General features: G+C 47.5%; 1 protein-coding gene and 1 non-coding gene across 2 annotated transcripts; both read left to right on the top strand.

The window, feature by feature from the left end:
* Positions 1-52,276: 52,276 nt before the first annotated feature.
* IP6K3 (inositol hexakisphosphate kinase 3) lies at positions 52,277-263,519 on the top strand. The gene is made up of 6 exons (XM_085651166.1): positions 52,277-52,467; positions 143,333-143,725; positions 192,331-192,535; positions 200,363-200,541; positions 244,055-244,230; positions 261,201-263,519. The coding sequence occupies exons 2-6, from the start codon at positions 143,539-143,541 to the stop codon at positions 261,660-261,662; spliced, it is 1,209 nt and encodes a 402-aa protein (XP_085507292.1). The 5' UTR covers positions 52,277-52,467; positions 143,333-143,538; the 3' UTR covers positions 261,663-263,519.
* On the top strand, positions 126,351-126,457 carry LOC146871562 (U6 spliceosomal RNA). Its single transcript, XR_014959979.1, has one exon. It is a non-coding gene; the product is annotated as a U6 spliceosomal RNA (small nuclear RNA).
* Positions 263,520-288,358: the final 24,839 nt, after the last annotated feature.

The raw sequence follows: 288,358 nt of genomic DNA, 5'->3' as shown, positions 1-288,358 counted from the left end.
GTACAGGCATACACCCCCGTGCGTTGTGTATGTACGGTGCGTACCCCCAGTGGGTATGTATGGTGCGTACCCCCAGTGCGTATGTACGGTGCATACCCCCAGTGCGTATGTATGGTGCGTACCCCCAGTGCGTATATATGGTGCATACCCCCAGTGCGTATGTATGGTGCATACCCCCAGTGTGTATGTATGGTGCGTACCCCCAGTGCGTATGTACGGTGCGTACATACGCGATGTTGTTGTAAGGTGCGTACATATGCAGGGGGGGGCCTGTACGACTCGCACCCCGGGAACAACTTTTCCCAAGATACGAGTCGTACAAAGTTTGCTTCGTAGTGGGTAAAGGCATTCCCCGTGCACGGGATGTTTTCCGTACGAATCGTAAATCGGAAAGCCGGTCCGGATCGTACTAGTACGGTCGGACTGCATTTTTACGATTCGTACGGAAAAGTGTCCGGGTCCGTATGTATTTTTCCAGTACGAATCGTACTTCACGGGTCGGACGGGACTTGTACGATTCGTACGGAAAAAATTACAGATACGAGTCATACGGGAAAAAAAAATACAGGATCAGAATCGACCCCTTAATGGTGTGATTGTCTAAAGAAATGAGTACATTATTGCCACACTAAAAAGTATATTAAGGACATGTAATCTAAAACTTAAATGTATTTAATACTTAATTTACCACGTTAACACTAAACCTTATCTGCCATCAGTTGTTGACATTTTATTTGCTTACACTGCAAAGCTAAAAAAAAAGGTAAAACACAAGTGAAAGACAAAAACGTAGAATCTTCTCTGCGAGGACTAGAGCATAGAGACAATGGTTGTGACCAACTAGTGGAAAGGAAATATTGTCCCTGATGCTATAAGGTCGTTAGGGACCAGAGGTACTGTCAAGATGGAACAACTATAGCCCATAGTAGAGCCCTATAAAAGACCGAGTGTGTATGTCTGGCAACAGCAGTTGCTATGACTCTTTTGCAGTGGTTCACACGTTTTCATTCCTATTATTTATTGTTTTTCCCTCTTCAGTTTCTTCTGTCACATTCCCATTACCTTGACCTCGGTGACAGTGCTTTGATGCCCCCCCTCCCCCCCCCCCGCCCCCGTTGGCTGCAGTATTTGTTATACCCTTTGTCTTTGCTCCAGTGTCCTGGATATCTGGCCACGATCCTCCTTCATGGACCTGTGGAGTTTGTCCATTTTCGATTCTCGGGCAAGATTCTCAGTTTGCCTGGGGACTAACTACAATTAGACTCAGCAGTTCACCATGTAAGCCTCTAGTCTTGCATACATCTTTCCCCTTTATATCTGATATTGTATTTACCATCAGACACTCTGTGTTTTATCAGATATTTGGGTTAACTCGGTGTGCCGGAGTGCCTCCTGAAAGTCTTAAGAGTCCATTCCAGGTCTTCTACCATCCAACCTGCTGGTGAGAGGATTCCCTGTCTCCTACTTTCATCCCTGCCCCCATTTCCTCTGTTCCTAGGCTTTCTTCACTTTCTTGGAACAGATATACAGGAGGTGGGTTAACCTATACAGAGGACAGGTGGGTTGCGATCACAGTAAAGGGTAATTTCTGACTGTTTTCAAGTACAAAACGGAAACAAAGAGGACCTCCCTGTTATTCAACATTTCATTAGAAAAATTATCAATCGACTTAAAAGAGAATGAGGGTTTCAAGGTGGCAAAATTGTCAAAGCATTAGTTTATGCAGACGACAAACTGCTTTTAGGAAATAGGGGCGTGGAGCAAATTTATCTTACTACAATGCCGAATTAGAATGAAATAATATTTATCTTCTCTGAATTATGCTGTCACCATGGTCAAGAAGTTCCAGGAAACACAGCATCTGTCTGATTTATGAAATATGGAATATAAATAAATGAAAACTGTATTGAAAAGGTAATTTTTCAGAGTTGATTTAATTCTTCAAAAGTATCTACCTTGATGAATATACAGAAGACAAGTAGCACATTAACGATGCATATTTTCCCCTTAGGTGGCTCATTCTTCCCTTGGGCTTTTGCAAGGCCGTGAGTGAAATGTATACTATGATTCTGTATCCAAAACAAAGAACAGAAAATAATAATGTAATATAGAGTACTTACAATAGATCTTAATGAAAGAATTGAGCATTGCACACTGGTGGTTTATGGGGTTGAAAAACCTAACACACTGTTGAAGTCAATATAATTATGAATACGATCAATCAAACAGTGCAATTATTGGCCAAAATAGTATATCATTTAAAATTGGAAGGGCATCAGCATATAATGTAAACTGAGGACAACAACACCTATGGACAAATAGAAACGAATTAGCCATTCTATTAGGTGGAGAAATCTTATGTTATCATTGGTATAAAGAGAGGAAGCAGATAGCTGAAAATAAGCTGGACACTTTAATTAGGATAAGAATAAATCAGTCTAGGAAACAGCTGACTGTGGGTGGAATTACAAGCAATTAAAATGTAATATACTTCTTAAAAATCCCTTCCACTTGCAAGCATTTATGGACAACTTGACCTTGTAAAATATTTGCTAGTGTTTAGCAAGATTTTCTCAGAATTGCTTTTGTGAAAGAAAAAAGTCAAGATTTCCTTGTTGAAAAGGACCCTTTCGATTACCCAAAATGAATAAATACTCCAAATGCCTTAGAATTTTTTTTTCAGGATAAACTGCAAAATGTGAAGTTAGAGAATAACAGTTTTGTTGACACGAAAAGTATTTCATGATCCGAACTGCAAAAGTCTGAATGTTTTAAAGAGTGGTAACTTTTATCCAAGAGGGAGTAAGCCTGTCACCGCTAGAATCGCTTTTGTTTCAAGGTATACCATGTTGCATATGTCAAGTACTGTCCCTTTTAAAAAGCCTGGACCAGATTTTATTAAAAGTGCCTTTTTGACATGGGTACTGCTTGGCATTCTTTGTCGTGATTTTGTGCAATGTAGTCCTACTTTGCTGACAAAAGTTTGCTAGTGGTTTTTATTTTTCGGACAAAGAAGTCCAATCCTTTCCCCCGGGAGGCGCTGTCCATCCAGCCGAACCTTGCAGATCAAGCATGTTTGTCAAAAACTGCATGCTGCAGCCGTTCGACTAGCAGGGAAGCAACCAGGAGGGAAGATCCACTGGGGAGCTGAGAGGAGCAGGAACTCTCACAGGTGGCCCGACTACGAGGTTTCGTTGGATGGACAGCGCCACCTGGGAGAAGGATTGGACTTTTTTGTCGTCAGACATCTTCGGATCAACGCGGATAGACCCTAAAGCAGAGGTCTTCAAACTTTTGTAGGTTGAGCCCCCCCCGCCCCAGCTGAATTTTTGTAGATGTTGCTCCCTCCCCCCGCCCCCCCCCCCCCCACCACCTGACAGAAATTTCTGGAATCGACCGCCACGCGCATATTCCGGGCATAACCAGCAAATAATGTTCAATACAATAAGAGTGTTTAGTGAACTGCAGGTTTGTGAGTGGGTGTGGTGAAATGACAGAGGCTTATTACGCAGCTCAAAACACCACTTTTCAGAATAAAATGTGCGCAAATTGTTTTTACTAGGATGCTTTGTTTTACACATGACATAGATTGATAATAACACCACCAACATAAATATGACAGGTGTGCCTGTTTTTCAGAGACGGTCAATCGGTGGATGGATTTTTGCTACTACCATCCTCAGGTAGTGCTCTACATCCAGGGGCAGATTTACAAGGAAGTGCCACAGCGTGGCACCGCAAGCCCTTTGGCTGCACCACGCTGCGGCACTTCTGAAGCACAGGGATGCGACATATTTACAAGAATATGACGCATCTCTGTGCTTCCCCCTGCGCTGGCGCACAAACTGCAGCCATGTGCTGGCATAGGCATCCTTACACCATAGTGCAAGGATGCCTGCGTCGTGGGGAGATTGTTTTTGTGCAGGAAGGGGCACCTTCCTGCACATAAACAATCACTACAGGCATTTCCCTCTTTCAATGCATTCTGTAGAGTGCTGCACGCATTGAAAGAGGGAAAAACGAAGAGAAATGAAAACATTTCTCCTCGTTGCGCCTCGCTAAGCCACCTCCAGGGTGGCGTAGCATTCAGACGCATTTCCAGATTTACGATTCCTCGTAAATCTGGAGATGTGTCTTGTTCCATGGGTGTTGCGTGGGAACACCCACAGCAATACCCATGGAACAACCCTTCAACACAAAGTGCTGCGTGTGAAGGGGCTGTATTTACAAGGAGAGGAAAAGTCACGCAGGGTGGCTTTTCCCGTCCTTGTAAATATGGAGGAGCCCCCTGCGCACCAGTACATCACAAAAAGTGATGTACTGGTGGCGCAGGGCGCTGGTAAATCTGCCCCCTAGTCTTTAACACCGCAACTGCTGAGAACCCAATCTCACATAAATAGGACGAGCTGAAAGGCAAGAGAGTTTTGATAGCAGTTTCTCTCAAAGCTGAATATTCTGCAGACATTTTCAGCCAAAACAGGGACTGTAAGGGAGACAGTGTTGTCAGATTTTTCGAGTACTCCCTAGCTCAGAGCTGGTACACGAGAAACAAATCTTCTCTAGAAATCATTAACAACCGTTTTAGGCAGCATTATAATGGGATAATTGCCCACCAACCTGTTATGGACCCGAAGACAAAGTTGAAAGTCCACAGAGAGGGCGTTGAACGAATACCTAATTGAGAATTCCTTAGTAGTACGATAAGTTGCTTGCCTGAAGCAGTTGGGGTTAAGGACACGTTGGGCTTATGTTTAAAAAAAAATAGAGCTAATAATAAATGAATGATGTTGTCTATTTTACTTCAGAGCAATGTTGTCTGACAGACTTTGTGGTGGCAGGGACATGTTAAGGATTTTGGATGCCCTGGGCCAAAACTATTTTGGGGGCCCCTGTTCAGTACAGCTTTGAGTCTAAATGATTTACTTTCAGCTCTGCCATACACTCTTTAGCCAGGCTACTAACGGTGCACAGGCACTATGGTTGAAATTCTAAAAGCGTTTACATCTAATATTCATAGATTGTGGTGTGTTTTCACTGTTGTAACAAAGTAGCAGCCCACAAATTTTACAGTGAATAATATCTGTGATATCCTCCAATGTCTCATATGTGAGGACCCCTCTTGGATCTAAAATAAACTTTTTTATGGTTGTTGCTTGAAACAAACACATTTCTCTGCAAATAGTAATAGACTCCTTACATCAATCACATTAAAAAGAAATGAAACAAAAAGGTATTTACAGGAATCTGTTTAAGAATTATTCCAGGCCATCAGGGCAAAAACAGAGCTGTCTCTATCAAGGGGACCCCTAGAAGGCTGGATTGCAGTGCATGTAAAAGTGTCCTTTTGTAATTTAGGACGACATGCCCATACTCGTGTACAGGGGCGCAACTAGACCCGAACTTCGGGCGGGGGCTATCACTCCCAGACAGGGCTGGCCCAAGCACTTGTTGCACACAGTGCAACAGTCTTTTTTGGTGCCCCTCCCACATTTCCTCCTTCTCCATGAATTCCCTCATTACCACTCACCAACGATGCACCTCATCTCTCTTTATTTTGTTATAGCGCTACTCATTTTTTACTCACACTCAGTTCTGTGATCTACATGGTACACATTCTATGGAGCAGGCACATTAACCCTCTGTGCTGTGTGGGTGGCAGGAGTGCTCATGTGAGTGCACGGTGAGCCATGCGACAGTTTGCGAGTAGGGTAAGAGGAGTGACTGCAGGGTGAGCGAGGTGACCATATGAATTTGGTTGCAGATATAAGTGCAGAGTGGGATGAATTAATGTATGGTTAGTGGTGGGCTTATTTGAGTGAGATTGCAGATTGAGCAGTGAGGGGGACAGGTGAGTGAAGTGTCACTTTAAGCAGGTTGAGTAGTGTGCTTGTGTGATTGAAGGGTGGGGTATAGGGTGAACAGTGCAAGTGCATTGTGAGTGCAGAGTGATCACTGTGAGTGCAGGGTAAGTGGGTGAATGGTGTGAGTGCATGGGGATCAGCGTGAGTGCAGGATGAACGTGAAAGTGAAGGGCGAGAATGAGAAGCGAGTTGTCTGAATGCAGGGTGACACTTGAAGTAACTCAGAATGTTATTGACGGTAGCGTAGGGTTTCAAAAGTGTTAAACTATTGCTAATATGGTAGTAACCAGGGATCCGGGTGGAGGAAATAAATAATGTGGTGATCCTGCAACAAACTCCAGGTCTTGTGATTAGGGTTGCCAGCTCATTATTTTTATGTCCCAGGCGGTACAAAAATAAGCAGTCACCTAAAGCTGTTTTGTCAGTACTTGTCCATGCATACTTTGAACAGCAAATATAAATAGCAATAACTTTTACTTGTGTTCTAGGGCAGCCTGAATAATCTATGGCTGATAAAAGGGAACATGCTTCTTTATTTATAGACAAGAAATTTGCTGTCTGTTTAAAAGAACACATGGCTAGCTGGCATTTTGCGAACCTGCCTGTGTAGTTTTAAAAGAAACTTTGTCTCCTCTCTGGGAAGCGCTAACCCTCCCAGGAGGGGGTTAATTCATAGAGCTGCAATGCTTCAGCTGCAGTGAGAGGCAGGATGTCTCCACTGCTTAAACTGAGCAAAGGAACAGACAGGCATTTCAGCTGCAGTGCGAGGCTAGGAGTCTCCTCTACTATAATATGGAATGTGAAGGCTGTCTGTTCGTTTACCTTTGGATTGGCGCGCCCCACAGTTTGAAGAACTCTGCCCTAAAGCCTTGGTACAAAGATTGGAGCCAGTCCCGAAATCAGACCCCAAACCTTCCATAGTCCCTATAAAAGAACCAAGGTACTCGGATAAAGAAAGAAAAATATACAGCCCAAGTAAGAACACGGTTGTGTTTGAGGAATGGGAAATTGACCCGGCATCTATAGTTTTGGAAGCCGGGACGAAAGTAGAACTAGGAGACAGAAACACAGAGCCCAACAAGTAAACAGCCCTGAGGAAGTCACAGGATTGATTCCCTGTGGTGACGAAACACGTGTTGGCTAGAGGGTAAAGATCTAAGAACCAATTAAAGAACACAAGAACAACAGAACTTTGAAATTGTGTCACTTTATTACAACTTTGTATGTTGATATTAACGTGTGTTGGAGGATAAAAATCACTTTAAAAAGCTACTTACCCAGTTGGAGGTTCGGTTTTCCTTAAATTGGATTCTGATCAGTACTTATCTGCTTCTCTTTGGTTCTCAGTAGAGTGTTTATTCGGATTAAGCCTTGTGTAAACAGCTAAACAAGCAAACAGTAAGGTCAGTCTAGGATATCTTTTGGATTATTTCTAGCATGCACACTAAAGAACTTGACTTTGTTTATATATATAAAAGACTTGCAGCCACTACAATCTAATTTTCAAAAACTGTAATCCCCAGTCACCAATTAAGACAAAAAGCATCAAGACAGAATATGTTTGATTTACGTGATTTAGAATTCATTTGTAACTTTGACAAACAATAATTTCCAAGACATTTCGAGAAAGGTTGTTTTGCTGAAAGTCTTGTTTTTGTCCAGGAGAAAAACAAATGTTTTCGGGTTTCAATAGAAAAATACGCTGATTTAAAAGAAAACATTATGCAAATCCCTATGAAAGGAAGGCCTTTTATTTGACTTTAAGGTGATTTAATTTGTAGTTTAAAAGAAATTGGTAATAAAAGTCGAAGCAATGTTTGATTTCTGAAATTCATTTTTAATTATCCTTTGTGCGTTAACCCAAGCAAGTAACAAGTAATTTCCAAAATAAGCTATCATAAGGGAAAACTTATATTGAAAAAAGAAACATTTGTAGTGCTCTCCTTACTGTTCCTGAAAATCTGAAAAGGTATGTGTGACTTTTTATTATGAATATATTATTCCGAGCCTTTTGCCAGACTTGACACATATAGTAAATTATTCATCTAACTAAAATAGGCAAATCTCTACCTTTCTCAGAGTTATGTAAAAATGGAATGGATACCCCCTGCTAAGATAGATATCGAGTTAAAACTGGTCATTGAAGAATTCATGAGGTTTTGGTGGATAGATTTGCAGACTAAGACATTTATATAGGTTTTAGGCTGAAATGTGAAAGGTGAAACATTTCTATGCTAGGTTTTCTTCATTTATTCTATACTGAGAATGGGCTATATTCAATAGAGTTATTCTAGAAAGTACAGGCTGATTGGTCCAAAAATTGTTTGTAGAAATATCGGAACAGGAGTGGATTACTTTCTTAACTTCTATCCTGAAAGTCCATATTGGTAGGAGGACTAGAGTATTTCAACAAAGCATGTTTTAGATTCTAGTGGACTCCAATAAAAATGAAAATATTATGACTGATTGACTCTGGTTTACATTGGTGGTGCCCGGCAGCAGCAATGTCCTTTCCAGAAAAAGTCGCCTCAGACCTGGCCAATACCAAACGAGAATCAACAACATCACTGACTAGACTACAAGACTTCGCCAGTAAAGATTTGTTCCTCCAGTTCTTTCCAGTTGTGCTATGTGGCGTGTTCATAAGCCATTGTAGAAAAATTGATATGTACGATGCCCTTTGTTCATCACATCCTTATGAGATGCATATCAGAAGAACCTAAAATATATAAATGTATAATTCCTAGTCACCAGGCATGGTGCCGCAAGAGTAAAATACCTGCACCATGCGCAAGCAAGCAAAAAAGACTAGGGGCCTTATGTAGGTAGCTAAATACCGGTCGGTAACGGCCGAAATTCGGTAAATTTCCCGTTAACGACCAGTATTTCGGCAATTGAGATGTAGGAGTCCAAAAAGAAGGATTCGGTAAATATGAATCGGTACATACCGATTCATATTTACCGAATCCAAATATACCGATTCATAATTACCGAATTCATATTTACCGAATCGGTAAATATGAAATGGTAACACGAAACAAGAGATGTAGGTAAATTCGGTATTTACGAATTCCATGAAATTCGGTATTTAAGAGTCGGTAATTAACACAGAGTGAAATCAGGTGGTAAACAGCCACAGTGCATATAAGCAATCCCAAAATGCACCAGCATGGACACCATGGCCGCTCTGTATGTGATTTCAAGGCGCCTACGTCTACAGGCAGCAGGTCTGAGGATTTGGAGACGGGAGGAACGCATTTACAGACAGCGCATCACACTCTTCCAACAGACTGAGGCTGAGATACATGAAAGGTACAGGCTACACCCCCAAACCATCATGGACCTGATAAGGGACTTGCACCCACTCCTGGACCAGCCAACAACAAGATGAGTCTGCACAGCCAGAGCCCAACGCAGCAGGAGTGGCAACAGCAACAGATGGGAGAGAGAGACGGGCAGAGATCACATGCAACTATTTCTAAGTAAGTAAGGGGACACAGCCAGTAGTTGTATGCCATGACGTAGTTTTAATCATGCGGCACTACGCCACAACACACCGCCATAAATGGCCCTAGCAATCATGTGAAAACAAGAGTTTGAAGTCAAGGGTTACTTCACCCAACTGTGTCCTTCAATTGTGTGCAGCATCAGTGTCTGCGCCCACACACTACAGTGCTGGATGCCAGGGATTGAGTCTCCTCACTGGCTGTGGGACCAGTGGCAGCCCCATGCCGTCTGTTGCTCCTCCGTGTGTATGTGACAGGGGGGGTAATGCTGCTCCTACTGGTGGTGTCTTCGCTGTCCCCAGCATCAACAGCACCAGTTGTGGCCGACTTGCTGGTTAGCAGCACCTCAAGTGCACTGGTCACCCTCACCATCCCCCTTGACACGTCATTGCTGCAGTGCGCAAGCCCCTCCTGCATTGCCACGGAGCACCTGCAGAGCAGCGAAGTGGCAGTTGCCAGGCGGTTCACTGCCCCTGTGTGGTGATCTTTCTTTTGCCTCTCCCTGTGCCGTGCAGCCCTGTCCTCATCCATCTTTGTGCACAGCAGCATGACGGACTGGGACATGTCCCGCATGCCCGCAGCCATCTCCCTCATGCCCTCAGCCATTGCACTTATGCCCCTGTCAATATTGCCCATTGTTGCATTGAGGCCCTTCATTGGCGCTGGACTGACAATATTGCCTTTCCTTGTAGGCGCTGGACCTTGACCATGGTGGCCTCCAGCCCTAAGGACACCCCCTGGCTATCACCCTGTGGAGGTGGACTGCGCACCCGAGCCCTGCGGCGAGGTCTGGCACCTGTGTGTGCTCCCTCCGAGGCAGAGTGCACACCGGCATGGCAACCATCCAGTGGCACAGTGGATGTTTCCGCAGCACCCCTCGATTCGTCTGAAGAGGACTCAGAGACATGTATTCTGGCAACAGCACGCCTCCTAGACCTGAACAATGCAGGTGGTGTAGATGCGGGTGAGGCCAGCTGGAGTGGCGATGCTGACTGTGGTGGCGAGGCTGGCTGTGGTGGCGTGGCTGGCTGTGGTGGTGTGGCTGGGTGTGGTGCTGTTGTCTGGCCAGAACTTGTGGTGGTCTTCTCAGAGCTGTCCTTCCGGGGTGCCCTCTCTCCCTTCTCCTGTGCAGTCCTGCGCGAAGTATCGCCTGTGGACAGAAATTCAACATCAGCTCAGTGTACCTGCAGCCCTGCATTGCTATCATCATAATAAATTCCTGTAACACTCTCTCATTGTCCTATGCCTGCTTATCGCTAATGTGTGTCACATTTCTAGTTGTTCAGCGCAATTTATGTCATGTTTAGGGTTTCAGAGACTACATCTCCCATAATGCATTGCTGGTTTGCACTAACACCTGTACTGGAGTGGGATTCTCAATGCCCAATTGGGGATTTGGGATAGGGGTGGGGGGGGGCACAATGCTGTGCATGCGTCTTACCTTGTTTTGTGGCGGCTCTGGCAGAGCTGTCTGCATCCCCAATCCCCACGACACTTTCAGGCTCAATTGTAGTCTCCACGAGCTCCTCAAGGTCTGTCACTCCAATGGAATTCACCTGCGCCTGGATTCCCAGCCAGATCTTCCTTTTCTCTAATTCAGCCACTTGCAGTGACTGTTTACCAAACAGCTTGTGGTGCTGCTTTACCACCTCCTCCACAAGTACCTGCAGTTCCTTTTGGCTGAATTTCAGTTTTCTCTTCCTTGCCCCTCCATCTGTGTCCTGGCTGGCCATTGTGTCAGTTTCCTGTGCTGAATCAGGCACTGGCTCTGTTCCTCTCCTCTGCACTCTCAGCCTCTCCAGAGTCTGCTGATTGTGTGCACCTGCCTGGGTGTGGCTACTTACTGGTTGGGTGGGGTTGGGTTTGCACAGGATTGGCTGATTCATCAAATGATGTGTATTTGACTTTCCGAATCGGTAAATGCCGATTCGGTATTTACCGAATCGGTAATTACCGATTCGAAACTCCGGTCGGTATTGTGGATTCGGTATTCATTTACCGAATTTTACCGAATCGGTAATTTTTACCGAACGATTTGGTACATAGCAAATACCGATTTCTAAATACCGATTCGGTAAAATTCGGTAATCGGTATTTCTGGCCTACCTACATATGGCCCTCAATCACTTGTGTATGCAAGTCAGTGTGCCCAAATTTACAACATAGCCCCACTTCTTTACACCAACACTCCACCACAGAGAACAACACAAACGGTCACTTCAAATACGATAAAAGTACATTCATTGCACAAAGTATAATGATCGATAACCAGGGATTCATGGACTTAACATCAGCCTTTAATTAGGTAGACAGAGGGAAACTCTGGCTAAGAACGCTAGCTATGGGTTTTGATTCACCACTTGTTTATTTATTTAGTGGAAATGCACCAAGATGTAACTGGCAGAGTGAGATATGGAGCAGATGGGGAACTCCGTGCTCCCATACAATTGAACTGTGGAGTCCGGCAAGGGTGTGTCTTAGCCCCGTTTCTATTCTGCCTATAAATTAACAACCTCGAGAACCATCTCGGTCACGGGCATGCTGATGTTCCGAGGGTAGGCTCTAGAAATTTGCCGGCACTATTATATGCTGATGACTGTGTTTTGATGTCCAGGATCGGGTGGGTTTGCAATTACTTTCAAGCAGATTTAATGATTGTATGCACGATCTCAGATTAAAGACCAATACGGCCAAGTCCTATGTCATGGTTGCTGGACAGACTCCTCGCCCACTAAAAACCTGTTTTGTTAATAGTGATAAATTACTTTATGTGCCAACCTTTTCGTATCTAGGTATACCTTTCGGCCAGAAAGGAACATGGAGTCACCTTGTGAATGTCAGGAAGAACTTCTTTGATCGCAAAGTGGAGGCACTATTTGGGTTTGCAAGGAAGTTGGGTCACAAGCAGTTAGACTTCTTAGTTACCATCTGTAAAGCCCGCAGCTGTGCTGTCATTTTGTATGGGGCGGGAGTGTGGGGCTTTGGTAATCTAACGTGCCTTCACATAGCAGAAAATTATTTTCTCAGACATCTTTTGGCAGATCCTAGCAGCCTGCCATCTATCTATCTTATGTCACAGGGAGCTAGGTTTAAACATGCTAACACATTGTGTAAATATTGATCCGGTAATGTTGTGGCACTCGGTGTGGGTTAAAGAAGAGCCCACGCTTAATCGTGTTATAATCATAGACTGTCTTAGCCTGGAACGCACACAGGGGATTCCTTGGTTTCGGCACAGAAAATGCTAGAACGAGTGGGTAGAGGAGATTTTTTTAGCAGTCCAGGAACAATGGCAAATATATCCAAACAGAAGCTGAAAAAGGATTTGATATCCATGTTAAAACTAGAAAATGAGCATATAGAGCTGGGTAAGAAGAAAGTACAGGCGTACTTGCCACTGGTCAGCACTGATAACATACAACCTTATTTACTGTTTTCCCCAAGCTATATGGCAAAATTTTATTTGGTCAGATTTAGGTTCAGTATAGCTCATCTTCTGGTTTCCTATCCTCGTAAGGCGCATTGTGACACTGAGCTTTAATAATGCCTGTTCGATTCAGAGTCAAAACAAAATATGGCTCATTTTTTATTCTTCTGTCAGCTTTATTCAGGGCCATGGAGACATTTTATCATCCCTCTTTTAAAAACCTTGAATATAAGGAAATGCAGACTGGCTTTGCACCACTTATAGCTCATGTAAACAAAAGAAAATTTGTCAGATGATTCATAATTTTATTTACTTAGCGGTATGTCTGCGCAATTTAGTGGGAAAATGATGATTAACATGCTGCTTCTCGTGCAGTTAATAATTGATATCTTTTTACTTATAAGCATTCCTTTACCCTGTTTTTTTAACTGTGTAGCATGAGTCTATATGGTGTTTATTGATCTATGGTGACTTTTTGATAAACTGATTAAGACTGATACAAGTTCAAACTTACCCATTTTACACAGATTTTAATAAGCTTTTATATAATCGATTTGTATGTACTTTGGCACACCAGCACCTTAGCCCCTGATCCCTTTTTCTAAAATCACCATGAAATGTCTATTTGACTGTTTTAATTACACACATTGATGATTAATGTTCTTAACAGCATTTTAACTGTATGTTTGATGTACTCTTTTATGGTTATGGCAATGACCAAATAAAGAATATTTTGATTTGATTTGATGATCGATAACTAAAGGCACAGCGCAAGGAAGCCACCTGCATAGTATCTAAATAACAATGTATCTATCAGCTGTTATGGGACAAGAAAATACACTCAACTAAGATTATAAAACAATTTTTGAAATGTTTTGAAATCCTCGTACTGACCAATAATCACCATTTAATTTAAATATCAAAAATGTCTTTGAAGATTATCTTTGGAAAGTGTTAAATTACACTTTATTTTTGTTACACTCCACAAAGAGCTGATTAGCTGCAGGAAACTGAATGAATGTGCGAACAAATTTAATTAATCAACGAATTTTGGAGCACTGCTTATCACCCGTGAGGCTATCCAGACACTGGGGGAGGGCCGCTGCTGAGAGTTGTCAGTTGAATATCTAGGTTTTTATACCATCTCTGCTCTTCTGTAGGGTGGGTGCAGTACGGAGGTGGAGTGAGAGGCCATTCCAGGTCTTGGCAGCCAGGTAGGAGAAGATGCAGCTGGAACTTCTTCTTTTGTGGAAGCGGGGCATGTGGGCGAGGGCAGAGTGTAGGTGTCAGCCAGGTTGGTGTAAGTTCAGTCTGTGGTTGAGGTAGGCTGGTCCTTTGTTGTGCAGGGCCTTGTAGACGTGGGTCAGTAGTATGTACTGGCACCTTTTTTGGATGGGGAGCCAGGGTAGCACTCTGAGGAGGGGGGTGATGTGGGCTCTTCTTGGGAGGTCGAGAATGAGCGTGGCTGCAGTGTTTTTGATGGTTTGTGTCTGCTCAGTAGTTGTGAGGTGATGCCCACCTACAAGGGAGTTTCTGTAGTCCAGGTGACTGGTGATGAGGGCTTTGGTGACTGTGCATCTGGTGTTGATGGGGAGCCATTTGAATATTTTCCGGAGCATGCGGAGGGTTAGGAAGCAGGCTGAGGAGGCAACATTTTTCAGCTTCTTCATGGTGAGCTTGTTGTCGAGTATGATGCCAAGACTTCTGGCGTGCTCTGTGGGAGTAGGCGAGGGGCCCAGTTCCACTGGCCACCAGCAGTCTTCCCATGGGGCGGTGTTGCTCTCAAAGATGAGTAGCTCTCTTCTGTTGGTGTTGAGTTTTGAGGAATTTGTTTTGCATCTACCTGGCTATGCTGGTAATGCACCTGTGGGAATCGGTTTTGGTGTTAGTGGGGTTTGAGGATAGGGAGAGGATGAGCCGAGTGTTGTCAGCGTATGATATGATGTTCATACCATAGGATTTGACCAGTGTGGCCAGGGGGGCCATGTATGTGTTGAACAGGGTTGGACTCAGTGAGGACCCTTGAGGAGCGCTGTAGTTGATGTTCTTTGGGCCTGATGTGTAAGGCGGGAGGAGGACGCTCTGGGTTCTTCCTGTGAGGAAGGAAACGATCCATTTAAGGGCATTTCCTTGGATCCCCTTCTGAAGGAGTCTATGTAGGAGGGTGTATGTGACACAGTGTTGAAGGTTGCGAAGAGGTCGAGGAAGATCATGGCTGCAGTCTCTCCCTGGTCTAGGAGAGATCAGATGTCATCTATGGCTGAGATTAGAGTAGTTTCTATGCTGTCTTTAGTGCAGAATTCCAATTGAGTTGCATCCAGGAGGTTGTTGGTCTCTAGGTGGTTGGGAAGTTGGCTGTTTCTTTCTTTCTCCAGGACTTTAGCTGGGAATGGGAGCAGGGAGATAGGCATGTAGTTCTTGAGTTATTTTGGGTCAGCAGTAGTTTTTTTTAGCAGAGGTTTTACTTCTGCGTGCTTCCATCCTTCTGGGAAGGAGGCAGAGGCAATGGATGAGTTGAGGATAATGGTGAGTTCCTTACTGATGGAGATGCTCCCCCAGTTGAACATGTGGTGGGGGCAGGGATTTCTGGGTGCTCCTGAATGAATGGAGCTCATGATGGTAGCAGTGGTTTGTGTGGTTAGTTGATCCCACGTAGTGATTATAATGTTTGAGGTGGAGTCGCTGCTGTTGAGGAGTTCTTCAAAGTTGTTGCTGGTTAGTTGTATGTTGAAGCGTTCGCCGATGGTGGTGATTTTGTTGTAGAAGTCTGCAAGGGTGTCGCAGAGCTTCTGTGAGGGGGTTGCTGAGGGGTTGGTGAACTCTTTGATGATACTGAAGAGTTCCTTGATATGGTTGGAGCTAGCTTCGAAGACGAGTGGCTAGAGGCTTCCTTTTAGGCATTTTTTAGGCATATGTGACATTTATTGAGAGCTACTTTGAGGTTGGCTCAGTTGCTAGGTGTTTTGTTGGTGAGTCAGATTCTTTCCAGTCATTTACAATTGGGTTTTGAGGCTTGTAGTTCAGCAGTGAAACAGCTGGTTTGGTTGGAAGGTCTGTCTTGTTTTGTGGATTTGAGGGGTGCAACTATATTGGCGCATTCAGGGATCCAGGTGTTAACATTTTGGACTTGAACCGGATGTCAGCGGTGGTGTCCGGGGGGGAGGTGTTGAGGGTGTTGGCCCATAGATTTTCTGTTACCTTGTTCCAGCTCCTATGGTCAGTGCTGGTCCGGACAGTGGCAGTGTTGGGGGTGGTGATGGAGGAGTGGACGATTGAGTGGTCAGACCAGGTGATCTCTGAGGCGTGGCTGTATTTGATTCTGTTGCTGGTTGTGTAGATCAGGTCCAGAGTGTGTTCAGCAATGTGCGTAGGGTCGGTGACAATTTAGGTGAGGCCGAGGTTGTTTATGCTCTCTATTCAGTTTTCTGTGTTGGAGTGGCTTGGGTCGTCGATTTGGAAATTGATGTTTCTGAGGAAGAAGAAGTTCTTGGAGCTGACATGGGGCTAGGAAGTCTGAGATGTTCTTGGAGAAGGCGAGGCGTGGTCCTAGTGGTCTGTATGCCAGGGTGCCCCTGTTGGTGGACATGCTGTCTGTGTTGAGTCTGAAATTGAGGGGTTCCATAATGGGGGTGGTGTCATTATCGGCTGCTGTGCAGTGGAGGGAATCTTTGTGGATGATGGCTATACCAGCTCTCGGTTTGTTATTATCTTGTAGCCGCTGGGAGTGACGGGGGCGATGTTCGGTGCAGAAGCAGGTTTGAGCCATGTCTCGGGGAGGAAGATGACATCGGGGTGAAGGAGGTGATGGTTTTTGTGGAGTGATTGGGCATTGATCAGGGGGCATTGGATTTCTTCTTTGTTGGTGGGTATAGGATGGGTTCTGAGGTGAGGTGGGTCAGCATTGCAGGAGAATCAGCAATGTCGGCAGGAGAAGGGTCCTGCTGTTGATCGCGGGGAAGTGAAGCTGCAGAGGTCACTGCGAGGTACTGGGATCAGGGCAGTTAACTCAACTCTGTAGTAGCTGTGGGTGGTTAGAGATCAAGAGGTCTCGGCACTATGCACGGTCCAGGCTCGGACGAGCACAGACGGGTTTGCCTTGCTACGTACATCTGCTGCATGGGCATGCTGTGGCCTCCATTAAGTAGGTTCCTGGGAGGGAGAGGGGCACTGGGCGTGGTTATAGGAAGGCAGGAAGCAGGAGGGGGAAAGATGTTAAGTTTGTGCAGGAATCAGAAAACACGATTACGGAAAAGATGCAATGTTACAAAACAAGAAAAAGACTCACAATTGGTAGAAGAGAAGGTCACAAATAGGCGGGAAAAAAAGGTTATGAAGGCAAAAAGGAGGCAAAAGGTTACGTTTAGGCAGGAAAAAAGACTATTAAAGGTTAAAGTTAGGCGGAAGGAAAACAAGGTTATGGGGACAGGCTGAGAGCGGCAGGGAGGCGTCTGGCAGACAGCAGTTACAGGCTTGAGCGGGAGCTCAGCCTGCAGCAGCAGTAGCAGGGGAAGCTGGTCAAGGGACCTGCCCAATGGGGTCACACAGTGGCCTCTATTAAGTAGGTTCATGGGAGGGGGCAGGGTTGAGTGGAAGCTCAGCCTGCAGCAGCAGGGGGAGCTGGCCAAGGGACCTGGTGAATTATGGCTATCAAAGCCAGCAACATAGGTCAGTTACTCAAGCACTCGTTGCTGACATTTTGTGTGACCTTCAAGGCATGAATTTGAAGCTTAGCATGGTTAATTCAGCCTTTTATTAATTGGACGTAAATAAGGGTGAGGTAGGTGGATCGAAGGTTTGTTTTGGGTACGTGGAAGGTGATTCTCACATTGAGGTAGCCTCAGCGCCTCGTCAGCATCACTCAGCAGCACCGCAGTCTGCCCTCGGAATCTGGCATCTGTCGATTCTCCCCTGATGTCGGTTAGCTATTTGTGTTGTAATTCAGGTACTATTTCCTAACCTCCACCCTCCCATAAAAAATAAAACCTATAACAAAACAAGAAGTACAAGAGGCAGGAAAAAGTTGCCAGCATTACAAGGACAAAAAAAACTAGAAGACAATTTTTATGTTAATTCTTTTTTTTTAATTAGGCCGTTCAGTTGTATAAAATACAGCTATAATAGTTCTGGATAAACACTTATAAGGTCCCAAAGGCAAGACTTTTTGGCTAGGCCAATGCATGTTTAAATGATCCTTGCAAATGCACTCAAAGGTGACCCATTGGTTTAGTAAGGCAGGAGAACCATCGCTTTACAGCGTTTCACCAACTCGCTAAACCCTAACTGAGGCCCATTGTTCGTCAGGGCCTTACAGAGTGCACAACAAGGTGCAAACATGCCAAAGATGCATTAAATATTGAGGAATGACGGTAGACTTGTTTCTCATTGCATCAGAATGACGGTAGGTATCTTAGCACTTCGGTGGGCACTCATTTAATCAAACTTTAAGTGGAAAGATGCCGAGACACCTCTGCTTATGCAAGTAACACCCAGATCCCGGAAGAGAATGCTCAACTCACTGAGCTATCTTGCTAGTGTTTCTTCTCTACTGTCTGTGAGCTACAATGGTTGGAGTGCATTTTCCATCAAGGGGAAAGACTTTCACTAAATGCTATTCTAATTTCCTCCATCATTACTATCCATCTTCTGGTTTCTCTCTACCTACCCCTCCTCTCTCCTCCTTTTCCCTACTTTCTTCTTTACTTACATCTCATATCAAAACACACCGTCACACACCACGCATCACAATCCCTGAAACTGACTCCCGCCTGGGCAATAAGTGGTCCTTGTACTGCTGTTGCACCTTTCGTACCAATTCTTTATCCTTGAGTAGCATGTACTGCTGCTGCCCGTGGGATGTCTGATGAAACACCGCATGCTTTTACCACGCATATGCCATTACCATGCACTTCTTTATCACAAACATGCATAGGAGTACATTATGGGGCCGATTCCGATCCGGGTCGGAAGGGCACCGAACGCGATCCGGCTGGAAAAACTACGAACCGTACGCGTGTTTCCCGGCCGATGCGTACAGCTGTACGAGCGAGCAAGTACGATGCGAGCTACGTGAGATTCACCGACCGAGTCGTTTCCGGGTCCGAACCGCTCCGTACGTCTCGGTCGAAAGCTAACCGTGGCGTGCAATGGATGCGATCTACAACCGAGCCAGTACGATGCACGCGTCGGACAGCCTGTGCGAGTCGGAATGTCCAGCTCGCAAATGCATCCGGAGTCGGACTTCGGGGGTCCGCATCGGACCCCCTGACACCCGCAGCCCTACGACTCGGACACAGGGGTAGACCTATGGGTCTCCCCAACACAGGCATGTACGGTGCGGATGGCACCGACGCGTATCCACTGTAGGGGGCGCACTTGTTCGAGATGTACCCATTCAGTCAATGAGCGCATGTATGTGTCGTACAACTGGCTCCCATTGACTTCTATGGGAGTCCGCCCGAACCGAGTCCGACAGCATACGTGCGCATCGTACTCACTCGGTCGGACTGTAGGGGTCCGGCTCGGTCGGAAAACACTCCGGATTCGACTCGGTCGGAGTGCTTTCTGACCCGGATCGGAATCGGCCCCTATAAGTTCTGTTACCACGCATACTATTACCATGCAAACCTTCACCTCACAATTTTTTTTCATACAAAAATGATAATAAATATATTTAAAATATGCTAATAAATGTTGATAAATAGGAATAAATATACATAGTAAAATACTAAAAAATATGTATATGAAATGATAGAATTATGATGTTACAATATATTATCCAAACTTTTCTATAAATAAAATGATTTTGCGTGGTACATGTCCACATAATATAACACAACACAACGCAATATACCATAAAACTACACAATGCATCGCAGCCATACGCAAATATTTCAACAGAATACTGCACGTAACCCAAGCCAAAACAACGCGACACTACACAAGTTTGCAAAACATCATTATAAATCAATGCAAAACAACGCACAATATGGCAGCCCTATAGAATCTTTTTTTCACATTTTACAAAAATAAATACAAATTGAAAAACCTATCTCAACATAGTTGAAACATTTTATAGAACAGTTCAGCAGTTTTAACATGTGTTCATTTGTCTTTCTTTCATTTCAACATAAGCAATGACCATTGTCCCCAACCAAAATGGCTGTCACATACTGTAAAGAAGGTCAAAAATAAGTTATTTTTAACAAACAAAATAATTTATACATTTAGTCAGGATTTAAACCACAAAACAAATACTTTTCAACTCATATTTTATTGTGACTTATCGAATACCTTCGAAGAACATATAAAAGAAGCCATCTGCCATTTTGTCTACAGCGGTACACTGACTTCTGAAGTGACCACACGCACCACTGGGAGCAGGAGAGTACAGCGCACCCATTTTCAAATAGTGGCATATATCTGCACAAGTAAGTATAACCTTAACATTAACCGCCCTATTTAAGGACTGACGATATAACCAGACTAATTATTAATTGAAAAATATTTTAAATTTTTAGACATTATCAAGATCATCTTCAACCTATACTTTGGGTACATTTACTACTGTTTCAACAATGTAAGTCAACAAACAACATTTCTTTTCTGAAAAATTATAGCAAAATTATAATTAATTTAAAACCTATAACCTACTCAGGGAAGGTGCTCGATAGCAACTGGGGAGCAATATTAGAATTCTAACTTTGATGAGCACTTATCTCAGGGAAGGTGCTGGACAGTGACTGAGGGGCAAAATTAATATTCTAGCTCCACCAAGTACTTTCCACAGGGAAGGTGCTAGACAGTGACTGAGGGACAAAATTACTATTCTAAGACCGCTGAGTAATTATCTCAGGCTAGGTATTGGACAGTGACTGGGGGCAACTTTACTATTCTAACTCCGGCAAGTACTTACCTCAGGGAAGGTGCTGGACAGTGACTGGGGGGCAAAATTACTCTTTTAACTCAGCTGAGTACTTACCTCAGAGAAGGTGCTGGACAGTGACTGGAGGGCAACATTTTTATTCTAATCCTGCCAAGTACTTACCTCAGGTAAGGTGCTGGACAGTGACTGGGGGGCAAAATTACAATTCTAACTCCGCTGAGTACTTACCTCAGGGAATGTGCTGGACCGTGACTTGGGGGAACATAAAATTCTAACTCTGCCAAGTACTTACTCTCAGGGAAGGTGCTGGACAGTGACTAGGGGGCAAAATTACTATTCTAACTCCACCCAGTACTTACCTATTTTTCTTTTCTTTAGACCTTAAAGAAATAAAACATTATTTGAAAGAAGGAAGAAGTTTACTATACAAAAATCAGAAACAGTGGCGAATCAAGAATCATCCCTGGAAGAAAATCAACAGTATATAAGTGTGCAAATCCTAAAAAAATACAAACTACAAAGAAAGCAATAAAGCAAAAAAACACAGCAAATATTTTACCATTTTCTTCCTAACCTTAAATGGATATCCAAAAAAGAAGAACTCCAACAAACCCGAAAACCTGTGCAATTCACTTCCAAATTTTTGAGTGAGACCAGATAGGAAAAGAAAAAACCTCACCAGGAATACCTTTTTTATCCCAAAACTATGAACTGCCAAACCTCACAACATTCTTTCCACAGAATACAACCCTCCCTAACAAGACATTAGTTTTCTCAAAAGTATTAATAAACATTTCCTCCCTAACAGAGTGCATCAATTAACCATAGAATGTTTTTTCCTTAGCAAATAGGATTTCCTCAATGAAAATAAATCACACTTATAGAACATTGCACTCATAATTTATTATTCCTCTTTTTTCCAACAGAAAAGTGAAACATTGGGATTAAAAAACAAGCACGCTACATTCAATAATGACATGCAAACATGCTGCTAAAGTACGGTGGTTACATTTATTGTAAGGAGAGATTAACTGAGCCCAGGAGTCATTGGAGGTAGGTTGAGTATTTTTCATCCCATTGCAAAGGCAGAGCATTTACTCTGCTTGACACTGTGGAAAGGACCACAAAGCATAAAACTCTGCCTTAGCAATGAAGATAGAAGTAAGGGAGAACATTCAACAAATAAAAGTACTAGAATCCAAGTCCAATGATCCCTGTGGCTCAGTTTTGAGGGGGGTAGATCAAAACATCCCTATGCAAGTTGCTAGTAGTATGCTCACAAATCCTAAATTAAGGAGAATGGTTACGAGGCGAAAACAGGCAAGTAATCTTCAAAGAATCAAACCATAATTTTACTCTGACATTGAAATACACCCTGAATTCAGTTTCTTTTACCAATTAACCTATGCTAGCGTATGACAATGAGGACCCACTCAAACACATTTTTAGTACAGTGCATGAGGTAGTAACCCCGGAGAATACTTACATTTGGATGATGGATAGAACTCCCCATCTATTCACCCGGATTTACATTATTCATGGTAACATTAACAACACTACCATCCCACTAGTGTACAGCTTACTTCCTGACAAGAAATCCTCAACTTAAACAGTAAAATTCAAAACAGGGAACAAAAGCCCTAGGAAAATAATAATTGACTTTGAATTGCACATGATTAATACAAATACTAACCTATACCCTGACACCCAAATTCAAGGGTGTTTTTTTCACTTTTCCCAGGCATATTGGCAACATTTTTTAAAAAACATCCTTAGCTGAAGATTTTATGTCAAATAGTAAACTGCAATATGAATTAAGAAAACCAACATCTTTGTGTGTTGTACCTCCAGAGTCTGTGGATGACTTCTTCCAATCAATTATATAATCAGAATACTTTACCCAAAATTAACTAAATTTGGCTCCACTCCTAAATTATTTTGAAGACACTTGGATTGGCCATCTAAGCAGGTTGGGTCACAGGAGGAAGCCAAGGTTTCCCATTGACTGGTGGATCTGTTGCTTAGAGGGATGTAAAAAAACAATGCCAAAGAGGGATGGCATAATTTGCTCAACAATTCCATAGGAAAATCTCACCCTCACCTATATCATTTCCTGGAGATTTTGAAGAAAGAACAAAGTTTCCAGGAAATTAGAATGGCACAACCATTTTCAGATAGTCTGAATCCTCGTATATTTAAAATAAGTAAAGAAATGTCTGAGAGACTATTGGAAAAAAAAACATCATTTTCCATTAATGTGGGCTTCAGACTACCAATACAATACTGCATACATCTTACCCTACTAACATTAACTAGTACCCTCTAGAATTATTCGCCACTTTTAACAACATTATCAAATTAAATTGTCATTTTTTAATTTCTTTTTTTACACAAAATTAAAAGAAGAGTTTATGTTGTTATCTTGGTAGTATTTCATAAAACCTGTCACCAAGAGTCCTGAGGAATCCACTAAAAGTGTAAAATCCAAATCTCAATAATGGCCTACACATCTTTTTTGAATAAAAAAACCTTTGCCTATGTTCCATTTCTCAGCATTCCACAAAAAATTCTGAAAACAATCTAGTTGTTAAAAAACTGTACAAAAGCATCCAAATTCCAAAATGCTTTCCTCCCCAAAAATCCTGCAGCAATCCATCCACAAGTCCCGAGTTTTTCCATAAACAGTGTGGTCTTTGTCTTCTAAAATGTAAAAATGATAAAACAAATTTAAAATGTTGCTTTTATTTCAAATAAGTTTGTGCACATACAATCCCCTCCATGGGGATGTAAGAGTGATTAAAACAGCAATGAAATACATTTCTTTACTATACACCATCTACATACCTTTCCCATCTCTTTTTACAATAAAGTTAGGGCCTGATTATGAGTTTGGTGGTAACGTGATTGCCGCTGAAATGGCATCGGAATCACCGCTGCCGAGTTGGCGGTCCTATTACGATGCATGCACTCCCATAGACGAAAGCCCGCCGCGGCACCACCGCCAGTAAATCCTGACCGCATCAGTGGCGGGATAGGCAAATACGTCTGTCGGAGGGCGGAGCAAAAGTTTCCTTGCCCGTCCAATCACGATGTGTCTTCAGCCTACAGTAACTGTGGCGGTTAGGCATCCACATCTGAGCTAGCAGAAAGGGAAGGATATAAGTCCCAAACTCACCTTTACTCACTGTTACATGCCCCATTCTGCCATGGAGCTCGCCCTCAACATTCTGCCGCTTGATGATGACCAAAACCGTCTTGGATGCAACCGGCGGTAAGCTATATACTTGCCCATTCCCATTGACTCCTCAGTATATAGTCGGTCTGGCATGGAAGTGCAGCGAAGGAGACAAGTACCCTCTTAGGGGACTGTGCACAGGCAACTGGGTGGGGAGCAACTGAGAGGGTGGAGCTGGAACGTGAAGTGGCAGACAAGGAAGATGGTGGTAGATTTCCTGCGGGGTCTGACACCACTTTGGAGTGTACTCTGATAAGTCTGATAAACTTGAGCTAGCCTCCTCCATGGCACTCTACACACCCTCTCGGCCACTGGGTCCCCCTGTGTCAGAAGTACCGTAAGTGTAACCACTGTGGCCAGCTGCTTCTGATGTTGGCACTTTCTCTTTCACTTGCCTGAGATGATGCTGCAATGCTAAATAAAATCAGTTTATTGCATCTGCAGTACCACAGCTGACCATGAGATGTTAACACTAAATATTTGAAAGGTACACAGATTACAACAGCTCCAAGTTTCAAAACACTGGCTCCAACATTAGCCTGAACACATGAATGCATGGTACATACCCTGTAAACAATTGCTCACAGTGATGCCATTACCCCCAAACAGCTACAAGACTATGAGTGAAGTTTCCTTTATGTCTTCCAGGTTGATCTCCTGGTATTGGCCCCCACCTTCCACACTTTTGTCCATGTTGGACACCAAGTTGGACAGATCTCCACAAATATACTTATGGCCAGTCTCCACAGAAGGCCCTGAATTCTCTAAATGTGCACAGATCTAATGACAGCTATGTTGCAACAATATGTGCAGTAGCAGACCTCAGGTCTGCTGAAATGATAAAGCTATACCATTGGAACATCAAATACGAAGAGTTCTCAAGTATCCACTGTCACATTAGTCCAGAGTATGGTGATCTGAAGTAGCTCTGCAATGTTTCACTGAAAAGTCGAGTGCACACATGTATGGACAAATATTTGGATAATCAGCAAACATATGCCCACAGCATAAATTGTTACATTGTCCTATGGACATCCCCATTCCACCTTTGGACTGTCTGGCCACTCAATTCCTACTTACCATTTGCAAAAGATAATTTGTCATTCAAGGCTCATATGTCACAGTGACCATCTGTGACATCAACGTGAAGTGTAAGTTTGTTCCCAGGGTGTTAGCATATTACAGCACCCAGTTGTATTGATTACCACAGTTAGTTTGGAATACCGAGTGAAGATTTTCATATAATCTTCGTTTGAACCTGCATAGCACAGATGCATTTGTCCACTTATTGAATGAACCTGCAAACATGAACACGTGCACCTTACATTACTGATTAATTCCATAGTTATGCCTTGTAAAATCAGATATTGACACATTACTGAAAGTCTACCTATCATGTTGTTCAAAGCATCACCATTTGGACATTCCCATAGAAGCATGAGTAATGGATCAGGGTATGTGTCACACACTCACCAATGTGCATACAGTACTGGCTGTGGCAAAACGTTGACTGTTTAAGTTACACAATTAACTAATTTCAGTGGCCTACACATATACACATGTCTGTTTGAGTCAGACATCAACCTAAGAATGTAGTTACATCAAGAAGAACACAGGATTGCTGATGACACAACTACAGGAACAGGTTCACAGGCCTACGTGTAGGCATTATTACTGGTTGCACCAGTGATGTAGGAACACTAATGTTATCATACATACCCAGCTTACCAATGGGAGGTGTTGTCCAGTCACAGCAAAAAAGGTGCCAGTTATACTATGTAACATGTGAGATGCCTACCATAACATGACACACAGTAGTGAGTGAGCCTCACTCATTCCACAATGTAGCCAATTAGCCTCTTTGGGGCAATGGTTACCTGGGTTATACACCAACATTGTATTTATTTTTTTATTTTGAAGGCTTTTTATAGCGCAAGTATGACCCTTGCTTTACAAGAGTCGTGCGTAGAGAACAAAATGAACATATGGAAACATAGTTAAGAATTGAAATATGGGTCTCAGTTGTGTGGATGCAAATGTACAAGATTTGACATAGGTCTAGAGTAGGAACAAAAGGAACGTATGAGTACATAGTTAAAAACTTGAGATACAGCTCTCAGTTGCGTAGATACAAGTGTACAAGAACTTGACATATGGATCTCATTTGCGTAGATTCAAATGTATCACGATTCATGAGAATTTCTTTAAAAGTAGGGATTTTACTTCTTTTTTAAAAGAGATGAGAGAAGGGTTCCGTCTGGTTTCGGGGGGCAGTGCGTTTCAAATCCTAGGAGCGATACCAGAGAAGGCACGGTTGTAAGTTTTCTTTTTGGTGAAGCGTTGTGGTTTCAGAAGAAGATTGCTGGTACTTCTAGAAGATCTGTTTCCACAGGATAGCACCAGTTTTTGTGCCAGGTATCTCGGAGTATTGTGATGTATGGCTTTGTATGTCATGCAGACAATTTTTTGTTGAATTCTAGCTTTGAAGGAAGCCAGTTAAGAGTTTTGAGGTGAGGGGTAATATGAGAATTTCTTTTTGAGCCCATGATTAGCCTAGCCGCTGAGTTGAGAGAAGCTCTTAGAGGAGCCGTTGATGATCTGGGAAGACCGCTAAGTGTTGCACTCCCATAGTCAAGTCTTGGGATTACTAATGATTGAACAGCCAGTTTGAAGTCATTAGTGGAAAGGAATGGTTTTAGTTATCTCAGGTTGTTGATCTGGATATTTGCTCCTTTTGTTGCAGCACTGATATGTTTCTGCATGTTAAGATTTCTATCCAGTATTAGACCTAGAGATTTTGCTGAATCAACAATATGAGGTTGGCAATTGAGTGCTACGAGTTGGTTAATCCATTCTTCGATACTGGTGGATTTGTTGGGGGGGGGGAGGGTGATTAGGAGGAATTCAGTCTTGAGGGTGTTTAGTTTCAGGTGGTTGTTCGCCAGCCAGGTCTGGGGTTTTTCTAGAGTTGAAGTGAGGGCTGTGATATTGTCCAGAGAGGTGATCTTTAAGTATAGTTGGGTGTCATCAGCGTACATATGATTATAGATGTTTGAGGAGCTGAGAATTTCAGTCAGGGGTTCCAAGAAAAGGTTGAAGAATATAGGTGAGAGGGATGATCCCTGTGGAACTCCTAGAGTGACTGGTACGGCTGTAGATAGGGATTGATTAACCTTAAATCTTTGGGATCTATTATGGAGGAAAGAGGTGAACCAATTTAGGACTGATCCTGATAGGCCCATTCTAAATCTTAGACGGTCTAGAAGATTATCATGTTTGACAGTGTCGAATGCCGAGGAGAGATCAAGAAGGATTAGTAGATAGGCTTCGTTCTAGTCAAGGATTTTTAGTGCGTCATCTATTATGTGAGTCATGGCCAATTCCGAACTGTGCCCTGCACGAAAGCCGGATTGAAATTGGTTGAGCAGGTTGAACTGATCAATGTGGTTACCCAGTTGGCTATTGGCACATTTTTCGAGGAGTTTGGCCAGAGTTGGAATGTTAGAGATCGGGCGGCAGTTATTAAGGTCAGTGTTGTCTGCCGTTGGTTTCTTTAGGATGGGTGATACCTGCCCAGATTTAAGGCTTTCAGGAATGACTCCTTGAAGCAGAGAAGTGCTGATAATCTTGGTCCATAGAGGCAGAATCAGCGGTATGAACTCTTTTAAGTAATTGGCAGGAAGAGGATCGATGAGATGAATCATCACTTGAGTCAGCCATGTGACAGCCCATGTCAGGTTCATGGATCGATGACTAGCCACTGCTGTGTATCAGGTTGATACAGACAGTATGCAGAGGACATCATTATTTACCTACTACCAGACCTACACATTTGTGTACTCTTCTTGTGCATTTTAATTTAGGTCTGCCTGAGTTCACATGGTGACACACATGCCTGTGGGCTGAAACAAATGTCAAACACCACTTGTACATCTCTGGGAATGACTTACCCCCTTGTCACTGCTGTTGGACCCTTAACTACCCATCAAGCCAAGATAAGCCTATGCAAGCAGGCAGGCGATTGGGGGGGGTGGCGTTTCATGGTGAGGCGGGCACTCCATACACATTGGGAGAACAGCCCTAGACTGGACCTCCACGCTCTTCAGGGTCCAGCATCTCAGGTCCTCCCATCTCTTGTAGCAATGGCAACTACTCAGCCTGTAGACCCTAAGGGTATGCAGGAGACATAGTTTACGACGAATGCCCTAAAACGCATTCCATTACAACGCAAACCATTACATCACAAGTCGTTACGATTTGCGGTAGGGGGCAGAAGGTGTTGGATTGCCTGCAGTTGCACAAACTGGAGTAGGAATAGTAAATTATACTATTCCAAAGTCCTGCACGCCCCCTACAGCAAGTCGTTTTAAAGAGATATATTCAGGTATGCACCTTCTTTGTGATGTCCTTCCAGATGTCACACTTCTAATGGGTGTTGACCTGCATAGATACAAGAGAGGAACCAAACATTTTGAAACTGAAAGTTATTATAATCAGTTTTGATGTCACACAAGTCTATTACATCTGCCTCAAGCTGGCACCAATAGTGAGCACACAACATGTGAATATTACACATGCTGAGATATAAAAACACCCCAATACACATTTCTGTAATAATCTGCTGAATACCATTATCGCTGTTCATGTCTCTAAATGTACCCCACTCACATGAAGTAACTCAGGGGCGAGCTACATGTACTGTGATGTGAGCATGAAACTTGACAAAACCTTGTGCCCTTTAGAAGGCAGCAAAACGTTATCCAAAATTTGACATCCAGCTGTAAAGGCAGGTACTTTGACTTTAGGCCTACAGTCCATAGAGTCTATTATCAGGGTATGGCCCGCAGACTTTCACTTATCCCACTATGACTGACCTGCCATGTATGTCAGTGAGAGAATACACACTGGGGTGGTGTGGACATGTCTACTGCTCGATGCTACACAATACTACAGCTTATTGAGTATGTGTGTGCCATGTACCAGCCTAACAGGACACCGTTTGTAATATGTGAGACTGTCACAGTGATACAATCAACATATCATAGTCAGTCCAACCTGGCTTGTTTGAATGTATAGTAGCTACTGATTCACCTAACCAACATCTCTTCTTAACTATGCAATCATTTGGACTGTGAGTGTGTGAAATATTTGTATTGTGTACTGTGCTAGCATCAATTGTTGCATATTTTTAACAGATCACTGTTTTTGCCTGTGTTTGAGAAATTATACACTTTGAACACCATTAATTCCTTACTCCCTATGCAAACGTTTGTCCATGTGAGACCAAGCAGGGGTACTGGTGGGGTGGACACAACTCAATTTGTCATCACACATTAAAAAATGACTACAGGGACATAGTTCTTGGCATCAGTTGTATTGCCACAGACACCCTGCTCCAGCTTAGGACATGCTTCTGACTGACCACAGCTCATTGTCAAGCCTTGCTCTCTGCAGGTTGAGCAAACAGATGTCCCATGTGCAGCACATTTCTAACATATCCCAATCTCAAAGGTCAGCTTCTGGGACAACCAATAAACAAACTCAATACTGGGTAGCACCCTCAAGGGGTATGTGATATATTGCTACCTCCCAGGCAGCTTAAATGTTGGCTGAGTGATATGTCTGGCTAGGCACACTGCTGACATCATCCTCATGCTGCTAAGGATATGCACATTTTCATATTTGGCATTATCAGAGTTTTAACAATATCAAATGTACTATTAAATGTAGGAATGCATAGATGGCTACATACACCCAACATGGACTCCAGGCCTTTCCTTATATTTCCCCAAACAACTGTGATGTCACATCAACAATGTATAGTGCTCAACAATCACTAACACAATTGTCCTATGTAGTGAGCTACAAATGATACATCACCATATAGACGTATAATATGGCTCAGTGGCACAATGTAGCCTGTGACAAAGTTTGAGTTACACAAAGTTAATTATATTGTCAGTAACTCTCCTATTCCTCTGGAGAGCCATCGAGCTGGCCATACAGGGAGAGAACCTCATCTGCAAGCATTTCCAGTTCTTCTGCAGGGAAGGCAATGGCCCTCTCCACTTTTTGGCCTGCCAGGAGTGTTCCCAGAGGTGTCAAACAGCAGCTGAAGTGGAGGAGATGTTGGTGGCAGCAGTGTCTGTAGGCAAGTGAGCTATTTTTGAAACTGCAGCGTACATGTATGCGACGTATGAAGTTATCAACAGAGCCGGACACAGTCATTGGCCCATGACCGTCACAATCTACAGCATTAGCCTGTAGCTATGTCCGTCATGGGGTGAACTGTTTATTGCATGTATGACATCCACCGGCTGCATTACAGTCAGAATATCCCCAGAGCGAGTCTAGGCAGTCGCCATTAGAACGGTTGAAAGTAGTGGATTTTTACATTTAAATGCATCACCACCAAATGAAGTGGTTACATGTGGGCATGGGAAGTAATCCATAGCCATGTAATTTCATCCAAACTCAGCCTCAGTGTTGTGTATTACTGAGCATTATCGCTATAGTAGCGCAGTGCTGTGTATATCACCATTGATGGTATTTTGCCCGAGAAATTTCAAAATCAAATTAAAAGGTGCAAATATCACCTTTGTGCGAAAATATTTGCACATCAGTGCTACAAACACATGTAAAGTGCACAATGAGGATTATTGATGGATGTTGGACAGGAGACTACTAAGGGGTCGATTCCGATCCTGGATAAACCGGGTACGAACCGTCGGACGGAGCGTTTTCTCCGTCCGACTCGTACCCGGTAGAAATACCTTACAAACATGCAAGTACGATTCGTACACAAACACCATTTGCGTACGAATCGTAAAAAGCACCGACCGAACTAAAAATACCCACAGTTCTGATCCGGGACAACGCGGACGTGACGTCCGGACGGAGACAGGCAGCGTTTCACGAACCAGCAAGTACAATTCGTGCCGACGTCACACCGCACGGACAATATTTTACGGGAGCCAAAAACTGCTGGGAAATCAGGACGACGCGCACAAGGAGCACCTGTACGCGACGGACAGCCATGGACCCCAACCTACGTGTCATCCCGGCCCTCATTGCAGCCCACCTGGTGTACAGGAACCGACGCAGGCGCCGCAGAAGGTCAGAACAACACCCAGGGTCAAAGGGGGGGGGGGCAGGGCCAGGAAGCATAACCCCGACCCAAGTCCTAAATCAAACATGTCCTGTACATACCTGACCCCCAGGGCCTGGTCACTTGGGGGGTGGGGGCGTCTCCACCAAGGCCTGCGTCCGCCACAACGGAAGTCAACATGGACGCGAACCGGCAACACAACAATTGTGGTACGCACCGTACCCACGCCTTAAGATCGTGGGTACGGGTCGTACCACGCCCACCCCTACGTCACCGCCACAATGGCGGTATGGCCCGTACCCATGTCCCAAAGGCATGGGTACGGGCCGTACCGCCATTCTTGGGGTGACGTAGGGGTGGCCGTGGTACGACCCGTACCCACGCCCTTAAGGTGTGGGTACGGTGCGTACCCCTACAGCACCCCAACAATGGTGGTACGGCCCGTACCCACGTCCCACAGGCATGGGTACGGCCCGTACCACCATTGCAGTGGTGATGTAGCGGTACGCTTGGTACGAGCCGTACCCACGTCCTAAAGGCATGGGTACGGTACGTACCCCTACGGCACCCCAACAATAGGGGTACGACCTGGACCCATGCCTCCAGGACGTGGGTACGGCTCGTACCAAGCATACCCCCACATCACCACTGCAATGGTGCTACGAGCCGTACCCATGCCTGTGGGACGTGGGTACGGCTCGTACCACGCCAGTGGACAGACACATATTGGTGTGTGGCCATCAGCCCCAGCAGTGCCCAGACATGGGAGGGGTGGGTGCAGAGTCCCCCCAGCAGTGTCCAGACATAGGAGGGGTGGGTGCCTATCACTCCCAGCAGTGCCCAGACATAGGAGGGGTGGGTGCAGAGTCCTCCCAGCAGTGCCCAGACATAGGAGGGGTGGGTGCCTATCACTCCCAGCAGTGCCCAGACATAGGAGGGGTGGGTGCAGAGTCCTCCCAGCAGTGCCCAGACATAGGAGGGGTGGGTGCAGAGTCCTCCCAGCAGTGCCCAGACATAAGAGGGGTGGGTGCAGAGTCCTCCCAGCAGTGCCCAGACACAGGAGGGGTGTGTGCCTATCACTCCCAGCAGTGCCCAGACACAGGAGGGGTGGGTGCAGAGTCCTCGCAGCAGTGCCCAGACATAGGAGGGGTGGGTGCAGAGTCCTCCCAGCAGTGCCCAGACACAGGAGGGGTGGGTGCAGAGTCCTCCCAGCAGTGCCCAGACATAGGAGGGGTGGGTGCAGAGTCCTCCCAGCAGTGCCCAGACATAGCAGGGGTGGGTGCAGAGTCCTCCCAGCAGTGCCCAGACATAGGAGGGGTGGGTGCCTATCACTCCCAGCAGTGCCCAGACACAGGAGGGGTGGGTGCAGAGTCCTACCAGCAGTGCCCAGACATAGGAGGGGTGGGTGCCTATCCGTCCCAGCAGTGCCCAGACATATGACACATGCATACCCACCCCTGGTGCTGGCAGCATAATACACACAATGAGAGCATGCAACAAGACTGTATACTCATGTGCCACCCTACTAAACTAAGGGACCCAAAGGGAACACACAGTGTCACGCACATTCCAGGACTGATAGGAATGTACAGGTGCTGGGGCAGCCAACAAGTTGTTGTCTCCCATGGAAGGAAAAGGGTGGAGTACCCACAGATACAATGCCCACAATTGTCAGTCAGGTGACCAAAGACCCTGCAGACCACGTAACACATGTGTGCAAGGCTGGGAGTACACACATGCATAGGGCGTAAAAGGGAACATGTCCACATGAAGTCATGTCAATATACTCCATACACTAGCACAGTGACCACCAAGGATGCCACAAATGATGCAGCTGGAGACATTGCTGAGCAGGCATGGCCAAAGTTGAAGGGATCCGTCACACATCCACGATATGTAGACACAGCTCAGCACAACAATTGGGAAACAGCCTGCAGGGAAGATGTCAGGGTCCACAGAGGAAGGAACACACCTTGGGACAATATCACCATACAGTAAGAGCACACGTGATCAAAGATTATTTGCAGAGCCCATGTGTTGCCACACAGATACCAGGGTCCACCCCATGAGCAGCACACTACAACATTTCCCAGACACCTAACACATTATCACCACCCCAAATCATGGAGCAACACCACCAACAGCAAGTCCAGGAAAGCATAAGTGTGCAAAAGAAAAACAAAATGCTTTATTCAGCATTCAAAATACATTTTTCAAATGTCCACTATTTACAAGGCCCATGGGCCAGGCCATCAGCAAAGTCCTGGGGGGGTACACATCGGGACGTGTGTCCCCTAGCTTGCCTGCACAGTTCACATGTCCATTTCATCCACAGAAGGGGGGGCATCATGTGGGGGGGAAGGACCAGGCACCGCAGGGACAGGAGGTGCAAGGGTAGGTGTCGTGGGTGCAGGGATGGACGACTCCACCACAGGGGGTGGGGCAGCGCCAAAGGTGGATTCCAGCACGGCGCTACACACTACTGCCAGGTCGCCCAGCGTCTCCCCTGCACCCGAATGAACCACAGGCCCCAAGGAGGGGGGGGGGTCAGAGGGATGGGTTGCAGCGCTACTGGGGGAGGGTGTGGACAGGGGGGGGACTCAACTCCCCTGCCCGGGGACTCTCTCGACCGCTTGCGGGGCGGTGTCACACTGGGGCTGAGGGACAGACTGGCCAGGAAGGACTCCTTGTCCGACTGTTGGGCAGGGGAGCTAAGGGGAGTGGTTTTGGAGGAAGTGGGTCTTGAGGAATGTGGACTCCCACTCTGGCTGCGTGGCTGCCGTTTGCCCCCAGACCCAGTGTGTGTGCCTACTTCACCCTGTGTGTGCATGACTGGAGGAGTGCGCTTTGCCTTCCCTGGTGGTGTGCTGCCTGTGTCTGGTGGGGTGCGTGCATGGGGACGTCTGGGTGTGCGTGGGACAGGCATGGGAGTAAGAAGTGTGGATGGTGCAGGGGTGGGGGGGGACGGAGCGCTGCTGGAGATCCACAGCTGCAGTCAGTGAGGAGTCTATGGACTTCAGCAACATCCATTGATCAGACATCGCTGCTGACATGCCCTCCATGTACGACAACATCTGTGTCAGCAGTCTGGTGTGCTCATGGAGGACAGTAAGCATCGATGCCTGACCAACCTGCAACTGCCGCTGAATGTCCACAGACTCGGCATTGACGGCAGCAGGGGAGACAGGGGCAGGGGGTGCAGTGCCTGGCACGAAGGAGACCTGTTGGCGCCTAGCACGAACGGAAGGGACCCGAGCAGGTGGGAGGCGGGTGATGGGAATGGAGGGGGCGGCCACAGATGGAGTGCTGCTCTCAGCTCTGGGAGCAGCGTCCGCCCTCTCAGGGAGCTCAGCCTCAGACCCGTCAGCGTCATAGTCGGTGGTGGGACTGGACAGGTCCTCCGCCACACTCCCCTCCGCCTCTGTGCCACTCGCTGAGCCAGACTCGCCAGCACTGGTGGCACCGCTGCTGGATCCCTCCTCAATTTCCGTGCCAGTGTCTCCCTCGGTTTCCCCCGACGATGCTGTGGGCAAGGTGAAGAGACAGGAAATAATCAGACACCTGTATACATATGACACATGATTCAAAACTACATAGGTCACAGTGCATAGCATGAAAAGCAACATGAGTAACATCTGCAATACTAAGCACATATGTAGGCCCTGCACCACACAGTTGGTTGACCCACCATGCCACTGAGAAACAATGGAGAGCATGACACAACAGCAAAGAACTTGATATCAAATTAGACAGAGGAGCAAGTCTCTGGGGACAGTCGAGTACAGCATCTGGACCACACACCGTAGCCAAAAAAGGGATGAGCAGGAACCATGTCTTGTAACTTTTGGCATATGCTGCTTAGCAAATACATTAAACCCTGCCCAACATGACTGGGTCACTGCATGTTGAGTGTATGTCCAGACAATCATCACACACAGGCCAGACCTGGCAAGGACACATACGGTTTGGACATGTAGGCCTTACACGCACAAACCCCCCCCTACCTGAGACAATGTGAGTGACACAGAGGGAGTACTGAGACCTCTTACTCAGGGATTACTGAAATGCCCTTCAATAAATCCTGATTGTACACGTACTAACCCTTGTGCGCCTGTCCACACATAAAATTGACAAACCACCATCATCAGATAGTTGTACCAAAACACACTGGCACCGGCCACTGTGAGTATGCACAAGCCAAATTGGGTCACCCTGTACAGTGGATACATGTAGCACACTTTACGTATATACACATTAGGCCAGGGTACATTGCCTCAGAGCCCAACCTATGCTGAAGACACAGTGAATGTTGGATGACACACATGATACCTAGGAAAAGGTGCCCCAGGGGACTGTAGTGGCCACACTCCTCCATGGTCCGGGATGGATATGACTGCAACAGAAGCAAACGTCCCTGCACTATGCATATCTCCCACTCATGCACATCATGTCTGGGGCCACAACATCGGTCATGCATGCTGCAAGGCAGTACACTTTTCAGACACACTCCTATGTCGGGACTCAGCATCAGTGCCAACTAACATGGACCCCACATTGACTGAACTGGCCAGGGCACAGGCAAGGTCCCAACACATGTTACACACCACCACCACACACGATGCTGCAAGCATTGGGCACTTGGATTAACTGGCAGCCTAGATGACCTTGTGCAAGAGTGACTACACACAGACCAGGGAACACGTGTCAAGGAGGGGAAGGGAGGAATAACAGCACCGGTTTACTTTGGGGAACAGGATATGTACTGCACACATGAACCCTGCCAGTGTATCCATGCAACTGCGCGCTTCCAAAAGCTGGTGACACACAACAAACACACATGTACCTACCCCCTTCCTGCTGCTGCTTCTCCGCTAGGCGCCTATCCAAGTCAGGGAAGACCACCGCCAGCACACGCTTCATCTGGTGGGTCAGGCGCCGGCGCCCACGGTTCTTGTGGCTCTCAGGTGAGTCCCCCAGCAGGACCCGGGCGATCCTCCTGGTCCAGCACCGGATATCCTGCCAGCGTTTCCTCACCTGGGGCAGGCGCCGCCTCCGACCCGCCACTGACCTCACGGCACTGACGGCTCTCCTCCAGATCTCCCCCTTGGCATTGACGCCTACCTGTGAGGATGACAAAGGGAGACAACATCAATACACCTGCTACATGTCACAGAGACACACATGTGAACAATTCGGCTGGTTTGAACAGGGCATAGTATGCAGCAAAATCATTGCACCTTCATCGTAGGGACATTATTCTCTGGGGAAGGCCAAATGCACGACGTGGCATTGAAAGTACACAGGTGGAATGAGGGGTGCATCACAATCACTGATCCCGGCTCACACTGTGCATCACAAGCTACACCACGATTATGTACAGCACCTCAAAGCAGTCACATGCCCCAGGCCACTGGCGCAACCTCAGCAGGGTACACAGACACACACAGGCACAGGTCAATCACCTGCCATTGGCAAATGCGGGTACAAATATCACTCTGCACATGTGGCACTAGACCGGGGGGTGTCACAGGTGTGGGGCAGGCTCAGCACGTCAGACACACATCACTGCTCCCTGCTCACATCAGATGGGTAGGGTATATGCATCCCTCATGCAGCTGGGGTGCAACACTCCACATAGACACTCACCCACATGACAGGGGAATTACACACACACCAATGTCCAGGGGACGGACACATCATTTGGACACTCTCACCACAGGTACACTCAACTCACACACATCTGTGGGTACAGTCACCTGTCTCCCTGGGGGGAACACAGAATCACATCAGGACTGTAGAAACAATATTCCCAAGAGGATTAGCCAGGCTGAATGTGGCATGCACCATGCAGTGTTTGTCACAGTGAGCACTATGCAAGTGAGGAGTGCAGTCATGCACTACAGCATGCTCTGCATGGGAGACATGAGGCATACCCCCCCCGGGACCCACTCTAAAGAACATTGCATGTCTGTCACACCTGGACACAATGCCAGGTACTGTGGGAGGATCACGTCCAGCAGGGCCTGGTTCTCCTCCTGTGTGAATGGCTGGGCCCTCTCCACAGACCTTGACATGGTGCCAGAGGAATCCTGAGCAGCAGCAGTGTTGTGGAATGAAAGGTTGTGCAGGCAAGTGCTCTCTAATGGGGCCTGGCTGCCTTATATTTGCCTTGCTGGCCTGTTTAATTTACGGGAGTACAGAGTGATTGGTCAATCTCATTTGCATCCTACGTTTCCTCCAATCCCTTTAAACCTACCCCAGTGGGTGCCTTTGCATGTTTAAAAAAATGAGCATGATGTCAAGTCAACAACCACTTTGCAACTTTTGTATATTGTCTCCAACCGACTTCTGCTGGCCACCTGTTGAAAAAATGTGAACTTGAAACTGGGTCTCCATGACAACCAGCATGCATTTAGGCCCTTATAATTATCCCTCATGTGTCCCCTATATAATTTCACTATACACACACAGGTACGGAGCGTTCCACGCCCCTAGGGCACCACTACTCCAGTGATACGGTCCGTACAAGCGTGTGTAGGGACCGTACCACTATGGTTGTGTCGCCGTAGGCGTACGCCATGGTGATACGGTCCGTACACGCGTGTGTGGGGACCGTACCACTATGGGTGTGTCGCCGTAGGCGTACGCCATGGTGATACGGTCCGTACACGCGTGTGTGGGGTCCGTACCACTATGGTTGTGTCGCCGTAGGCGTACGCCATGGTGATACGGTCCGTACACGTGTGTGTAGGGTCTGTACCACTATGGTTGTGTCACTGTAGGCGTACGCCATGGTGATACGATCCGTACACATGTGTGTAGGGTCCGTACCACTATTGTCGTGTCGCCGTAGGCGTACGCCATGGTGATACGGTCCGTACATGCGTGTGTAGGGTCCGTACCACTATGGTTGTGTCGCCGTAGGCGTACGCCATGGTGATATGGTCCGTACACGCGTGTGTAGGGTCCGTACCCCTATGGTTGTGTCGCCGTAGGCATATGCCATGGTGATACGGTCCGTACACGCGTGTGTAAGGTCTGTATACCCATGGCGTACGCCTACGGTGACACTACCATAGTGGTACGGACCCTACACACGTGTGTACGGACCGTATCACCATGGCGTACACGTACGGCAACACTACCATAGTGGTACGGACCCTACACACGCGTGTACGGACCGTATCACCATGGCGCACGATGTACATGGCTGTGTAGGTATTTTGCCATCTCAGTCCCCACAACGGCCACTTTGCTGCATGTGCATCCATTGTCTGTGTGTGTGCCATGTTGAACCAGACACTCCTCCCTTCTCATACACCTTATGCAGTAGTCCTTTCTGACATGCTTGTGTTAGTGTGCAACTTGTGGCATGGTTTCCAGGACATGGCGCCCGCTGCTGCAGGCCCTGCAGCAAGGGCACACAGAGTTTCTCGATTTGCCCTCACACACACGCCTCTAAGATGCACCCCACCTTCCTCCCTCCACCCATTCACTTTGGTGTAATCTGCTTGTGTGTGACACAGTTGTGGTGGCAAAGGCTGGACCGTCTGCACATGCTACGTGCACATTGCACGTGCCTCATGTCCTTGCATGTGCCACATCACGCTACACCATGATGTTGAGGCCACCCACCAAGCAATGTCCATCCAATACATCTGTTGCATGCACTCAGGCATGCACTCATCGCCCACACAACACCTTTGCATAATTAGTGTGCAACTCCAACTGCCTACACAGCGCTAGCACGCCTTCCAGGCCCTGTCACACCAACCAGGTCATGTCCCTCCTACTCCCCACCGGCTCTGTACCCCAACATGGCCATGTGAGTGGCACGCCAGGCCTCTGCATGTAGTATGGTGTCGTTGTGGGACACATGGCACAGGTATCATGTCTCAGCGTGTCAGTCTAAAATGTGTGCAGGATCCCCCTCTACACCATGATATGCGCACTGCATCTCATCATCATCTGGTACTTGGGACTCCCACCCCAGGACACTCCACATGATCCCTGACCTCTGCGCATGACTGTTGCTCTTCGAAATAGGTCTGTCCGCACAGTTGTGCAGGCACCCCCTCAGCTGGTTGGGCCCATCACGGGTGAGTATGGTGCTCCATGTCTGTATTGGATGATACATTGTGACCCATGTGTGTCCTGTGCCAGACTCAGACCCCGGGGTATGCATGGTTGGAGTTACTTCAAAACTCAGGCATGGTTTGACTTGCCAACACACACATGTAATGGAATAATGCTAATTGACGGCATCATCTCGTGATTCCAAATATTTTTATTGGTGGTGGGGTACGTGTTTGGGGGGATGCAATTAGGTGCTGTACCGGGGGAATAGAATCCAAAGTTCACAGGGGGAAATGGTATCCTTGCCATTGGAAGTCATCAGAGTCCATGCCACAGTCTTTGTCAACATTGGTCAGACACTGACCAGCAAGTCCATGTGGCAGAGAATGTCATTGGATGAGGTGCTGCTGTTGCGCCAGAGGGACAGGTGCCAGGCCAGGTGACCTGGGAGATGGTGATGGTCCACTGACTCTCACGGTCTTTTGCGTGGACGACCCAGCTTCCTGGGGGGACCCTCAGAAGCAGGCCGTGACGATGTCTGGGATGCTCCGTCGGACGAATCCTCCTCCTCCTGATCCCTCCCTGTGGCTGGTGGTGATCTACGCCTGGTGGCACAGGGAGGGTAGCCCATGTTTTCGGCAATCCGACGGAGTACACGGGTCATGTCCGTTTGCACCGCCACAAGCTCAGCCAATCTTGCCTCCATCCGTCCTTGGTGTTGCTGTTGACTGGCATATTGCTCGGCCTGCATGTTCTTTATCTGGTTGAGGGCCTCCACGGCCTGGCTGATGCCCCTGGTGTCACGCCGGTATGTGTCCAGGATGTTGCGGACGTGTGACATTACCGGTTCCTCAGCTGGCTGGTCAGGCTCGCGCCTCCGCTGTCCTCCACTCCCACCACCCCTGCCCACTTGAGCCTGGTCTGCCCTTGTGGGCACGTCGGGTCTCCGGGACCCCTGAGGGATGGCATTTGCGGGGTCGTCTGCCTCCTCCTGGGTGCCCGGGGTCCGTCGTCCCTCCTGGTCAGACTGGCTGCGTTGTGTGCGAGCAGGGCTCCTGTGTGTATCCTGGGATGTGGCAGGTATGGGGGTGGTGGTTGGCACAGTTGTACCTGACGCAGGTGCTGCAGGTGCTTGGGCACCAGAGGGGCCAGGTTGGTCGGGGTCATGAGGATGATCCCACCGGCAGCGACGAGAGCCGTCGCTGCCGGTGGGATCATCCTCATGCCGAGGCTGGTTCTATGTGTCTTCCCCCCATTGTTGGGGGGAGATCGACGACGTTGCCCTGTGTGTGAGAGAGAGACAATGTTAATGGTGTTACATGCGTCATCCATGTTTCATACATATTCAAGTTGGCACAGTTGCTCTGGGTAGTTGGATATGTCTAGCATTCCTCTCACAGTGCACTTGTGGATGGGTATGTTGCAGGGGTCAGATTGATATGTACTCCTGGTTATTTGGCCTGTCTAATGAGTGTTGGGATGCTTATTTGGCTATGGGTTGGTCTTGTTGTGTCACATGTCCATTGTGGGAGTGTCAATTTGCGTTGGCTGCCCCGGGGGTGTGTGCCTGTGTAAGGGGGGGGGGGGTGTGTGACCGGGCATGCTGTTGGGTGTGGTGTGACTTGTCATTGGGTCGACCAGGTGATGTGTCTATCCCCTCATGGTGCCTGCTGGCATGACAGTGAATGTGAGTTCCTGTGGTAGGTAGGTGGCATGTGGAGTTGGTGTTTGAGTGTACAGTGGTCACACAGCAGGGCCGAGTGTCATCTACCTTGTCTGTACTTGGCAAGTCCCTGTGCATTGCGCATGGTGCATGGGTATGTCCCTTGGCCACGGCTGTCAACACTTTTCCTATGTGTGACACACTCTTTGTTGTTGCATCAGTTTTGAACGCAGGGGGCAGTGTAGCAAGCGTGCGTAGCAAGCGCTGCAGGACCGACTTACGTGTTGCACTGTACGCGGCCAAATGTTGCTTTGTCATGTCTATTGGAGAATGCAGGTAGGAAACTTATGCATTTGTGACTGGGTTCTAACAAACACAGTGAGTGGGTATACTGGGTGTGAGGTTAGGTTTGTGCCTGCAGCGAGGATCGACTCATGCACAGTTTGACACATGGGCCAGTGCTTTCCAAACGAACGAGGGGTGTTTCACGCACTGCCAGACCTTGTCAACATGCACACAGTCCACCTGCTGATGGGCAGACATGCCCACACCACCCAAGGGTGATTTTGTCTCCCTCTGTCTCTCTCTCTTTCCCTCCCTCTGTCACCCTCCTCCCTCCCTCTGTCTGTCTCCCTCTGTCTCCCTCCCTCTCTCTCCCTCTCCCTCCGTCTGTCTGTCACCCTCTGCCGCACTCTGTCGCCCTCTGTCTCCCTCCCTCTCTCTCCCTCTCCCTCCGTCTGTCTGTCACCCTCTGTTGCACTCTGTCTCCCTCTGTCGCCCTCTGTCTCCCTCCCTCTCTCTCCCTCCCTCTGTCTGTCTCCCTCTGTTACCCTCTGTCTGCCTCCCTCTCGCTCCCTCCCCCTCCCTCTGTCTGTCTCCCTCTGTCGCCCTCTGTCTCCCTCCCTCTCTCTCCCTCCCCCTCCCTCTGTCTGTCTCCCTCTGTCGCCCTCTGTCTCCCTCCCTCTCTCTCCCTCTCCCTCCGTCTGTCTGTCGCCCTCTGTCGCACTCTGTCGCCCTCTGTCGCCCTCTGTCTCCCTCCCTCTCTCTCCCTCTCCCTCCGTCTGTCTGTCACCCTCTGTTGCACTCTGTCTCCCTCTGTCGCCCTCTGTCTCCCTCCCTCTCTCTCCCTCCGTCTGTCTGTCACCCTCTGTCGCACTCTGTCGCCCTCTGTCTCCCTCCCTCTCTCTCCCTCTTCCTCCCTCTGTCTGTCGCCCTCTGTCGCCCTCTGTCTCCCTCCCTCTCCTCTCCCTCCCCCTCCCTCTGTCTGTCTCCCTCTGTCGCCCTCTGTCTCCCTCCCTCTCCCTCCCTCTGTCTGTCTCCCTCTGTCGCCCTCTGTCTCCCTCCCTCTCTCTCCCTCCGTCTGTCTGTCACCCTCTGTCGCACTCTGTCGCCCTCTGTCTCCCTCCCTCTCTCTCCCTCTCCCTCCGTCTGCCTGTCACCCTCTGTTGCCCTCTGTCGCCCTCTGTCTCCCTCCCTCTCTCTCCCTCCCCCTCCCTCTGTCTGTCTCCCTCTGTCGCCCTCTGTCTCCCTCCCTCTCTCTCCCTCCCCCTCCCTTTGTCTGTCTCCCTCTGTCGCCCTCTGTCTCCCTCCCTCTCTCTCCCTCTCCCTTCGTCTGTCTGTCTCCCTCTGTCGCACTCTTTCGCCCTGTGTCTCCCTCCCTCTCTCTCCCTCTTCCTCCCTCTGTCTGTCGCCCTCTGTCGCCCTCTGTCTCCCTCCCTCTCTCTCCCTCCCCCTCCCTCTGTCTGTCGCCCTCTGTCTCCCTCCCTCTCTCTCCCTCTTCCTCCCTCTGTCTGTTGCCCTCTGTCGCCCTCTGTCGCCCTCTGTCGCCCTCTGTCTCCCTCCCTCTCCCTCCCCCTCCCTCTGTCTGTCTCCCTCTGTCGCCCTCTGTCTCCCTCCCTCTCTCTCCCTCCCCCTCCCTCTGTCTGTCTCCCTCTGTCACCCTCTGTCACCTCAGCCCAGCTTCCTGGGCACACATACTTTGCTGGTCATTCAAAGGCCATTGGCTTGTTCATGTGGCTTTGTATAGAATCTCCCGGACCCCATTGGGCAGAGTGTCTCTGAGTCTGCGCTGCAGCGGCGGTGTGTGCTGACGCTCTTTCACAGTGTTGCCTCTTCATTAGCTGCTGTTATGTGCGAATTGGGCCTTCATACCCATGTCATCCTGCGACGCGGCCGCCATTTGCAGGCGACACAGTACAGTGTCTGGACACACTGTTTGTATAGCTCTGCCCTAGGCCATATGGGCTGAGGGCATTGGTGTCTGCTTCTGAGTTGCACAATGTGATTTTGGAGGCCCCCCCCTCCCGGCATCATGGACATCCTGTCTTGTGTTGGTGTTTTGTGTGGCCTGTGACTTGGCATGGCCTTGCTTGGTGCATGGGGCATGGTGCCGCTAGTGGCATGTGCGTGTTGTTGGAATGTGGTTGCGTCCGGGGATGGCTTTGGGGTAGTTGCGTGCATTATCGGGAGTTGGGTTGTGGACGCGGTTCCCCCCATGTGGGGTGATTTGTTTGTGTACTCACCAGGCTCGGCGAGTCCTTCTAGTCCGTGTACTCCCACCGGCGGCAGCGTGCGCATCACCTTCTCCTCCCAGGGATGGTAGTGTACCGGTCTGCGGGCCGGCCCACCTCCAGTGATGTTGGCCTGGTTGTGTTCGTCGGTCATTTTGCGGCGGACCGTCCTCCGCAGATCGTACCACCTGGCTTGCCATTCATGCCTGGTCCTTCTGATGGGCGCAACAGCATTCACCCTCTCGATGATCCTCTGCCACATGGCTGCTTTTTCAGATACGCTGGTCTGTCTGACCAATGTTCCAAAGAGCTGTGGCTCGACTCTGATGATTTCGTTGACAAGGATCTCCAGCTCCGCTGTTGTGAACTTTGGATTCCTGTCTGTGGGCATGGTGTGGGGTGTGGGTGTGGATGGTTGTGGGTGTGTGTGTGGGGTTGTGAAGGTGTGTGTGTGAATGTGATGAGGGGGTGTTTGTGAAGGTGGTGGTGTGAAGGTGTGCAAGTGTAAGGTGTAGTAAAGGTTGAAGTCTGGTGCTGTGGGTTGTCTGTGGGGTCTGGCAGCAGTGGGTCTGTTGCAAAGGCTCATGGTTTGTGTGTGTGGGCCCTTTTTATTGGTCCATTTGTGGGTGTGGCTGTGTTTGAACTTTGGGTGGGTGTGTTATAAGGGGTGGTTGTGTTTTGGGCCTCTGTTTACCTGTTTGGCTGTTGCAGGTCAGTGTATTGGGTGTATTTGGGCTTGTTAGACGTGTTTCGTGGTGTTGTGCGATTCGAATTGACTCTCCTTGTGGTGTTTGGCAGTGTCCTGGTTCAGTACGTGTGTTTTTCGCGTCTGTGCGGTGCGTACATCGGCCATGTTGTTGTACAGTGCTCACATTTGCTCTGGCTTGGTACGACTCGTACATGCGCACGGCTGGGTGAGGGTGCTGGTGTAGAGGCCTCGGGTAGGGTGCGTACAGGCACGGGCAGGGTGTGGGGGCCTGGGGGTACATGCCGTACATACGTGAACCCAGGGTACGACGCGTACATGGGGGGCTGGGTGTACGGGGCGTGCATACGGGTTGCTGGGGGTACGGTGTGTGCCCCCACCCCATATGGACGGTGCATACACCCAGCCCCCGTATGTACGCGCCATACACCTGCCCCCCGTATGTACGTGCCGTACCCCCAGTCCCCCTATGGACGGAGCGTACCCCCCCCCTTCCCCCCCCTAGGTACGGAGCGTACCACCACCCCCCGTAGGTACGCTGTGGACCCCCCCAGCGCGTAACGCACCGTACATAGGGGTGGGTGGGGGTACGCCTCGTACCTACGGGGTGGTGGGACGCTCTGCACTTACGGGGTGGTGGTACGGTCCGTACCTACGGGGGTGGTGGTACGCTCCGTACCTACGGGGTGGGGTGGGGGTACGGCACGGACATGGGGGGTGCTGGGGTACGGCGCGTACGTGGTGGGTGTGCTGGGGGGGTGTTCGGCGCGTATGCGGCAACTATTTGGACGTCTCCATAGTTGCTATGGGAGTTCGCACCGTACGGTGTTTTTTCCATACGGTTGTGCATTCGGACGGACGGGACGGACCGTACTTGCGCGCTCGGACTTCAGTTTCTCGATTTGTAGGTAAAAATGTCCGGGGACGTGTCGGACACTATTTCCGACCCGAGGACGTGTCGGGGTATTTTCCCAATGCGATTCGTATGGATTTTTTAACATGCGAATCGTACTTGCCAGTTTGCACGGGCCTTGTACGATTCGTACGGTAAACAAACCGGATACGATTCGTACGGGGGAAATTTTTTACGGATCGGAATCGACCCCTAACATGTTACATATGTAGATTAAATAGTTCACCAGTTATGTTGTGCCACATGTTTTTTTTTAATTGAAATTGCACATATGTTATTGTGACCACTGTACTGATATGTTGTCACTTCACGCATAGTTACCCTGGGAGAGGAAGGGAGGAGAAGGCAACCTCCAATGTACCCCCCCATTTTTAGACCGACAGACCATGGAAGAAAGGGATGTAATTAAAAATGTCACCTGAATAGGCAAACAATCAGTGAATTATGTCATCAGTTGGAGCCTGATCTCACAACACAAACTCAACATGTATCTCACCAATAGTGCAACTAATGTCAGCACTATATTGTTTTGCCACTGGTTCCATCCAGTGCACAGTGGCAAAATCTGGTGGTATGTCACAGCCAATGTTCAGTGGTGTTCCAGGAGCATTCCATTCTTCTTTGATATGACACATTGACAGCTACATCCAGTTCCCCAGACGTAAGGATTTGGTAAATGTGAAGGCAGTTTTATGGATTTGCTCGCATGCCACATATGATTGTATCTATTGATGGCCCCCATATAGTTTTGATACCACCACACTACAGGGAACAAGCTTGCCACAACAGGAAGCACTTTCACTTAATCAACGTGCAAGTTGTCTGCCTAGCACATTTTACGTCTCAAATGTCAGTGCCAGGTTCCCAGGATCTGCCCATAATTCCTTTGCACTGTGGAACAGCACCATACCTCAGCTGATGTCACAACTCCTACCATAGAGGTCCTGGCTTGTTGGTATGTATGATCTGTCCTGACCTCAAACTATGTGACTCATTGTTTCACTTATGTGTGACTCCCATCTAGGCGACTCAGCGTATCCTAACTGACTATGGTTGTTGACACCGCTGAGGAATCCAACAACTCCAGGGGAAGTCCACTTCAATGAGGCCTGTGGAAGAACACAGCGGGCAGTGGAGTGGGCTTGTGGGCTCCTGAGCCCTAATCTACTTACTCTTGAAAGGTATGCCAAATTGCAGTGTACTGCTGCATGCTCCACAACATCGCCCTGCAACAGAACATCCCTTACATCACAGAGGATGGAGACCATGACGAGCCACCAGGTAAAGACCATGAAATACCAAATGAAGACAATAGTGGAGAAGTAGAAGAAGGAGGGGACTTCTGATGGGACTTGCGTCAGAATCTCATCAACCGCTTCATCTCCTGAGTTAAAGTATTTCTTGATCTTACATTACTGTGACTGTTACAGCACCTCTTGTTGTGATAATGCGATAAGTATGTGAAGTTAAAATGAAAGGAAGGGCAAGCTTGGAGAACTAGTAGGCAAAAGTGTATATAAAACAATGCGTTGACAAATGGGATTTTAGTTTCTGTAGCATTGTTTAGCTCAGATTTTTTACCAAGATTGTGTTCTCCAGATACTGACTGTGTGAATTATTGTACTTGTATGGTTTGTAATGTACTTCTAATGTATTGTTCTGTTGTAGGTACCTTCACCTTGTCAACTTCATTTGGAGGTCTATGTTGCTGTTTGGAAGTGCTAGGGTGACATGGCTTGTTCCTGGGACTGACACATGCCGACTTTTGGTGTACAAATTTTATACCAAGACAGCCTAGCGAGTGATTGGATGGGGTTCTGAGGAATCCATTGGACTTAATGCAATATGTATGCCATCATAAACCCCAACCACATGTGGTAATGGAACCTATTCATGCAAATCTCCCTTTACATTGCCTAAATCCTCTTTGTGGATATGTAGCTGTTGATGTGTCTCATCATTGTGAAACATACCTCTAGTGGCACATCAATGACATTTTGTGGTGACATTCTACCAGATAGTGGAACAGCGTATTGAAATGATAGTTTGATATCAAAAGTGTAGTAGTGCCATGTGTTTGTCTATTGGCGTAATTGATGTGGAATTCCTTCTGTGAGGTAGGTTATATGACTCCAGCTACGACATTGATCAATGCTATATGGCCTAATCGTTTGTAATTTGTCAGATGTTTCCCTTCTTTCCATGTAGGTGCGGACTGGGATTTTAAATGTGCTCACTAGCACAGACTATTGGTGTACTGACTTGTAGCCAGTTACATTAGTTTATACTTGAGATCTTAAAATCATTCTATCCATCACTGTGGAGATGTGACATGTTGAATTTAAACATTCCAAGGTTCAACTGCGTATAAAACAGTAGATGACACAATTTGGTTGTGTCTTTCCCATTAGTGATCATGTGAGCCGTGCAGAGTCAAAGGGTCACCTGCCACTTAAAATATTTTGATGTGGGATGTGGGTTAATGGCTTTTTACATTGGGCAAACACACTTGTTGTGGGGTCACTCATGCCATCAATTGTTTTAGTTGCTGAGACCATGGCTACATACAATATAGTGACATGTCTGAGGAGAGCATTGGATGTAGATTGCTCACTCCACGAGACTTGAAGATAAGTTATTTGTGAGACATGACAATCTGCAAAAGCACATTTCCATCTTGTTTTAGGTAACTGAAACAGGGTATTATGGTAGTTGTAGTCATTTTTTACCCAACTTGCGTACACTATCTAGCTGGTTAGCGTGAGATACCTGTTGACATTATGCTGCTGGTTTGGCCCATACCGTTATATTGAGGCAGATAAGATTTATCAGGGGATATTATATTTTATACAACACTTACAGACATCATTCCATTATGTGCCAAGGTGTGGAGATAGATGCACTAAACCCTATATGGGAAACTAAACATTCATACAGACAATTACACATCTCTGATGCTGATACTTTACTGATTGGATGTTGGAGAAATATGTAGATATGACATTGTTAAGAGCTGGTTTGTGAACAAACAGGGTATTTAGGATTCACGTTAGTTTCTAAAGTGTCACTTACCAGACTGTGCTCCACCAGGTATTCCATGTAAACCTGTAAGATGGCAAGACCTTCTCCTCCCAGGGGAAAGAAATGTACGGGTATGCTGGGAGGACCACTACTAGTCATCTGGGCCTCCTGGGGTTGCTTGGAGACCAGGTTACACACCTTCAACCTCAGGTTGTTCCACCGCTTCCTAATTTCCCTATGTGTGCATGGTATGATAGCTACAGCATTCACTTTGCTGATTATTCTATCCCACATTTCCCTGATAGAAGTATTTTGGACTTGGGCTCCAAACATATGTGGCTCTAATCTAATGATTTCATCCACCATGACTGACAACTCTTGCTCAGAAAACCTTGGATCTTTGTGCCTGGGCATTATCAATAAATTAAGGAGCTAACAGTACAGCAACTAATTACACCCAGGAGAAATAGTAAAAGAGCAGGAAAGGTGTGTGGAGAGTGGCAAGTGATGGAAAAAAATAGCCTGCCTTTTCTGTCCCAGATTTACCTCACAAATGCTCTGAAGCTGTGGAGTGGCAAAGGATCATGGTCTGAAATGGGGTGTGCTTTATAGTGTGCCATGCATGTGTCGTCAATTGGCCAATGAGCACCAGGTGTGTTGTGTTTGTGGTCATCCAATAGCCACTGTTAATTTGCTTTGCTGAGCGCGAACTGCGATGGTTTCCTGCCATCTGGGAACCGCCGCAAGGGGCCTGCCAGTACGAATGTATTTTCATAATGTGCTTGGTGGCTGACGGCGTTGGCATACTAATCGCTAGCACTGCAGTCTACCGCATCGCTGGCGGGGAGCAATCCGCCATGGCAGTCTGTCGCACAACCTCCATGAATCGTAATTGGGCAGGTGGAACATGGCTGACTCGGCAGTGTGTTGTGGACCACCGCCATGGCGGTTTGGTGGTAAGACCACCAAACTCATAATCGGGCCCTTAAATACCAATATAACTAAAATAGTAAAGGTTTTTCTTACCATACTGCAGCTTTTCCTTGCAATCTTGACAGTAACGGTCCACCGACTGTAGACACAGACACAAAACTGTTTGCATCAAGCCAAAAAGTAAAAAGAAAAATAGGACAATTCTTCCCATTAAAGTCAATGCGAAACCGTGGGAAAATATATTTAAAATTATTTTATGGACATAAAATAAATGTATTTTTATCAAAAAAGTTTTGTTTCGTACGATTTATGAAATTGCTCTCTGATTTTTACAAACTATATCTTAATTAATAAACCTGGTATGTTTGTTTATCTTTTACAATAAAAATATTAAAAATGTTTTCACATAATGTGGATGGTGTTTGTTTACAAATGTTTTATACATTTTATATATTGCTTCTACTTTTAGTGTAATCCTGCATGTTGCCAAATGTGTAAAATATTTATGTTTTAAGAATGAATACTCAGGTATTCAAGTCAATTCTTGAGAACTAATACACTTCCCCATCCAATACCTCTATGGGCCACGTGTATCATTATAACAAGCAGCGATGATCTAATTGCGATTTTCTCAGAATCGCAATTAGGTAATCACGAATCCTAATGTATGAAACTGTTTTCAGTTTCATTACGGATTCTTAATGGGTCGCAAATAGACCTACCTCATGCATTATATTGAGGTAGGTCGCAATTTGCGAGCCATTAGGAATCTACGCCATCACAGGGATGGTGGCCTGCTGAGGTCAGCAGACCACCATGTCTGTGTTTGCTTTTAAATAAAGCCATCTATTTTTTTTGTAAAGCAGCCAGTTTTCCTTAAAGGAAAACGAGATGCTTTACAAAAAGTAAAATGAAAAGTTTTCTTTTCATTTTTTAAGGCCAGGCAGTGGGGAGAGGAGTTGACCTACTGGCAAGGGCGGTCGACCTCAAATCTGGGGAACCAGGTTCGAGTCTCTGCAGGGAAGCTCAACATTCTGTGATTCTGGGCAAATCACGTAATCTCCCTGTGCCTAACAAAAAGGAATGTGTCCTCATGTAACGCAACTGGTGCTCATGTAAAATGCTCTGACACCCGATACCTTCAGGTCAAGTTTGCGCTATATAAAACTCTGTAGAAAAAAACAAATTAAAAAAAAATACACTTCCCCACCCAATACCCATATATCCCTTACATCCCAACCCTATTACTTTGTTTTAATAATTCTAAAATTAATTTACAAAGTCATTCTTATATAAAATTATTCAACATATATATAAACCTATTAATAAAATATATTACGTATAGCAATTTTATTTTCCTTTCTCCCAGTGGACATCAGAATATGAAAACAGACACATGTCCATACTTACATATATGTTTACCTAATAATGCATGGTAATGGATGTTAATCCTGCCTGTGCTGCAAGGCCCAGGGTTCTGTGGATGTAAGGGAAACTTAAATAGCGGGTCATGATGATGAACCTGTTCTGTGTGCGTGAAAACATGCATAACTACTATATGTGTTTTTCCTGTTGTGTATGTATTTAAGTATTGAGTACCTTGCGCTGTGCCATCTCCACTGTACTTTATATTTGCGCTCTGGAAATTGCATCACTTCTACTCATGCTGTACCTATGGTGCTTGCAAGTGAAGCTCAGTTAAAAAAGAAACCTTTTGCCAACAAGATCAAAGAAGAATTGCCTCATTAATGCTTTCTTGTTTAGGTGCACCTGGAATTCTGCTCTGACAGCTGCTTCTCACATTAAGAGGAATTATAAAATAAATCCATTATAATAATTATTACAGTAGTTGTGTCATGTTTTATCACATTAGAGTATTGAGATCACAACTAGACATATAAAAATGGCTTCTAGTTTTAAATCGGTAGCGTGTAATTCCATGCATTACAGAAACACTGAATTAATTACTCTATGAACAAATTTGCAGTGTTAGAAATGGAGGGCCATATTTATGACCCCAGTTGAGTCACGTTTGCACCACACAATGTGGTACATGCACAACGCAACTGAAAAGTGAGATTTACGAAGCCTCGCAAAGCCATTTTGGGTGGCCCTGAGTGGCTTCATAAATCTCGAGTAAAGCAATGCAGTGCAAAACGTTGTGTTACCCTACTCTGCGCTAGGGAGTGGTTCCCACGCAACTCCCATGGTTTTTTACGCATTCCCAGATTTACCAGAAGTGGAAAATTTGGGAATGCCACAAAAAGATACACCTTCCAAGGTGAGGCATAACGAGGGGAAATATATCTGTTTTTTCCTTGTTATTTCCTCTTTCTATGGGGCACATGCATCAATATAGGCTTTTGCGATTCCTAATTTGCGATTAATAAGGGATCGCAATTAAGGAATTGCAAAAGCCTATGCATGTAGGAATCGCTATAAAATTAGCGATTCCCAAACATTCCTTAATTGCGACTCGCAAATTGCGAGTCTCAATTAAGGAATGCCTTCCCATTCATTCCTATGGGCCTGTGGGCCCATAGGAATGAATAGGAAATTGCATGCGCAATTTGCGAGTACCAATAGGTACTCGCAAATTGCGCACGCAATTTTAAGGGTGCAAGGGTGTCAAATGAACACCCTGTTGCAACCTTGAAATTGATCTGTGTACACATGTTGCGCACACACATGTACATGTGTGTGTGTAACCTACAACTTTGAAAAATGCACTTTAGTGCATTTTTCAAAGTTTTTGCAAATTACCATCAAGATCAAATTGATGGTAATTTGCGCCCCCGATTAGCGAAATCGCTATTTGCAATTTCATCATGCATTGCATTTAAGGAATCGCAATTCCTTAAATGCAATCGCAATTTAAGAAATCACAATAAATGTGTTTTCTTAAATTGCGAGAGCCTTACAGTTTCATGCATCGCAGAGGCCCTGTTTGCTGGCGCAAACGGCTGATTTTTGCGAATCGCACCGTTTGCGCTCGCAAAAAAGGATGATGCATGTGCCTGATAGTGTGCTGCAGTACACATCGAGAACTAAGCCCTGCCTGCACAAAAAACAATCCTGCATGCAACACAGCACCCTTGCACCATGGTGCTTGGGTGTCTGCATTGGCGCTAGGCAGCCAAAACGGCGCCAGCGCTGGGAAAAGAGGCAGGAATGCACTGTATTGTTTTAGGTACAGCACATTTCTGCCCTTTCGCTGACACGTTGTTCATAAATAGGCCCTGTAGAGCGTGCTATAACAATAATATTATTCCCACTCTTCCTCTGCCAACAGCTGCCATCCCCCTCCACGTATGGAAACACACTTGCCCTCCCTTTTTCTCCTGTTCGGTGTCCCCCCCTTCCTGGGTACGATCCAGGATCCGTCTGACACCACCCTCCCTCACTCCTGCCCATCACCCCGTCCCACTGTCCCCTACAGCTGTGAGTGGTCGGCTCCTGCCAGTCACTCCCTGAAAGTCGAGTGACATGCTCTCTCCACTCACACTGGATAGGACTTCTCTGATCGACGGCACAGCTCAGGCACCGGGAGAACGTCACACAAGCTGCAGAGAATTTACATCAACGATTGTCCCTGAAACCAACACAAGCCTAAAGGTATCCCACGGGTGAGTACTGTCGGGGGTCACAGTCACACGTGTGAAATGTGACAGTGCAGACAGACGCATGGAAGGGACAGCTGAGAGAAAACTAGATATACTTGAACATTAGTGTTAAATCTGTTCAAGCAACATAGGTAAATGATTCAAGAGAGGCAGACCAGCGGCTACTGGCCGATAGACTGACTAACAGGAAGAAAGAGTTAAAGGGACATAAAGAGTGTTAGAGAGGTGTAGTGAGAGCAAAATATAGAGGGAGGGCGATAGAGAGGTATATTGACATGGATGGATGGGTGGAGAAATGTTTATAGCTGTACAGCAGTTATGTATTTATACCTATTATGAAGCTAGCAATAGTGACTTTTGGTGAAGGTTGCATTTCAAATCTGGTCTCCGAGGCCATTTTGAGAGGCCGAATACCCCTCCCCACCGTAATCCATCAATGCAAAGGTGTTTTATAAGTCAAATATGAGGTTTGGTGCACAATTGGGGGTGGGGGAGTGTTGCTCAGTTTCACGCACACGATGTCCGAACATATATAAATATTTGCTTGGATTTAGCTATACTCATAGTGTTAGAGGGTGAGACAGTAAAAGAGAGGTGGTGAAACAGAATTTAAAAGAGATTGTGACCGCTTGATAAAACTATCATAGGAAAGAGTCGCAGATAGACCCGTACAGAATAAGAGTGAGGCAAATATATGAATGTAGGAGTTCACGGACAAAAATGAGATGAAAAATATGGAGCAAAATATATGAAGGCTGGGCAGACAGAATTAATATAAGTAGATAGTTGACAGCGTGAAAGAAAGATAAATACGAGACAGACACCGAGAGGGAGAGGCAAAGAGGCACAGCTGGATTGACCTACATATACGCATGTAGAGGTCAACTGACAAAAAAGCATACAATAAGATGAAATGACAGAAAAATCGTCCATATATTTATGTATTTATTTGAGGAGTTTTGTAAAGTACTAAACCTCATCGTGCAGCTACTTCATAGCGATTACGTGCACAATTACATAATTATATTTGATCAGTCCATGAATTTGTGAGGGATTGAAGTCCTGTTTCTAGAAAGAGGTGACGTTTCTCTTTTTTAGGAGGTTCATGTCCTCCGCGCAGCAGCCAGAAGGCTGCTTTCTCCGGCCTTTTCACGTGCCGTATTCTTGGGCTTTGTCACTATCTAAAGAGTCTGTAACAGTGTAGGTAGGAAGTGGCCTGCATGGGTCTCTAGCGTTACAGAGAAGAAAGACGAGGAAAACACAAGAGCCATCAGTAGCCCATCCATCCGATTTCTGCTTAATTCGCACACAGACCTCCTACCTATAGCTACTTCTCGGTAGAACTAAAGTCGCTGCACCCCCTGGTGAACTTCAGAGATCTCTAAATAGCGCATGCCTGCTGCCCCACCAAGAACATGGAGCATTCAAATGGGACTGCACGTGTAACATGAACTGTAGCTTAATCCGCCTGTATTGGGCTGGATGACTTGGGAAAACTCCAGGAATAGTGGGTAACCTTACCCTTAACATAACGGCAATGTTAGGTATGACGTGCGTGCTGATTGAAGAAGGTGTTTATTTATATTAGCCTGTTCTGACTGCTCACTTACTGACCACATCAAATCTGTCCGCTGCAGAAATTAGTTTCCAATCTACAGATCACAGGTTTGAAACAGGACAGGTCTTGCTCAGCCTTTTGTCCGTTGGAAGTCAATAATTTATGTGCCACCTGGGTTGGGTAATAATCATATGTGTTATTTAAAGTGCTACAAAGCTGCAATACGTGTTTGATTTTCTAAATTACTTATAATGTATAAGCAATTTAAAAAATCGAAATTTTATTATACTTACTACTAAAATTTGGGAAGTAATAGTCCTTGAATTTAACATTTTATTGATGTTCTGAAATAAAACGTTTTTTACTGAAAGAGCTCAACTATTCTGATATCTCATGGGTAGCACTGTATGGTTGTATGACATAAAAACGCATGTATTTACCACACAATGCTTGTACCACGCATTGCCTTTATAACACGAGCCTTTACTACACAAGGCACATGTATTTAAGGTAGGTGAAACCCATATATATATATATATATATATATATATTGACCTATTTTCCATAGGAAATCTGCAACATTCTATTTGGAATAACGTTGGCGCAGATAGACGAATCTTCGCGAAATTTTCCAAACTTTTCGCCAGCTCTGGTCATCTCCTATCCTGAAAATTTCACGGTGATTCGTCACGCGGGGGCCGAGAAAAAAGGGGGGTCCCAAAACGCATATTCCCCATGCATTTTCCCGTAGGACCTGTTGACGCAGCTACAGCCCGAACTGCTGAACGGAATTACACCAAATTTGGCAAAGAGGTAGTCCTCAGTTCAGACGCGTGCCTTTTGCTTAAATGGTGTAAATCCATTCAGTAGTTCCTGAGAAAATTAGAGTTAAAAAGATAGATATATCTGGGCGGAGCCTAACCACACATCTCATCGTGAGATCTGATTGGCTGTCAGTACTTCATCCAAGAAGTGTTGGCAGCCATCTTGGGACCAATATACATGATAGCACCTCATTAAAAAGCATTGCAGTTAATAGAAGGTTTTAAGACTTTAGTTACATTATAAATCATTTGTTGATGGTACCATACTCATTTTAGGAATTGTGGTGTGTTCTAAGGTGATTTTACCATGTGAAAAAGCCTTCTGCTGGGATATCATGAGTCATGTTTGAGAGAAAACTATTTTCTCATGCTTTTCCCACAGAGGTTTGGAAGGTGATCTATAAGCTAAACTGAGAGCATATTTTCTGTGAATTCACACTATCTTTCTCAGTCATGTGAGAATGAAGTCTGACATTCTCAGTAAAACATGTACATCCAACAAGGGCAGAGACTGTCAGTTGATTCCTTTATGTTCTACTGCAGCTTCCCAGAGTGTTCTAAAGAACAACTAGAGCGCTAACAGTCCTACTTATGACATACGTATGGCACACCTGAAGCCATCTTGGTTGGAAGAAAGTGGTAACTCTTAAAACATTTAATTTAAAAAGGAACAAAATGAGGGGGTTAATTTTGCCATAGAAAGTATGATTAGTGCTGCAGAAAGAAAAATTAGGGCACATTTTGAGTGACTTCTCAAATCCTCTTCTATTTCATTAAAAAATTCTGACATGCAGACTGAAACATGCACTTTGAATACCAGCGGCAGACTTCCCTGGTGAGCAGTAGCTTTACTACAGTGATCTAATGAGCAACTAGAGTGCTAACATTCAGAATTTATGGCAAATGTGTGACACATCTGAATATCTTCTTGATGGAACCAAAGTAAAAAACTGAAAGTATTTCCTACTGAGGAGACTGCAGTAAATGAGGAAATTAGGAAACTTCATAACAAATAAATCTCCCAAGATGGCCACCAGAGACAAAAGAGCCCAAATGTAGCCCAAATATCACCCAGATGTAGCCCAAGTATAGCCCAATGACAGAATGTTCCAGAGTGTTCTTAAGAACAACTAGAACGCTTACTGTCTTACTTATGACAAAAGTATGGCACACCTGAAGCCATCTTGATTGGAATAAACTGGTAACACTTAAAACATTTAATTTAAAAAGGAACACAACGAGGGGGTTCATTTTGCCATAGAAATTATGATTAGTGCTGAAGAAAGAAAAATTAGGGCACATTTTGAGTGACTTCTCAAATCCTCTTCTATTTCATTAAAAAATTCTGATATGCAGACTGAAACATGCACTTTTAATACCAGCAGCAGACTTCCGTGGTGAGCAGTAGCTTTACTACAGTGATCTAATGAGCAACTAGAGTGATAACATTCCGAATTTATGGCAAATGTGTGACATATCTGAATACCTTCTTGATGGAATCAAAGTAAAAAACTGAAAGCATTTCCTACTGAGGAGACTGCAGTAAATGAGGAAATTAGAAAACTTCATAACAAATAAATCTCCCAAGATGGCCACCAGAGACAAAAGAGCCCAAATGCATCACAAATATCACCCAGATGTAGCCCACATGTAGCCCAATGACAGAAATGTGCAAAACACTTATTGTGTATGTATTTGCAGTTTTATATAGTGCAGACTTGTCAGGTATTGGAGTGCTTTACATGAGCATTGGTTACATCACATAAGACCAAATTCATTTTGGTTGTAGACATGGGGAGATTAAGTGATTTGACCAGAATCACAGAATGTTGAGCTGAAGCAGAAACTCTAACCTGGTTCCCCAGTTGCAAAGTCTGCAGCTCTGGAAGTAACACCACATCCTCTCCCCTAAGTGCAACATTTAATCAAGTGGTCAACTGGATAAAAAAACATAAAGATTACAAATAATTTAAAAGTTCTTTGTCGCTATTTGAAAACTCAGAAAATATGTCCTCATTTTAGTTTTTTAGAGCAGTAACCATACTTTTGATGCAAATAAGACCCTCTCATATATGTAATTTCTAAAGGAAATGCTCTAGGTATTACAGTTTTGATTACATCAAGATGACGTCAGGCGTTCCACACTTTTGTAATAAATATAGAATGTTAGAAATCTAGTTGTTCATTGGGATACTGTTGAGAGGCAGAGGCCAGGGGCAAGGACTCTGAAAATTGAAGACAGGTAGGAGAGTGCAGAGGCAACAATTTGACCACACTGGGCAGGCAGGAAGGGCAGTGGCAGCACAACAGACTATGGAGGGCAGTGGAAAGGGGGGCAGGGGCAACAAACCAACAATACAGGACCGGCAAGAGAGGCTGTGGCAATATAATAGACCATTATGGGCAGAAGGAAGAGGCAGTGGTAGTACAACCATACATGCCAACAGACCCGTTTCAGCCAGGAAACGTCCAATGTTTTTAAGCTCAAATGGGCTTTATTTGATCTGTCTCCTGTCTACAATCTCCTCTTTTTCAATGTAACTCAAAGGGGAAAATCAATACTCCAGTTTTTTTTTCAAAATCTCCCTCTTACCAAGTTCAAAATGTTCGCAAGTATGGTACATTGGATCATGGTAGGCAGGAGGAATTGGGGTAGGGACATGGACTCGGATAACAGAGGACAGGAGGGACATGGAGAGGTGCACCAAACTGACCCTACAGGGCAGGCATCAGGGCTTGCAGCAGCACAATACACCACACAGGGCATGCGGGACGGGAGTGCAGCACAACAATCCATAGAAAGCAATAGGGAGGGGACAGGACCATGCACATGGACAACAGAGAACAGAGGGGAAAGAGGCAATGGTAGCTAGCTGACCATAATGGACAGATAGGAGAGACAGCTGCAGCATAACAGACCATAAAGGGCAGGAGGGACGGATCAGGGGCATTATAATGGAACAGACAAGCCAGGAGGAAGGGAATAGGGGTCTGCACATGGAAACAGAGGGCTGGGGGCAAGGGGGCAGGGGAGGAGCAGCAAGATGACCATGGAGGTCAGGCAGGATGGGCACTAGAAACAAGACACACCATGGAGAGCAACAGTGAGACTATGATGGCATACACACAGACCATGGAGGGAAGGTGGGAGGGGGTCAGGAGCAGCTAGCTGACCACACAGGGAAGGTGGGAGGGGCCATGGCAGCACAGAAGACCATGCACGGCAAGCGGGAGGGTTAGCGGCAGCACAATGGCTATGATGGGCAAGAAGGAGGGTGCATGGGCATGCACAAAGGACCATGGAGGATAGAAGGGAAGGTCAGGACCTGGGCACAGACAAGAGAGTTCAGGGGAAGGGGCCTCACAACAGACCGCGCGGGGCAGGCAGGAGGAGCAGTTGCAGCACAACAGACCAGGGAGGGCAGAAGGGTGTGGCAATAAAATGGACCATGGAGGACAGGAGGAAGGGGATAGGGGCATGGCATGTGGACAGGCAGGGTGGAGGTGGATGGGACAGGTTACAGTCATCTGACAATGCTAGGCAGGTGGGAGGGGAGTGGCAGCTCAACAGAACACTCAGAGCAGATAGGAGTGGCGGGTCCATGGAACATGGTGGGCAAAAAGGATGGAGCAGGGGCATGCACAAAGACATCGGAGAGCAGGGGGAAGGAGAATAGGGGCAGCAAGCTAAACACAGAGGCTAAGCAGGAGGTCAATGATGGGCAATAGGATTGGGCAATGGAGGGCAGGAGGAGTGGACTGGTACATCATGCTAAATGGAGGGCAGTGGCAGCACATCAGACCATGCATGGCAGGAGGGAGGAGGCTAGTCCATGGATTCAGACAACAGAGGATAGGGAGGAGGTGGATGGGGCAGCAAGCTAACTGTTCAGAGAAGGTGGGTATTAGGAACTTTATTGTTTTTAAAATGTTTGTCTGTGCGAACTACTTAAAATATGAACAAGTATGCAGCATAATCTCACTTTTATTCAGGAAGAAGAGGACGTTTGTGACTGTGACTCCGGGCTCACTTGGCAGAAACACCCCCTGACCTTCCCCCCCCCATCGCAAAATGTAATGCCTGTGAAAAGGGTAGGTGGACGCAGTGTTATATAGAATATAGTCCTGAGAGCACGATTTAAAATGAAAACTAGATATAGTATATGGTATACACTATGCACCAAAAAGTGTGATATAAGAGGAACCGGGGCGTGAAATATAATATGCAATACATTGTGCGCAATGACAGATTCATTGGAGAGCGCAATATAGCACAGGCACTAGCGCATGCTATGCGATACGCGCCTTGGAGTGCATTATGCACAGGGCAGTGTTGTGTAACCTAACAAGTCTCTAAAGTTGTAATATAAAATATGTGCTGGGGAGTGTAACGTTGCATATGCACTGTGACAAAGATATGGATCCCAGATTGTAATATGTATGGCATAGCACTGTGCGTTATAACATAGGCATCGAGCAAGGCACGTTAGATGGGGCAATATAACCCGTGCGAAGGCAAGTGTGGCATGACATATTCACGGGGTGGTGTTACAGTGCACATGGGCTAGAGAGTGTCATAGCATACGCACTAGCTGGTGGAATACAACACAGAGGTGTGTGGCACTCGGTGGGCACTGGTGGGTGTAACACAGTATTGGGCTCAGCCAGGAGCACGCTGTGACTCTCAAGTGAGGTTCGTCTCCTTTCCAGAGAGTAAAATAAAAAGTATTACACATCCGGCGGTGGATGTGTGTTTTATTAACCGTGAGGGGGGTTTCTTGCATAGTTTGGTCGAATTTTTATCGAATCCCCTTTGAATGGCTTGCTGTGCGTGTGTATTAAATGTGCCCGTCAATAGCTACCCATGATTGTATAAATAAACAACAAGGGTGTCTACTTGGAGAGTACCCACCGGCGGGGGCGCCGGGATTAGGCACGGTAGGGCGTCAGACACGTCAGAGCTTCACTAGCGGTGTAAATACATTCCACGTGGATTCATTGTATGCATAGTCACCTTTTAAAGAATATCACGCAAATCGTCATGGTGATAGGTACATACGGTTTGTCCAGCATGTCCTAGGTGTTTATATATATATATATATTTTTTAAAAATAGTAAAAAACAAAGGCCGGCCCCGGGGGATGGGGTCCCTGGGGCCATAAGTGGCCTGAGGAGGGGGGCAACGCAGCCCCCCTCCTAAAAAACAAACAAAAAAAAGGGCCATGACCCGGGGGTTGGGGTCCCCGGGGCCGATTAAGGCCTTGGGAGGGCGGCCCCCTTCCAAATGAATTTTTTTCAACAAAAATAATTAGGGTGCAGGCCCAGGGGGAATGGGGTCCCCAGGGCCAATAAATTAGAAAAAGAAGGGGGGCCACACAGCCCTACTTCTTAAAAAAATAAAAGACCGGCATCGCGCCGGAGGCCACGACCCCCTCCTTGCAACACTCTGCAAACGCGCCCCCTGGCCAGTTGTAAGTTGGGGAATTAAGTCCCCTTCAATACTGAGGGTCCCTGAGGGCCAACTAGCCCAACAGGTATCTCCAGTATGCGCCAGGGAGCTGCGCTGCAGACAGGTGTTCTGAGGCCACGCCCCTTTTTATACCTCTATGCAACGCAGCCTACTGGAGGTACCTAGTGGGCTAGTTTGACCCTAGGGACCCTTAGGATTCAAGGGGACTTAATCGCTCAACTTAGAACGGCCACAGGGCGCGTTTACACAGTGGTGAAGGGAGGGGACGGGAACTGAGGTGACGTGTGCAAACATGCCCTGTGGCGCGTTTTAAGTTGGGGAAATAATTCCCTTTCAATACTGAGGGACCCTGGGGGCCAACTAGCCCACCAGGTGCTTCCAGTAAGCGCCACTGCTCTGCGTTGCAGAGAAGTGGTGCAGGCCGTGTCCCTTTTTACACCTCTCTGCAATGGCGCTTACTGGACGTACCTAGTGGGCTATTTTGCGCCTAGGGACCCTCAGGATTCAGGGGACTTAATCTCCCAACCTAAAACAGCCACAAGGCGTGTTTACACAGTGGGAAAGGGAGGGGACGGGGCCTGAGGTGACGTGTGCAAACACGTCCTATGGCGCGTTTTAAGTTGGGGAAATAATTCCCCTTCAATCCTGAGGGCCCCCTAACTAGCCCACCAGGTGCTTCCAGTAAGCGCCACTGGGCTGCGTTGCAGAGAGGTGGTCCAGGCCGTGCCACTTTTTACACCTCTCTACAACGCAGCTCTGTGGCGCTTACTGGAGGTACCTAGTGGTCTAGTTGGACCCTAGGGACCCTCAGGATTCAAGGGAACGTAATCTCCCAACTTAAAACGGCCACAGGGCGTGTTTACACAGTGGGGAAGGGAGGGGACGGGGCCTGAGGTGACGTGTGCAAACACGCCCTGTGGCGCGTTTTAAGAGGTAGTTTTAATCCCCTGTCCTATTATATACTAGGGGCTTACAGAGGAGGTCATGCTAATCACAGGGGGACCCCAACGCATAGTGTTCCCTAGTGTATGTAGGTTTTTTCACTGTATTCTGAGTGTCTTTTAACATAGCACTGGCTCTAGGACTGGTTAGTCAGACTCAGTTACCACCAGTATCCGTGTGAAAAAGATGAGGGTACAGGATGATTTTGCAACAAGGCTTCTTTCTGCTCTTCTGTTTGTTCTTTCTGCACGTTATCCTTCTTCCTGCACTTTTCTTCGTCTTTGAGGACTTCTGTTGCTTCTTTCTGCATTTCTTTTTTTTCTTTCTGTGCGTTTTTTCTTCTTTCTTCACATGTCCTATCTCTGTAGGCATAGTTAGAAATTAGCATTTAAAAAACCTTTGAAATTCACTGAAAAAACCATAGGTTTCAGGCACGTTATAGTTAGGAATTAGCATTTAAAAAACCTTAAAAATTCACTGACAAAACCATAGGTTTCAGGGACGTTATAGTTAGCTGGAATTTTAACTTGTACAAAACCATTGAAATTCCCCCGTTATAGTTAGTTCAGCTAACTATAACTCGCGCGCCCGCAATGCACTGCTGATGACATCACATATTACATCACTCATGACATGGTCAGTGACATCACTCATGACATCACTGATGACATCACTGATGACATCACTGATTACATCATCCTTGTGATAGAGTGGCAGACCTCCTCTCCCCCTAATATAACCTTTGATACTCACATTCAAAAATAGAAACTAAAATTTTCAAAACAATGGACATACCAATACCAGTTACAACAACCTATTCAGTAATTCTTAGATCCACATACACATCCACTCATTAACCAACAGTCCTATACAGTCACTCATACATGTACTCACTCATCATATGTACTCATACACCTATACATCCTGTTACACAATGCCACTCATCCATAGAGTAACTCACACACATAGTCACTCATGCTAATGAAGAATCAAACATCCATTTACTTGCATATACAGTTATACACACACCACCACACTTACTTCCACAGAAACTTACACATACTTAGTCTTTTAAACAATCACTTATAGAAACACATACTTATTCATACAGGAACTCTTCCAATCTCTCACTCTCACATATACTCACTTATATACACCAATAGTCACATATACTAGTTTAAAACATATGTAGTTACTCATAAAGACACTATTGAGACAGTCATTCACTCACTAACAAATACCCATGCACACACTCATCCACCCATACAGTCCTGCACACATGCTATCTTCAACACATACAGTGAGTCACTCATTCATGCACCTATGCACTACATAATACCCCCCACCAAACCATACAGACACTCAGACACTCATACTGATACTCAAAAAAACAACTAATAACCTATATAGACACTCATGTAGCTAGCTACTCACCAACCCATGCAGCCACTTATACACAAAGTGAGAGACTGATACAGATATTTACATATTTAAACATTACTCACTAAGCCATGTATTCACTAAGATACACTTAATCAGTCAGTTATAGAATCAATTGTTCAAAAACAAATCATCCATTTAGACACTTATATACCAATTTATTCTTCCTTCGCCCTTGAGATATACATATATAAAACATATGTAATTTTCAGAAAAACACACATTCACTGGATGATGTCATCAGTGATTTAATCAGTGATGTCATTTGAGATGTCATCAGTGATGTCATGAGTGATGTCACTGACCATGTCATGATTGATGTAATATGTGACGTCATCAGCAGGGCATTGCGGAACTAACTATAACGGGGGAATTTCAATGGTTTTGTACGAGTGAAAATTCCAGCTAACTATAACGCCCCTGAAACCTATGTTTTTTTCAGTGAATATATATATATATATATATATATATATATATATATATATATTCACTGAAAAAACCATAGGTTTCACACATGTTATAGTTAGCGGAAATTTTACTGATAAAAAACCAATGAAATTGCCCCGTTATAGTTAGTGCTGGCAACTATAACTCACGCGACCGCAATCCTCTGCTGATGCTAATACTGTATTTAGACACTTATTTGCCCATGTCTTCTTCCATACATTTTTAGCTATACATATATTACAAATATTTTTTTTTCATAAAGACACATATGTCATCAGCAGAAGATTGCGGTCGCGTGAGTTATAGTTGCCAGCACTAACTATAACGGGGCAATTTCATTGGTTTTTTATCAGTAAAATTTCCGCTAACTATAACATGTGTGAAACCTATGGTTTTTTCAGTGAATTTGCAAGGTTTTTTAAATGCTAATTCCTAACTATAACGTGTGTGAAACCTATGGTTTTTTCAGTGAATTTGTACGGTTTTTTAAATGCTAAGTGACTTTACGCCATTCGTGGCGTGCGCGCCCACTTAACGCAGTTCGTTCCGTGCGCGCACGGTGCGCTTCGCGCACCGTGCGCGCACAGTGAGCACGCGGTGCGCTTCGCGCACCGCGCACCCACTTTACGCAGTTAGTGCCGTGCCCACGTTACGCTAGATGGGCCATGTACGCACGATGCGCTTCGCGCACCGTGCGCACATGGAGGACATATTATGCGCTTCCTTGTGATAGGTAATCTGTTGAAATTTTTTGGGAAATTTCTGTGCTCTGATAAGCCATGCACAAATGGTGGCATTCGGCCACCATTTGCACAAGGGGTGGAGAAAGTGTGGATAGTGTTTTTTTTATTTTTATTTTTTTACCGTACGCTTACGGTAAGCGTACGGTAAGCGTACCCCGCGAAATTGCCGAAAAAAAAATAATGCCGTTTTTGCTCTTGGGGGATGTTTGGGGACTCCCTCAACATGACTATGTGAGAGGGAGTTGTCAAAACATCCCCGTAACATGTTTTTGGCCATCATGTTTGATACATAACACTCAGTGCGGTAGACAAAATGGCGGACGCCGCTTCCTGGTTTCTGCCGATTCGAATGTTTACTAAGATCTAAGAGCCAATCAGAATCGCGCTCGCGCACGCCACCGTACGCTTACCGTAAGCGTACGGTAAGCGTACCGTAAGCGGGCTCAGATATATATATTGATTTAAAGGCTATTTTCTCAGAATCTACTGAACAGATTTACACCAAACCTACAAAAGGCACTTCCTTGACCTAGGGACTACCTCTCTGCCAAATTTCTAGTAATTCTGTTCAGCCGTTCGGGCTGTAGCTCGTTCTAAAGGTCCTATGGAAAAATGCATGGGAAAAACGCGTTTTGGGACCCCCCTTTTATCTCAGCCCCCGCTTGACGAATCCCCCCGAGACTTTCAGGGTAGGAGCGGAGCGTAGCGCCCCACCTATTTTGAGAAATTCGCGAGGATTCGTCGACCGGCGCCAAAGTTATTCAAAATAGAATGTTGAGGTTTTCCTATGGAAACGTGGTCCTAACTATAACTACCTACTGGCGACCGCCAGTAGGTAATATATATATATATATATATGTATGAACCAAATGCTCTCTCCCCAGTAGATAGAAAGCACGACACAGCTCCGGAGTGCAGAAAGCGGCTTTATTGAACTTTTTGCACGCAGTGACACTGGTCCATGAAACGCTTTTGGCAGACGCGTTTCAGCCTTGATTGGCTTTCTTCAGTGCCGGTTCCATGGGCTTCTCATTATCCTTGGGGGTCAAACAAAGATGTTATGAAGACCACTCCCAGTCAGGTGATTACTTGCCCCCCCTCCATCTCAAGGGTGTGTCAAACATCTCGCGTTTATCTTGGCAGGCACACTGCATGCTGGTAGTTGGAGTCCTCTAGGGTTGCCTATTAAGTAATTAAGGCAGACCCAACACCAAGTGATGTCCCAATGGATATTGGATATCGGGCCCCGCACCAGCTTGAGTGCCCAGGGAGATACAAAAGCCGTTTAAAAAACCCCTTCTCAGGCATCCGATTTGCCTCCTCTCTCCCCTTGCAGAAATCAAACCTCAGTAGTCCTTCAAGCTGCTGGGGGGGTAGCGTGCTTGCAATACACTGCAGAGTCCAAAGATGCTGTTTTAATGACGCTACTAGTGAACGAGAGGGCGTGTCGTGAATCCAGCGACAGCTTGCTGGTGAAACATGAACCAAATGCTCTCTCCCCAGTAGATAGAAAGCACGACACAGCTACGGAGTGCAGAAAGCGGCTTTATTGAATTTTTTGCACGCAGTGACACAGGTCCATGAAACGCTTTTGGCAGACGCGTTTCAGCCTTGAATGGCTTTCTTCAGTGCCGGTTCCATGGGCTTCTCATTATCCTTGGGGGTCAAACAAAGATGTTATGAAGACCACTCCCAGTCAGGTGATTACTTGCCCCTCCTCCATCTCAAGGGTGTGTCAAACATCTCGCGTTTATCTTGCCAGGCACACTGCATGCTGGTAGTTGGAGTCCTCTAGGGTTGCCTATTAAGTAATTAAGGCAGACCCAACACCAAGTGATGTCCCAATGGATATTGGATATCGGGCCCCGCACCAGCTTGAGTGCCCAGGGAGATACAAAAGCCGTTTAAAAAAACCCTTCTCAGGCATCCAATTTGCATCCTCTCTCCCCTTGCAGAAATCAAACCTCAGTAGTCCTTCAAGCTGCTGGGGGGGTAGCGTGTTTGTAATACACTGCAGAGTCCAAAGATGCTGTTTTAACCACGCTACTCCTGAACGAGAGGGCGTGTCGTGAATCCAGCGACAGCTTGCTGGTGAAACATGAACCAAATGCTCTCTCCCCAGTAGATAGAAAGTACGACACAGCTCCGGAGTGCAGAAAGCGGCTTTATTGAATTCTTTGCACGCAGTGACACAGGTCCATGAAACGCTTTTGGCAGACGCGTTTCAGCCTTGATTGGCTTTCTTCAGTGCCGGTTCCATGGGCTTCTCATTATCCTTGGGGGTCAAACAAAGATGTTATGAAGACCACTCCCAGTCAGGTGATTACTTGCCCCTCCTCCATCTCAAGGGTGTGTCAAACATCTCGCGTTTATCTTGCCAGGCACACTGCATGCTGGTAGTTGGAGTCCTCTAGGGTTGCCTATTAAGTAATTAAGGCAGACCCAACACCAAGTGATGTCCCAATGGATATTGGATATCGGGCCCCGCACCAGCTTGAGTGCCCAGGGAGATACAAAAGCCGTTTAAAAAACCCCTTCTCAGGCATCCGATTTGCCTCCTCTCTCCCCTTGCAGAAATCAAACCTCAGTAGTCCTTCAAGCTGCTGGGGGGGTAGCGTGCTTGCAATACACTGCAGAGTCCAAAGATGCTGTTTTAATGACGCTACTAGTGAACGAGAGGGCGTGTCGTGAATCCAGCGACAGCTTGCTGGTGAAACATGAACCAAATGCTCTCTCCCCAGTAGATAGAAAGCACGACACAGCTACGGAGTGCAGAAAGCGGCTTTATTGAATTTTTTGCACGCAGTGACACAGGTCCATGAAACGCTTTTGGCAGACGCGTTTCAGCCTTGATTGGCTTTCTTCAGTGCCGGTTCCATGGGCTTCTCATTATCCTTGGGGGTCAAACAAAGATGTTATGAAGACCACTCCCAGTCAGGTGATTACTTGCCCCTCCTCCATCTCAAGGGTGTGTAAAACATCTTGCGTTTATCTTGCCAGGCACACTGCATGCTGGTAGTTGGAGTCCTCTAGGGTTGCCTATTAAGTAATTAAGGCAGACCCAACACCAAGTGATATATATATATATATATATATATTTTTTTTTTTCACTGAGAAAACCATAGTTTTCAGGGACTTTATAGTTAGGCTGTCATTTCACTTGTACAAAAGCTAAGAAATTCGGATGTTATAGTTAGCTGAGCTAACTATAGCGCCCCCGCAATGCACTGCTGATGTCGTCACATATTACATCACTCATTACATGGTCAGTGACATCACTGATGACATCTCAAATGACATCACTGATGACATTATCCACTTAATATCTGATGGACCTCCTCACACCCTAATATAACCTTTCATACACCTACTCTAAAATACAGACTAACAGTCTCGAAACCATAGACACACCAATACCAGTTAGTACATACCCACTCACTGATTCATAGGTCTACACACACATCCACTCACCCATACAATCACTCCTGGTGCGTTCAGGGTTGAGGGATTAAGTCCCCTAGAATCTTATTAAATCAAAAATCAAATGTGTGTTACACAATGCCCCTGCTGTGTGTGTGTGTGCACATTATTGTGCTGCCTTTCGGCCTGGGAGTGCACATCCTAGATCACATGTGACAAACAGTAAACAGTAATGTGTACGTTTGTATTGCTGTATTCTCTGTTGTCAGGCTTTACCAGTATAGTAGTGTGTCATATGCGAGACTTTCAGATTCACGTTTGGTATGCATTGCTTGACTATAATGAACGTTATCACTAGTTATGACGTAGCCTCACTGCTGATCCTCCCTCCATCCGAGCACATTCACATGTGTGCGCTTCGCGATGGCAACACTTTCAATAATACCGCACACCATTGACATGAGTGTCTGCGCATATCCACAACCTTGACAACGACATGTGATGTTGGCCATTCAATGTTTTCGAACAGCATCTCATTAGCGATAGTTGCCGCCCTCCCGGTACATGCTACATTAATGTAAATTGCGCATTCTGCGATGTCAAAACTGCAACAGAAACACACATAAGTACACTTCCTGGCCAGGCAGGAATTGAACAACGCCCAGGTCCCCGGAACTATTATTCACACCCCCACACACGCCTGGCGTAAGCAAGCCCAGCCCACTTTGCGTACGTATAAATACGATAACGACGACGCCACATGTCCCAGTTCTTCTACACTGCCTCAGGTGATATGGCCGCATCCACCTCGCATATCACAATGCGCAATAAATAAAGGGATACATAAGTCGTACACAATCGTCGCAATCAACACTGCACCTGAATTGTGAACACTGCTGCCCATCGTGTTTGGACACACAACAATGACAGCAGGTGAGCAGTGGGGCCTGGGTGCACAGGGGCTGCAATTGAGCGAGATTCTGCGGGAGGGGTGGGGTGTATCAGCCTGGGTGCGCAGGTACTAACAAGCGATATTGCCCTGCTTAATAATGTGTTCTCTGACCTCATTCAGTCACATGTCTGTCTCATTTTAAGGACCTGCAAGACCATACTGTAAAACACACAAGATGATGGACGGAATGTTCCACATTGGCAAAACATTCACCCCCAGTCACAGATCAGGGTTTAATCCATCATTATTTTGCTCACCACGCCACCCCAGTTCAGACATGGCCATATGCAAATCAGTCTTGACCCCGTGCCTCATGGGAACAGTCCAGCCCGAACTGCCAAGCCATGTCTTCCCTGGACCGGAATCAAGCATCCTAGGACCGGTTTCGGGGTTTCACCCCTCTTCAGCCAGGATAGCTTGACTCCAGTGGCATAGTGAGCACGGGACCCACGTCTGGGAATACCCTTCTCACAGAGGGCGAACAGAAAAACACACAAGATGATGGACGGAATGTTGCACATTGGCAAAACATTCACCCCCAGTCGCAGATCTGGGTTTAATCCATCATTATTTTGCTCACCACGCCACCCCAGTTCAGACATGACCATATGCAAATCAGTCTTGACCCTGTGCCTCATGGGAACAGTCCAGCCCGAACTGCCAAGCCATGTCTTCCCTGGACCGGAATCAAGCATCCTAGGACAAGTTTCAGGGTTTCACCCCTCTTCAGCCAGGATAGCTTGACTCCAGTGGCGTAGTGAGCACGGGACCCACGTCTGGGCATACCCTTCCCACATAGGGCGAACAGCAAAACACACAAGATGGTGGACGGAATGTTGCACCAAAACCGTTTCTTGGACTCTTGTTTCCAGTCCAGGGAGGACCTGGCTTGGCAGTTCAGGCTGGACTGTTCCCTTAAGGCACAGGGTCAAGACTGATTTGCATATGGCTGGGTTCAAACTGGAACGGCATGGTGAGCAAATTTAGGCCCAGATCTCTGTACTGGGGTGAATGTATGACATTGCTCTGCATTCTGTCCATCAACTGTTTTTTTACATTTGTCACCCTGAGTGGGAAGGGTATGCCCAGACGTGGGTCCCTTGCTCTCTATGACACTGCATTCTGTCCATCAACTGTTTTTTTGGACCGTACTGTAGGCCTGAGCCAGCGGGCAGTGCTGCCCTAGGGACACGTGGCGTTGGCTTTTGGGGCACTGTAGTGAGCTGATTACTAAGTGTACATGCACACAGGCTTGCGCCACTGCATTACACATGCACATTATGCTTCTAGCATGCGCTCTGTTCCTTTGTATGTGAACGTTGGCATAACATATTATTATTTAACCTTGTGTATTCTCGTGCACTCCAACTTCTCTTTAAACCACAATTACCACTAACAGTTCGAAGATCGTTCTTCAAGAAGGAAGCATGCACTCAACTGGTGTTCTCTATTAACGTTGAAAGAAACCTTCATGTACCTCAAGACGTTTCCAACATTATATTTTTTCTCCCTTTTCAGACACTGGGTTAGTGGAGCCAAAATGGGCAGAGCGGGTGCTCACCCCGTGATGATGCCCTGGGCATTCTGATGCCTTCTACCGTGGTATCAACACATCGTCCCCGACCGGAGACCTGCTGGGCCACCCTGATAGCGGCACCCCAGAGTTGGAGCTCGCACCAGCACGTCCTTGGACACACCGGTTGTGGCAGGTGAGCAATCAAGCCTCGGCGTGCAGGAGCTGCAATTGAGCACAGAACGGAGAAAGGGGCTGGGGTGCAGCAGCCTGGGTGCACAGGTGCAGGCAAGCGATGTTGTCATAGATAATAATGTAATCTCTGGCCTCATTCATATCTCTGTTTCATTTTAAGGACTTGCTGGACCGCCCTCTTTCTCGCGGACCCCAGCGGGAGGTGAACAGCCGGTGCTCTGTCTCCTCCTCCTTCAGTTCTTTTCACTCTCCCTCCCCTTCTCCCTTCCACCCACTCGCTCTCTGTCCCATTCTCACTTTCCTCCGTTCATTCTCACTACCTTTCTTTTTTCTCTTAGACATGGCACACATACTTATGTTTCTTTTTTGTCTTGCAGGTTTTGTACGCTGCTTCCGGAGGAGTCCCACCCACTTCTTTCATTTTTTACTGTTGTTCGAATAAAGTTACATTTCGATTTATTTGTGTTGTGTTAATAAGTTATTTTTTTTACCAATAAATAACTGAGTGTATGGGTCTTCTTTTTCTGACAACACTTGTCTGTAGTTTATTGAGAAAATCGGTGGTTGATAGTAGGTCATAAGGGAAATTTTGTTTAATTTTCCGGTGCACCTACCAAACTATTACATAAATTAAGCCTGGGTAATTCTACAATGGCAAGAGTTCTATGTGTTTATCACTTTATAACACCATGAGTACTGCCCGTGTGATTTCAGAACCAATAAGGCACTGCCTAGGGCTACCGACTCTTCAAGGACTGGCGAGGCCCACCCTGCATATTTAAATAAAGCCCCGGAGGTTGCCGATCCCCGGTCTTGAGTCCCCCGAACAATTCGTAAACAATACCCGGGGAGGTGTCGATCCCCTAGTCTGCAAAACGTCTCTGTGCCCTCATGCGCCTAATTTACATGTGAGATTAAGATCCCCAGTGCTGCAGAGACTCCGCAATATAATAATAGGATTGGCCCCGGGACATTACCCAACAGTGGGCTCATTTAAATGAAATGGTGTGACCCCGCTTCATTTTTTTTTCTCCATTTTTACCATCCGTTCCGCTTTATTGAAACGATACAAGGTTTTCCTCCTCTCGCTTCAATGAGGCAAACAAGAATTTAGTATCACACGGTGCAAGCAATGCTCCCGCCCTGTAATAGCAAACATAAATGTCCCGCGCTTGCACGCCCCGGGACATTGTATGACCTGCGCCTGAGAGGTGGCGCTCCATGGGATCATGATGCTTTGTTTAATGTATAACTACAGAATTAGTATAAACGCATACTAACACTACTTGCACACGTGTGGTACAGCAACCAGAGTGTAGTGAAGAGGCAGAGGAAGCCCAAAATCAAAAAATATAAATCCTACCAGAGGTAGGATCACATAGTTCGATCAGCCAACGACCCTGGGATGAGTAGAAACAGATTCACCAAGAAAACGGGTCGTCAGCACACGACCCTGGGATGAGTAGAAACAGATTCACCAAGAAAACGGGTCTTCAGCACAACGCAAGCAACCCCAAAATCTTGGTGAGTGCTGCCTTCTTTTCACCTTCTCCCGCTCGTCACCAAATTTATGTAGTGAACAGGAAGACAGCAGTGGATCCGATAATTAGATTTATTGCAGGAAAAAACTCCTCAAGATTCCCCTTATGACAGCCCTACATTCTAACATTACATACTTACTGTGGGACCGGCCTCGTGGCGTGCACCCCCCTGACCATTAGCCCCCCAACCCGACTCATGCAACCCCCCTGATCCCTGGGTATAGACCCCCGGCCACCATGTCCTGATGTTCCGATGGCTGACCCAGGGCCCCAGCGAAACCTAGACCTTAGACGCGCCATGCCCGGTCAAGGGAGAGGGAACCCTGCCCAAGCAAGACAGGGAGGAGTAGTCTCTGTCGCACCTCTGACCTCCTCTCAATGGAGGGTTTCGATCGCCCTCCAGGCCCCCAGGGAGCTGGCTCCCCACATGCTGGGTGTCTGGAGTCCCTCCCGGCCCTACTTCAAAGGATCAAAGAGCCGAGCGGCAGGAAATCCCAACACACCGCCCCCCGATGCCAAGACCCCTCTCTGTGAGGACGCCGGACTTCAAAGGGAAGAAGACGTATAACAGAGGGTGCTGAGGGGACTGGGGCAGAGAAGACCTGGAACTACGAGAGCCCTGCGGACCTGGTCGCGGCTCGACGAAACCCGAGGGAAAGACGCTACCCGATCCTTGGAAACCACCTGAGCCCTGTTGACGCCGTCGCGGCTCCCGAGAACACTAAGAACACTGGAGCCCTGCTGAGAGACTCGCGGCTCCCCCCGACCCTAAGACCATCGGAGCCTGCTGAGAGACTCGCGGCTCCCACCAACTCAAGCCCGGCTGAGCCTGCCGAGTGAATCGCGGCTCCCTGAAGATCACCCGATCGACAGTTCCTTCCTGCCAGAGCCCTGCGGACGTGGTCGCGGCTCGAGAATACACTGGTCCGGCCGGACCCAAGACTGCACCGTGTCCCCCGTCTCGAGGATTGAGAGCTGTGCGAAGGATACTCGGCATTGACTCTGAACCAAGAACTGTCCCGCTACCCCAACCCCCCCTGTGAAGGAATTACCAAGCTTGTTGTATCGACCAAAGACTACCTTGCGGATCATAAAGGTCCAAAGAATCTTAGATAAAGATCTCCGTCTACTGAAACCTACTGTGTGGTGTCTGTTTGTCAAGTAGTGCAAGCTCAGCGCGTGCGAGCCTAAAGAAGGAGACCCCTTCCTGAAAGGGCCTCACCGCCGGTGCTCGGCCTGGTTCTGGGAGAGGTGGGTCACGGGGTGGTCAGGAACGTGTTCTGTAACCCCCCTGGGATCGCCCCTTCCAACATTTGGTGGCAGGCGACGGGATCCGAGCCGACACCTAGAGATCGCACAGTAAACGGCTGACGCACTACCGAACAAAGATGGAAGAAGGAGTCGACATGAGTACCACAGGAACCAACGTGAGCCCTACGTTCCGAGAGGACCGGTTGGAAGAGTATACGCACCGAGAACTAAAACAGTTTTGCAAAGACCTAGGAATCGCTACCACCGGATTAAGCACAAAAGAAGATTTCCAGAAAGCATTGAAAGCCTGGATAGAGTCCGGAGCTTCCGCTTCCCAAACCGAAGGAAACGCTCAAGAGGGGGAACTGCCGAACGAACTCCGAAGCACCCCGGTGAGGAGCAACGCCCCAGAGGGGGGCCTATCCCCGGAGGAACTAGCGGACCGGGAAAGTGGCCGCAGCCACGAACTCGAACTGGCCAAGCTTAAGATAGAGGGAGAGCTAAAATTGGCAGAAAAAAAGTTAGCTGTAGAACAGTTACGCCTACAAGGGGAACTAGAGGAAAAGAAACGCCAGCGATAACACAAAGAAAGAAAAACTTCAACTGGAACACGAGCGCAGCCTAAAAGAGATCGAACTCAAAGCCAAGAATAAGGAATCTAACCCCTCGGGGAATCAAGAGACCTCTCCCCCAATGAAACCGAAGGTACACATCCCCAAGGATGTTTTGAAAGAGTATTACAAAAACGACGACATCCAGCAATGGTTCAAGGCCTACGAAGTCGCCATGACCTCCCACCGAGTTCCACAGAAGGATTGGGGGGCTGGCCTGTGGGGCCGGTTCCTGAGTGAGGGGAGAGACACCTTGCTGGACCTACCTTCCACCGTGCTAAATTCCTACAGCCACATGAAAGAGGCCTTACTAACGAGATATGGACTCACCCCCGAGATGTACCGGCAACGGTTCCGAGACTGCAAAAAGATACCCGGTACTACGTGGGTGGAGTACGTAAACTTTTACAGCAGACCCTTGGACGGGTGGATCAAGGGCAGCAAGGTCTCCACCTTTGAGGAACTGTTCGACCTAATCGCTTGGAAACATTTGTCCGCCAATTGCTTTGTAGAGTTACGCCAGCACCTCCTCGACAGCAAGCTCACAGATCCTCGGAAACTGGCTGTTGAAGCTGACCGCTGGGTGAACACCCGGGCCCCCCGGGGCCCCGTGGGAGACTACGGCTGCCACAGTCAGGGACCTCCCTGCCAGAGGAGTGGGGGAAACCAGGGAAGACAGAGGGACTTCCAGGCAGGCCCCCAGCATAGTCACCCCAGAAACCAACCCCGCACTTTCCAGCACCACCTCCAGCCAGCACGGGGCCCCCGGGGAGACAGGGACCCCGAGTCAAGATCACCTGTTACCGATGCCAACAGACTGGTCACTACGCCAGTGACCCCCAATATCCCATGTACCAACGGGCAGCAGCGACCGCTCCCCCAGCCCGACAGATGGCCACCGTGGCCCTAGGGGAGGAGATGGAGGACACCGAGGAGTGGGAGCCGGCAGCCATGGCCCTGGTCTCCCTAGGAGACCGAGAAATGGTTCCCGGAACTCCCTTACCCGCCAACACCAAGAAATACCGACAGCAGGTGACAGTCAACGGACACCGAGTCGAGGCCTTCCGCGACACCGGGGCGAGTGTCACAGCGGTCCACTGCCACCTGGTCGCCGAAGACCAGATACTACCCGACGTCTTCTGTCCGGTTACATCCTCGGACAATTCCGAGAGCCTCTGCAGGATGGCCCTGGTACCCTTCGAGAGGGGTGGAGTAACCGGTAAATTGAGAGTGGCCGTCCGAACCTCCCAGCCAGTGGACTGCCTCCTGGGCAACTATCTCGAGAGCTCCCTGTGGGGACAGGTGTAACGAAGGGTCCACCTAGGAATGATGGGCCTACCCGAATGGGTGTGCGCCACCACGCGCTCCATGTCAGCCCGATCGCCTCCCCTCGAGGGAGGTGAGGCCCCAACCCTGAACCCAGTCGCCCTCCCCGAGGGACGAGACGGGCTACCGGAGCCCGGTGACCTCCCCCCAAAAGGGGAACCCGTCCCCGACGACGGACCATTATATCAGAACCCCGAGCAAATGACAGAGCTAGGTGACCTGCCCGAGTTGGCGCAATGGCGCTTCGAGGGAGGCCCCTCCCGGGAGGAGTTCTGCAGAGAACAAAGAACCTGCCCTTCCCTCATCAGACTCAGGCAGCAGGCCGAAGCCCAGGCGGCGGGCGACCGGTCCGGAACCCATTGGGTGTATTGGGAAAGCGACCTCCTGTACAGTGAGCAGAAGTCTGCCGAGCTAGGATCGGCTCGGGTACTGGTGGTACCCCTGCGCTTCCGAGACTTCCTCCTGGGCCTAGCCCATGATGTGCCCCTGGCGGGACACTTGGGCCAAGACAAAACCTATCATCGCTTAGTCACCCACTTCTATTGGCCCAAGATGTGAGCTAATATCGAGGCCCACTGTAAGTCATGTCCCACGTGCCAGGCCAGCGGAAAAAGTGGCGGGAAGCGCAAGGCGCCACTACAACCCTTCCCCGTCGTTAGTACCCCCTTCGAGTGGGTGGGGATAGACATCGTGGGACCTCTAGATCCAAGGACCGCCCAGGGCCACCGGTTCATCCTCGTACTGGTGGACCATGCCACCCGCTACCCCGAGGCCATTCCCCTCCGAACTGTGACGGCTCCCGTGGTGGGACGAGCCTTGATGGGGATATTCTCCCGCCTGGGGTTCCCTCGCGAGGTCGTGAGTGATCGCGGCACTAACTTTATCTCGAAGTACATGAAGTCCTTATGGCAGCAATGTGGGGTATCGTACAAATTCACCACCCCGTACCATCCCTAAGGCAACGGTCTAGTAGAACGGTTTAACCGGACCCTGAAGGGGATGATCATGGGCCTCAAGGAGCCCCTCCGGCGCCGGTGGGACGTCCTCCTTCCCTGCCTCCTGTTCGCCTACCGGGAAGTCCCCCAAAAATCCCTGGGGTTCAGCCCATTCGAATTGCTCTACGGGCACCCCGTCCGGGCACCCCTGAGCCTGGTCAAGGAGGGCTGGGAGACCGCCCCCCGAGGCACCCCCCAAGATGTATTCCGCTACATCCTGGCGCTCTGCAACCAGACTCGGAAATTCCGAGAGCTCGCCGAAGCAAATCTCGAGACTAGCCAGGAGGAGATGAAGCGCTGGTATGACCAGAATACCACTCTGGTCGAGTTCCAGCCGGGCCAACAGGTCTGGGTGATGGCCCCGGTGAAACCCTGCGCCCTCCAAGACAAATGGACTGGACCCTTCAAGGTCATAGAGCGAAAGAGTCAAGTCACTTATTTAGTTGACGTCCAGTCCCCTCGGAACCCCCTCCGGGTCCTCCACGTGAACCGCCTCAAACCTCACTTCGTGAGGACGGAATTGAGTTTGCTCCTGGCCACCGACGATGGGGCCGAGGAGGACACCGAGCCCCTCCCGGACCTCCTGTGCGCTAAGGAAAACGATGGCTCTATCGAAGGAGTGAGACTTTCCTCCTCCCTCACCCCCCAACAATACGATGATTGTCGCCAGCTATTGGGGCAATTTGCAGACCTCTTCTCCCTCACCCCCAGGGTCACCGACTGGTGTGTCCACGATGTGGATACCGGAGACAGCCCGCCAGTACGGCACAGAGCCTATCGTGTCCCTGACAGGGTCCGGACCTGCATCCAGGCCGAGGTAGCCAAAATGCTAGCCCTAGGGGTGGTTGAACCCTCCGACAGTCCCTGGGCCAGCCCCGTGGTACTGGTTCCAAAAGCAGCGGCCCCTGGTGTCACCCCCGAACTAAGGTTCTGTGTGGACTACCGGGGGCTCAACGCGGTCACCCGAGCCGATGCTCACCCTATTCCCCGCGCCGACGAGCTCATTGACCGCCTTGGGGCTGCTCTCTACCTCAGCACCTTCGACTTGACCTGCGGATACTGGCAAATTGCGCTCACCGAGGGAGCCAAGGAGCGGTCCGCCTTCTCCACCCCCGATGGGGACTATCGCTTCCGAGTCATGCCCTTTGGAATGACAAATGCCCCGGCCACCTTCCAGCGGCTGCTCAACGGGGTCCTGGCCGGGCTGGAAGAGTTCAGCGCCGCGTACCTAGACGACATTGCGGTGTTCCGCTCCCAATGGACCGAACACCTCCAGCACCACCGACAGGTGCTGGTGGCCCTGCGCCAAGCGGGCCTAACCGTCAAAGCCAGCAAATGCCAAATAGGACAAAGTTCAGTGGTTTACCTGGGGCACCAGGACGGGAGCGGGCTGGTCGCCCCCCTTCAGCCCAAGATCGACGCCATCCTGGCCTGGGAACCCCTTGCGACTCAGACAGAAGTTCGGGCCTTCCTAGGCCTCACCGGCTACTACCGAAGGTTCATTAAAAACTATGGCAGCATAGTAGGCCCCCTCACAGAGCTAACCTCCAAGAGACAGCCGAAAAGAGTACAATGGACCCCCCCCTGCCAAGAGGCGTTTGACGCCCTAAAAACCGCCATGTGTACTGCCCCCGTGCTCCAAGCCCCTGACTACTCCAAGGAATTTGTAGTCCAGACGGACGCCTCGGAGCACGGCATTGGGGCCATCCTCTCACAACTCAACAAGAAGGGTCTAGACCAGCCCGTAGCCTTAATTAGCCGGAGGCTACTACCCCGTGAACGACGGTGGAGCACCATTGAAAGAGAGGCCTTCGCAGTAGTCTGGGCACTAAAGAAACTACAGCCGTACTTGTTCGGAACCCACTTCCGAGTCCAAACAGATCATCGACCCTTACGGTGGCTGATGCAAATGAAAGGAGAGAACCACAAACTGCTGCGATGGTCGATCTCCCTCCAGGGGATGGACTTCACCGTAGAGCATCGCCCAGGTACTGACCACGCCAACGCTGACGGCCTGTCCCGATTCTTCCACCTCAGCGACGAGAACCCCCAAGAGGATGGGTAGTTCTCCCCGACTTTCAGCTGGGGGGGACGCGTGTGGGACCGGCCTCGTGGCGTGGACCCCCTGACCATTAGCCCCCCAACCCGACTCATGCAACACCCCTGATCCCTGGGTATAGACCCCCGGCCACCATGTCCTGATGTTCCGATGGCCGACCCAGGTCCCCAGCGAAACCTAGACCTTAGACGCGCCATGCCCGGCCAAGGGAGAGGGAACCCCCCCCCCAAGCAAGACAGGGAGGAGTAGTCTCTGTCGCACCTCTGACCTCCTCTCAATGGAGGGTTTTGATCGCCCTCCGGGCACCCAGGGAGCTGGCTCCCCGCATGCTGGGTGTCTGGAGTCCCTCCCGGCCCTACTTCAAAGGATCAAAGAGCCGAGCGGCAGGAAATCCCAACACACCGCCCCCGACGCCAAGACCCCTCTCTGTGAGGACGCCGGACTTCAAAGGGAAGAAGGCGTATAACAGAGGGTGCTTAGGGGACTGGGGCAGAGAAGACCTGGAACTACAAGAGCCCTGCGGACCTGGTCGCGGCTCGACGAAACCCGAGGGAAAGACGCTACCCGATCCTTGGAAACCACCTGAGCCCTGCTGACGCCGTCGCGGCTCCCGAGAACACTAAGAACACTGGAGCCCTGCTGAGAGACTCGCGGCTCCCCCGACCCTAAGACCATCGGAGCCTGCTGAGAGACTCGCGGCTCCCACCAACTCAAGCCCGGCTGAGCCTGCCGAGTGAATCGCGGCTCCCTGAAGATCACCCGATCGACAGTTCCTTCGCGCAAGAGCCCTGCAGACTTGGTCGCGGCTCGAGAATACACTGGTCCGGCCGGACCCGAGACTGCATCGTGTCCCCCGGCTCGAGGATTGAGAGCTGTGCGAAGGATACTCGGCATTGACTCTGAACCAAGAACTGTCCCGCTACCCCAACCCCCCCTGTGAAGGAATTACCAAGCTTGTTGTATCGACCAAAGACTACCTTGCGGATCATAAAGGTCCAAAGAATCTTAGATAATGATCTCCGTCTACTGAAACCTACTGTGTGGTGTCTGTTTGTCAAGTAGTGCAAGCTCAGCGCGTGCGAGCCTAAAGAACGAGACCCCTTCCTGAAAGGGCCTCACCGCCGGTGCTCGGCCTGGTTCTGGGAGAGGTGGGTCACGGGGTGGTCAGGAACGTGTTCTGTAACCCCCCTGGGATCGCCCCTTCCAACACTTACATCATAGTATCTTTACATACTAACATTGTACTATGACTTACATTAAAATAGTACACAGAGCACATCACTTTACAGCAATGAGCTCACGGTTTATTCCCCGAGTCTTCAGACCAGTAGGGGTGAGTAGTTCGCTTCCCACTCCCTGTATAGTATAAACGCATACTAACACTACTTACAGTTATACTACAGCGGCCAGTATGCTACAGCGCCCACAGCCCATCACTTTACAACAATCAGCTCGGTTTGATCCCCGAGTCTTCACACCGGTAGGCGTAGTACTTCGCTTCCCACTTCTGGTGTAGTATAAACGCACGGTAGAACTCAGTAGTTCGCTTCCCACTCCCTGTATGGTATAAACGCCTACTAACACTACTTCCACAGGTATCCTACAAACACCAGAGCACATCACTTTACAGCAATGACCTCCCGGTTTAGGCTCTAGCTTTCATACCCAACTGTAGCAGCATCTTATCTCAGCACCATGTCACTCTGAGCAACACCGCACTTTCAGACCGGTAGGTGTGAATACTTCGCTTCGCACTCCCCCACAGAAGTTACAGTGCTCCTATCCTCCTGTTTCCTACTCTTTTCGCCCTTTTTCCCCCTTACTCGCTTCAATGGAATCACAAAATGGCGGCCAACACTTCCTAGTTGCAACCGCTCGCAGCACTCACAACCAATAAGCAGCAAGCTCGTAACGCCTCAGCCAATCAGATGGCAGAATTCCCAAATATCGATATCTGTAAATTTCGATACTTCTCCAAAACTACTGAACGGATTTACACCAAATAAACAAAAGCGTGCTTTCCAGACCAAGACCCTTCTCCCTGTCAAATTTGGGGCAATTCCGTTCACCCGACCTGTAGCCTTGTCTAAAGTTTTGGGACCCCTCTTTTTTCTCGGCCCCCCTTGATGAATCACCCCCAAACTTCCCACATAGGAACTGATATGAACAAAAAATTAGTTTGGAAAATTTCATGAAGATTCATCAAAGGTCGCCAAAGTTATAGGCAAAACCAAAAATGCTCTTCCTATGGAAACTTGGTCCTAACTATAACTACCTACTGGCGACTGCCAGTAGGTAATATTACCTACTGGCGGTCGCCAGTAGGTAGTTATAGTTAGGACCTATTTTCCATAGGAAATCCGCAACATTCTATTCGCAATAAGTCTGGCGCCGGTTGATGAATCCTCGTGAAATTTTCCAAACTTTGGCCCAGCTCCGCTCCGCTCCTACCCTGAAAGTGTTGTGGTGATTCGTCAAGCAGGGGCCGAGAAAAAGGGGGGTCCCAAAACGCATTTTCCCCATGCAATTTCCCATAGGATCTGTTGTCGCAGCTACAGCCCGAACCGCTGAACGGAATGACGCCAAATTTGGCAAAGAGGTAGTCCTCAGTTCAGACTCGTGCTTTTTGCATAAATGGTGTGAATCCGTTCAGTAGTTCCTGAGAAAATTAGAGTTAAAAGTACATAAATATCTATGGCCGCGGAGGATCCGCGGACCGTACACACACCGTGCGCGCACCCTCCCCGAACCGAGCGTGCACCCTCCCGATCGCACGCTGAAGGCTAATTGGCTGTCGAGTGTCTCTCTACATTCTAAACCAGGAACTGTTGGCGGCCATTTTCTGCCTCGGTAGAAGCGAGGCTGAAGAAGCAAGGGGAATAAGTGTGTAAAACATATAAAGGGGGCAGAGTGGAAATACTCTGACCCTCTAGAGGTGCTTAGGGGGTCCCAGAAGGACCCCCTGGGGCCCCCTTTTTAAAAAATTAAAAAATGGCGAAATGCGCGCACAGTGCACGCATCCTATCGCGTTGGGTACGCGGATCCACGGATTTTTTTTTAAAAAAGACAAGAAATCATTGGTTGTATGACTACTTTGTACACTGAAAGGTAGGGTGTATATTTCTGTTTTTTAAAGGTATGATTCCTATTGGTTAACAAAAACAGATTGCAAGGAACATTATATATGATTAGCTGATGTGTTGAAAAGTGAAGCACACTTCCTCTCTTGTGTAGGAACATTGTGTGCTGAACTTCTGACCTGTGTGCTTAGTACAGTGTTCCATGACCTGTTTCTATGGTAACAGGCAGAAGGCAGATTGGGGGAAGGGTTGAAATGTCTTTCAGTTGGAAAGGGTTGAAATGTTTAACCAATAGAAATGTGTGTCTGCTTTTGAGTTTATGTGTGAAGGACTGTGATTTGATGTTTACATGTATATGTGTGGAAAATGAAAGGCAAACTTTTCCATTCTTTGTTTTTGCTGAGTGGTGCACAGTGCAGATATTCTGTAAAAGAAAATATGGTGAGTGACTGATATACTTCTTAATCTACAAAAGAACTTGAAAGATGAGTTATTTAATTGTGAGGGGATGTATGTAGACTATTTTGATTTTAATCAGACTAATGTATTTCTCCTGCTAAAGTGTAGGGAGTACTTTTTTTCTCTACAATCTTATTGACAGTGTGTGTGCATGTAGAAACCATTCTGTGATAAGCATTTGTGTTTTTCATGTGTTTGCAGACAGATAACTGTGCTGTTTTTATATTTTGGTAGAATTAGAAACCAGTCATTGTTTATGAATTTGTGAAATGAGTTATGTTATGTTTCTATACTAAAATGTAGTACTACTTCTAGATGAAGAAATGTGTTTTGGTATAGTGTTGTTTGTCTAGAATCACACAGTGAGTCTGTGTGCATTTGGGAACCACTGTGAGAGAAGCATTTGGTAACATCGTGTATTTGCTGACAGATAACTGTTTTAACCTGTCATGTTGTGAAGTTTTAGTAGCATTAGAAGACAGTTATGGCTTATGATTTGATTAAATTAGTCAGGTTTTGACAGAAAAGTGCAGTCCTGAAATATGTAGATTGTGTGCAGTTCCCTTACCACTTGCACTGTAGTGAATGAGTTTTGGTAAACTCCTAGGGATAGTGGTGCTTGTCTAGAATCACAGTGTGAGTTAGTGTGTATTTGGGATCAGTGTGAGAGAAGCATTTGGTGACATCATGTATTTGCTGACAGATAACTTTTTTAAAACCTGTCATGTTGTGAAGTTTTAGTAGCATTAGAATCCAGTCTTTGCTTATGCGTTGATTAAATGAGTCATGCTTTGACACTGATGTGCTGTACTTAAATATGTAGATTGTGTTCAGTACCATTAACTCTTCTAGACTAGTGAATGAGTTTTGGTAAACTCCTAGGATAGTGTTTATTGTCTAAAATCACACTGTGAGTCTGTGTGCATTTGGGTAAGGATTGTGAGAGAAGCATTTGGTAACATCGTGTATTTTCTGACAGATAACTGTTTTAAAACCGGTCATGTTGTCAAGTTTTAGTAGCATTAGAAGCCAGTCTTTGCTTATGCTTTGATTAAATGAGTCAGGCTTTGACACAAAAGTGCAGTCCTGAAATATGAAGATTGTGTGCAGTTCCCTTACCACTTCCACAGTAGTGAATGATTTTTGGTAAACTCCTAGGTATAGTGGTTGTTGTCTAGAATCACACTGTGAGTCTGTGTGCATTTGGGAACCACTGTGAGAGAAGCATTTGGTACCTTCGTGTATTTTTTAGCAGATAACTCTTTTAAAACCTGTCATGGTTGTCATGTTTTAGTAGCATTAGAAGCTAGTCTTTGCTTATGCATTGATAAAATGAGTCAGGGTTTGACACTAAGGTGCAGTACCATCTACTAGTCTGTTCACTGTGGCAGAACGGAAAATGTAAAAGTTTTACCTAAGCACTGTCCTAGAAGCAGTCTGATTATTTAGTCAGTTTCTAAATACCAAATAGATTGCTTCAAATGTCTATGCAGTATGCATGTAGTGTTCTAACATACTATACACTTGTCTTTTACACCTTCAGTTCCCTAGTCAGTATCCATACACTTCCAGGAAACACCCTGTCACTCCCTTTGCAGTCCTCTAGAGACCCATTCAACAGCATGTACTAATCCATTCACTGTGCCAAAACCCAAACACTTATAAATTCACCAAGACACTCTATTTCCAGTACTCTAATGATTCAGTCACTGCCTAAGTATTCATGCACTGAGCCAGGTCTCAGCACATGGACTTCTTCAAACCCCTATCCACCATGCATGCAGTCCTCTAACCACCTACACACTTGTCTTTCACACCTTCAATTCCCCAGTCAGTATCCATTCACTTCCAGCAAACACCCTGTCACTCCCGTTGCACTCCTCTAGTGACCCATTCAGCATCATGTACTAATCGATTCACTGCGCCAAACCCTAATAAATTCACCCAGGCACTCTCCTTGCAGTACTCTAATCATTCAGTCAGTACCCAAGTACTCATCCAATGACCCAGGCTTAGTATATGGACTGCTTCAAACCCCTATCCACTATGCATGCAGTCCTCTTACCACCTACACAACTGTCTTTCACACCTTCAATTCCCTAGTCAGTATCCATACACTTCCAGGAAGCACCCTGTCACTCCCTTTGCAGTCTTCTAGTGACCCATTCAGCATCATGTACTAATCCATTCACTGTGCGAAAACTCAAACACTTATAAATTCACCAAGATATTATCTTTGCAGTACTCTAATCATTCAGTCAGTGCCTAAGTATTCATGCACTGAGCCAGGCCTTAGCACATGGACTACTTGAAACCCCTATGCACTATGCATGCAGTCTTCTAACCACCTAGACACTTGTCTTTCACACTTTCAATTTCCTAGTCAGTATCCATACAGTCCAGCAAACATCTTGTCACTGCCTTTGCACTCCTCTAGTGACCCATTCAGTACCAAGTACTAATCCATTCCCTGTGCGAAAAGCCTAGCACTTATAAATTCACCTAGGCACTCTCCTTGCTGTACTCTAATCATTCAGTCAGTACCCAAGTAGTCATGCAGTGAGCCAGGCCTTAGCACATGGACTGCTTTAAACGCCTATGCAGTATGGATGCAGTCCTCTAATCACCTACACAGTTGTGTTTCACACCGTCAATTCCCTAGTTAGTATTCATACTCTTCTAGCAAACACCCTGTCACTCACCCAGTGTGTCTCCTTATATTACTGTAATCATTTAGACAGTTAGCATGTAGAGTTTTAGTGAGGTAGGCTTTAGGGCATCAACTGCTTCAAAGTAGTATGCACTATGCATGTAGTGTTTTAACCATCGTCACACTTGTGGTTCAGGGACATAGTTTCTTAGTCAGTATTTATATAAAATGTGTTTGTACAGTAATGGAATAGTATAATTTTGAAAGTTATTAATATACATTTATTTGTGATTCTTTTTTACAGATACAGAACAGGAGTGTTTCTCATCTGTTTGCACTCTTCTCGTGCAAGATTGTTTGGATGAAGGGTCCTTAGGTGTTTCATCATACTTGCTGTGCCGCATGAGTATTTTTTGTTAGGATCCCCTCGTAACAGAACTCTTTTGAAAATCTTGTGCATGAGAAAGGTGGTATTGGTCTTTGTTTGCCCCTTGAGAAAAGTAGAACATTTCCACATCACTGAAGGAAAACGTTGTGGGCGTGGTGCATCCTCCAAAAATTCAACTTTAGATTTGGTGAATATTTTATAGCGACATCATTTACAGGTTTTGTAAGTTAAAGTTAAAAAAATGTGTTAGCTGTGTGCATTTTATATTTCTGTGATTTGTATTTTGAGAATGGCATGTTGTTTTTTTTTTTTAACAATCTTTGAGATTGTGGGTTTTTTGCCCGCTGTTAAGTGATAAATACGATTGAAATCACTATTTTTAGTGAAATTTAATATATTCTGAGAACAGCAAAAAAGGCAAAAAAATTACTTTGTGGAAATTATGCTGTGTTGTATAAAATGTATTATTACATGTTATATATTTTTTTCCTTTTCTTTCACAGATCCAAATTTTAAAATAAGCAATTTATATGAATTTATATTTGAATGAAAAACAGAAAAAAATGTATACCATTTTTTATTCCTATTACTGTGAAGGTAAGTTTAACTAAGTCTCAATATGCAGAATGAAGAGGCCTGCAAGAAGCTACAAAGTTGAAACACGTTTCTAAAAACACTCTGTTTATGTAGTTTTGAAATATGACCATAATCAGATATCATGTGACCTGCAAAAAAAGAGATTTGAGGGGTTCTTAATATTTCACCTTTTTAGCTGTTGAAGGACCGCAATCATTTCAATCATTCTTCTTTGAACATCTTTGCAGACAAAACTCTGTGCTTACCTTCTATCATTCGCAAGGAAATTTAAAAACGGAAATATGTCCCTTTTTGTAACATAGTTATTGTGCAAGATACTCTTTTATATTTACCAAGAGAGGAAAAGGCACTCTGAGCACTTTTTATACTCCATGTAAATATAACCTCATCATGCACACCACTTTGTGTTGAAAGGGTGTTCTATAAGTGTTGTTGTGCATGATTGCACTTAATATTCATAGAACAAGACACGTCTAGATTTATCAGAAATCATAAATCTCAATATGTGTGTGAATGCTGCACCATTCTAAAATTGGTGTAGGAAAGCACAACAAGGAGAATTGTTTTAATTTCTCCACATTTTTATATCTTCAATGCATGCTGAAATGTTCAGCATACATTGAAGAAGAAAAATGCATTTTCTCATTGCTTTTGTGCAGGAAGGTGTGTCTTCCTGCAGAAAAACAAACAGCACACGACACAGATATCCTTGCACTATGGTGCAAGGGTGCCTGTGTCACCACATGGCTGCAGTTTAAGCAACCGTGCAGAGAGAAGCATAGATTTGCAACATATTTATGTACATATGTTGCATCCCTGTGCTTCGGAAGTACTACAGCACACTGCAGTTAAAGAGGTTACTGTGTGATGCTGCAGCACTTCCTCATAGTTCTGCACTTATACATTCACCATACGCTACTAATGCATTCATTCAGTCAATTACATACTACACATACATTCATCTAAACTAACAAAGAAATGTAGCTCTTTTTTAAACCATTATTGTATGAATATTTATCGGGAACCTCCCATTTTTGTAACCTATTCCCTTACCCACCCTAAACCCTAAAAACACCCTTATCACCCTATATCCCTAGCCATCCCTAAACCCTAAAACTACCCTTACCACCCTATACCCTAGCCACCCCTAAATCCTAAAAACACCTTTACGACCCAATAACCTTACCCACTCCTAAACCTTAAAAATACCCTTACATCCTATACCCCTATACCCTAAAAACACCTGTACCAACCTATAACTCTACCCACCCCTAAACCGTAAAAACACCCACATCACCCTATACCTCTACCCACCTCTAAACCCTAAAAACACCCTTACCACCCAATACCCTTACCCACCCCATAACCAAAAAACACCCTTACTACCCGATACACCTACCCACCCCTAAAATCACCTTTATCACCCAAGACCCTTACACACCTCTAACCCCTAAAACACAATAACCACTCTCTACCCCTACCCCTACCCACCCCTAAACCCTAAAAACACCCTTCCCATCCAGTAGCCTTTCCCACCCTAAACCCTAAAAAAAACCTTAACGCCCAATACCCTTACTTACACCTAAACCTTAAAAACACTGTACCACCCAATACCCTTATCCAGCCCTAAATTGAAATATATATCTATATATATATATATATATATATATATATATATATATATACACAAACACACTTACCTTATATATACATTATCTTGCATTGTAAAGGCATGCATGGTAAAGCTATATGCGTGGTAACAGCTTGGCAATGTATAGTAAGGGCATTGCATAGTAAAAGCATTGCATGGTAATCGATGCGCGGTAAAGGCATTGCTTTGTAATGCACACGTAGTTAAGACGGTTTCCCGCACTGTATAAAAAGTAATCTTTTTTCAGCCAGCCACACAGATGATGGGCACCTACTAATTGAAGCTACTAGAAGAGATATGACCTGAAACAGCCTTGGAATAAGAGTTTTTTTAAACTGCATTGGACCAAAAAGTCTATTCATATGGGTCGCAGGATAGAATACCTGAATGTCGGAAAATAAAGGTATAATAAGGATTCCACAAAGAAAACGTCAACCCTGTAAGCTAAGATTGGAATCCTTGCGACTTCAAGAAGGCTCACAGTGATTACAGCTGGGGTCTCTTTTGACAACTCCTCAAGTGGAAACAGTTTTAGTTGCATTTTGATTTCTGAGGTGAAAACTTGCAATTGTGCAATTTAAAACAAATTACACGCTCATATTCTAAGCATCACGTTTGCTCAACTGTGCATAAATGGAATTTCTGGGGTTTGAAGAGAAAGAATCTAGCTTCAAAGTGTACCTCAGCTTAAAAAAACACAACAACCCTGTGAAGGAAACCAAATACATCAGTGTTAAAATGCCGAAATGTAAACTTGAAGGATTGCACTTGCTCGTGGACTATGATAATGAAGCGAAAATGTATTTTTCAATAGCAAAATTCGTGTGCATGCACGCTACAAAAAATAGACAGTTAATATGAAATTATTGTGATCACATCAGAGTCTAACTGCTGATTATCAATGTCTCTAAAATGTACAATAAACCATATCCACCCTCTAAACTGAAACACGTTACAATTCCAGATTACAGGTTATCTGAGGAAATGGTTATGTTCAGTCATGGACGTGCCCTCTAATTGCCCTAACTCTTATAGCAGGTGGGAAGAAAGACTGTGGGGCCTATTTATAAGCCCATTGCGCCGTTGGTGCATCACTTTGTTTGACCCACCGGGGGCAAAGTGTGCCTGCCCAAATTTACAAGGCCAAATAAAGCCACCCTCATGGCTTTTCATGGCCTTGTAATTATAGTGGCGGCTGACATTTATCGGGGTGGGGTGTGTTGTGAATGCAAAATAAAATACAAATAAATAAAACTTACCGAACCGACGTGCTCTGTTTCGGTCCTCTTTTTTTTCATAGTAACTGGATGTAGCAACTTCCTTGATCAATCCTGGCACTGCTCTCATGCAGCATGAGAGAAGCACCCTGATTAGGAGAAGCAGCCTCACTCGGCGCTTCACAGCGCTCTGGAGGCCTGCACTTGCTCAAACCCAGCTGTCTAAAGACAGCTGGATTAGAGATGTTTAAAGTGTGCATGTGTGGCTGGCCATCAGAAGATGGCCGGACAAATACGACATGCACACTTTAAACAGTGCATAGACAGCCCACCCCCCTACCTGTTGCTGTCACTCAGCTGCGGCCCCGCCCCCGTCCTGACACTCTGTTTGTGACAGGGTGAAAAAATAAAATGGTAATAAATGGCCATTTTATTTTTCATTACTGGAGTTTTGGGGGAATTTTAAGTGGGGCGACGTTCCTCCGCTCCAATGGAGGAGTTCCATCTCTCTAAATATGGGCCTTAATTGTCCCCATTGGCCCTCGCTCAGCCTGCCACAAGGTGGTGCTGTCTGGCTAATTTAGAAGTGACCACAACAACAGCCAATTATTAATTCAATATACATTAAAAATGACAATTACCTGCCTCCCAAGCCATTCTTATAGCTTTGGGGACTGGAGTAGTCAGACATCTCACACTTGTAGGAGTGTGATGGGTAGCAGTTGGGTTGTTACTATCATTGGCAGCATAGCAGGGGCAATGCGTGGTGCACACTGCAGTGGCCTCCTGACCAGAGCCTGGCACTTTTTTTTTTTTTTTTTTACAAATTAAACACTGGATATGAGGGACCTCTACAAAGGCATATTGCGCTTTAGAAAAACCGAAATATATATAGAAATTCTTCGCCCTCAAGGGATCAGCAGCAAAGGCAATGAACCAATAATGGAATTGGGGATATCTGGAGAAAATACATATAAAGAGGCAAGTAATGCTTAAGAGTCTGTTGATCAAAACTCACTCAGAACATTCACTTGTTGCATACAGATGTTAATACATAAGAGTGACCTTTGGTCACTGAGGCTATGGCAGGAGATGAACCGTCGATCCATAGTGTAGTGTACTTTGCCGAGGCCCAAGGTCTTCTGAATACGTGTCTATGCCCATGCGGGTCTATTCCTAACAAGCATTTGCAATGCAATAGGTCTCGCATTTACACAAGTTTGAGCTATTGGCATTGTTAATGACAATGCCTTTTATTTATGTTTTGGTTTATGAAACATAAATAAAACACATTGTCATCTACAATGCCAATAGCTTAAACTAGCGTAAATGCGAGACCTATTGTATTGCAAATGCTTGTTGTTCTATGGGCGGGCCCGCCACTATTTTAAAAGATTAGCTGCTGATAGAGCTGCCAGAAACTAATTAATATAAAGCAGACAGTGTGTGTCCTATGATGTTATACCGCCAGCACAACTTTGGATGCCCATTCCAGCTAACACATATGGCAAGGCGGGTGTGATACCAACGTAGGCTCAGAGCTGCCTGCTAGCGATGTCACGCACTGTAAAGAGGTGTGCCAGGGGTGATAGAAGGAGCGAGAAGGCCTCGCTCTGCCCAGGCCCACAGGGCACATACCCATGTTTATAAGTGGCACATAGCTAATAGGAGTTAATGTTTTGTGTAGCGCTTAAACGCAAGCACAGCGATAATTTAACGATATTTAATCAACAACAACAAAATACAAGCATTGGCATAGCCAATAGGTCTCGCCTTTGGGACCTTATAAGTGTTTAGCCATGCAACAGTTGATGTTGTTGCACCACGGATATTGTGCTGGATAACTAAACACTTATAAGGTCCCAAAGGCGAGACCTATTGGCTATGCCAATGCTTGTTCTCTGTGCTATAATTCTGTAGCCAGTCTTTCAAGCTTTTAAAAATTGTTTTTTAAATGAATGAAGTCATCTGAAAACTATGGTTCAGATGGTTTAGCGCGAGTTGTTTTCAATGACAAATACAATTAAATACAGTAGCAGTGGCTGTTGTGAATTGGCATTGTACAGCATAAATTGTTGTTTTAAAGTTTAAACATGGCTGCCGTATTTAGAGCTAATGTGTTACCTATCTTGAAATAGTAAAACAATGAATCATTAAGTACAATACCATCCCATAATTGGCGCCTGGTTTTGAGGCAGTGGCCAGGAGTGTTGCGGCACTCTTTAGATGAAGTGAGTGGCAAGCAAGCAGCCAATTAGCAGTATCTGTGGACCGGCAGAAAATGAAAGGAGATATAAAAGGAGAAAGTAGAAAACTACAGTATTGGCCCATCATCCCTGAACCTGAAGCACACTCATTTTCAGCAGTATGAGCACATGGGATGAGACAAATTCCAACACTTCTAGGGCTAGAGAGCCAATGGCTGAAGCGGGCTGACTCAATTCTCCATGTCATATGCAGTCATGGATGAAGGCAGAGTTTAAATTACACTCATTCAGACCAATAGCATTCATTCCAAGATGGCACCCTCCCGATTGGCAGCGGCTCAGAGTGAGTGGAGGGCTTGGCAAAGCTAATAGGTTTTCATAGATCACTTATATTGCATTGCCAATGCTTCTTTTTACATCTAGTTTAATAATTGACTTTCTATCTTGGAGGGCATGAAGGCAGCTGCTGTGTCCTACTAATATACCACTCTCCTAGCATCCTAGCACCAGAAGCGTATGAATAGTAATCTTCGCTGGCCGCCAATCCATCATAAATAAGGGCGGACTGCTCCTAGAACCTGTGTTAACATGCTTCTACCTCTCACCATCTGCTAACACATCATTAGAGCAAGAGGTGATGACGAAAGCTGCTGGATGTGTTCAGCCAGCAGAGACCCCATGCTGTCATATAACTAGAATCTGTAGAGCAAGTTCCTCTGATGCTAGTGTTTTTCTAAAACCAGAAACATTGCTAACCAAACAACTGCAGATCAATAAGAACGCAATGCTCCTGTTATAGATTTCAGTCAAACCCAGTGCATTCTGGGAGTTGTAGACCTTATTCACCTCAGTTGATTGGTTAATAGTACATCTGAACCAAGGACGTTTAAAGGAGAAGGCAAGAACCAGAGCATTGTGCTCTTTGTGATAGTCACCGTAACCTTTAAAAAACTTCCATGTATCTAGGAGATACTAGTAAACTGCACGCTTTCATAAGTCACAGCTCAGTGGCATCCATTTCCTACATAAAACCACAGAGAAGAACCCCTTCTGTACATGAAGCAGGACCCCATTACAAAAACAGCAATGACGGTCTGCCTTATATTACACAGCAGAGTAGCAACAAAAGCTCACACAGGAGCACTCCCCGCTGCACATGAAGAAGCCCTGCAGCACCACGTACAGTTTGTTGGCTCCCAGTTCCATGCCTGGCTAGTTCATCCAGTCCAAGCCTTTCTTGTGTATTCTGGGACTTGGTGTCCCTGCGAGTACAATTTTAAAATAAAGGCTACAACACCCAGAATGGAAAGCAAGACCATGAGCAGGAGGAACTACTCTTGCTTGGACTTAAGAAATTGTGGAGCTATGTAGGAATCAATGTCTGCTCTGGGAGAGGGTGGCGCTCTGAAGAAGGGGACACGGTTGTGTGCATGCACAGTGGCACAGGCTACCTAAGCCCTTGCTGGCTTTAGGCAGGAAGCGGCGACATGCCTGGCTGCGAGGCTAGCCTGTCAATGCCTCAGCTCAGCCTCCAGCTGGTCATGGCTTGCTTTACCGAGAACTCCTGAGTGTTGTGATTGCCAGCAGCCAGGGGCTTACAAAAGCAGCACAATCATACTCTGAGAGTAATAAAGGTGAGACCAAAGGGGACTAGCAGTGAGGAAGAAGCGACCCTAATCTCAATTCTACATTGGACTGGGAGCTACAGGACAGGCTAGTAGCAAGGGAGGGACAGAAGCAACACAGTAAGTAGAGAGCAACTTAGTCCCAAAACCTATTAATGGGAACACATATAGGAAATGTAACCTTCTACAAAAGGCCAGGGACGTGAAGGCCAACTCATCCAACAAATAGAAGTCCTTAAAAACTACAAAGGAGCCAAAAGCGGAAGGGAGCTTAATGTCACACTCCATATACATCTTATGTGTATGTATGTAGTGTATTGCTAAATGAGGTCCACTACAAACTAAAAGGTACCGGTGACTACAACCTAAACCTATTTTGCTTCCAGAAAAATTAGATTGAAAAAGACTCTTAAATTGCACAAAACTCATTATTCAATGTCTGGCCTACAATAGGGACATACAAGTTCAGGAAAATGGACACAAAGGTCCATTGTGCATTAACGTCATATTTATAAAAGTGTCAATTAGGTAATGCGTAAATTACCTATGAGTAGTAAAGGAATGAACATGAATTGCAAAAAGGTCGTAGAGCACAGACATGCAGAAGTGTAATTTAGCAAGTCCGAATTTAAACGTCTAATTCAATGGCCATGTGAATGGGCTCCCCGTGTGTAGACCAGCACACATTGCCTCCTTTGTTGGTAAAAGTGCCAGACACACTGATGACAAGCGGGCATTATTGCTCAACTCGACCAAGCAGCAGCTGATTAACTTGAATAGGTTGGGGCGACAGCAGAGTGTACATTTTTCAGGAGGGTTTTCCAGCTAGGAAAATTAAGCAAAAAATGAGGTTCAACAGTACATTTTTCAGCAGCCCTTTCAATAAAAGTGACTTAAAAGCGGTAGGTTTTCCAGGCAGACACGGAGTACTCTTAGAATAATTGAGTCCTTCAAGTTCACGTTTGTAAGCATGAACCTCTGCAACATTTCTTGACCAAACCCCACGAGAAACAAGCATCGCGGCACCGGTGCTTTACTTTGAACATTAAAAGTAAAGCATGGGTGTCGCGATTATAGCAAAAGTAAAGAAATAGATGTTTTTTTTATTTCTTTACTTTTGCGAAAGTGAAAGACATCACGGTTCTAATGACCCGTGAAAGACAGCTGGCAGCTGGCTGCGCACGCGCGTGCACGTTCGCGTGAACGCAAGCTTGTCGCCAGCCAGCAGCACTTTGAAAACTCACCTACTAAATGTCTCTCCGAGTTACGCATGCGCGCTGACTCAGCGAGACCTAAAAAGGAATCCTATCTCGTCACTCCACGCTTTCCCAACAGAAGTTCTTAAGAATGAAGGCGTTCCTCGTTGCCTGGGGACCGTCATGGCAGGTCACTTTAAATATGCCTGAGGCTTGAGAGAGCTTGAGGAGGGCAGAGCCAATGCACCTGTTTCTCAGAGGCAGAGGCTGTTATGGACAGAGGCGTGTGACAGGGTGTCAGTGACTCAGCTCTCAGACAGGAATTTGTCTCCCAGACTGCAGCTGACATCGTCTTCACAGTAGTCCCATACAGGCCTGAAAACTCTCAATGGTCACAACTTGCAGCCCTCACAATATGAGATAAATATGATGGAATGAGGCATCTGAAAATTATGCATTTGTGCATTGTTTTCTTATTTAAAGGTTTATAATAAAAAGGAGTGTTTCTTGATAGGACATAACAGTAGAAAAAAATATAAATTAAAATTTCCCATAGAAAAAAAAACATTCACTCTAGAAGGCCACATTCCACATAGAAAAGACATATTCCTATAACATGGAAACATTTTACGTGGAGAAAACATATTCGAGAAAGCAAAGGTACACTCCACATTGAAAACAAACAGCACTTATTCCTAAGGCCGTAGTCCCTCACCCACATATTCCAAACTATTCTATTGTTGTTATTTTTTCAGTACTCTTTACTGAATAATAACTCAGTCAGGTTAAGCCAACTATCGAGTAAACATGCTACCATCTGTATATTTCATCTGTTTTAAGGATGATACAACAGACATGATATTTTCATAGTTTGGATGGGCAATGAAGGTGGGCCGAATCTCAAAAACTGATGTGCTATACTCTCATCAACCAAACCTTTTACTTGAAAGAAAAGAGATGTCACTAACTCATCACCACCATCTACAAAAACTTCAAACACCAACCCACTGCCACAGACACTCTCAACCGCCTCGCCTTCATCTACAAAAACTTTGAATCCCAACCCACCGCCGCTGACCACCTCAACCGCCTAGCTACCACTACTCCTAACCCCACCCACTGGCTCACCACCTGAGACTAGCTCACCACTGAAGACACCACTGTCATCATGAACTCCATCCACTGGGAGCACCCTCAGATCCCTTTTCCCACCACATCTTCAACCTTAGGAGCAAAATAATCAGTAATGAGCTCACCACTATCTTCAACGCATTCATTTCCATGGCCAGCTTCTTCAAAGAATGGAAAGGTGCAAAAGTCAAGCCCCTTCTCAAGAAACCCCTTTTCAAGCCAAGCCCCTTCATGTCCCTCCTGCCGACACCAGTGACCTCAAGAACTACCATCTTAACTCTCTGCTCCCCTTTACAGCCAAGGTCCTCAAAAGGCCATCAACCACCAACTTACAAAACACCTGGAAAACAACCGTCTTCTGGACACCTCCCAATCCAGATTCTGGACCAAGTACAGCACTGAAATTGCCCTGATCACTGCAACTGACGACATTAGAGCCATCCTGGACCGAGGGAGAAGCAACGACCCTGATCCTCCACGACCTCTCAGCCATGTATGACACCGTATCTGACCACACCCTCATCAAGACACTCTACCTCATTGGAATCGAAGGAAACACACAGAATTGGATCACCTGCTTCCTCACCGGAAGAAAACAGAGAGTCCGCCTAACTCTGCTCACCTCAGAAGCCAAGAACATCATATGCGGTGTCCCTCAAGGCTTGCCCCTCAGCCCTACACTGTTCAACGTCTACTTGACCCCATTGGCCAAAATCAATAAAACCCACGAACAAAACATCATATTCTTTGCTGTCAACAACCAGCTCATCCCCGCGCTATTAGAAGACCCATCCACCACCATAGCAAACTTGTACAGATGCATGACAAGTGTCACCGACTGGATGAAAGACAGCTGCCTAAAACTCAACACAGACAAGACAGGAGTGCAGATCTTTTAGAATAACACCTTGTCATAGAAAAACTCCTGATAGCCTTCCGAACTTGGACCGCCGCCCACTCTGCCAGAACATGCAAACAACCTAGGTATCCTTCTAGACAACAAGCTCACCATGAAAAACCAGATCAATGCAGTCTCATTCACCTGCTTCCTCACCCTTTGCATGCTCTGCAATATCTTCAAATGGCTCTGTGTGAAAACGAGAAGAACTGTCATTCAAGCCCTAGTCACCAGCCAGGTGGACAATGGCAATACACTCCACTCAGGCATCACCGCACACCACGCGAAAAGACTGCAGACGATACAGAATTCAGCTGTCAGACTCATCCTAGACCTTCCCAGACGAACCCACATCACCCCTACCTCAGGAAGATTCACTGGCTGCCCATTCAGAAGAGATGTCAATTCAATTTGATGATCCACTCTTACAAAGCTCTGCACAACCTAGGACCAGCATACATCAGCCACCGCTTGAACTTCCGCCAACCCAACCTCACTCCTCCTTGCTCACACCCCCTGATCCGCTGAAGAAACAGTGGAGGTCGCTTCTTCTCCTACCTCGCTCCCAAGTCCCAGAACGACCACCCCCTTCACCTCCGAACCTCATCCTCACTGCTGGATTTCAGGAAAGGATTTAAGACCTGGCTGTTCAACTGATCCCCTCCCCCCCTGCCGCTGGGTTCACAACACCAGGAGACGCTCACGGGTGATTAGGCGCACTTTATAAATCCTGTTTGATTGATGTTTGACTAACTTACCAAAGTTGTGAATCATTTCCCAAAACACTCAATATGACACATTTGAGAGTTTGTTTTTAAAGTTAAACCTCTTTTGGCCTTGCACTAGGATGATAAGTGAATTATTGAGTTGTTTCAAGAAGAAGCACCAAACAACATGGTTTTGTGTATTAAATGGGCCGCAGTGCAATATCTATGAATCATTTTATGTTTTCCAATGTAACCTCTGTTACTTTTTCCAACTTTAATAGCTAAAGGTTAACACTTGACAGCCATAACTCCTCACCAGTCTTGATTTGTCAGAAAATTGTAAGGTATAAAGGAGAAAAACTTTATGCGAATTATTTGGCATGGGTGGTATGCTGTGTCTGCATGTACGTGTCTAGTGGCAGTTAGTTAAGTAAATGGAAGAATAACTCTTCCATACTTGGAGAATAGGTACCCCCAGTTGTTATTTGTCTCCCTGGAAATACATACTCATGCTCAGGCTAAAAGAGAAAGCCTGAAAGAAGACAGACTATTGGCATTGGCAGGAGATTACGTGGAAGAGGTGTGGCGCAGCGGCCATGGTGCCTGACTCTGGACCACAGGGTTCACGGTTCGATCCCCGGCTCTGGTGGCAGGTTAGCCCAGCACCATGTGACTCTGGGCAATAGCTTGCTTAATCTTCCCGAGGGCCCCCAGCGCCGGGACACCTCTCCGGGGGTAGCTATGCGGTTTACAAATGCTGGCATTTACATTTACGCTACGGCAAGCAATATTTGGACGCAGTGCATGTTGAGCATACTAGATGTAGGTTGTACAGTGCATATGCGGCCAATGCATCAATAGGTACAAGTGAATACACTGGGTAAAATAAGTCACCATATATATTTATTCACTATGCTGAGTCACTGCATCTCTTTTGGGTATTAAATGGCAGGAATACCATGAAAAATGATAACTTGATGAGGCAAAGAATATCATATAGTTCTGCGCCCCCACCTTCTTCTGTTTGTTTTTATTAGGTCTCAAAACATGGAATTTGTGATTCCAGTCTTCCCTTCAAGTCAGGGACTTGGACTACTTACACAATACTGGTATAAACGTCGCCATTTTAGTAGAGACCAGCCAGAGGTTCTGGAATATTCTAATTCTAGCTCCTAAGTCCTAATAAGCCGCACACTGCCGCCCTCCAATTATCACTTGCCTGGTCAGTTAGCGTAGAGTTGCCTGAGTCAATGGGAGACCCTCGGCATTGACTGTGGCCTTGAGACTCTTTTATCCAGAATGGCCTTGACATGGCGCCTGCAGATCCTTTTTCTCTTCCCCTATCTAATGAACAGGGACATACATTTAGGGGGTTGGAAGCAGGAGCCCAAAGATAATACCGCCCCTCTTAATAACAAATGTATAAACCCAGGAAGTGGCAATCAAGCACCTCATTCCCCCGTACTGCAGTATATCAAATGTGCATGTTTTGCTACAGCGAAAAGATCTAGCCCAGCACCTGAGACCAGGACCGAAGCCTCAAAGAGTTAAGAATTTAGGAGAAACAAAACTGATGCAGTGGGGCACAGACCGTTGTTTTCTCTCTGATTTTATCATTATGGAGCACTCCGTTGGAAGCGTCCCTTTCAGGCAGCATCCCTCCACAGTTTTGGTCCATTTAAGAATCACGGGCACAGTATTGGCTTCTGCTCCCACACATACACACTCCATCTGCAATGGAAAAGCTCTAGGCTTACACATTCATTGTAGCATACTACTTTGTAGTCGGGTGCATTCCCAAAATATTTCCTGGAAAGCGATGTAATGAATATCTTATGACTAGGCTGCATACGATATATAATCCCGATAATCAACATTACATCAGAATACAACAAAATAATTTTAAGACCACAATAAAAACAAAAAGAATAAAAACAAAAATACAGAACCAAATCATGCAAATAGAAAACGTTGCCTTAGAACTGGAAGTGCCCATATGAAAAAATTATATTACTAGACTTGGGGGCAAGCTTCTTAATTCTAGGCCTATAAAATAAATAAACACAGTACCCATCTTATTTCAATAAGACAGGCTTAGTAAAATTATTCCGAGCTGTATCATAATGTTGGCTCCAAGGGAAAAATGTGTCTGGTCCAGAACGGATTTACACAAAAAATAGAATGAAAGCAGAACTTAACTCAGAAAGTATAGCTTTTTATTAGTTTGGTCTGTATGCATTCAGTAGTCTTTGAGAAATAAGCATTTTTAAAAGTTACAACTGTGGGTGGGGTACAGGGGCCGCAAATACTGAATTATGTTTTTGACTCAAACATGTAAAACTTCTGAAATTTGCCAGTTAAGGTTTCTGGCGAACGCAACACACATTATAACGCTCTGTCTGTCATGCTCAAAACACCAAATCGCCAAAAGCATGAACAAAATAAAAGCCATCAAAAAGCAACATTGTAGGCAGCGAAAGTTATGGCATGTGTTGTATGTGTTGTAAACCATACTTTGCAATTTTCAATAGTTTTATGCGTTTGAAACATAACTTAACTCAGTTTATTGTTTTTTCAGTGAATATATACATTTATGTATAGAAACACATGCATATGTCTCTTTGCAAAGCTGTTACATCTGCTGTTTTTACATTTATGCAGATGATCTCAAAATGGTTTTCAGCACCTCACAAGTGGACAAGTTCAATAATGCTGCGACAATTATAAAACCAACATTCTTGTTACAAAAACATAGTCTTACAAATTTGAACTCATAAGGCTGGACGCTGACCATGGGCACTCCCTTCTTAAGGACCCCTATTAGCCCTCGCCCTGCAAACCATGTTTGGAACTTGGGGCCCTATCTTAACAGTGATTGGAAACCCCAAGCATTGAAGTCTCAAGCAGCAACGCTTTTCAGATATAGGTGTCTGAAAGATCAGTCCCTTTCCTTGTATCTTCCTTTCACATCCCCGTAGTCATATGATATTGAATCTAATCTGGGAACTCCTACAAAGCTCTTGGCCAGGATTCGACAGGTAAAAAACGACGCAGGATTATGGGCCCAACAATATGCAACCATGTTGTCCCCATTACCAATGCTGTAGTTCATTGGCTGACAGTGAGAAAGAGGTATTTTCAAGGTTAGGATCATAACGCATACGGCTGTACATCATGGCCCTCAAAATGTTCCAGTTCTCAACCTCAAGTGGAATTAACCTGCGCATAACCTCCCCTCCTCAGACGAGAGGTGGTGAGCCATTACCAAAATCCATACCACAATTTTTGACTATCATCAGCCTCATGCATCAAGCCAAAATCCAGTCGGTAAAATACCGATTCGCTAATAGCTCCCGGTTTTGAGTTAAAAATACCCAATCCCAATGCATCAACCCAAAAGCAAAAATCGCTATTTAAGGAATCCTTAAATAGCGATTCCTTAAATAGCGATAGCATTTAAGGAATCCCAAATTGAGATTCCTTAATTTAAGGAATCTCAATTTGGGATTCCTTAAATGCAATGCATGAAAGTTAAAAAATTAGCGAATTCGCTAATAGGGGGAGCAAATTACCATGAAGATGAACTGCATGGTAATTTGCTAAAAGTTTGAAAAATGCACTTTTGTGCATTTTTCAAAGTTTCATGTTGCGCACACACATGCCCTTAGAGCATGTGTGTGTGCAACATATGTGCACATATCGATTTCAGGAATTCATTCCTATGGGCCTGGAGGCCCATAGGAATGATTGGGATGGCATTCCTTAATTGCTACTCGCAATTTGCTAGTAGCAATTAAGGAAAGTTAAGGAATCGCTATTTGAATAGCGATTCCTACATGCATAGCCTTTTGCTATTCCTTATTAGCGATTCCTTATTTTTCGCTAATAAGGAATCGCAAATGGCATTGTTGATGCATGTGCCCCAATATTTCTTAGTTGCCTCTGCCACTATTCGGAATAATCTCCCTTTGCTGCTGAGAGATGAGAAATGTCTTCTAAAATGTTGCCGCAATTTAGCCTTTTCCACTCTCTTCTTCATTTTCTTACCATTTCCTTTGTAGTGAGTTTGTATTTGTGCTTGTGTTTTTGGTTACTTTAATGGTATTTAGTTTGGTTTTAGTTTCTCCTTGGCATGCCTTAAATATACAGCCGCAAAAGAAACAAATGATGGACGGAATGCTGAACAATGCAAACATTCCCTCCCAGTCACAAGGATCTGGGTTTAATCCATCATTCTTTTGCTGACCACCCCACCCAGTTTGAACCCAGCCATATGCAAATCAGTCTTGGCCTGGCAGTTGGGGCTGGACTGTTCCCATGGCGAACAGGGTCAAGACTGATTTGCATAGAGCCTGGACCCCCCAAGTAGTCCCCAGCCTCAACCCCAGCACTCCCACAATCAAACTTGTCATGACAAAATATTCTTTAAAAACTCATTTCATCAATTCAACTTTCCATTTTTAATATTTACAGGTGTTACCTTTGATCATAACCACCGGTTATGAATTATCTACTTCCTCCAGCACCAAGGGGCCCTCAGGCTTGCCCCTCTTACCGAGAACCACGCAAGGCGCAACCCACCTGCGTCCTTGAGCGGTGAGCCCCTAGCCCTCGATCCTTGTCCGTCCTTTCCGGGGCCCACCCCTCTACCACCAGGCTGCGAAGGAGGCATTCGTGACCTGGCACCCTTGCCTCCCCAGCCGGTGTTCCCATTCTCTCTGCGAGGAGCTTACCGTCTCTCCCCTCAGTGCTGGCCTCAGGAGTATGTAAGTAGGCCTCCCGTTACCCCGGAAATCAATGTTGTGTAGTCTCTTTTCCACCACTAGGGTGACCAGGGCCCACAGGTCCTTCACCCTCACCACCTGTAAACAAACTCTCGACAAAGCACCAAATCCCTTTGAGTCATGTGTCTGTGCCAAAATCGGACAAATGTACGCCGCCCGGATGAAACATTATGTCCCCTGCAATCAGTCGATGTGGAATGTGACACAAATGGCCCGATCATGGGCACAGCCTGGCCAACTCCCCATTGAGAAAAAGGGGGTGGGGATGGACAGAGTTTCTGAACGATGCAGAATACTCTTACCAAGTCAAGAGATCATGGTTTTAATCCATCACCGTTTTTTAGCTCACTGCACCATCCCAGCTCAGAACCTGGCTACATGCAAATTAGTCTGTACCTGTCCCAGTGCATGATGGGAACAGGGCAAACCAAACTACCAAGCCAATTCGTATACTGAGAAGGAAACAAGCTTCCGGGGACCGGTTTCTGGCATCACAGCCTTCTTCGGCCCGGCTTGCCTGAATCCTGATGGTGCAATGAGCAAGGGACTCACGTCTGAGCATACCCTCCCACACTGAGTGTGGTTAAAAACGATTTGGGAAAAAGGGGGTGGTGATGGACAGAGTTTCTGTACGATGCAGAATACTCTTACCAAGTCAAGAGATCATGGTTTTAATCCATCACTGTTTTTTAGCTCACTGCACCATCCCAGCTCAGAACCTGGCTACATGCAAATTAGTCTGTACCTGTCCCAGTGCATGATGGGAACAGGGCAAACCAAACTACCAAGCCAATTCGTATACTGAGAAGGAAACAAGCTTCCGGGGACCGGTTTCTGGCATCACAGCCTTCTTCGGCCCGGCTTGCCTGAATCCTGATGGTGCAATGAGCAAGGGACTCACGTCTGAGCATACCCTCCCACACTGAGTGTGGTTAAAAACGATTTGGGAAAAAGGGGGTGGTGATGGACAGAGTTTCTGAACGATGCAGAATACTCTTACCAAGTCAAGAGATCATGGTTTTAATCCATCACCGTTTTTTAGCTCACTGCACCATCCCAGCTCAGAACCTGGCTACATGCAAATTAGTCTGTACCTGTCCCAGTGCATGATGGGAACAGGGCAAACCAAACTACCAAGCCAATTCGTATACTGAGAAGGAAACAAGCTTCCGGGGACCGGTTTCTGGCATCACAGCCTTCTTCGGCCCGGCTTGCCTGAATCCTGATGGTGCAATGAGCAAGGGACTCACGTCTGAGCATACCCTCCCACACTGAGTGTGGTTAAAAACGATTTGGGAAAAAGGGGGTGGTGATGGACAGAGTTTCTGAACGATGCAGAATACTCTTACCAAGTCAAGAGATCATGGTTTTAATCCATCACCGTTTTTTAGCTCACTGCACCATCCCAGCTCAGAACCTGGCTACATGCAAATTAGTCTGTACCTGTCCCAGTGCATGATGGGAACAGGGCAAACCAAACTACCAAGCCAATTCGTATACTGAGAAGGAAACAAGCTTCCGGGGACCGGTTTCTGGCATCACAGCCTTCTTCGGCCCGGCTTGCCTGAATCCTGATGGTGCAATGAGCAAGGGACTCACGTCTGAGCATACCCTCCCACACTGAGTGTGGTTAAAAACGATTTGGGAAAAAGGGGGTGGTGATGGACAGAGTTTCTGAACGATGCAGAATACTCTTACCAAGTCAAGAGATCATGGTTTTAATCCATCACCGTTTTTTAGCTCACTGCACCATCCCAGCTCAGAACCTGGCTACATGCAAATTAGTCTGTACCTGTCCCAGTGCATGATGGGAACAGGGCAAACCAAACTACCAAGCCAATTCGTATACTGAGAAGGAAACAAGCTTCCGGGGACCGGTTTCTGGCATCACAGCCTTCTTCGGCCCGGCTTGCCTGAATCCTGATGGTGCAATGAGCAAGGGACTCACGTCTGAGCATACCCTCCCACACTGAGTGTGGTTAAAAACGATTTGGGAAAAAGGGGGGTGGTGATGGACAGAGTTTCTGAACGATGCAGAATACTCTTACCAAGTCAAGAGATCATGGTTTTAATCCATCACCGTTTTTTAGCTCACTGCACCATCCCAGCTCAGAACCTGGCTACATGCAAATTAGTCTGTACCTGTCCCAGTGCATGATGGGAACAGGGCAAACCAAACTACCAAGCCAATTCGTATACTGAGAAGGAAACAAGCTTCCGGGGACCGGTTTCTGGCATCACAGCCTTCTTCGGCCTGGCTTGCCTGAATCCTGATGGTGCAATGAGCAAGGGACTCACGTCTGAGCATACCCTCCCACACTGAGTGTGGTTAAAAACGATTTGGGAAAAAGGGGGTGGTGATGGACAGAGTTTCTGAACGATGCAGAATACTCTTGCCACTGGATTCAAGCAAGCCTGGCTGAAGACGGCTGAAATGCCAGAAACCGGTCCTAGGAAGCTTGTTTCCGGTCCAGAGAAGACATGGCTTGCCACTTCGAGCTGGACTGTTCCCATGAGGCACAGGGTCAGACTGATTTGCATATGGCCATGACTGAACTGGGGTGGCAGAGTGGGCTAAAGAACGGTGATGGATCAAACCCAGATCTGTTGACTGGGTGTGAGTGTTTGATTGGTTCTGATGCTCCGTCCATCACCACCCCTTTTTGGACTGCTTTGTTCGCCATAAGTTGGCAGGGTATGCTCAGACGTGAGTCCCTTGCTCACTTTGCCACTGGATTCAAGCAAGCCTGGCTGAAGACGGCTGAAATGCCAGAAACCGGTCCTAGGAAGCTTGTTTCCGGTCCAGAGAAGACATGGCTTGGCACTTCGAGCTGGACTGTTCCCATGAGGCACAGGGTCAGACTGATTTGCATATGGCCATGTCTGAACTGGGGTGGCAGAGTGGGCTAAAGAACGGTGATGGATCAAACCCAGATCTGTTGACTGGGTGTGAGTGTTTGATTGGTTCTGATGCTCCGTCCATCACCACCCCTTTTTGGACTGCTTTGTTCGCCATAAGTTGGCAGGGTATGCTCAGACGTGAGTCCCTTGCTCACTTTGCCACTGGATTCAAGCAAGCCTGGCTGAAGACGGCTGAAATGCCAGAAACCGGTCCTAGGAAGCTTGTTTCCGGTCCAGAGAAGACATGGCTTGGCACTTCGAGCTGGACTGTTCCCATGAGGCACAGGGTCAGACTGATTTGCATATGGCCATGTCTGAACTGGGGTGGCAGAGTGGGCTAAAGAACGGTGATGGATCAAACCCAGATCTGTTGACTGGGTGTGAGTGTTTGATTGGTTCTGATGCTCCGTCCATCACCACCCCTTTTTGGACTGCTTTGTTCGCCATAAGTTGGCAGGGTATGCTCAGACGTGAGTCCCTTGCTCACTTTGCCACTGGATTCAAGCAAGCCTGGCTGAAGACGGCTGAAATGCCAGAAATGCCAGAAACCGGTCCTAGGAAGCTTGTTTCCGGTCCAGAGAAGACATGGCTTGGCACTTCGAGCTGGACTGTTCCCATGAGGCACAGGGTCAGACTGATTTGCATATGGCCATGTCTGAACTGGGGTGGCAGAGTGGGCTAAAGAACGGTGATGGATCAAACCCAGATCTGTTGACTGGGTGTGAGTGTTTGATTGGTTCTGATGCTCCGTCCATCACCACCCCTTTTTGGACTGCTTTGTTCGCCATAAGTTGGCAGGGAATGCTCAGACGTGAGTCCCTTGCTCACTTTGCCACTGGATTCAAGCAAGCCTGGCTGAAGACGGCTGAAATGCCAGAAACCGGTCCTAGGAAGCTTGTTTCCGGTCCAGAGAAGACATGGCTTGGCACTTCGAGCTGGACTGTTCCCATGAGGCACAGGGTCAGACTGATTTGCATATGGCCATGTCTGAACTGGGGTGGCAGAGTGGGCTAAAGAACGGTGATGGATCAAACCCAGATCTGTTGACTGGGTGTGAGTGTTTGATTGGTTCTGATGCTCCGTCCATCACCACCCCTTTTTGGACTGCTTTGTTCGCCATAAGTTGGCAGGGTATGCTCAGACGTGAGTCCCTTGCTCACTTTGCCACTGGATTCAAGCAAGCCTGGCTGAAGACGGCTGAAATGCCAGAAACCGGTCCTAGGAAGCTTGTTTCCGGTCCAGAGAAGACATGGCTTGGCACTTCGAGCTGGACTGTTCCCATGAGGCACAGGGTCAGACTGATTTGCATATGGCCATGTCTGAACTGGGGTGGCAGAGTGGGCTAAAGAACGGTGATGGATCAAACCCAGATCTGTTGACTGGGTGTGAGTGTTTGATTGGTTCTGATGCTCCGTCCATCACCACCCCTTTTTGGACTGCTTTGTTCGCCATAAGTTGGCAGGGTATGCTCAGACGTGAGTCCCTTGCTCACTTTGCCACTGGATTCAAGCAAGCCTGGCTGAAGACGGCTGAAATGCCAGAAACCGGTCCTAGGAAGCTTGTTTCCGGTCCAGAGAAGACATGGCTTGGCACTTCGAGCTGGACTGTTCCCATGAGGCACAGGGTCAGACTGATTTGCATATGGCCATGTCTGAACTGGGGTGGCAGAGTGGGCTAAAGAACGGTGATGGATCAAACCCAGATCTGTTGACTGGGTGTGAGTGTTTGATTGGTTCTGATGCTCCGTCCATCACCACCCCTTTTTGGACTGCTTTGTTCGCCATAAGTTGGCAGGGTATGCTCAGACGTGAGTCCCTTGCTCACTTTGCCACTGGATTCAAGCAAGCCTGGCTGAAGACGGCTGAAATGCCAGAAACCGGTCCTAGGAAGCTTGTTTCCGGTCCAGAGAAGACATGGCTTGGCACTTCGAGCTGGACTGTTCCCATGAGGCACAGGGTCAGACTGATTTGCATATGGCCATGTCTGAACTGGGGTGGCAGAGTGGGCTAAAGAACGGTGATGGATCAAACCCAGATCTGTTGACTGGGTGTGAGTGTTTGATTGGTTCTGATGCTCCGTCCATCACCACCCCTTTTTGGACTGCTTTGTTCGCCATAAGTTGGCAGGGTGTGCTCAGACGTGAGTCCCTTGCTCACTTTGCCACTGGATTCAAGCAAGCCTGGCTGAAGACGGCTGAAATGCCAGAAACCGGTCCTAGGAAGCTTGTTTCCGGTCCAGAGAAGACATGGCTTGGCACTTCGAGCTGGACTGTTCCCATGAGGCACAGGGTCAGACTGATTTGCATATGGCCATGTCTGAACTGGGGTGGCAGAGTGGGCTAAAGAACGGTGATGGATCAAACCCAGATCTGTTGACTGGGTGTGAGTGTTTGATTGGTTCTGATGCTCCGTCCATCACCACCCCTTTTTGGACTGCTTTGTTCGCCATAAGTTGGCAGGGTATGCTCAGACGTGAGTCCCTTGCTCACTTTGCCACTGGATTCAAGCAAGCCTGGCTGAAGACGGCTGAAATGCCAGAAACCGGTCCTAGGAAGCTTGTTTCCGGTCCAGAGAAGACATGGCTTGGCACTTCGAGCTGGACTGTTCCCATGAGGCACAGGGTCAGACTGATTTGCATATGGCCATGTCTGAACTGGGGTGGCAGAGTGGGCTAAAGAACGGTGATGGATCAAACCCAGATCTGTTGACTGGGTGTGAGTGTTTGATTGGTTCTGATGCTCCGTCCATCACCACCCCTTTTTGGACTGCTTTGTTCGCCATAAGTTGGCAGGGTATGCTCAGACGTGAGTCCCTTGCTCACTTTGCCACTGGATTCAAGCAAGCCTGGCTGAAGACGGCTGAAATGCCAGAAACCGGTCCTAGGAAGCTTGTTTCCGGTCCAGAGAAGACATGGCTTGGCACTTCGAGCTGGACTGTTCCCATGAGGCACAGGGTCAGACTGATTTGCATATGGCCATGTCTGAACTGGGGTGGCAGAGTGGGCTAAAGAACGGTGATGGATCAAACCCAGATCTGTTGACTGGGTGTGAGTGTTTGATTGGTTCTGATGCTCCGTCCATCACCACCCCTTTTTGGACTGCTTTGTTCGCCATAAGTTGGCAGGGTATGCTCAGACGTGAGTCCCTTGCTCACTTTGCCACTGGATTCAAGCAAGCCTGGCTGAAGACGGCTGAAATGCCAGAAACCGGTCCTAGGAAGCTTGTTTCCGGTCCAGAGAAGACATGGCTTGGCACTTCGAGCTGGACTGTTCCCATGAGGCACAGGGTCAGACTGATTTGCATATGGCCATGTCTGAACTGGGGTGGCAGAGTGGGCTAAAGAACGGTGATGGATCAAACCCAGATCTGTTGACTGGGTGTGAGTGTTTGATTGGTTCTGATGCTCCGTCCATCACCACCCCTTTTTGGACTGCTTTGTTCGCCATAAGTTGGCAGGGTATGCTCAGACGTGAGTCCCTTGCTCACTTTGCCACTGGATTCAAGCAAGCCTGGCTGAAGACGGCTGAAATGCCAGAAACCGGTCCTAGGAAGCTTGTTTCCGGTCCAGAGAAGACATGGCTTGGCACTTCGAGCTGGACTGTTCCCATGAGGCACAGGGTCAGACTGATTTGCATATGGCCATGTCTGAACTGGGGTGGCAGAGTGGGCTAAAGAACGGTGATGGATCAAACCCAGATCTGTTGACTGGGTGTGAGTGTTTGATTGGTTCTGATGCTCCGTCCATCACCACCCCTTTTTGGACAACTCCCCATTGAGACGCCTCACCGACACATTCAGGGCGCGGGATCGGACTCCGGTGGCCCATGTTCGGCGAGGCATCATGCAGGACCATGCAATCCGTGTGTGAGGGAATGTCCTCCCAATCCATGCAAACTCAGTAAATATGTCTTCCTTGACCGCCAAGCGTCCCAACTCCACCATGTCGTTGCCGCCCAGGTGAAGGATTACCAAGTCTGGGGACTGATGTCCCTCTCGTGCCCACGTTTTCTCGATCAGCTGTCGCAGTTGCCGGATTCGTAGGCCACCGACGCCCCGCCATAGGAACGCCGTCCTCTTCAGACCCGGTGGTTTTGGCACACGCTTCTGACGTAAACGGATGGTGGCACGCCGCACGAACGAGTGACCGAAAGCCCATACCCCTTTCGAAGACATACTAGTAACAGGGAAGAAATAGAAAAGTAAGCGTGGACAAGTCAAGCACCTCACAATAACTCGAGCCGCACATATCGCTTAAAACACGCTGAAGACCAACGCCCCACTTTCTTAACTGTCTCAGTTGGTAAACCGGCACCTGCCGTCAGTGTCGCCGCCCCAATCCTAAATGAATGTGAAGAATAACCCTTAGAGTTCAGCCCCAGACAACCCAGCGCCCGCCCAAATACGGCCCTGAATTGGAACTTAGACACGCAGTCCCCTTGTTCATGTATGAACAGGGCCTGCCCCACCCCTAATGGACGAATTCCCAAGTATGACCATCCTAGCCACCGGACAGATATCCTCCCCAGGCGCCTGGCACAACCGAATCGTGACCCCCTTACCTAACGGGTCCGTTTTGGATTTTCTCAAAACCACTACCAGGCACTCTTGCAACAACTCTGTGTCTTGCCATTGTAATCCCCCAGAATGATCTGCTTTGGAAGCTCCTACCAGTTCCCCCAATCGAAAAGCCCCATAAAAAGCTAGGGAAAAGGCTGCCCCAAACAGGATACTCTCGCAATGGGAAGAGCATACCATCTGTCGAACCCCCAGAATCTCACCCAGGGTTTTTATGTCTAACGGTCTTCTACTATCCTTCTTGACCCCTTCTAGCCTAGCCCAGCCTGACAGCACCTTCCTTACTACGAAGTCCCGGTCGCCCGCTAATTTAGTGAAGAAACCAATCGCCACCACATGCGCCCTAGCATAAGATGCTGGCCTCCCCTGATTCTTCAGGGCTGATACAAAACTGCAAAGAACCCCTGTGGAAAAGCGGGCTGACTGTCCAGCGCATTTAGCGAATATCCTGTACGCCTTGAACTGTTGCTGATACGTCCTTCTAGTACGTTCGCTCAAAGAGGCTCCCACCAGCCCTGCTAGGGCGGGGCTCCAATCCTCCACAGAGATGTCGGGAACCCAGTCATCTGTTGTTCTGCCTGAGGATGATACTTCTGGAAATCCTGCAACTTAGAGCGAGACAAAGCATCAGCTGCCTGATTCTCCACCCCTGGGAAATGAGCTGCTTTGAAGAGCAGATTCAGTTTCAAGCAAGCTAACACCAGATGTTTCAATAATCTCAAAACGTGTTTACAAGTAGCCCCTTGCCTATTGATTGCTTCGACCACTGCCATGTTGTCTGACAAAAAGATCACAGATTTGTTCCTAAAGAACCCTGCCCAGATGTCCACTGCCACTATTATGGGGAATAATTCCAAAAAGGCTATATTCCTGGTCAAGCCGCTCTCATGCCACGAAGATGGCCAGTCGCTCCTGCACCAGTGCGGTCCCAAAACTGCTCCAAAACCAATACTACCGGCTGAGTCAGTGAGCAGACCCAATTCAACGCTGGATACCGTGGGTTCTGGCCATATTACCTTCCCATTGAAATCGCCCAGAAAACTGCGCCAGGCCCTCAGGTCCTCTTTCACATCAGCCTGTAATCGCACATGGTGATGCCGCTGAGTTAACCCCACCATAGCCCGCGCAATCGACCTTGAGAAAGGGCGTCCCATCGGGATGATCCTTAGGGCAAAATTCAATTGACCCACCAATACCTGAACCTGATGCAGCGTGACCTTGGGCCCGGCCAAGGCAGAATCTATTGCTTCTGAAAAGGCTAGCACCTTGTCCCCCGGCAGCCTGCATTCTCCCAATACCAAATCTATCTCAATCCCCAAAAAAGACATTCAAGTGGCAGGGCCCACCGTCTTCCCAGGAGCCAGTGGCACGCCTAGCTCCACCATCATACCTACTAGCTTAATCAGTGCCTGGCCACAAGCTCCTGACACTGGAGAGCCCATGATCATGAAGTCATCCAAATAGTGAACCACATCCCTATGCCCTGTTCTGAAGACAAACAACCATTCAAGCATAGAACTAAACATCTCAAAGTACTTGCATGATACTGCGCAACCCATTGGCATACACTTGTCATAGTAAAACTGGTGGTTGAGTTGGAAACCGAGCAAATGATAGTCCTCGGGGTGAACTGGCAGTAGCCGAAAGGCAGACTCAATGTCCGTTTTAGCCATGATGGCGCAGGGCCCCAGGCCAAGCAGCTTTTGCAGGGCCGCATCAAAGGAAGCATATGTCACAGAGCAAAGGGACGGGTCTATGGCATCGTTCACCCCGCGGCGCTGACAAATTGTGAATCATCCGGAACTGACCCGGCTCCTTCTTAGGAACCACGCCCAGCGGTGAACACACATACCCAGGCAACGGAGGAGCAGCGAACGGGCCAGCAACCCGCCCCAGCGCCCTCTCTTTATCGACCTTCTGACTCACCACTGCAGGGTGCGTGCGTGCAGACATTTGATTCTTGCAGTACCCCACCGGGGACACACCCTGTGCCGGGACGCGGAAACCTATGGAGAAACCTTCATACAATATCCTGGCTGCTTTCCTATTCGGGTACTGATTCAACCAGAAAATCAGCCTCCCTAGATCTACTGGCGTGGGTAGCTCACTATTGTGGGGGCTTAGGCTCTCTTTCCTTTTCTTTTGACTTCTTGATAGATTTAAACTCTGGGTGAGAAGGGTGGCCGCAGTAGGCACAAGCGTGTTTGAACTTCCATGTCCCGGGGGCCCAGGTACACGTTTTTCTATTAAAAGCCCAACATGTTCCTTTTTTCTCCCCCGCGCCCCCCTGTGAAGTCCGAAAGGGCTGCTTCATGGGAGCCTTGTTATTGACGCTCTCTAACCACACATTTACCTCAGTTTGATCCCAGCCCATGCCCGGGTCATCTACCTTGGCCCATCTAAAGTCCCTATCATAATCTAGCCAAGCCATACCACCGTACATTGCTTGAGCTTTTAAACTTTTATTGGAATAACAAATCAGGGGAATAGCCAACTCTGGTTTCTTTTCTAGCATTACTATGGAAAACACATTAAAACCAAACAACCAGTTAGTGATCGACTCCTCAACCCTCGATTTCCTCTCTCTGAAGGAACTGTCTTTCCCATCCTTCTCTTTAGGCTCCACCTCCCTCCTCTTGGGTCTAATCAAGGAGAATACGTCGATAAAATCCCCTTTCCAGATCTTCTCCCTTGTGTCCTGTGCCACGTGCAATGCCAATTTCCCACGTTTAGATAACACTACATCATGACTTCCACCTGGTTTGGAAGCACTGTCTAACTCCTTGGTTGCACATTCCCCTGTCTTACCTGCAGTCACACCCGTTGTCACGCATACAGCGGGGGCCGTTTAACCCACCGCCTGAGGGGGCGTGTTTGCATCCTTCTCCTGTGCTTTGTCCAAAAGGGCCACCTGTTTGTTCAACTCACCTATAAGGTCTGGTGTACCTATTGCTGGCGCCCATGGTGCTACTTGGGCTCCCTACTGGGGGTGCACCCAGTTGTGCCAAAAGTGCTGCCACCGTTGCCAGAATGGCTGCTGTATTCGTTTGCTCCCCCTCTGCAGCTGACCCCGTCTGTCCTGAGGTAGGGGGCACTATCACCCTAGAAACTCCTACTGGACTTGAGGCTACCACTGGTGCTACCTCTGGTAGTGCGAGAATTGGGGGAGTAGGCGTGGGTACCAAGGCCTTCAACTCCCCTCTAATCTCTGCTAAGACTGTACTTATATCGTCCCGCCCTTCCAACGATGGGACACTTCCTGTCTGTAAGGGTACTCCTTGAGTAACTAGCGGGGCACGCTGGGTACTGCAGGCACCCCGGGTACTGGGGTAGCCGGCACAGGGCTAGTAAGCCTCGGTGCGGGAGGCTCCACAGGCATAGGGAGCACCGGTTCAGATGGGTTTAGGACTGGCATAGGGGGCCCCACAGGCAGGGGGAGCACCGGCTGCTGAGGCATTACCGGAAGGTTAGGTGTATCCTCTGATCCCCTGCCCCCTTTTCCTTTTTTGGTCACCTTAGGTTTCTTTACTAAAGGTGAAAATGCTGCCTTGGGCGGGACTATGGTTCTCTGCTGAAATGCTCAACGCCGGCTAGCTGGAACAGAGTTACCTATCAACACTCCCTGCACACCGCGTATGCCCTGTATACCGTGAATTCAATCCTATTGCCTTTCAATTTATTAATAAGCAATCAGTGCATACGATGCGTGTAAATTATCCAAGTAGGTTCAATCCAATTACTGCCACAAAGAATTGCTGCCACAAAGCCCCTTCAATTTATTAATAGGCAATCAGTGCCATAAAATGCTTGTAATTAGCGCCAGTAAATTCGATCCAATTGCTGCCACAAAGCCCCTTCAATTTACTAATACGCGATCATTGTTCAATATGCTTGTCACCTATTTTCGGAAACGCGCCTATTCTAATCAAACGGAGCACATATATATTGCCGAGCGTTTAAAACTCCCGCCCAAATGCACCCACTGTCCCGCTTGAAATGCCCGCTCTGTAATAAGCAACTTGCCCCCCCCACACAAAGCGCGCCAAGCGACAGTTGCTTGCGCGCCGTCGAAGGTAGCGCCGGGATTCTACGGCGCGGCACGAAGTAAGTAATGAAGGGAAAACACCAAGGGTGATACGCGCAATTAATCAATTATGTTACAGCGCGAAGTAAAAACAACTATCCAGAATCAATGGTGATGCGCGCAATACAACACTGCTACGTGAAGAAAAATGGGCCACACAATGAAACTAAGCTGCCTCGTGTCCGGATCCCCCAAGGGAGGCGCCGAAACCCAACAAACCGGGGGAACACAAGCAACCACCGGCACTCAGCGCGGGGAAAGGCAGTCAATTCTACATGCTTCCCTCGCGCCAACCACCGACAGCCACCACGCGCTCCCCCAGGCTCCGACACCTCACCTCAGGATCCGGACAAACACCTCGCTCTGCCGCACTAACGCCGCCTGGTCCCTGCAGACGCCTACTGCTCCTAAAATCCAACCGAAAACACGACGCTGCCACAAAGACGACGACACCGATGAAGATCGCAAAACTGTTCCTGTTCAGGCGGCTACAGGTGCAGAGAGGGTGAACGAGGTGAGTCCAGGGGCTAAATAGCCCCCACCTCGACTCCACCCCTTCCGGGCCAGGCCCTGACCGGAAATGCGTCATGGCCTGAACCGGAAGTACTTTGTTCGGCCAGCTGCCCACCGGGCTACTGGCCTGCACCCGTAAAGAGAGAGGGGGGGTGTGGCTTGGGGCCTGGGGGGCCGGGCCCTAACGGCGCGCTCACCAAGGCTCGCACTTTTCCTATGGCTGGGTCTGAACTGGAAAGGCATGGGAAGCAAAAGAACAATGGATTTAGGCCCAGATCTCTACTGGGGTGAATGTTAGCCATTGTGTGGCATTCTGTCCATCAATTTTTCTTTTTAGGTCTCGTCTGAGCTAGCGCATGCGCTGTTCTGCGAGACATTTAGTTAGGGCTTTTAAAAGTGCTGCCACACGGCCTAGCGCTTGCGTTCACGCGCGCGTGCATGCGCGCAGCCGCCAGCTTTCAGTGCCCTGGCCTCTCCTTTCGTGTGCACCACTTGCGTGGTTTTTTTTCTTTTTGCGCGGGCGCGCGCACACAACTCCCGGGCTTGTTGCTTGCGCTTCTTGACAAGCTAATGAAACAAAAAATGCCTAATTTGTGTTTTCTTTGTTGATCTCCATCTTGACGAAAGGCTTGTGTTGATTTTATAGGAGGATTGTGTTAAAAAGTACACTTAGGAGGGATGAATAAGGATCCAGAGATCATTTGTAGATGAATCAGTTTCTTTAATTGAAGATGTTGGTATTACAGCTCAGCCATCCAACTGCCAGCAGATTCATCTCTCTCTAACTCCCAACATTCCTACAACCAGCTCATGATGAGTTGGCACTCTAGAACCCCATCACCTCACAGAGATGTCAGAAATGACATAACACAAAATTAGCATATTACAACATATCTCCCTCCTTACATTTTACATTGAAAACACAACAAACAACATAACATTATACAACATAATCCTTCAAATAAGAAGGTGTGCGTGAAACTCTGGTAGGTCGTGAAACTCTGGTAGGTCTTATTTCCCCTTGAGGAACTGCTTTCTTTGTTGGCAAGTCTTGAGAAAAAAACACTTCCTCATTTCTTTTACACAAAGCTACCCGACTCAAATTCCACACTCTGTGATCAGCAGTTCTTATTGCATTATTAAAAACTTTTATCACTTTAATAGGTTTGGAAAATTTAGCACCAGCAACACAAAACCCAGGTTTTTTAATCCTAACCATGTCGCCAACTAACACTTTTGTCACTTTGACAGCATGTCGCATATCATAGTTTTCTTTACTCTTGAGACACATAGAATCTTCCTTGTCTTTCCAGGAAATAGAATCCTTAACCCCACCCTTGGTCGACAGAAATTTGTTCACCCAAGGAGGTTCTAGAAACGTATCAGGATTCCTTCCCCGAAACAAAAGAAAAGGAGACTTCCCAGTTGTAGAATGAGGAGCAAAACGATATATGCAGACTCTTTTGGATATTTCCTCTTTCCAGTCAAGACCATTCTGCTTGGCTAAGGAGATAGTATCTTTAAGAACACGATTAAATCTCTCTACAGTGCCATTTGACCATGGGTGATACAGAGCACACTTCTTATGTACAATACCACAACCACTAAGAAAATTTTCCATTTCAGCAGAGACTAATTGGACTCCATTGTCAGTCAAAATTGTCTCAGGAATACCTTCCTTAGCGATGAGTTTCTTTAAGCAAACAATAACACTCTTAGTGTCTATACTTTTCACAACAAAAATCTCCGGCCACCTTGAAAACAAATCCATAATTACAATAACAAACGAGTCTGAACCATCCCCATGAATAGGTCCTAAAATATCTAAAGCTATATTTTTCCACGGGCCACTAGGGCGAGATCTTTTTTCCATAGGTTGAGTTCTAGTCTTAAGGCCTTTTTCACTTAAAGTACACTGAACACACTCTCGAACCAGATGTTCAACTTGAATATCTACTCCTGGCCACCAATAACTTGAGCGTATTCTTTCTTTCGTCTTGGAAATACCTAGATGCGCCTCATGGGCTAAATTCAATAATTCCTTTCTTAGGGATGTGGGTGGAACCAATCTGTGACCCCTCAACAATAAACCATCACAATCAGAAAGTTGATCCTTCACCAACCAAAAATCTTTCACTAAAGAACCACCCTGTTCCTTGTGATGCCAACCATTACAAATAAGTTTTAGTACCTCCTGAATGGATGCATCAGCCTTGCAAGCGTCTATCCACCGTTTGTGAGAAATCACCTCATAATCCACCACACATACAAAATCATGAGGATGACCAAAATCAACATCCTTCTCAGAGTCAAGTAAATTTGGTTCAGCAGACGGAACCAGTCTTGAAAGTGCATCTGCCACAAGATTCTCACTACCCGGAATGTATTTGACCACAAAATCAAATCCTTGCAAACCAACAACCCATTTTGAAATTCGCGGCGAAATAGAATCAATGCCTTTGCTAGTTAACACTTCACGCAGTGGTTTGTGATCTGTCTTAACAACAAAAGATGTACCCCACAAAAAATTTTTGAATTTCTTAACAGCCCAGTAAACCGCTAGAGATTCCCGCTCAATGACTGAATATCTGCTGGTTTCAGCCCCTTTCAGACTTCTCGAAATGAACATAATGGTGTTCTCAGGAGCAGTACCTCCCTGATATAAAACTGCACCAAGTCCCTTCAAACTTGCATCAGTGGAAATAATGGACATTTTAGTGGGATCATAATTTCTAAGATTGGGTGCATTTTGCAGCATGAGTTTCAACTCACAAAAATCTTTCTCACAAGAATCATCCCAACAAAATTTCTCACCCTTTTTTAGAAGGTTCCTTATGTGATATGTTACATCTGCAAAATTCTTTATAAATTTATTGTAGTATTCAGCCATGCCGATTAGTTCTTCCTTAGATGTGGGAGCCATCAGATCTTTAATAGTGTTTACCAGCTCAGCTTTTGGAACAACCCCATCAGCACTTATGGTATGTCCCAAGTAGTCAATCTTTTCCAAACCAAACTTACACTTTTCCCGCTTAATAGTCAGATTGTGAGCAGTAAGTCTACTAAGCACTTGCCTCACTCTTTTCCCATGCTCCACTACATCAGATCCATACACCAATATATCATCTTGATATACACAAATTCCCGGAACATCAACCAAAACCTTCTCCATGACTCGTTGAAACACTGAAGCGGCAGAAACCAGGCCAAATGGAAGCCTTATAAATCTGAACGTCCCAAAAGGCGTAACAAACGCAGTCAAATCTCTAGAAGATTCATCAAGTAAAATTTGATGATATGCGGACGTCAGATCGATTGTACTAAATATTTTCGCTCCTGCTACCATGCTCAACAGTTCAGAAATGTTTGGAAGGGGATATTTATCTACCAGTACACACTTGTTAAGCTGTCTAAGGTCCACACACAACCTCAGAGACCCATCCGGTTTTCTAGCAGCTACGACTGGAGCCAACCAAGATGTCCCTTCAACTTCTTCAATGATTCCCTGAGATTTAAGTTTGTCAATCTCTTTGAGCATATCTTCTTTGACAGTAAAAGGAACATTCCGCACCTTGCTAGAAACCGGAACCGAACCCGGGATCAATTTTATTCTATGGCAGTAGCCCTTAAGACAACCCAACTTTTCACCAAAGACCAGGGGATACTCTGTCATAAGCTGTGACAGTAAGGATGTGTTGTCTATTGACTTAATGACATTCCTATCTTTGATAATGATGGGAGGTATACTATTGGGATCTAACATGACACCCAAGTCTTTTTGGTGCCACCAGCTAATAATACTATCCCCCTTTTTAGAAACATAGATCTTCCCGGAGGTAAAACGATCCTCAAATTCAATTAATCCCACAAAGTACCCTTTCAATTCAATGGGATCACCACCATATGCGGTGGGACGAATGTCAGGTTTCAAGAGTTTTACTTTGGAGCTCAAATTGTCATTAAAGAATTTATTAGAAACAATTGTAATCTTAGCTCCTGAATCAAATAACACTTTTGTTCTATGACCTTCTACTAGTATAAAATCCAAAGGTCCATCACTTCCAACCTGAACTATAATTTGTCCACATTCAAAATCATGTAGATCTGTTGTATTTTCTTGAGAAACTTCATTTATTGCGCTTTTAGAAGCCTTGATTCTACATGCACTCACCATATGACCCTTTTTTTTACAGAAAGAACATATAGTATTTAGGGCAGGACAAGACTTATCATTCGCCCAGTGAGTTGTGCTGTTACACCTGTAACACTTACCACTCTTTTTGAATTGAGCTGGAGACTTAGTACTTGACTTGTCCTTATTCAGGGATTTCCCTACAGACTCAGTAGGTTTGTGGGACACATTAGTATTAACCACTGTAACATCAGAAACTACCTTGTCGAGATCCTTTTTTATTTCCTTAACACACGCTAGTGAGTGTTCTATTCTTTTAGCTATTACTAAGACTTCATCAAGAGATGGTTCATCTTTTAGCCACAGTTCATCTCTCACTTTCTACGAGATGCAACCAAGCATAAATTGATCTCTTATCCTTTCTTCAATCAGGATATCAAATTTGCAAGTGGAGGCTAAACGTCTGAGATCTGTTACATAATTTTCTATGCTTTCACCTTCTTTCTGCATCCGCCTTCCAAAGTGATAGCGTTCCAAAATAGTACTAACTTTAGGTAGGTAATGAGTGTCAAGCTTATATATTCATTGTTCAAATTCATTCAAACCCGCTGCAGCACTGCTTGGAACGTCAGGCAGATGATCGAAGACATCTTGACCCTCAGATCCAAGACAGTGCATTAGCAGAGCCGTTTTCCTCTCAATACTGAGAGAGGTACCGCATACCCGAGCATAACGCTCAAATACCTTTTTCCACTTAGACCACTTAATAGGTGGATCACCTGGAGATTGTAAGAAAAACGGTGCAGCCGTAACATTTTGCATGACTCAGAAACTTTGAAGATAAATATTATTGATATTCTTAACCTATGTAGCCACTCAAACCTCACCAAATGCTAATATCATAGGTATCAATTAAGCTCGTCTTAGTATGAACCTGGGAACAAACTGTACAGACATAGTATTAATCAAACTTAATTTACAACAAAAAAAACATTTGTGTCAAGAAACGTGTGTCAGCAAAGTGTATTGAGCTGTGCGTGCCAGCGTAATCTGACAAATTGACACGCAGTACCAATTGTAATTGTACTTACTGGAATGAGTGATGCATATCTAAGTGATAACGTTCACCAATCCTAGAAGCTGTGCGTGTCAGCATAATTTAGCACAATGACACGCAGTAACAATTTAATTGTACCTACAGGTAAATAGCTGTGCGTATCAGCGTTGTATTAAGAGTATCAGAAAGATGATCCCACGAAGTGGTCCACAACTCTGCTATGTAATGAGCACATTAAAGTAATTTTTTTTTTAAACTTCTCTCAGAAGCTGTGCGTGTCAGCGTAATTTGGCAAAAGGACACGCCATAGAAATGTAAACTGCACTTACTGGTAGATAGCTGTGCGTGTCAGCGTTGCTCTGTAATTGTTGAGGAAACGTTTTCACCGTGTGGCGTACAAATCAGTCAATACAGTCGTCTGGAAAACCACCGAGAGTGAAGGTGCGTCCTAGGCTGAGAGGCGTAGCGTTTCTGCTTTGCCGTTGCCAAGGAACCAACTCGGAAGGAGACGCTGTTTACACTGCTTACACTGTTCAAATGAGTTCCAGGAAGCTGTGACGCTGTGACGTTAGATGCGTTCCAACAAGCTCAGAAGGAGACGCTGCTTACGCTGTGACCTTATGTGAGATGCGTTCCAGGATTGCTGCGGGTGAGTGACGCTGCTGTTAACAATGGCGATTCACTCGTATGCAGAGTACGTCAGAACAATGCTGCACGAGAACTGGAATTGTGCTCGAGGAAGAGCGCGAGCAAGAAAAAAAAACTGTAAGTCACAAATTTAAATCGTTTGAGAAACCGGACCAGCAAATTTTACGAAGTTACATCCAAAATAAGTCAAAACGAAAGACCTGTGTTCCTACACCATATCTTCCTGAACTGAAATATGTCCCACGTAGAAACACTTGCTTGCAATATGATTACAACAGATAGTAGTGAAGTCAGTTAGCGTTCAGAACAGAAGCGTTACGATGGGTTGTATGGTGTTTGATGTGGAATGCTGATGTTGCCAGACGAGGTGGGTCAGACATCAAAATAAGTATAAAGAAAGTCTTACTTGAATGTTCAGCAATGCAGTGAGGATGAAAACCGTTTCTTGATTAACACTTCATGCTGTTGTCTGGAGTTGAGCTGTAGAATCCCAGTCGTCGCCAGTGTTAAAAAGTACACTTAGGAGGGATGAATAAGGATCCAGAGATCATTTGTAGATGAATCAGTTTCTTTAATTGAAGATGTAGGTATTACAGTTCAGCCATCCAACTGCCAGCAGATTCATCTCTCTCTAACTCCCAACATTCCTACAACCAGCTCATGATGAGTTGGCACTCTAGAACCCCATCACCTCACAGAGATGTCAGAAATGACATAACACAAAATTAGCATATTACAACAGAGTGGCTTTGCCATCATCTGATTCTGCTGCTTTTTATGTAAATTTAAGTCCTGTTGCATTATGCGCGTGACTGGGCTAGCGGACCACGCATCAGGGCAATCTGGAAAGCATCATATAATGAACTAGCTTTTTGTAGCTTTAAGTTCAGTATCCTTTCCAACTACACTTATGTAAACATGCTACATTGTAAAGAGTAAAAATTGTTTATCTTAAGTTAGGTATGGCCATCATAAATGTTCGGGCTGCCATTTGGCATGGAGCAGTTTCCTTAACTATTTGTCCATCGTCTACCTATCTGCTTGCTTTATTCCGATTTACCTTGTTAGCCTTTGGTGAATTTAAAATTGCTCCCCTTCACTCCTTTGATCCAGATGGATATTGTATTCTGTCAACTTGAATATGGTTTCTTTCATGTTGATGTAAACTATTTCTTAGTTTCCTGTGCCACTATTCGGAATAATCTCCCTTTGCTGCTGAGAGATGAGAAATGTCTTCTAAAATGTTGCCGCAATTTAGCCTTTTCCCCTCTCTTCTTCATTTTCTTACCATTTCCTTTGTGGTGAGTTTGTGTTTGTGCTCGTGTTTTTGGTTACTTTAATGGTATTTAGTCCGGTTTTAGTTTCTCCTTGGCATGCTTTAAATATACAGCCGCAAAAGGAACAAATGATGGACGGAATGCTGAACAATGCAAACATTCACCCCCAGTCACAAGGATCTGGGTTTAATCCATCGTTCTTTTGCTGACCACCCCACCCAGTTTGAACCCAGCCATATGCAAATCAGTCTTGGTCTGGAAGTTGGGGCTGGACTGTTCCCATGGCGAACAGGGTCAAGACTGATTTGCATATGGCTGGGTCTGAACTGGAAAGGCATGGGAAGCAAAAGAACAATGGATTTAGGCCCAGATCTCTGTACTGGGGTGAATGTTAGACATTGTGCAGCATTCTGTCCATCAATTTTTCTTTTTAGGTCTCGTCTGAGCTAGCGCATGCGCTGCCCTGCGAGACATTTAGTTAGGGCTTTTAAAAGTGCTGCCACACCGCCTAGCGCTTGCCTTCACGCGCGCGTGCACACGCGCAGCCGTCAGCTTTCAGTGCCCTGGCCTCTCCTTTCTCGCGCACCACTTGCGTGTTTTTTTTTCTTTTTGCGCGTGCACGCGCACACAACTCCCGGGCTTGTTGTTTGCGCTTCTTGACAAGCTAATGAAACAAAAAATGCCTAATTTGTGTTTTCTTTGTTGATCTCCGTCTTGACCAAAGGCTTGTGTTGATTGTACAGGAGGATTGGCTTTGCCATCATCTGATTCTGCGGCTTTTTATGTAAATTTAAGTCCTGTTGCATTATGCGCGTGACTGGGCTTGCGGACCACGCATCAGGGCAATCTGGAAAGCATCATATAATGAACTAGCATTTTATAGCTTTAAGTTCAGTATCCTTTCCAACTACACTTATGTAAACATGCTACATTGTAAAGAGTAAAAATTGTTTATCTTAAGTTAGGTATGGCCATCATAAATGTTCGGGCTGCCATTTGGCGTGGAGCAGTTTCCTTATCTATTTGTCCATCGTCTACCTATCTGCTTGCTTTATTCAGATTTACCTTGTTAGCCTTTGGTGAATTTAAAATTGCTCCCCTCCACCCCTTTGAGCCAGATGGATATTGTAATCTGTCAACTTGAATATGGTTTCTTTCATGTTGATGTAAACTTGCAGCATACCTGGCTTTTGCCAGCAAGATCTAAAGATGACTGGACACTCAAATAGGAAGATATCAGATCACAGAAACATTAGTTTTAAGGACAAACTCACAAGTCTGCAAACCCTGAATGTGTCTCATTCTCCCTCTCCATGCCTTTTTCCTTTACTCACGATACTTCACACTTTTCCCTCCTGTTTAGGTCTCGCCTGACCCAGCGCATGCGCTGGTCTGGTGAGACTTATTGAGAGGGCTCCAAAAAGTGCTACCAGGCCAGCCTAGAGCTGCAGTGCATGTGCGCGGGCGCGCGCGCCACGCTTTACCGTGATTACTTTCACTTTCGCGTCCGGAGGACCGCTTTGATGTTTGATCGCGATCACTTTCACTGCCCCACGGCCGCTTGGCATAGCCAATAGGTCTCGCTTTTGGGACCTTATAAGTATTTAGTTATGCAACTGTTGCATGGCTAAATACTTATAAGGTCCCAAAGGCGAGACCTATTGGCTATGCCAATGCTTGTTTTGTCTTTCCCTCTGTGATTCGTTTCCTTTCCCTTTTAGCCACTCATCCTGTCGAACTTCTCCGTTCTATACTGTCTTCCTTCACTTTCGTCTTGTCCATAACTTCCTTCCCTCGTATGTCTTCATTCCCTCTTATGTTTTAACATTGCTTTTTTTCTTCCTTCCCCAAATTCCTTTCTCCTTGTCTGTTCTTTCTTTTTCCCCTTTCACCTTTCTTTTTCTCTTCCTTCTTTGATTTATCTACCTACCTTCCTTTCTCTTTAACTCCTCTTTTTCCTTTGTTCTTCCCTTCCTTTCTTAAAATCAGCTGAGTTGAAACATTTTCAATTATTATCACACCATCAATACTTGGTGTGTGTTTAGTAGTTAAAGTTTAAATAAAAAAAGTCTCAGTAGAATAATTGATCTCACTAACAGTTTTAGTAATGAAACCAAAATCTTTTTCTCAAATTAAGTTTTAAACATTATCGTAAAATAAGAAATTTTCCAAAGGTGATATTGAAGCAACAACAACAACAAAAAAATCCCAATATTCAGTTAATCAAACGTATAGGAAAATATTTTGGGGAAACATTAAATTTTAAAATGCGTAATCAAATTCCATCCCGTAGCCGTCTAGCAGGGAGAAGCTGCCCCCAGTGTTCTAGGTTTAAATTCATTCTTGCTCACCCTTTTCAAAAGCATGGCTGACTGAAGAGAACTTGGTGTGGGCCACTAAGCCAGACCCTCACATTGATATTTTTTGTTTTACTATTTTGTTTAAACTGAGTGCTAGAACGAGAAGGCGTGAGCAGCCCTGCTCCAATAAGAGCTCTAGCTTGCAGCTGATTAAGCATAAAAGAGGAAACCATGGTATACTGTCCTGGCTCTAAATTAGCCTCCCTTCTCTATTGCTTTCTTTAGACTGATAAAGGAACCTCCAAGCAATACGTTTTTCAGTGCAGTGGGTTTCTTTGAAATATTTTATCCGCCTACAATTGGTCTTTTCTTGGTCGGTCCATGGGCGAAGGAGAGCCACTTGTAGCAGAGCAAACCTTGCGTGAATTTGCTTTTTGGACCGGACTTAGCTGATTACTTTAAGAGGAGGCCTGTAAATGGAGCCTGAAATGCCATGTACATGTTTGAAAACCTACTACTAATTGTACGACTCTGGTGCACTTTCACTCTGATGTCTGCCATTTAATGCAGGCCAGAAACTTGACCTTTGGTGTTGTTGCCGAATTAAGGGGTCGCGGAAACTGAAAGGTTCAGAGGACAAGGTGGTTGGCATTTGAAAACAAGCATTGGCATAGCCATAGGTCTCGCCTTTGGGACCTTATAAGTGTTTAGCCATGCAACAGTTGATGTTGTTGCACCAAGGATATTGTGCTGCATAACTAAATACTTATAAGGTCCCAAAGGCGAGACCTATTGGCTATGTCAATGCTTGGTGCATTTGTCACCCGGAGTGGGACAGGTATGCCCAGAGGTGGATTCCGTGCTCGCCATGCCACTGGAGTCAAGCTATCCTGGCTGATGAGGGGTGATGACCCGAAACCAGTTCCAGGATGCTTGTTTCCAGTACAGGGAGGACCTGGCCTAGTAGTTTGGGCTGGACTGTTACCACGGGGAACAGGGTCAAGACTGAATTGCATATGGCTGGGTCTGAACTGAAAAGGCATGGGGAGCAAAAGAACGATTTAGGCCCAGATCTCTGTACTGGGGTGAATGTATGACATTGTTCTGCATTCTGTCCATCAGTTGTTCTTTTTGCATTAAATATACAGCCAACACAGCATAATGTAAAAGAGCTGGAGAGCTGCTGAAACACATCTGCTCCTTTTCTTGTCCAGCCGCAGCCGGTCTCACCACCCTCTAACTGCTGGATCACACTTCAGAAACTATGCCTACACTAAACAGTAATGCTTTCTATAATAAACCAGTAGTAAGTTAGACATTTAGCTTTCGACGTGACATTATTTATTGTAGCTGGTTTTGATAGTGTACTTTATTTTTAACGGTATTGTATTGTTTTTTGGAGCCATGAAACATAGATATCTGTTTTGTAGTATTCCAGTTTGTTGGTCACTCCCATTACCTCCTCGTTAGTCTTCCTCGCCACATGACTAACAAAGTGAGCTTCAGCTCCACAACAGAACCCTCCAAAGCAAAAAGTCAGCATCCCATGCCTCCCATCCCTTCCCAATATGGCCGACCCATGACCCCTATAAGAGGCGGGCCGGTCCAACCCAACAGCCTGTTTTTTTTTGTTCTGCACTCTCTCCAGAGCGCATCAGGTGAGTGGTGCCTGCTGTAGCAGGTGCGTGGGTCCAGGGTTGGAGGTCCTGCTCTAGCGGACCCTAGGGGCATGGACCGTGTTTTGTTTCCCCTGCTTGTTACCCCCGATGTGTGTGGCGGTTGCTGTGCTTGTGCCGGTGAGGCTCTGCCTTAGCGAGCCGTGGGTTTTCAGGTGAGGGGGGGGTTTGCGTGGGGGCCGGTCTTTCCGGTTCCCTTGTTTGTGGCATTCCCTTCGCCGCCCGCCTTTCGTTTGTATTCTGCGGGCGGCTGCAGTTGCTTCCAAGAGTTGCGGGCGGGTGCTTTGCATTTCTCTGTCCCTGTTGTCAGCTCCTGACTCGAGCCGCGTTTTCGCCTGCCCGCCTGCCCTCGTGGCATTGGGGGAGGCAGCGGCTCTCCTGACGGCGATGTCCGTGGGGTTTTTCCATCCCGCCGGACTCTGGCTGTGTCATTCCGCCTCCTGCTTCAGCGCGGGGGTGTGTGGCGTCTCGACGGGGTTTCTCCCCGGGTCCGCCGCTTCCGTGTTTGCTTGCGCCGCCACCCGCCTTCCTCTCCGGGTGCTGTGGCGGGTGGCGGCTGGGGAACCTGACTTACCTGCCTTCCGGGTGTTTTCTCCGGTTTTGGGGGTGTGGTTGGTCTCGGCGTCACTCTGCCCGGGTCCTTCCTGATTGAGCTTCCCTTGCCGGGTTTTGGTCACTTTCCTGCTCGCTTTTCCGGGCGCGGGGTTTGGCTTAGCTCCCGCCTTCTTCTCTGCTTCCTCCCCTGGGTCGCTGTACTGGCGGGGGTTTCGGTTTCCCATCGATTCAAGCCAGTGGCTGTTACTTCTTTGCTGTGTCACTGCTTCCTCCCGCTTCCCGTCCATGGGCCATGTCGGGCGGGGGCTGGGGGGACTTGCTTACGGTTTGGGGTTTGTGTCTTGGTGATTCCCCACTAGTTTGGTGTACAGCGCTCTGCTGCCTTTCAAGGTCGGTCTGGGCGTCGTTTGGGCCGTTCGCTTTCTCCCCATGCCGTTGCTGTTCCGGGACTCCGTGTTGGCGTTGCTCCCTGATCGCTGTTGGTGTCAGCGGCTCTGTGAGTGGACACTCGTTTTAGCTGCTTGCCAGGGTCCACGTTCGCTCTTAGTTCTTACTGTGGTCGATAGTGTTGGTTTGGAGTGGGCTTGTTTCCCGCTCTGGACCGTCTCGTTGTCCCGGGGGTGGGGTTTGGTTCGGCTCTCCCTGGTCTCATTCTTTCTTCTGCCGGGGTCTGTTGACTCGGTGGCCTTATGCGTCTGCTGCAGGAGCCTGTGTTCGTCCTCTTGGTCTCGGGTTCAGTTCCCGGCGGGTCCGCTCAGCCTTTCATCCATCTAAGGTCGGTCCGATAGTGCCATTGTGTTGGGTATCTCCAACACATCTGTTCTTTGGCGCCAACATTCCTGTGGTGGTGAACGGGCGCTTTACGTCTTCCCTGGTTCTGTGAGTGTCCTGCACAGTCACTGACCTGGACTGATTTTTACACATTCGTAATTTTCTTTGGTTGGTCGTGCGTTTGCTGCCTTTCTTCCTCTTCTTTTCAGTCGGGTACTTTGGCTCACTGGTGTTTCTTGTGCCTCTGGTTTTCGGGGCTCTCACAAGTCGAGGGTTCGGGTCACGCACTCGCTGTCGAAGTGGCATGTGTTGGCTACTCTTTCTGACTCTTCTTTTGTGGTAGGTTTTTGAGGTCAGCTGACCACCCTTCCTGCTCTGAGACGCCGGTCGTCTCGCTTTTTTGTGATCATTCTGTGGTCGAGTCCTGCTGATCGCTGTCGAGGTGTCGTGAGTTGGCGGAGTTTCATTTCTCTGCTTTAATTTGCTGCCCTTTTCCGGTACGCGTGTTCTGTCCTGGTGGTTGGGGGTGCTGGCTGGGTGCTTGTCTCTTCCTCCACCGGTTCTGTTTTTACCTCTCTTGGCTCCTGTGCCTTGCGGGACTTGTCGCCCCGTTGGGTGCGATGTTGTGTGCCGTTGGCCTGGTGGCTTGGTCATCTGTTGCGTCCGCTTCAGGCGCCTCTGTTTCTCCTCTTGGAGGGCTATGTGGGGGTGGGATGCGCCGCCTGCCTTCCTTTCGGGTGCGGGCGATGGAGGTTGTAGGCGATTGTCTTTTTGCTTCGCTGTCGTCCTTCCTGCGCGCTGGCGCTGTGTTGCCTTCCCTCTCTTCCCACTCCTACTGCTCTGCCCCGGTTGGTTCGGGGATCCCGGGTGGGGGCCCTGCTATGTCGGGTTCTCTTGCTGGTTCCTCCTCCTGCTGGCCGTCGCGGTCCTGCCCTGCGCTCCCCCCTCCCCCGCCGCCTTGTGCTTGAGGCCCTGCTATAGCGGGCTCTGGGGTTTGGGGTTTGGGTTTTGGCGTTTGGCTGCCCCTCTCTGTGGGGGCGGCTGTGGGCTTCTATATTTTTCCAAATGTTGCGCCTGGGTGCGTGTGGGTCCCTCGGCCTCCTCTGTCTGTAGGGGGCGCGGGGCTCGGTTGGCTTTCGGCTTGCCGGCGGTGTCCGCTCTGTGCCCTCGGTTCTTTCGTGCCTTTCCGCCCTGGTTTCGCATGGCCTGGTCTGCTTTCTGCGGTTGTGCAGGGTCGGGCCTGGTTTGTGCCAGGTTGGAGGACCGCCTGGGTCTTCCGGGTGCTGTGGGCTTTGGGGTCCTTTTTGGACTCTCCCTGGCGTGTTCGGGTCTGCGGCTGTGCCGCTCCCTCCTCTTCGTGCTCCCTGTCTCGGCGGTTGGTTCTTGCCCCCCTTTTTCTGTTGGGCCAGGTGCTATGGCTCAACCTGGTGCTAGGGCTCGATGGTAGGTCTTGTGCCTCTGGTTATCAAGGCTCTCACGGGACATGGGTTTGTGTCCCGCACTCGCTGTCATGGGGGCATTAGTTGGCATTTCTTTCTACCTCTTCTTTAATTGGTTCGATTCAGAGGAGATTGGCATGGCCCCTGCGCATGGTTGACACGCAACATTCGTGAGGCGTTCCATTTGGTTCCCGCTGGCCATGGGTTCGTGTCACGCGCATGCTGTCTTTGTGTCCTGTGTTGGCACACTGTCGTTCTCTTATGAGGTTGTCTGACATGGTTGGGGCCTTCCTCGTATGGTGTTTTGGGTGTTCGCTTCGGCGGCTGGTGTACTCCGCCTGGTATGTTTCGGTGCTTTTCGCATGTTCCCTACCATTGGTTTCCACGCGTTTTCGTGTGCCGTTCCTTGCAGTCTTGTTGCCTGGCTGTTTTTTTCTCCTTTCGGTTGGTCTCGGTGCCTCTGGTCCTTCCTTGGTCCGGTTTGCCCGGCCTCTTCCCGCTTCTGTCCTGGTACGGCTGGGAGGTTTTGGTGCTGCTTTGGACTACTGCGTCTCCTACTGGGGCCTGGGTTCGGTTTCTTGGTCGCGGATGCTGATCCTGTTGAGTCCCCTTTGCCGCTCCTCCGTTTGTGGTTGTTTCGTTGTAGGCCGCTGCTCTCCGATTCCCGTATTGGTTGTCGTGAGCTTTTTTGTTCTGGGCTGGGTCTGTGGTTTTCACTCTGGGTGTTTTCCAGTCTGGCTTCTGTTTGCCGTTCCTTGGTGGCTCTGGGGTTTTCCCCTGCCTTGCTGACCCTGCCTTGTGCTCCCGGGTGTTTGCGGGGTTCGCCCCGGTCTGTGGCTGCCTGTGTGACGGTGTTCTTCTGGGTCCCTTTGGTGCTGGTTGCTCCCTTTGGGTCTCCGGTGTTGGCTCTTCGGCATTCTCCTCCTTTTTCTGCCGGAGTTTCTGGATCACCCTGCCCTTCTGCCCTTCTCGCCTTTGGTGGGTGCTCGTTTGGGCGACTCGCTTGGTCCCTGTGTGGGGCGGGCTCGGTCCGTGGTGCGGCTTTTCCCTGCCTTCTGTGCATGGGTGGTCTTGTGGGTTCTCCGCTTTCTGCGGTGGCCTGGTTGAGTCCCCTTGGTGGCCAGGTCTCTTCGGTGTCGTTCTGTCACCTTCCTGGGTCTGTTTGTTCCCTTATTCCTGCCTGGGTTCTCTCCTTGGGGTCGCGGTCCCTTCCGGGGGGTCCTTTGTGTGACTGGGGTTTCTTTACCCTTCTGTTCTCTTCTGCGCCCCTTTTCCTTTCTTGCAACTCGCGAGTGGTGTTCTCCCTTGCGGGGTTACTGTGTTTGTCAATCGGCTTCTCCCTTTCTGCTGTGCCTTTTTTTTGATGGGTCGCTGTGGTGGGGTTGCCCTCTGTTCGTTCGGTTTCCCTTTTTTTTTAAGGGGGGTTTTTTGTTGCCCTCTTTCGGGATGTCCGTTGGCCGGTTTTGGCCGGCTTGTTCACTGGGCTCTGTTTTCTGTGGCCTTTGGCTCCGTGCGGTCTGGTCCGGAGCTTTTCTCTGTCCCGTTTGGGCCTTTGCTTTCGGCATGGTTCCTGCCGGCTCTTCGTGTCTCTGGGGTCCGGGTTTTTGTCCTTCCCGGTGTCTTCGGTCCCGGGCTGGTTTTTCCTGCTCGTGGTTGCCTCTCCCCTGGGTGGTCCTTCCGCTCGTTCTGGCCTGTTGGGTTTGGCCCTCATTCTTGGGCATTCCCTTATGGTCTGTTGGTTTCTTGTGAGTTCCATGAAGCCGTTGGGCTTTGGTATGTGCTCACTGTGTTAGTCATGTGGCGAGGAAGACTAACGAGGAGGTAATGCCCCGATTACTTACCGGTAATCTTCATTACTCCGAGTTAAGTCTTCCTCGCCACATGAGTTCCCATCCCTCCCTCCCTGTCTGGCTATCGGCTTCATGTTGTGCTTGGTAGTTTCAGGCTGTTGGGTTGGACCGGCCCGCCTCTTATAGGGGTCATGGGTCGGCCATATTGGGAAGGGATGGGAGGCATGGGATGCTGACTTTTTGCTTTGGAGGGTTCTGTTGTGGAGCTGAAGCTCACTGTGTTAGTCATGTGGCGAGGAAGACTAACTCGGAGTAATGAAGATTACCGGTAAGTAATCGGGGCATTAACAGTGCCATGGGTCCCCGATAAAGTCGTAAAGGCAAAACAAACACTGAGACGTGATGTGAATGCAATTAAGTTGAATGATGCACTGTAATGTGTGATTTGAGCATGTGTGTATTGAAATATAGCATAAAACGATAAGCAACATGAAACGCAACGTGCAACACTACGTGAGACACATTATAACATAAATCACACAACATAAATAGCAAGGGAAAGTGATTGTTTCACTAAAAGTTTGTTTTGGTCAATATCTTTCCTCAAAAGTTATGTTTAATTGTATAATATCGAATCAAACTGTAGCTGTGTTATACTTGCAGGAATGTACCTCATCGCTACAACGTTAGAGCATGGGGAACGGACTTCGTTGCGAAAGTGGCAGATGCCCCAAAATGCATGTGTGCAGGTGTTAGATTAGATTCAACAGAAAACGGGAACACGTTTCTTTCTCGCCCGCATTTATTTCAATTTAAGCGAGTCATTCCAGGAAGTAAAGTTAAAGTACTTCCAGGAGGCTGGCGGGCTCGGTCAGGTTCAGTGAGTTCACTAACCAGGCAGGGAGGCTGGTTCGAGCCCGTCTGTAAAGCGGAGAGAGTCGGTTTATTTCCACAGTGTCGCCTTTCACTGCTCAGACTTGGCTGGCACGAGGGCCGCATACGGCTCAGCATGCCTCGGTGGGTGGGTGCTAAAGTCTGGGGTGAGGGGCGGGGAGGATATGTCCATAACAAAGTGCACCCTGCCCCCTTCGTTCGGCCCAGGGTACACGCTGTCCCGTGGCTATGTCCGTCAAAATGGGCACATCGCACTCCGCTCTCGCCGTGTTGCAATGAGCTGTTATAGGAAGAAAGTACCGGGCAGGCCTTAAAAACAGTAAACTTCCACACTCGATCTCAACCCCGAAACTGGTCTGCTCGGAGCGGCGCAGTTCGGAGATCTAACACGCCTCATACTTATGAGTAATGCAAATTCATGCAGCCCTCTGGGCACTGCTAAGCTCAGCACTTGTGCAAGACCTGACCCATACACAAACGTTTCAAATAACAGTCTGCTATCACTACTTTTTTTAGTCCTAAATATATTTATTAGTATTTTAAGTGCATGAAAATAACACACAATGTGGACACGTGCAGGCTTTGATAGAACATAGGAGGCAGTAACCACGAAATAACATCAATGGTAATATTGGGAATGTCAGGGGTTCGGATGTGAGTCATATTGAGTCAGTGGGCGGGGACTAAATAGTTGGGACGGAATTATAGTTCTTAAGACAGTTGGGAGTGGTCTATCACTGGAGGGCGTGAGGTCTGTGGTTGGCTCCTGGGTACCTAACATTTAATACATAACTAGAAATAAAACACTAAAATGGAGAAATAAAGTAAACGAGTAGATAGAAGTGGAGAGTAGGGTGACCAACCGTCCGTAAATTTCATGGACCGTCCGTAAATTGGGCCTCACGTCCATTGCCCGTGAGGATTCCTTTTACGGACGCCTTTTGTCCGTAATTTTGGGCCTTGCAGAGAACCGGGCTGTTCCCCTACAAAAGGCCTCAGCTACCTGATGGGGCCGCCTCGCACTTTTCCGATCACAAGAGCAGCCCCTCCCCGCCCATTGTCATTCTGTGTGGGGCTGATTGCCACATACAGAATGACAATGGATCAGTCTGGGCTGGCACAGCATGTGGTGGCCTCCTCCTGCAGATGTATGATATTACAACGCGGGTTTTTACCACGCGTGCAGTTCCATCGCATGCGTTACAACGCATGCGATGTTACAACGCTATGCCATTAGAACGCAAGTCTTTACATCGACTTGCGCTAGATGGCGTGCTAACATTAAAAAAGTGTAATTTACTATTCCAACTCCAGTCCTCTTAACAGTAGGGAAGGTGTTGGGATAGTAAACTACACTATTTGTAATGTTAGCACGCCATCTAGCGCAAGTCGATGTACAGACTTGAGTTCTAATGGCATAGCGTTGTAACATCGCATGCGTTGTAACGCATGCGATGTAACTGCACAGCGTGGTAATAACCGCGTTGTAATGGCTGTTCCCCCCTCCTGCCGCCGTCTAGGGCAGGGATTTCTGACACCTGGAAGTGCAAAAACGCCCATGCTGCTGCTACACAGAATCAAGTTGATCGAAGGAAGGTGGTGAAAGAAGTTCAAAGGAAAGGATTATAGTTCTCTCAGAGTCTCATCATTTTAGAACTGACACATTTTCAATATTATATTCAAGGAAGCCATGGTTGCTGCTTTTTTATTTTATGCAACTAACAACCATTGACAAGGCCAATAGTTCTGGCTTGTTGTAGGTGTAACGTTACTTTTTCTAAGTGTAACGTTACTTCTTGTATTATATATCTGGATGCAATGACAGAAGCAACAAAAATACCAGTCGGGCGGCACATTATACTAAGCACAGATTTTTAGCTTAGGTGTTTTTATCCACTCCCTTAATTACATAAAACACCCTTTTGGAGAGACACCCCTAGTTTTATCATCCCACTTAAAGCTCTGGAAACAACACCATGTCATAGTCGCCCCACGTCCAGGCACTGTGCATCATGCATGACTCATGCTTTCCACTTTTTCAGATTGCCTATGTGCAGGGGCATAGTGAACCCTGCCCCACCCCACCCCTTACTTTAGGAACTATAGCGAGGGTGGAGTTCTTCATGGGTCTCTTCTGTCTGCAACTCTGCAGACAAAGGCTCAGCTCACAATTAATGTGAAAAGGTGAGTAAGTAAGTGAAGGGATGGGTGGATGGATGGATGAGTAAAATGATGGATGGATGGATGAGTGAGAGTGAATGGCTGGATGAGTGAAATGATGGATGGATGATGAATTGATAAGTGAAAGGGTGGATTGATGAATTGATAAGTGAAAGGGTGACTAGATGGACGGATGAGTGAAAGGGTGGATGTAAGGCTGGATGAGTGAGTGAAGAGGCGGGTAGATGGACAAAAGGTTGGATAGATGAGTGAAGGAGTGAAAGGGTGGATGGATGAGAGAAAGGATGGATGAATGAGTAAAAGGACGGATGAGTGCTAGGTTCAATGGATGGATTCATGAGTGGATGAGTAGATGGATGGTTGCGTGGATGGAAGGATGGATGGCTAAGTGAAAGGGGAATAGAGAGAGAAAGGGAGGATGGGTGAATGGATGACCGAACGGGTGAATGGGTGGAAGGATGAGTGACTGGGTGGATCAATGAGTAAGTTAAAGGATGGCTGGGTAGGTAAATGGCTGGATGGATGAGTGTACGGATGGAGAGGGTGAAAGGGTGGATGGATGGATAATGGATGGATGAGTAAAAGGGTGGATGGATGAGTGAAATGATGGATGGAAGGATACGTGATGGATAGGTTTGTAAATGGTTAAATATGGACATGGATGGGCACACAGATGGAAGGACAGAATGAATGGTCAAAGACTGAATGATGGATGAAAGTATGATTACACATTGTAAGCCCCATTATCTTAAGCAACATTTCCTATACATTGACTTTCACATTTATATGAGTGATTGTCTCTATATAATATGTGTGTGTTGTAACGCACTCCGACACTGTGCCCTACATATTTGGTATGAGTAGCACTATAAAAGAAATTAAATACACATGAGAGAAGGTCTATGTGAAGATGAGGGGCGCCATTGGAGGGTGGTAGCAAGGCCAGACTGGCCGGGCCAGGCATCAGGCGTTTTTTCTGGGAGCTGGAAAGTTGGGGTAGGGGCGGCGGTTTTGTTTCCACAAAAAGACCTGCACATTTGCTTAAAGCTGCACGCATACTTAAAAACCATGAAGTGCACAATTGTCTCAACCTAATATAAACTTCTTTTCACTTGTACTTAAGTGGTTGTCTAATTACTTACTTATATACTATTGCGCAACCTCCTCTGATGTGTCTGTATAACTTACCTTTTGTCCTGAATTTTTACACTCACTGTCCTGAATTTGCACCCATGCCAGTTGGTCACCCTAGTGGAGAGGGGGAGCAGGGGGGGAGCACGGGGTGGAGGAAGTCATGTGGGTTAATGGTAAAGTGCTATAGTCAGCGTGCACACAAAGTCTGTGGCGACATTGCCCCTCTGCTATTGGTACGTTTTAAATGGAATGCTATCATTTCAGCAAGAGGTGGCCCCAGAGGCAGCCAAAACATCAAGGTTGCTTTGTGTCCAACTGATGCATAGTCTCCCATTAAATGAGAACCTGTATTATTGGTAAGGACACAGTTATGGTAAGAAAGTGAACACACATTTCTTTGTAACCTCTTTGAACTTCGTTAAATAGCAAACACATTTAATCAAACTGGATATAGTTTTTGTTAAAAACCTTCTTAAGGTCAGTTGAAATTCCTATAACAAGCTATATATTCTAGGACGAGTGACCTAACATATAAGAATCTAATAACTTTTTAATGTAAGGGCTGCTGAGTTTGCTGTTTTGTTATCAATGTGAACGGAGAGCGTCACTATGGGTAGCTCTTGCTTTTGCACTGACCCCCTCAAACTGGTTTCTGTATTTTGTCCTCACTCCCTGGAAATGGCCCTTGAATGGCCTCAAGAAGGCTTTGGACAGCTGGAGAAAGTAATCCCTGCGCCATGCTGGATAAACTCTGAGCACGCACTCAGTAGGACAGCTGGTGATGCACGGGTAAAGGTTGGGGACAGGTAGTGACACCCAAATTGGGCCTCCCTCTTAAAATTTAAAGTGACAGAATTATTTTCCAGAACCTTTCATTTTGTCCTTTCTAGAGCGGGGGGGCAATTCCCATCCGGCTTAGAAGTTTGGGTCTTAGGAGGACACGGTAACATAATCAGGTTACTGTATTCTTCATGAAAGAAAATATATTTCCAGCAGATAAACTAGACTAAATGCTGGGACTGCACAAGCCACCCTGGCCAACGCGGCTGATGGACTCAGTGATGTTCCTGTGGTTAGCAGACATAAGGGATGATGATTCTACACAAAGGAGTACAGGGCTTTTGCTTAACAAATAGAAAGCTTAGTATTGGAACTTTTCTGCTTCAACCTCAACCACAATTCAGATCCAGCATTAAAGCGTACACTGTTTTTGTTTCACTATAAAAGGTTTATAAATATCCGATTTTCACAATTTGTAAAGCTTTCCGGGTTTCCTAGTTTACCTTCACTGGTGCAAAGATTTTCTGTATACAGCAAGATCATTTTTACTGCAGAATGTTTCAACATAAGTATACCTTTTGATAAGCATTTCAATACACAATAGCTGTCCGAAGGAGTAAAAAACTGTTTCCTGCAAAGCATTTCTTACGCAGAAGCACTTTTTGGCATTAAAAAGGATATACATAACGTAAGTTGTGGCAAAGTAAGAAACCTTGTCAAGTTTTCCAAAGCCTTAGCGGTCGTTGCAAAAAAAATGTGCATCTTTGCACACATATAGTCCCATCGAAAATAATGACCACAGGGAATGTGAGTCACTTCTCTAGAAGAGCATTTTATTGTAATTTCACATATTAGGAGCAAAATCTTTCAAGAGAGACGTGACAATTTTGAGCGGATGACTTCAGATGTGCTTGACCTCCAAATTGGCAGCCGACTGATCTTGTCAGAGCCATGAGTGGCTCCTACTGACAGGTAAGGGCCTGACCCTGATATCTGTTGCAAGCAATGACAGGCAGAGCTGTTCATCACCATCCTGGAGTAAGCTGGGGCGTCAGGGGCGAGGCTTCAATTGGTGCAGCAGGTGCAGTGGCACCGAGCACAGTGGATCATGATTACTGCTGTATGTCACAGTTTAAACAGCGGCGGGTAGGGGGGGCTGGTGAAGGTCATTTCCTTACTTGCAGTAAGGCCCATGACACAGTGGCCACACCACTGTGAGAAAGCATATGGCTAGGTACTACCTACACCCCCTCCTCCCTTAACCAGGCCCAGAAAATGACATGAGAGGAGTTTTGGATGTGTGGAGCGTAAACCCCCCGTCCGTATTTATTAAACAAAATTAATAACATTATCAAAATTTACAATATTTACAAAATTTACGCAGAAAATTATGCATTACATTGATTACAATTGATAAGTACAGATATTAGATGACTAACCTTAACATAACTCTAATACAAAGGTTTCCTATCCAAATCTAACATATCTTCAATAATCATTACAGCATTTATTTTTCTGCGTATCCTAATTGGGCCTACGGCAAGGTCACTAACTGGTGTCAGATCCTTATCAACTTAACCACACCCTCCAGCCGGACTGCGCATGCGCAGAGGGCCCGTTCACCTTGAGGGTACTTCCCCCCAGGTTACCCCCGTACGCTCTGTATATTACCTCCATAAAAGGGGCCCTCGTAGTTCTGCGCCATTTACTGGCGCCGTTGTGCACGTGCGGGGTGGCCAACCAGCCTAGAGAAAGCGTGACTCCCTCCTCCACCCCACCCAACTGCCCCTGGAGTTCTAGGAGATACATCTTGTCTCTCCCACTTGGGCGACCCCATTCAAGAATGGCGCCGCCCTCAAAGGACCTTAAATTTACTGCTCACCAATCATGACCTTACCGTCTGACCAAGGAATAGCACTAAATACGACGATCGATGACCTGTAAATGTAACAAGTTGTTATACACACAATCATGATATACATCATATAACCAATACATATACAAACCACTAATTATCCTACATAACGCCTAACAACAAACCTTGCTTTCAGGGGATGGTGGGTGGGAAAGTCAAATTACAGCCTCCTAGCGAGGCTGGTGTGGCAGGCTGGGGAGCAAGGAGCGAAGAGGCGGACTCCTGTGCTCCCAAGCCTTTTATCCAGTTTTCATGCCAGACCGGTTCTAACCGGCCTGGCGTTGGCCCATCGTGTGACCCGGAAGTGATTCCAATCACTTCCGGGTCACGCCCTGAGCCGGGACCAATTGCTGAGGAGGCGCACCTGTCGTGTCACCAAAGTGCGCGACAGGCTTGCCTCCAGGTCTGGAGGGGGGCCGGCACGACTGCCATACTTTTGGCGTGGCCAATGCCGGCCCCTCCGTTCTCTATGGCCAGGTACTACCTACACCCCCTCCTCCCTTAACCAGGACCAGAAAATGACATGAGAGGAGTTTTGGATGTGGGGACCGTAAACCCCCGGCCGTATTTATTAAACAAAATTAATAACATTATCAAAATTTACAATATTTACAAAATTTACGCAAAAAATTATGCATTACATTGATTACAATTGATAAGTACAGATGTTAGATGGCTAACCTTAACATAACTCTAATACAAAGGTTTCCTATCCAAATCTAACATATCTTTAATAATCATTACAGCATTTATTTTTCTGCGTATCCTAATTGGGCCTACGGCAAGGTCACTAACTGGTGTCAGATCCTTATCAACTTAACCACGCCCTCCAGCCGGAGTGCGCATGCGCAGAGGGCCCGTTCACCGTGAGGGTACTTCCCCCCAGGTTACCCCCGTATGCTCTGTATATTATCTCCATAAAAGGGGCCCTCGTAGTTCTGCGCCATTTACTGGCGCCGTTGTGCACGTGCGGGGTGGCCAACCAGCCTAGAGAAAGCGTCACTCCCTCCTCCCCCGCACCCAACTGCCCCTGGAGTTCTAGGAGAGACCATTTGTCCCTCCCACTTGGGCGACCCCATTCAAGAATGGCGCCGCCCTCTGAATTTACTGCTCACCAATCATGACCTTACCGCCACAGGCCAGCACAGTTGACCAACTATCTGGCCCCCCCCCCCTGCGCTCACTAGGAGGTCTTGCCCTGTTTCTGAGGCCACCCAACCAAGCTAGTATATTCTCTAGGAACACTTCATTGCCTACTTTTGACAAGTGAACACCGTCTTTTAAGAAGCACGGCTCTCCCCTAATGCACCCATGGGCGATGGTCTGAAGATGAGGAGCCCTGAAAAGCCTCTCTATTTTGTTATTTATTCTCCCCGCAGAGTGATTCAATACTCTTACAGATTCCCCTCCCCTCCATTGAAATCGGGGTATCATCTGTGACCACTCAATAGTGCACCCCTGGCATGTCTTGGCTAACCAACCCACTTCTGAGATTATGGTTTCCACCAACCCCCTTCTTCCCAGGCTTGCTAGATCGTTCCCCCCCAGGTGCAGAATAATAATATTGGGAAGAGCCCCCCCCTTATTCAATAGGTCTAACATGATACCCCAAAACTGATTAAAGCAGAGGCCCCCCTTCCCATGAAATGATATCTCCAAACCGGACTGCCGTGCCCTAGATTGATAATTTCCTGTAATGAAAAAATTAGACAGACGCCTTACATACGAGTGGTCAATAATCCAAACGACATGTGATCCTCTATCAGGTGATGATAGTCCTTGAGTTGTCCAACGCTGTTGTTGCGGTGTTTTCAGTTTCCCCCCTGCGTGACAGGTTTGAGAAACTGTAAATGAAAGCAGAGAAGGACACATGCGTCAGCGTCTGGCAAAATATCCCACTCACAGCATATGTAGTCGCACATAGCGCTTATAACAATTAGAGGTCCACCTCCCAATTCTTTGGACGTTGTTGCTAGGTAAGCCCCTAGCCGTTGCTTCAGTGGCTGCCCCTATCCTAAAAGAGTGAGTTCCAAAACAGCTTGGGTTTAAACCTGCTTTCTGGATTGCCATGTCCAAGACCCTCTTAAATTGAAAACGTGTGAGTGGGATCCCATCTGTATGCACTAGTAAAGGCCCCCCTTTGTCACGGGGTCTACACTGCAGGTAATTTTCCACATGCAAGAGGGGGCAGCATGGGTTACCATGTGCCCGATGCAGTACTACCCCATTCCCACGTGCTTCTTGATCCGTCTTGGACTTCCTAATTGATATCAGCAGTGTATCCCCTCGCACCTTCACGCGGTCAAACTGCAGGCCGCCGTGTACATCCTGTTTGTTTTGGGCCACCAATTTCCCAATCCTGAAGGCACCATAAAAGGCCAATGAAAAAGCTGCGGTGAACAACAGCACTTCCCCTGAGGTGTTGCAGATCAAGGGGAGGGTCCCTAGTAGGGATGTGAGCAGCTCCACCCCGATTGGCTGTCTCGTATTTGGGGCAGACCCTTGGAGGCGTTGCCAGCCTTTCAAGGCCTTCCTAACTGTAAAGCTGTTGGTGGGATCCCTTTGTCGCTGATTTGGGCAAAGAAAGAGATTGCCGCCACATGCCTCTTAGCTGCTGCCACTGAACGTCCTTCCCCCTTTAAAAAACCCAGGTAATGAAGGAGTGATCCAGTGTTGTGCCATTTCCCAGCCCACTCTCTTCCCAAGAAAGAACAATATGCCCAAAACGCCCCTTCATATGCTTTCCTGGTCCTGGGTGCTAGGCTGCTGCCACGAGGTCCGGTAGTTGGGGGCACCAATCTGCCAAAGTAGTTCTGGGAAGGGGGTGGCATAAGCCGCCGCAGCCGGGAGGTGTGCGCTGAAATCCTGCATCTTAAAGCGAGAAAGTGCGTCAGCAGCATGTTTTAAAACACCTGGCACATGTTTGGCTCAAAATTGCATATTTAGCTTCATGCATATAAGGACAATTGTTTTCAATAGACGGAGAATCATTTTACACCGTGCAGCTTGTTGGTTGATGCATTCGACCACAGTCATGTTGTCTGACCAGAACACCACTGATTGATCACGCACTTGTTATGGCCATACCGTCAATGCCACCCAGATGGGAAAAAGTTCTAGGAAACCGATGTTACCCGTCAAGCCAGTCTCCACCCACCGCTGTGCCACCCACTCGGCACCAAGTATGGCACCAAATCCCTCACTACCCGCAGCGTCGGTCATTAAGCCTATCTCCGCGGAAGTAGTGGGCGGACCAGGCCACACTACCCTGCCATTGAAGTCTTGCAGGAATGCCATCCAAATCCGCATGTCCTGCCTAACCTCAGCTGACAGCCTGGTGTGGTGGTGTTTCTCCCTGAGCCCAGCCATGGCCTGTGAGATGGATCGGGAAAATGGCCTTCAGTTGCCCTACAGTCTGTTGTAACTGGTGTAATGTGCCCTTCTCCCTACCCAAGCATTGCTGTAATGCTGCCCTGAACTTGGTGGTCTTGTCCGCAGGCAACCTGAAACACCCTTGAATGGAATCTAACTCAATCCCTAGGAACTCTATTGTTGTTGCTGGCCCAACTGTCTTTCCTGGGGCCAAAGGAACCCCAAAAGCCTGCATGAGCGTGCAAAATTCCTGCAGTGCCCACACACACTCCCGGGAGCCCCTTGACCCCAAGATAAGAAAGTTATCCAAGTAATGCATGACCCACTGATGCCCTGTCACTTGTCTGAAAGCCCATTCCAAAAATGAACTGAATTTTTCAAAATATGCGCAGGACACCAAGCAGCCCATTGGCATACTCATGTCCATATAGAATTTCCCCTGAAGCTGAAAACCAAGCAGATGAAAATCAGAAGGGTGGACTGGCAACAACCGAAAACCGGATTCTATGTCTGATTTAGCCATCAATGCTCCTCGGCCCAAACCCCTGAGCATCTCTACTGCTTGGTCAAAGGAGGCGTACTTCACACTGCAAATCTCATCATTAATTGCGTCATTCAGTGAATTTCCCCTGGGTGCTGACAGGTTATGGATGAGTCTGAATTCGCCCTCTCCCTTCTTGGGGACCACCCCCAAAGGGGAGCAGACAAAATTCTCCACAGGGATGGACTCAAATGGGCCAGCTATTCTGCCCAGGCGCAGTTCCTTGTCAATTTTTGTTGCTACTACACTGGGGTTTGCCTGCACCGAGAGTTGATTCTTGCACTCTGGTGTTCCCACATAACCTAATGCTGGTATCCTAAAACCATACCTGAAACCATCCAACAGAGTTTTAGCGGTGAGATGGCAAGGATACTTGTTGAGCCAGGGTGTCACAGCCGTTACATCAATGGGAGACCGTGCTTTGAGGGGTGCCTCCGTCTCACTCCTGTTTCTTCCTACCCTTATCCGTTGATTTCTTGAGACATTTAGACTCGGGGTGAGACAGGTTGGCACAAATAGAACACGCATGTTTGAACCTGCACATTCCTTGGGGTCTGGTGCAAGTCCATCTATTAAAATCCCAACATGTCCCCTTCCTTTCCCCACCGCCATTTGTATTATTGGCGGAACCTGTGCTACCCTGCGACCGAAAGGAATGAAATGGCTGAAAAGGCTGGGGGGACTGGGTTTTTGTAATATTTTGTCCTTCCCCACCAAATAGATCTAGCCATGCTATTGTGTCGATGCGGTCCCAAGAGAGTGATGGGTCAGATGCCTTAGATCTCCTGAAATTCTTGTCATATTCCATCCACCCCCCCCACCCCATAAATTTATCATGTGTCCGAACTATCCTGTTCTGGTAACAAGCCATTTGTGCCTGTAAGTTAGGGAAACGCTCAGCCATCACTGCCATGAATATGGAAAAACCTCTGATCCAATTAATCAAGTTTTCCTCCACCCTGTACTTCTGCAGTTGATTTGCCCATTCCCTATGGAGCATCCAGTCTTTATTTTTTCTCGCATCTTCCCTATCTCTTTCACAAATAAGCAAGGAGAACATATTAACGTACTCCCCAGACCAAATCCTGTTTTTTACCTCTTGCGAAACATGTCTCCCCAAACGCTCTCGCTCTGAGCGGGACTCCCTTACATCCAGCATTGGCAATCTCGGCAGATTACCTACTGCGGTGGCCCCAGCTGCCTCCGGCTGCTTCTCATTTGTCGGACTGCACCCTGTCAATCCCTTGCTGGTTTCAAGTGTGCTGACACCAACCGCTAAAATGACAGGGAAAGGTGCACCTGGCCCCTCAACAGTTTTTTCCACAGGCACCGTATGAAACTGAGAAACTATTCGCTTTGCCTCTGCTAGTGCATCAGTACCTATGTCCTTAGCCCCCACCGTTGAAGAGAGGATGCCTGCCTTCCCCAACCATGGCAGGATTGCTGACAAATGGGAAACTATGTCCTGCGGGATCTCATTTCCCCCTGCTGGAGGGACTACTGGGAGCTGTGGGCTTCCCCCCGGTGGGGCCTCCCCTGCAGGCCTGGGCTCCCCCGTGGGCTGTGCGACTGGCGCAGGGACCCCTGGTTCAACCGGGACTACCCCTGTGGGTGCGGGTTGGGGAGCAGGCACTGGGTTAGCCGGTGTCACTGGATGGGCTGGTACTGGCACCGGGGCAGCCGGTGTCACTGGAAGGGCTGGTACTGGCACCGGGGAAGCCGGTGTCACTGGATGGGCTGGTACTGGGGCATGTGGGACCTCTCCCAGAGGTACAGGTGGCACAGGTGGGACTTCCTTTACGGGAACAGGGGCCATGGGCGCCACAGGTTCCTCCTCCACCCGCTTCTTTGCTCTAACTCTTTTTGGGATAGGAGGAAATGCCGCCTTGGGGGGCACAGTGCTGCGCCTACCCCTCCCTCCTGTCCCCTCTTGCCCCTCCACCTTCTCCCTGAGATCAGCGAGACCATGACCCAGTTTGTCTACCTTCTTCATCATTGCCTCCATCAGCCTCTCCATACGAGAACACTGGTCACCCCTCTTCGCTTTCCCAGACATTATGTATAAAACTTACAGTAGTATTACTGGAATGCGCAGGCTATCACCCCAAATCTACCCAATGGCTTCTTATAATCAGCCAACAGGCGAGCTACACGTGTACTAGCCTGACTTAAGTACTCCTAGGTCCTGCAATGACTTGGACCACAGTCCAGGCGCTTACCTTAACATGTTGGAGGTACACAAACCGGCCGTAAGCATCCGCGCAACCAGAGCCCACCACTAGCTAATCCAGTGGGTCAGGTGATCCGCTCCAAACCTGTGCGGCTCCCGGAAGCGCTGGAGTGCAGGCCTGTCTGTGTCCTCTTAGGTATCCTGTGTGCATCACCAGTTGTCCCCTGAAGAAGACTCTGCGATCCAGTCAGTGTCCACTGGAGTTACTTGGGGATCTATAAACATATGAAGGTAACAGATCAAGCGTCCCCCCCCCCCCACCGTGAGGCTATGCTGCGCTCGGTACACACTGCCAGGTCACTAGGCTTACCAATATGTGGCCCTGGTATCAGTAAAATTAGACAAACACAGCCTTGATAAAGGTGCTCGCTCCCACTACGGGTGAGCCTTATCACCCTTCTTTATATTCGCTCGGTGTGCCGATCGCCTTACATAAAGGGGGAACAATGAGGAATGATAACTTATTTAAAGGGCACTGAACCCGTCACATTAGTATTAAAGATCATGCGAGAAAAAAGTCTCTGCCCCTGCCTGGCACTGAAGGCTCACAGGAGGATGCCCGACAAACGAACTACCATAATCGCCAAATGCAATCTTAATCAAAAGCTCCTCAACCGAGAGCCTTAATATTTGCTTCGTTGACACTGCTGCGCACACGATGTTAACGATGCGTGCAGCCTACACACACAGGGGCGACGACCGGAGGAGTGAGCGCTCCAATTTCACACAAACGTCAGCCTAACCAACGAAGCGGGCGAGGACCGGAGGGGTGAGCGCTCCAACTACACACAAGCGCCACCTCTCCCGGGTACCTGTACCGGCTTGTAACCTCTTCTGGAAACGTCCGCAACTGCTTCCGCTCTCCGGCACTCGTAGCGTTTTCCCGGCACTCCTCCGCGATTTACACGGCTCACGTTGGAACTGCTGGATTCTTCCGACGTCTTTCGCAGCAACAGCTGACCAAAAGAGGAAACAGGACGGCGATGAGTCTCCCCACGAAGGTCGCCGACCTGTACAAGAAAGAAAAAGTCAAATTACAGCTTCGTAGCGAGGCTGGTGTGGCAGGCTGGGGAGCAAGGAGCGAAGAGACTGACTCCTGTGCTCCCAAGCCTTTTATCCAGTTTTCATGCCAGACCGGTTCTAACCGGCCTGGCGTTTGCCCATCGTGTTCCAATCACTTCCGGGTCACGCCCTGAGCCGGGACCAATTGCTGAGGAGGCGTGCCTGTCACGTCACCAAAGTGCGCGACAGGCTTGCCTCCAGGTCTGGAGGGGGGGTGGGGGGGAGGGGGGCCGGCACGACCGCCATACTTTTGGCGTGGCCGATGCCGGCCCCGCCGTTCTCAGAACTGCTGTGAGGCTCTTTGGAAAGCAGGCACCATAACATTAACTCGGTGTGAGCTGCACAGAAGGTCGTGATCTTGGGCTCCTGAATAGCCCTAGAATTTCTGCAGGGAATGCTGCTCTTGGGCTTCCTACAGAAATGTATCAGTAACTTGGGGTGAGGCTGTGACCTGAAGAGAAGGGTGAGATGTAGAGGAGGGAGAGGAAACTGGAGTGACAGAGAAAGAGGAGACAAGCAAACAGAGAAATGGGAAAGAGGGAACAGAGAGAGATGGGGAAGAGAGATATCACTTTTGGCAGCCGACAGCAGCCTTGCAAGGAAGCCCGCAGCCTCTCCTCAGAAGCCAGGGAGATAGTTGTTTACTAAATCAAAGCATGATGGGCTACACTTAAACCGTACTAGAAAATAACATAAAATGGATTACTTTTAAACAAAATCAGGCTAAATAGACGAAGCCAGCAATGCTGACTACTTTGTACAGTCTGTGCGCTCCAACAAAGCATTCTTATTGGTATTCGAGCACCCCCGCTTTGCAACAATGTTCACGTTTTCTCATATAGACATTGGACATAGCTTGTCTGGGCGCTAAGCCAGATCCAGACAAATTAGGTTATTATTTTTTATATTTTCTTTCAGTGGCTACTGTCTGCATTTTCTTGACAGATATCTTCCACACAGTTCTATTGTTTAAAAAAAAAAACATTTTTCAGTTCTTTCTCTTTTTTCATTACCATTGTATTATTCTTTTAAATCTGAGGCTGAAAATGTCTGTAAAAGTATCATAAATGTTAATACAATGTTATTAAAATGTTATTCCGAGATGAAGAGCAATAGCTGTGAAAAACAGGATATAAACACCTGCTATTGTATTTGTTGTATTGTAGAGATGGTTTCAGCGGAATGTTAAAGGATAAGACGAAGCTAGAAGATACAACGCAGACGGATGACTGGAGGTGCCAGCTACAAACACCCCCTCAAACAACTGCTTGCCTGAATCCTTGCATCACGGCGGCCACAAAGAATAAATCTGCGTCCCTATTTGCCAACGTTGGCCAGCCTGACCCAGCACACCATTGTGGTACATGATGGCATGGAGGCGGTGGACACCTTCAGGAGGAAGGGCATAGTGCTGGAGCCTTTCCACCACCAGGTGGGAGGGCACATGAGCATGCTGAAGTATGATGACCACACTGTCTGCAAGCCTCTGGTTTTTCAGGAGCAGAGTTTCTATGAATCGCTGCCAGTGGCCATGAGACAGTTCACGCCCGAATACAGAGGTGAGGAGGAGAGGGGGCACCTCTTGATGTATGTTGGGAGGGATGAGGCAGTCACCAAGACAACGAGAGTCAGCATGGTCCATTGATGGGTGCAGGAGGGGAGTGGCTTGGCCATGGTTTGAAGCAAACGTCTCAAGTACAACAACGAAGTCTGTATCTGTTTCCTCCTGGGACTGCTTACAAGCCAGTCAGGTGATGCTTAAGCTTGTAACTATGCACAGTCCACAGTAGACGAGGGCTGTACAGTATGATAAACATATATACATACAGTGCAAATCAATATGTTTTTTTAATTGCACGAGAGGTTCGACAACAGAAGCGATGTTCAGTGGTAGCCTGTAAGGGAGCAACATGACCCTCTGATGCACTCCCCGAGCTTTCACATGACAAAAAGTACCAAGTCAAAGTTGCAACAACACCATAATGACACTGAGCCCTGCAAAGTTTAATTTGATTGTACTGGGTGTGAAAAAATATTACTGGGCACATTTCAGTAGCAGGAAATTCAACCCAAATAAGAGAGCATGTTCCTATTGAATACTCCATTAAGAAATAAAACACTACTGATATCAACCTCTATGGCAGGTCTCAAAAATTGAATTGTGCTGAACAATTTTACTTGATAACATGTATGTCACTCAGTGGTCTCATAGCCATATTTGAACTGGGAATGCTGTGTGCTACAAGCCGCTGTAATGCACTTCCCCAGGCATAGAGGCTGCCCAGAGAAAAGGCAACGCAAAGCAATCCTTTCTTCAAACTATTGTTCCAACTTCTGCTTAGCTACGTGCAGTATAAAGAGGTGACCTAGAGTAGCTGAAGACACAGTGAGATATGACGTGTCCCAGACAAATGTATCCTTTCGTAAGGTGAGGCTCCAGGACTGTGATTTGATATTCTCTGAAATAAGGCCTAGCCCCTTGCAACACTGGTCCAACAGACTGCACCTCTAGGACTCCGCAGGAATTTATTTTCTGACTATCATGACATGATCAAATCGATATGCTATTACACCGAAAACGTCAAATTTGTAAGTCTATGTTTTGGTTTGGGCAAACGCAGAGATTAGGTCTTTCAGAGAATTAAAAAAAACCTTTTGGTCAGACTGCTTCTGTCTGGTTAATTATTGCATATTGCGATATTCATGATGGTCAAGAGGCTGGAATACAATTCCCAGAAGGCTATGACCCACGGTGAACATTGGATTGTATTAAGTGAGTCCATGGAATAGTAATGTTATAGGTTAGTTACTGTATGCTCGCTGAGTATTGCTCCATTATATGATACTTTTCTATTGCAATAGAAAGCTCAGTGGGTTGAGCACCCATTAAACAGGCCTGCTTGTAATCACAGTTGCACATCTGGCACAGGCAATTCAGCCTCTCGTAACGTGGAAGACAGAAGGGGTAGCATTAGGCTGCATCATAGTATCGGATTTAACGTAAATCTGAAGAGGTGAAATCAATTGGCGATCTGGGCAATATAGATTACTATAATATTATATAACAGGGGTAAATCCGAGGAGAGGTGCATGTTTAATGGTGATTTGAAATGATCAGATCGATTTCTGGGAGATCAAGACTCAAAAGAAGCAGCAGTTCTCATATAAGGAAAATCCTGACCTATGACTCACGGGAGCGTGACCATGAGCAGCGCAGTAATCCGACCCCTGGCACACGTCGGGGTATCCAGGGCAGTGCAGGTGCTTAGGCACTTAAAATAAGGTGCTATAAAACTACCAGCTATAGCCGTCAGGGAACTGGCCTCCAGATACGTCTGGACAGCTTATGACAGGCCACTGGATCTTAGTATGCAGGGCAGCCTGAGGCTGTCTATTCCTTACAAGCCGCCAACACAGCCCCAAACTTCAATATGACATAAAAAGTAGTGATGGTTTTAAAGAATTGCACATCAGTCATAAACGGTAGATTGTTCCAATTCATCAATACATTTCCATAGTATTGGTGCCACTCAAGGTAACCGAATAGAGACACCCCACTACCACAGATGTCACAACACAAGAGTTCCTAAGAGCTCCTGTGTAAAGCATTAAAAAAAACAATGTACCTCGGCACTCTCGAAGTAACTTATAGTTGTCAAATAGTATTAAACAATTGCACATAAATATCTGGTTTGACTGCTCACAGGAAATCAATCCATACAAATAAATTGCTACACACTGTCTTTTAATGTCAATTTTGACGTTTCATACAAAAGTGCATAGCCAATAGCCAGGGTGTAGTCCAAAACATAAGCAAATATTTCTTGACATAAGTTCTGTTGTCATTAATAAGTACACGGAGGCCGTGCAGCCTCACTGTTGGTGATGTTGGAAAAACAGCCGACACGTGATTCGTTACATAGTAACTTCTTCAAGGCTTTACGTATGGAAGATGAAAAATTCAAGGAGAATTAGAAGCTAGTGTCCTATTTATATGGAAACGGAAGGTAAAGACGACCCTTAAATAGATCAATTTGAATTTCAGGCCGTTCGTCTAAAGTGACTCCCAAAGCAGAGTAAAAATCTGGAGGGAATCGTTTAGTAGTTTGTATCTCCCTTAATAACGTGAAGCATAGTATACAAATCTCCCGCTTCAATTATATTGAAAAAACGGTCGCAGTAGTATGCACCTAATGAACTTGCATGCGAAGAGATTAGAGGCTATAATAGGCCTTCCTGAAAACAGCATGAACACCGTATTTCGGCGTCATGTCCTCAATGGTGTAAAGAGGCAACAGCCCCAAACTTCAAGACCTTTCAGACTTGTGGCAAAACATCCAAGTTTCATAAACAGTCACTTTGTATGACTATATTAGTCCATGCTACCAGAAGTGCACACGAGTGAGCCAGTGGCGGCTCCTCTGTTAAGGTGAAGGAGGGTCGAACCACTACTGCAAAGCAGTGAAAGAAAGAATAAATACAATGATAATAACTCGAGGTTATCATCATTATATTTGTTCCTGCTGCGCAGCTTTGCGGGGCGGGTGGGGCTGCTCTGTTCTCAGAGCAGGGGAGGAGTGGTTTGCCCACTCCAAGTGCTTGATGACTGTTTGGCCGGCCATCTCAGGCCAGTCAAACATTCATGCACACCTAGCATGTTCTCCACGCAGGCTGCATTACAGCTTGCATGGAGAACATGCCCAGGCCCCCATTCCCTGGCTGAGTGCCAGACCATGGCTTCCAGACCAATCACAACGCTACATTGCAGCATTGTGTTTGGATTAGGGGAGGGAGCCTGGCTGCTTCCTGTTCCGGCCCTGGAGAAGAGAGACTGAGACGACGTGGGAGAGAGGAGGAGAGCGGCGATGAGGTAAGTTTTTTCTTTTTTACATTGCCCCCCAAACCCACATCCCTCGCCCCCTCTCCCACAGCCCGCCCCGCCACTCTCGATCCGTACTGGCCACTACAGGAGTGAGCTCTTAACAAAACAAAGGGCAGTCCAATAACCCTAAGGAAGCTTGGACAGTTCATGAGCTCACCAAGCACTGTGATAGCCTTAAAGTAGCTTTCATGACATCCCAGTAGACTTTGTGCCAAAGTGACCATCACGTCTTTCAGCCCCATATGCAAATTTTCAATGGGTGTTAATGTAACAGGTCTGATTGTCCCCTGAAGGCTCTATCCATAGAAACAGAAGCATGGATTGTGTGAAGAGGAGAAATGCATTTCCATTGAAATATCATGTATGGGAAGAAGTACCCCACATAGTTTGTCAAGGAGTTCCTTTACAAGGATATGGAACTCCAAAGTTGCTGCAATATCCTTTTAATGTAAAGCAGTGGGTATTGCATTTCTTCTCCTGAATAGTGACTTTGTGAGGAGCAGTGGTATTAATCTGGAAGGACGGCAGCCCTATCACTTAATAAATGCACTCTGATTATGTCAAAACACAGTTATGAGAGAATCTCTTCTCAACTCCTGGTAGCTATGGTAGAAGCAGCATGCAATCCCCAGAGAAGTACGTGTTAATGTCGAGCAGTACTAACAACTTTAAAGTATAGAACATAACACAATAAACTCCCCAAACCAATTTAGAAAAACAGATAACATTTTTATGAGCAAAAACGGGTTCAGGGGAACCAAATATATGAATTTTTAAACTTTTAAGACAATAGGGGCCAGAAATAGTAAAGTGCCAGTCAACAGTCACTCTTCATGGTTGACTGGCATCTAGCTGCAATTTCAGACCGAGCACAATGGAGTGGAGTTCGGATGAACAAAGCAGACTGTCCTGGTGAAAGTTTTTTGCCATTGTAATTAGACTCTAAAATGGATGTCAAAATCTTCCAGGGAAGGCAAGGTCTAAGGCTGTGGCTTTTGAGACTCCAATCAAGTTGAATATGACATAATTGAGCTTCCATTGAAGCCATTGATTTTAGCACCAACAGCTCTAGGCAGGACAAGCCTTGATTTTATAGCACACAAGGTCGCTTATCTGAAAGACAGAATCCTCCAATGGAACAAGGCTGGAAGTTGTAGCTAGGTAGGGTTCAGTGAGTCGGGATTACTTCACTGTGAGGTACCGCTGAACCAGTTTTCAGTGTGGCTAAAGCTCCAAGTGGAAGAAACCTGGTTTTCGTGACACCTTGGGTGCAACCTCCCTGGCAAGCCTCAGCAACTTGTCCTGGTCTTCAGGAGGTGGAATACATGATTAAATCACATTTTTCTTCAACTCCTGGTAAAGTTCTTCCTGGTCAATCCTGCAGCCCCTAGGTCCTCTGGGCAGGCTTCCAAGAACCAGGTCCACCCAGGTCTCCTGCAGGATCCAGTCCTCCACTAGACTCTCTTACAGTTAGTGATCTTTCTGGATTTTGTATCCCTAAGGCAGGCAAACAGAGGCCAATCCCTTGAAGTTCCAGTTCTCGTGTGCCAGCACGAGTCTGAGGCTCTTTCTTCCAGCAGGAGTCAGGAATCTCCTTGCAGTAGGGCCTTCTTCTTCAGGCCGAGTCTTATCAGGTCTGGAAATGTGGTGGTTGAGTTGACAGAATTATCCTGTGCACTACCCAGTGACCGGAGAAATTCTGCTAACCAATCCTAACTACTTTTGTGCAATTCCCCCAATTCCTTTTGCAATGACGTGGGTCCCTTGCTCACTGTGCCACTGGGAGCAAGCTTCATCCGACTGAAAAGTCTCAATCAGGGCAAAACCGTTCTTGGGTTGCTTGTGCTTCAGTTCAGGGAGGACCTGGCCTAGCAGTTTGGTCTGAACTATTCGTATTGGAGCAAGGACAAGACTGATTTTTATACAGCTGGGTCCAATTGAGGTGGTATGGTGGGCAAAATAACAGTGGATTTGAATGCTACCCTGAGCGATTGCTAGTGGTTAGACTTATAGCAAGCATTCCCCAGTCACCTTTTTTTGTGTTTGATGTACTCCCTAATTTGTCAAAGGTATGCCCAGATGTGGATCTATTGCTCACTGTGCCAGTGGAAGCAAGCTACACCGGACTGAAGAGCCACATTCAGGGTAAAACTGGTCTTCTTGGGTTGCTCGTGTCCCGGTTCAGTCAGGACCTGGCCTGGCAGTTCGTCTGGACTGTTCCTATTAGAGGAGGGTCAGGACTAATTTGCAGATGGCTGGGTCCAAACTAAGGTGGCATGGTGGTCAAAAGAACAATGGGTTGAAATGCTACCCTGAGCGATTGCCAGTATTTAGGCTTATTGGAAGCATCCTCTCCTCGCCTTTTTTGTGATTGATGTCCTGCCCTAAGTGGCCAATGGTATGCCCAGACGTGGGCCCCTTGCTCACTGTGCCACTGGAAGCGAGCTACACCTGATTGAAGAGCCCCAATCAGGATTGGGCCCAAACTGAGAAGGCATGGTGGACAAAAGAGCAATGGGTTGGAATGCTATCCCGAGCAAATGGCAGTGGTTAGATTTTAGGCAAGCATTGTAAAGAACTCTAGCAGTGAAAAAAATACAAAACACACAGCCATAAATGTCTCCTTCTCCGCTAATTATCCTCACAGTTCAGAGGAAAAAGAGCTGAAAAGCTATCCTTTCTCCATTGTTAATTCTACTTCATGACCAGCCTTTAACCCTTTCGATGCGCATGACGGAGCGGTTCCGTCATGCGCATCGGTTGCGCTGTGCGGATGACGGAAACGCTCCGTCATGGCCCCGCCCGCGCACGAACCCTTCAGCACAGCGCGGTAATCTGCGCTGCGCTGAAGGGGTTAAACTGTCTACATACTCTGTCGGGAAGAGATCTGTCATCAGAGTTCTAGTTTAATAACTTATTACAGTAAATAGCTACATAAATTTCTTATTACAGGAGACTAGTGATATCACAACTAGACAGTATTAAAACATCATAAATAATGTTTTATATATTTATTTCAAGTTTCCATTAATTATAATGAAAACAGTAAACTAACAACTGACTACATTTACGCAAATGTAAGAGAGCTAAAAAAAACTGGTGGGTGCTGTATGGTTTCTTCCTTACTTTAATATCATACAAATTCAGTGCTATTGCATCATCCCACTTCGCTCAATCATGCAGACTAGGAAAAGCGCGAGCCTGGGTGAGCGCGCCATTAGGGCCCGGCCCCCCAGGCCCCAAGCCCCCCCCCCTCTCTCTCGTCTCGGGGGCAAGCCAGTAGCCCGGTGGGCTGCTCGCCGAACAAATTTCTTCCGGGTCAGGCCATGACGCATGTCCGCTCGGGGCCTGGCCCGGAAGGGGTGGAGTCGAGGTGGGGGCTATTTAGCCCCGGGACTCAACTCGTTCGCCCTCTCTGGACCGGTAGCCGCCTGGACAAGAACAGTTGTTTGATCTGGATCTGGTCTTCTTCTTCGTCGTCGTCGTCGTCTTCGTTGTAGCAGTGTCGTGTTTCGTTGGATTGTGGGAGCAGTCGGCGTCAGCAGGGACCAGGCGGCGTTCGTGCGGCAGTGCGCGGTGTTGGTCGGGATCCTGAGGTGAGGTGTCTGGGGCCTGGGGGAGCGCGTGGAGGCTGCCGGTGGTGGGCGTTGGGGAAGCGTGTGTAATTGACTGCCTTTCCCCCCGCTGGGTGCCAGTGGTTGCGTGCATTCCCCGGTTAGCTGGGTTTGGCGCCTCCCTCGGGGAATCCGGACGCTCGGCGCCATAGTTGATAGTTATTTCCAGTAGTGTATTGTGCGCATCAACTTGGTTAGAGATTGTGGTTTTCCTCCTTCCTGCGCGCCGCAGAATCCCTGCGCTACCTTCGGTGGACCGCACCCTCGCCCCCCCCCTTTGAGCAACGGTCGCTTTGCGCGCATTGTGCGGGGCACTGTATAATTAGTACGGAGCGGGCCTTATTTCAGGCAGGGAAGCGGGAGCTTTTAGGCGCGATATTTAAAACACGCTGAAAATATATATGCACAGCAAACGAAAAGAATTTGGGCGCGAGATTCCAAACGCGCAGGAAAGTATATGTGCTCCGTTGTATTGGAGGAGCCGCGTAAGTCATTGATTGAGTGTTAGTGCATTTAATAATAAATTGTAGGGGCTTTGTGGCAGCAATTGGATTGAACCTACGGGAATAATATACATGCATTGTATGCACTGATTGCTTATTAGTAAATTGAAGGGGCTTTGTGGCGGCAATAGGATTGATAGGTAATTCTGTTGCAGCTAGCCGGCGTAGAGCTTCTCAGCTGAGGGGAATATTGCAGTAGCCACTGAAGGAGAACCATGCCTCCTAAACGAAATCCAAAGAGGAAAGGGGGAGAGTCAGAGATTGCGCAACTTTTGAAGTTGGTCTTAGAAAAGTTGGGCAGGGATGAAGAGGAATGTGAGGAAGAACAGTGGGGGGGGGGGGGCCCAGTGTCCGATAGTGAGGTGTTGCAGGGATTCTGCTCATGCACAGAACTATGCGCAGGAAACCAGGACCTCAGTGAATTGTGGTGTACCAAAAACTCACCTCAGTACCCAGAACCCCTATCCGACCAGCATCAGTGTCCCATTCGTTATCCGTATTCTCTCGGAGGTCCCAATGTATAGACAACCCAGAACAAGCAACTTAGAGTACTCTCAGGAATGGTGGGAATCAGAAATACCTGTTCGCTATTATTCTCATATCAGTCCACAACAAGAGCAATCAGAGACACGGTAAAGTTTAAAAGGTTTATTTTATAAACTACGTGTCCTAAGATGCAGTACTTTGGCTAACATAAGCAGACAAATGATTATAATTAAAACCATCAGCATTGTTACAATACCATAGAAAATGAAGGGAGAAATCATATTACAAATGAAAGTGGATTACAGCCACCTTCCCTTAGCTAGTAGGCTAGTATTATTATATTAATAGAAGGTCTCTAAGCTTGAATGGGGAACCCCATACCGTAAAGATCAGCGTACGTGAATCACATCACAGGATCAGCTTTGCTCTGCGCCTGGAAATGTTCTTCTCCAGAATGTGTTTCTAACGAATGCAAACAGTAATATTAAAGGCTCTCGACACCCAGGTATTTGCAGCTGTGTGCATATTATGGCTAGAGAGTGGGCCGATCAACCTGAACTCAAAAACATACATTGTCTGGCGGCTCAGAGTGTTTTGCACACAATGTTCAGACCAAGGTCGCAGTGCACGTCTAGGGATGTGAACAACAGACAGTTCTCATGTGAAGAAAAGGCAAGCAAGCAGTTTTCAAATAATAACATGTCTCTGCAGTGTCGTGTGCAAAAGCAGCAAAAGTGTCAAGATGGCTTTTCTAACATCTAACGCGCTTATGCTAACATAGCTATGTATGCATCTAAATCGCTGCCTTCACTACAGGGGAGGTCGCTGAGCCAATTGAAAGGGTCCACCCCCGGAGAACCATTGTCCCGCCCAAGGCAGCATTTCCACCTTTAGTAAAGAAACCTAAGGTGACCAAAAAAGGAAAAGGGGGCAGGGGATCAGAGGATACACCTAACCTTCCGGTAATGCCTCAGCAGCCGGTCCTCCCCCAGCCGGTGGGGCTCCCTATGCCAGTCCCAAACCCAACTGAACCGGTGCTCCCTATGCCTGTGGAGCCTCCCGCACCGAGGCTTACTAGCCCTGTGCCGGCTACCCCAGTACCCGGGGGGCCTGCAGTACCCAGCGTGCCCCCGCTAGTTACTCAAGGAATGCCCTTACAGACAGGAAGTGTCCCATCGTTGGAAGGGCAGGACAATATAAGTACAGTCTTAGCGGAGATTAGAGGGGCGTTGAAGGCCTTGGTACCCACGCCTACACCCCCAATCCTTGCAGTGCCAGAGGTAGCACCAGTAGTAGCCCCAAGTCCAGTAGGAGTTTCAAGTGTGATAGTGCCCCCTACCTCAGGTCAGACGGGGTCAGCAGCAGAGAGGGGGGCAAACGAATATGGCAGCCATACTGGCAATGGTGGCGACACTTCTGGCACAACTGGGCACACCCCCAGTAGGGAGCCCGAGTAGCAGCAGCGCGACGGTAGCACCATGGGTGCCAGCAATAGGTACACCAGACCTTATAGGCGAGTTGAACAAGCAGGTGGCCCTATTGGGCAAAACACAGGAGAAGGATGCAAACACGCCCCCTCATGCGGTGGGTCAAACAGCCCCCGCTTTATGCATGACAACGGGTGTGACTGCAGGTAAGACGGGAGTGTGCAACCAAGGAGGTAGACTGTGCTTCCAAACCAGGTGGAAGTCATGATGTAGTGTTATCTAAACGTGGGAAATTGGCATCGCACGTTGCACAGGACACAAGGGAGAAGATCTGGAAAGGGGATTTTATCGACATATTCTCCTTGATTAGACCCAAGAGGAGGGAGGTGGAGCCTAAAGAGAAGGATGGGAAAGACAGTTCCTTCAGAGAGAGGAAACCGAGGGTTGAGGAGTCGATCACGAACTGGTTATTTGGTTTTAATGTGTTTGCCATAGTAATGCTGGAGAAGAAACCAGAGTTGGCTATTCCCCTGATTTGTTATTCCAATAACATTTTAAAAGCTCAAGCAATGTACGGTGGTATGGCTTGGCTAGATTATGATAGGGACTTTAGATGGACCAAGGTAGATGATCCGGACATCGGCTGGGATCAAACTGAGGTAAATGTGTGGTTAGAGAGAGTCAATAACAAGGCTCCCATGAAGCAGCCCTTTCGGACTTCCCAGGGGGCGCGGGGGAGAAAAAAGGAACATGTTGGGCTTTTAATAGAAAAACGTGTACCTGGGCCCCCGGGACATGTAAGTTCAAACACGCTTGTGCCTACTGCGGTCACCCTTCTCACCCAGAGTTTAAATGCATCAAGAAGTCCAAAAAAAAGGGAAGAGAGCCTAAGCCCCCGCAACAGTGAGCTACCCACGCCAGTAGATCTAGGGAGGCTGATTTTCTGGCTGAATCAGTACCCAAATAGGAAAGCAGCCAAGATATTGTATGAAGGTTTCTCCATGGGTTTCCGCATCCCGGCGCAAGGTGTGCCCCCGGTGGGTTACTGCAATAATCAACTGTCCACACGCACTCATCCTGCAGTGGTTAGTCAGAGGTGGATAAAGAGAGGGCGCTGGGGTGGGTGGCTGGCCCGTTTGCTGCACCTCCGTTGCCTGGGTATGTGTGTTCACCGCTGGGCGTGGTTCCTAAGAAGGAGCCAGGCCAGTTCCGTATGATTCACAACTTGTCAGCGCCGAGGGAGGCATCACTGAACGATGCCATAGACCCGTCCCTTTGCTCTGTGACATATGCTTCTTTTGATGCAGCCCTGCTAAAGCTACGTGGCCTGGGGCCCTGCGCCATCATGGCTAAAACGGACATGGAGTCTGCTTTTCGGTTATTGCCAGTTCACCCCAAGGATTATCACCTGCTGAGTTTCCAGTGGAATCACCAGTTTTACTATGACAAATGTATGCCCATGGGTTGTGCAGTATCATGCAAGTACTTTGAAATGTTTAGTTCTATGCTGGAGTGGTTGTTTGTCTTCAGAACAGGGCACAGGGAGGTAGTACACTACTTAGATGACTTTATGATCATGGGCCCCCCAGCGTCAGGAGCCTGTGGCCAGGCATTGACTAAGCTAGTAGGTATGATGGCGGAGCTAGGCGTGCCACTGGCTCCTGGGAAGATGGTGGGCCCAGCCACTTGCATGTCCTTTCTGGGCATTGAGATTGATTCAGTATTGGGGGAATGCAGGTTGCCTGGGGACAAAGTGCAAGCCTTTTCAGAAGCAGTAGATTCTGCCTTGGCCGGGCCCAAGGTCACGCTCCATCAGCTTCAGGTATTGGTGGGTCAATTGAATTTTGCCCTAAGGATCTTCCCGATGGGACGCCCTTTCTCAAGATCGATTGCACGGGCTATGGTGGGGTTAACTCAGCGGCATCACCACGTGCAATTACAGGCTGATGTGAAAGAGGACCTGAGAGTCTGGCGCAGTTTCCTGGCCGATTTCAATGGGAAGGTAATATGGCCAGAACCCACGGTGTCCAGCTTTGAATTGGGTTTGCTCACTGACTCAGCCGGCAGTATTGGTTTTGGGGCGGTTTTGGGACCGCACTGGTGCAGGAGCGACTGGCCATCTTCGTGGCATGAGAGCGGCTTGACCAGGAATATAGCCTTTTTGGAATTATTCCCCATAATAGTGGCAGTGAACATCTGGGAAGGGTTCTTTAGGAACAAATCTGTAATCTTTTGGTCAGACAACATGGCAGTGGTCGAAGCAATCAATAGGCAAGGGGCAAGCACATTTTGAGAATATTGAAACATCTGGTGTTAGCTTGCTTGAAACTGCTCTTCAAAGCAGCTCATATCCGGGGGTGGAGAATCAGGCCGCTGATGCTTTGTCTCGCTCTAAGTTGCAGGATTTCCAGAAGTATCATCCTCAGGCAGAACAACAGATGACTGGGTTCCCGACATCTCTGTGGAGGATTGGAGCCCCGCCCTAGCAGGGCTGGTGGGAGCCTCTTTGAGTGAACATACTAGAAGGACGTATCAACAACAGTTCAAGGCGTACAGGATATTCGCTAAATACGCTGGACAGCCAGCCATCTTTTCCACAGGGGTTCTTTGCAGTTTTTTATCAGCCCTGAAGAATCAGGGGAGGCCAGCATCTTATGCTAGGGCGCATGTGGCGGCGATTGGCTTCTTCGCTAAATTAGCGGGCGAGCGGGACCCGGGGGCAGCCTTCGTAGTAAGGAAGGCGCTGTCAGGCTGGGCTAGGCTAGGAGGGGTCAGGAGGGATAGTAGAAGACCGTTAGACATAAAAACCCTGGGTGAGAATCTGGGGGTTCTGCAGACGGTATGCTCTTCCCATTATGAGAGTATCCTGTTCGGGGCAGCCTTTTCTCTAGCCTTTTAAGGGGCTTTTCGATTGGGGGAACTGGTTGGAGCTTCCAAAACGGACCATTCTGGGGGATTACAATGGCAAGACACATAGTTGTTGCAAGAGTGCCTGGTAGTGTTTTTAAGGAAATCCAAAACGGACCCGTTAGGTAAGGGGGTAACGATTCGGTTGTGCCGGGCGCCTGGGGAGGATATCTGTCCGGTGGCTAGGATGAGGTCATACTTGGGAATTCGTCCTTCAGGGGTGGGGCAGGCCCTGTTCATACATGAACATGGGCACTGCGTGTCTAAGTTCCAATTCAGGGCCGTATTTGGGTGGGCGCTGGGTTGTCTGGGGCTGAACACTAAGGGCTATTCTTCACATTCATTTAGGATTGGGGTGGCGACACTGGCGGCAGGTGTCGGCTTACCAACTGAGACAGTTAAGAAAGTGGGGCGTTGGTCTTCAGCGTTGGTCAGCGTTGGTCTTCAGCGTGTTTCAAGTGATATGTGCGGCCCGAGTTATTGTGAGGTCCTTGACTTGTCCACGCTGACTTTTCTATTTCTTCCCTGTTACTAGTATGTCTTCGAAAGTGGTATGGGTGTTCGGTCACTCGTTCGTGCGGCGTGCCACCATCCGTTTACGTCAGAGGCGTGTGTCGAAACCACAGGGTCTGAAGAGGACGGCGTTCCTATGGCGGGGCGTCGGGAGCCTACTAATCCGGCAACTGCGACAGGAAACGTGGGCACGAGAGGGACATCAGTCCCCAGACTTGGTAATCCTTCACCTGTGCGGCAACAAAATGGTGGAGTTGGGACGCTTGGCGGTCAAGGAAGCCTTATTGACTGAGTTTGCATGGATTGGGAGGGTATTCCCTCACACACGGATTGCATGGTCCTGCATGATGCCTCGCCGGATATGGGCCACCGGAGTCCGATCCCGCGCCCTGAATGTATCGGTGAGGCGTCTCAATGGGGAGTTGGCCAGGCTGTGCCCAGGATCGGGCCGCCTGTGTCACATTCCACATCGACTGATTACAGGGGACATAATGTTTAATCCGGACGGAGTACATTTGTCTGATTTTGGCACAGACACATGGATCAAAGGGATTTGGTCTTTTGTCGAGAGTTTGTTTGCAGGTGGTGAGGGTGAAGGACCTGTGGGCCCTGGTCACTCTAGTGGTGGAAAAGAGACTACACAACATTGATTTCCGGGGTAACGGGAGGCCTACTTACATACTCCTGAGGCCAGCACTGAGGGGAGAGACGGTAAGCTCCTCGCAGAGAGAATGGGGACACCGGCTGGGGAGGCAAGGGTGCCAGGTCACGAACGCCTCCTTCGCAGCCTGGTGGTAGAGGGGTGGGCCCCGGAAAGGACGGACAAGGATCGAGGGCTAGGGGCTCACCGCTCAAGGACGCAGGTGGTTTGCGCCTTGCGTAGTTCTCAGTAAGAGGGGCAAGCCTGAGGGCCCCTTAGTGCTGGAGGAAGTAGATAATTCATAAACAGTGGTTATGATCAAAGGTAACACCTGTAAATATTAAAAAATGTAAAGATGAATTGATGAAATTAGTTTTTAAAGAATATTTTGTCATGTGTATGAATAAGTGTTTATCTGTTGGTTATTAAACATGGCCATTCTTCAACCCACATTCATGGTCTGACAAGTTTGATTATGGGAGTGCTGAGGTTGGGGCTGGGGACTACTTGGGGGGTCCGGGCTCTAGGTAAAACGCAAGCCTGGGTGGGCGCGCCATTAGGGCCCGGCCCCCCAGGCCCCAAGCCACACCCCCCCCTTCTCTCTTATCTCGGGGGCAGGCCAGTAGCCCGGTGGGCTGCTGGCTGAACAAAGTACTTCCGGGTCAGGCCATGACGCATGTCCGGTCGGGGCCTGGCCCGGAAGGGGTAGATTCGAGGTGGGGGCGATTTAGCACCAGGACTCACCTCGTTTGCCCTCTCTGCACCGGTAGCTGCCTGGCCAAGAACAGTTGTTTGATCTCCCAGCCACCCGTACCTTGTTTTAGAGGTTTGGGGCAGGTATTGGCGGAAAAGAGACCACACAACATTGATTTCCGGGGTAACGGGAGGCCTACTTACATACTCCCGAGGCCAGCACTGACGGGAGGGATGGTAAGCTCCTCGCAGAGAGAATAGGGACACCGGCTGGGGAGGCAAGGGCGCCAGGTCACGAACGCCTCCTTAGCAGCCTGGTGGTAGAGGGGTGGGCCCCGGAAAGGACGGACAAGGATCGAGGGCTAGGGGCTCACCGCTCAAGGACGCAGGTGGGTTGCGCCTTGCGTGGTTCCCAGTAAGAGGGGCAAGCCTGAGTGCCCCTTGGTGCTGGAGGAAGTAGATAATTCATAACCGGTTGTTATGATCAAAGGTAACACCTGTAAATATTTAAAAATTTAAAGTTGAATTGATAAAATGAGTTTTTAAAGAATATTTTGTCATGTTTATGAATAAGTGTTTATCTGTTGGTCATTAAACATGGCCATTCTTCAACCCACATTCATGGTCTGACAAGTTTGATTGTGGGAGTGCTGGGGTTGGGGCTGGGGACTACTTGGGGGGTCCGGGCTCTATGCTACAGTGAACAGCAACAACAAGCATTTGCGATGCAGTAGGTCTCACATTTGCGAGAATTTAAGCTATTTGCATTGTAAATGACAATGCTTTTTATTTATGTTTTAAAATCCAACACATAAATAAATGGCATTGTTATTTATAATCGTAATTGCTGAAACTCTTGCAAATGCAAGACCTATTGCATAGTAAATGTCACACGCACACAAGCAGACAATGGCACACACAGACACATACAGGCAGACAAGCACACAGACTCATTAAAGAGTTAATAAACAAGCCCATGTTAAATGGAAAAGTAAGAAAGTAGTCGCACGCAGGAAATGAGTTTGGAGAATGGTAGCAGTATTGCTGTTTCCGAAGCACCGACCTCAAGCTAACATAGAAAGCACCAAGTTCTAAGGTGGTTTTGAGGGCTGAGACACCATCGGGGTGGAAATCAACAAAACACATATTTTGGGCTACACTTTTTGTTCTGGCTAAACTATTGATCCACCAGGCCGGTGCTGGAGAGCCTAATATTTCTGAGAGCCCCGTGGCTGCCTTTCATAACCCGCTCAAGAAGAGAAAGTGTGAGCTGAGGTGTGTGGGAGGCGAGGGACCCCTCTGAAATAGCTTGAAAACAAACGTCGCCACAGCGCACCCAGCAAGCTGCCTCCTTAATTGATTGTTGAGCGTGATTTTCACGTGATCCATCAAAACTCGAGCAAAATCACAGGCTCCACACGGAGCATTCATTAGCAATTAGGAAAAATGTAATGCATTTATAACACATTACTGCCCTCCTGACACTCGGCTCAATCGAACCCATTTGACTCTGTGCGTCAGTAGGGCGTGCAGGTCTCATGTTAATTAGCTAAAGAGATCATCATACACAGCAGGAGATTGCTTTGAATGAAAACGGCACTGTGATTTTACCCCTGGCCCTGTGCTGGAAAGAGTAACAAGAAACGGAAGAAATAAAGCAATACTTTCTTGTTTAAGTATACATGGGGCACACGTCCTTAACGAGCGCTGGTGTCCCACCCGCAGAAATACATACTCCTAGAATGGGGAGCTGTCGGAGCAAAGCATGGGTCCCGCCGCAGCAGCCACCGTGCACGCCACTGCTCGCTCCTGCAGCAATACTCCTTGGGAGTGAAGGTTTTTTTTAAAGTTGGGACATACACCCACCATTAACCATTTGCAGGCTGCGATTTTTTAAGGACTCATGCAAAAGCCTATCCAAAGCGTGGGAGGAGTCAGATCCCCACAAACTACCTACAACAGATCGCCTGACAGTGCTAGCTCTATACAGGCCCGACCTAAAAAGGACAAAGAAAAACTACTGACATGGATTTGAGTTGTGTCTTTATTCTTAACTCTTACCTGAGGTCGTGAGGCTAAAAAACAGGAGTTCTTTGGGGAAACTGTACATACCACCATGTTCTCCTTTTACTTTTAGGTTGGAGCAAAATATCCTACAGTAGATGGTGTGGTGCATAGATTTTCAATGGTGCATATTTTTTCTGCTGAAATGAAGCAAGCAGAACTTGCTTATTTTAGATTACAGGAAAGAAAAGTGACTGGCCACAAAAAATTGAGAATTTTGAGTTTTCAAACATTTCAGAGGTTATAGACACTGCCGGCATAGACAATTAATTTACACAGTAATGGGCTAAAGGGAACTCAGACGAAAGCCCTCTTCACACAGACGTGTAGTAAGTGACAGTAAAAAAGATTGCTAGTGCCACTGTTACATATTTCCTACAAAAAACAAGCACTACAACACCCATCTTAAGTCTATAATCTATCTTCTATTTCCTACGACCTTTTATAAATACTAAGGTAAATAAAAATTGTTTGTAAAATACCTTATTGCGACAAACACGTCAGCAATGTTTGCAAGTGCAATAGAAAGTACTGTGACTATTTGTTGAATCTGCCACATTTGATACTAGACGAATGGTATTTAAATTGTATTGATATTAATAAGAAGAATTGTATATTAGATGGTGCATTTTATGGTTGTAATAGAATAAACCAATAATAAAAATAATTTGTATAGGGTAAAGTACCCCCTGTCGTATACTATAAGGATATTGCAACCATTGGAGAGTTCCATGACCATACAGAAGAATGAGGCTAAACATCGAGATCCTGACTTACAATATCCTCATCATGTACTGCATGTAGTACTTTACTCTTTCATATTCATAGTAGACAAGAATAAAAGCAGAAGCTGTACTGCAAAATTAAATACCCGAAAATACGGTTAGTAATTTTTTCAAAAATATATTTCAATCAGTTTAAATAGGTCAGGTTAAAAATGCTGTGATTCACGTTGTGTAAAACATGCAGAGACTCTATTTTTCCTGCAATGACCATAGCCTAGAAAAAATAAACATGTTGCCATAAATTGCACTATTCGGGTGATCACTTTTTCTTTTCAGAAAAAGATATCAGAAGAAGGAAGTTGTTGTTTTCCTTGTTTAAACTGCAGCCATAATTGTGCTGTTTGACCTCCCTTTCACCCTGGTTGCTGTCTCTGCAGAAGGCATTGAGACTTCAGAACTTGACTCTAATAACTTATTATAATTGTTCAGCTATGTCCTTTATTACAGGCAACTACAGACAAGTCACATGTAATAAGGAAATTAGAGACGTGCTTTTCTACAGGGATAGTAGGTTCACGTGTTATAAAATGTATAAAAGAAATGTGTTCTAGGATAAATCCAAATAACTTTAATTCAAATTACACTAGCCCCAAAATGGGCAGAAATAACTGTGCCAACGACAAAGACCACTAAACCTAGCCAAGCATACTCAAACACCACAAACACATACAGTATAATTAAGAGTGATACATTTTGGGTCATCTGTGTAACATGGTATTTGAGACCGACCAACTACATTGTTCACATGTAGAGTTAATTGGAAGATGGCCAAATACATTAATATTCATCTGATTAGCCTCTCCTAGAGAACGTTTTTTTTTCAAAAGAGGAAATACAAATTAAATCTTGTAACTTGGCTTCGAAATTTCACATAGGATGTTGATTTACCATAAAGCAAAATAGAATCATCCACTTTGCTAGGAGTACAGTTCTACGGGTCAATGCATGCAGATCAAAATCTAACTTTAGTTGTATTGCCGAAAGAGGAAGAACACCCACCACAGATTTTCAAAAATTATCGCATTCTGGGACATTTGCAGTAAATGTCACTTTTTGTTCTGCCAGACGGGGAGACGCAGCCGACCCTAGAGGGAGACCGGCTCCCCCCCCCCTCCCCCCTCCCCACCACCACCACCACCACCCCCGTGGGTGGCAAACAAAAGGCAGGGCGAAAGCATACCAAAGCAGAGTGGCTGACCTGCACAGAACCGAGTGGCTGATGGAGCAGGTCCTGGGCACACGGGGCAAGCCAGGGCAAGGGAAAGAGAAGCCGCCTAGTGGCAGGAGGAGTAGAAGCAGCAGCCTGGAGGAAAGGCTCCCAGGAGGACACAGAAAGGCACGAATTATAGAGCACCACAGGAGGAGCAGCGAATCGGCAGCAGAGAGACCGCAGTAGGGGTAGGGTGACCAGACGTCCCCGTTTTCCCAGGACGGTCCCCGTTTTTGGAGAAGTGTCCCAGTGTCCCGACACTTTTCTCCAAGTGACTCAAATGTCCCTGTTTTCAAACAGTGTCCAGGTTAAACACAGAAATGTCCCTGTTTTCCATTGTTCCGGTTGAGCATGCGCGGCATGCTCTCTTTGCACTGTTTACGGCATGTGTCGTCACTGAGGTAAGCGCTGTAGCAAGAAGGGAAATCCTTTTAAGAGAGACATTTTACACGCAGCGCCACCTATGTCATCGTGCCAGCCAAAGTTTCTACTTTGGATAAAACAATATTTCTTCGTCCTGTAGCTTGTATTCATAGCCATACAAACTTTTCAGTAACCCTTATGCATAACGTGCAAGGATTAATGCATTGCTCATTGCATGTTTTATTCATAACCAATTGATGCATGCTCTGTGTTCTCCATATCAAAGCTATGACTTGATCTTTTGACTGACCTTTCAGATTACGGCAAACTGTTTAGCTGGAAAGGACTTAAAGGAGCAGTATTAACGCCTGTGGGAGAGGCGAGCAGCGCTGCTCGAGCTTTTTGCTCAGGTCTTCACACTATTGCACTATGAGATGATACCAATGGCTAGAGTTCACTATACATACCCCAGTAAGGTAACATGACATCCCAGCAGTGACCATGCAAATGTGGGAGGACTGTGTGGTCGGCCAGCCTTTGCGTTCCTTAAGACCCTAAGGCAGTAATACCTGGAGAGAAGTGTGTTTTTTTACATAGGTCCATGGCTGCCATTTGGCAATTTAGCATTCTGCAGTTTACCTCCCATGCATTTCTGTCATGAGCAACTAAGCAACATTGGTGAGTTGTATTTTACGTGGTGCTGACGTGCAGCTATAAAAACGAGCATTGATAAAGCTAATAAATCTGGCGTTTGCTAGCCTGTGATGTTTTATTGATTTTTGGCAAATATATGCTATAGTCCTTAAAAGTGTAAATGTAATAAAAAGTACTAATGCTGCTGTGTAAAGGAGAGGGGTGCCTATAAAAGACCGCAGATTTGTTGTCTGTAATGCTTCATCTCGGTCTGTGGAAGGAGCTGTCATTGTAGTCCCTTTTCTATGTCTATGACAGCTGTCAAATAGTCCTACTTTTATGTCGATGGTTACTGCAAACCGTAGTCCTACTTCTATGTCTATGACCTGTCCCCGTTTTTTGTTTTGAGAATCTGGTCACCCTAAGTAGGGGACACCACAGAAGTGGAAGCAGCAGCTTAGAAGACTCCAGGGGAGCACCGTCAAGAGTGCATGCACATCAGCGCCCCCCCCCCCCTCCCCCGCCCCCGGTCGAAAACAGACAGTATGGAATGGGCACAGCAGCGAGAGGGACCCAGCTCCACAGAACAACCAGCGGGCACATGCAGCCTCCATGGTGGTGCCTGACAAGGACAGCAGGGCGCACCAGGGCGGGTCCCCTGCAGCTGACCGTAAGAGTAAGACACACACAACTAGCGTGCGGGGGGGGGGGCAAGTGCAGATCACGTGGCGCACGCAAATGGGGGGGGGGGGGGGGGCACGACAGGAGGACACAGAGACAAGGCCCACCTAGGGTCGCTAGGACAGCAGGGTATAGCACATGGGATAGCCATCAATGGGGCGCAATTCGGGTTAGCACATGCAGTGAGCACATCGCCAGGGCAACCGCCGGGTCACTCTCAGTACGCGTATCCCCTCCAACGGTCCCCCAGTGTGGTGGCCTTGGCAAGGGGCAGGAGGGCTAGGACATTCCCTCTGCCACTATCCTCGTGACCAAGCAATTACTATTGGCCAGGACAGGCGCCAGACTTTGGACAGTGCAATACAATGGCAATGAATACAGAGAAAAGCACCAGGTTACACGTAACAGGGCAGGCACAGACAGCACAGCCTGTGAACCCCATAGACCCGCAGTATACCTAAGGGGCCAAGGCTCAGGAAGGGGAAAGGCAGGACCCCCAAGGGCCAGGGTCGTGAAAAACAAGGGAGGTGGACCTAACAGTGGCATTGGGAGGCAGCACCGCACTGGGCGGAGCAAATAGGAAGCTGGCCAGTGAATATATTAGGACTTCCCCTGGTGACTCACCTTTAATAGAGCACAAGATGGGGCTAGCAAGCTTGGTTCCCTTGACTATTAACGAGCAAAGGTAGTGCAAGGAGTTCATCAATATATTTTCACTGCTTGAGGCCAAACAGACGGGGCTGGACCTGGTGCTGAAGGACAAAAAAGATGAGGACAAGCAAAAGAGGAGCAAGCCCAGGATAGAGAAGTCCATTAAAAACTGGTTGAAAGCATTTTGCACTATGGCTTGCATGTTTGTTGAAACATTTCAGTACGCCACATGAGCAATGTTGTTGTACGAACAGAAGGTGCATGCAGTGCAACGGAAGAACCTAGGTGAGGCCTGGTTAAAGTATGATGAGGCCTTTAGGGAAAAAATGCACACATGGCCCACCATAGAATGGGACCATCAGGACGTAGCAGGCTCACTGATCACATGGCTGCTGCATGAAAATGGGTGAAGACACACATGCAGTCCTTTAATTCATACAGGGGTAAGTGGAGGACAGAGTTGCACCAGCAGGGCAACAGTGGGAAACAGTACACAGGAGGCAAGCAGGTACAGTCACAGCCTGCTGCATGCTGGAAGTTTATGAAGGGCTAGCGCAAATGCGGTGCAGCCTGAAAATTCAAGCACGCTTGTGGCAATTGCGGCGGGAGCCAACTGCCCAACGAGTGCAGGAAAGGGAAAGGGAGTAGTAAGAAAAGGTCCCCTTCAAAAAGTAATAGTGAGGCACAAAAGGAGAACACAGGTGTACTGGGACTAGCCCCTCCCCAATTAAGTGCCAATATCTTATCAAGTTATTTAATCATAACCATAAAAAAGACGATGCACAATTGATAGTGGAAGGTTTCAGGAATGGCTTTAGCATACCTTATGTGGGGCTGATGGAAGGGTAGTGTTAGAATCCGGGTTCTCTGGTTGGCACAGGTAGGTACTTGTGACAAGCAGGGAACCTTTCCTCTAGTCAGGGTAAGGGGTTACACTATTAAAACAACCCCTGCTCACCCTCTAGGTAGCCTGGCGCGAGCAGACAAGGCTTATCTCAGAGCGTTATAGGTTAAGCATTTGTGTACACATACAGTAACCAAGTGACAACACTACAAATGGACACCACACAGGTATTTATATTAAAAATAAGGATTCTTTATATAGGATTATCACAAGATCATTAAACGATTAAAAATACACAATACGGTTGCTTAGTTGGTAGAAGATTGCTTAGATTCTCTTAAGTTCTTAAATGCGACACTTTAAGTCAATGTACCTTAGATGCGACACGCAGGGCAACGAAAGTGTTGCAGCGATGCAGATGCGTTGAAGTTCTTGGTGCAAAAGAAATAAAGACGGGATCTTCCAGATGCGTTACGCTTCTCCGATGTTGCGAGAAGACTCGACTCGATGCGTCAGCTACAGCGGCGTCACCCTTGACGAGATGCGACGACAGCGGACTTGGCAGCGGCACTCTTCTCCGACATTGCGAGACGCTTCCGCTTGATGCGATGCTGCAGCGGCGACACCCCTTCTGCGAGATGCGACGACAGCGGCTCCGACGGCGGCACGCTTCTCCGTGGATGCGAGGCGCTTTTCTGGTTGCGGTGCAATGCGACAACTACGATGGCTGCGATGGCGACACGCTTCCTCCTCGATGTGAGACTCTTCTCTCGATGCGGTGCAATGCGACAGCTACGATGGCTGCGATGGCGACATGCTTCTTCGGCGTTGCGAGACACTTCCGGAATGATATGAGACGCTTCCGCTCGATGCTGCAGCGGTGACACCCTTTGCGAGATGCGACGACAGCGGCTCCGACAGCGGCACGCTTCTCTTCCTGGTGTCGCGCTTCCAGCTCCTTGCGACACGCAGTCCTTCAGAAGGCCCAACAACAGCAGCAGGCACTTCCAAAAGACTCTGGGGAGCTGGGGGTGAAGTCCACTGGTCCTAGGACTTCGTTCAGGGGGTAAGCTCAGTTCAAGCCCTTGGAGATCTTTTCAAAGCACAAGTTGAAGCAAAGTCTTTAGTAGTCTTTCTCCTCTCCTTCAGCAGCAAGGCAACCACTGCAGGCCAATCCCTCAGGTCAGGGACAGTTACTCCTCCTACAGCTTTCCCAGTTCCTTCTCCTCTGGCAGAGGTTCTTCTTGTTTCAGCAGGATCTAATTTCTTGGGAGCAGGGTCCCAATACTTATACCCCTAATTCCTTTGTTCCTCTGGGGTTGAGGGGCCTTTGCCCAGTCCAAACCAGTTCTTGAGCACTCTGTTGACATGACTCTGCCTTTCTATTCAGGGTGCAGGGCAGAGACATCAGCCGCTCCGCAGGAGGTGGAGCCAGCATTGTGGTAGCAGAGCACAACCCTATTCAGAGCCCAGGTGTACTCCTCCCACCCATCTGACTGCCAATCTTCCTATTCACCACCAGGCTACCTAGCCCTGCCCCCCTGGGTTTCCCCAGCCCTGTCACTCACACAACCAGACCGGCAGATACACATCATAGCAGAGGCGGGCTGAAATGGTCAAGCAAGCAAATACCAACTTTCTAATAGTGGTATTTGCAAACACAGAATATTAAAATAAACTTTACTAAAAGATGTATTTTATTATTCTGAGTTTAGGCATACTAAACTCGAATTTCTACCATGTTCCCTGGGTCTGTTAGGATCATAGAATGTAACAATTCTAACAGCCCATTCTGGCCTATGGTGAACAGGTAGCCTTACAATAGTGAAAAACGAAAATGGCTGTAATTCACTATTAGGACATGCCACACACATCAGGGCTTGTCCTACCTCATGCTTACAATGCACCCTGTCCTTGGGCCTACCATAGGGGTGACTGATATGAAGTTAAGGGAAGGTTTAGGGACCGGCAAGTGATTGCACTTACCCAGTCAGCATGACAGTACCAGACTGCACGCAGGTTCTGCAATGGCAGACCTTAGATACATTTTACCAGGCCGCTTCTGTGGGTGGCACAACCAGTGCTGCAAGCCCACCAGCAGCATTTGTATTTACAAGCCCTGGGCACTCCTGGTGCACTTTACTGGGGTCTGACTGTAAACCAAATAAGCCAATCATGGAATCCAACCAACATACACATTTTAAATAGGGAGCACTTGCACTGTTGCACTGGTTGGCAGTGGCACAGTGCTCTGAGCAGCTAACACCAGCAAAACACACGAGGCACAGCGACAAAAAAGTGGAAGGGAGACTCACGCCAAGGTGCCAGGTCGAACACGTGTCCCCTCCAGCTGAAAAGTGGGGAGAACTACCCTAACCCAGGGAGTTCCTCATCACTAAGGCGGAAAAATCTGGACAGGCCGTCAGCATTGGCGTGATCTGTACCAGGGCGATGTTCCACCGTGAAATCCATACCCTGTAGGGAAATGGACCACCTCAACAGCTTTGGATTCTCACCCCTCATATGCATCAACCATCTGAGGGGCCTGCGGTCTGTCTGAACCCGGAAGTGAGACCCAAACAGGTATGGCCTTAGCTTCTTCAGCGCCCAGACCACAGCAAATGCCTCACGCTCAATAGCACTCCATCTCTGTTCCCGTGGAAGTAACCTCCTGCTAATAAAGGCTACAGGTTGATCTAGGCCCTCTTCATTAATCTGTGAAAGAACAGCCCCCACACCATGCTCTGAAGCGTCTGTCTGAACGATAAACTCTTTGGAGAAGTTGGGAGCCAAAAGCACGGGCGCCGTGCACATAGCAGCTTTCAGGGCCTCAAAAGATTTCTGACAGGTGTCAGTCCAGATCACCTTCCTGGGCTGCTTCCTTGAAGTCAGCGCTGTCAAGGGGGCAAAAATGTTGCCATACCCCTTGACAAACCTCCTGTAGTACCCGGTGAGACCTAGGAAGGCTCTCACCTCTGTCTGGGTTTTGGGCGACTCCCAATTCAGGATGGTTTCTATCTTGGGTTGAAGGGGTGCCACCTGGCCACTCCCAACTTGGTGCCCCAAGTACACCACAGAACCCTGCCCGATATGGCACTTACTCGCCTTGATCGTGAGGCCTGCCCTCCGCAGAGCCATCAACACTTCCCAGAGGTGGCGCAGGTGTTCCTCCCACGTGGAGCTGAACACTGCGATGTCATCCAGGTATGCTGCACTGAACGAATCCAGCCCAACCAACACCTGGTTGACCAACCTCTGGAAGGTGGCAGGGGCATTTTTCATCCCAAAGGGCATAACCCGGAACTGGTAATGCCCATCAGGGGTGGAAAATGCTGACCTCTCTTTGGCCCCATCGGTCAAGGCGATCTGCCAGTACCCAGACGTTAAATCCAACGTGCTGAGGTAGTTGGCAGCCCCTAGCCGATCTATGAGCACATCAGCTCTGGGGATGGGGTGTGCGTCAGTCCTGGTGACCGAATTGAGTCCTCTGTAGTCCACACAGAACCGGAGTTCGGGTGTGGCTCCCGGTGCTGCAGCCTTTGGGACCAAGACCACTGGGCTGGCCCAAGGACTGCTTGAGGACTCAATTACCCCAAGGGCAAACATCTTGGAGACCTCCTCCTTGAAGCAGGCCCTTACCCTGTCAGTCACCCTGTAGGACTTGTGCCTCACAGGTGTACTATCCCCAGTGTCCACATCATGGATGCACCAATCAGTGACACCGGGAACCAGGGAAAACAGGTCAGAAAATTGTCCCAGCAGCTGGCGACAATCATTCTGTTGCTCAGGGGTCAGGGTGGAAGAGAGGATGACACCATCCACTGACCCATCTTGCTCCTTGCTGACAGGAGGTCAGGAAGAGGCTCGGTCTCTTCCTCCATCCCAGCATCTGTTGCCAAGAGCATGCCCACTTGGGACCTCTCCAAGTGGGGCTTGAGGCGGTTGACATGTAGGACCCTTAAGGGGTTCCTAGGAGACTTCAGGTCCACCAAATAGGTAACCGGACTCTTGCGCTCCACCACCTCAAAGGGACCGGTCCACTTATCCTGGAGCGCACAGGGCTCCACTGGGGCCAAGACCCATACCTTCTGTCCAGGCTGAAGCTCTACCAGAGTGGCATTCTGGTCGTACCACCGCTTCATCTCCTCCTGGCTGGCTTCCAGGTTTGCCTCAGCAAGTTCCCTGAAACGCCTAGTCTGGTTCCTGAAGGCCAGCATGTAACTATATACATTCTGGGGAGGTTTCCTGGGAGATTGCTCCCAGCCTTCCTTGACCAGACTTAGAGGTCCTCTCACTGGGTGTCCGTACAAAAGCTCAAAGGGACTGAACCCTAGAGACTTCTGTGGCACCTCTCTGTAAGCAAAGAGAAGGCATGGTAAGAGGACGTCCCACTTACGCCTCATGGGTCCTTCCAGGCCCATTATCATGCCTTTGAGGGTTCGGCTGAATCTCTCAACCAACCCGTTTCCTTGGGGGTGGTAAGGTGTGGTGAACTTGTAGGTTATACCACACTCTTGCCAAAGGGATTTCATATATTTAGATATGAAATTGGTACCTCGGTCAGACACCACCTCTAGAGGGAATCCCACTCGGGAGAAAATTCCCATCAGCGCACGTCCCACCACGGGGGCCGTCACTGTCCTCAGAGGGATGGCTTCCGGGTACCGGGTGGCATGGTCCACCAGGACCAGGATGAACCTATTGCCCATCGCTGTCTTGGCGTCCAGTGGCCCTACAATGTCAATCCCCACTCGCTGGAATGGGGTACAGACCACAGGGAATGGTTGGAGTGGAGCCTTCTGCTTCCTTCCACTCTTCCCACTTGCCTGGCAAGTTTGGCATGTTCTGCAGTGAGTATCTGAACTACTGCGCATTTGGGGCCAAAAGAATTGGGTGACAAGCCTTTCAAAGGTCTTGTCCTGCCCCAAATGTCCTGCTAAGGGTACATCGTGAGCCAGCCCCAGTAGGAAGGCTCTGAAGCGCTGGGGTACCACCAGCACACGGGCTGACACAGGCTCAGCAACCTTAGGCTCAGAATACAGGAGGTCGTTCTCCCAGTAAATGAAATGTGTTCCGGACTGATCACCGTTGGCCTGGTCTGCAGCCTGCTGCCGCATACCCACAAGAGAAGGACATTCTTTCTGCTCCCTGCAGAACTCTTCCCTGGAGGGTCCTCCTTCTTGCTGCCAATGGGTCAGCTCAGGCAGGTCCCCCAGTTCAGCTATCTGTTCCCCTGTATGTTCCAGGGCATCCCCCTCAAGGTCTGCTCCCTCCTGCACCGTGGGAACTTCAGGAGCCGGTTTCCCGCGCCCCCTGCTCCTTCTCTTTAAGGCCGGTCCCTGGGCCTCCCTCTCAGGCTCCAGGACCTCTTGAGTACCTCTACTGGCTGCCATGGACCGTGTGGGGACACACGCCCAATCCGGCATACCCAACATCTCCAGGTGAGCACTCCGCTCCACCTTAGCCCAAGGTGAGCTCTCCAAGTCGTTCCCTAACAGACAGTCTACAGGCATGGTGGGCCTCACAGCTACCTGAAGAGTACCAGAGACCACCCCCCCACTGAAAGGGAACCTGAGCCACTGGGCAGTGACTCTCGGTGTTGTCGGCGGCAACAACCGAATAGAATGCTCCTGGGACAACCTGCTCCTGAGACACCAAGTGGCGCTTGACAGCCGTCACACTGGCTCCTGTGTCTCTGAGAGCTTCAACCCTATGGCCATTTATGGTCACCCACTGCCTGTATTTCTTAGTGTTCTCAGGCAGCTGGGTTTGGGGGACCACTTCACGGTCTCCTAATGAGACCAGGGACATCTCTGTGGGACCCCACCCACCTTGGACACCCATCTCCTCCCCCAGGGCTACACTAGTCACCTGCCGGGATGGAGCACCAGTGGGTGCTGGTTTATCAAACAATGGACACTTCACATCAGAGGCAAAATGCCCCATTTTACCACACTTGTAACATCTGATGGGCCCCTTCTGAACAGGTGCACCTGTCGGGCCCCTGTCGGTTTCTGTGGTGGGGGAGGCTGAGAACCTTTCCCTTGGTTCCCTTGGGGACTACTTTGGGGCCTCTTCTGGAACTCCCTATGTTTACCCTTGCCCCCCCCACTCTTCTGCTGGGGACCCTGCCCACCTTTGGCGGAATCTCCCACTTGACCCTTGTGGACCCTGGTACTGACCCAGCGGTCCGCCTCCTCAGCAAGCTTCCTAGGGTTAGTCAGCCTACTATCAATCAGGTGCTGGCGTAGCTCAGGAAAACAATTACTAGACAAGTGCTCCCATGCCATTAAATCAAGAAGCCCTTGAAAATCATTAACTTTGCTACCCTTCACCCAACCATCCAGTGCTCTGCAAAAAAAAGTCACATATTCAACATACGTACTGTTTGGAATCTTGGTGCAACCCCTGAACCTTTGCCTATACAACTCAGGGGTCAACCCATACCTAGACATCAAAGCAGCCTTCATATGGGGATAGGAATTATAATCATCTGAAGGCAAATCCAGCAGTGTATCCCGCCCCTCACTAAGGAACCGTCCCCACAACCCCGCTCCCCAATCTTTCTCAGGAACCCGGTGGGAAGACATGGCTACCTCATAGGCCTTAAACCACTGCCCTATGTCATCATTCTTGAAGAATTCCTTAACCACATCCTTGGGTATGTACACCCTTGACTCTGCCTGCACTGATGGTGTGCTGCCACCAGAGGGAGCTTTTCTAGACTCTGAGCTTTCAGCTCCATCTCCCTCAAAACCTTTTCATGTTCATATTGTAGCTTCTTTTCTTCCAGGGCTAACTTTCTACTCTGCATTTCCAATTCTAACTGCCCACTTAACTTGAGCTTGGCCAGCTCCAATTCATGCATCCTACACTCTTTTCTATCTGCCAGCTCCTCTGGAGATAGACTGTGGTTAGAAACACTGCTACCAGCAGGGGAAGGGGTTCTCCTTCCACCTAGACCTCCTGGCCCATCTAACTGCCCATCTCCATTATAATCATCCATGGCATTCCTTGCTTCTACCCAGGCCCTCAGCGCCTTGTAGAACTCTGGCTTGCTTTTACATCCAGTAGTAGAAACCTTGAATCTCCTGCAGAAGGACTTTAGCTGCTTGGCAGTGTAACTATCTATTTTCTCTTCTTCCCATTCCAATTCAGTATTCACAGAGACTACGGATGCTGCTTTCTCCACCATGGTTAAGTTTGGCAGTACTCAAAAATAGAAAGTCCTAAAAAGAAATCTACCAACAAGTATTGGTTGCGTTTAAGGTCTGCACTCACTAAGTAGTGTTCACCAATCACTGTACATGAGTCACAAATGCAAGTCCAGAATCCTCACCGCTGACCACCAATGTTAGAATCCGGGTTCTCTGGTTGGCACAGGTAGGTACTTGTGACAAGCAGGGAACCTTTCCTCTAGTCAGGGTAAGGGGTTACACTACTAAAACAACCCCTTGCTCACCCTCTAGGTAGCTTGGCGCGAGCAGACAAGGCTTATCTCAGAGCGTTATAGGTTAAGCATTTGTGAACACATACAGTAACCAAGTGACAACACTACAAATGGACACCACACAGGTATTTATATTAAAAATAAGGATTCTTTATATAGGATTATCACAAGACCATTAAACGATTAAAAATACACAATACGGTTGCTTAGTTGGTAGAAGATTGCTTAGATTCTCTTAAGTTCTTAAATGCGACACTTTAAGTCAATGTACCTTAGATGCGACACGCAGGGCAATGAAAGTGTTGCAGTGATGCAGATGCGTTGAAGTTCTTGGTGCAAAAGAAATAAAGACGCGTTACGCTTCTCCGATGTTGCGAGAAGATTCGACTCGATGCGTCAGCTACAGCGGCGTCACCCTTGACGAGATGCGATGACAGCGGCCTTGGCAGCAGCACTCTTCTCCGACGTTGCGAGACGCTTCCGCTCGATGCGATGCTGCAGCGGCGACACCCCTTCTGCGAGATGCGACGACAGCGGCTCCGACGGCGGCACGCTTCTCCGTGGATGCGAGGCGCTTTTCTGGTTGCGGTGCAATGCGACAACTACGATGGCTGCGATGGCGACACGCTTCCTCCTCGATGCAAGACTCTTCTCTCGATGCGGTGCAATGCGACAGCTACGATGGCTGCGATGGCGACACGCTTCTTTGTCGTTGCGAGACACTTCCGGAATGATGCGAGACGCTTCCGCTCGATGCGATGCTGCAGCGGCGACACTCTTTGCGAGATGTGACGACAGCGGCTCCGACGGCGGCACGCTTCTCTTCCTGGCGTCGCGCTACCAGCTCCTTGCATCACGCAGTCCTTCAGAAGGCCCAACAACAGCAGCAGGCACTTCCAAAAGACTCTGGGGAGCTGGGGGTGAAGTCCATTGGTCCTGGGACTTCGTTCAGGGGGCAAGCTCAGTTCAAGCCCTTGGAGATCTTTTCAAAGCACAAGTTGAAGCAAAGTCTTTAGTAGTCTTTCTCCTCTCCTTCAGCAGCAAGGCAACCACTGCAGGCCAATCCCTCAGGTCAGGTACAGTTACTCCTCCTACAGCTTTCCCAGTTCCTTCTCCTCTGGCAGAGGTTCTTCTTGTTTCAGCAGGATCTAATTTCTTGGGAGCAGGGTCCCAATACTTATACCCCTAATTCCTTTGTTCCTCTGGGGTTGAGGGGCCTTTGCCCAGTCCAAACTAGTTCTTGAGCACTCTGTTGACATGACTCTGCCTTTCTATTCAGGGTGCAGGGCAGAGACATCAGCCGCTCCGCAAGAGGTGGAGCCAGCATTGTGGTAGCAGAGCACAACCCTATTCAGAGCCCAGGTGTACTCCTCCCACCCATCTGAGTGCCAATCTTCCTATTCACCACCAGGCTACCTAGCCCTGCCCCTCTGGGTTTCCCCAGCCCTGTCACTCACACAACCAGACAGGCAGATACACATCATAGCAGAGGCAGGCTGAAATAGTCAAGCAAGCAAATACCAACTTTCTAAAAGTGGTATTTGCAAACACAGAATATTAAAATAAACTTTACTAAAAGATGTATTTTATTATTCTGAGTTCAGGCATACTAAACTCGATATTCTACCATGTTCCCTGAGTCTGTTAGGATCATAGAATGTAACAATTCTAACAGCCCATTCTGGCCTATGGAGAACAGGTAGCCTTACAATAGTGAAAAACGAAAATGGCTGTAATTCACTATTAGGACATGCCACACACATCAGGGCTTGTCCTACCTTATGCTTACAATGCACCCTGCCCTTGGGCCTACCATAGGGGTGACTGATATGAAGTTAAGGGAAGGTTTAGGGACCGGCAAGTGTGTGCCCTTACCCAGTCAGCATGACCGTACCAGACTGCACGCAGGTTCTGCAATGGCAGACCTTAGATACATTTTACCAGGCCACTTCTGTGGGTGGCACAACCAGTGCTGCAAGCCCACCAGCAGCATTTGTATTTACAAGCCCTGGGCACTCCTGGTGCACTTTACTGGGGTCTGACAGTAAACCAAATAAGCCAATCATGGAATCCAACCAACATACACATTTTAAATAGGGAGCACTTGCACTGTGGCACTGGTTGGCAGTGGCACAGTGCTCTGAGCAGCTAACACCAGCAAAACACACGAGGCACAGCGACAATAAAGTGGAAGGGAGACTCACGCCAAGGTGCCAGGTCTAACAGGTAGGCTCTGCAATACACTTAAATCTGTCCTACACAATGCCGAAGTGGCTAGATGGAAGGTGATAAAGGAGCTAGAACTGGTCCGTGTGGCTGGACCATTTGAGAATGCACGTCTAAAATACTTTATAATATCTCCACTGGGAGTAGCCCCAAAAAAGGAACTGTGCCAATTCTGGCTCATCCACCACCAGTTATACACAAAAGGAGGGTCATTGAAGGATGGGTTAGTTCAGGAGTGGTGCTCAGTATCATATGCCATGCTGGGCGAGGCAATTGACCTGTTAAGGATGTCAGGCATGGTAGCGCTGATGGTGAAGGCGGAAATAGAGTCCGTCTTTTGCTTCCTCCCAGTTCTTTCGGATAGTCATCATCTCCTAGGCTTTCAATTGTAAAGTGCCTTTTACTATGATAAATACCTGCCCATGAACTGTTCAATATCATGAGCACACTTTAAGGCCTTTAGCACATTCTTGATAAGGACATAACATGAAAGCAACACAGGATCAGGCTGACCATGGGGGCCAAGACAGATCTGCAGAAGTGGCAGAACTTCCTGAGCAGGTTCAATGAGGCACTGGTATGGCAGGAACCCTGCGTGATGGCAGAGCACCTGAGCCTTTACACAGATGCAGCAGGTAGTGAGGGCTTTGGTGCCATTCTGGGCACCGCTTGGTGTGCCGCCAGGTGGCCCAAGAATTGGCATGAGAGAAGCTCCTCAAAAACATGTGGTGCTGCTTGAGTTATTCCCCATAATAGTGGCAATAGCACCTGGCAAACAGCCAGGTGGAGGTACAATCAATAAACCTAGGGGTGGCACGCTGTCCAAAAGTGCTAGGACTGCTTCAGTGTCTGGTGGGCTGCCAGCTGGAAGGTAACATAGTGATTAAAGCTAAGCACGTGTCAGGATGTGAAAACTCAATTGCAGATGTGCTCTGTGATTGTCAGTGGGAGAGGTTCCGCCAATTGGCGCGATGGGCGGATGAGCAGATGACAACCTACCAGCAGACATATGGGAAACAGTGGAGCTGATTTAGCGGTAATCGATGACAGGGTCCTAGCACCAAAAACTGCAGCCACCTATCATAAGTGTCTGGAGTGTTTTAAGAGGGCAACAGTGGGGAATGGGAGAACAAGTCCCAGTAGCAATGTGGAAGAATGTATACAAGGGGCCTTCGAGCAGGGCAAGTCCAGAACTAGGGTGCAATCACATTTGAGTGCCGTAGCATATCACTGTAAACTGTACAGGGGTAGACTCAACAACCACATTTTACTGCTGCGTGGCAATGAAGGGCTGGGGCTGCAGCCACCCAAAGAATTGTGACAACAGAATACTGATTGACTTTGAGAGGCTGAAGGCGATCTTACGCGCCATATTGGGAATATGTAGATCCACGAGAGAGACACACTTACTCATGGCAGCATTCAGGGTGAGCGAGCTGTACGCACAGTCAAGGGCAAACCCGGGCTCGGCTTCCCTCCGGGTGGTGGACCTACACATGGTGGACACGCATTTGGTGTTGTACCTGAGGAGGTCAAAGACCGACCAGGAAGGGAAAGGGAAGGACACGTGGCTCGGGTGGCTCACAGAAAGTGAGCACTGCCCAGTTTGCATAACCTGCTGCTACATGCAGGTAAGGACAGGAGGCACCCCCCTGACAATTCATACACGAGGATGGTAGCTACCTCAGCAGGTTTCAATTCACCACAGCCCAGGTGACAGCAGGCCTCTCATCTGCAAGCTTTAGGTCACAATCATTTCACATCGGGGAAGCCAAAACTGCCGTGGTGCACGGTAGAGTAAGGGATAATGTGCATAGGGAGGTGAAAATCTTCAGCACAAAATTCATACATCAGACTGTCATCATACTAATGCAGGGCTACTCTCTTATCGCAGGTACCGGAGCAGAAAAACAAACAATGTTTATAATGGGACACTTGTACAGCATGAAGGCTCAGCGATGGGCCGGTGCTAGGAAGCTGCATAAACCAGTTATGAAAAGCATGTGTTGAATTGAAGTGCAGGAGAAGCCAGAGCTGAGCATGTTAATGACCGATGCCATTGTGATAACTTTTGTACCAGCTTATGCTGTGAATAAACTTTGGCCGTTCTACACCACAAAGGGTCTTGCTGCCCATTACTGATGGGAAAAAAAGGAATGGTGGGAGGGCCTGTGAGAAGCTCACGCTGCTGTGGGCGGGTTGTACCACCAGACCGGGAGGTACAGCTGACCCTAGAGGGTCGGTGGCTAATCCCCCGTGGGCAGCAAACAAAGGGCATGGCAACGTCAATGTGGCGAACGCGCGTCAAAGCAGAATGCAGCAAGTGACCAAACAAGTTTCTTTTCAAATGGCCCAATTAGAAAAGGGGGCGTGGCCACGAGCTTGTCCAAAAGGTGACTGGGACAAGTGCTCTCGAGCATTGTTGCTTGGAGAAATGGATCCCACCCACACCAGATAATGCGGGCGTCGCAGCCACAGTAAGACAAGGGGAGGGGGAAGTCACAAGGTTTTGACAATAAATACCTTCACAAAAGGCTGTAAAAGGACAATTGACCGAACAATTTTCTTGGGATGCCTCACGGCATGGACACTTAAACGGCAAAGGGGTAAGAAATGGTCAGCGCTGGGCAGACATGACACTTACAGTCCAGGCAATGGCCATAGGGCCACGGATGCCAGAACTGCTGTAGCAAAGCAAGCCTCAAAGACGTGACCCACTGTACCAAGCAATCGACAGAACCAGTTTAAGTTTATTAAATGATTGCTACTTCCTTAAAACCATAGCAATACAATTTTGACAGATAAAATTACATGATGCAAAGTATTAATAAGTCATTTAAAAAGCCATTTTAGCCATAAATAAGTAAAACAGAAGTTTTAAAATGTGGCGTTTAAATACATAATTAAGGATATCGGTTTTATAAATAAAACTTTTTAAACCCCATGACCTAGTTCTGCCGCCCATTGGAAGGTCACACTATTCATAATAAGCATTTTGTAAGCAAATAGTATGCAGTTTGTTTTTGTGAGGGAAAAGTGGATCGTCCATTGTCCCTACATGGCAGATTAGCTCAGCAAGACTGGGAAGCTGTGTTGTGGGTCAATCTTTTCTTAGCCTTCAGCAGAAATTTTATGAAGTGACAGTTCAGCTGAAGGTCCCCTGGGTCAAAGCAGGCCAGCCTTCTCATAGGAACTCCCCTTTGGCTGAAGGCCCTTGTTAGTAGCTGGCTACTTTCATCGTGCACCGTTTTACAAGGGCAGACTAAATGTAGCAGGTCTTCCTTTCCGATCCCGCAGAGGAGGCAGGCAGCGGGGCGATTTCCACACAACCTGGGTGCTAGATGGTCTTTTACGGGTAATAACCCCAGCCGATATCTTAAGAACTGCAGCTTGATGAAGGCTGGGTATCCAGTTGCAAAAGAGTTTTGTAGAGCGAAAACTTTGTAGTTATTAGGAGTTACCCACTAATGTGCTCTGTTTAATATAGTGATTTTGTACTCAATAACAGAATGAATTTAACGTGGCTTCCAAACCAGACACTTAAATGCCAGGAGACTAATATCCCAGAATTGTTTGAGGCCTATGAGGTTGAGTGATTCTTGCAGGTAATCTCATGCTGGCGAACTGTAGCTCCATCCATAACATGTGATTCAAAGTATTTGGTACTGCTTTCCGTATTTTGTTCCAGCATATTAAATATGCTCCGTCGGTTCCAGGTGCTGTGACACCCCAGATGTGAATGCACTTTTAAGACCTGTCTTTTGTGACCTGCTTTTGTTATGTTCTGTCATAAAACCAATAAAAAAGATTTTACAAAAAAAAAATATGCTCCGTGCCTGGCTAGCACTTGTTTAATAAAACCAAATTCCAGCCTTATCTGTGCTGGTGAGATGTAACTTGGCAGTGAGAAGTAGATTCTGCAAGTGTGAACATGTGAACCATTGAGGCATCTAAGATACTAGTGTCCCGACTGCTCAGAGATTCACTTCCGTATGAGATTGTCAGCAGAAGTTTTGCTCGCACTACTTCGAGGAGGGGCTTCAGGAAAGGGCCGGCAAGTTTTTTCTTCAGGTTTTTAAGCGCGACAGCCAGAGCCAATCCTTTCCTTTGCATTGCCTCTTTTTGGGCTGTGAGAGTGCCTTTCTTATCAATGATTGCCCTGAGGTATTTGTATTCCTCTCTGCTTTCAAGCCTGGTGTCACCCCAAAAACTTTCCTGCGTTTGACTTATCTTTTGTTGTGCACCATGGTTTTTGTTTTACCAAGGTTGATCGTCAGGCAACTGGCAAGAGAGTAGGCGTTCATGTTGTTCAGCAGCCATTGTAGCCCCACCCATGTGCAACTGACCAGCACCATGCCATTGGCATAGAGAAAACTTGATATTACCTTGCCGCCTAATTTGGGAGTGTAAGAAATGGGGTTTCTGGTTGGCTATGTTATGCACCTAAGCCAGGCAGAACACGAAACTCTAGTAAGGGATACACACACGAGATAACCCCTGCTCAGCCCCTTGGTAGCTTGGCAGAGCAGTCAGGCTTATCCCAGAGTCAAGTGCAAAGCGCTTGTGCAATACACACACACACCAGTGACAGACTAGGCACACCACAAAAAGAGACTCCAAACAGGTTAAATAAAAAATATCCTTTGTATTTATACATAAAACACATTAAACTACAAATTACATAATCACTTCGCCAACCAGGCGATTGTCATGATTCAATATGAAAAGCGTTTGCGCAACAAAAACACTCACCAGTGACACTAGGCACACCACAAAAAGTGACTCCACACAAGGTTATATAAAAATATCCTTTGTATTCATACATAAAACACATCAGACTACAAATCACATAATCACTTCGCCAACCAGGCGATTGTCATGACATCACCTAGATTATAAATCACTCTGCCATAAGGCCATGGTCATAACATCACATTTAGTGCACTGAGGTAAATACTCATAACTTGCACATGTCATAATATCACAATTAGGGCAACAACGTAACAACCTATATAATGCCCAGGTCAGATGAACACATTATGCCCAATGTCACAGTTGGGGCAAGAACCAAAAATACCTCTTAGTTGCACATGTACGTAACATCATCATAAAAACATTAGGCCTAACATCCCTGTTAGGGCAAGAAAGCAAATACCTATAACGTGACCATATCCTGAAAACACATGGGCATGAAACCAAAATACAGTAGCAAGATTCACATAACTCACTGTATATCACTGTACATAAACCATAACATTAGGGCATGAATTGCAGGCTAGGTTATACATACTTTCTAGCTACTGGGTATACTATCCCTGCCCTGGATATGCGAGGAAAACAACACACATCCCATGAATCACTGCCTGTCACCCTAGGAAGGCCACAGCGTCACTGCACTTCTGCTCTGTTCAGTAGGGTAATTAGGCACCAGGTGCAGGGCCTAGCACCACCTGCGTGCCTCTTAGCTGTAATACGGTACTTCCACAAACAGCCTGAGCACGATCGGGACCTCTCTCGAGGGTTTCCCCCCGTCCTGCCACCAGGTACAATTTCCTCTGGTACCCTAATTTCTCAATTCCCCCCAGTAGGGCAAAATTAGTGGGGGAAGCCCACAGTGCCGAGATCGGCAGGGAGACCTTGCTGGGTCCTCCCCACAAGGGAAATCACCGAAGGCCGCTGCCCTCAGACACGTGGTGCAGCTGACAGTCCACTACAGCGCTTCGGCAACTCTGCCCCCAGCTTCTTTTGGCCCAGACAACAAAAGATGGCATGCCACTAACAGCCCACCTCGAGCCGTACAAGCTCCTTCAGGGTTGCCACGCTGGATCTTACGGCACGGAACGAAGTCTCCGTCGCACTCTGCCGGACCTCACAGCATGGAGCAAAGTCTTACTCACGGATGACTCTGATGCCCTGTGACCCCCAGTGGGGTGGAACAAGTTGAAGGACCACGCAGCAGATCTTTTCCGTCAGCACGGGCCCATAGCACCTTGCTTCCAACGCACTGAGCCGAGTTGGGCTGGGCCCTTCTTTGGCTACCTGGGAAATGCTGTTTTTGTCAGAGGCGGCTACCGGGCTCATGCATGCGCAGGTTCTGCTGCGTGAGGCAGTGAACCAGCACACCACAGTGAACTTGCCCCAAAGCGCCCTACCTCCCGGGATATCAGAAAGCTCCCAACAGGCCCTGGAGAGCCCAAGCAGCCTGTGGTCGCCACCTGCTGGATCAGGAAACACACAACACATGCCAGTCCTCCTGCGCTCCTCACGCAATTTCTGCAGCTCTCCTCCCAGCAAAGGTCTTTTTCCATAAAATCTTTTGTATCCCTGAGACTTTTAGCAGGAGGCCAGCACACACAAGCCCCTTGGAGATTCCTCACAATTATTTTCCTTCACCACAAACAGAAGCAGCAACTGCACGCCAACCCATCCCTCACTCAGAAAAGGCAGCGATCCTCAGACAGTCCTTCTGGCTCTTGTTCCTGGTAGGGTCCTCTTGTTCCTTGAAGTAATCTAAAGTCCTGGGGTTTTAGGTGTAATGCTTATAGCCTGAATTGTCATTGTTGACTTTGCTGTAAGGGTCTCTGAACCCAGTCCAAACCACTTCTGTCTTCCCTGGTGCAGCATGACCAAGGAGGTGGGGGGGGGGGGGGGGCAGAGACAGCATTATGGAAAAGGAGACACAGACTATTCTTGCACTTTCGCTGCCTTATTTGCACTTTTCTCTCTCTTTTTGCCTTTTTCCTTTTGCCTTTTTCAGCCTGTTTTTCCCTGCCGCTGCTGCCCCCGCTGCCCCACCCCCCAGCACGACCAGTGCGACCGGCCCAATCCAGCTCCCCTCCCCGCTCCCGCCTCCCAGCTGTCCAGCCCTCCCCGACCCCTACTTAATGGCGGCCACTGCGCGGCCGCACATCGGCCGCGCCGCCGGGGCGCCAAAGGCAAGCTCGTCTGCGCCCGTCAGCGACCCGACTGCGACCAGCGCCAGGATCCCTGGATCTCTGCACCGTCAACACTACGACCCAGCGGCACTGCACGCTCTCAACGCAGGCCGCAACAACTGCAAGCTAGCATCACCAGCCGACACCCACGGACCCTTCAGCTGTCACCGCTGCCAGCACACCTGCAGCACCGCCAAGACCACTGACGCAGTGCAATCTGCCCGCAACAACACAACCGAACCGAAGACCCTGCAATGCATCCTCCTCAACGTCCGATCCCTCTACAAACACGCCACTGAAATCTGGGACCTCCTCGACAGCACTACCCCAGACGTAGCATTCTTTACCGAAACCTGGACCAACACCACCTCGGGACCGGACATCGCCATTGCCATTCCCCAAGGATACAAGATCTCCAGGAAGGACCGCCCCACCCGCTCGGGAGGAGGAATCGCCATCGTCCACAAATCCACCCTCCGCCTGAGCTCACTCCCCGATGAGCCCACAGACCTGATGGAACACCTTCACTTCAAGATACTGGCCAGTCCTACCTCCACCCTCCGAGGAACCCTCATCTACCGACCCCCTGGACCCCGTGGACTTTTCGCCAACTCCATCACGGACATCATCTCCCCGCATGCCATCGCATCCACCAACTACACCCTACTGGGAGACCCCAACTTCCACCTCGATAACCAACTGGACCCCAGCACGATATCCCTCCTGGACAACCTCCACAACATTGGACTCCGCCAGATCGTGACCAAACCCACGCACTCAGCAGGACACACCCTCGACCCCCTCTTCACAACAGGAAACTCCATCACCTTCAGCCACACCACCGAACTCCCATGGACTGACCATCGATGCGTCCACTTCACCTTCAGAACACACACCATCCACAGATACCAGCACCTGCTCCCACGAAGAAACTGGACCAGAATCACCGACCAGCTAACCTCATCACTCAGAAACTCCACCCCAACCATCGCGGAAAACGACGACGCCAACACCGCAGCCCGGACCATGCACTGATGGATCTCCAACAGCGCCAACACCATAGCCCCCCTCAAGAAAAACAACATCACCCACGCCAAGAAAGCTAGATGGTTCACCACCGAACTTCGAGAGTCCAGACGCACTTGCCGCCGTCTCGAAAAGGCCTGGAGGAACACCAAATCTACAGAAGCCCACAACAACTTCAGAGCCGCCACCAACGCCCACCACCAACCCATCAGAAAAACGAGGAAAAAAGCGATTGACGACAGAATCTCCACTCATGCACACAACAGCAAAGAACTCTTCAACATCATCAAGGAGTTCGCCCAACCCACCAGCGAGTCCACCGACATCCCTCCCTCACAAGACCTCTGCGACAAACTCAGCACATTTTTCCACCACAAAATCAAGAGCATCTACGACAACTTCGATGAAGACAACCAACACACTGAACCCTCACCAACCACCCCGACACCCTGAAGCCAGCGATCGACAACTGGACAGCCCTCACCACCGAAGACACACGGAAGACGATGAAGTCAATCCACTCCAGGGCCCCCACGGACCCCTGCCCCCACCACATTTACAACAGAGCCGCCGACATTGGACTGCCAGATCAACTCTGTCTCGTCCTCCTGCTTCCACACCCTCTGCCTCCTACGTAAGACCTTCAAATGGATCCTCCTCGAACACAGAAAGACCGTCACTCACGCCCTGGTCACCTGCAGGTTCGACTACGGCAACACACTCTATGCCGGAATAAACAAAAACCTCACCCGCAAGCTACAGAACATCCAAAACGCCGCCGCAAGACTGGTCCTCAACCTGCCAAGACACTGCCACCTCTCCCAGCACCTGCACACACTCCACTGGCCCCCCATCAAAGCTAGAGTCACCTTCAAGATGCTAACCCACACTCACAAGGCCCTCCACAACACCGGACCAGCATACCTGAATAGCAGACTCAAATTCCACACACCCCAAAGGACCCTGTGATCAGCCCAGCTCTCCTACGCCGTGGTCCCCCGCACCAGAAAGACCAGATCGGGAGGCCGCTCCTTCTCCTTCCACGGGGCCAGAGCCTGGAACGACCTTCCGCTTAACCTCAGACAGATAACATCGCTCCCCATCTTCGCAAGAAACCTCAAAACCTGGCTCTTCGACAGACCCCCTCCTTGATGGACTGAAACCTGCGAACCCCCCCCCCACAACCCCTAGCGCCTTGAGACCCGTACGGGTGAGTAGTCGCGCTTAACAAACACCTGATTTGATTCGATTCAGGTGCAAGCGAAACTCCTCCCACCACTCTAAATGAAGACAAGGTCTATTCAGCCCTGCCATGAATCACCAAGGCAAGGCAAAGCACACCTCAACTCCCCCTCAGGGACGATCTAGAGTGAATGCACATCCCAGCTCCAGTCACTCAAAGACCATACCCTGAATACACAAACAGCCAGAAGCACACACAATGGTAAAGTAAGAAAATGCCACTTTCTAACACAGAATTTAAAAAGCATCTTTACCAAAAGGTGTGTTAATAAATTCTGAGTTCAGAGAGCCTAAACTTCATTTTTCTATCTTGTCCCTATTGAAAGTTACACATGTAAAAATGTTACAGTGCAACCCCAATGATAAGCATACTGGCAGCCTTTCAATCATGAAAAATGAAATATGCAGTATTTCACTATCAGGACATGTCACAAACACCAGTACATGTACATGTCCTACCTTTCACACACACTGCACCCTGCCAATTGGGATACCTTGGGCCTACCTTAGGGGTGCCTTATTTGTAAGGAATGGCAAGTGGGTGCACTCCCCAGGACAACATGGCAGTTTACAACTGGGCACGCAGACACTATAGTGGTATGTCTGAGACAAATTTACAGGGCTACTCATGTGCTGTAAGCCCACTAGTAGCATTTGATTTACAGGCCCTGGCACACAACATGCACTTTTCCTAGGGACTTAACAGTAAATCAAATAGATAACCAATCAGTGTCATAATTAATACAGAGAGCATATGCAATTTAACACTGATCAGCAGTGGTAAAGTGCCCAGAATCCTATAGCCAACGTAAACAGGATCAGAAAAAAAAGAGAAAAGAGGCAAAAGGTAAACATTTGGGGGATAAACCTTTCAAAAGGGCGATGTCTAACAGGGAGCGTGGGAATTAGAGGCTTGTAGATGCTCGGTCTGGTTTGCCAAAAAAAGGATGAAGAGAGTCAGGGCCAAGATGCATCCCTGTTTTAAACCACCAGTGGTTGGGATTTTTCTGGAGAGATGCGTTCCTATTTTGACTTGAACCCATGTGTCCCTATGGAGCATAATTAGCATGTTAAGCAGGTTATGTGGTATTGTCCAGCTTGCTAGCTTCCGCCACAGCTGCCCCTGGTCGACGTAGTCAAAGACTGCTTAGAAATCAATCTACCAGAAAAATCGTGCTGTGTTGGAAGCACAGGCAGCATCCATTAGAAGAGAGATTGCCAGAATGCTCGTTATCGTGTTGGATGTTTTTGAGAACCCAGTCTGACTATATATTATAATGGAGTTGCTGGAGGCCTATGCATTTAGCTCATTAAGCACAGTTCCGGCAAAGTATTTTTATCTGTCACCTCCCTTCAAAATTGGAGATATGATTGAACCACTCCTTGACGCAGGCAGAATAATTGTGTTTCTGATCTGCGTAAACACCAGTGTTATGGTTTCTGCCCAAAAAGCTGGATCATGTTTGAACACCACCTGAGGTATACTCTTCTGGCCTGGAGCGCCTTCCCTTTGCCCGTTACTTATTTGCTTTTTAATGTTCTCTACATCCACTTCATGTGGTCCTTCAGCTTGTACTGCAGTTGGAGTGTCCCAGAGGTCCATCTGGAAGCTATCGGGTATTTTGTGATTTAAATTTTATTTTTAGATATTGTGCCCATGTAGCATGGGTGATGTAGGAGTCAATGACTCTGTGGCCTGGTTGAAAGAGTTGGTTCACATAGGGCCAAAATCTGGCACTATTGGTACATTACAGGTCGGCGTGTAACTTTGCCCAGAATTCGTCTTCTTGTGCTCTTTTTATTGACCATTTTAGTTTCTTAGTTTGATTTCTAACATAAGACCAGAAGGGTAGTTGGGTCTCCCAGACCTTTCCTCAGGGTTTGAAGAGCTTCATTTATTGCGGTTTTGAACTGTCGGAATCTAGGATTTTGTGTTATGCCAGTGTCCTCCTTGTACACTTTATTGGCAGAGTTGGGTTTGTTTTCTTCTGCGTGCGCTTCCTGAAGTGTTTCTATTAAGATTTCCCACATTGCTACCGCATCAGTTTCTACACCTCTAAGATTTTGAAGTGTGACCCCTGTGATTACAGGCAGTTGCATAAGGAAAGCTGGTGTAATCTTAATGCGTCTGCAGTTTACGGTGTAGGTTTTGTCTGTTGTCTCTATGTTTTTGGATGGTTAGAGTTGAAGAAAATAGTACCTCCTGCAGGAGGTGATCACTGCTGGGTCTATCTTTGATTTGGAATGAACAAACGTGAATACAGAGAAAGTCACAAAGATATATTCCAGACTTGTGCTGGTTCTGTTGGAGTGGTATGAGGCGGCCGGTGGGTTGTCTTCTATGAACCTGTCATTCAGGGTTCTGAGGCTCAAGTGTTCAAGATCTTCCAGCAGACGTCTTCCAGTTTTTGTTTGAAGCTCAAGGGTGTTTTTACCTTGATCATGTATTTCCTATAGCGCGGTTTGGGCTATTGCTAGGTCGCTGGTGGATGCACCCAGTAGGTGTAGGTTGAAGTCTCCCGATATTACAAAGTGCGTCGAGTCTTCTTCTGCTGCTAACCTTGTTAGTTCTTCCACTATTTTTCTGCAGCCTTTGGACTTACTCTTGGGATGAACATAAGTGTTGAGAAAAATTAAGTCGACTGCTGCATTTTTGATTAATATGGTGAACTTTGTTGCGTTCAATCCTGAGGATTTGATGTCTAAGGCTGTTGCCGAGGCTATGCTGGCTATCGAGGTATAATTTGCCAGTTCGCCCGAGAGATGCCCATGTTTTGCACGTTTCACAGCTGGGGTTCAAAAGTTCCTGTAAGCTTGAATGTAGACAGGGTCAGCCAACCTGGTCTCCTGAAAGACCTCAAGTAGTTATGTAAGTCCGAGTCGCTCAGCTTTGTGGTCAGGCCGTTTATGTTCCAGGAGCACATACAAAACAAGCATTTGCAATGCAATAGGTCTCGCATTTATACGAGTTTGAGCTATTGGCATTGTAAATGACAATGCCTTTTATTTATGTTTTAAAAACCCACACATAAATAAAAGGCATTGCCATTTACAGTGCCAATAGCTCAAACTCTTAACAACTGCGAGACCTATTGCATTGCAAATGCTTGTTCATCATAGGATTCGCGAAATCTGTGCATGTGTGGCTATCCCCTGGCGGGAGCGAGCAAGGACACCATATGTTTGTAATTAACTTGCAAACATATGGTGCCCCTGCTCGTTCCCACAAGGGAAACATGCGCAGGCTTCATCCCGTTTAGGCAGCTGCTTCTGCGCCTCTAAGCGCTAAGGGTTACAATGCTAGAGAGGCACGTAGCAAGGGTCACATTGAAACATCAGAAACCCAAAACGTGGGATACTTAAAATTCGATATAAGATCATATGCAGACTTCAATTCCACAGAATACAGGCAGGTGATTTGTGTTGAGAGGGAAATGAAAAAAGATGCGCCCAGAAAATGAATGACTGCGGCCTGGCTCGTTACGGTCACATAACCATGGCCGGGCACCCAGTTCCGTGCGCTCGTCATGTATCCCCGTTGCACGAGAGTGCTTTCATACAGCACAAGAGCAAATCAAACAACAAAATCTGAAACACATAACAAAATACACGGCCCTGAAAGGGTACACTTCTTAAATTACAAAAACGTTGACACCTTTTATGTATGTTTTTTTGTGGGCTTGATGTAGAATAAACTGTAAGAGGGCGAGAAAATGAGGGGGGAATAGGGAATCCGTCAATTGTAAATGTTACTACCTACTTTAGAGGAGCAGTATCGTTACAGAAGTGGACGCACAACCCCCCCCCCCCCCCCAAATGCGCGAGGATTCAGCTACTCAAGGCTTCCAAGCACACCAACAGCCACTGTACGGAGCGCCCTTCCCAGGAACGCAGCAGAGCTCGGATGGACACAGAGCCAAGTGCAGGGATAGGAAGCGCACCGCGCAGCCAATTAAGAAAATTCCCCGCTTTGCTGAATATGGCCACCACCCAACGACCTTAGTCAAGAAACTGAGCGTCCCCGTTTGTGTATTTTAGTGTGTCTTCAAGCTGCTGACAGTGAATATGTACGATTGGTTCAGGCACGCACTGAATATGGGTAAACTGATTGCGCTGCATCTCGCTGCTCGTGAACATGTAAATATAAAACTAAAATGTATTAATAAGGAAAAACCTACTTGGTCAAGCCGACGCTATACAAATACACACCAGTCAGGTGGGCAATGCAATGACATTCTATAGTCTAACTATAGTCATTCTATAGTGTGGTCTAACAAGTGCGCACTGAAGCTGACGGAGTGGGAGGGGGAGTGGGGGCGGGCACGCAGGCTGCCAAATGGTGCGATGAATAGTGAAAGCGAAGCTGACGGAGTGGGAGGGGGAGTGGGGGCGGGCACGCAGGCTGCCAAATGGTGCGATGAATAGTGAAAGCAAACAAGTGGTTGCAGGACTCCAAATGGTGCGCGCGCCCGGACGGGTCACATGCACTGTAGTTGGAGGCCTGCAAAGCCACTGTTTGCACTTCCAAAACACGCTTACTATAAGTCTCGCCAGAGCCAGCGCTAAAGCGCTGGTCAGGCAAGACCTAATAAACGGAAGTTGGCTCCGTTTTGTGATCTCAAACTGTTAGCGGTCACACTGTTGTTTGAGAGCATCTGATTGTTCTCACTATATCCTTTATGGCTTCATTTGGCATTTCGAGGGGAGTTTGCAGAATTGTCCCGCGTGACTGCTATATACTGAAGATTCTCTTGTCAAGGGGCCCTTAGCGCCCTTGATTACAGATGTAGTTTCCTTTTGCCGCTGTGCTGGCTTCATTTTACGGCCTTGGGGAAGGAGGCGTGAGGGATATCCTGGCACTTGGCATGAAATTACCTTTATTCCCCATCTTTTAAGGGTTGGTCCTTCGGTGAACTGAAGGTGAACTGTCACAGTAGTTGATAAAAAGTGATTTATGACACCCATTTAAGAGACAGTATGACTTTAAAGATGATGCTTTGCAGAATTAAGCAAGTTATGGTTATTAATATGCAATAAAGATGAGATGTATGCTGTATAACCAGTTATGAACAGAAATTCACTATATTGAAGTGCAATATAAGCGAGCTGAGCATGTTAATGATCGATGTCATAGTGATAACTTATGTACCAGCTTATGATGTAAATAAACTGTGGCTGCTCTACATCACAAACGGTCTTGGTGTCCATAATTGATGCGGAAGAAAGGAACTGCGGGAGGACCCGTGAGATGCTCGCACAGCTGGGGGGTTAAGCGCTGTCTCTTTGCTGCCAACAAGCTTTGTATATACAGTAGACTCACTCTTAACATTTAAGTTTGCCTTCTGTCTCCTGGCATACAATTAGAAATGACTGCTGCATTGTACAAACACATGCTGCCGACCAGTCATTTGTGCAGCCTACTTTTACAATGCTACGAATTTGCTAAGTGCTTCTCTCTCATCTTTTCAAGAGCAGTTCATGTTGGCATTATGTCTTATGCGCATGCGCCACAAAACGGACATTAGGACATCACTTTCAACTGCCAGTTGCTGCTGTGGTGAAAGCATACATCTAATGTGTATTTATTGCTGCCAACATATGCTTGGAAGGCAGCTGAAATGAGTCAGGTTGATTGGCCCAGTTGGACTGTCAGTCACTATCCCAGACTAATGGGAGCTTACTGAAAAGGTGGCTATCTAGTGTGCGACAACTTTGTGTGATTTAGTGAATGGTTTAGAGCGGTCAAACTCTCGGTGCTGAGCCAAATCCAAGACATCCAACTGGGCGCCGTAAAGAACTCGGTGCTCAGATGTTTGCTTCATGAAATGATTTTGTAATGTAGCTGGACAGCGACGATGTCTTGTATATGCTGCCATCTGTCTGACATGTTTGGCCGGTAGTTGTTGTCAGCCCAGGCTGGTATTACCTCCAAATCAGTCAAAACTACCGGCCAATTGTTCATGTTTTGGGAATCTACTACAGGTAGAAACAATAATATAGGAAACAAAATACTTTGATCACAACTTTAGCTGTTAGCTATTGGAGAGTTCAGAAGTAGCTGGAAAACTTTCCATAACAAACTTGTTACATGTAGACTATTGTCCTTTAGGCAAGAATAGCTGTCGCAACTATTGTGCATTTGCAAAGTGTTGGAGCACGAAAGTGGATTTGAGCTTCACTTGCTGTTAATTCATAAAGGCATATTAACTTTCAAATATGCCATCGCTTTGACCCTAAACAGACTAACAGACTATTCACAACTTTTGTCCAGGAATGTTCAATTTATGGATGTGGTTGTAAAAAAACAACTATTAAAATGTATGAATGCAGAAATATGATAGGTGATACCGATTCTGGTTCATAAAATATCAGTGAGGTTTTCTCTTACAACTACTTGATTATGCCTTTTTTAAGGAGACAAATTATTTCTTTATGCCTGGATCATGCATTCACTTGAATTAACATTTACAAACATAAACGCCCGCTGGCATCTTCAATGATGGCCTTCTCTGGTGCCATCCTTACAGAAATGTCCTGAACTCGTGTCTGCCCCCTAGTTGCCTCAGTTTTAATGAGGCACGGCAAGCACGAGGAGAGAACATGCTGTACAGAAGAAAGATGGCGAACGATAGGTGGAGGGCAGGCGAGTTACAGAAAGTGTTGTCAGACAAGGAGGTTTCAAGTCTGTTTGCGTGGCAGCTGCAGGACACCGTGTTGAAATAACCCTACGTGAATAAATAAGAGACCAGTCCGATTTCTCTGCCTGCGTTTACACGAAACTAAGGAAGATGATATAAAACATGGCTGATGTAGGGGACCCAAGTGTGATATTACAAGAGATATTGTACTGTGTGGCTAGATGCATTACCCATTCCCAAAGTACTGGAAAGGATAGAAATGTTATATCCATAGTTATGTTGTGCGCTATCTATCTGTCCTGTTGCTTAATAATGAGGGTTTATGCTGCCTGTCACATCTGCTCGGCGGCAATGATGTATGTTAAAGTTGTGTGGATTGGTGGTTGTGCTGTTTATGCATATCAATTTCTTGCTTGTAGTAGCGTGCTGCTACACCAGACAAGTGATTGTTATATGGTATTCTGACCCTCTAAACCAGTCTCAATTCGGCGAACACTATGGAACGATGTTAGCATACTGCTGGTTAGATGAAATTGGTGTAGAGTTGTGCCTGCTGTTTGTGGACTAACCAATAGCTTCATAGTATTACTGTGTGCTTTTAGCCATCTGTATAGCTGGTGCTGCCATATACTGCTGGCCCTGTAGACTGATGGAAATGCTGTGCACTACTAGCCTAAAGAATGATTTGTTGTGCAGAATCAATGTCCTGATGGTTGTATTTGTACTCTGACATCCTCTAACTGGATGGTTGTGCTCTGCAGTGCTGTTGATATAACTTGGAGTGCTGTACATGGATGCCCCATGAATAACTGGTTGTATTATGCACTGCTGGCACTGTGCATCACATATACTGTCATCTGCAGCAAATCATAGAATCGATAGCCACTCTGTGCACGGCTTGCAGTATCGGCCACTCGGTCAGCAGTTTTGATGGGGACTATTGGGCTTTTATTGTGATATGTCCAGCCAGCAAAAATACTCCATAGTAGAACAGACCACATCTGTCTCGGTGGCTCTGTGATGGTTAAATGGGCTTCAATGAAGTCCTATACGTGCTGGAACTTTGCAGAGTAAAATGAATTGAAGGCAAGGGTAGTTAACAATCTTTCCATCCAAAAACATCTCTATGAGTTTTGGGAACGATATTCTTCGTGCTGCGAGAGTCTGTTACACTGGTGATGTCTAAGCCAGCATCAGACCCTCATCAGGAAACCTCACCAAGTTATTGAAATTTAGAACTGCATGGATATAAAGTCATATGGGTAGAACTGGACCAGTCGACACTGTGCATGTCTTTTGCTCTGATTTACCCTCAAAATATTGAAACAAATGCATAGAAATATTTTAAAACCTCGAAAGCAAAACGGCCTTAACTGTCAATATTTCATGATACTAGACATTGTGGACAAGTGTCTAGCAATAGATAATTTGTTGCCGGTCATAAATATAATTTCAGTGCCTCGGGAAAAATGAAGTGCAGCTGACCTTGAGTGTCCTGGTGGGCAGGTCTGCAGCTTAGGTGCTTTGAGTATGAGGTGGAATAGGACAGAGGTTCTTTGTTGGAATAGGACACTTCACAAAGGATACTAACAATGCATCTAACTGCTGCTTTGGATCTTTCATGTTTAAGACCCATTATTTTCCCTTATTGGTGTCCACATTAGATGTGTTTGATGTGACGGAAAGCATCACAATTCCAGCTGTTATAGCCATGCCTTTATTAACTCTTCCATGGTGTCCTCTGTATGCAGGCATTATCTCGGTGTCCCTGATGGAGGACAGCAGAGGCCACCTCACCATGATCGCCAGTCCACAAAACGACATCCCATGTCCATTGCTCAGCGCAGAATCATCAATCTCCATCTGGCACCAGTTCAAGTTGGGCAAGTCAAGCGGAGGGACCCAAACACTGTCCAACTGGAAGCACAGTGCGCTGCGGAAGACTATAAGCGAGAGGTGAAAACCACATGCAACACATTTTTTTCCAGATATTAAGAAACCTTTTTTAGTCAAATCTATTGAAATTACATGATTGCTGTTAAAGAACTGCTGACAACTAAGCAGTGAAGGCCAAGCAATGAGGTTGTAAAATGTACTGGCTAATTTGTTGCCTGTAAAAAAACAAGATTCTTGATTGACTGCAATTCTTTGGGTTGTCTTGAACAAACCATTATATCTCCTTGAAATTCTCTGACTTTCTCTACAACTGGTAGCACTGGTAGCTACAAAACAGTTCCGAACCAAGCACTATGTCAAAATTGATCTTACATTATGAACCCATTTGTTATGTACCCCAATCTAGGCCTAGGTAGCTACATGACCTTTTACCTACAAGTGTCCTACCTTGCTCTGCATAAGGGTTCTAGCACTGACCTTTTACCCAGTTTGTGCTGAATAAATGCCAATCGGTTTCTTTGAAACTAGCCTAATTTATTATGCATGAGGATTCTTAGAAATGTCTCTGCACATGGCATACATAACGGCATTAACATACTCTGTGTAGAAGTCACGATCATCTTCATCTTTTGGCGAAATAACTACTTTACATAATTGCAGGTATTATTCCAGGCTCATTTGCATAATTCTGTTCACAACATATTGATTGTGTAAGGAACCCAAAGGCTATCTTAATGGTAGAAAAGAACCATACCAACACTAGATAAACAGAGGAGAAGCTTCCACGCTGACACTAGGCGCTGAGGTCCCTGCACACAGAAGCTCCAGCACGCAGTGTTCTGACATCCCTTGCGGGGTGTCCAACTCGGGACCAAAATGGGGTCCTTCATTCTCTCCCATCAGGTAATGGGGTTGGCTCTTTCTTAGGGGATTCTTAGCTTTACACCCACATACATGCAAGGTGCACTTAGGTACACTTAGGTAGGGCTTGCATTGTAGGAGTACACTTGATTACTTTCATATATCTATATGCCTGCATATATTCACTGTTTTAGCACCATGGTAGAATTCTACCTTTTATTTACTCTGTTGGTGCTTGTAATCTTATACATCTGTTACTCTCTGATTGTCGCAGCAAACATGTTTTATACTCGAATGACACTGGTTGAATAAATGTTTATTGAAAACCTTCCCATCGTTTATTCTGTGCATCTCTCTGAGACTAAGTGAGCACGACCGACTAAGACTGTTTCCACGATCCCTGATGGATCAAGGGTTGTCATGTTCGATAGTTGCCAGAGACTATTCTCTCCTTGGTAAGGGTTAGGGGGCTTATGGAGGCCCTGTGAGCTAGCTGGTCTAAAGGCTAACACATCGCTTAGGGGTGTCTGGAATCAGTCTGGACACCAATCCCTTAGTTTATGCTGTCTAAACGCACATATCCTATGTATTTGTAGGAACTACACAACACCTCGTAAAGCCTGCACTGATGTTGTGGCCCTGTGGACCTACTTTTGACCTTTGCTGGTTTGAGAAAACACTTGGACGAGGCTGTGATAGAGTGGAACTATGCATGAAGCTGTAGAATTTTCAATGACCTGTACCTAATCTTGCCTCATGTCTCTGAAGCAAGTGGGCACAGGACATCTCTTAATGAGGGCAATAGACAGAAGTATCAAATTACTTTAAGCCTAATATTGATGCGGTGTGTGGAGTCCCAGTAGTATTATATTTGCTGCTAAAAGCAAATCTGCAATTGCAGATATTCATCTCCCAGCTAAGGCAGGAAAGTTGGGAATGTATGGTTGCAAAGAGGCTAAATGTATTCAAACAAGCACTTTGCAGAGGCAGAGTGCGATATAGAAAATCAGCAGACACATTGATTGCCAGTGCCACTCACTGGACTGGGGCAGGGTTAGTTACATTCCCCTACTTATCAGTCCACTCCTCCTTTCATCTCACAAGACACACTCAGTAGAGAGGCCATAGACTGAGTAAATGCTCGGAACCCTTTCACACTTCACAATTAGTCCATGCAGCAAATCTCTTCAGTTCCTATTTCCTCACTGTCAGACCCTGTCCTGAGGCCACATGGCAAACATAGCCTCATAAGCCCCCTAAAAGGATGACTGAGGCCGTTTTCCAGTGGCGTCCTAGAGACCGCATTACTATGGCCATGCAAACTTTAAGTACACCCTTTCCGCACTTGACTCTCAGGATAGCAAGGGTGAGCAGTCAGGGAAGTAGTGTGGGCGTTAGAGACCCAGCACTCAAACAATCATACAGTAGATGCAATGATGTAATGAACAGCTCAATACTTGTATTTCTAGAGATAAGTACTTTAACCACAACAGAACTTAATACAATACATATGGAGTAATCCCCTCTACAGGGATGCCCTAGAGGGTTTATGGGGTTCTCTGCTCCCCTGGGCAAGCAAAATTCTTGAGAAACATGTAAACATCCAGTTAATAAAATTTCTTGAAAACCACTCGTTACTGGATGTTTCTCAGACAGGGTTTAGACCTAGGCATGGAACCGAAACCGCACTGTTAGCGGTTATCGAAGAGTCGCGGAGGATACTGGATCAAGGTGGTTCAGTGGCAGTGATCCTCCTTGATCTAAGTGCGGCATTCGACACGGTCAGCTATTCCACTCTGCTGAACCGTTTATCAAAGATCGGAATAACAGGAAATGCACTTAGGTGGCTCAATTCCTTTTTGAGCAACAGAACATTTCAAATCTTTGATGGTGACACAGTGTCAACCAGCAAATCACTGAGCTGCGGGGTGCCACAAGGGTCCTCTCTGAGCCCTGCATTGTTCAACGTATATATGAAGCCGCTGGCTGGGATCGTCCAACCGTTTGGTATCAAGATCATATCATACGCAGATGACACCCAGCTAGTGGTGTCTCTGGCGCAGGAGGGTAACAGGCACATAACAACAGGCCTTATGAAATGCCTACAGAATGTTAAGGAATGGATGACAGCCTCCTCCTTAAAACTCAACGGAGACAAAACGGAGCTTATGCTCCTGGGCCCACCTTCACCAGTGCCTTTTAGCTCCCTCTGGCCGTCCTGTCTAGGTCCTCCCCCAACCCCGAAGGAAAATGTAAAAAGCCTGGGAGTCTGGTTAGACAAAAATCTCTCGTTCACCACCCAAGCCACCAAGCTGTCTGCCACGTGCTTTGGCTTACTTAGAACAGTGAGGAAAGTCCTGCCCCTCCTGCCAATGGAAGCGAAACAAGTAGCAATACAGGGTCTGATTCAATCCCGGTTAGACTTCAATAACGCCCTTTACTTGGGCTCCCCTGAGTCTACCTTGCGGAAGCTTCAACTGGTACAGAACTGTGCAGCTAGAACCTTGCTTCAGATTCCACGCAGACAGTCAATCAGACTCGGATTAAAAAAACTTCATTGGCTCCCGGTGAAACAGAGAGTTGCATTTAAGGCATTATGTATCTCCCACCAAGCCTTCTGGAATAAGAGCCCAGCAATCAGCAACAGTCTAGTCACCCATTACCACCCTAGCAGGAAGCTCTGATCTACAGAGGGCTTTCTGGCCTCAATACCTAAAGTTAAAAGAGCCAGAACCGGAGGCAGGATGTTTTCCCTAAATGCCTCCAAGCTATGGAATTCTCTTCCTCTACTACTTCGCTCCGACCCTGACCTGCTATCGTTTCGTAAACAATTGAAGACCTTATTGTTCACACAGTCTCCCTGAGCCTGATCACCTCCTCATTGATCACATCTGTACACCTAGCGCTTGGACGCCCTTGGGCAGCAATCGCGCTTTACAAATCTACATTCAATTCAATTCAATTCAATCACAACTAAAGCTCATGTGGAGGCTCACTATGTTGCAGTGGAGCAACTTACTAGCGTTCTGTGACCCATAGGTCAGTCCATAGCAAATAACTATTCAGCTCTTGTTCAGGAATAGCAATGTTCAATTAAGCATCTCACCAAAGTCTGTTAGCTAAAAGTTCACAATCAATGTCTCTCAGGCATATAAAATTACTTAATGTGGTGTGTACTCTTGATCACCCAGTAGACAGGGCACAGGAAAAGCGGCCTTGTTCCCTGGGGCTTGTTCGAGCACCCCCTCCACCTTCTTTCCACCACTGGGGCCACAAAGACACCTTCAACAGTCTGCTCCAACGGCCGCAGTAGAAGGCTCTTTCTCTCCAGGGCACTGGTATAATTGCTGATGTGCAAGGAAGGTAGAATCAGCATAGCATGTCTGTAGCTTTCTAAAGAGCAGTCTCCAAATGGGCAATCTTTACTTTGCGGTTAATCCCGACAACAACCTCTCCTCAGTCAGACTTAACTCAAAAGCAGGCCCAGCTTTAGTGCTGGTGGAGCACGGTGCAATGTTTGTTTTGGTGCCCCCAAACACCATGACCGCCTCCTCAATTCCCTCCCTACCACCAGGCAAAAGTGCCCCTCATATCTCCAAACAGAACTTATTGCTGAACAGTGCCCTCCCGATGAGGCCAGCACCCCCTCCATGGGTCAGCACCCTGTGGAACCGCACCAGTCGCACTGCCCTAAAGTGGGCTGTGCTCAAAAGTCATGCAGGAGACTGATGATCATGAGAAATTTAGGGGTCTTGTCGACATTCTCCCACATTTCCTCTGCTCTCTCTGGGTCATATCTCCCGCTTGGCTTGGAAACTTTGTTCTCCTCCAGAGGAAGATAGATCCCAGTGGGATACAACTTTCTCCTCCCCCTTCTCAGCAGGCAAACACCCACTAGGGTCACTGGCAGATCCTCAGCTTCTTCCAGCAAGGCTTGCAGAAACAAGGTGATGTCTCTTCCCCTTCAGAAGACTGACTATTAGCGATATCATCTATGGACAACAGTAGCCCTTCTCCTATCGCAGTGAAGCAGCTTGTACTGGAACACAGCAGGGGAGTTGAGGGCCCACTTTTATAAGGTACCTTCAGACAGGGGACATGGATTTAGGAACCTGCTTGGCCTGGTTTCTTCTCATAGTTCATTTTTCCTCTGCAGTATGGTCAGGTTCTTCGGTCAAGGTGATGGCTCATCACAGCAAGTAGTGATGATGCTGGTTCCAAGCTGGAGTGTGCCTACAGCATGATACAATAGGTACAAAGTTCGACATCTACCTTTCATCAGCCTTCCAGAGTGGGCCGATCAAAGAAAAACAAAGGACTCATGTTCTCCCCAGAAACTTCTTGTTCACTGGCAGTTGTCTCTGCTGACTCACCCCCATTCCTCTATCATTAAGCAAATGGCAGTGCCAAGGAAGGACTAATAGGCAAACCCTTGATAAACAGATCTCCTAGTTTCTAAAGGTAGCCCTGGCTCCATCCTTCCATACATTTGTATCTAGAGTTACACCCTTCTTCTCAGGAATACAGGCAAAACACTTCCACCGTCTGCACGCACGCACGCACACACACACACACACACACCTAAAATGGAGTCCTACTATTGTACACAGTAGATGCATATGCACTCAACATTTATACAAGGATGTCAGCGCGAGGCCTAGTTCATGACACATTACTGGAGCTTTATTCAAGTGCACTGGTAAGCTTCAGGCTCGTAGTCCATGAGCAGGTAAAACAAAGGACTGTTCAGATACTGATCAACTAAATACACTATATGCTGCCATCACCATTCACTAAACAGAGCCAGAGACGCAGATGGCAGTCTCGTGCCCATCCAAGTGTACATTTTTAGAACCTCCATAATCTCAGAGTCATGTTCTGGGCCTTAATGGCAATTTCGAACCTAGGCCTGCAGTGCGTACACTCAACGCCAAAATAAAGTCAGGATACGAGAATATCTTGTAGTTCTGTCACTTGGTTAGGGGAACATCCTTAACCACACAGGGGGAACATTTTCATGTTACCACTCACTCACCTTACTTATTGAGGTGGATGATTAGTGAAGAAGGACTTCATTCATGAAACGATATGGACGCTACACAATTATCTGAAGCAGAAATGATTGAACTTGAATGATGCAAAAAAGATGTTTCTCATTGCAACACCTAATAAGATGCTGTCCAACACAGAGTTATATACATCATGGTTTATCTTATTTTCTTGCTGAGCATTTTATCCAGTTCTAAGTCTGCTGTGGTGGAAGAAAAGAGACACGAAACATAGGGACCTGCAATGAGGACACTATGTTGGGGGAATTAATAGGCACCCTTTTGAATGCAATGATTGCCCAAAAAATGTGTTTCACTAGAAAGGATTGTGGTTTGCGGATATTGTACCTTAAGCATTGGGCCAGAAAGAAGGGAGAAGGAGAGCGATTGGGAAACAAGAAAGGAAACAAATAAGCAGGGAAGGAAAGGAAGGAGGAGGAAAGAGAGGAGAAAGAGAAAGAAGTAAGAAAAAATGAATAAAGGAAGTAGACATCGCTTAACAGTGTCTGGAATTTGAGTCTAGAAGGGATCTAAACATATGGCAGATTCTTCGACATATACTGGAATAAGTGATAGGGTGAAGCTGAAGAGTAAGTAGAAGCCCTCAATGAACTCCACAATGTTTGCAGACTCTTCATTCTGTGCCTCCCTAAACAACACATTTACTTTTGCAGTCCACATTTGATAAGATAAAGAGAAGGCGCTCTAAAGGCACTTCCATTAATCTCAGTAGTTGTCATGCTGCCTAGAGGCCTCCACAGAATGCTAGTGGTAAGGCCCTATTACTCGTCTAGGCAAGAATTATCTGTAAATAGCTTCCAGGGTTCAAGACCCCACTATAGGTTGCACAGATGGCTGTTCTGGTGAATCTTCTATCCTCTTGATTTAACGCGGATTTTAGCTCATACTCAGAACATGCTATACAACCTGTGAATGTGAAGTGCGGAGAAACATTCACAGTCTCCAAAAGGCTTTCTGGGGCTATAATAAGTAGAGAGGTATATTTTTGTGAGTGTGACCTGAAGATACCTAAAATATCAAGGATAAATACTTAGGAGTCTGTCCTAGTTTATCTTGGTTGTTGGCACATTATGTTATTGTCTTGCATTGTTCCAGTGAGCCAGCCATTTCTTTTCCAAGAACATCTGACTAAAGAGGCTTTGTCATTTGTGCAAAACTTGATTATGGTAGAGCTCTGTATTCCAGACTGTCACAGCACTTGTTACGCATGTAGCTGTTGCAAAACCAGACTGTGTGTACCATTACTAATAAATTAATGAGAATGCATGTGAGTCTGGTCAAGAGGTACATACATTGGCATCCTGTGAAGTCAAGTGTCACCTTTAAGAAACACTGAGCAAATGAGCCATGGCTTTCACAGGAATATTCCATCTCGTTTGTTAAAGTCCATTTCTTTATATCAACCTCACAATGCCGCCTCCCTCAAGAAAAGAGTTGGCTAATTGTACGGAAGGTCCACCAAGTTAGAGCTGGTGGGAAGAATTGGTTCTATGAGGTTGTCAAATAGCAAAACTGTTTGCTAGAGGACATTTCAATGATTGTTTCCTGACCTTTAGGAGATGGATTAAGGCATTCTAGATTTAGGGCTCTCCCTTCTAGTCTTTTTTCCCCATTTCTTTTCCATTGTGCTTGCGCGTCTATATTTTGAGCCTTTATTGCTTTTGAAATACACTAAAATGGAATGCAAAATACCTAGTGGAAATCCTATGGGGCCAGGCACTGAATGGGCAGAGAGACAATATCACACCTTACATGTGTAGAAGACACATGAAGCAGGTTACGTTTTGGTCTACCTACATATCTAACACTTATAACACAAGGAACATAATTTATATATACAGATTAAAAATCTCTTGAATGCCAATGACATTTGATCAATTTTCAGAATGGGAAGTGGCTGTTTTTGCCAGAGTAAGGAACTAATACTATGATCACTTTTGTACCCTACGCCTTGTAGTTGCCACGGGACCTCCCTACGTAGGACAGAGCTGCAAGTTCACACAGAACTCACCTGCCACTTGGAAGATTCCAATGGAAATCAGAAAGGAAGAGCAGACTCCAATCCCTGGGCTCTGCAATGTCACCGGAAGCAGATCAGCCGCATGTCCTCCGAGTACCACAAGAACGAACTGCACCGTATCCTTTCTCTAATGTTGTCAGACCAAAGTTGTCTTCCTAAGGGTAAGCCAATGAATACTGAACCAGAAAGTTAGTGTATAAGGTGTAAAGATAGAGGACTTTCTAAAGACCCATTCCTAAATAGTACTGCAAAGACGAGCCTCCTCAAAAATGTGTACTACAGCAGTCTATAAGTACACAAATATTCACACCAAGAACACAACTCACTTTAGAAAATTATGTACAGAGATACACATTCCTCGGAATGCTCATCACATAAAGAGGACACCTCACATAGCTTGCTGTTTTTTTGCATAATATATGGTTCACTCTAGGCTCATAGCAGTTTGGTTTTATTTGTCCTTTGTGAATTGTGCATGTCTGGCTAAAGCTGCAAAACTCGGATTTGCTTTTTTTTTTTTGTTGCATATTTATATAGCGCGAACTCGACCCGAAGGTATTGGAGCGCTTTACATAGCACCGTATTTACATTACACATTCAGGCACGGGGAGATTAAGTGATTTGCCCAGAATCACAGGATGTGGACGCGACCTCGAGGCTCGAACCCTGGTTTCCTGCACCAGAGGCGGCAGCGCAGCCGACCGACCACATCCTCTAATCTAATGAACTCTAATGAGAGTAAAACATGCCAGTAGTTTCCGGTGAATTTCTGGTGGTCTGCATAGTCTTTTACTCATCCAAATCACACAATTCTTTATTGAAAATTGGATTTGCTCATGGCATTTTCTGACTGAGTGTGTATTTAATGATGAAACGCTTCAATACTTGAGATTCGAGTGAAGAAATCACGTCACTGGTTAATTTCACCTTGATTTGTCTCATTCCAAAATGGAAGTCTATCAGGCATCCTTTTCTCAGTAATGGACAGTCTGTGTCATTCTGAGCTTCCTTCCAGCAACAAAAAATTGTGATGGAAAAGCAAAAGTCTCATTTTGAATTGACATCAACTACAATCTACTGAAAATCATGCTCTGTGTTCCAAAGCATAAGATTCCAAAATCTTAAATCCAAAAATACACATATCTCCAAGCACCGTAATCCTGTCCAGCAGATCCCATCACCATTCCATAATTTGAAACTCTAATAGTAACTCTTAATCCTTGCAAGTGAAAAAATCTACTTTTCAAATGACTGGAGAGTTTAAAGCCTACCCACACAGAATTGTTAAATTTATAGAACGGCGGGGCCGACATCGGCCACGCCAAGGGTATGGCGGTCGAGCCGGCCCCCTCCGGAGCAGAGGGCGGGCCTGTCGCGCACATTAGTGACGCGACAGACGCGCCTCCTCCACATAGGTCCTGGCCCGTAGGCGTGACCCGGAAGTGATTGGAATCACTTCCAGGTCGCACGAAAGGGCAACGTCCAGCCAGTCGCCCTTGCCGGGCCACCAGGGGTATAAAGGGCTGGGGAGCACAGGAGTCGGTCTTTTCGCTCCTTGCTCCCCAGCTTGCCCCCAAGCCTCGCTAGGAGGCTTTAACTTTTAATTTCATTGTTCTTTCAGGTGCCGCTGCAGAACTGCGAACTGCGAACTGCAAGAAGCTCACGTCCTTTTCTGCACCACTGCTGTCGGGGGAAGTGAGCGGGACGTCGTCGGCTGCAGGAGTGCCCATCCACGGACAGTGTCACGTCCAGGGCCATCCATAAGAGTCGCGTTCGCTGCGGGTGTTTTTTCGCCGGTCGGAGCTGAGGAGCAGGAGTTCCGTTCCAGGTACCCGGTTGGGGTGGCGCAGGTACCGTTAGTAGCGCGCACCCCTCCAGTTTGAAACGCAATTTTGAAGTAATTGGTGATTTTGGGGACTGCTTAAGGTCACGCAATAAATATCGGCAGGCCCCTTGTTTCCTATCGTCAGCTGTTGGGGCATTAGCGTGCGCGGTTAAAGGAAACCGCCCGTCTTTTAATTACAGCTTAATCGCATTGGGGCTTCGTGTAGGCTCTAGTTTGGGTCTTCTAACGTTGCGGCGCGTGTGTCCCGCATTACAGCGTAAGCGCAATAAAGTTTTGCTCACCGCGCGTCAGCATTTAATAAATAGCGCGCGCGCGGTGAAAAGTTACCGGCAGGCCCCTTGTTTTCCTATCGCCTGCTGTTGGGCGTGTAGCACGCACGGTGAAAAGAATCCGCCCAACTTTGAATTTCAAATTAATCCCATTGGGGCTTCGGGTGTCGGCGTCATCACCCATGTAGGGAGCGCTAACACCACTGGGTTATTAGATGTTCTTTGGCTGCAATTTTATGGTACCTTTAGCTGATAAGCGGGCAATTATCCAATTCAACGCGCGGCATTCTTTTTTGAAAGGCAATTTTAAGTGCAGTGAAGTTTGTTAATGGATAACTCTGCTAATCTGTGACCGTGTTGTTCTCTTGCTTTGGGGTCTCATTAAACGAAAGTGAATGTTTATTCTGTCATAGGCAGTGCAAGTGATTGTTTACCATAAGCATTAGAAGCTCTATTACGGTACAGTTGTTTTTGGGGTCTACACTGTTTCCTTTGCTATAAATTAGGCGCTGATGCCCTTATTATCAAGGTTTTTTGCGATAAGCCCAACACTCTTCTCATAGCCCTCAATCAGTTTAGACAGGTGTGTGGGGTAAGTCTACTGCGGGTCAGAGTATCCTCGTGAGTGGGGGAAGTATGGCGGGAAAAGCGAAGTGGGGGAACAGCACTCTCGGATGGAGAGGCTGATGGAGGAAATGATGAAAAACGTTGACGAGCTCGGGCATGGCCTTGCTAACCTTAGGGAGAAAGTGGAGGGTCAAGAGGGACAGGAGGAGAGGGCTAAGCGCACCAATGTGCCCCCCCAAGGCAGCTTTTCTCCCAATCACTAAAAGGGTTAGAGCAAAGAAACCGGTGGGGAAGAAGCCTCCAAGGGGAGACAATCCGGCTGCGCCCACCCCTATGTCCCTCAGGTGCCACTTGTGCCTCATGGTGAGGTCCCTCATGTCCCGGCACCCATCCCGGGCCCAATACCAGAGATTCCAATGGCACCTATAACAACACCCGTCCTCATGCCTATACTTGCGCCTCCACTAGAGCCGCTTGCCCCAACACCACTACCAGTTCTCCCTGTGATTCCAGTGCCAATATTGGCACCCCCAGTGGCGCCACATGCCCCAACACCACCGCCAGGTCTCCCTGTGACTCCGGTGCCCCCGGCCACCCCTACAGGAGTGCCTCCCACTGGCACAGGGTTCCCGGTCGCAGTTGCACAGCCCACACCCACGGGGGAGACACCACCAGGGGGGGCGGGCGTCCCACAAGACATAGTGTCACATTTGGCGGAAATCTTGCCATGGTTGGGAAAGGCAGGCATCCTCGTTCCAACTGTGGGGGCTAAGGAGTTGGGTACCGATGCTTAGGCAGAGGCAAAGCGAATTGTGTCTCAGTTTAATACGGGGCCTGAGGGAAAGTTTGTTGAAGGGCCAGCTGCACCATTACCTATCATTCCAGGGGGTAGTACCAGCACACTGGAGAACAAGGGATTGTCAGATCCCAGTGCGGCAGCAGGGAGCCAGCAAGAGGCACCTGGGACCACTGCAGCAGGAAAGCAGCCAACATTGCCAATGTTGGACGTTGGTGAGTCACGTTCTGAGCGTGAGTTCTTAGGCAGACATGTTTCTCTGGAGTTGAAGAATAGAATTTGGGCTGGTGAATATATCAATATGTTTTCATTGCTGATTTGCGAACGAGAAAGGGAGGAAGCAAGAAAAAAACAAAGATTATATGCTTCCCAGGGAATGGGCTAGTCAGATGTTGAAATACAGGGTGGAAGAGAATTTACTCAACTGGATCAGAGCCTTTTCTATATTTATGGCAGTAATGGCTGAGCGTTTCCCAAATTTGCAGGCGCAGATGGCTTGTCACCAGAACAGGATAGTTCTGGCCCATGAAAACTTCGCTGGGGGGGGGGGGTGTTGGAATATGATGAGAATTTCAGGGTGGCTAAGGCATCCGATCCATCGCTGTCATGGGACCGGATCGACACAATAGCATGGTTTGGGGGTGAAGGACATAGTAACACAAAGAGCCAGTCCCCTCAGTCCTCTCAGCCTTTTCATTCCTTTCGGTCACAAAGTAACACAAGTTACACCAATAATGTGAATGGCACTGGGTAGAGGAAGGGGACGTGCTGGGATTTTAACAGACGGACTTGCACCAGACCGCAGGGTCAGTGCAGGTTCAAACATGCATGTTCCATTTGTGCCAACCCATCCCACCCCGAATCCAAATGCCTTAAAAAGTCAAAGGATAAAGGTAGGAAAAACAGGATTGAATCAATGACCCCGCTCAAAGCACGGTCTCCCATTGATGTAACGGCATTGACACCATGGCTCAACAAGTATCCCTGCCACCTTACTGCTAGAACTCTGTTAGAAGGTTTCAGGGACGGTTTTACAATACCAGCCCTAAATTATGTGGGATCTCCAGAGTGCATGAACCAACTCTCTGCACGGGCTAATCCAGGTATAGTTTCTACAAAAATTGCCAAGGAACTGCGCCTGGGTAGAGTAGCGGGCCCTTTTGAGTCTGTACCTGTTGAGAATTGTGTCTGCTCCCCGTTGGGGGTAGTGCCCAAAAAGGTAGAGGGAGAATTCAGACTCATTCACAACCTGTCAGCTCCCAAGGGAAATTCACTGAATGATGCAATTGACGATGAGTTTTGCAGTGTAAAATACGCTTCTTTTGACCAAGCGGTGGAGATGCTCAGGGGTTTGGGCCCTGGAGCATTGATGGCGAAATCAGACATAGAATCAGCTTTTCGGTTACTCCCAGTACATCCGGACGATTACCATTTGCTTGGTTTTAAGTTTCAGGGAAGTTTTTATATGGATATGTGTATGCCAATGGGCTGCTCATTCGCATGTTTTGAAAGATTCAGTTCATTCTTGGAATGGGTTTTCAGACAGAAGACAGGGCATCAGTGGGTCATGCATTACCTGGATGACTTTCTTATCTTGGGGGCACAGGGCTCCCCAGAGTGTGGGTGGGCGCTGCAGGAGTTTTACGCGCTCATGTAGGCTTTTGGGGTTCCTTTGGCCCCTGGGAAGACAGTCGGGCCAGCATCAACAATAGAGTTCCTGGGCATCGAGCTAGATTCCATTCAGAGGTGTTTTAGGTTGCCCATGGACAAAGTCACCAAGTTCAGAGCTGCTTTGCAGCTATGTTTGAACAAAGAGAAGGTCACACTCCACCAGCTGCAGCAGACAGTAGGGCAACTAAATTTTGCTTTAAGAGTTATCCCAATGGCAAGACCTTTCTCCCGGTCCATTTCACTAGCCATGGCGGGGCTCAGAGAGAAACATCACCACACAAGGCTGTCAGCTGAGGTTTGGCAGGACATGCAAATATGGAAGGCATTCCTGCAGGACTTCAACGGCAGAGTAGTGTGGCCCGGTCCGCCCACTGCTTCTGCGGAGTTGGGTTTAATGACTGACGCCGCGGGCCGTGAGGGATTTGGTGCCATACTCGGTACCGAGTGGGTGGCACGACGGTGGCCCGCATGGTGGGGAGAGAGCGGCTTGACGGGTAACATCGGTTTCCTGGAGCTCTTCCCCATCTGGGTGGCATTGACTGTATGGCCAGAGCAACTGCGTAACCAGTCAGTGGTCTTCTGGTCAGACAACATGACCGTCGTCTAATGCATCAACCACCAAGCGGCCCGGTGTAAGATGATTCTCCGCCTTTTGAAGGAGATTGTTCTCATATGCATGAAACTGAATATACAATTTAGAGCTAAACACATGCCTAGTGTACTTAATCATGCTGCTGATGCACTTTCTCGCTTTAAGATGCAGGTTTTCAGGGCGCATCTCCCAGAGGCGGCAGTCCATGCCACCTCCTTCCCAAAACAACTCTGGCAGATTGGTGCCCCCTCGTGGCAGGTGGCCTAGCACCCAGGACCAGGAAGCCATACGAAGGGGCGTTCTGGCAATATTGTTCATTCTTGGGAATGGGGTGGGCTGAGAGATGGCATGACTCTGGGGCGCTCCTTCAGTACCTGGGTTTTTTACAAGGCAAGGGGCGTTCTGCTGCGGCAGCTAAGCGGCATGTGGCGGCGATCTCCTTTTTTGCCCAGATCAGCAACAGGGGGTATCCCACTAACAGTTTTACGGTGAGGAAGGCTCTGAAAGGTTGGCAACGCCTCCAAGGGTCGGCCCTAGACACAAGGCAGCCAATCGGGGTGGAGCTCCTGACGTCATTACTAGGGACCCTCCCCTCAATTTGCAACACCTATGGGGAAGTACAGTTGTTCACTGCAGCATTTGCATTGGCCTTTTACGGAGCATTCAGGATTGGGGAATTAGTGGCCCAAAACAAATTTGATGTACACGGTGGCCTACAGTTTGACCGCGTTAGGGTGAAGTCCAAGACTGACCAGGAGGCGCGAGGTGATGGGGTGGTACTACACCGGGCACATGGTAACCCATGCTGTCCTCTTTCACATGTGGAGAGTTACCTCCAGGTTAGACCCTGTGTCAAAGGGGGGCCTTTGCTGATACATGCGGATGGGGTCCCACTGACACGCTTTCAATTCAGGAGAGTACTTGACATGGCAATCCAAAAGGCAGGTTTGAACCCAGGCAGTTTTGGAACCCACTCTTTTAGGATAGGGGCTGTCACTGAAGCGACAGCCAGGGGTCTGCCTAGCAACAACGTACAAAGGATTGGGAGTTGGTCCTCCAATTGTTATAAACGCTATGTGCGATTACATATGCTGTGAGTGGGATAAGTTAACAAAACGCTGATGCATGTGTCTTTCTCCGCTTTCATTACAGTTTCTCAAACCTGTCACGCAGGGGGGAAACTGAGGACACCACAACAGCAGCGTTGGGCAACGCAAGGACCATCAACTCCGAAGGAAAGAACACAGATAGTTTGGATTGTTGGCCATTCATATGTAAGGCGTCTAGCTAATGTTTTCCTTACAGGAAATTATACGGACAGGACACAGCAAGCAGGTTTTGAAATAACATGTCATGGGAAAGGAGGGCTCTGCTTCAGTCAGTTCAGGGGTATCATATTAGACCTATTAAAAAAGGGAGGGGCTCCTCCCGATATTATCGTGCTGCACGTGGGGGGGGAACGATCTAGCAAAGCTGGGGAGAAGAGGGTTAGTAGAAACCATAGTCACTGAAATAGGCTGGTTAGCCAAGACAAGCCAGGGTTGCACTATCGGGTGGTCCCAGATGATACCCCGATGCAAATGGAGGGGAGGGGACTATGTAAAGGCTTTGTATCACTCCGTGAGGAGAATAAATAATAAGATGGATAGACTTTTTAGGGCTCCTCACTTACAGACCATAGCCCATGGGTGCATTAAGGGTGAACCTAAAAGACGGTGTGCACCTGTCCAGAGTAGGCAATGAGGTGTTCCTAGAGAATATATTGGAATGGTTGGGTGGCCTTAGATGCAGGGGATGACCTTCTAGTGAGCGCAGGGGGGGGCTAGATAGTCGGTCAACTATGCTAGCCTGTGGCGGTAAGGTCATGATTGGTGAGCAGTAAATTCAGATGGCGGCGCCATTCTTGAATGGGGTCGCCCAAGTGGGAGGGACAAGTGGTCTCTCCTAGAACTCCAGGGGCAGTTGGGTGCGGGGGAGGAGGGAGTCACGCTTTATCTAGGCTGTTTGGCCATCCCGCACGTGCACAACGGCGCCAGTAAATGGCACACAGCTGCAAGGGCCCCTTTATGGAGATCAGGTACAGAGCGTAAGGGGGTAACCGGGGGGGGGGGAGAGAAGTACCCTCACGGTGAACGGGCCCTCTGCACATGCGCACTCCGGCTGGAGGGCATGGTTAGAAATTGATAAGGATCTGACACCAGTTAGTGACCTTGCCGTAGGCTCTATTAGGTACGCAGAAAATAAATAATGTAATGATTATTAAAGATATGTTAGACATGAATAGGAAACCTTTGTATTAGAGTTATGTTAAGGTTAGCCAACTGACATCTGTACTTATCAATTGTAAACAATGTAAAGTATATTTTCTGCTACATTATGTAAATATTGTAATTTGATAAATGTTTATTAATCTTTGTTTAATAAATACGGCCGGGGGTGTTACGCCCCCCGCATCCAAAACTTCTCTCCTGTCACGGGTCTTGAGTGGGGAGGAGAGGGTGTAGGTAGTACATGGCCATATTAGTACTGGGCTCTCGCACTGCTCAACAAACGTACCACTGCTTTGGCATCAGGTTCTCTGGGAAATGTATTAAACCCAAATAAAATGCCTGATTCTGTGCCGTGCGCAAGTCTTGTTAGGAACCAAGCTACAACCAAGATTTCAACATTTACACCAGAGTAAGTTTGTAATATGTGCTGGGAGGATAAACATGGTGCTGCATATCTGCACTAGAAGCAAAAGGTTTAATACTGAAATACTTCTGTTCAACTATGTCAGTCACAAACATATTTTTTCTAGCCAACTGTCATGAAGTTAGTCTCAAACTGGCAAGCATACTTCAATTTTAAAGCATCTTTCCTATGCAATTTTTGATGCTTCTCCCTCAGAGACCGCTTTAAAAAAATGCAACTGTGCAGTTGTAGAAAAAATGCCCAGCTTAGTTTACTAATCAATACACATCAGAATGTAGAAACAAGTGAAAAGAGGTTGGGTTTTGTTCCTTGCCTATAAGACCCAATTATATCACAAACGTTAAGGAAAAATATTGGTCGGTAAAAACGAGAAAATATTCTGGAATGCCAGTTATGTTTCAGTGGTGGCTGGTTATCAGGTGTTCATGGAAAATGACAGGTTCAAATCATATTTGAATTATATCATAATCAGATATGTTTCGTATGTAATGGGCACATTTATGATCATCTGCCCCGGGGTAAAATCACCAAAAGTGTTGATTTGTTATTTACTTTCAGCATAAAACTTTATTAGTGCTGGAAAGTTGTCCAAAAGTAATGGAAATTAGCCCTTTGCACTTCTTTGTGTTACTCTGCATCACAGGAGCGTTCCATGAATGATACACAAGCATTTTAACACTAACCCCCATGGTTTATGACACACAGTCCTATTTACTAACATTTGTAGACCAGATATACTGCTAAAAACGATGCCAACTTGAGGCACGCATAGAGGGGCCGATTCCGATTCTGGCCGCAAAATGAACCGACCGACACGGACCCGGACCGAATACTGACCGACACGGACCAGCGCCGTATGATCTGTGCAGTACGATGCAACGCCTGTGAATTACAACCGACACGTACGGAATACAAGCCGTACGACCGAGCTGTAGGGAAAATAGTGATCCGGCCGGAAAACCGACGTGATTATCACCGACCGACACGAACCCGGAATGAACCCGACCGACCCGTACCCGCGATGTACGATTTTCGCAGTACGATGCAATGCGTGTAAAACCAGACCGACTCGCACAGAGAGCAAGCCGCACGATCGACACGCACAGACAACCCGGCACACAAGCAATAGAGACCGCCGTGAGAGACGCGTACCAAACACAGAAGATAGGCAGCGTGAACGAGGCAAAGAAGGCCGCACGAGACAACAGCAGCGTCCGTTTCCGTCACATGAACGTCTCCTTCATGCCTACAAAACCCAAAGGAAAAAAGACCAAAAAAGGACCAAACAAGCAATGACAAAGCCAATAAATACCAAAAAAAAAACATGGGACAAAGACACACCCACTACTCCAACTATATAAAGGGCTACAATCACTACCATCATCCCTTGCAAACAGGAGACACAGCCAGCAGCAAATACCAGTACACAGCAACCACAGACACACTCACAACTCCCCCATCACACAACTCACACACCATCAGCACCTCATACAAAAGCACACATACATACACCGAGCAAAACCAACACCAACTCACCCTCACTTGCACCCTCACACACACATCCCTCACCACCACCACCCATCACCATGCCCCCAAAGAAGAATCCAAAGTTCACAGATAGTGAGTTAGAAGTGCTGATAGACGAGATCATCAGAGTGGAGCCACATTTGTTTGGTACATTGGTCCAAAGGACCCCCATCTCACAGAAAACCAAGATGTGGGCGAGAATTGTGGACAAGGTGAACGGCCAAGCACCAGCAAGGCGCACAAAGGACGATATCCAGAACAGGTGGTATGACGTGCGCAGGAGGGTCAAGAAACTCATCGAAAAAGATCACGCCCTGAGTCAGTGCACCGGCGGTGGCCCTCCTGCCAAACCAGTCCACTTCAGGACCTGGGAGGAGAAGGTGCGGGACATCCTGCCACCAGAGAGCGTCCATGGCCTAACAGACATCCCAGAGCCTGGTGAGTACACAAACAACATACCCAAGATTGTGTGACAAGGGGACAGTGAAACCATGCACCGCAAGCAAAGCTACACTAACCAATAGATAATCAGCCCAAGATGTGTATGCCAGTCAGACAAACACAATACCTGCTAACCAATAGATAATCAGCCCAAGATGTGTATGCAAGTCATACAAACACAATACCTGCCATCTCAGAGTGACTGGGAACTGTGTCATGACACACACTAACCTACAAACAAATAGAGCAAGCCAGTGGCACAAAGCCAAATAGACCCTGCCAAACAGTTTGCCACCACAAACACACCACCTCACAGAGCAGCTGACTGTCAGGAAGAAATAGTGGGGATGCAGGTGAAGTGAGGGTATCCAAAAGCATGATGGGGCCTGTAGTCACAGATAATGCTCCCCCTCCTGATTGGCCCATCAAGACCTCTCTGAAACATGCCCACATCACAGGTGGTGGAAAATGACTGACAAGATGGGGTTGTGTGCAAATCAGAAGCAGGACACCACTGACTGACATCCTGAAAGACAACTTGCACGCCCTACAATGGAAGCACGTTTCATGATGAGAAGGAGGACTGACAGCCCTGACCATACTTATCAGCATGGGGAGACACCCCCCCCCTCAACACAAACTCCACACAACGCATTGCATTGACACACACCTCATTGAAATATCAGCAAAAGATACCCCGTACTGGGTGCTGCTGTGTGAAGCACAGGGGCTCACTTTGGACTTGTAGCCAAACAAACACCAGGACTTCACAGTCAGCCATCTTGCCATTGCTGTCACACCCCCTCACAGGGAAGCAGAGTCAAGAGGGAGGAAGTATGGCCATGCTGGGAAAGGGGTGTAGCCAAGAGTATGATGGGACTCGCAGTCACAGAAAACCTACACCCACCCACATGGCCCAGCAAGATCAAACTGAACCATACTCGCCTCACAGGGAGTGGGAAAGGACTGACAAGATGTCTGACACTGGGCTCTGTTGTGGGGAGCACAAGGCCATGCTGGGAAATGGCCAACAACAATATCAAACTCTGTCCGAGACAAGCTGGGAAAAAGCAGTGTACAGGCAGGCATCCGTTCGAAAAGTAGAAAAAGTCATGTTTGTGAACCATCGATGCATGTAGAAACATAAATCACATTGTGTGTCTCTTCCAAACACAGGTGGTGCTGGGCACCCGGCACCAAATGATGAGGATACCCAGTCCCAGACTCTGGTGGATACTGAGCTCTCTGGTCTGACTCTCTCACTGTCCTCTTCGGATGACGACGACCAACCTGGCCCCTCCGGTGTGAGCCATCATGCAGCACCATAAGCATCAACATCTGCACCCCCTGTACCCATGCCTCCAGCATCTGGACACCGACAGGGCACCCCCGCCAACACGGACAGACCAAGGCCAATCAACACCCACAGCACAGGGACACAGGACCCCCCGGAAGCTATAGCAAACACCACCAGCAACACCACCCAACGGGTCCCAGTGTCACCTGTGCGTCCCGCCACTGGTCCTGCCCATGTGGAGAGGGGTGCCGGGAGGGGTGGGAGGCACAGGGCGCGCCTTGCAGAGGGGTCTGGACTGCATGATGACCCCCACCTGGCACACATCTTAGATGCGTACCAGGATAGCACCGGAGGATTTGGCCAGGTAGCGGGGATCCTCAAGGACATGCAACACGAGCAGGTTGCCCACCATGCCCGCATGGAGGCCAAGTGGGATGACATTACTGCGGTGCATCGGGACATACTCCAAAGCCTCCGCCAGATCAACACCAACCTGTCCACACCCCTCTGTGTGCCCACAACATCTGTCGCAACACCATCTGCCAGCGCCACAGGGAGGGAGGAGAACTCTGGCGGAGAGTCCCCTGCACCGCAGAGGCCTGCACATGAGGATCCCCCCCCCCCCCCCCCGGAAGAAGCGGGGTCGACCGAAGAAGGACATGTGAGAGGCAGATGTCCCAGCAAATCCCCCAGGGCCTCTAAACCTGTTCAGGACAATGTCCTTTGTGCGCAACCCGTTCACCTTGTCCAATCGCACACAACTAGCCCACATGACATGGAGGGTTCATGTTAGGCCGATGTATCAGAGGACTGTGGACTTTACTCTGGACATGTCATCTACCAGCACTTCCAACTCCAATGTGAACTTTGGATTCCCAAACCAATGTACAGCACCCACCATCCTGTGCACTTCCCTCACACATGTTTGTAAATAAACTCACCAGTACACCATACTTGCCTCTGTTGTGATTCCAACTTGTCATGTTCAGGGAGATGTTGATCTGCTACACAACACAGTGCATGCCAAATACTGCAACAATGTGACCAAAGTAAGGTGAGTCATGGGGACGTGACACATGTGAGGGAGACACACCACTATGGCAACACAAAACATACTCACCATGGCCATGTTACTCATCACACACAATGATGTTGACCTGAAACGCATTGGCATGCACAGATACAACACCAACCCCAGTCAGTGATAACAAGTCCACAGGTGAGGTAAGCAGATGTCACTCAGACGTGGGAAGACAGACAACGCACATAACAAAGCGTAGCACAGGTTCATTACACATCAGCAACACGTTTATTCCACAATAGTTGCACGGTAATTCTACGTAACAGTGGACACACACTCTCAATGTGTTGGAGAATGGAAGGACAGGGATGTGTGGTACATCAGTTGATGGGAATTGTCAACTTCCACACTGGTGTTGGCTTCTGGGTGTTGGGGGTCAGTGTTGACCACGCAACAGGCAAAGTACCCTGGGAAGGACAGACAAGATACAGTCAAAAGCACAGAAGAACAGGATAGAAATGCAATACACATGCACAAAACATGTTGCACGACACCTACACAAACACTAGTTAGCAGTACTACCCTATTGTGGAGTACACACCACCTGAATGGACACATCACAGCACGCATCCAGTCAAGTGGCACATAGACACACTCAGACAGCAACAGACCTGGCACAACACATTCCAGGTTACCTCCATACATTCACATAACAACCCTGGAAACTCACATTCAGGTAAAGAAGTTGCTGATGAGCTGTGAGCGGACGTCACCATCATCTTCATCATCACTGGCATCTTGGCCCAGGCCGGGATCCTCCACAGGTGCCAGAGATTGGTCATCGTCATCCTGGATGAGAGGCACCCCCTTCCGCACCGCCATGTTGTATAGCATGTAGCAGACAAGGATTATTTTGCACACCTTTGCAGGCCTATATGGGAGGGCCCCTCCGGTCTTGTCCAGGCAGCGAAAGCGGCTTTTCAGGAGGCCGAATGTCCGCTCAATCACCCTCCTGCTCCGACCATGTGCCTCATTGTAGCGCAGCTCGGCTGGTGTCACAGGGCTCCTGAGGGGTGTCAGCAACCACGGCATGTTGGGGTATCCGGAGTCACCTACACACACAAAAATGAACAAGTAGCTGAGTTTTGTAGTAGTGCGGAATACAACATTGACAAACACATACAATGAGAAACAGTCAGTACACACCGACAAGCCAGGTATGCTGAGCTGGCATCTGTGACATCAGCGTTGCAATGGGACTACTCCTCATAATGTAGGCATCGTGCGCAGAACCAGGGAACCGTGCACACACATGTGTGATCGACATGTCAGCAAGACAGATGTTACGGTATGCCTGCTCATGTGCCTGTGGTGGTATCAGGGCAACATGTGTCCCATCAATAGATCCGATGACGTTCGGCATCCTCCCCAGTGTATAAAGGCATCCTTTATTTCAGGGAGTTCAGCTGGGCTCAGGAACTTGATATACAGGTCGAGGAATTGCAACATCCCCTCCAACACATCGCGTAGCACCAGACTAAACATCGTTTGCAACATCCCACCAGCAGTAGCCACAGTGTACTGGAAGGTACCAGTAGCAAAGAAGTGCAGGGCTGCCATCACCTTCACCTCTGGGGTCAGCGCTGTAGGGTATGTCCGGCCAGGTAGCAGATGTGGCGCCAACTGCTCCGCCAACTCCGCAATCAGTGGCCTGGTGAAGCGGTACCGTCAGATGCAGTCACGTTCCTGCATGGTAGCAAGGTCTGGGAACGGCCGATGGACAGCTGGTGCCCTGCAGTACAGAGATGCACAAAGGAAGATTGTCAGTTCATCCACCCATGTGGCCATGACCACGATCAATATCACATGCTAGATCATGACATTACACAATGTACTGAGGTGTGTGCTGTTGGTCATGGACACATATGTCACCTACAAGACCACCACCTCACATCTCAAATCCACATGTCCACATGAGTCCCATATAGTGCAATGGCCAATCATCTGGCTGTGTCACCCAACCTATGTGCTGCTGCAACGTTCCAAACACACATCACAGTGACAATTGAGGCCTCATGTCTCCCAGGCATCACAGATCTTTGCCTTGCAGAAACCCAGGGTCCCTGTATTGCAACATCAACACAGCAATGGACATGGCGTAGCACGTACACACCACAAGGCAAGCGTAAGTCCCACAGGTAGTGGCCACTGTTGTTCCTGCCGGCCCTACATGTACGTCTCTTAGACACACACCCTATCAAGGGTGATGCATATACCACATGGATGTGGAGACTGTCACCCATTGGGCACATTTGATAAGACACATCTGAGACACAACATGCACACAGACTGTGGGTGCACATCAGTATTGTGGCTACAGGTCTCACTGTGACGTACATGCCATCACCCCCAGGACTCAGGGTGTATGTGACTTGTCTTAAACATATCCAACCTGGCACTGTGTCCGTGACTCATGCCCATTACTGTACAATTGCACATCACAGTGGTAATGTGCACAACACACAAAGGATTCTGCCCCCATGTACACGTGCACAGCCTGGGAGTGGCTGCACAAAGTGCCAGCCAAAAAAACAGATGTGAGCCCCCCAAACACCCAGGGAATGCAGCCTTACATGCCATGGGACACTGTGTGGCCAATGCTGTAGTGTGGTAGGTGTGCAAAGGTGTCCCTGGCTAGTATATGTGTGTTGCATCCGTATAATAGTCACACTAATGAGGTCCGACGCGGGTGACAACGCGTACGCATTGCACGGGTCATGTCCGAGCCGTGCATACGCTTTGTTATTGAATGCAATGAGGACCAACGCGGGTGACAATGCGTACGCACTGCACGGGTCATGTCTGGGCCGTGCGTACGCTTTGTCATTGAATGCAATGAGGACCTACGCGGGTGACAATGTGTACGCATTGCACGGGTCATGTCCGAGCCATGCGTACGCTTTGTCATTGAATGCAATGAGGACCGATGCAGGTGACTATCATGCATACGCGTCGGACAGGCATGGTCCGAGACAGGCGTACACCTTGGCCATTGAATCGTATGGAGACGGGTGCATGTGTATATTCAAAATACGCGTTGTACAGTCTGTTGACCGAGCCGGGCGCACCCATTGGCTCCGGACTGTCATGGAGATGGATGCAGAGTCAAAACTTGTACGAGTTGTGCACTGGAAATTCAGTTGGATGCCTACAACAATGTTGCAATTTCAAGTGTTCCATGAAGGTGAAGCTTTGAATGATGCGGAAGGCGTGTACGAGACGTACTTTTAAATGGATTGGCCATATTCATAGAATGCAACCGTGTTGGACCTATCACTTGGGACACATGGCACAGATTCTGCCTCTGCAGCACAGATATAAGGCTGGCTGGTCCCCAGGGAGCTCACTTGCCTGCACTACTTGCTCCTGGAACACATCCCTGCTACCACTGCTGCTGTCTCTGCATCCTCTGGCTCCTGCTATGGCACGTACTCTGGAGAGGGCCCCAGCTTTCACTGAGGAGGAGAACCAGGCCCTGCTGGGCGGGCTCCTTCCAGAGTACAGCAAGCTGTATGGGAAACCAGGGGAGCAGGTGAGTGTGCAGTCCACTGACTTCCTAATTATGCATGTTGTCTGACTAGCAGTACTAGCTGTGTGTACACCAGTGGCAAGCATTCTCACTGACTACTTTCATCCCCCAAAGTGTGTAAGTACATGTAATGAATAGGTTTCCTGCTGCTAAAGTGCATTATTGCAAGCTTAAACTATCCAGGCATTGTTAACATGTCAGACATGCAGGTGATTTGTCCTTCGCCATGGTTGCACTACCTGTGTAATTCATTTCCCTTTGTGATGATGACATGTATATCCAAATGTGTGCTGCACAAATCTGGGGCATGTGTGTTAATGTACTTTTCACTTTGTCATCCTCACAGGTTGATGCCCACCAGAAGCAGGAGATCTGGCTGACCATCGCCCGGGCTGTTCGTTCTGTGGGGGTCTACAAGCGCCGGATTCGCAACTGCCAGAAGAGGTGGCAGGACCTTCGGGGCTGGACCCGGAGGATAGCTAGAGTCCAGCTGAAGCTGTCACCTCCACGCAGGAGGGGCGGACACCGGACCCTGACTCCCCACATGATCCGGATACTGGCGGTGGTCTTACCGGACCTGGATAGGCAGCTGAAGGCCAGACAGCAGCAGGAAGGGGGTAAGTCCATGCCTAATCTGTGTACTATGTCTGACATGCTAATAGCAGTCTTTTGGCCTGGTCACACTTCCACATTATGTAGGTCTTGTAGTCCAATACTCAGGTCCCTCAATTGTGTGATGCACCTTCCTCATCTGTTCCACAGGTGTGGCCCCTACAGTCTGTTGCTTGTGTCACTAGGGCACTGTGTCCCTGCAGTCAGCTATGCTTCAGCTACCGGTCAGCATCTGTTCCCGTGACTCTGTTGTGTGTTTCATGGGTGGGTCAATTGTTTACACAATGCCTGAGATCTGACATGTGATCTGTGTGTGCCCTTGAGATGTGTTCCAATTGCTGGTCTGACTCGCAACATGTGGCTGGGGTATTCCAAACAAACCCATGCAGCAGGGGACTCCAATTTTGGGGCCTCAGGAGTATGTATATCAAGTATGTCACACTTGCTTAGCCACCTGACTACTGTCCAGGGCCAAACACTGTTTCACGTAGACCTTGCCAGTCATGCCTCCTCAAGGGCATTTAGAAACACTCTGTAATCCCACTCCTGTGTATGAAATTGCAGGTTGTGCTTAGTGACATGTGCCCTCAGGTGTCGGCCTCTGTGTCATTAGGGTTTGGCTTGTTGTTACGTACAACTGGGGTGTCCATGATTCAGAGGGTCAGCATGACATCTGAGATGTGACTGTGAGAGACAAGACCTGTGTGACATATAGGTGTGTGATCATCTGGCAGCGCACAATGGTGTATGCAATTGTGTCCTTCATGCATCTGGGTTACATGCATGGCAGACTGTGAGGTGTTAATGTACAGGGATTTGTGTTTGCAGAGACTCATATGTATGATTTGCATGATGTGGGGTCTTCTGGGTCCTGGATATGTTGTTTGCATGGGATGGGCAAGTGCGCCGGTCATCTGCAGAGTTAGCTTTACCCCTGAGCTAGGATTGTGAGTCAGTGCATATTGTTGTTGTCTGGATGCCCTGCCCCTGTGACAGGAGACAGTGTTGACTGTCTTTCAGGGCATCCCAGTGCCATGGCATTGAACTTGCTATGAGTGATCCTGCATTGTGTTCAAGTGTGCACCATGCACCCCATTGTGGCATTGCCCATCAGAACATGAGTACATCATAGTGTGTGTTGCTGGCATGCATCACAAGCATGTGAAATGAGTCTCTGCCCATACCCTTCATCCAGACACGTGTACTGAGTCAGGAACAAGAGATGTACTGTGTGTATAGTGACATACTCCTACATGTTCACTTACATGTACAACTAATGTGTGGGTGGTGCATGTTGGCACAATGGGGTGTTAGCATCCAACATGCAACGGACATATGTGTGAAAGTCAAGGAGGGATATGTGTGCCATGGTTGATGTTGAGAATGACAATTGTCTTATTCTAAACAGTGTTGGCACGTTGAGCTGTGTTCAGCTGATGATGCCAGGGCTTGCCCTGTGATGTGATGTACTCACTGTGGTGTGTGCAGTCAGTGCAGGGGACTGATGTTGTTCTCTTACTTCCTATTCCTATCCAGATACATCCATGGACCAGGAGGAGCCACAGAGCCTTACAGGGACAGAAGGAGAGGAGTCGGGTGGACCCAGTGGCACGGAGGGCGAGTGGAGCCACACAGAGGAGTCGTCAGCACCATCCCCCCCCAGCTGAGGGCCACAGCAGCTCTGAGGATGACTCCCTTGTGGAGGTGGGTGTCAGCAGCCACCAAACCCCAGCTAGTGAGGCTGTCTCCGCCACCACCACCACCACCACCACCCTCCCATTGGCTCCCATCCCAGAGGTCCCTGTGGGCTCCAGTGTTTGTGAGCATGTCTCCTTTGTGCCAGGCACCGCACCCCCTGCCCCTCTGTCCCCTGCTGCCCTGAGTGAGGAGTCTGTAGACTTACTTAGACAGATCCATGTAGGGAAGACGTTGATGCTGAAGGCCCTCCATGCACATACAGGTCTGTTGACACAACTGGTGTCATTCATGGAGGGCATTTCCTCGGCCATGTCTGCCCTACAGAGGACCAATCAGTCCGTGGCCTCCTCCCTGACGGCAGCAGTGTCCCTCCTCCAACAGTCCTGCATCACCCACGATTCCTAGCACCCTACCTGTCCCAAGCACAAAAACCCCCAAACCAAGGTCTAGACGTGCACACAAGCGAGCGCAGGGGACTGATACCACACTCACAGGGGCTGGTTTGCAGACACACACACAGTCATCCACAACCACTCCGCAGTCCTCCGAGACCTCTCCCTCCCAGCCCCCTTCCCTTGCCTCACCTGCAACCCCATCCCCCCAGAAGCTCTTCCTCTGTGACCTTGGCCTCTTCCCCACCGACCCTGCAGATCCTGATTACAAGGGGAAGAGGAAGTCCCCACACACAGAAGGGAGTGCCCCTCACACCCGGACACTCAGGCGCAGTCAGACAGAGACCCCCACCCGCAAGTCCCCCCGGCACCAGAAGAGCAAGACCCCCCCGCCACCACGCAGCTCCAAGGCAAAGTCTCCGTCCTCCATCCACCAGGCCACCACTCCAGAGGTTCCCCTGCCAGTCCCTGCCCCGGGTTCCCCCACCCACAGATACACCATCCCCAAAATGCTAAGGCCATCCCCCCCTAGCACTTGCTCCTCCATACCTTGTCAGACGGTTAGTGCCACTGATGTGGGGTCCGTGTGCCCCCCTGCCCTGCCGACCTCACCTGCCCCCCATTCCGCTCCCATGGATGTAGGCACTGCATTGGAGTCCACGACCACCCCGTCTGACTTGGGCACTGCAGTGGTGAGCCAATACACTCCATCTGACCTGCCCATTGGAGTTGTGCCGGCACCCACCCCATCTGACTTGTGCCCCACAGTTGTGACAGCACCCACCACTTCAGTCAGCTCCACTGCAATTGAAAGTGTCTCGCCTGCATCCACCACCCCTTCACTGCCTCCTTCTGCTGCGCCCTGATCCTGTCCCTGCGGTGCCTGGCCTGCCCCCATGTATGCCCCTCCGAGGGGATGACCCCGGTCCTTAGCAGTGCAGGCAAGCAAGGTGTGACAGTTGTCACTGTAATTCACTCCTTGGCATTCGGACATGGACTGGCCATTGGCCTTTTGTTTGAACAGACGTTTAACTTTTAATATGCTGAATAAAGCTTTTTTCTTTATCCCTGTGAACTTGATTTAGCTGTACATTATGTTGATGATGTTTAACATGCCCTTGCACCTGTGATGCTTTGTTTACAATGTTGAATACTGATGTGTTGCTGTGAGGTACTCCCTGTGGTCCATGAGATATGTATCCTATTCTGGTGGGTATCCATGTCATCCTTTGCAGCTACCTGGGTGTGCCAGGATCAACTATTTGTGGACATCTCTCTGTGAGCATTTCATTTGCATGGTCACATCTCTGGCTTGCACCCATGCACATATGATGTGCTTCCCATTGTCCAATTTGTCACTTCCACAGACTTTGTGCTGATCAACACTGGACCTACAGGTGTGGGCATCATTGGTATTGGAGCAACTGGGTCCTCTGTGCAACTTGCTAGACATATGTTTTGGGTATGTGCAGATGAGTTAGGGGAGACTCACATACCCAGGCTGTTGTGACCAGAGCCTTCATTGTGTGGTAACTGATGGCTGACTGACCAAGTTTTCTGCAGACATGAGTGAGACTTGCAGTGAATATGTTTGGCACAGCTGGGCTTCCACAGGAGTTGTGTCCCCTCAAGTAAGTGTGTTGTCCAGTGACATGGCCTGGGCCCATGGTGTGTCTTGTATGAGCATGTGTGTGTGTCCACATCCCTGTTCATACACAGACAGTGTTCCCTTGATATGTTCCTGTTGTTGATGCTTGCTGAGTGGTACTGGGTTCATCCCACTACTTTGCCATGGGCTACCAGATGTGTGGGTGTATGACACACTTCTGTAAATTGGTGTTTCATCATTGGGATTTGTCAGTTCTGAGTGGTGATGATGATGTCAGACACAGATGGGACACAGTCAGGGTTCAAGGCACCTGTTTATTTGCTAACTCATGTAGTTGTCCCTAGGTGGTAGTTTTCAGTGATTGAGACATTTGTATGTGTGTGTGACTGCTCCCACTTGTTGGGTTCATGGCTGCGATGCTGGCAGGTGTCAGCATGTGTGCCTTGTGGTTCTCCTTGGCTTCTGCATTGTCCTGGGACTGTGCCAGGGATTCTGAAGGTTACGTGAGCTTTGAGGTCATGGCCATGTACCGCATACTGTGCAGTATGTCTGTCATTCCCCAGGGTTGTAAACTGTCCTTGTGTGATGTGTCTGTGCACCTTAGTTCCTCCCAACATTCCTGTGTTTGTCATGGGTGCATGTGCAATGTCACCTGTCCATGTGGGCTTCACAGATACACATTGTTGCAGTTCAGAGTGTGTGGTGTTGAGGGTGGACTGATGTGAGTGTTTGCATGGATGGTCCCCTAGCTCCCGTTTTTCCATGGATGAGGGGCCATGCTGAGTGATTTGTGTTTGTGTATGTGTGATGTACGTTTGCGGCACAGGACACATGTCTGGGTTTCCCAGTTTGTACGACATCTGCCTTCGTCATCACAGTGGAGGTGTCATGCATGCTTGTGTCACCCCAATGTCTGGTCCCTGGGGGTAGTGCTGTTGTGTGTCAATCTCTTGCTGTGTTAGTTGGTTTACATTCCAGCTTGTGTCACATGTGTCTGTTGTGCTCCCTCTCATCTCCCAATGCCTGATTGCCCACTTAGGGTGTCCCAATGATGGTTTACTTTTGTATGGCACTGTGTCCACATCTGTGTCACTATGTGTCTGCCCCCTCATGTGTTGTGTAGTTGCCTGGGGATACTGTGACACACACACACACACACATGCTGTGTCAGATGTGCAGTGTGAGTTTGCCTGTTTGTTTGTGTGCATCTGCACCAGTGCATTGGTATTGCTGTTGTGGGCCTTTGTCTGGATGCTGTTTCTGTGATTTTGTCTGTTGTCCCTGTTAGTCATATCACATCATTGTGCACATTCATCCTGGTTGTTGGGTGCCATTGCTGGCATGGAATGTGAGTTTGTGAGCTGACACCTACAGTCTACACATGTTTTGATTGGTGTGTCTATTTTCGAGATGTGTGCATGCTTGGTGATGGTCACTTCTGCTCTTGTGTTACTGTACACTGTATGCATTGTCAGCCCCCATATGTGGTGCTTGTCTGCACATGGCCGAGAGTTTGTTATGTTTTCACAGCACTGTTAGCCTCACCACATCTCTGTGTGTATGGGACACAACCACTAGTTTGCCCCAGAAGTGTTTAATGTGTTGGGAGCAGGGATCATACATGCTGTTTGTTATTTGCAGCTTTGAACATGATGACACTTACCTTTTGGTCACTGTGATGAGGGGGGGGGTTAGTCCCCATCACCACAATGCTCAACATCTGCTGCATTTTGGAGGCCCACACTTAACTTCTGTTCTACACAGTGAGGGGTTGTTCTTTTTACATTGCCACAGTGCTATGGTGATGCTTGCCTTGTGTATGTCACACTCATGTGTTGGTCACACAAGTGCTGTTACTTACATTGCATGTTCGTAGCCATAATCACTGTTGTGGGCATTTGTCACAGACTACACACTGTTGACATGATGTTAGGGGGGATGTATTTTGCTGACATACCTGATGTTGGAGTATGCTGGATGTGTTGCGCATCACCCATCCTATGGCTGGGGACGGCAGTAGTGATGGGCAACATAAGCCCTTTGGCTGGGGGTGGCAGTAGTGATGGGCAACATAAGCCCTATGGCTGGGGGTGGCAGTAGTGCTGGGCAACATAAGCCCTATGGCTGGGGGTGGCAGTAGTGATGGGCAACAGGTCCCCTGTGAGTGGGGGTGGCAGGGGTGATGGGCAACATAAGCCCTATGGGGGGGGTGGTGGCAGGGGTGATGGGCAACAGGTCCCCTGTGAGTGGGGGTGGCAGGTGTGATTGGCAACATAAGTCATATGACTGGGGGTGGCAGTAGTGATGGGCAACATAAGCCCTATGGCTGGGGGTGGCAGTAGTGATGGGCAACAGGTCCCCTGTGAGTGGGGGTGGCAGGGGCGATGGGCAACATAAGCCCTATGGGGGGGGGTGGCAGGGGTGATGGGCAACAGGTACCCTGTGAGTGGGGGTGGCAGGGGTGATGGGCAACATAAGCCCTATGGCTGGGGGTGGCAGTAGTGATGGGCAACATGTCCCCTGTGAGTGGGGGTGTCAGGGGTGATGGGCAACATAAGCCCTATGGGGGTGGTGGCAGGGGTGATGGGCAACAGGTCCCCTGTGAGTGGGGGTGGCAGAGGTGATGGGCAATATAAGCCCTATGGCTGGGGGTGGCAGTAGTGATGGGCAACAGGTCCGCTATGGGTGTGGGTGGCAGGGGTGATGGGCAACATAAGCCCTATGGGGGGTGGTGGCAGGGGTGATGGGCAACAGGTCCCCTGTGAGTGGGGGTGGCAGGGGTGATGGGCAACATAAGCCCTATGGCTGGGGGTGGCAGTAGTGATGGGCGACAGGTCCCCTATGGTTGTGGGTGGCAGGGGTGATGGGCCACATAGGCCCTATGGCTGGGGGTGGCAGTAGTGATGGGCAACATAAGCCCTATGGCTGGGGGTGGCAGTAGTGATGGGCAACAGGTCCCCTGTCAGTGGGGCAGGCAGGGGTGATGGGCAACATAAGCCCTATGGCCGGGGGTGGCAGTAGTGATGGGCAACAGGTCCCCTATGGGTGTGGGTGGCAGGGGTGATGGGCAACATAGGCCCTATGGCTGGGGGTGGCAGTAGTGATGGGCAACAGGTCCCCTGTGAGTGGGGGTGGCAGGGGTAATGGGCAACATAAGCCCTATGGCTGGTGGTGGCAGTAGTGATGGGCAACAGGTCCCCTGTGAGTGGGGGTCGCAAGGGTGATGGGTAACATACGCCCTATGGGGGGTGGTGGCAGGGGTGATGGGCAACAGGTCCCCTGTGAGTGGGGGTGGCAGGGGTGATGGGCAACATAAGCCCTATGGGGGGGTGGCAGGGGTGATGGGCAACAGGTACCCTGTGAGTGGGGGTGGCAGGGGTGATGGGCAACATAAGCCCTATGGCTGGGGGTGGCAGTAGTGATGGGCAACATAAGCCCTATGGCTGGAGGTGGCAGTAGTGATGGGCAACAGGTCCCCTGTAAGTGGGGGTGGCAGGGGTGATGGGCAACATAAGCCCTATGGGGGTGGTGGCAGGGGTGATGGGCAACAGGTCCCCTGTGAGTGGGGGTGGCAGGGGTGATGGGCAACATAAGCCCTATGGCTGGGGGTGGCAGTAGTGATGGGCAACAGGTCCCCTATGGGTATGGGTGGCAGGGGTGATGGGCAACATAAGCCCTATGGGGGGTGGTGGCAGGGGTGATGGGCAACAGGTCCCCTGTGATTGGGGGTGGCAGGGGTGATAGGCAACATAAGCCCTATGGCTGGGGGTGGCAGTAGTGATGGGCAACAGGTCCCCTATGGGTGTGGGTGGCAGGGGTGATGGGCCACATAGGCCCTATGGCTGGGGGTGGCTGTAGTGATGGGCAACATACGCCCTATGGCTGGGGGTGGCAGTAGTGATGGGCAACAGGTCCCCTATGGGTGTGGGTGGCAGGGGTGATGGGCAACAGGTCCACTGTGAGTGGGGGTGGCTGGGGTAATGGGCAACGTAAGCCCTATGGCTGGGGCTGGCAGTAGTGATGGGCAACAGGTCCCCTATGGGTGTGGGTGGCAGGGGTGATGGGCAACATAGGCCCTATGGCTGGGGGTGGCAGTAGTGATGGCCAACATAAGCCCTATGGCTGGAGGTGGCAGTAGTGATTGGCAACAGGTCCCCTGTGAGTGGGGGTGGCCGGGGTGATGGGCAACATAAGCCCTATGGGGGGTGGTGGCAGGGGTGATGGGCAACAGATCCCCTGTGAGTGGGGGTGGCAGGGGTGATGGGCAACATAAGCCCTATGGCTGGTGGTGGCAGTAGTGATGGGCAACAGGTCCCCTGTGAGTGGGGGTGGCAAGGGTGATGGGCAACATAAACCCTATGGGGTGGTGGCAGGGGTGATGGGCAACAGGTCCCCTGTGAGTGGGGGGTGGTGGCAGGGGTGATGGGCAACATAAGCCCTATGGCTGGGGTGGCAGTAGTGATGAGCAACATGTCCCCTGTGAGTGGGGGTGGCAGGGGTGATGGGCAACATAAGCCCTATGGGTGGGGGTGTTAGTGGTGCTGGCCATGCAACCCCTATGGTGGGCTGTTGTTAGTGGCCAGGATGTGGATCCCCTGTGTGTGTGTGCCATTTTGCGGGTACATATCGTTAGTGAGTGGGGATGGCAGGGGTGATGGGCAACATAAGCCCTATGGCTGGGGTGGCAGTAGTGATGGGCAACAGGTCCCCTATGGGTGTGGGTGGCAGGGGTGATGGGCAACATAAGCCCTATGGGGGGTGGTGGCAGGGGTGATGGGCAACAGGTCCCCTGTGAGTGGGGGTGGCAGTAGTGATGGGCAACATAAGCCCTAAGGCTGGGGGTGGCAGTAGTGATGGGCAACAGGTCCCCTGTGAGTGGGGGTGGCAGGGGTGATGGGCAACATAAGCCCTATGGCTGGTGGTGGCAGTAGTGATAGGCAACAGGTCCCCTGTGAGTGGCGGTGGCAAGGGTGATGGGCAACATAAGCCCTATGGGGGGTGGTGGCAGGGGTGATGGGCAACAGGTCCCCTGTGAGTGGGGGTGGCAGGGGTGATGGGCAACATAAGCCCTATGGGGGGTGGCAGGGGTGATGGGCAACAGGTACCCTGTGAGTGGGGGTGGCAGGGGTGATGGGCAACATAAGCCCTATAGGGTGGTGGCAGGGGTGATGGGCAACAGGTCCCCTGTGAGTGGGGGTGGCAGGGGTGATGGGCAACATAAGCCCTATGGCTGGGGGTGGCAGTAGTGATGGGCAACATAAGCCCTATGGCTGGAGGTGGCAGTAGTGATGGGCAACAGGTCCCCTGTGAGTGGGGGTGGCAGGGGTGATGGGCAACATAAGCCCTATGGGGTGGTGGCAGGGGTGATGGGCAACAGGTCCCCTGTGAGTGGGGGTGGCAGGGGTGACGGGCAACATAAGCCCTATGGCTGGGGGTGGCAGTAGTGATGGGCAACAGGTCCCCTATGGGTGTGGGTGGCAGGGTTGATGGGCAACATAAGCCCTATGGGGGGTGGTGGCAGGGGTGATGGGCAACAGGTCCCCTGTGAGTGGGGGTGGCAGGGGTGATAGGCAACATAAGCCCTATGGCTGGGGGTGGCACTAGTGATGGGCGACAGGTCCCCAATGGGTGTGGGTGGCAGAGGTGATGGGCCACATAGGCCCTATGGCTGGGGGTGGCAGTAGTGATGGGCAACATAAGCCCTATGGCTGGGGGTGGCAATAGTGATGGGCAACAGGTCTCCTGTGAGCGGGGTGGCAGGGGTGATGGGCAACATAAGCCCTATGGGGGTGGTGGCAGGGGTGATGGGCAACAGGTCCACTGTGAGTGGGGGTGGCAGGGGTGATGGGCAACACAAGCCCTATGGCTGGGGCTGGCAGTAGTAATGGGCAACAGGTCCCCTATGGGTGTGGGTGGCAGGGGTGATGGGAAACATAGGCCCTATGGCTGGGGGTGGCAGTAGTGATGGGCAACATAAGCCCTATGGCTGGAGGTGGCAGTAGTGATGGGCAACAGGTCCCCTGTGAGTGGGGGTGGCAGGGGTGATGGGCAACATAAGCCCTATGGGGGGTGGTGGCAGGGGTGATGGACAACAGATCCCCTGTGAGTGGGGGTGGCAGGGGTGATGGTCAACATAAGCCCTATGGTTGGTGGTGGCAGTAGTGATGGGCAACAGGTCCCTTGTGAGCGGGGGTGGCAAGTGTGATGGGCAACATAAACCCTATGGGGGGTGGTGGCAGGGGTGATGGGCAACAGGTCCCCTGTGAGTGGGGGGTGGCAGGGGTGATGGGCAACATAAGCCCTATGGCTGGGGGTGGCAGTAGTGATGGGCAACAGGTCCCCTGTGAGTGGGGGTGGCAGGGGTGATGGGCAACATAAGCCCTATGGGTGGGGGTGTTAGTGGTGCTGGCCATGCAACCCCTTTGGTGGGCTGTTGTTAGTGGCCAGGATGTGGATCCCCTGTGTGTGTGTGCCATTTTGCGGGTACATATCGTTAGTTTATGTGTTAGGTGTCTGACTTACCACCTGCGCCGTCGGCATCGGATCCTGAGCCAGTCATAGATGTAGAGTACTGGTATGACCTGCGCTTTGGGATTCATGATGTGTTCGTGTCGTACACGCTGCTTGTTGCTCCGTCTCGTACCCGCTGCATGCTGGTCCGTCTTGTAGCCGTGTATTGAGTCGAGGCGCGAATCGTAGCTGATATGCTTGTTTTCCGGATGCTGTGACGTCCCGTACGTGGCGACCCGTCCGGCGCGTACAAAGTACCCATCGTACTTTTCATGCTGGAAACTGCTATGGATACTGCTTCCGGGCGACTCGGTTCAGCGTTAGGAGTTACGGCTCGGACGGAGAATGGAGCTTGAATCACAGCCTATGTGTCAATCGGGTTTTTGGCAGTTATGCGCATCGTACTTACTCTACAGGACGGACCGGCTCCGGGTACATTTCGGTCGCACGGTAAGCTACGGACAGCTGTCCGACCGGCTATCGGAATCGGCCCCAAAGTAGGAGAAAAGTTTTTTGGCCCCAAACTTTTCAAACTTGTACACTTTATACCGCACCCTTTTTGTAAAAAATATGTCCTAGACATTGCGCACACACCTTTGTATTAAAGTGCAAAGGTGTGCATGTTGCACTAGGAAGCCACATAGTGCACCACTACCTGGGAAGAAAGCAGCAGCACCATATCTTAGTACATATGGAGCTTTACTGTTCTCTCTCAAGCAATGCAATGCAGCAACTTGCGTTGCTGCACTGTAGGAAGCATTAGTATATATGCCCCTATGTTTTGAAAGGGTAGAATGGCAACATACAACTGTAATTTCAAACAGAATAAATCCGAAGGTGCAAATGGCTACTGCGATTATGAAATGGGGCGTAGAGAAAGTATTCATACTCTTTTGCTAAAAATTATTTAGTATTCCTGTTTAAGAATGATGGCATTTTTAATAATAAAAATGACAATGTGCCATGGAACTGAAATAAGTTTGATATATTTTACGGTGGCATTCTGCATCTCGTCTGCTTTGTTTATTACTTATAAAATAAAACAGTTGCAGTGAGACATATTGGATGCTGTATTTTGGAAGGATAAGGTAGTTTCCGTTCTTTGTGTGATTTTACTTGTTCCATAAATGTGTGCAATTTAAAAAAACAACAAATAATGCACATTGCTAGGGATTTTCTACGGACAGCAATAAATATTGAAATTATTAGTAAGATTGGGTTATATCCAACGACTGCACTTTTGAACAGTTTATTGATAATAACAGGTTGTATTAAAAGGACACGATTCTGAAAGTTATTCAGTCCTACAGTACTAAGTGAAAATTGTAACATTTTCTTAAAAAGAACATGAAATATCTCCAACAATCTAGATAATTGCCACCCAAATCAGTATTAAATAGCTCAGCAAACTCTTTTTATTTTTAATTGAGCAGAGCATCGAGAACATAGTAATCACAAAGGAAATGCATAACAGAGGAACATCATTAGATCAGCGTATAACAATTATGGATAAAATCAATATGGTAAACGCATAAAGTAAGTGCTGGAAGCATGTGTCATCAGAGGTTCGAGAACGTACCCATTTTCACAATAATAACAATAGTAAAGCAGCTTTAGAAATATATGCCATTCGTTATTACAAAAGTGCTAGAGTGCTAGAGTATTAAAGTGCTAGAGTACTAAAGTGCCAGGATGCTTAAGTGCTGAAACTACCAGGGAGTAAACCTCCGGACCCCAGAACATTTACCCCCTATTCCGCCAACCTTAAAATTCAGAAGGTCCTAAACTCCTTGTCGGCATAAGACTGCTAATCTGTCTGATTTTCCAGACTCCTTAAATACTTCGAGGTTTCATTAAACTTTTTGGAAGCACCCACCCGCCTCGCATAGGCTTCCTCATAAGCCCTGGTCCTTTTGATTTTGTTTAACCACTTCTCGTAAGTGGGTGCTTCCGCCGACCTCCAATTCTGGAGAATTAAAGAGTGGGCAACCAGGGAGGAGATGGAAAGAAAAGTCTCCTCTGCTTTTGTCAGATTTGCCCTATATTTACTGATTCCGAAAAGGGCAACCTCAGCCTCTAACTGTACCCTCTTCTTAATTGCCAGATTTAAAGCCAAGAATATCTCACCCCAGAAAGGCCCTAGTCTAGGACACATTAAAAGAATATGTAGCCAGGCACCTTCACCTTCAACTTGGCAGCGGAAGCATCTGTTTTCAACTTCTGAGTATTTTTTATTGAGTGCTTTGGGTGTAAAGTATGCCAGCCACCGGGTCAAAAAGGCCATTCTTTCAAAATCAGCTGCTCTCAAGGCCTTGCTCCCTAACTGGCATATGACTTGCCATTCTTGACTAGAAAGGGTACATTGAGTTTCCCGGGTTACCCTTTTTAGATGTTTCTCAACCGATAAGGGTTGACCATAATTGCACAGTTGACGATACCAATTCCCCACCCCTCTTAACTTTGCTCCAAAAAGGGCAGTCACCAACTTAGTCAGCGTGCTAAAAGAGAAATTGTGTCTGTTTAGAAAATATAAGATCTGTAAATATTCGAAAAATAATGGCTTCCTCCAGTCCCTACTCCTCATCTGCACCTCTTGCCAGGTGATAACCCTGTTCTGAATTGAGAAATGCCCTATCTCTTCTAACTCACAGTCCTTCCAGTTTCTAAGGTGGCTAGATTGAATTTGGAGGTCAAAGTTTTTGCATTCTCCTAATTTTAGATAATGGAACCCAGAAGAACCAGCATGTTTAAAAAAGGATTGAAGTCTTATCCTTCAAAGTCTTACATCTCGTCCTTTTGGGAAGTTTAGAAGTTTTTGAAAATATCGGAATCTGAGAGCAGGCTTCCTGCACCATTTTATCCCAAATTTTGTTATCTTTTAAACCATTTGAAATCAATAAACGAGCTGTTAAATCTAAAAAGGCTGCTTTATAGTATGAACGAACATGAGGTAAGGTCAATCCACCCTAGTCGATGGCTAATTGTAGTAAACAGAGCTTAACCCTTGGTGTCTTCTTCCCCAGACAAACTGTCTAATCATTGTTTCCAGCTCCTTAAAATAATTAATATTGTTCTCCTCTGTTTCCTTTACCACTGCTCTTTTTACTGCTATGTAACCCCCCATCGCACCCCACCACCTCCCCTTAGGGAATGTGGACCCCCCCCCTAAAATGTGTAAGGCCACGCTAGTCACATCTCAGCCCCCCCTACTTTCCTGATGGGTGTCATGGAATGACACCCTGGGTGAGCCTCCTCCCCCCGGCAATGGAAAACTTTAACGTCGTGCTATGTACAAGTATGGTTTTAAATTTTAGAAGAGATCTCTTTCAATAGTCCCTGGGCATCTTCAAAATTTGCAAACATATGAAATTTCCCCCTCACTAGGACACGAAGCTTAGATTGCTGCGCTATGGAGGCCTGTGCCCCCTGAGTTTAAAAAAAATAAGTCCATGGAAACAGACATATATCAGTAATTACTCCCATTTGACAGCGGGAAACTCTAAGGAACTATGTAGCAGGTGCTTTTAAACATATTATTTCAAAATACACAGCACCCTCCAACTCGACCTCAGCGCCAGTTGCGGCTGAACCACAAGTAAAACAAGCATTTGCAATGCAATAGGTCTCGCATTTATACGAGTTTGAGCTATTGGCATTGTAAATGACAAACCTTTTATTTATGTTTTAAAAACCCACACATAAATAAAAGGCATTGCCATTTACAATGCCAATAGCTCAAACTTTTAACAACTGCGAGACCTATTGCATTGCAAATACTTGTTGCTGAATTGGCATGGTTCTTGTTGTTACTTTGTTAGCACGGCCAGTATTATGTTAACTATACTAGTTTTAGATGTGCTGTGTGTGCTGGTCTGACCTGGGCTTGGTTTGTGGATTTAGAACAGTTTGTACTGTGCCGAGCTGATTTGTTCAATGTGGTTTGGGTTTCCCTTGATTTGGCTTGAACTGGTTTAGTGTGTGCTGGTTTTGAGCGTGCCTTTTGAGAGATTCATCCTGGTTGTAGTCGGACAATGTTGAGTTTGGTCTGACGTCGTTCTCTCCATTCTTGCGTTCTTGTAGCTACTTGCGTTAGCAGAAAGTCTAACCAAGTATTGGTGAAACAAAAACAAGTATAATACAAGCGTATGCGAGCCATAAGTCAGAATAAAAACAATAAAAGCAGAACCTGATGGCTTCCTTATATGGATTTTTAACAGCCGCGCATATATTTCTCCACAGTGCGAGTGCAGTTTGAGGGAGGCCGCATTCCCCCTTATGATATCCATCTCTGTGAGACCCATCCCCACTTCCCAGAAAACTAGAATGAGAAACAGCACTCGAGCTAAAATTAGCCCTGTGTTAATTCCTTGCAGCGCACTACCCTTTAACCTCTGTTTTACTCGAACTTCCTGTCTGCGTGCGTCTGTTTCCAAGCGCGCAGAAAGAAATCATTTCCTGCGGGGACACGGGGCACGAATAATCCAATTATTGTTATCGAGTCAGATCAGAAAATATTTGCCCCTCTGTTCCCACCACCGCCCCTGCTGCACTCAAGTGTGAACTAATGAACCAAGAGCGGTGGATTTAGGGCCGCTGGCTGATGGCAATCTGAAGGAAAACAAGCCTTTGGACCCGGTGTTGTCCTTGAGCAGTGGACTTTGCGTCCGTCCACCCGCAAGGAAAAATGGTGTAATGCGGCGGGTCATTACCTGTTGACAACTACTTGGGTGGGGAACTAGTTTGGAGGGGTCCTTTTATCTTCTCCTTGCCCCTATTTAGTGTTTTGGAATGGGGGCTGATTCGAACTGGCTTTTTAATCGGATGGGGGGGGGGTGTAGGAGAGGGGGCGGTTGGGTTTGATCTTTCAAAGTTGTTGGTTGGATTTAGTTTGCTCGATAGGGGAGGGAGACTTTGGAGTTAAGTAGGTGGAAGACGGGTAGTTTAATGAAAAGGTGGGGTTGGTCGAGGTTGCTCTGTGGGGCGCAATGGAGATTTAACCTGGTCGGTAAGCAGGTCGTTGGCCGAGGTTCGTTTTGACGGAGAAAGGGGTGGGCGGTTCGAGGTTATTTGTTTGTGGCAAGGGGACGTTGGCCTGAGTTGATTTTCTTAGACTCCTGTTTTGGGGCGAGGTTTTAATTTGGGGAGGGGGGAGGCCAAAGTTGTGTTTACGAAGAGGTGATTTGGATGTGTTTTTGTCGAGATTAGCCTGTGTGTTGGAGTTAGGGAGGGGTTGTTTTATTGGAACGGGTGAGACTTTACTGTGGTCGGAGCATGGGGGAATGGCATAGTTTGAGGTTGATTTTGGTGGAGCAGGGGGTAGGTGGTTAGGTTCTGTCGAGAGGGGGTGTAGGCGAGGGTTACATTTGGCTGGAGGGCTCGTTGGTTCGCGGGCGCTTTGATGTTCGCAGTGGCCGCGCGGCTCACTGAGAACATCAAAGCGCCCGCGAAATGTAAGTGATCGCGATCACACTTCAAAGCGGCCGTGTGTCCCGCGAAAGTGAAAGCAAACGAGTGCTTTCAGGCCTCCAAATGGTGCGCGAGCCCGGACGGCGCACATGCACTGTATTTGGAGGCCTGAAAAGCCACTGTTTGCACTGCCAAAACTCGCTTACTATAAGTCTCGCTAGAGCAGCGCTAAAGCGCTGTCTCAAGCGAGACCTAAAAAGGAACTCTGTGACAAAAGCAGTAACCCGATAAGCTATCCACTAAAAATACAGTTCTGTGATATGCTGGTACACTTTCTTTGCAGCAGGCATAGTAACCCTCTATGGTGATAGTCAAAACTGCCAGCAGAAAAAAACCTCTGACATCTCTCTAGTGGGAACATTACTACCCAGCGTTATCTTCGTCTAACCACGTCTCACAGTGCCAGGAAAATAAAGTCTTCTGCTTTGGACTGCCACTGTAACTAAACTGTATGTGGAGTCACAGTCACTAGCTGCAGTCAGCTGCTCTGACAGTGTCGCTGTCATGTGGAAACAGGAGTCAGTTGCCAATTCGGAGTATGCAGGTTGGCACACTGACAGAGATGATGCTCCTTTCTGCATACTGTACAGTACAGTACTCATTGCATCTGCTGTAAATTGATGTCATGGTGAGAGTTCATGGTGTGTCACCGTGACTTGAGAGCTGTGCGCGTGTTAAATGCATTAAGCGCCTGCTGTCACCGTGACAGGACACAGCCCCCTTCACCTCCATACACACAACAGAGGAACACATGTCTAGGTTACAGAGGAGAAGTCTTATCCTATAATTTAACATCGACGTGCGTCAGCGGCAATTCCTTGAGGCCTAAGCCAGCAAGATTTGCTGTTACTGTGGCCAGGGTTCTTGTAATCAATCAACTTGCAGCCCCCAGAGTGACCCACCTCTATTCCTCAGGCAGTGTCACTTCCATCACCACTGACCATATCTATTGACTGCCCTGTGCCACTCCATGTGCCCCAACCCAGCGTATGTACCAACATCTCTCTACACCCCCACCACCCTTATAAACAGTGCTTTAAAAGAAATTATAAAAGTGCGGGCACTCATTCTTTAGAGTATCTGTTTGGTTTAGAGAAGTCCCGGCTCTCATCCATTACATATAATGCACAAGTGCTGAGAAGTGCAGGGTCTCAGTATTGGACAATACCTGCCCATTCAAAGCATTGTGCTTATAACAGAAACAACACTAGTCACCACAGCCCCTCCCCAGGTGCACACAGTAAGGGCATGGAATCGTTAGGCGGGGAGACGTTGTACTTACAGCTCTGTGGGCGCGGCTCTAACTTCTTCTCGGGCAGACTCCAAGGAGCCAACAGGGACTTCTCAACCAGGGGACCCTCGGGTCCTGACAGCGGCTTCTGGATAGTCACAGATGTGTAGTTCGGGGTCTCCTCCTTGCCCCATTGTCAGATGGTGAGAGATCAGGGCAGACTCATCTAATCCGATAAGCTGCTCTGGCCGAGAGGCAGGCAAAACTCACAGAGTAACTGGAACAACATGTCAGGTACCATAGCACTGAAACTGAAAGTAGAGATTGCGCGGTGAAGGAGGGTGACATCAGTGAATCTGATCTTACAGAATACCTAAGCAAACCCAGAGCGCTGAGCCATCCCCCAAGCCTGCTTGCAAAGAGCGCAGATCACGGGCTGCCAGACAGCTTTCTGTAGTGGTGCTAATACCGCTCTGCTTGACAACTGATGATGTGTGACTTTGCATTTCAGTGCCATGATGCGGATCACCACACTGAAATGCTTTAGTTTAACGCCTGATGTGTTTTACTTGGTAGGGCTGCACCAGGGGGCTGCTACCAAGTCCAAGCAGTCTACCCTTCACTTCAGTAGGAACAGTTTCCTACTGTAGCAAAGGGCTGATAAAGTTTCCATCTCGGTTCTTTAAAAAACATTTTTAGCTTTGCAATTTCAGAAGTTTGAAATAAAAATTTGTAAACTTAGTATTGAGTTATCTAACTTCGCAAGATTGCCCGCTTCCTAATTACGTTACAACAATGAATCCAGAAAACATTTTGGTGGTTTGCAATGGAATAGGAATCTTTACACAAATGCAATTGTAATTAAAGTGAATCTCCACTGCGCAAAGTAATTGCGAAGAAGACTTCAGTTAAATCATTGAAACTAAATTTATTTTAGAATTTAAATTAATGGATTATATTTCTTGCCGTTAAGTGATGTTAACGATGGTTTTGGTTAGACTTAGTGTTAGGGTATGACTTAGGGTTAGGGATACGAGTCCCAGTCAACTCGTTAGTTTTCTAGAACAACCATAAGCACCAGACTGCACAGGGAGTGTTCAAGTTAGACTGGTGTTAGTTTTTATTGCCTCACGGAACAGACATCCTCCCCTTTGTTCAAACCCAGTAAAGCTATACAGCCTGGCCTTTAAATGGATCCAGAGTTACCTCTCCGACAGAACACAATGTGTCCAGTTAGAATCCTATGTGTCGCCTACAGCTGCAGTGGACAAGGGGGTACCTCAAGGCTCTATATTGAGCCCCACATTGTTCAACTTATATGTTGCCCCTTTGGCCTTAATCATCAGGAATTGTGGGTTTGAAACTATATCCTACGCTGATGATACGCAGCTGATAGTACATATAGAGAATGATCCTGCTGCAACGAAAGGCAAGTTCTTAAATTGTATGATCAGCATAGCTGACTGGATGAAGAAAAAAAATGTACAACTAAATTCCTCGAAAACAGAGATTCTCTTGTTTGGCAAGGCAGTAGAACTGTGGACTTCCGATTGGTGGCCTTCGGAACTGGGAGACGCCCCCTCCTTGAGAAGCTGGGCGAAGAACCTAGGGATCAAAATCGATAATAAGCTTTCAATGGAGGAACAAGTGAAGACGCTTGCAGGCTCCTGTTTCGGGACCATGCGGATGCTTAGAAAGATCTTCCCATGGATTCCTCTCAACGCCAGGAAGACTCTCATTCAGGCGCTTTTAATCAGCCGGCTTGACTATCGCAATTCCCTGCTGGTAGGAATTAGGGAGGACCTGTTAGCCAAACTATAGTTCGTACAAAATACAGCTGCCCGCCTTGCCCTTTTTAAACCAGCCCGAACCCCCTCTCTTCCTCTCCTACACCAACTTAATTGGCTTCCGGTCAGGAAACGGGCAATCTTCAAGTTGTTGTGCTTGGTCTATAGGTCCTTGCATGGAATGGGTCCGGCTTATTTGACCAACAAACTTGAACGTATCAGCCTGTACGTCAGCTTAGATCCAGCAACCGCAACCTGCTCTGCAGCCGAAGAATTAGGAAGGTTAAAATGGGGGGTCGTGCCTTTTCCTATTTGGCTTCCAAACTCTGGAACGAGTTCCCCGACCAAATCCGGGACTGCCCCAATCTAAAAAAATGCTTAAGACCTGGCTCTTTTAAGTCTCACTTTATATGATGCCTTTGTTCTCAGGCGCCGAGAGATCCCCTTGGGGATGATTCGTGCGCAATACAAATGATTTAAAGTAAAGTAAAGTAAAGCACAGTGGTACATACATTTGCATATGATCAACCTGCTTCATTAAGCTGCACAGACCACCAATGGCACAAGCATCAGTCCCTCCCAAAGTCAAACAGAACTTCTCCTTTGTTGTGGTCACCAACAGCCACCTTTGCTGTGGCATTTTATTTTTTTCTAATTCTGTGTTGTTGAATATTAAAAAACATAACACACATTAGAAACGGCTGCCAGTTCGTTCTGTGTGCACTGAAATGCTATGGCAAAAACATGGTTTAAGGGCAACTAGCATGTGAAAAAAATGCCAGTTGTGTAGATATAGAAGTATAAAATGTGTACCTGCATAGACTAATCAGGAGCAGTGCCAACAATGTGTCAGGGTTGGCATAGATAAGTAATCCTGGCGAACCATAACCTGAGGAAATACCAAAAAAGGAGAATTTTAAGTCATTTGAAAGAACCATTGAACACATTCCATCCTGCCCAACCTAGAGCATAGGAAAGCACACTCTTTCAACTGAAACAGTTGGTGCTTATTTGTTAAATTTCACATAAAATTATCATTCTTAAGCACTCATTTTCTGGTTTGGGGTCCTTGGACGATGACTCTGGAATACAGATAAACCAAGTCAAATTAAACTTACACCAAAGAAAGTTTAAAGTCAAAACCATTAATGTTAATTTAAAATTAACATTCTTACAGAAGGCAAAATGGTCAGTTCAAATCAAAATGTCAATAAATTCTCAATATGCAAAATAATGGGAATTAGCATAGGGCTCAGTCTCTATTCTAGTTATATAGCCAGAACCAGATGTGGTCTAATGCAAGGTAAAATAATGTAAAAATATTCTAAGAATAGATTCAAAGAGCAAACTGCCATAGGAATATGCTCTATAGAAGTCTAAGAAAAGTGTAGAATACATTCCAAAAACAGCATGTTATATAGTTTTTTAAACAGAAGAATCACACTGAACGAAGAAGGGCTATTTTCTAGAGATCACCATAGATCCCCAGGCGGTAAATGGTTTGTTCGTATGATTGGTTGATTTAGATGCACAAAGTGCCATTCTACAAACAAACCATTACTGCCTCCAGGACCATGTGGATCTCTTCAATGTCATTTTTCTCCGGGTTGGGGGCGGTAACACTCCCTAATGGTTGCCAACAGTTCTTCCATGATGGTCTGCCAGCTCCTCTCCTGCTCCTATGTATTCACATTAACTCAAGTCTGATCCTCAGATGCCCATGGTTGGACTGGGCCCTTTCTGCGGGGTCATCCCCCAACATTTTGCCTTCACCATACTGCTTTCTGAACCCGCTTTTGTACATATTTAGGACTCTGCACACTTCACCACTGCAAACCAGAGCTAAAGTGCTTGTGCTCTCTCCTTTAAACAAAGTTACTTATACCCAATTAGCATGTTTAATTTACTTGTAAGTCCCTAGTCAAGCGTTACCACATGTACCCAGAGCCTGTAAATTAAATGCTACTAGTGGCCTTGCAGAGCTGATTGTGCCACCCACTTAAGTAACCTTCTAAACATGTCCTGTATCCTGGATCACATGATTAGGTGTAGCTGGCAGTTGGTCTTTGTGTATTGCTCCCAGACAGTGAGAAACATGGGAAATAGGTGTTAGTAGGATGGGCCATCTCTGAATAGATAGCGGGGGAGCGGTCCCCTACCACACATGCACATCACAAAGGCTCTGCCTGAGCACTCACAAAGGATTTGACACTAGTCTTTTGCCTCCCCAGACACACTGGGGCCAGGGCATGAAATTCCAAACAATTCTGTGTGGGAACCTCCAGAACCTACTCATGGTTCTAAGCTGGTATCAGGTATAAATAGTGGACTCAACTCTTCAGTGCACCTCTGGACCTGTGGAAGATTCAGAAGGATTGCTGTGCTGCTCTGTTGTAAGAAGGACTGCTACTCAGCTGCCCTGCTACCTCAGTGAAGAGGACTCGACTGGATTTTAAACCTAGGACCACCAGAGTGACTTCAATGGCTAGTTGGCTGGCTTCCTGATAAGAGTCTAAGGGACAGAAAAGGCTCCAACTAACCAACTTGAACCCTGTATCTGCACTCTGCCTGCTGTGAATCCTCCCACCCAAGTGGTGCAGCCCCAGTCCTGGACATTTGTAACTGGCCCTGATGGTGCTCTGCCAGCCCAGATGTGGTACCCATCTGAACCGACATGAATCAGTTTTTATACAGCACGAATTTAACCTGACGGTATTCGAGCACTTTACAGGAGCAGCAATTACACTACACAAGGACACATTATTTTTTTGTATGCACAGGGAGATTAAGTGATTCATCTAGAATCACAGGACGTTGAGTCGACACCAAGACTCAAACCTGGTACCCCAGTTCCAAAGTTGGCAGCTCTGGTCATTATGCCATATCCTCTCCCTGCGATGCAAATCCTTGCAAAGTATTGCCACACAGCTGGCAGCTCCATCAGAACAGATGCAAAGCCCTGCCAAGCATCGCTGCACAGCTTCATTAGAATCGAGTCCAGACAACGCAATGCCTCACAAAGAAATTCAGCACAGACTGCGCACCCTGATTTGAGGTACTTTGTCTGGTGGGCTTAACTGGATCAATGTATCCAGCCCATGCCCCATCGCAGTTGGCCTGCATTTGTGACTTTGTCCCGGTCCAGTGCACCCAGATAACCATAGTTGGTGCTTTGTGCCTTTAGGCACTATTTTCATGCAAACCTTTGAAATTGCATATCTTCTGTTCCACTGATTGGATTTTTGCCCTTTTGGTGTCAAATCATTTATAAAATCTTACTTTTTTTAAAATAAATTGGTGTGGGATTTTCTTTGTGTGTGGTGTGTTCACTTTATTACTGTTTGAAGAGTTGCATAAACAGTCTACCCATTGCCTCTAAGTTAAATCTGACTGCTTCAAGCCAAGCTAACAGAGGCCTAAGCACAGGTTAATTTGGTGTTGTTTGTGACTTCACCCTGGCAGGAATTGTAGTTGTTGCTGAGTAGGGTTTAAAACCCCCCAACCAGTAACCCAATTTCCTACTCCCATCCGCCTCAGCTGATACATCCATACACTGTTGCCATTCCCCCGCCAACTTAACTCTTCCCTCAACCCATCCGCAGCCAAAGGCCTGTAATGCAGCCTGCATGGAGAATAGTGAAGTGTGCATGACTGTTTTGGGCAGCCCAAGAGGGCCGACCAAACAGTCATTGCGCACAGGAGTGTTCTAGCACTCCTCCCATACTCTGCAGCCCCACCCAACCCCCTCACGCATGCTGCCGCAGCAAGAGGCCAATATAAAATGATAATAGCATTACGTTAGTATCATTTTATTTTTTCCTTTCTTTTGCTGCTTGCTGGCAGTGGGGCGACGCTCCTCCACCTTAGAGGAGCCTCTACTGCAAAAATTACCAGCTATGCTCTCCCTCCAACTGTCTTTTCTTTAATCAACCATTTTCTGACATTCTCATATTCTAATATGACATACTGCATGTTGAATAAACAGAGATAAAATACTATTGTAACATGCAACAATAACATGCTACTGATTAGTTCTTCCGCAGTACTGCCATGTGGTTGATGCGATGCATGAGGGGGTGGGACTGCAGTTTTTACTGTTCAAGATGACGAGATGAGGAAGTTTCCAGGTCAGGCCTGGGGTTTCACTATCTCTGATTATTGCTTCAAAAAGGCTGATGACAGCCCGATGCAAAGAGCTCACCCTTCATTGCACCCATGTTTTGAGTACTCCTTGCTTAGAATCAATCCTATTGTTATTTGGTATGAGAAGCATCACTTCACGCAAAGGCTGAGCCTGGAGAGCAGCCTGGAAATGGCATCTGAAAAGGAAGCAACCAAAAATAGTTCTGAATCATGAGACAGTGGGTCCACATCCTTTGTCTAGAAAATGTGCATAAAAGTAAGATCCAATCCACCTCACTTTACTCCAGTTTCAGGTTTTTCATACCCAAGGAAGGGAAAGCTCCATGGAGTACTTAAAGGACTGATTTGTAACCAGGGTTGGTGCCAGACAGTGGAGAGGGGATGACACCAGAAGTCTGCACTTTCATCTGAAGGAGCTGACGGTCTACTTAGAAGCCTGCCTCCCTGCTGAGAGAGGGAAGGAGCCCGCCAGGCCCTGCAGGAGGAGGGACAGTCAAAAATGAAATGTCCAGCATGGTCCCAGTGTGAGGAACCTCCAGAAAAAGAGGACTAATAGAGAAAGAGCGAAGAAGTCAAGCGCAACCCTTGTCCATTTCCTGGTCTCTTTGTGTGGTTCCTGCTCAGAATGTTGCCCAATATGTCTGCCTGGTTGCTGCTGTGGACCGCGATATGGTGCTGCTGCCGCCAATGCAGAGAGAAGCCACATCCCTGCCAAGGTAGTGCTTATCAACCTGGGAAGGCTGCAACTGCCAGAGACACATCCTCGATGACCAATCGGCACTTTGGGGGCCGTAACTGCCTTGCAGTAAGACCTATCTGCATTCAGTCAGTGGATAACGGCAACTGTCAAAGACACTGTGACTGCTATGCAAGAACCTGTTGTACTACGTTCGTCTAGCAATGAGTTCGCCGTGCACACCAAAGACACAGGCTCTGACCAGGTTCTTCCACAACCAATTCAAATCCATCAAGCAGATTATGGAGACCTCTACCTGCAGTCAGAACAAGACAGTACAACGCATGCTAAAGATTTAAGCCTGAGTACTTGAAACTTTACTGCTCACATAAATAATGGGAACAAGAATGAGGGCACTGATTGAACATCTGAACCTATTGAGTCAACATAACATAATTTGTGCCTAACTCAAGCCTCTGCCATAGGGCCCTAGGGACTATAATTAAAAGGGTCACCCAGGTGGGAGATAGTACTGGAGATGGGGAGCAGCACTCACGGGATATCGTTATCAGAAATACTATCCTGTAATTGCAAATCTAATTGCACTGTCTAACACTTAGTTCTATGATTGATTTAAAGTAGTTTCTATTACATGAAGATAAGCACTGGGCTGTACATTAGGTTATGGTATCTGTTGGTAGGCTATTGAGTTCTGAGCTCTTGTCCACTACACTAACTTCCTGAAACGTTTGTGACTGCTCAACCTCGTTATTGCAGAGGCTGCCCCCGAAGGGGGCCTCAAGGCACGGCACAATAACGGACGCTAGGTCCCTGCAAGAAGCAGGTTTTAGCCTCTTGGAAGCACCCCGAAGCAGAAGGGGCGCTTCCCTCGCGGCAAACTCGTGCCAGAGAGGCGCCTAGTCACTTGGCCAGTGGGGGGGGCCAGGTGACTGATCCACCCCCCCCAATCATTGTGCAACTCCAGTATCAGCAGGAAAATTGTGGGGGTATATAAGGTGCAGCTCCCCACACTACAGCTCTCTACTACATTGTGGAGCTGGGGAGCGGCGCCAAAGGTTTTTCAAGGATTTTCAAGTAGACTGAAGCTTACCCGATCGTCTTGTTGTGATGAAGTTCCCGCTCCAAACCGGAGCAACCACTGTGCAGTGCGGTGTTAGGGAGAACTCTCCCTGAGCTCCCCAGGGCATCGATCGTCAGAGGGGAGTGCCCCGGCGAGGCCCAGGCGAGGATTCGACGTCAGGCGGAGTTTTGGAGTCGGCGCCGCCCCCTCCTATGGCAGAAGTGAAAGCAAGCCTCAGCGCCGCTGCCACCTCCCGCCCCAGACGAGCACTCTGAGGTAGCGTCAGGATTTGTCATTGGCATCCCCCAGAGTCGTACCAGACGTTTTGATAATTCATCTGGGTGGAAACGACTTAGCCTGGCTGGGGAGAAAAGAGCTACTCCTCGCCATCTAGGCGGACATAACAGAGGTGGCGTGGTGCTTTGGGAGCACAATCATCATATGGTCCCAGCTGATTAGCAGACTGGTGTGGTGAGGGGCAGAGTGGCATAAGGCGGTCAAGAACTCTAAAAGGAAACCGAATACAGCTGTATGCAAATTTTGCAAGACCAATGGTTTGGAGAGCGTTAGGCATGGCCTCATCCACCCAGGCCGCCCGGAGCACTACGGGCGGGACGGGTTCACCTGTCAGATGAAGGGACTCATGTATTCTGGAGAAACCTGTGGGGTGTGATGGTTTTAGCAGGCTGCACCTAAACAAAAAGACGAAGATGAAAAACTGACAGCACAGGGGTTAGCCGCAGGAAGACGTGAGCCTCCCTGGCGGTGTGGCGGATAAGAGGGGTTATATAATGTATATATATATATATATATATATATATATATATATATATTATATATATAATTGGTTGGTTATGGAGGTACACCGACAGGGCAGTGTGTAGAAGGAGGGCCGCTCACATTGGGATGCCTTACGGCAGGGTGAGTAGGCCTGAAAAAAGGGGGTAGCAAATGGAGAGGGCGCTCGCAGCCCAGACCCCGCCAGACAGCAGGTAACAAAAAGAGACTAGCAAGGTAGCGAGTTGTGGCCCAACCCCAGGGAGAGGCTACCCCCAAACAAAAAGGGGCGTGGAAACCAACAGAACAATGTTGGAACCCAAAAGTGGCAAGGAAGGAGATATGCCTGCAAAACAGCAGAATAACGAACGGTCAGGGTGATTTATGACTATGATATGCAAATGAGTTATGACAAGCGAGTGATTTATGACCAATAATGCAGAATGATTTATGACACCAATTTATGACTGCTCATGACACAAATGATTTACGATACCCAAATGATTTATGACACGTGATATGACGAGCAACAAAATTATTTATGACACCCGATTTTATGATGGTACATGATAATGATTTATGACCCTGGCCATAAAAGTATGTCCAGGGGATTACAAAATGTGTATGTATATAAGGGTAATAAAACTGCGGCCAAAAACGACTATAAAACTACTGTCCTTTGGTAATACAATAAAAAGGTTTGCATGCCATCCTGGAATGGGCACAGTGCAAGTGTTATACTGACAGTCAAGTGTTGCACTTGACCACTTTGCAGCGCCATAGTAGGACAGGTCCCAGCATACTAGTGCCAAAAAAACTTAACCACCATGGTTGAACAAAAAACCCTGTCTGCCTTCTGGGCCCGCTGAACGGGTCTGAAAGCCTCTAAAAAAGATATCCAAAATCACGATTGCCTTGAGAATGTCTGTCCAGACATGCAATACTCGGTGCTATTCCTAGGCTTAAATCCTGCTTACATTTGCACGAGAATTGTTTGTTGGACATCACTCACAATACAACCTTGTTCCAGAAAAAAAAAAAAAGTTCCAGCGCTTTTAAGAAGGGTGCAGCACCCTACTCTTCTTAGAGCTGACCTACACTTTTAAACACTTTTATAGCAAAAATGTCCATAATCTGAGAAAAGAGTAACAATATGTTGCTTGTGGCATACACTTCAAGCAAGAAGAGTGTATAAAGAGCGTGTTTACACAGTGTACACACTCGCCTTTCATTCTGTGTTATATAAGGTCGCCAATAGCCTTGTAAATGTTTCCGGATGCTCCTCCTTTGATCAAATAACAAATCTGCACTGCATTTCCTTAATCCAACAAATAAAGGATTTTTGCTGCTGGAGAACGTGACTTCCAAATTCTACTGGCCGTGCATTCTAGACCTAAAGATGGGGAAGCGGCAGCATGGCGATGACGCCACTGAGGAGAAAAAGGTCCGGCACATGAAGAAGTGCGCTCAAAGTACCTCTGCCTCACTGGGTGTGCGCTTCTGTGGGATGCAGGTAAGGAACGCTCCATGGATTCTCCGGCCCCCAGCTTCCACATGCAACATCTTTTAGTTGCTCTGCAAATGTCCTGGGTATGGATGTTGTGTCTCTTTGGGTGTGTTGGATGTTCTGTGATCACGCACGTTGCTCTATGACTGCTCAGTGAATGGCTGCTCTGGTCATTGTCCTCACTCACTAACTCCTCTATAGCCTAGTCAGGTTAGTATCCTGTGGATGGCCCTGAAATCTTGTGTTTTAAATATCCCGCTACAGATACATGGTAGCAAAAATATCGACATGGTACGTATGGGTTTACATAAATCTATATCTTTTTAGTTTGAAGACACATCTATATCTTCAAGGTACAAATAATTTACAGAGCGAAGAATTAATAATCTATACTTCTCAATACATACTTCAGCAAAATGTTGCTTGCTAATATTTTTGGTAATCACATAGCACGATATTTCTGTAGTCAATATTCTGATATACAATTATTTTCCCTGCCAAAATTAGTACAAAAATAGATCGATGGGAGCCTGAATACAATATTCTCAGTTAAAATGTCATATACATATGAACTAGGCCTTGTACAGTGATTGACCGTGGTGACATACCTCAGCCAGAAAATCTAGTCTAATACATTACAACATCACTCAAGGGTAGGGTGACCAACTGGCATGGGTGCGAATTCAGGACAGTGAGTGTAAAAATTCAGGACAGAGGGTCAAAATTCAGGAGAAAACTATGGGACAAAATGTAAGTTTTACAGACATATCAGAGGAAGTGGCGCAATAGTATAAAAGTAAGTAAATAGGCAACCACCTACATACAAGTCAAATACATTTTGGATTAGGTTGAGACAATCGTTTGTCGGTATGCGTGCAGCTTTGAGCAACTGCGCAGATCTTTTTGTGGTATTTCATTTGATAATAATCTATTTATATGGTTACTGCACTGGGTTGTCCAGACTGATGTTTTGTTTACAACTCATGGTCCTGGCAGGAATGTTTGGTGAGAGAAGGGGTCAGGAAGATCTGCTCGGATAGACTTTGTTACTAGCATCTCATTTCTGAGTGCCATTGTGAGATGTAAAGCGGCACTCATAGGTGAACTAAATGGAGGATTGCTGTAATGAACCAACTGTAGGGAACACATTATGGGTGTTTCAGCAAGTGGAACTTAAAATATGGAATCTTGCTGTGCCAATGGGGGCTTCGCAGAGAGTTGCACTAGCTGATGGAAGTCACAAAGGTGCTTTTCCCTGCAGCTTTCTTAAAGAATCTACTGTCAATACACTATTACATAGTTTATTTTTGACGCCATGCCTATTGCTACAATTACTATATACATGTCAAGCACAGCTCATGGCACTATGAGGCTCTCCCTAAAACCTTACACCTAAAACAAAACATGCAAAAATTTACAATTACTAGTGTAACATTCAAGTAGCAGTTGGGTGTCACTCAAAATGCCATATGCATGATGTATAGATTCCACACGCAAGCACACAACAAATACAGAATAGTAACATATCGGCAAGGGGGTAGCCAGAAAATTTAAATACCTCCCACTTTGAACTAAAGCTCTTATGGCACCAAGAAAGCAAATCAAGTCATCACAACCCTCCCCGGAAGAGCTCTGTTGTCCAAGGATCTAGCCATTCACCCTTCCATCAAACCTGTGATGTCCACCATTTCAAATGTATATTCTGTCATCCATTCATTCTTTCATCCATCATTCAGTCTTTCACCATTCATTCTGGCCTTCCATCTGTGTGCCCATCTATATCCAAACCTTTTCAACCATTTCAAAACATATCCAATGTCTATCCTTCCATCCATCATTTCACTCATCCATCCTTTCATCCATCCATTCACTCATCCATCCTACCATTTCCCCCAATCATCCTTTCACTCATCCATCCACTCTTCCACCCATCCACTCATCTATCCTACCATTTACCCTTTCACCCATCCAGCCTGTAAAACAATAGGAATGTACATTTGTCAGGTTTCAAGCTCTGTGAAATGTGCATAATGGGTGCGGTGTGAACTAGGACGACCCCACTACATCATTCACTGGAAAAAACATAAACGACATAAAGTGCACTTGTAAAGCGCACATTCATTTTAAAAGGTTAGTTGGCGCAGTATACCCGATATGTTAGACTCCTTACACAAATTATCATAATTTTATCGATCTAGTGAAGATAGAAGGCTGAGACAGCAGCATGAGATTAGGGCACCTAACACTTGTACACACGTTCCCTGAAAAACTATTGCATCCTGTTATGTTGAATAAACCGAAGTGCACAAACATGCGTAACACTTCAGAGACAAATGAAACACATCCGGGGTGTTTGTGGATTCTTGTGCAAGAGCTAGGAATCCCAAAAGTTACAGTGGAGTGGGGCATGCTTCTTTACCTTTCCAGGAATGAAGAAGGTGGTTCTTGCCTTTTATGCACAGCCAGTTGCGGAGTGTTTGCCTCTGTGATTTGAGCGCGCAGACTGGAGAGAAGGGACAGCCTGCAGCCCGTCAACACTAGTGCGCCTCTTTGGGAACTCGACTCACTGATAAACAGACCTTCAGGAGCCTTCCCTGCTCAGCTTTTTTTTATTTTAGACAAAACTGGGCGATAAACTAGCCTTAAAATGATTGAACTTGTATTCGAAACACGTTATAGCCTCTGTTAATTTTCAAATGTTGCACGTGTTAGCTTTCAACATGTGCCAAAAGAAGAGAGAGACGGCCTCCGACCCTGTGGCCAGCAACATACTTCTGGTGAGATGCTTTGGGAATCGCTCCTCACTAGCTGTTAATGTTGCCGCTGCTACTGCGCAGGAGGAGGGCACCACATGCTGTAACACCCCAAACTGCCCATTGTCATTCTGTGTGTGGCAATCAGCCCCACACAGAATGACAATGGGCGGGTGGGCAGTGTGCTTCGAGAATGAGTGCCAGGCCGCCGCACCTTGGAACTGAGGCCTCTCGCAGGGCAACAGCTCTGCTCCCTGCAAGGGCCAAAATTACGGACAAAAGGCGTCCGTAAAAAGGATCCTCACGGACAACGGACGTGAGGTCCAAATTACGGATGGTCCGTGAAATTTACGGACGGTTGGTCACCCTACTCAAGGTGTCCAAAAGATAGCTACAACCCGGAAATAGGTACCTATGACCCCAATTCAATTTTTGCACGCCAACGACAAACCTCATTCTAAAAATTTTAGACGAAGGGGGGCGTGGCTTAGCAAGCCAGCATGGCGGACGGCTTCTAAGTAGGCTCTGTCCAGCCCATCATTCATCTTCACGTTATCCTGCTCCCCTGGCCACGATACCCCCCGCCTTCCGTGCCTGAAGGTTGGGCACCGCGGCGTCGCTGTTTGGTGTGGTTTGGGGTCCGGAGCGGCATCCTGTGGCGGAGACGGGATCGGGTCGGCGCTGAGGCCTGGGTGCGGCGTTGAAGCCGCGGCCTCGGGTGCGGCCCGGCTGTCAGATCCTGCGACGGCGGAGCGGCTGCGGAGAGGTCGCCCCCCAACCGGAGGCACAGAGTGAGTTCTCCTTCTAGCGGGGGGGTTCTTCATGTGTGGCGGCCCCACCCCCCCACCCCCAGTGATCGACGGTCGGTCGGACCGAGAGGGGGAGAGAGTTGGTGAACGGGGCGGCGCTTGCTGTGGAGGACGCCATTTTGGGCCCCCGGCCGGGGAGCTCCCGGGGCCAGCGCATGGTCCGATAGTGTCGGCGATCGGCGGAGGATCGCCCATCCTGGTGCATCGCTGGTCTGGCCATTGTGGGGCCGGGGCCTGGTGCGGGGCCCGAGCTGCGGAGGCGGGTCCGGCTGTTGTGGTTCGTGGGTGGGCCTTCGCCCCTTCGCTCTGGGCCGCCGGGCCGCCCCGGCTACTGCGGAGGATTGCACCTGGCTGTCGGCAGTCAAATCGGGCTGCGGCGAGGATACGAGTGTCGCGGGGTCAGTAAACCTGCTCTCTGCGGTTGGGCCTGGGTCCCTGCCCCCCCCTCCCCCACCGATCCGGGTCCGCCTGGGGGTTTGGCGGTGCTGTCGGACCGCGTGGGGGTGCCAGGGGGTGGCTGCGGCCTGTGGAGCCTACAGTGTTCCGTGGATGGCCCGGAGGCGCATCCTGTCCGTTCCCCGGGGCATGCCTGTGGCCCTGTGAGGGCACCGTTGAGGACTCAGGCTCTGGGGCACACAGCGACATTGGGGGCCTGTGCAGCGATTCTGGGACGCCCTGGCGGAGCTCTCATCGCCCGTGGGGTCGTTGAGGGGCACTGACATCCGTCCGTTGGGTGGTGTGGAGTGGTGCCACCTGACACACGAGGGCTAGGGACAATCGGCGAGGGCTCCCAGACGGCCGCATCGGCAGTTGGATCGAGCTGCGCGGACCGTTGCCGGACAATAGTGTCGTCCTGAGCTACTTACGAAACCCTATCGGGGTACACGGTGACAGCGCCTTCCCGAGGGAAGGGGGATCGCGAGGGTCTGCCCGACTCATCATGACGAGGGATAAAACCAGTGGAGGACCCTCCAAGCAGAGCACGCTGGACAAGTTTGCGGGCCCGGGGGGCTCCGCCGGGGCAGTGGGTGGGGCCCATGGTGCTGTACCGGACAATGCTGCCCTCCTGGCGGCTATTACCCAGTCCAGAGACGCCCTGGATGCCAAAATAGGGGCAGTGGGCTCCGATGTAATGTTGCTGCGCCAGGACCTGCGTAATGCGGTGGCACGCATCACTGAGACTGAAACTCGGATCTCGGGGGTAGAGGATGTGGTGACTACCCTGCAGCAACAAGTGGCGTCTCTGGAGACTACCCAGCGGGGTTTGGCATCTAGGGTCGAGGACGTGGAGGGTAGGGCCCGGCGTAACAACCTCCGCTTTGTTGGTTTTCCGGAAGGATGCGAGTCTGGAAATATGGAGAGGTTTCTCACCCAGTGGTTGGAGAGTTGGCTACCAATCGATTCCCTTTCAAAATGCTTTGTGGTGGAACGGGCACATAAAGCCCTGATGCAGAAGCCTCCCCCCGGGGCCCGGCCGAGGCCAGTGATTGCAACACTACTTAATTATCATGATCGGGATGTGATCCTTAAGCAAGCCAGGGCCCACGAACCTTTGCAGTTTAACAATGCCCATATCCTTATATTCCCCGACTATACTAAACAGACTCAGCAACTGCGACAGTCGTTTCTTGCGGCTAAAGCCCGCCTGCGGGAGCTCAGGCTTCCATATGCGCTGCTCTACCCGGCCCGGCTGCAGGTCGTCTACCGCTCCCGCACATACTTCTTTGACTCTCCGGAGGAGGTTTTCCGTTGGACGGATGAGACGGTGCGGCTGCGCCCTCATTCCCCGCCAGGGAAGGAATCTGACTCATCCTCGAGCGGGGTGACCCGGGGCGTGCCTGGTGGCCGGGTGAAGAGGTCTCGCCGCTCCAGGTCCAGGAGGTGATCCAGGTCCGGTGGTGCACCGTCGAGCGGGGGGTCAGCGTTGGATCAAATAGCACCAGCAGACTGATTTATCCTTATATATGCGCATCCATGACTCTTTGATATGTTTATGGCGGTCAGGGGAGTTCTTTGAGGGCTGCCATCCCTGTTGGTTATACCAGGAGGGGATGGGGACTAGGGAATGATGGGCTGTAGTTTGGGGATCCATTGGTGGGTGTGGGGTGGTACCCCCTGTTGGGGTCTGCCGGCACTGCCTGCCGCGACAGGTACTTCACTGTTTTCGAGGTACGGGGTGGGGGGTGGGGGTAGGAGGTTGGTGGGGTTGTTTTGGGAGCTGTTGTTGTTTTCTTATCGCACTGTCCAATTGCGGGTCGGGGTTGCGCTGTGTGACATGTCCTGGGCTACCGGGGCTCTTCTTGTTTCTGATGCTTTGGCATGGCCGCCACCACGGGTAGATTGCTGGATTCCTTGGGGTCCCTGCTCATTGTGAGCTGGAATATCAGAGGGGCGCTATATAAGATCAAGCGTGACGCTATCCTTAAGCAGGCTAAACGCGCCGGTGCTGACATCCTGATGCTCCAAGAGACACACCTTATGGGGACGAAAGCACTATGCTTTCAGCGTTTTGGATATATCCAGGTGTTCCATGCGGGCTTTGTGCGAGGTTCACTGGGAGTGGCAGTCATGATCCATAGACGAGTTCCTTACATCCATGTTAGAGTGTGGGGTGATACGCAGGGCAGATATCTTTTCCTACAGGGTACGTTGTGGGCTGAGTCTGTGATTTTCGGGAGCGTGTATGCCCCACCGCCGCTGTCCTGGGGTTTTGTTGAGATGCTTGTGACCGTGTGGGCAGACATCCCAAGGGGTCTGGCGGTAGTTGGTGGGGACTGGAACGATGTGCTAGATCTGGCTCTTGACAGGCGGAGGCCCGACGGGGCCCCGATGGGTGGTAATTCCACCAAGCTTCATTCCCTCGTGATGGGCCAGGAGTGGGATGACCCATGGCGCCGGTTGCATGGCGGGGCTCCGGGGTTCACCTATCTCTCGGCGGTCCACGGCTCCCTCTCTCGTATCGATTATATCTTTGTGTCTCGGGGTGATGCTGGCAGGGTGGTGGAGGCCGATATTCTCCCTCTGGGGCTATCTGATCACTCGCCGGTGGCCATTACGCTGCGTGCTGGCTCTGGGCGAGGACCATTCCGGTGGCGTCTTTCCGTGTGGAACCTCCAACAGGCGGAATACAGGGAACACATGGGAGACGCCATAGATCATTATTTGCAGCAAAATGTGGGAACGGTGTCGGCAGTGGCGTCTCTGTGGGAGGCGATGAAGCCCACGCTCCATGGGGTTGATATCTCCTTCTGCGTGGCGGCACGCAAGGCCCGCAGGGACTCTCTTGTGCGGGCGGAGGCGAAGATCTTAGATCTAGAAACGCGCAGTGGAGGCGGGGGGGGCGGCGCGTCCGCCGCCAACTGTTGCTAGCGCAGCAGGATCTCCCTTTTGCTGGACGAAGCCCGCCAGGCGTGGTTGGCAACCCGCAGCAGGATATATCAGTGGGGGGACAAATCGAGCAAACTTCTACATAGATTGTGCCAAGGGGCGACAGGTTCCTTTGTTCTCCCGGGTGTAGTTGGACCCGATGTAGTACCGATTTTGGATCCGTCGGCCATCGCAGAAAGCTTCGCGGCCTATTACGCGGACCTCTATGCTCCCCGAGAATGTTTGCCGGCAGAGGTTATTGCCCGATTTTTAGATGACCTTCCGCCCAGGACTCTGACCGACGAAGTAAGCGCGGATCTTGATCGCCCATTCTCGGTAGATGAACTGAACTCTGCTCTTCAGGAGCTGCAGCCTGGTAAGGCGCCGGGTCCCAATGAATTCTTTAAACGATACTCCCAGCAGCTCGGCCCTCATTATTGTAGGGTGGTGGAGGAGGCTAGGGAGGTTGGTCGTTTGCCCAGAGACTGGCGGCATGCTGAGGTGGTGGTATTTCACAAACCCGGCCGGCCTCCTGAAGACCATGCATCCTATCGTCCTATCTCCCTTCTTAACGTAGAGGCTAAGGTTTTGGCCAAGGCGCTTGCTAATCGTCTCCGTCCTCACGTCTCGTCTATTGTGCATCCCGACCAGGCCGGGTTTATGCCCCAGCGGGCGACCCGTCACAATATACGCAGAGCGCATACAGCAATTGCAGCAGTGGGGAGCTTGGGGGTACACGCGGCCCTGTTGCTTGCAGATATGGATCGAGCTTTTGATTCATTGAGCTGGGAATATCTATTCGCCCTCCTACGCCGATTGAATTTAGGACCTCGCTTTCTCTCCTATCTGACTTTACTTTACACAGACATAACAGCGTCTGTGCGTGTGGCTGGCTCTGTCTCCTCGGTCTTTTCTATTGGTCGAGGCACCAGGCAGGGGTGCCCTCTGTCACCCTATCTGTTTGCCCTGGCAATGGAGCCCCTAGCTGCTTGGGTGCGTGTCGATGCGCAGGTATCAGGGCTCGAATGGGCCAATGGCTTGTCGGATCGTATCGTGCTATTCTTTCTTACGCAGCTGGATAGGACTGGCCCGCGGCTGTTGCGTATCATGCAGGTGTTTGGGGAGACTACCGGCTTGTATATGAACGAGCGTAAGTCTACCCTTTGGGCCCTGGGGGGAGGGGCTGACCCTGGTGCCTGGGCCTCCGCGGTGCCGGTGGCACGTGGGGGGCTGAAATATTTGGGCGTGTTCCTCTCGGACGCTCGGTCGACCTCTTGGGAAAGGAACTTGGTGCCGGTATGGAGAGGGTGCGTGAAGATCTCAGAATCTGGTCCCACATGCCCCTATATATATATGGCCGCTCTGCCATTTTCAAGATGGTTGCCCTTCCTCGATTGCTGTATCAGCTGCAAAACCATACATATCCTATATCCTCGGGTTGGTTCCGCCAGGTGAATGTGACGCTGGGTCAGTTTCTCTGGGGCGGACGGGTTGTGAGGGTGGCTCTCCGTACTTGCTTTAAATCCACGTATTGCGGGGGACTCGCTACTTCCGACATTCTCTCATACTATATGGCCTCCCACTTGCTGGTCCTTAATGAATGGTGGTATGGCGACAGGTCGGATCCGGCGTATAGCCTTGAGCGCCGCTTAATGGGAGATCATTCACTGCATACACTCCTTTATTCTGCGCCCTTGCGGCACTCTTTGCCGAGTGTGACACAATTGGTATTTCAGGTTTGGAGACAGGCGTTGCGGAGGATGGGCTGGTGGAATCGCCTAACTAGAGAGACGCCGCTATGGCGAAATGGAGGCCTGCCGCAGTTGGCGACCTTGCCCGGCTTCCAGGACTGGGACGCGATTGGGATCTCCACTTTGGGGGATGTCATGAGTGGTCCTATCCTGAAATCCTTCCAAGATTTGCAGAACGACTTCCAAATGCCGCGCACTCAATTTTTTAAATATTTGCAGTTCCGGCATGCTCTTTCTCCCAGCTTGGCGGGTCTGAAGGAGTTGGACGATTTCAGTCCAATAGAGGCGAACGTTTTCATGGGGGACTTGCGGGACCATAAGATATCGAAAATATACCAGTCCCTTGTGACACACTGCTCCACGTTTCTGCAACGTGTCCATGGGGTATGGGAGGAGGATGTGGGCCCGCTTGAGGAGGAGGACTGGACGGAGGCCCTGGCCTCCCCACGTGGGGCGGCCATCGCCATGAGCTTTCGACTCATCCAGTTTAAATACCTCCATAGAGTGTATTTTACCAGAGTTAGACTGTATAGGGCGGGTCTGGTGGCATCCCCGAATTGCCTTCGCTGCTTGCATGAAGAAGGGACGCTGCTGCATACTATATGGGATTGTTCTGCGCTAACTAGGTTCTGGCGGGGTGTACTGACATGCCTCTCAGAGGTTCTGGGTTGGGATCTCCCTCGGTCTCCTAAACTAGTGCTCCTGCATGTTATGGACGATATAGGGGGCAATGTCTACAAGCGCCACCTGATGCTCCTGGGCTTCACTCTTGCTAAGCGGGACATAGCGAGGGTTTGGAAGGCGACGGCCGCACCCTCCGTATCAGTATGGAAGGCAGGGCTAGATTTCTGCATGGGCCTAGAGGCCCCCATTTTTGTGGCACGGGGCTGCCCGCGTAAACATTATAAAATTTGGAAACGATGGGCAGATTACAGGGGACTGGAATTGGAACCCACTCCAGCGGAATAATTGTGTGGGTGGCAGTCTTTCTCTCCTTTGTTTTGGGGGGGCATGTAACATTTGTGTATTGGGCGAAGTTGTGTCTTACGGACATGGTCCATAGCGAGGGTAGAATTGTAGCTCCGAACAGACTTGCTGCTTTTGCTGGATTGGCGGTGCGATGGGGTGGGGGTGGGGGGTGTTCTATGTTCGTTTGTTTAGTGGGGTTGCATTTTTTATGCACGTCCCTTGTGTAATTTTCTTTTGGTATTTCATGAGAAAAATGTCAAAGCCAGGATTTTGTTCATTGATGCTACGGAAGCCTCTGGGTTACAGAGCTCCGCTAAATGTGTATATGACGAATAAAATTTGTTCACAAAAAAAAAAAAATTGTAGATGAAGGTGTTCAGTTTTACTTTTCTGATATCCACACGGGGTGAGTGATCAACTGGGGAGCAAGTGGAAAGCAGGCTTTAATAAGCCGATGTGCAACTGCCTATCATGGTTAGAGCCCCGGCTCCCAGGGCCTGAGTTGTAAACGAGATACCAGAATTAATGTCGAGCTTTACAGCGCTCCTTAATTGAAACTGCTGAAAGGCTAAGCACGTAAATATACTTCACACGTGTCCCTGAGGTTTCAGACTAAGGCATCCTGAGCTCTGAAACCTATTGATCGGCAGTGACAGCAGCTCGGGCGCCTCCCAGATATGCATTTTTCATTTGTGTAAATATTGATATGAATTTCGCTGGTACTCGAGGTAAGCTACTTCGAAGACGCCTGCGTTGATATCACACACAGACTCTGGGTTACAGCGCCACCGTCTGTTCTTCCACTCGATTCCCGCAAAGCGCTATTAAGATGCACTTCCGGGCTTTATTACTCCATTTCCCACCGTTAATTCGCAAATAGTAAACTCATTTAACATTCAGCACTTCTATCCTCCTGAACACACTTTTGTCTCTCGGAATTGCCATCAGTAGGCTTAAACGATTCTTTGTGTTCCTCTCATATCACTTCTCACTTTCATGGCACTCAGACCTGCCCTCACCCCCCTCTCCTAACTGAGGGCAGCCCTTAGGATTCAGTTTTGTGTTTTGCACCCTCACCTCATTTCAACTCTCTGGGTCACATTTTTTCCTCTTTTGGTTTCTCCAATCATCTCAATCTTGACCATATTCAAATCTTCTCTTTCCCTTTATGTCTCGTGGCCATTCGATGCTGAATGGCTCTACCATCACTAATGCTCTACTAATAAAAACGTGGAATCATCTATTTTCCTCTGACACCTAACCCATCTTCTTCTCCCTAACTCCCCATAAGTTTTCCCCCACGAACCCCTTTGTTCTTTGCTTCTAAGTCTGCTCAACAACTTGGTGTGCTATTTGACACAAAAATGCACCTAAAATGGCACCTCCACTGTATCACTTGTACGGCTATCACCGGAGCAAAATACCAACTACTCAATATAAGTAAAATACATCCCCATCTCCTGTTCCAATTAACACACTAGTCATGAGAAAGGCTGAGTACTGTAATGGCTTAGTTGTGGCTATGCCGATATATGCCTTCTCTCTCCTACACAAGGACATCAGCTTTCTAGCCTGTGTGCTCCTCACTTTTCCTCAAAAGCAGCCAATCTCAAACTTCCAACTTCAAGTCGGTTGGCTTTCTGCCAAAAGCAAGGCCCAGCCCAGATCAACCTCCTTCCCCCGTGGTGTAAGACGATTCTTAGTCTATCACCCCTGAAGCTGTCTGACACTCTTTGCGACTACTCAACTCACCCTGTGAGTTCTGCACTCTGCTACCCTTCACCTCAATCCTCCCACGTACACTGGGCACACTTTTATTCATGCCACCTTCATGTCTCACTTCATTAGAGCGAATGTTCTTCTGCATGAATTTAGGACTTATTAATCCCTGCAAGCCTTCAATGTCGCACTTCAAACATGCTTCTTCAGCTGTGAGCCACACCTTTCCAAGCATGCCCAACTCCATTCCGTCTTCTCCTTTCAATATTCCATCCCACCTTCCCATTGCAAAAAATAATTTTCTACCCGTCACAACTTTCACCATGCACCTATTATAAAAAAACACTTTTTATGGATGTTAAGCAAGCTATGACATAAGGTGCACTGTCATCTTCAAAAATGTCTTTGGCAGTCCTGCTGTTAAGTGAGGTTTGATTAATGATAATTCAATTATCTTTAACACTGACAGTAATTTAAGATCATGAGATGACTCTGTCACCACATAAGTCATCTAGTAACTTGAAACTTTAAAGACAAGCATTTACAATGCAATGGTCTCGGCATTGGTAAAGTCAGAGCTATTGGCATTGCTCATGACATTATTTTTGTTTATGTTTTTGTTTCTAAAACATTTAAAGAAACGGCATTGTCATGAGCAATGCCAATAGCTCTAACTTTAACAATGCCGAGACCGTTGCATTGTAAATGCTTGTTGTTTTAAGCATATGTGGGAAGTGCTTTCATGTAGTGCGTGATGACACGGAGGTGCGTTTAACTATATTTAACCCTGCATAAAGTGCTGTCATGTGTCAATCTCAGAAGTTACTGAAGGCCTCAAAACCTCCTGCAACACACCTGAAAGAAACGCTGTCCTTTACTTTACTGCTGACCTAAAGATCTTCGTAATGATGCCGGTGGCACAGAGCGTCCCTGTAAGTAACGGGCAACGACTAGGGAAAGGGTCAATAAAAAATAATAAAAATTAAAAAAAAATTAACTTAACCCCCCGCAGAACAGTACAACATATCAAATTATTTTTTAGGGCAAGGTCATTTTGAAATACACTAGAAATAAAAGAATAATAAGATTGGTAGAAATAAAGTCAGGAAACGGAGAGAAAGGCATGGGACCCACGTGCAGAGAGACTGACTTGCAGATAGCGGAGGTTGTGGCAACGCGGCGAGCAGGACAAAGTTGTAAAAAGATGGAGGTTTATAGAGAATCAGAGACGTGCAGAAAATCCTAAAAGAAACTTGTGAACCAAAATTACATTTTAAGAAAGATTAAGGCGAAGGGCGAGCTTATGTGCAACTCGCAAACTGCATAAAAGGTGTAGGGTTGCTCTGTCAAACCCCATATTTCAAGGGCTATATAAATAAACGCCAACACTCATTCCAACTCCCGCACCACCTGATCGCAGCTACGGGCTAGGCCCCTCTGCACCTGCACAGGAGCAGGACCCGGCTCAAAGTGGAGCTGGTGCCACCCTCTTACACAGACGAGGCAAGCTTCGTGCCCGGGCATATCAGCCAAATCAAACCCCGGCAGGGTGTTCACTGCTGACAGCGTGAGTGCCGGCGCTTGGGCTTCACATGCACGCACCCTACTGCTCCCCCACAGGCCCGAATCCATCCCCTCCCCTACCTGCGAGCAGAAGTACGATCCTTGGATGCCCAGCTTGATGCAGGTGGGGCACTGCAGCTTGGCCTGGCTGCAGCAGCCCTGCGTCTCGCATACTCGGCTGCTCTCCGTGGCCGCCATGCTGCAGCTCCTCCTGCCGCTGGCAGCGCACACTCGGGCCAGGGGAGGAGAGAAGGAAGGAGCGGCCCCAGGTCCGCCCAGGCTGCAGCGGGGAGGGGTGAGCACGGATAGGCCCACCGGAAGGTTGTGTGTGGGGGTAGGGGCCGCTGTATTCTTTTTTTATAACAGACATTTTTAGGTTACCTAACTAAGCCAGAACCCTGGCTTGGCTCCCCCTGCTTGTTGGCTCGCCCACCTCTATCGCGTAGACAAAGCTTCCACTCACTTTATGCATGAAATGAATCTACTATGCATCCGAAAGATGTTTTTAAAACATGTTTAACATCCCTTTAGTGGTCGGTTGAGTTGTGCTTTCGTGCGTCGAATCTTGCCTTCCGTAAATTACCATTTGCTGATTTGATTTGCTTTGCTTTTTGGTCAATTCTAAGCCTTGGCCCTTTCACCGTCATCCTGGCCTCCCCGGGTGTGCAGCAAATAGGAGTTTAATGCATCGCCCTTGTGTCCGAAGGTGCCCAGCATGGGCCTTGCAGGCCTACCAGGCCTTGAAATTCCTATCAGTTCAGTTCCTCAGGTCAGCCCTGGAGCCCGGGAGATGTAACTTTCTCAGCGGGGTCCCGCGAGCCACGGAGCGCCATTCGGAGCAGCACAAAGGGAGAGGGGCGGGTTCGGGCGGCAGTGAGAAGAGAAGAGGCCGAGCCTGGGAGGGGTTTAATAAGCCCCATTATTGGACGCTTTATCAGACACTGGCGGGATTAGCAGACGTTTCATTCGGGGTACACTTGGGAAGCAAAGAGTAAAGGCGATTTAGTAGGTAAAGACGAGGTGGTGATGGACTCTCCGTAAGCAGAGACGTGAGATTTTTTTTAGCAGGAGTTCTGTGGGGGAGAGGCGGAAATGGCGTAGGTGCCACATCCGCTCCTTCTTGAAAGGGCCCAGCGTCGCGTATTTCAAATCCCAGGACTCGGAGTTTCCCACCGCCCTAAGTCAGTAGGTTGTCTCCCATCTTTTAAATCCAAAAACATCAGGAAGGTGCACTTTGTTTCATAAGTTCGACTCCTTAAGGATCACATACCACTACATATGGCCCATTATGTTGAAGCCTGCTCCCGGGATCTGGGGGTAACCCACCAGTCACTCGATTAAATCCTAGCATGCCCAGTTCAGTCTTTCAGCCTTATGAAATAGAAGAAACAAGGCAGAGTAAAAGGCACACCACTGCCTTTCTCCGAGGTCAAGAAGAAATGCCTCGGAGAAAGGCAGTGGCATTTTCGGATTCGGGGGCGTGTTTGTCTTTTCTCTCCTCCAGCCATTGGCTGGAGGAGAGAATGAGACTTTCTTTAAAAAACACGCCCCCCGATCCGAAAAGGACGGGGCCTAATGGGAGTGACTGACCTCTTCTCCAGTGGCTGGCCAGCATTTACGAGGCCAGCCAATGGAGAACAGGGGAGAAGAGGGGCGGGTTCAAGCCCCTCTTCTCCAAGTCATTAAATCTCGGAGCGAGACTGCGCAAGCGCAGCCTTCGCAGCCGAGACCTAAAAAGGGGGCCTTGTCCTAGGAGCATAGCAATCATTAGTGCAACAGGTGGAGGGGCCCTCGGATGCAGAGGTGTGATGGACCAGTTGTGCCCCAGTTATGGCTCTCTTCTACTACCCAGTACAGAGGCAGAGGCCAAGTTTTTGTAGCTTGAAATACGGCCCATGGTACTCCTGCTTCGTAACAGGTCTGCTCCAATGTTGCAATTTGCTGACCATTCTGGAGAGTGCCCCTGAAAGCAAGCCATACTACTATGTGACAGCTCACCAATCGTTTTGTGAAACACCTGTGAAATGGTAAATATCAAATGTTCATGAAGGAGTTTTAAAGCAAAACATTTCATGCAAGGGGTTTTAAAGGAATTTGGACAAGAATAAAGTGGGCTATACTGTACATAAGCAAATCCATTTTTCGAAATTATTCCTCCTTTGAACAAGCAGACTGCCAAATCTAATCCTACTTTGAGTGACAAGCAGCATAAATTGAGATGCTCTCCTTTAGATATAGTGACTTCTAAATAACAGTCATCTCCTTTCCTAAGAGTCGAGACGCCAACTCTGTAACAGGTTTATTATGACCTGAACAAGGCCATCCCAAAAACGGAAGGCATATGATCCGTGGAACGCCAATACCAATCCAAATAAGTGGTTATATATTGCCCGGTTGGCTTAGCTATCCTAAATGTTGGATTGATTATGGTTTCAGTGGACTTCTGAATACGTAATAGCCTTGAAAAAGTCCTTTTGGACGAAACACGTGTTGGCTGTTTTGTACACACATGTGGTTGTTAAAAGAAGAAACAATACAGAAATATGGAAAGGAAATCCTGAAGTATTCTGTGGACTTCAATTTGATATACACAAACAAATAGTGGAAACCAGCTTTACTGGTTTTATTATTTCTCATGTGTGCCTCGACAAGTGTGTGAAAACTTCTAAATAACAATACAAGAATAATGTAGCCCCATGAGGTCTTACTGCTGGAAAAGTCGAGGTAATTTTAATTCACTATTTTTTTTTCCTTCTCACTCGTCTCCATGTTAGGATTTATGTTTGTCATCTTAAAAACAATAATAACATTTTCCCAACTCAAAGTGTTCCCTAAAAATAGTGGGTTTATTCTTGAAGTACAATCGATGAGATAACTACAATTGCTTACTGGAAAAAAAGAGCTTATTTTCTGGGTTGCCCACTTGATTATTATAGCAATGAAAAGCAGGCGGTTCCTGCAACAGATACGGGTCTTCCCATTATAAAACGGGACTTTGCATCATGAAGTGGCATATACTAGAATTAGCCTATCCACCCATGACAGAGTAATGCACACAAAGGACAGTCTTGTACCACTTTACCCTACCTCTTTGAACCTGTACTGCTTGTAGGAAGACTCACCTTAATCTTCATAGTAGCATTCACCTCTTCATTCACAAATTTGTTTGAGGTGAATATCTCCTTCCGATGAAGGTCTCTTGTTAAGAGCTTTTGTCAAAATGCTCTCTTTCATACCTGGAGTTACATGAGCTGATGGGTTGCCAACTGGATCAAATCACCCGTGTAACTGAAGAGATGTATTTCAATCTCAGTCCTTCAGGTATACCAAGAGATGCTTGAGCTGTTAGGATAGGCAAGGATGGCTGTGAAAAGATGAAAGCATGACTGGGTTAACCAAATTATTCCATATCGTCAGGATACACCTTTTAAATTCTAGGGCATTCCATTAACAAATCAATGCATCATGGAAGTAGCACCACAAGTTATCTTCAATTAAACGAATTGGACTAACATATTTGATAACAACACCGATTTGGGAAAGGGAAGCATGTTAATGGCAAAATAGAACTCCAATTCAAGTAGTGCCACATTCTCACCTTAAGCTTGATTATACTAAGGAGTTGTAAACAACTGAATTTTACCTATTGCTTTCAGCTCTCGTACAGGTGTGTTCATAGATGAGCCAAGTCTGGGTCAAAAATTGTATTGTAAAATAAGCAATCAGATCTGACAGAGCCTACAGAAGTCTTAAGAAGTGAGAGCAGCCAGGGTGTAGCCCATCTAAAAAATTCTAAATAGCCACACTTGACACCAACTTAACTCTAAATAGAGGTCTGACTACTATTGCCTGAATGCATTGAGAACTGAACTAATTGGCCATCTATATAGTTAGGTGGCAGGCAGAATCGTTGCTGAGGATAGTCAGATGTTTGGTAGATAATGTTGTATGGGTTTGGCATCTTTAACAAACAGTTAACACATAATATGAATTGTCAACATGTACATGGGACATTAACAACTGATATAATCTTCTTTTCCTGTAAGGTTTACCAGACAAACACTGGCAGCTACATCTGTAAGGACAAGTACTATGGAAGGAAGCTTTCGGCAGACGGCTTCAGACAAGCACTCTACCACTTCCTGCACAATGGTCAGCATCTACGTACAGACCTTATCGAGTCCATCATCTTCCAACTGAAGTCACTCAAGGCAGTCATTGAGGGCCAAAGCTCCTACCGCTTCTACTCCAGCTCCTTGCTCATAATCTATGAGGGTCACGAACCAGCACAGCATTCGCCAGCCTCTGACAAGCACCCCCCAGACAATCCCAACTCCAGCTCTGGAAACATCTTCCCGAGAGTGGATGTTCGCATGATTGACTTTGCCCACACCACCTACAAGGGGTCCAGGAACAATTGCACCACCTACGAAGGGCCTGACCAAGGCTACATTTGTGGGTTGGAGAGTCTCGTCCAAATCCTTCAGGGAATCCAGGAAGGAGAATGAACCGTCCAAAGGTTGCAGGCTGTAGTTTTATGTGAAGCTTCCTACAAGCCATTAAGCTTGGATTGCATGTGAATATTTTTCCTATGAAGATTTAAGGTTACAATGCCTTTGAAATTTCCACCTGCGTGCATATATCTTGTGTACTTCTGAAGGTATGTATGACTTTCTGATTCATAAAACGTGCCACACACAAAATTAGGCGTATCTGGAAATGGGGCACTAAATGATAAGGCATAGGAATTCGACTGACCCTGCATAGGAATCGGCCGATCTTCCTCAGTGTGGCACCTCTACACGATGTAATGGACAGACGGTTCATAAAACAATTAGATGCCTTAGCAATATATTATAAGGCTGATTTCGTTCTATTTAGTGTAAAAGGTTCTCCCGAAAACCCAATAGGGACTTTGCAGATGTATGAGAAACAGATGCTTTTTCGGCAGGAATCCAGATGGGCATGAAAACGCTGGTGACTTATAAGGTCTTAGCAAGTTGCATCAAAAGCATTCATCCAAGCTGAGGAGACCGTGCCAAGGACATTCATCAACTGCCAGTGACCAAGCCAAGCAAACAACACTCTGATGCTGTCTGATCAATTTTCAAAGGTCAGCTTTTTAGGGCCCAGAATGTCGAGCTGTTACAGGGTTGCAGTGCAGTTAAAAGCACTTAGCTGGCTGCCACAAGCCCCTGTGTAGCCTACGAATCCAAAACGTCATGGCCACTTTCCACAGTGACATTCAACAGCAGCCTAAAGTTGCTACTGGGTTGTACGGCTTTCAGCCTGGCATGGGAGCCCCTCTTCCAGCAACACTCTCCTTTCATACGATCCAGCTGGAAAGTCTAATCTGGATCACAAATCAATGTCTACTTAAACCTACTCTTAACACAGAGCATTGCTGTGCGGGGCCATTTTTTTCCACAGCTACAACATTCTGCAATTCCGTACTGATGGAGACTGCTTCCCCTAAAGGTGAACAGAGGACATAAACGTATCGAAATTGCACAGCGCCTCACCCCTGTCCCCTTATCTTATTTAGACTGCACTGCCAATCCAGTTTCTGTATTGTTCTTTTAAACGTGCCTCTCTTATTCATTTAAGGGGTCATACATTTCAAGAGAGTTTACCCACAATGACAATTAAGCTGTTCAGCCGGAGAGGTGGGAAAGCGCATTTCAAAGTGTTTTCTCGTCATTGATAAGACTGCAGGACGGTCCAATCATGATAGATAGTGACAGAGTAGTTAGATATAAAACTAAAAGAAATTCTTATGGTGAAATTGACTGTCATCTCACAGCTTACTCAGCATTCTGGGAAAGATGTCACAAAATGTTTGCCGTGTTTAATAGCTCGGAATGCATGATGAGAAAACGCGGGAATTCGCTTAAGGGAAAGGCTGTGCACCGTTCTTATAAGGTTCATCATATCCCTCGTGAAAATGTTCTTCAAATATTGTAATAATGTCTCCCTCAGCGCCAACTCGCTCTTAATACCCTCAATGTTTTGCACAAACCACGTTTCTGCTAGTATTCCTTTTTACAGTTATTCGTGTTTCTCTGTACCATGAACTTTGCACTAGCTGCCAAGTTGAATGTTACATTTATATCTGTATATATTGAATTCTGTTTTTAGTGATCTTAGTTATGCCTTTTTACAGTGATAAATATGTTCAATATGTTAAAGGATAGACGTGTTTCAACGTGCTATTGGTACTTTTGGAGGTACAACTGTGCACTTTGTAGCACACTTATTACAGTGTTGGGGTGAGAAAGTAGTTCCGTTTTATAGACTACCTTCGATTTAAGGAAAATAAAAAAGAATTGAATGGCAAATAAAGTGATCACCCATCTGCCAGCTGCTGCCTGTGTTAAATGTTGTTTGTTAATAATTTTTTAGATCACGTCCAGCTTTTGACATGCTTCCCGTTTAGGCAGTCCTAGCTAAATTGCCCTTTATTTCTCCGCTGATTCAATTAGCCTTAATTAAGGCTTCACAGACTCACGTGAGTGAGGTGAAAAGTAGTGTGTGGTTGTGTGGTATGGACAGGTGGAATGTACGAGCATGCGGTGTTGTAATGAGGAACGTGGAGTGCAAGGGTAGACAGTGGAGTGGTAATGTGTGTGTGTTCAAATTGATGTCAGTTGCTAATGTCACTTATCACGGTTAGTTCTGGGCTCCTGTCACTCCCTTTCATGTATGACACTGGCCACTGGAATTATGCGGCATGGGAGGATGACATAATGTGGCCGGGTTGACTAAATTATGCAGCAACAAAAGGTAAATTATGCGGCAAAATGTGACGCTTTTTGGGATAGTATTACTTAATTTATTTTGTCAGTTTTACACGTTAACACTGTCTGGGCACATGTTTCACCTCGTCAGTATCAGTTTAACACACACATACAGCAATAAGCAACAGAAAGCTGACCAGTCAACATTTGTGAAGGACATGCCACTGTGCAACAACACGTGTCACATTGTTTTAAGTAACTTTTGATCTGCTTGAGGCAGAATTTTTTTTGTTGTTGAAAAAATCCGTTGATTATGCAGCAGATGATGGATAATGTGGCAAATTCATAATCATGCAGAAAACCCAGCAGCAAAAAAAATCGAAAAACTGCGGTGGCCCTGTGTATGTTAATAAATCATAGGAATTTTAGTTCTTAATTTGAACTGACCAAACATTGGCGATGGTCAGTAGATTTTTTTTATAGAAAAGAAGCAGCAGCAGAAAACCACCAAAGACATCAACCAAACAGAGATTCAACATATGATTTGGGCCCAAGGGTTCAGCTAAAACATTTTTTATGTGGTGTTGGTGGAATTAAGTGGGTGGTCAATGGCTGAATCAGTGTCTAAGTGGTAACACATTGGTGAGGAAGACTGTGGCCTGGTGCACCCACACTTCAACACCAGCAACCGCCTTGTCACCTGAAAGTGCACAGATTGCCAGTTGGCATCAGCACGTGGGGCTCAAGCCATTTTGAGTGTAGTAAATCAGCACACCACAGCCATATTCTATGGAGTGGTATAAAGGCTAAATATGTGGTCAATTATTGCAGGTTAACTGTGCTTGGTAGACCTGTCTGATAGCACACTGTTCTTTTTGAATTGTTGCTATCTTTTTCTTAGTTTGAGTTCTGTAAACTGAGTTCGTTTGTGGTCTTGATGGTATTGCACACATAGCAAGACTTTGCCAATTTGGATTTTATCTCTAGCATGTTATTTCAGTATCACAAATCCTGTTGAGAGTCCAGCCTCAACACAACACTATACTGAGTGTCTCTGTAGTGCAACCATATTTACATTGACTCTTTGAATTTGTTGTGTTTAACAGTGACAACAGTGATGAATGTTGTTGTGTTAATTTATGTTTACCTATTGCTCATATATTTATTCACTCATGCCTTGGTGATTCATTAATTTCTAGGCACGGTAAGTGCACAGTTGCTAACTTTTGTCTTGCTAATTCCACTAGAGCCATCACATTAGTGAGAGATGAAGTTAGACATTTTTGAGGCATATGTGGTAGGGTTTTTGAAAGAGGAAGATTACTTGGTTCAAAGAAAACTCCCATCATTAAAACGCTGTTTTGGACCTAGGGGTCTGTACGAAATTAAACCGAGAAGGGCACTGAAAGCTGTAAGGCACTGGCATGTGTTTATCTAGGGGGTCCATCAGATGGAAAAAGAGTATGGAAGACGGAATAATACAGTGTTAAACATCTTCTCAAAAGGCCAAGAACAAAATGAATGCCTTGGCCATTGTGTTGTTGTGCTGAAAACAATAGCAGCCAAATGGGACTTTGAGAACATTACATAAGATCAGATGATAAAGGAGTAGATTTTAATAAAGAAAAAAGGTTTTAAAAAAACTTCAAGAAAGATTGTGACTTTGAGAACATTACATAAGATCAGATGATAAGAAAGTATATTTTGATAAAGAAAAAAGATTTGTGGAAAACCTCAAGAAAGCTTGTGACTGGCATGGACATCACTCTGTAGGCCACCATAAATATTGTCAGCAGCATAGAACAATTGGAAAGATATATACAGAAAATAAAGTATAAACCAAGTACGGATGCTAATGTTATTTCTCTGCAGAGTGCAGTGCCAAGAATAATCAAGCATTCGTAAGGCCAAAAGGTGTCGCAAATGCAAAAGCTATTGGCTTTGCCAATGTATTTGAGCCACGTTGTACACCAATGTGGGCGCTGTTCAGCATGGCTAAAGTTGATGACGTAGAGGAGAGTGGCGTGGAGAGTCGTAGAGTGGAATGTCAAAGAGCGGAGTAGAATGTTACAAAGTGGAGTGGCAGAGAGTATTGTGTATTGGAGTGGCATTAAGTGGAGTCGCATACAGTAGAGTGGATTAGAGTGGAGTGGACTGGTGTAGAGTTAATTGGCATAGAGTGTTCCAGAGTATAGTGGCGTAGAGTGGAGCTGCATAGAGTTTAGCAGTGTACAATGCAACGTCATAGGATGTAGTGGCATATGATAGAGTGTTGTATAGTAGAGTGCAGTGGAGTAGAGTACAGTGGCGTGGAGTACAGTGGCATGGAGTGTAGTGGTGCAGAGAAGAGTGGCACAGAATGCAGTGGCGTATAGTGGTGCATTGTAGAGTGCAGTGGTGCAGAATGAAATGGTACAGAGTAGAGTGGCATAAAGTGCAGTTGGCATAATGTAGTGTGACATTAAGTGCAGTGGCATAGAGTGGTGTAGAGTGGAGTGGCATAGACTGCAGTGGCATAGAGTGGAGTGATGCAGAGTGCAGTGGCATAGAGTGCAGTGATGCGGAGTAGAATGGCTTAGAGTGCATTGTCATAGAGTGCAGTAGTGGAGAGTAGTGTCGTAGAGTGCAGTGGTGTAGAGTGGCATAGAGAGCAGTGGTGGAGAGTACAGTGGTGCAGAGTAGAGTGCAGTGACATAGAGTGCACTTTTGTAGAGTGCATTAGCGAAGAGTGCAGTGGTGCGGAGTAGATTAGAGTGGCATACAGGGGATTGCCATTGAGTGCAGGGGCGTAGAGTTGAGTGCTACAGAGTAAAGTGCGCTGGCGTAGATTGCAGTGGCATAGAGTGCAGTGCTGCAGAGTGGAGTAGAGTGGCATAGAGTGGAGTAGTACAGAGTAGATTTGAGTGGCCTAGACTGGAGTGGTGTAGAGTGCAGTGGTGTAGAGTACAGTAGAGAGGCAAAGATTGAAGTGGAGTACAGTGCAGTGGTGCAGAATAGAATGCAGTTGCACAGAGTGCAGTGGTGTGGAGTGGTACTGACTACAGTGCAGTGCTGTGGAGTAGAGTGGTGCAAAATAGAGGCATATGCATGATGTGGCAGCACACTGCCATTACAGACAACACACTTTCAGTTGAAATGACCAATACATTTGAAAAGATAAACAATTTTACTAGTATAACTATACAGTACAAAAAACAATAATGTGTGGAAACGGCATCACGCAGTGTAATGATTTGTTTTGATCATATTAAAGAATTTGTTTCCAACGCACTTCAGAATTAACAAATAAATGTGCTTCATTTATGTTCCTAATTCTGATATATTCTGAAATACTTGCACAGTTCATTTAAATGTTGTTGTTTGATAGAAAAAAAAACCTTGACTACCCACAGTATCCAGCAAGATTGATTGTCACATAAATCCTCTCACTTTGAAGTCAGAGAAAGAAAAGTAAGCTCCAAGCTCCCTCGGAAGACAGTGACTGACATTTTACCTCGGTCTTTGAATGCACACGAAATGTGACAAAATAAAAACAAGATTTATTGGCCTTTTTACACAAAGGAGAACCTGTGGAAGAATACAAGGGGAGCTGGTGTGAATACGGTTTGCTCCTAAGAAGGGACAAACTCACCCTGGATAGCCTAAAATACATAGTACCAGCAAGTCGAAAGCCAGAAAATGTGAGTTGCAAACCACAAAGCCAATTGTATGCAACGGGCAGAATGCATTCCCATGGAGCTTTCTGAATGTCCACAAGATGTCTTTAGCAGACCAAAGAGCTGCGCTGTCTGGTAGGCTTTGACCTAAAAAGGGTAGTGTAAAAGAAATCTAAAGGGGAATTTATGAAAAAGAAGGAAGACAATTGTAACACGTTAGTTTGAGCCCCAAAGCTTACTCTTAGTATCACCCAGCAAACTTGTAACAATTAGAAAAGGAGAATACATTTCAGATGGGTATGCAGAGAGACAGAAGATCATGTTCAATACACTCCAGAATAACATGGGACATTGGACTGCAGTTTAGATGTTGTTAAGTAATAATCATACAAACCGAAGATTGAAGTATTGTATAATGCAGACTCATGGAGTTGATGTGGGAGTCATGGTGGACTCGTACCTGGTATAACCTATTAGGTAAGGAATTGTTTAAGAAACAGTAGGATGTCAGAGTGTTGTTACCCACTGATATAAGGCCGGTGGGGCAGAAGGGCCACCAAATTGAATTGCTTGAGTATTTCTGGGCTGATTTAGATTTTAAATGGAGAAAAACACAGAATAGCATACATGCCACAGAAAGAGGGAGATTGATTCACAGTAGCGCACTCTGAGATGGCAGTATGGTTGATGTCAAAGAAAGGACATACAAAAGGAAATTGGTGGAAAAATTAAAGGCTGATTTTCCCCAAAAATTGGGGAACTATATAGAGTGTATGCACCACATCACCTTGAAGAAAGGGGTAGTTCCTCTGAGCCAAACGGTAAATAACGTGATATTTTCCTACAGAGGAAAACTGAATGATATATTGTCTTTGTTGTAAAGCCTATGATAGAACCAATAAGTCTTTCTTTCTTTCTTTCTTACAAATGTTATTCAGTTTTATGTTGTAAAAACTATAAAAGTACTGAATGAATATATATTTGAGCACATTTATATTTTACAACATTAACAGATTATATACAATTAGTTACAAAAAACATGATGGAACACATGAAATACTAAACAACATTAAAAGGATACTTCAAAGCTACTTCTAAAGTCAGAGCAACCAGCTCCATAAAAAGGGGCCTGTTTATCTCCTTGAAAAATGCTGTATTAACATTAGGGCTCTTGGTTTTCTATTTTTACCGACATTTACAGATAAATATAGAGAACTGTCTATTTTCCTGTCTGTATTTATTTTTCAATAATGAAAACATGTCTTCTTTGAATAAAGCTCGCTACTGTCAAACACAAATGCCGGAAAAGTGAGTGTGCTGATTGACAGGTAAGGGGAGTTGAGAAAAGAGAAAAACAATCCTAATGAAGCTCAGATACAAGTAGATGTACAGCTGTTCACTCTGTTGTACAATACAAATGTTTTTAGATGACTATATTGTACTGTATATAGCTGAAACATGTTGGGCATTCAAATGTGAGTATACATTTATAAGTTAAATACATGTAGAAATATACACAATGCAGCCACATTACACAATCAAGGGAAAGCAAAAATAAATACAGACAAAATTGCCAACAAAATTATGGATAAATACAGAGGGAAATCTAAAAAATATGAATACCCTAAAACTTGAAGCGTTAACTATCATTACTCTATCAGGTATCCCAGGCTTCTTCCTTTATTGCAGTTTTCATCTTAGATAACACCTGTTCATATCTTGTTTTACATTCAGCAATGGCTCACTGTGATCTATTTTTTTGTATTAAGGGCCACCGTTAAATCTAGGAGAGCTTTAGAACAATCGTGATCAAACTACCCCTGCTATATCACGCAAAGTGATATCAAAAAGAGGTTTATTGACCTCAATTAACTTTGATAGGAACCTCTCCGGATTAACCTTATCCCACCTGATGCGTGCACCATTAGTTCTATTCTAACAGGGTCAGTAGATTGGCTATCATCTGTAGTGATTTCACTCAAGAGCGCAGGTGATTTGAGAATATGCATTGACTTGAGTAGTTTTAACAATGGTATATGATTCCAAACTTCCAGAAAACATTTAATATTTATCTGGTGCTACTTTGTTTACCACACTTAAACTTGCAGTTTGAACCTGCTGAAAGGGTAAACATTTATTGGATTTGTTCACTCCATAATGAACTTTCAATACAGCAGAATGTTATTTGATTGACAAGTGATCCATCAATTCTTCAATGAATTATCTACTATGAAAGATCGGTTTGTGTAATTCCTGGCACTGACTGAATTCTTTGATACTCTGTGGAAAACTATACAAGCAAAATTGAATAAGGGTGGGCAGAAGTGTTTACAAAGGTTGTTGTCTTTTATTAGTAAATGCGAGCCATTTACGAGGGTGGAGGATATTGTTAAATACTATGTCATATCAGTAGATGCAAGCAATTATGGTGTGGGTGGTATCTTGTCACAGAGAGAAGGGAAGAAAAAACTGGAGTATGCTACATTAGTCCAGAGCATTGAGAACCTGAGGAATAAATTACTCTGTCAATAAGAGGGAGCTGTTGGCTTGCACATGGGTGATGGAGCATTATCACATATTCATTTGGAGTACCAGATTAGAGATTCATCCGGATCACAAACCATTGGTGAATGTGTAACAGCATTCTAGTATTCTGTATAACATATGAAAAGAACGAATACCAGCCAGGCTGTTTGGATGTATAGGCTGCCAATGAAGGAGAAGGTAATGGATGGAGTAGAGGAATATGAACATGAAGTGTTTTTTAAGTGCAGGGCTGTGCAGAATTGCATGGAACAAATTGTGATGGAATGGATAACAGGTATTATGTAATAGCATAATGAAGGAGTATTTGAAGGTCTTCATCGAAAATTTGGAGGCTGACTGGCTTGGGGAAAGGAATTTAAGAGGGGAAGTGGTGTTCATGAGGATAAGTTTATTCTCTTTCTTGGGATACATAGCTCATCAGTTAACCATATACTTAGAAAGTGGTATAAGAACCATAAATCGAGTCAAGACAATGTTGAGAGGATGTAGAATAGCTAGGGACCCACAGAACAACCCAGGGTAAGTAGATAGGGACCCCACAGAGAGCGTGTGTAATGTATAAACACGACTGCGTGCTCCGTACGAGTCTATATGCAAATCGCGGTTGGATTTTTAAAGATTAGGGACCCTTCCCAGTGGACCCTGAGAAATCCCCCTGGAAGACAGAAGGTTGGAGAGCCACCCCACCCGTGGATACTGTGGTACCCAAGTTACCTATCCCAGGGAAGCCAGGTGCATAGGTGTGAAGTGGAGTCGGAAACCGCCGTTTAACCCAATGGAGGACTCCAGGAAAGTGCAGCAGTTCAAAGAGGAGAAGATGTGCGGAGCAATCCAAATGTGGATTCTTGAAGAGGAGTACCTGAAAGCAGAGAGGGCAGCGTCTATGTCACTCAGGGGTGACCAGGCGACTTGGAATACGAATGCCCTCCGATGTCGAGTGCTTCAGGAAAGATGACAGTGACCTTGACTCTGCAGCTGCGAGGACCAGGCGACGCTGAGGATGACCAGGACCCGGATACGAGCTTTCCCACAAAGGATGTCGAATGCTGAGGGAGCACAAACAAGCCTGGGCAAATGCAACCCACGCAGGAATTCCAGAAGGTGCACGGTTGGGACCAGCAAGGTCCAGGAGACTCACCACAAGCAGGGGAGTCAGGGCAGGCCCCCAAGCAATCAGGGGAGCCCAAAGAAAACAAATGTGACCCTCAAATGGAACCACAGGCCAGAGGCACAGGAGTCGCGAAAGGACCTCAAGCAGCTCACCAAAAGATGCAGGTCACGATGCACATGATGTGGTGTGGCTGAAGATTCTGGTCACTAGAGGTGATCGAGTTTGGGGCAACTTGGAGCCTGAAGATCTTCTTGCAAAGACGACAACAATCCTTTGCAACTGCAAAGGGAACACGGTACTCAGGGGTTCGGTTATTGCAACCCCCACAAGGACTTCTGGCCTCAAACTTAGTGAGAAAGTAGAGCAGGCGTCGGGACCGGAGGAAAACCACCACCTGTGTTGCAGAGCCCACAGCTCTGCAATACATCTGCAGACCGGTCGACTTAGTTGCGGTGCCTGCAAATGCAGCGGAATGACTCCTTCACTCCAAGGGAGATTACTTCTGTAGTCCTTGATGCTTCACAGGCCCTGGAAGGTTCTTGTATAATGCACAGGCACAGACAATGCAGCAGACTGGAAGGGAGATGAAGTCAGGCCCAAACGAAGTCCAGCGAGGTCCAGAGTGCCGAACCAGTAGAAGTGCTGAGGTTTCAGTTCTGAATCTTATCCCACGACGAATCTAGGGACCTACACCCAGGTAAACCCTTAAGTACCCTAAGGAGAGGGTTGGGACGAATGAGGGGACCCTCCTAGGGGAGGCTCTGGACACGGGGGAGGTTACTCCCATGTCCTTTGTCCAGTTTTGCGCCAGAGCTGGTTTAAACTGGACTATGCAGAGGGACACAAAATGCGCCCCTCATGCAGACTTTCAGGCACTGGCAAGCGCACCCACCCAGCCCTAATACACTGAATCCTGTCTGGGAGGTGGTTACACCTCCCTGTGACAGGATGTCTATTGTTCTACCTTCCCCTGCTCAGCAGCAGGAGGGCAGAAATGTGTCTCTGGTGGGCAGCAACCATTTTGTGCTGTCCGAGGACTAGAAGGCTGGTACTAGGAACACTAAGAGCCTAACGGAGGGCTCTTCCAGTGCTTGGAATCATACCCCCACACCATTTAGGGTGTGGGGGTATGATCCCAACATGTTTGATACCAAACATGATAGGATTCGTTGCAGCCGGTTTCAAGATGGTCATCGTGCGATTACGCGGTGCATCTCAATATAGTATATGGCTGCTTCACTGACAACCCGGAAGAATGGACTCCGTAGGCTGCAGGGGTGTCCTGCTCATGCAGGGGCACCCTCTCACTTAGAACCAAGCACCCTGCCCTCAGGATTGTAAAGGCCTGCTATGGGGTGATTTATAGGTTTTAAGTGCAGGGACCCTAATATATAGTAAACCTATATCTTTAGTAAGTGGTGCATGCACCAACTTACACAGGCTGCAATGGCAGGCCTGTAGTTCCATTTTGCATGGTTGCCCATGGGTGGCATAATGCATGCTTCAGCCCATGGTAGACCTCTAGGGTACCTATGCCCTGGGTACCTTAGTATCATATACTAGGGACTGATAAGTGTATCCCAGTATCCAATCTGGGGTGTACCTAGGTACTCAACACAACAATTTAGGGAGAAGGCAGATAGACTGGGGTCCTGATTAGCAGGATCCTAGTCAGACTAGTCAAAACAGCATCACATCAAGCAAAAAGTGGGGGTAACCATAAGAAGCACATCCTACTTTCCTGCACAACTCCCTCCCCCCCCAAACGTAAGAAGATGAGACTAACCTTGCCCAGTTGAGTCTTCATTTTCTAAGTGGAAATATCTGGAGAGTCCATCTTCATTTGCATGGTTACTCCCAGGTCTATGTTCCCCTGTATAGTCCAGCTCCTGCAGGGAAATGGACCACCTCAAACATTTGGGGTTTTCACCCTTCATCTGTTTTAGCCGTAAGAGGTGCTTATGGTCTATCTGAACAATGAAGTGAGTGCCAAACAAGTATGGCCTCAACTTCTTCAGGCCCCAGACCACAGCAAAAGCTTCCCTTTCTATAGCTGCCCAACGTTTCTCTCTGGGGGTCAACCTTCTGCTAATAAAAGCTACTGGTTGCTCCTGGCCTACTGCATTAAGTTGTGACAACACAGCCTCTACCCCCAACTCAGATGCATCTGTTTGGACAATAAATTGCTTGGAGTAGTCAAGACTCTCCAGAATGTGAGCAGTGCACATGGCCTGCTTGAAATCATCAAATGCCTTCTGACAGCTAACTGTCCACTGAACGTTCTTGGGCATTTTCTTGGAGCCAAGATCATTCAAGGGATTCACTATGGGCCAATATCCTTTTACAAATCTCCAGTAGTACCCAGTCAGGCCCGAGAAAGCTCTGACCTGAGTCTGGGTAGTTGGAGCAACCCAGTCGATTGTGGTCTGGATTTTGCTCTGAAGTGGTTGAACTGGCCTCCACTCACAAGCTGGCCCAGGTACACAACCTTGCTCTTCCCTATCTGGCACTTAGTAGCCTTGATAGTGAGGCCTGCTTTCTGCAGAGCCTCCAAAACGTTCTTCAGGTGGACCACGTGTTCCTCCCCGATGGAGAGAGCTATATCATCAAGATATGCTGCACTATAGGCTTCCAGACCTGAGAACTTTGTTCACCAGCCTTTGGAATGTGGCAGGTGCATTTTTCAAACCAAAGGGCATCCCAAATTGATAATGCCCACTAGGGGTTGAGACTGCTGTTTTTTGTTTGACCTCCTCAGCTAGTCTGATTTGCCAATAACCAGCAGTTAGGTCAAATGTGATCAAGAACTTTGCTGAGGCGAACGTGTCAATAAGCTCATCTGGCCTAGGAACTGGATGAGCATCAGTCCTAGTGACTGCATTTAGTCCCCTGTAGTCAACACAAACCCTCATATCTCTCTCTTACCACCCTGGGTGTGAGGTTTTGGTACCAAGACCACTGGACTAGCCCAAAAGCTAGCTGATGGCTCAATCACTCCCAATTCCAGCATCTTTGGGACCTCGGTCCTGATGCAATCTCTGACATGGTCAGGCTGCCTGTAGATTATATTCTTGACCTGTGTACACTTCATAGGTACACCAGGTGATTTGACTGGGTGTCAAAGAAAACATATGCCTATATTGATTGAGGACCTTCCTGCAATCAATCTGCTGTTGGTCAGTGAGGCTGCCTGACAAGGCTACACCATCAACTGACTCATCATCAGGATTTTGTGAGAGGAGATCAGGGAGAGGGTCACTCTCTTCCTCCTGTCCCTCATCAGTTGCCATGATGTCAGCGCTGTCTACAAAAGGTTTGAGCCTGTTCACATGGAGCACCATGTGGGGGCTCCTGAGAGTGCCAAGGACCTCAACTTCCTGCTCAGTGATGGTGAGGGGTCCACTCCATTTATCTTGGAGAGCTGCTGGGGCCACAGGCTCCAACACCCACACCTCCTGGCCTGGATGGTAAACAGTTAGGACAACCTTTTGGTCATGCCAAGCTTTTTGCAATTTTTGACTGGCCTCCAGGTTTTTACTTGCCTTCTTTGAGTACTCAACCAGCCTGGATCAGAGACCAAGTACATAGTCCACTATGTCTTGTTTGGGAGGTTTGAGAGGTAACTCCTATCCCTCCTACACCAAACATATGGGACCCCTAACTGGATGTCCAAACAGAAGTTCAAAAGGCCTGTAGCCAATCTCCTTCTGAGGGACCTCTCTGTAGGCAAAGAGACGGCAGGGCAGAAGGACATCCCATTTTCGACTAAGCTTTTCTGGGAGGCCCATAATCATGCCCTTCAGGGTTTTGTTGAATCTCTCAACTAAACTCATTGCATTGAGGATGATAGGGTGTGGTGAATTTGTACTTTACTCAACACTCCTTCCACATTGCAGTGATGGAACTTGGCATGCAGTTTGTACCTCTGTCAGTTAAAACCTCCTCAGGGAAGCCCACTCTGGAACAAAGTCCCAGGAGGGCCCTGGCCACCACAGGAGCTGTGGTGGTCCTAAGGGGAATGGCTTCTGGGTACCTAGTGGCATCGTCCACCACCACTCAATCAATCAGGGAATTGTGAAGCACGCTACTCACCCTTAGGGGTTTCAAGGTGCTGGGTCTTGAGAGTCTTCTTGAAGATGTGAAGAGTGGGGGTGCGTCTGATGTTGATTGGGAGCTCGTTCCAGGTCTTTGCCGTGCTCTAGAAGAAGGCATTTCATTGAGATATTGGGGTCCGGTGTTGTGGAGGCATTTGTAGGCGTGGGTGAGTATCTTGAAGGCTACTCTTTTCTCGACGGGGAGCCAGTGGAGGTCTCGCAGGTGTTGGGTGATGTGTTTGTGTCAAGGGACGCAGAGGACGAGTCTGACTGCGGTGTTCTGTATGGTCTGGAGCCTTCGGAGCAGAGATTTGTTGATCCCGGTGTAGAGGGTGTTTCCGTAGTCCAGTCTGCTGGTTATGAGTGCGTGGGTGATGTCCTTTCCTGATTCGGGGGGATCCATTTGACGGTCTTGCAGAGGGTGTTGAAGTAGGTGGAGGCGAAGGCGTTGATCTGTTGGGTCATGGTGAGCGAGGAGTTGAGAATGATCCTTAGGTTCTGGGTGTTGTCCATGGGGGTGAGGGTGGGGGTGCTGCCAAGGGTGGTGGGCCACAGGTGTTGTCCCATGCAGAGGGGGGAGCGTTCAAGGATGAGGACTTCTGTCTTCTCCGAGTTAAGCTTCAGGCAGCTGCTGCTCATCCAGGATGCAACGTCCTTCACTCCTTCCTGGAAGCTGAGTCTGGTGGTGAGGGGGTCCTTAGTGAGGGAGAGGATGAGCTGGGTGTCGTCAGCGTAGGATACTATGCTGAGTCCATGGTGTCTGGCGATGACGGCGAGGGGGGCCATGTAGATGTTGAAGAGTGTGGCGCTGAGCGATGATCCTTGGGGTACTCCGCAGTTGATCTCTGTGGGTTCGGAGAGGAAAGGCGGAAGCCTGATTCTTTTGGTTCTACCGGTGAGGAAGGAGCAGAGCCAGTCGAGGGCGGTTCCCTGTATACAGGCGTGTGGAGTCTTGCAGTGAGAGTGCGGAGGGACACGGTGTCGAAGGCTGCAGAGGTCAAGTAGGATCAGGGCCACGGTGTGGCCTAGGTCGAGGAGGGTGCAGATGTCGTCTGAGGTGGCGAGTAGGGCAGTCTCCGTACTGTGGTTGCTGCGGAATCTGAATTGGGAGGGGTCGAGGATGAAGTCCTCTTTGATGAATTTTATTAGTTGGCCATTGACGATCTTCTCGGTGACTTTGGCAGCGCAAGGGAGGAGAGAGATACGTCGGTAGTTCCTGAGGTCCGTCGGACCTGCTGAGGGTTTCTTTGAGGATGGGTTTGACTTGGGATTGTGCCGGCTTTGAAGGTGGCATTGATGGTGCATTGTAGCTCAGTGCAGTGGTGACGACGGCTCTGTGGAAGATGTGTGGAGGGCAGGGATCCGTGGGGGCTCTTAAGTGAATGGCTTTTATGGTCGACACAGTGCCTTTGGTGGTGGCTGAGGTCCAGGAGGAGATGGTGGGCTGGTTGGCGTTGCTGCGGGGAGGAGTGGAGTGGGTGTCCGGAGTCTGTTTGTTGAAGTTGTCGTAGAGGGATCTAATTTTCAGGTAGAAGTAGGAGCAGAGTTTGTCACAGAGGTCCTGGGAGGGTGTGATGTCGTGGCTTCGCTGGGGGGCTTGGGAATTCCTGAATGATGTTGAAGAGTTCCTTGGCGTTGCTGGCATTGGCGCGGATTTTGTTACGGATAAAGGTCCTTTTGGTGGATCTGATGAGTTTTTGGTATTCTGTCATGGCGTTCTTGTATGTGGTGCGGTCTTCTGAAGTTTTGCTGTTTTTCCAATAATTTTCGAGACGTCTGCAGGTTCGTCTGGATTCTTGGAGGTCGGCGGTGAACCAGGTGGCCTTCCTGGGGCTCTGTCTGTCGTGGTTGCGGAGGGGGGCGAGCTTGTCTGTGCAGTTGGGGATCCATCTGTGAAGTTCTTTGGCTGCGGAGTTGGCGTTCATCCAGGTGAAGGGGGGCATCGCGGTTGAGGGTGGAGTTGAGGTGCTCCTCGGTGACCTTGCTCCAGTTCCTTCACGGAGGGCGTGGTGCAGGATAAGGGGTGGTGGGTTTGTCGACGTAGAAGTGTACGCAGTGGTGGTTCATCCAGGGGGTTGTGTGGTGTGGTTGAAGTGGAAGTTGTTGCCTCCTGCGAAGATCGGGTTGAGGGTGTGTCTTGCCTTGTGGGTAGGGGTGGCGGCGAGTTGTTTCAGTCCGAGGTTGGCGAGGTTGTCCAGGTGGGTGGCGGGCATGGGGTCGCTGAGGTTGTCGAGGTGGAAGTAGAGGTCTCCGATGAGTATGTAGTCCATGGAGGCGATGGCGTGGGGCGCGATGAGGTCACCGATGGTAGTAGTGAACGCGGTTCGAGGTCCAGGGGGTCTGTAGGTGAGCGTGCCGTACACAGTCATTCTGAGGCTGGTCTGGATCTGGAAATGGAGGTGTTCCATGGTGGATAGGGGGTCGCTCATGCTGGAAGTGGTGAGTCGGAGGGAGCTCTTGTGTGTTATGGCGAGTTCTCCTCCTGGGCAGTTGGGGCAGCCCTTCCTCTGGATTTTGTATCCGTTGGGGATGGCGATGGCGGGGCAGAGGTGGGGTTGGTCCACGTTTCCAGGAAGAAGGTGACGTCTGGTGAGAGGGTGTCGAGGAGGTCCCAAGACGATGCACCTAAGGGCTTCGGGGGTGCTAGCGTTCAGTGTGGGGGCTGTGGCAGTGGGGGTGTGGAGGATGGTGAAGGTTTGTCCGCAGTGTCGGCAGGAGAACTGGCCATGGGTGGTGTTTAGCGAAGACAGCTGGCAGGTGTTCCTTCCGGGGCTGAGTGGGAGGCGGGCAGCTGAGTCGTAGCGGTGGGTGGCCGGAGAGCCAGGGTCCCTGGCGCTGGTCAAGGTCGGGTCGTGGTCGGTTCGTGGACGGGCACAGACAGGCTTGCCTTTGGTGCACCTAAGGTGCACGTCTTCTGCAGGAACTGGCAGGGGGTTGGGGCCATGGGGGCAGCAGCAGCGGGAGAAGGACGGCAAAAAACAGGCACGGAGGACACAAACAAAGGGCACAGGCACAGAGACAAATACAATTAATGGCAGAAAAAAATGAAAGGTACAATAACAAAAAGACAAAACAAAAAGACAGACAAAAAACAGAAAAACTGGCACAAAGACAAACACCAGGTGTAGGGGGCAGCGACAGAACAGCAGAACTGCTGGGGTGGAGAGCAGAGTCCCTGACCAGTAGGTCAGAGGTCTTGCTCACACGTCCGAACAGCGGCCGCAATTAAATAGGGAAGGGGGAGGGAAGCGCAGCTGGGAGGCAGGAGCGGGAACCGGCAGGAGGAAGGGGCTGCGGGGACAGCAGCAGCGGGAAAGGGACAGCGAAAAACAGGCGCGGAGGACACAAACAAAGGGCACAGGTAAGGAGACAAATACAATTAAATACAATTAAAAGCAGAAAATTACACAATACCAAAAAGACAAGCAGTTAAAAACGAAAGTTATATTGGCTCAAGTATATGGTCCACCATTCAGAGGTGGTAGAGGCGGACGTGCAGTACCCCCTTTCTCTCGATCAACTTTGTCTTCTGATCAGTGTGCTTATTATAAAGAGATTGGACATTGGCGTTCTGAGTGCCCCCTTTTGCGAGGTCAGCAGTATCAACGGGGTAGAGGAAGCATGAGAGGACGCCCAGGGAATTCAGGACAAAGGGGAGGAATAGGAAATCGTCCCAGGTTTGAGGCAGTTGAACACGGACCAAATTATTCAAATACCGTTGATAGACGAAATCAATATCAAATGTCTGATTATTCGGCTGATGGTCTTAGGGATTCTGATTATGCATAGGAATGCCTAGGATGGGGTAAGGAACCGGTTGAGGTCCCAGTAGATCAGAAAGGTCCTTATGTTGATGCAAATATCTTGGGCTCTACTGATCGGTTTCTGGTTGTTACAGGAGCTACTCATAGTGCTCTGTCTAAAAATATTGGTTCCTAGGGCTCCCCTGTCTGGCGCAATGATAACATCGATAGGATTCGATGGGACACCTATATCTAGCCCGCTGTCACAGCCACTTGCATTTAGTCTTGATAAATTCACTGCAGCATGTCCATTTTTGCTTTCCCCTAACACGCCGGACAACAGTGTGGGTAACGATATGCTTAAATATTTTCGTGCCACAATAAGTTGTTCTCTAGAAGGTGTGCATGTTATTTTAAATAACAATTATCCAATGGTTGAGAGATCCTGTCTTATTAATGAGAATGCCGCTCTGGCGTACTTACCTAGTGTGAAAGGAACACATTCCTTGCCTCTCATCATCACAAAGTCTCTCGGAAGAAGTTGCAATTTTGTAGACAGCAGGTTACCTATTTAGGTCACCTCCTGTCTAAGGAGGGACGTGCACTCACACCAGATCGCATTCAGACCATTTTAGACACACCTGTGCCCCGTACTCAGAAGTACGTCCGTGCATTGATTGGCCTTACTTCTTTCTGTAGGCAGTGGATCCCTAGCTTTTCATACATTATTTTCTCACTTCACATGGGACACAAATAGTGCATGGGGAATTAGTACATAATCTCCTTACTGCCTTGGCTTATTCTAAGAAAGTGGCAATTGTTAAATGTAGCGCACACAAGAAAGTGACCGATAAAATAGGAGCAGGCAATACCTTTGCGGATTACACAGCTTGGGAGACCGCAATGCAGCGAAGTACCACCTCCATGTATGTGGTAAAATCACAGGCTGAATGTTTGCATAATGTCAGGTAAGAGTTCCTGGACATGCAACAATCTCTGTTGATGAATTAGACCAATGGTCCAAGGAGGGAGCATTGGATGATGAGGGCTGTTGGAGGAATAAAGAAATGACCAAATGGAAGTTACCCACAGCCTATTTACACCCTATGATTCACATGGCACATGGGCCGGCACATATTGGTGCATCCTCAATAGCAAAACAGCTTATGCAAGTTTGGGATCATCCTGATATTGCCGGCACTGCTAAAAAGATAGTCCAGTCTTGTCTGGTCTGTCTCCACTATAATCCTAGAAAGTGAACGCAAACTCCAACAGGAGGGTTTGAGACACCAACTGCACCTTTTGAGGTCCTGTAAATGGACAACGGACCCCATTTCATTGGGCAAGTTGTTGAGTATCTCATGAAAGGGTTAGGAATTAAGCAGAAGTTTCATGCTGCTATTCACCCACAATCAGCAGGACTAGTGGAACGTTACAATTCTACCCTGAAACTAAAATTGGCTAAAATACAGGCTTCCACATCTTTGAAATGGCCTGATGCCCTGTCCCTAGCACTACTTTCTATCAGACCGACACCACATACACGATCTGGCCTCACACCGTATGAGGTGGTTTTCGGAAAGCCAATGAATATTTGGGAGATACCTAAGCCACGCCCTATACATGATGAACCCTATGAATTGATGAATGACTATTTGTCTCAGTTAACTGACAGCTTGTCTTCTATTTATCAGTAGGTACGGGAAGTTCCTCAGGGCAGGTCGCAGGGTGAAGGCCACGATCTGCGGCCTGGCGATTCCATGCCGCATGCCGTCGTAAGCCCAGCTGCTTTGACAGATAATTGCGATATCCTGGTCACCAAGAAAGGACAAGCCACGTCACCTGAAGGATCTGAGGAAGTCTTCCCGGACCACACGATCCCTGGTACATTTCGATATCAGCTGCGACCCAGGAGGAAAGACACTTGTTGCTAAAAAAGACCACTGTCCTGGGTGGTTAAAGACTGACTACAAAGGGGGGTAGCCTATTAGTGACTACTCGTCTTAACGTTAGTGAAGAAACCAACGCCTGCCCAGGATCTTAGGGCATTATCTATTTTGTTATTTGCCGATGAAAATGAGCTCGCCTAAGAAGAAGGAGATCGCTGCGACAATGTGCAACGGCTGTACAATCTGCATTCTTGGTCTAACTTTGACTGTTGTCATCATCGCTACTGTAATGTGGGTAGTGGAGGAAGTAATGCCTGGAGCCTCCTTACCTAACATTACTGTTACATTACTTGCTGCAAAAGAGCACCATCTTTTTGATTTGCCGATACATGAACAGGGATACCGGCAAAATTTGAGAAACAATTAATTTCTTCAAATGTTGCATCAGACACACCAGCTAAGCAATGCTACTAACTGTTGGGTTTGTGGCAAGATTCCTCCTCATCAGAACATAAAAGGAATCCCATTGTCACTGCTGCCATTCTCTAACATTGGCTCATGCCCAGCTTGGTTCAAACTTCTACATGCCTCTAATGAACAAAGTCTGTTACCCCAACGAAGATGGGGACCTACAAGCAAAAGGGACTGCAAACATGCTTCTTCAGCTGTGAGCCACACCTTTCCAAGCATGCCCAACTCCATTCCGTCTTCTCCTTTCAATATTCCATCCCACCTTTCCATTGCAAAAAATAATTTTCTACCCATCACAACTTTCACCATGCACATATTATAAAAAAACACTTTTTGTGGATGTTAAGCAAGCTATGACATAAGGTGCACTGTCATCTTCAAAAATGTCTTTGGCAGTCCTGCTGTTAAGTGAGGTTTGATTAATGATAATTCAATTATCTTTAACACTGACAGTAATTTAAGATCATGAGATGACTCTGTCACCACATAAGTCATCTAGTAACTTGAAACTTTAAAGAAAAGGGGGCCTTGTCCTAGGAGCATAGCAATCATTAGTACAACAGGTGGAGGGCCGGCATGTCCAGGAGGATACAAGATCGTACACAAACCCAGGACCTCGGGACGAGGGGGAGGATTAGGAGTTATTTTTAGGGAAGATCTAAATGTTGTTACCTTGTGTATCGATGATGTCTCATGTGCTGAAATCCTCGGGATATCGATCAGAAATGACTCTGAACATTGCATCACTGGCCTAATCTGTTATAGAGCGCCGGGCCATTTTAGTGCAATACAACAACAGGAACTGATTACTGTGTTTGACAACATGGCATTATCACACAGCAGGTTATTGATATTGGGAGATTTTAATTTAGGGGACAATGACCAAGCGCACCCAGCCTTACACAGTATTACACAATCCTGCAACAACTTGGGCCTGAAACAATGGATAACCACCCCTACACACAGGCATGGGAACATACTGGACCTAATATTTGCTGATGAGGATCTCGTCACCGTGGGAATAATTTTACCAGTAGACTGGTCTGACCACCACCTTATAAACTTTAACATCTACACGTGGTTTAACACAGAATCAACAAACTCACAGACCAGGTCCTTTATTAGCCGCGACTGGAAGGGCCTGCTAAAAAGGAAAGAGGAAGGGAAGTCTGATTTCAGTCTAGTTGGTACTTCGATTGTTCCGGAGAATGATATCACTACCAATTACCACTCACTATGCCAAGAGATAACCAGGCAACTTAATGCTATTGCTCCATTGAAAGTTATCAGAAAAAGAGGGAAACCCTCTGCACCCTGGTACACCGATAATCTGAGAGAACTGAAAACTATCTGCAAAAAGGCAGAGAGGCGCTGGAGAATGAACTATTCAGAACAGGAGAAGCTGGCCTGGAGGCAGACAATAGGGCACTACAAGAAGGAAATTAATATCGCCAAAGCTAACTACTTTGCAGACTTAATTATTAACAGCTCCAACAAATCCCGTGACACCTTTAGATTGGTTAAAGAGCTGTCTCACCCTGAATGTGCCAACAGTCAAATTAGACCATCACAAGAGCTATGCGATGGCCTAGCTTCCTTTTTCCAGGAAAAAGTCGCAAAGATAATCGAGAATATGAAGGATACCTCCTCCCCTCGATTGCAGGGCTGCAGCGAGAATAAGGTAGGAAATTTAAGATCCTTCACTCCAAGGATAACCCTGGAGAATTTCGATACCCCGACGGAATCAGAATTCGTGAAGACAGCCCTCAGTACAACTTCGGGATCTCCGCTGGACCCCCTCCCGCACAAAATATTAAAGGAATTTGGGAAGGAGTTTTTTCCAGTACTTCGACGGTTGTGTATACAGTCCTTTGATACAGGTATTGTGCCAGGGGACTGGAAATTAGCAGTCGTCACTCCCCTGCTGAAAAAATCTAACCTCGACCCAAGCTGCCATAAAAATTACCGACCCATATCACTCTTGCCTTATCCAATTAAGATCATGGAACGGCTGGTCAGCAGAGGTCTGGCCCTGTTCCTGGAAACCAATAACATCTTGGAGGAAGAGCAATTCGGCTTTAGACCAGCACACGGGACTGAGTCAGCTCTGCTGACGGTGCTGGACGATCTAAGAATGAGGGCGGACAGGGGAGAGTCAGCAACTCTTATTCTGCTCGACCTGTCCGCCGCTTTCGATACGGTAAACCATGACATCCTACTGACCAGACTGCAAAACATCGGAGTCGGAGGAGCGGCGCTTGGCTGGTTCCACTCCTATCTGTCAGACAGACAGCAGGCAGTAGCAATTCCTCCGTACCAGTCGGAATTTGCTCCTGTACCTTTCGGGGTCCCACAAGGGTCCGCAATAAGCCCAATACTCTTCAATATTTATATGCAACCTCTGCTGGGCATCATCAAGACTTATGGTATCAGCGTGATCAACTATGCGGATGACACGCAGTTGATGATTTCCCTTGATGGTACTCAGGCAGACTCACTCGAATCCTTCCACTCCTGTCTGCGGGAAATGACATCATGGCTCAAACAGAACTCTTTGCAATTCAACAGTGAAAAAACCGAAATAATGCATTGCAAAGTTGGCAGAGTCACCAGAAGTCTACCCTCAGACTTCTGGCCTCTGGAGCCTAGGGAGTCATTAACCCCGGTAAAGGCAGTAAGGAACCTTGGAGTGAGTTTCAACGAGAATCTGAGTCTCGAGACCAATGTCAACAAGCAGGTAGGCAGCTGCTTCGCTCTATTAAGAGGGCTGCGTAAATTGTTGCCTCTTCTACCAATACAGGTCAGAGCCACTGTAGTAAGAAGCACTATTCTCAGCCGCCTAGATTATTGCAACTCCCTATTATTGGAGTCTCCTGCCTACTTGATCTCTAGACTTCAGACTATTCAGGCAGCCGCGGCCAAACTGACTCTCTCTCGAGGGCGAAGAGCCTCCACTGCCATTGCCTTGGCGGACCTCCACTGGCTTCCTATACGCCAGAGAATTCTGTTTAAATCCCTATGCACTGTCTTTAGAGCAGTACACGGGATGGGCCCTCGTCCACTTCAACACAAATTTAAGTGGTATGAACCCACTCGGTCTCTTCGATCATCCTCTTCCAGACTTATTGACACCCCCAGGTTCAGGAAAGTCACCTGTGGTGGGAGAGCCTTCAGCATAGCGGCAGCACATCTGTGGAACAGCCTACCTATCGACATCAGGAAAACAGATGAACTGATGGCCTTCCGAAAAAAGGTGAAAACCTGGCTCTTTCCCAGAACCTAATTGTTTCAGACTCATTAGACTCCCCTCCTTGCTCTCCCTGTTGCACAAAGTTTTAGCTATTGTACACAGCGCCAGGATGCCCGTAGGGTTACAGAGCGCTCTATAAATGCCATAAATAAATAAATAAATAAATAAATAGGGGCCCTCGGATGCAGAGGTGTGATGGACCAGTTGTGCCCCAGTTATGGCTCTCTTCTACTACCCAGTACAGAGGCAGAGGCCAAGTTTTTGTAGCTTGAAATACGGCCCATGGTACTCCTGCTTCGTAACAGGTCTGCTCCAATGTTGCAATTTGCTGACCATTCTGGAGAGTGCCCCTGAAAGCAAGCCATACTACTATGTGACAGCTCACCAAGCGTTTTGTGAAACACCTGTGAAATGTTAAATATCAAATGTTCATGAAGGAGTTTTAAAGCAAAACATTTCATGCAAGGGGTTTTAAAGGAATTTGGACAAGAATAAAGTGGGCTATACTGTACATAAGCAAATCCATTTTTCGAAATTATTCCTCCTTTGAACAAGCAGACTGCCAAATCTAATCCTACTTTGAGTGACAAGCAGCATAAATTGAGATGCTCTCCTTTAGATATAGTGACTTCTAAATAACAGTCATCTCCTTTCCTAAGAGTCGAGACGCCAACTCTGTAACAGGTTTATTATGACCTGAACAAGGCCATCCCAAAAACGGAAGGCATATGATCCGTGGAACGCCAATACCAATCCAAATAAGTGGTTATATATTGCCCGGTTGGCTTAGCTATCCTAAATGTTCGATTGATTATGGATTCAGTGGACTTCTGAATACGTAATAGCCTTGAAAAAGTCCTTTTGGACGAAACACGTGTTGGCTGTTTTGTACACACATGTGGTTGTTAAAAGAAGAAACAATACAGAAATATGGAAAGGAAATCCTGAAGTATTCTGTGGACTTCAATTTGATATACACAAACAAATAGTGGAAACCAGCTTTACTGGTTTTATTATTTCTCATGTGTGCCTCGACAAGTGTGTGAAAACTTCTAAATAACAATACAAGAATAATGTAGCCCCATGAGGTCTTACTGCTGGAAAAGTCGAGGTAATTTTAATTCACTATTTTTTTTTCCTTCTCACTCGTCTCCATGTTAGGATTTATGTTTGTCATCTTAAAAACAATAATAACATTTTCCCAACTCAAAGTGTTCCCTAAAAATAGTGGGTTTATTCTTGAAGTACAATCGATGAGATAACTACAATTGCTTACTGGAAAAAAAGAGCTTATTTTCTGGGTTGCCCACTTGATTATTATAGCAATGAAAAGCAGGCGGTTCCTGCAACAGATACGGGTCTTCCCATTATAAAACGGGACTTGGCATCATGAAGTGGCATATACTAGAATTAGCCTATCCACCCATGACAGAGTAATGCACACAAAGGACAGTCTTGTACCACTTTACCCTACCTCTTTGAACCTGTACTGCTTGTAGGAAGACTCACCTTAATCTTCATAGTAGCATTCACCTCTTCATTCACAAATTTGTTTGAGGTGAATATCTCCTTCCGATGAAGGTCTCTTGTTAAGAGCTTTTGTCAAAATGCTCTCTTTCATACCTGGAGTTACATGAGCTGATGGGCTGCCAACTGGATCAAATCACCCGTGTAACTGAAGAGATGTATTTCAATCTCAGTCCTTCAGGTATACCAAGAGATGCTTGAGCTGTTAGGATAGGCAAGGATGGCTGTGAAAAGATGAAAGCATGACTGGGTTAACCAAATTATTCCATATCGTCAGGATACACCTTTTAAATTCTAGGGCATTCCATTAACAAATCAATGCATCATGGAAGTAGCACCACAAGTTATCTTCAATTAAACGAATTGGACTAACATATTTGATAACAACACCGATTTGGGAAAGGGAAGCATGTTAATGGCAAAATAGAACTCCAATTCAAGTAGTGCCACATTCTCACCTTAAGCTTGATTATACTAAGGAGTTGTAAACAACTGAATTTTACCTATTGCTTTCAGCTCTCGTACAGGTGTGTTCATAGATGAGCCAAGTCTGGGTCAAAAATTGTATTGTAAAATAAGCAATCAGATCTGACAGAGCCTACAGAAGTCTTAAGAAGTGAGAGCAGCCAGGGTGTAGCCCATCTAAAAAATTCTAAATAGCCACACTTGACACCAACTTAACTCTAAATAGAGGTCTGACTACTATTGCCTGAATGCATTGAGAACTGAACTAATTGGCCATCTATATAGTTAGGTGGCAGGCAGAATCGTTGCTGAGGATAGTCAGATGTTTGGTAGATAATGTTGTATGGGTTTGGCATCTTTAACAAACAGTTAACACATAATATGAATTGTCAACATGTACATGGGACATTAACAACTGATATAATCTTCTTTTCCTGTAAGGTTTACCAGACAAACACTGGCAGCTACATCTGTAAGGACAAGTACTATGGAAGGAAGCTTTCGGCAGACGGCTTCAGACAAGCACTCTACCACTTCCTGCACAATGGTCAGCATCTACGTACAGACCTTATCGAGTCCATCATCTTCCAACTGAAGTCACTCAAGGCAGTCATTGAGGGCCAAAGCTCCTACCGCTTCTACTCCAGCTCCTTGCTCATAATCTATGAGGGTCACGAACCAGCACAGCATTCGCCAGCCTCTGACAAGCACCCCCCAGACAATCCCAACTCCAGCTCTGGAAACATCTTCCCGAGAGTGGATGTTCGCATGATTGACTTTGCCCACACCACCTACAAGGGGTCCAGGAACAATTGCACCACCTACGAAGGGCCTGACCAAGGCTACATTTGTGGGTTGGAGAGTCTCGTCCAAATCCTTCAGGGAATCCAGGAAGGAGAATGAACCGTCCAAAGGTTGCAGGCTGTAGTTTTATGTGAAGCTTCCTACAAGCCATTAAGCTTGGATTGCATGTGAATATTTTTCCTATGAAGATTTAAGGTTACAATGCCTTTGAAATTTCCACCTGCGTGCATATATCTTGTGTACTTCTGAAGGTATGTATGACTTTCTGATTCATAAAACGTGCCACACACAAAATTAGGCGTATCTGGAAATGGGGCACTAAATGATAAGGCATAGGAATTCGACTGACCCTGCATAGGAATCGGCCGATCTTCCTCAGTGTGGCACCTCTACACGATGTAATGGACAGACGGTTCATAAAACAATTAGATGCCTTAGCAATATATTATAAGGCTGATTTCGTTCTATTTAGTGTAAAAGGTTCTCCCGAAAACCCAATAGGGACTTTGCAGATGTATGAGAAACAGATGCTTTTTCGGCAGGAATCCAGATGGGCATGAAAACGCTGGTGACTTATAAGGTCTTAGCAAGTTGCATCAAAAGCATTCATCCAAGCTGAGGAGACCGTGCCAAGGACATTCATCAACTGCCAGTGACCAAGCCAAGCAAACAACACTCTGATGCTGTCTGATCAATTTTCAAAGGTCAGCTTTTTAGGGCCCAGAATGTCGAGCTGTTACAGGGTTGCAGTGCAGTTAAAAGCACTTAGCTGGCTGCCACAAGCCCCTGTGTAGCCTACGAATCCAAAACGTCATGGCCACTTTCCACAGTGACATTCAACAGCAGCCTAAAGTTGCTACTGGGTTGTACGGCTTTCAGCCTGGCATGGGAGCCCCTCTTCCAGCAACAC

The sequence above is a fragment of the Triturus cristatus genome, chromosome 1_1 (genome assembly GCF_964204655.1).
Source record: "Triturus cristatus chromosome 1_1, aTriCri1.1, whole genome shotgun sequence".
Taxonomy (NCBI): Eukaryota; Metazoa; Chordata; class Amphibia; order Caudata; family Salamandridae; genus Triturus; species Triturus cristatus.
Note: the sequence above shows the minus strand (reverse complement) of the source record. Positions and strands in the feature narration are given on the sequence as shown.

Coding starts and splice junctions, on each gene's coding strand:
- IP6K3 (XM_085651166.1), top strand. CDS start 143,539: ATGGAGGCGGTGGACACCTTCAGGAGGAAGGGCATAGTGCTGGAGCCT. Junction 143,726..192,330: donor GTTCACGCCCGAATACAGAG/GTGAGGAGGAGA, acceptor CTCTGTATGCAG/GCATTATCTCGGTGTCCCTG. Junction 244,231..261,200: donor TGCGCTTCTGTGGGATGCAG/GTAAGGAACGCT, acceptor TTTTCCTGTAAG/GTTTACCAGACAAACACTGG.